Source organism: Taudactylus pleione, unplaced genomic scaffold (genome assembly GCF_031769625.1).
Source record: "Taudactylus pleione unplaced genomic scaffold, aTauple2 ptg000609l, whole genome shotgun sequence".
Taxonomy (NCBI): Eukaryota; Metazoa; Chordata; class Amphibia; order Anura; family Myobatrachidae; genus Taudactylus; species Taudactylus pleione.
In genome coordinates, this window is record NW_028285011.1 from 7272624 (window position 1) to 7560981 (window position 288358).

The window sequence follows — 288358 nt, forward strand, 5'->3', positions numbered from 1 at the left end:
CAAGATGCTCAAAGTGTGCGTCCCAGGCCTTGCATAGTCGGACGCGCACTTGTACATCAGGATAGGGCTGATACTGACATTAGCATAAAGTCGCATACACTACTATGGCAAAAGAAACTAAAGTTGTTGATGCAGCATCAAAATAATAGTAACTTATGCTGGATACAAACTAGATGATTTCTTGGACGATATTGAAAACTTGTCCGACATATCATCCATATCGTCTAGTGTGTATGCATGGCTCCCGCGCAGCGACATCGGGACGTTCCATTGCCTTTGCATGCATGGCAGATGGAACAACCCAGCTGCCAATGCCAGGAGGGTGAATGGTGCAGGTGAACAATGTATCGGGCGGTCAGACACCGGATCATGCAGTATGTATGGACTGCCCAATATATCGTACGGCGCATTGGCAGGTCAGGTAACGTGTTCCCGGCTTTAGTATGAAGGCATAAAAAACAGGGTGTCTAAAACTAATGTAGTGGCTGCTGGATATCTATATAATAAGCAAGTGTGTGTCTGTCTGTTTGTCCTTTATGAGTGGCCAGAGTTTTGTATCTAGCTCCACCAAATTTGGCATGGTTGTGTAGTTCAGTGGCGTCACAAGGGGGGTGCGGGCTACACCCGGGTGTCACCCGCCGAGGGGTGACACGAAGGTGCAGACTCCCCCTCAGTGACAAGAGCAGAGTGCTGCACTGTAGTATTAAGTGCAGCATTCGGCACCTAACATTGTGAGGGAGCCGGCGCTGCACACAGAGCAGTCCGCACCTCCTGCACACCCCCCCAGTAGAAGCACAGGACCACGCCCCTCACAGCATGGTCACGCCCCCGCCCATGAGGCAATGCCCCCTTTTTGGCAGTGCGGGCACACAGCATCCCTCCCCGCACCGGGTGACACCACTGGTGTAGTTTGATTAGGTTTGAACTTCATCAGGGTCACACAATGTCACGGGACCCTCTTAAATTACACAGGTTCTGGGACTGAGAGGCTGGCTTCATACACACACTGTCATGCTCTCATTTCTTCCAAAGTGCTGTGTTATATCACTTTTCCAGAAGTCGCGTACATGAAATACAGAGTTAATCAGCACTCTGTGTTTGCATGATAAACTTTGACATTAAACAGTGTGCATTATAAGCATTTCACTAACTATCTCATCTCACAGTAGCTGCCCTAGGGGGTCTTAGCAGAGTGCCTGGCAGGCTCATGACAAATCAGCACTCCATACATTCAGACTATGGAAGACAGCATAATCAATCCACAATCTTTGATCCTGACAAAGCTTAGCATAGGGAGATTACAAAACAGCAGGGAAGATTTATCGCAGCCACACATTGCCACTGCGGGCAGGCCCCCTTCTGTCTGGGAATGAGACTCCAGTCCCTGCATTCCCCCCGATGGCAGCACTGCTAGACATGGTCTTCAGTGTTAGTCCGGGATGTACTAACCATGCGGTGTACATCCCACCAGTCACCGCAAAATTACTAGTTGTATATGTTCTAACATATGCGATTAGTAACGCAAAGGACAGCTCTTGCGATAAGAGCTGCACTTTGTCTCTGTGGATCTCCTCCCCCTCCTAGCCCCGGGCTTCTCCTCCTCCCTGCATCCGGAAGAATAGGAGGAAGCAGGGGACCTAGGAGGAGCCCGCAGGAGGCTGAGGTGAGTGGGGCTGGCAGTGAGATGTGTTGGGCGACTGTGGAGCGGCGGCGAAGCATCGGGGAGCGGGATGCGGTAAGAAGCCCACAAGCTTCTATAGGGTAACGCCAGAAAAACCTGCCATTACCCTCCGCTTTGAAAATTGTGTGGCCGGGGCTTAGTACATATGAAAATGCGGTAAAAACCCTGAAAACTGGGTTTTTACTGCATTTTTCCTTTAGTACATCCCGGCCTAAGTCTGCAGAGTGAATTCATGGGGTGATTCAGCTGTGGACGCAGTAACAGGGATCACGATTATCTGGAATCTGTGCATGCACCTGACCCATACTGTGCACATGCAGTACAGGTCTGTGATACCGCATGCAGTCCAGCAGCAGACTAAAATAGATGAAAACCGACCAACATCGATGGTGTCTTTCTGGGGCTAAGGCCCTCATTCAGAGCCGCTTGCTAGCGGCAGTACGCTCGTTCCGAGCGATGTTCGCACATCTGCGCATGCGTACGGATCGTTATACGCATGCGCGAACCAGTCAGTGCGGCCGAAATTCATGTGCTCGCAATATAGCGAATGCCTGCTATTTTGAGTGACAGAATGAGGCGTATGTGGGTGGTAACAGGGGAAGGTGCTTGAAAATGGGGAGTGGAGATCGGAACGCAGGCGTGCTTAAAGGTCAAAACGGGCGTTTTAAGGGAGTGCATAATTAATACTGGAGCGTCATTGACCACGTCACTGGGTTTTTTTTAACTCAGAACTGCTTGCAAAATAGCGGTTGAAAAAACCAACCACAAGAATAGCGAGCAGTTCATATCCTGTTCGATGTACTCGATTAATCTAAAAAATAGCGGACATGACGTATGGTGCGAGCGGCCAGGGGGCGTTTTTAACAAATAAACAAGCGTATGTTTTGCTCGCTCGTTCAGACTTAGAGGTGTGAACAGACTGCAATTTGCGAACGGATCATTTGAATAGCCACCCCTTGTTTTTGAACGAACGACCGCAAATAGCGAACGGCTCTGAATGAGGGCCTAAATCACACATTAACAAGTCAATTTTTGATTTTTAAGTACTGTATATACTCGAGTATAAGTCGACCCCAATATAAGCCGAGGTACCTACTTTTACCACAAAAAACTGGGAAAACTTATTGACTCGAGTATAAGCCTAGGGTGAGAAATGGCAGCAGCTGGTAGTGCCCCCAGCAGTAATTCCCCCTGGTTGTGCCCCCAGTAATAATCCCTCCTGGTAGTGCCCCCAGTGGTAATCCCCCTTTTCAGTGCCTCCAGTAGTAATCCCCCCTGGTAGTGCCCCCAGTGGTAATCCCTCTCTTTTAGTGCCCCCAGTAGTAATCCCCCCCTGGTAGTACCCCCAGTGGTAATCCCCCCTTTTAGTGCCCCCTGTAGTAATCGCCCCCTGGTAGTGCCCCCTGTAGTAATCGCCCCCTGGTAGTGCCCCCAGTAGTCCTCCCCCCCCAATAGAGAGAGACGTAATAAGAATTTTAAAAAAAAAATCACTTACCTGAAACTCCCGCTCCTGGTCCCGCCGCTAACAGCTCCTCCGGCCGCTTTGCATGGGAGAGACGTCATTACTCATGACGTCTCTCCCATTACCCACTGCGGGAGCTGGAAGATGGCTCCCACAGTGGGAGCAGCAGCAGCCGCTGAGAGTCTGACAGACTCTCAGCGGCTGCTAATTACAGCAAACACACAGCTGCCGGCTCTGGCGGCTGTGTGTTTGTGCTGTGTAGCGCTGACCGAACTCAGTCCGGTCAGCCCTACACTTCACTCGAGTATAAGCCGAGGGGGTACTTTTTCAGCACAAAAAATGTGCTGAAGAACTCGGCTTATACTCGAATATATATGGTATTAATAAATGTAATACTTAGCATCAGGAACACAACATCGATGTTGATCAATTTTTATATATTTTAAATAGACCTTTAGTAAATATGTCCCTTAATTACCAACAAAATATTATTATGCAATTATCTTCTCGGGATACGATCAATATCCCGACCGCAGGGATTCTGACGCTCAGAATCCTGGCGACGGCATCCCGACATTCCTGAAGGTTAGTAGCGGGGTTGGAGGGAGAGTTAGGCACTAGGGGGAGGGTTAGGCACTAAGGGGGGAGGGTCAGGTTTAGGGTGCAAGGGTGGGGGAGGTTAGGTTTAGGCACTAGGGGGGGGGAGGGTTAGGGTGCGGGGAAGGAGAGGTTAGGTTTAGGCACTAGGGGGGAGGTGAGGGTCAGGCACCGGGCAGGGAAGGTTAGGGTAGAGATGGGGAGGATTAGAATACTGACCGTCAAGTGTCGGTATTCTAGCCCTGTCAGGATAACGGTGTCGGGATTCTGACCGCCGGTATCCAGAGCACCGGCCTCCCGTACACAAACTTATCTTCTCTTTGAGTTTTCCTGTACAATAGGTTCTGCTTACAGAAGTGAATTTTTAGAAAACCATATTTGTCTATTATTATCATCAATGGCAAGTTTAATGATTTTTTTTTATGAACTGCACAATAACCACTTTCTAATATCATGTATCTGATGGCATACATTGTTTTTTAAACCATTACGAGGAACAAAGTAGAATGAACTTTTTTTAAATAAATATTTATTTCCTTCAGAAAAATAGGAATTGCAGTCTGGAGAAAGTCAACTTTTTAGTGAAACCATAAAGTAAGTTAAATTATCTTGAAGTACTGTATGGTTATATGCAGTATTAATATACTGCAGCCCCAATAAAAACTCTTTTACTGGGAAAATTGCAAATGGACTAGGAACTTTTTTTTTTTTTATAAAAAAATAATACAGCTCTGTAAATGAATAAAAAATTTCTATTGGAAAATGCATAAAGTAAACATAGATTAAATGCCCATCCCATTCTGGTAAGCTACCCATTAGCCAAATACTGTATGTCAGCATCCTGAATGGAAAAATGGTCAGGTCCAAACGAACAACCAAACCGTAATGCTTGCAAAACAAACAATGACCCCATTAACACTAACAAGGTTTTATTTTATTTTTATGAGATACCTAATAAAATTGTACTTTTGTCATCTACAGTATAGTAATTATTTTAAAAAACATACACAGTACAATAGTTATCTAAGCAAAGTCGAATGGGATGGGCAACTTATGGCAGCAGGAAAAAAAAAAAACCCTTTGAGGCAGTGGTCGCCAACCTTAATTGAGGTGTGAGCTACTTTAGAAAAATGAAACCTCCTGAAGAGCTACTAAAATTGTAAAAAAAAAAAAAAAAAAAAAAAAAAATCTGGCTAATCGAACAATTGAAGGTCATTTAATGAAAAAAAAAAAATGTTTCATAGAAAATAACAATGCATTTAATCATTACAGTGATATTGTTGTAGTATGTAAATAAAATTTAGGCACAGGCACATTTCACTGTTAATTACCGGCTCCAAGGCCGTACGTGCAGCAGAGGAACAAAAGATATAGGCAGGGCTGCTATGTGATTTTCCGGCAGGACTGGTAGAGAGTCACTCGCTCTGCTGTAGCGTAGATGCCGTGGGTGGAACCACGGGGAAGCATGTCAGGCGATTGCTGTAGAGGCTGCGGCAATCACCTCATATGCTTCCCTGTGGCTCCACCCATGGCGTCAAAGCCATGGGGGAGCACACATCAGAGGTCACTTCATCCTCGTTGACTCGGCAGTACTGCAGCTAGGTGAGCTACCAAAATTAAGACCACAAGGTACCGGTAGCTCGCGAGCTACAGGTTGGAGACCACTGCTTTGGGGTATATGTAATAGCCTGCAGGCATCAGCAGGTGCAGTGTGAAACTGTCTGATATTTTAAAGTAGCCGTCATTTAAAAGGCAAAACAAGTTGATGTTGCCTTTTAAATGACTGCTACTTTAAAACACTGGGCGGTCTTGCACGGGACTCGCCGATGCCTGCAGTCCGAAGGCTCTTACATATACTCCTTTGTGTTAGTTTGGTTTGTAGTAATTTAAATGTTCAGATCACATTAATAAAACTACTGCACTATACAACTGTGATTTACATGGAGTCACTGAGTGCTATTTACTAAATTAACCAAGAAGTGCAAATGTGCACTAAAATAATAGCTACCAATTATTTGTTTTTTATCTACTAATGTAAAACAGAGTAAATAAAAAAGGAGGACTATCATAAAAGTAATTTGTGATGTATTTTATAAAAGAAATAAAAATATATTTATAAAAGAACAAGGCCTCGGATGGAGCGCTTTTTTACAGGTCACAGAAATCCAAGATAACATCTAATATCTGTGATAACTTACAGTAGGATGTGCATGATTTCTTATTATACACAAGTTTTACTAATGAACACTGTGGTGATGACATCAGACCTCATAGATTATACATATTAGCATGACTTATAATAATATTCTATTGTTACAATGTGCCACCTCTTTTAGTATGTTGGGTAGTACCATCTTATAGACTGTAGCGGTCAAATATTAAATTTAGCAGATGACTTATCGGGCCCATACATCTGCAACATATTGCCCCAATTCCCCGTTCTGCCGACGCCGGTAAATCCAACATGTTGGAAAACCTATTCGCTGATCTCGACCAAAAAATTATTGGGATCGGCAAGTTGGAAATTTTTAACATGCTGTTTTTCCCCGATATACCAATGGATTGCCGATCATCAATGGCCGATCGCCGAATCGGATTGGCAGTCCGTGTAATCGGGCATGTAGATATATAGCCCGCTTTATCTCTTGTGGTAGGCAATAACATATTAAAGTCAGTGAACATTGCAATAAACTAATACATTCATTGTATGTGTCATTTTACAGAATTTGTAAAACATTATGACAGTATTAATCTACAAAAAACGTTTGCATAAATTCTTCAGCTGATATTTTAGTCTCATCAAATTTTAATGTTTTAATAAACAAATACTTGTATACTTCAATCCCACATATTCCCTTAGTCAGGTAAGCATTGTGCTGGGAATAAAAACCCCACAATCAAAGAAATGCTATCAATTAAATGACAATACTCGCAGAATGAGATGCCACAGAATCTCTTCCATAATCCTTAGTGTCACTATGGGGTTATTGTAATAGCCTGTGAGTTGCAGGGAGCCGCAAGATTTTGTTGATTAAACTGCTAAATTAAAGCAGCAATTGTTTAAAAGGCAAAACCAGGTTGGTATTGCCTTTAAATAATTGCGGCTTTAAAGCTGGATACACACCTAAAAGACGTATCTGCAGATGATGGTTGTTTGTACAGACTGAACAACTATCATCTGGCCACGGGACCCACTGGCCGGGGGTCGCGTCGCACACCCATCCCCATGGCCTCTGCAGCAAGTGTACGGGTGGTCTGCTGAACGCCCGTACACACACAGCACAATGAGCAGATGTATTTGCCATAGACTGTGCGATATGTCTGTGAATGACTTAGGTCACAGACATATCTCTGGTACACACTGGCCGACGCATACACGATATATTAATCGATCAATTGACCGGCCAATATATCTGCCAGTGTGTACCCAGCGTAAGTCTAGCGACTAAACTGATGAAATCTTGTGGCTGCCTGCAATTAGCAGATACTTATACCCCTGTATGTTCTATTGTTACTAACTTTAAGTCCTTATGATTCGGTCAATCTTGTTCCATTATTGATTTAAAATGATTTTCTAGTCTTTTGGGATATAAATTCACAACACACTTATACAGAACAATGGCTTCTCCTTTGTTTTATTCTAAGCATGCAGTATGGAAGACATTTAGATATGAGAACTGCAACATAGACATTGCTTAACAGTGAGAATTGCAGTGGTAACCATGCACAAGACGTGGATTATCTGGTGAGTGTGAACATTTCATTACAGTAAGAGTTACCATTCACTCAAATATTGAAGGAAGTAAAACCAATGACAATGCATGCAGCCCTGTGTATGTACTACTCTCTGCTCTCAGAATGTATGGCTTAGTACTGTACATAATACACACGTGGGTATATCTTTCCTACAGACATGGACGGAGGCTTAAACGTCTTTGGCGCAGGCACAAATTTTTGTAAAATGCTGGTTTTGAGAATACTTGAAGATTTTTCAGTTTAGTTAGAACAGAACATTATCCTCAAATAAAAAAAGCTAATCAATGTATAGAACAAGAAGAAAATGGTCACTAAAAGGCTCATTTTATAACATGGAGTAAGACAAAAAAGTGCTGCAAACTAGAGCAATGAATAAGCATAAGCTTTCATTAGTCTAGTGCAAGGTAATACAGCAAATGACTGAATGATACGCTCTGGATTACAGTACAATGTAGCCTAAGATAAATGGAATGTCCGCCTTTCAGGGGTTCAAGTAATTCGGGTAACATTTTTGAAACGCCTCACATGTGGCACTTGGTCCACGTGTTACCATTGTGGAGCATTCACATATCCCTGGAGGAAAGGTAACATATGACTGGCTTCTTATTCCGGAAAGCAGACCCCACCATTTACAGCCTAAACTGCTATGTAGACTGTATGAGTGTAATACACTCACTTTGTAACAGACTGTTGTCAGAAGGGACACTTGGGCCCCTGCACTGTATATTATCCATAACTGGCTAGCAGAATCCACCACTGGGCAGGAGGGCCCCACCTTTATAGTAATAATGCGACCTCCTGTTGCTTATTTTCCATGTATACAGTAGCTGAGAGGAGAGCCTGGAGGTTGGAAGTGCTGTGTCAAATGAAAGGCTGGAAGGACTATTCAGTCAGGTGCTGCCACTCATTTGGTATAATCAACTTTTCAAAACGGAGTCAATCTCAGTGTCTATTAATTACAGCCCCATTTGTGGTGCATTGATTTTTTTTTTCATAAAGGTCCCTGATAAAATTAGGTCTAATAACTCTATATAGTCAGCTAGGCCACAACATCCCATTTAAGAAAAGGGAGAGATCAAACTAATATCCAACAGGAATAATGTCCCCAGCTGTCATATTTCTAATTGATTAGTCTTATAAGTATGTTATAAGTATGTTTCCAACAGAAACAGTGTCACTGGAACATTAATGCTCCGTCATCCAGTCTGTACTAGACATAGATGACCTCAAAATGTGTTTCTATTGCATATATTAGAGGTTTTGTTATATCTTGAGACTTAATTTGTGAAATAATGCAAATGGGAATCTGCAATTGAGTGACGCTTGACCATAACATATGTATTATGGTTGTGTGTAGATGCTAGCTTGCCCTTTTAGCTTGCATTGGTTTAAGTACTTTTCTCCCACAGAGTAATACTGGTAATACTTTCTAGCACAATGAAGAAATATAATTCTCCTATGTGCTTGTTTATTATCCCCTTAATAAACAGACTGTTCCCTTTTCTGCAACATCTCTTTGTTTCTCAATGTGTTGTTTGATTAAATCTGATTTTATAATACATTCTAGGTATCCTCAAATCTGTGGTTCGCCAATAACCCATTTATGTCACATAAATCCTATTAATATAATATAAAATGTAAAAGTATGCACTAAGAGTGTAAAAGCTAGTATATATAAACAATGACTGTGTGAAATGATATAGCAACATGAGAAGGATTCTAGGTTTATAGGGGCACTGGCCGATGACTGTCCTATTCCCTGTTAGTTGCTCTATGTAGATATGTGTAAGGCTGGAACTGTTGGGCTCTATGGCAATAAACAGATAAATGTTTGATCTCTCCCACTTTCAATATATACTTGCACCTCTGTTGTTAAACACACACGAGACACGTATATGGTGTCAAAATAAGGCACTCCAGGAGGTAGATTTACTAAAGGTTCTAAAAATTAATCGTGGTATTACCAATAGCAACCAATCAGATTCTGTCTATCATTTTCTATTGCATCCTAGACAGTGAAACACAGAAACTAATTGGTTGCTATGGGCAACACCACCACTTTAGTAAATCTACCCCCAGGTGATTGGTTACCAGCAAATGATCTTTCTTTATATCAGACGATCTGTTGGTAATGAAGCACCTGCAGAGAGCCGGGCGGCGAGACAGAAACCAGGTAGAAATGTTGTTCATTCATTGACACTGCATGGTAATTTCACAGAAAGGATAAACAATGAAGGTCAAAAAAGTGTCTCTAAGTGCAGAGGAAAAGTCTTTTCTTACCAAAAAAATAAATAAATATCTGAGACCTCCACTGCTGTCAATAATATAATGAAAACAATATAAAAGTCACAAGACCAGAGGAAAACCTCTGTCATCTGGGTCTTTTCCGGGTGACAAATAATAAGACGCGTCTGATGGCGTGCAGGCGATCTTTCAAGGATGTCATGGCCAGGATGGTTAGCTGTGCTTTGCTTTCTAGTGGAAGCACTGCCAGCATCCACCAACACCAGGCAGGGCCACTTGAATTAGTCTACAAGAGAAAAGAAAAAGCAGATCTTAACGCACTGCTCCTTAGTAAGCTATCTCCAAATATGTAAAGCAATCCATACAATGGACACAGGGTGCACTTATTCCTAGAATACAGTCATTACAGCCCTGAAGCACATCGTTTGAGGATATGCTCACTCAAAAACTAGTTCAAAATACATTATCACATACATATTATTAATTAATCTATAAGAAATAGCAATATAAAACTTATTTCACAAGTGATAATGAACAACAGACACCCATCTACACCTCTGGAAATGTCAGCCTATCAACAAAGAAGATAATGAAGTTTTTCAAAATACTGTAATAGATGAGATCACTGGTGGTCTGTGGGGCAAGGTCATCCTGAAAGCCAGGTGAACCCGTGTAGCTGTTGCATTACTAGATTATTGATTTTGACTAATGATCAACATTACTGTGCTTTACGTACAGTACTGTACTTCTTGAGAACGTAAGGATTCTGTGCAGGAGGATCAGACAAAAGCTCTATGAAGCGCTATAAGATATGAGATCTCGTGGTCAGTCACACAGAGTGGGGAGTAAGGGTTGGGGCAGTTTTAATAATTGGATGGATAATAAAAGGGGGGAGAGAGAGAGAGAGACAGACAGAGAGAGAGAGAGAAAATTAATGTGATGGAGATGGTCTGGGTCATGAATATGAGGACATTTGACTTGACGTGGTAGTTTGGCTAACTCAGTGGGGCACTTGGTTAATGAGCGGTGTTAAATTCAGGTGATATCCTATTAGAAGTCTATATAGAAATACAGCCAAAGGTGGTGCTTTACAGAACCCAAACTCAGCATGGCACTTTGCCACACATGGCACAGTCTAGTTAAAACACTGTGTACTGACCTGTAGATCGGATTCTTTGCTTGGCATAGGCCCAAAATGGTTAAGAATTTGTGTCTTTAGATTGTCCTTAAGAGAAGTAAACCAGGCCAATGCTTGGTCATATACAGAATTGTGTAAGAGGAGCAGCTCTTCATATTCCTGGCCTTCAATCTGCATATCAGAAGGGAAGAACAATTTAATGAAATTTGTACTAAAGGACATAAATGAAAGACCAAAACATTAAAACAGAAAGGCAGTAAGTAGGGAGGTGCACACCGAGCTGGACAAGGCGTGCTCTGAAGGAGATTTCTTTTCTTTTCCTGTCCTGGTGGTAATCAGGACTGATATAAGTGATATCTTAGAGCAAGCTCATTGCAGATGGGTAGCAGTGTGTCAGTGATGGGTGCATGTGGGACATTAACATGAAGAGCTCTTGAATGTTTGTTTCCAACTGTGACAGGTTACGATGGTTCCATAATGCTGAGGAGTATATATTCCTGGCTTGGTTTGGTCGATTTCCTTATTTCCAAGTCAAGGTGAATGCTAATTACCACTTACTGGCAATGAATAGTCGTCTTTACTCCATATTTTATTTTCTAATAATGAAATACTAAAGTAAGTCATAAAAGAATAATAATAATAATACAGGTACCTGTAATAATAATACTGTTGCAGGACTCTATCTAATCTCTATAAATGTGTTGCTGGAAATAGCTGCAGATTTAAAAATCCATCAGATTTTGATGATCAGGACACTGAGGATCAAGTCACAGCTGTCTTCTCTCAACCCTATCAAGCATATGCAGGATATTCCAGAGCAACGTCTCAGATAATGGATTCCACCAGCATCTATCAGGTATCAGTTGAGTTACGTCCTTGTGGAAGAATGGTGCTGTATCCCTCCTGCACAATTCAGGCTCCATGACACTGGGCATACAGTCCGTATTGGTGCACACAGTGGTTCAATGCTCTATCAAGTTACTTTTATACCGATTTTTTCCTTGTCCCTATCTGTATGAACCTGGGGCTTAACAGTTTTAAAAATATCAGAACAGGTTATGGTTTATATAGGCGAAACATATAGGAGTTCTCAGTAAAAAAAATATAATTAATGAAAATGTTTTCTCAATTGCTGTATAACTTATAAAAACTTTTCACTCTTTGTTTATTACCTTCTTGTCTTCCAAATACTCAATGTTTGCAGTGTTGTAACCATCTCTCTGTCCATGGCTCAAGACCTTAAATCTACTCAGACCAATGGTATCAACCACTGAACGGCCATCTGGGAAGAACTTCACATCCCTGACTTGTAACATACAGCCATAGTCGGCAAACCTGAAATAATAGTAAAAACCATTTAGGACTGTTAAACATTATACACACTTACTTAGCAACAGATACAGGTATGCAGCTAAAATACTATTTAGATAATAATTTCAAAAGGTATTTAAATATTATTTCACTGATTTGTTCTAAAAATCATTGTGGTTTTAGAAGCAATAACATTTCAGTATTCTTTAGAAGTAATGATGTTCATGAATGATCTTCATCCGTGTCATATTGTAGCAAGTGCTGTTCTACACAAGCTGTGAACAGTCACCAAATTCAAGAACACACAGTATGACTGTTCAGCACTGCTAGATCACTCCTGTATCACAATGGGACCGGTGACATGCATGTTTATGATCTAATTGATTTTGACTGGATTTTTATTGACCACTGTGTTCTTTGTAGGACCACGAGTGCAACTATATCTGACTGATATTGGGCGTGATTCAGAGATGTGCGCTATTCCGATGGTTATGCAGTTAAGCAATGATGGCAATCTGCACATGCTGCGCAGTCCCATGGAAGCATGCGTCAAGGTACATTACCGAAGTCGCTGTGATTGGCAGTCAGGGTGCATTTGGGGAAGGTAACAGGGAGTGGCAGCATAGAATGCAGGCGTGTCACGATCATTTTCAGTGCATCTCACAGCCTGTGTCTGCGATCCCATACACAGTGAAAGTGGCTCTGGCGTTTCAGTACACATGGCCATAAAGCTACTGAGAAGTCTGATTATTGAAGGATTATTGAAGGATCTGTGACCGATGCTGTGTCTTTGTATGCAGAAGCTTGGATTTGCAAAGCCGGAGGTGGGCATCTCACTACATTCCTCAGCGTATGCAACATTTTCACACAGCAGCTGCGTATGAGATGGCATCTGCGATGGCATTAACGTACATCTCTGAATCAGGCCCGTTGTTCAGAAGTTACTCTAATGAGATACAACAATCACTACAAAAAAATATGTTGTACAGTCCAAGTATCATGGTGCAGTTGTCAATGATCTACAGGTTTCTCTTGCATTGGCTAATGTATGTATTCAGTGACCTACCAGAAGGTGGCGTCACTGGACAGCACCTGAAGGTATTGATGTTCCACGTAGAAAAGTGCAGCGTTACAAGAGGAGAATCAATGCCATAGCCTTACATTAGAGTGTTATACAAGAGTTATTAAGATTTAAAGCTGCTGCACACATAAGAATGACTATAGGTCACTAAGAGGCAAGGGCGTAACTAGTCATTTGGGGGCCCAATAGCAACATTTGTAAGGTACCAATGTTCTGCCCAGTTGCATAAAAACTCACATAGAAACATAGGATAAACAAGTAAGACAGGCCCCACCCTCAGTTGTGGGTCACATAGCAGCTGCACTTATGGTAGTTAAGTCCTTTTTCAAAAGGTTCTCAAATATATCCTGAACAATATATATTATCCTGTTCATTCAAGGCTAGTATGACATGGTATAGAGGTGGCGAATCTATTATGCCAAATAAATGGACTTTCTGGATTTTTCAGATAAAGGATTTTCAGTAATATGGAGCAACATGTCTACAATTAGCAAAAATGACTTAAAAAATACCTTGGTCTTTCCGACCTTGTCCCTGGCACTTCCATCCTCATTAAATTGTTAGTGTCAGTGATTGTAGGGGGAGGCACCCTGTTGTATGACAATACTACAGAGCAGTAGCAACAGCTTAAAATGTAGTGATAAGATTTCTGTAGACAATGTGATCTATACCCTTTGTAATGTACTGCAGTAATACACCAAGACACAACATACACACCCTTTTAATTCATCAGCTATGCACATTCCAAACTGTTTTGTTCCAGTCTCCATGCTCCTTCTGATCATTAGGCGATAACGGGGCTCAAAGACATGCAGTGGGCAAGGAATTGTCGGGAAGGCCATAGTGCACACAAAGATGGGAACATCTTTATTCAGGCTGTTTTGGGGGATAAAAACAAGCACTTGTCAATGTTATGGACAACATTATTCATGTTAAAATTAATATATATATATGTATGTGTGTTACTTTCCCATCATGTCTATAGAACTGCTTGTGAAAGGATGAAAATCCTCTGGTTATTCTTGTCAGTCTTATTCTGGAGAAGAAGGACATTGTCCCCCTTCACCTGGCTGATAATTTTGTGTCTTAGGTTCAAAAGGGGAGCTTCCCATATCAGAATGTCTGCCAGGGAGCATTTTGAACTTGGGTCAGCATCTGCAGGATATGGATATATAAAATGAACCCTCTGGGATCAGTTAGTAATGGTGCCACTGTCATCCAGAACCCAAATTATAAATCAAACAATTGCAACAATTTAGCAAAAAGCAAAAGAAATAAGCCACAGTAATACAGAGGTATAAAAGCTGTATGGCTGTATGATTATTGAGAATACATGCTACTGGCATCCCCGCCTCCTGCACACTGACACAATGTCTAATGAATGACTCACTTGGATAACTCCTTCATCTCCTCATCATATAGTTTCTTTCGCTCAGTTAGCTCTTCTGGTAGGTAACGTGTAATCAATTCTTCTGTCAGAAGTGTCTTCTTATAAGCTCTGCTTGCAAGGTACTAGATGAAGAAACATTCTAAGTTGAAAAACCCCAAATAGAAGCTATACTATTTTATAGTAATATAGCAAAAATGGAAATACAGTGGCTTTGAAAACACAAGTTCCAGCATGTTTGTCAACAACTTGAGAGCCACGTATTGTCTCAGGCTGATCTATAGTTTATTGATGTTGAATCAAGGCAGCTGTTTAATACGGTGCTTTACTTTCCTTTAGTCATATCACTTCCATTTCTATTCATTTGAGTGTGCCTACTGTTTGTGCTTATTGTTCCTATCCCATCCCATCTACTTATGACAAATGAGAGTGTGCTTTACACAAGTGATTTACATGGCTATTATAGAGCCACAAGTGCTATACATGGCTATTAATTGAGTGAGAATGAAGTATAATTAGTGTACAGATGTGTGCTTGTTCATCTAGCCTCAATACAACACGCAGCATGATATGCCTGGCGTGAGTGAGCTGCCAGGTCCAGAGCTATTCTGCTAGTGTTGGGCATCTTTTGTGCCAAAAATGCATCTACGTCACAATGCGAAGTGATTAGGACGCACCAGGAGACTGTGCTGATTATTTTATATGTGACACTTGTATATATGTGTGCGAATGAAACTGTAAACTGAACTTGTGGAAAAAAAAAGCTGTGACCGTTACATCATAGCACTTTGCATTCTGATTGAGAGACTCAGACGCACACATATATACAAGTGTCACATATCACATTATTCAGCACAGTCTCCTGGTGCGTCCTTTCTTATTGCATCCTAGGAAAACACACCACACGCTAGCAGAGTCTCATGGATTAGGTGCGCCAAGAGGGGCTGTTTGGTGCAGCTGCAGCAAATAAGACTGAGGACACATCTGTACCAGTGAGTTTACTATTGATTTTTGTGTGTAGCCAGGGCAACTCCCAGTACAAACCTGAATAATAAACAGATTTTTGTCCCTAAAAGAGAACTAAATATTGTAGGGGAGCAATCTGCATGTGGCTTTTACCATACAATTATTTACTGGTGGCAACTGAACTTCATTCTTTTTATTCATAAGTACTCATCAACTTATATAGGAATGATTGTAAAATCCAAAAAGCAAAGCCTTCAGCAATAGGAGGTTTCTGACAGCAGTTAGTCACCAGGAAGCCATTATACGTACAAGACAATATATAACTCCCTCTCACTTTTATTTTGCCTCCACATCCCTTACCACAGACATCCATTACCTCTGATCCATATAACATGAATACATTAATTCTGTCAGTAACAAAGAAGGATTGTTAGGATGGTCACCCTGAAGAGTTACAGATCCAGTATAAATATATAATATATATATATATATATATATATATATATATATATATATATATATATATATATATGAGATTGTAAGAAAAGAGAAAAAGAGACTTCGGGAAATTGGGATGCACATGAGAGTGTCCCACCAGTGTGTCCGGCTCATGAAACTGCTATTGCCCAAGTATTGGGAATGAAGTTTCAGATATTTATAATGGAGTCTATAGGTCCATTGCAGACATTAACTCACATTTGTGTAACCGGTGTGTTTCTCAAGAGGCATGATTCAGTTCTGTCTGGCCAATAAATGTGGATAACTAAAGACAGTAATTGATAGGTTATCTACAGAAATGCATGTGTCATCACACATGGAAAGCTTTCATGAGCTCCGGAAGGATGGATGCGTGCTGTGTACAAGCACCTGGACAATCACTGACTGACAGACACCTGTAGATGGGTTACATCCTCACCTGTGACAAGTTTTCCTTGCAGAGTGGACAGTGCGGGTTATGGTCCAGACATCGCTCGAGGCATTTCAGACAGAATGTGTGCCCACATGGGGTGGCTACAGGCTCATAAAATAACCTGGAAAGATGTATGAAAACACCAGATTTGAACAGAGTATATTTACATATCTGTCAACCTGACTCTCTTTAACAGTGTGACAATGGTCTGAATTAGTAAAATCAGAAACAATTATCACATTTGAAAAGGATGCAGGTATTCATCTACAATTGGTATTATTAGTAATATTTGAGTGCATTAGTAATATTTACTCAATATCTACTCAATTATACATTAACTCACATGTCAATATATATATGTCCATCAAAACCCTGTTCTAGAAGATTTTGCTCCAGAACAGGATTTTTTACCACAATACAAAAACAAGATCTTTGTTAATAAAATGGATGCACTACTTACATTAATATTAATCTATATCAATTATGAATTAATTGTTGAGAAAAGAGATTGGTCTATTCAACTCAATTCTCATAGCATTTATGCATTTTGATCCATCTTCTCTACCAGTATTTACGCTAAGGTAAAATCAGTGCTCACATTACTCTATTAAGCTTTATCAGGGGGTGGTGCTGTTGTTTCAATGATGGATTTTACAATAGAGATATCATTTAATGTTAAGCATTACATAAAAGTAAGCGGGCTCATTCTAGTGTAACTCCTTCCTCTGATACTGTGGGACAATGCACTTTTTTCTTTAGAGAAACGGACAATCAGGTTGACACTTATATTAGAATGTTTCCAGTGTCTATTTGGAGTGTTCTGCAAAACAACGTCAATGATCATCCCTATTTAACCTACTTTCCCAATTTCCTGTGCAAGGTTCCTTGAAAGATCATCAATAGATGGCACTGAGTACTATGCATCTTGCCTGTCCCCTGCCTGTTTGTTGATCATGGTTTATTTCTAGTGTGGCTGACCTGGGCTATTAACAGCTGCAAAGCATGTGAGCTGCTGGGTCAGCTAGTGAAATCTGGGCCAGCTGATAATGAGGTTTAACCTCATGTACTTGTAGGTAAAGCCTGGAGTGATATCATTTCTTTAATCTTTCTACTTGATAGCATTATCAAGTACTGCAATGGCTATATAAGTTGTGTTTGTAGCCACTAAGGGTAACCACTTGTCCTTCACGAGCATTTCATTATGCAAGTCCTCCCCATAACATCAATCTGCACTTAGTTTTGCAGGTTGGAGGATACCCAAATAAATTCAAAGGGTGGAAACAGAAAAATGTCCCTTCCAAGGCCAACATATTATTATCACCCCCTTTACGTTTCCCTATTTTCTCCACACATAATGTAGACAACATATGTTGTTGGTAATAATATGCACAGTCAAATCTGTTTTTTTTTATCCTTTTATGGTCTAAATGAATCTTGAGGGAGATGGTATAAAGGGGTTGTGTTTATTTCATATGCCACTTTTGTGTGTTTGAAACTTATTACATTGGTTCAAGTTTACCTACAAATGTGCCGGCAAAGGTGCTATTGGAAGGTGCAAAATGCATCATATTATAAGTATAAGACACAATTTCTGAGATCTCAGAGGTGGAGGAGATTTAAAGCCCCTCTGCAAAGAGGAAAATTCAGTGCACCTTATTGCAAAGCAGAGAATGATCCTGTAAATGGGTCTTTTCATATCATTTCATTTATCATATTTAAATACTCCAAACCCTCACAGGGAAATGTCGTTTCCAGATGCGCTTAATTAAGAATGTAATATAAACAAAACCAGGTTCCCCTCACTGGCATAAATATGTCAAAGTTAAACCAAGCAGTAATTTATAATAATAAAAAAAAACATAACAGTTTAAAGTTAATATAGGATGGGGACCTTAAGTTGTAGCATGAGATGATTAAAGTGATGTTTTATACTGATTTTACCCTGTGCACTTCCAAACCCGTCAGGAAAATCCAGAATACATATCCAAGGTGCACAGTTAGACATCTTTGCACAATCAGAAGTGTATTGCTAGCTTACATATTTGGCTGTGCGCAAAATAACCTTTAGTAATTGTCATTGGCATCGGAACGATTTATGCTGGGGGGTGCAACGTAAAACATTGCACAGAGGAGGGGGAGGTGTAATGTGCGGTCTTTTAACTTTTTAGCCTATTGCTTTAAAGCACAGCCCCTGACTGTCCGCAGCCCCCAAACCTTTCAAATGTTTGGGGGGGGGAGGAGACACAAACTGCCCCCTTGCCGCCCCCTGTTCCGACACTTATGGTAATGGTGTGGTCAACATGAGTAAACTACTAAATGTTACAGATTACGCGGGCAAACTTAAAGCTTACATAAAAGGTGTTAGTAGGTATTTATCTCATTATCTGTGTAATACCCCTTTCACATCGCAAACTCAGCTCTGACCCGGAATTCTGAACACAGGTGCGACCCGGGTCAGACCCCTTTCACACTGCATCTTTGACCCGGGTTATTCCCGAGTTGGCCCTGTTCACCCTGAACCCGGATCAGCCCTGTAAAACCCAATGGATGTCATAAAAAATTAACTTTTTCAGGCTCACAAAGATAAGATCACAAAAGGGAGGGGTGGGGACTGCTCACAGCATTGCAGGAATCATGGCTGATGGATTACCATTGTGTAGCCCTGAGTTCATGAGTGTTTGTGCTTTATTGCTATGTGATTCAGCCAGTGAGAGCATGATGCAGCTTCTGACAGCATAGTGTACAGTGCACTTCTTCATCACTCCAATTAGCCATCACTGTAGTGACAGTAGTGGAATTAACCCCTTTCAGACTGCCGGAATGCTGCCTCTGTTGTTGTCTGCAGTGTGCTGCCTATGTGTCTGGCTGCTGACATCATCAAGTGAGACCCAGGAACATCCAATCAGCGTTGTTTGCTGAGTCCTGGCTTCGATAACCCAGGTAGGGCCTGTTAACACTGTACTTTAACCCAGCTTGTTCCAGTGTTCAACCCTGCTCGATTACATGGTTAAAATGCCGGTTGCTCGACACAGGAATTCTTTTGGTGGCGCGTTCACACTGCACCTCTACCCGGGTCAACCCGGCGATATTCCGGGTTATGTTTGCGATGTGAAAGGTTAGTTGAATGCGATTTATACTAAATGTTCTAGGCTGCTGCAACAAAAAATTGTTGATGTAAGGATATGGATTTAACACAATAAATACAAGTTAGCAGGAGTATTGAAATTGTACCTCATACAGAGGGAACACTCAAAATCAGAGGCATCCACCAAAACCGTTTGGATCTCTCTCACTGCAGAGTGTGAGGCATGCTCTTCCCCCTGGGATTCAGTATCTGGGAATTAATAAGAATCATGTTACATGATGGAATGCCCATTTAGAACAATAATATGAGATATGGTAAGAACTTACCCTTGTTATCTCTATTTCTACGAAGTCCATAGGGTTCCACAGGATACCTTGGGGTATAGGTGTGACATCAGTCATCGGGCACCAAAGAGTTAAGCTTTCAGCCTCCCAGGATGCACTAGGTCCCACTCCTATACCCCGCCCCCGAGCCAAGGCACCTCAGTTAGTTACCAAGCCATAGGCCGGAGGAGGAGAAGGAAGAGAGAGAAAAAAGATCTGGACACATACAAGAATCACATTCTCACCAGAGGGAGACGGAAAAAAACGGTGACCAGAGCAAAGCCCATCTGCAGCACAGGTGCGACAGGGCGGGAGTCCTGTGGAACCCTATGGACTTCGTAGAAATAGAGATAACAATGGGAAAGTGCTTACCATATCTCATATTTTCTACTTCAGGGTCCATAGGGTATCCACAGGATACCTTGGGGATGTTCCAAAGCAGTATCCTTTAAGGGTGGGGACGCTCCTGTGCAGAAAGGAGAATCTGCCGCCCAAAGGAAGCATCCTGAGAGGCGAAGGTGTCAAACCTGTAATACCTCACAAAGGTATGGACAGAGGACCACGTAGCAGCCTTGCAGATCTGGACTGCAGAGGCACCACGTCGAGCTGCCCACGAAGGACCCACAGACCTAGTGGAATGAGCCTTCAGAGAAGGAGGAACCGGTAGGCCTTCATGAAGATAAGCTTCAGAAATAGCCATACGGATCCAGGCTGCCAAAGTTTGCTTTGAGGCAGGCCAACCCTTTTTACGGAAGCCATAGAGGACAAACAAAGCGTCCGACTTCCTAAATGAAGAAGTGCGGTCAACATAAGTCCTTAAGGCCCGCACAACATCCAAAGAGGCCTCACCCACAGAAAGACCCGGTGAGTTAAAGGCCGGAACAACGATTTCCTCGTTAACATGAAACTGGGAAACAACTTTGGGAAGAAACTCGGGCCGAGTGCGGAGCACTGCCCTGTTCCCATGAAAAACCAAGAAAGGGGGTCTACAAGAAAGAGCCCCTAAATCAGAAACATGTCTGGCCGAAGCAATAGCCAGAAGGAAAACAGTCTTATCTGTCAGCCATTTAAGATCCACTGAGCCCAGTGGTTCAAACGGCGGTCCCTGAAGAGCCCTCAGGACCACAGCCAAATCCCAAGGCACCACAGGTGGAACAAAGGGCGGCTGAATGCGGAGAACACCTTGCATAAAGGTGCGCACATCCGGGATTGTAGCAATCCTACGGTGAAACCAGACAGACAGGGCCGAAACCTGTACCTTCAAAGAAGCAAGGCGAAGCCCATGATCTAGTCCCACTTGTAGGAAGGCGAGAATCCGAGACAGATGAAACTCCCGCGGTGCATAACCTCTCGGTCGACACCACTGGAAGAACGTATGCCACACGCGATGGTATATCCTCGCGGAAGACGGTTTCCGAGCTCGCAACATGGTACGAACTACCGAGCTGGAAAACCCCCGGGACCTCAGCATGGCCGTCTCAACAGCCACGCCGTCAAAGACAGCCGAGTTAGGTCCGGGTGAAAGCAAGGACCCTGAGACAGAAGGTCTGGTCGTAGCGGCAACCGTAGAGGACTGTCCAGGGACAGACCCTGAAGGTCTGAGAACCAGTGCCGTCTGGGCCACGCGGGAGCTATCAACAGGAGTGTCCCTCCTTCCTGTTTGAATTTCCGGATTACCCGTGGAAGAAGGGAGACCGGAGGGAACAGGTATGCGAACCGGAACGTCCACCGGACGGACAGAGCATCCACCAGAGACGCCCCTTCGTCTCTTGTGCGAGACCCGTACACCGGCAACTTGTTGTTGTACCGGGACGCCATGAGGTCGATCTCTGGAAGACCCCATCTGTCCACCAGCAGTTGAAAAATGTCCGGGTGCAGGGACCATTCCCCCGGATGAACGTCCTGGCGACTTAGAAAGTCCGCCTCCCAATTTAGCACTCCCGGGATGAAGACCGCTGATATGGCCGGAAGATTGCGCTCCGCCAATACCAGGATCCGAGAGACCTCCACGAGAGCCGCCCGACTTGCCTGTTTATGTAGGCCACGGTGGTAGCGTTGTCCGACTGGACCTGTACCGGGCGACCCTGGAGAACCCGATGTGCCTGCTGGAGAGCATTGAAGACCGCACGGAGTTCCAAGATATTGATTGGAAGCTCCGCTTCTGTCGGCGTCCACCTGCCCTGGAACAAGTGTGGACCCGAAACTGCTCCCCAGGCCCGAAGACTGGCGTCCGTTGTCAACAGGACCCATTTGGAACCCAGAACGGACGTCCCCCGCTGAGATGGGTCGTCTGTAACCACCAGGCAAGGGACAGGCGAACCTCCGGGGTGAGCACAATTGTCTGGGACTTCAGAGACTGCGGCAGCCCGTTCCACTTGGACAGAATCAGGTGCTGCAGAGGTCTGGAGTGAAACTGGGCATATTCCACCATGTCGAACACCAACACCATGGAGCCCAGTAACCTCATCGCCGAGTGTAGAGACACCCGGCGGCTGTGCAGACAACTGCGCACCCTCGACTGTAAAGCAGAGATCTTTTCCTCCGTCACGAAGATCCTCTGCTGTTCCGAGTCCAATAAGGCTCCGAGGTGCAGAATCCTCCGAGACGGGATTAGAGTGGACTTCTGCCAGTTGATTATCCAGCCGTGCCGTTGCAGTAGCGCAATGGTCAGGCCCAAGTGGCGTAGAAGGAGCTCTGGAGATCCTGCCACCAATAAAAGGTCGTCCAAGTACGGCAACATGCGGACTCCCTGCAGCCGCAGAGAAGCCGCCATGACCACCATCACCTTGGTGAACACACGTGGTGCTGTCGCCAGGCCAAAAGGTAACGCCCGAAACTGGAAGTGGTCGCTGCGGATTGCAAACCTGAGGAACTGTTGATGGCGCAAAAGAATAGGGACATGCAGGTAAGCGTCCTGTATGTCCAATGACACCATGTAGTCCCCAGGTTCCAGCGCCAGAATGATGGACCGTAGGGTCTCCATCCGAAACTTCGGTACCCGCAAAGACCTGTTGAGAGCTTTGAGGTTGAGAATCGGACGATACGACCCATTGGGTTTCTGTATCAAAAAAAGATTTGAATAGAAACCCTGGCCCCTCTGGGAGAATGGAACAGGCACTATAACTCCAGCCTGGAGCATAGTGTGCAATACCTTCCGCAGCTCCGTAGCCTTGTTCCGGTCTGATGGTAGACCCGTGGTGAAGAATCGAGCCGAGGGTCTGTGCCGGAAGGAGAGGGCGTACCCGTGGGAAACCACCTCGAGAACCCAAGTGTCTGTCGTAGTGACCGACCAACACTGGGCGAAGTGCAGCAGGCGGCCTCCCACTTTGGGATCCCCCAAAGGGAGGCCCGGACCGTCAGGCCGCAGGCTTGTCATCTGGCTTGGGGGCCGGACGTCTGGTACTCCAGGCCTGCTTCCGGGGCTTGGCCGATTTCTTAGGGCCAGCCTGTCGAGGAAAAGACTGTGGTTTGGGCCTGCCCTGGGCCCTAGATGACCGAAAGGACGATGGTCCAGAACCAGAAGGAGCAGCGGCCGACGGGAGACAAGCAGATTTGGCTGCCGCCAGCGTGGCCACAATCTTATCCAGATCCGGACCGAAGAGAACTTCTCCGGTAAATGGCAACGCCTCCAGACCCCTTTTGGAATCTGCGTCCACCTTCCAGGATCGCAGCCACAAGGTGCGACGAGCAGCCACCGCTGCTGAAGAAATTCTAGACACCAGAGTACTAATGTCTAAGGCCGCCTCGTTGATATAAGTGGCCGAATCACGGAGATTACCAATCAACTCCGCCTGTTCGGCCGGACAGTCGGAATCAAAAGATGCCTCTAATGAATCGGAGGAGAGGTATGCGGGGGGACCCAGACCACGATGCTTCCGTCCAGGCTTCCAGCAGCGTTCACCATGCGTTCAGGGGAAGATGGCCACCGAGGAGCAGAGAGGAGGCTGGCCTGGGGGAGGAGCGCTGCCACAGGACCAGTCGGCAGCGTGCAGAGAGGGCTGTGTGCAGCGGGGGAGGCGCCGGCTGTGAGACAGGGAAGGCGCGCTCCCCTGGCATGCATTTAACCCCTGGGACGCCGCAGCGCTACTGCTCTGCTGCGGTCCGCTGTCCCAGGGGGTAGTGGAAGCGCAGGTTGGTCGCCTGGCTCCACGCTGCAACCAGTCCCCAGGGAGCCCCCTGCCTGGGGACTCAGGACCATGTGATCAGCGGGGACCCACCGCGGGACCCCGCTGCTTACCTTTGTCCCCCTTGAATCCGTCCATGGTCCGGAACATCTGGGGTCACCGCTAGCTCACCAGCATCCCCGGATCAGTACCGGCGTTCTGGTACCGGCGAGGGTGTAGGGAAGACAGCATGGACGTCAGGACTGACTGTCCATGCTGTACATCCAGATGTGCAGCCACAGCTGCATAGAAGAAAGCTTCAGGGGCTCTTCTAGCCCCCACTCCGGCCGGGCACCAAACTAAACTGAGGTGCCTTGGCTCGGGGGCGGGGTACAGGAGTGGGACCTAGTGCATCCTGGGAGGCTGAAAGCTTAACTCTTTGGTGCCCGATGACTGACGTCACACCTATACCCCAAGGTATCCTGTGGATACCCTATGGACCCTGAAGTAGAAAAAGAGGTTCTTATTATTGCAGGAAGTTATTGGATCAAACTCATTGAATGTGACCATCACAGTTCAAAAGTTATTGTAAATGATTGCATTAATCAGAGCATTGGATTTGCTACACTTCATCAGTATGCCAATTGTACTGCAGTATAAATGATATCCCAATGTTTGGCTTGTCTCCAAGTAAGATGTCATTATAATTGGGCATCTTGTAACATCCACAAATATACATTACTGAATATTTAAACGTTCTTGATAAGTAGCCTTTCTGTATAGTCCAGTACAAAGTATTGTTCTAGATTATAAATTATTTTACCTTCAATAGGCTGAAATAGAGATTGATGTGCACTCGAAAACATCTTCCCCAGAATCACAACCTTTATGTAAATGATGTATGTGATACATTTTTAAAACATTTTAAGAATACAATTTGTGTATGTTAGTAGAAACTACTGTGGGGGGGATGTACTAAGCCTTGGAGAGAGAAAAAGTGGATGGATTTAAAGTACCAACCAATCAGCTCCTAACTGTCATGTTACGGGCTGTGTTTGGATAGTGAGTTAGGAGCGGATTTATTGGCACCTTATCTCCATCCACTTTATCTCTCTCCAAGGCTTAATACATAGACCCTACAATTTCTCTTTATGCTAACTGATTTCATTAGTTTATTTATTCTGCTTACATTTTCCATCTATGTATGTATGTAACATAATCAAGAAAATGTTTTAGGTCTGTAGTTTTTGAAAGTTAAATTAAGAAAAAGAAGTTTTTATTTTTTAGCCATAATATGGTGGAAATCATAGACCTCATCACAATCCACTTTCTAGGTAACATAACGCTTTAATCTACTGAACCTTTGGGTTGTGTGAGTTACAAAAGCCATCCAAATCACTTTTAACATTGGTTTCTTTTTCTTTCAATGTTAGTTTAATATGAAGTGACCCGGTACATATTATTTAACATAATATCCCTGCATATTACCGTTCCTCAAGGCTTTGGCAGGGAGCTCAATACTGTGAAGGTCCTCAGAGGAGCTAGCACGTTTTCTCTTCAGACCTACTCCAGGAAGGCAAGAGAGGACACTTCCCAGAGTTTTTGTTGCATTATCATTAGGCAGGTCACATATTTTAGGACACCCTGGGAGATCTTTTATTTGAAACACATCTGTCTCTGAAAATGAGGCTTTGGTAATTCTGAACACTGAGCTCTGCAAAAAAGGACAAACCAAGGGCAGTCAGAAACCACATTGTTCAATGTCCAACATTCTAGAAAGCAATAATAAACTGATAATCATGGGAACACAGAAAAAGGCTAATATGGTATAACTTAAATACCTAAGCAAGATACACACTTAGCAATATCAGCAAAATGGTCCAATATCTCCGACATGTGTGTCCGCAAAACAATTGTCGCACCTCATAAAGACCCAAGTGCTAAATGGCCAGATGAGACTAATATGGCCAAGTTTAAATTGATTCCGACACTTGAGCAGCAGTATTTGCCCTGTATGGCCAGCATCAGACAATGGCCCTCATTCAGAGCCGTACGCTCTGAGCAGAGCGCACGCTCTGAATGAGGGCCGCCCTCCATAATTATGGAGCGTCCTCCTGGACGCTCGTATAGCTGTGGGTCACCACCCACAGCCTATACGAGCGTGCAGTTTGATGGCCGCGATGGTCTTGACCATCGCGACCATCGCCACTGCGAGCCGGAGCCTGTGGTTGAGGTTTTCAACCGCAAGGCCCGGAGTGATTTTGGCTCTATCAGAGCCAAAATCACTCCCACTGACATCACTAGTGATGTCAGTGGGCCGGCTTCTGACGGTAGGCGTTCCCTTGGGAATGCCCCCGTCAGGGAGGCACGCCCCCGGCACGCCCACCAAAGGGGGCGTGCTGTCAATCAACATCGACAGCACGCCCCCTTTGATCAGACACGAGCGAAGGAAAATCCTTCGCTCGTCGCGTCTGGCGCATGCGCACGACGGAGCTCCCGCCGTCGTGCGCATGCGCAGTGCACAACATCGACCCACTTGCGAGCGGACAGCCGCTCGCGAGTGGGTCTGAATCAGACCCAATGTTTGTTTAAAAAGAAACAGTTATGGAATTAATGCGCTATAGCTAAGGATTATATTTTAGGAGCTCTTATCAGTTAGCAGTAAAAACCCCAAAATACCTACAAAAAAAACATACATATTTTCGGTCACAGCATAACTTTCACTGTGATCAATTCTGCTGCATCTATAGAATTCCATTAGTGTGACCATTTGTGTTCTTTAAAACTTGTTTTACAATACCAAAAGGAGTATTAGTACATGCTTATTAAATACATTCTTACTATACTGAACTTAGGACTCATTCGGATGGACACATTTCAGAAACTGCACAATGCCTTGACTACCTATTGATTCCTATGGCATGCTGACCATGTTATCTATATATACTGCAATTAAATATGCAACATAGAAATGACTGCAAGGAAAAGATGCAGACACCGTATCTTCACAGTACAAATTTCATTACAGTCTGTGTACAGCATTGAACCAGTCCTTAAAGCTGCATGCACGTGTTGCTCAATGTTCACTAAGGTTCAGCTGTTTTTTATACCCTTCAAAACTAATTATATAGGGCCAGCTACGACTTATGAGGACATTGAGAGCTAGAATAAGTGTGGACTCCAAGACTTGAAGCAGCTGACCACAGATACCGAGCAGCACCCATGTGTACCAAGTTGTAATACGGTCTCCTTTTGCAGAGAACTTTGATAGTATACATTTTAGCAGTTGAGGCACACAGCTAAGCTAGGATTGTGCAACTGTTTTATTAATGAGTTCAATTAAGTTATAGCACTAATCATAGCAAATCCATAAGCTAAAGCAAACTCTGGGCGTAGTTAACTTTACATTTTGTAAGTGTTTGTATTTTTGTTTTGTTCTTTGCATGATTTACAGTTTAAATAATTAAAAAAAACAATTATCTATAAGAAATTGATGAACATTAAGATGTTCATGTTTGTGGTGTTTGCATTCAAATTTAGAAAGGTAATGAGGAAAATTAATATGAGAGAAAGAAACAAGAACAGCCAATCAACACCGGACACATACAGTATGAAGTAAGGGTGCAAGGCTGCATTGCAAGTAGTGTGCTGCTCACATTCTTACATTTGTAGAATCACTGAGAATTACACAGCATGCTTATTATATACTCAGTGTGAAATTGCTGGCCTATCAGTTCTAGTTTGGATGTTTCATACACCAGGAACCATGCTTAGAAGCCAATAAAAACATCAAGAACATTTATGGTATAATTACCCTCCTGTGCTATTATTTATGGGCTACATTGTCCTCTAAATTATAAAGATATTCAAAGAAAATAAGGATCTATGTAAGTATATAAAGATAGACGTCCACAGTTCAGATACTTTAACCCAGGATTCGGAAATCCGAGGAGACTTCTGATTTGTATAATAGTTAACACGATCCTTTATAACAAGTCTTTATAATGAACTCTCGCTGATTATAATTAATTGCATCAGAAATCACTATTTTTCCATATATTTAAAGTTATATATATATTTGTTTTACTTGTGTATTATGAATCTCTGAGAAGTGAATTTATCAATGAGGCAGCTATCTGATGCAGGCTATACACTTGTACGCCCGGCAATCGTGCAGATGGAAGGGGCGATTTCCCTTCGCCCCGAACCAAAGGAGATTGCTGGTTCACACTTAAAAGATTTAATGAATGAGGGCACAATCACTGTTGTTTTGTCCTTCATTGATATGTACTGCCTCACGTCACATCGTGTGATAGGCTGTGCAGCAGGGCCAATCGCACAACATCGCATGCAACCCGCGAGAGCGCACAGTCCGGCGTACACACTACACCACGTCTGATTTTTCGTTCCAATTTGCCCAAATTGTCCCGATATCATGCAAGTGTGTACCCACCCTGATAGTATCTAAGTAATTGTACATATACAGATGCAATTCTTGATGCAAATGAAGTGCTTATGCTAAGAAAATAGTTGGAATTTCCATAGATTCAGTGTATGAAGTGGTATTTGTACCTAAATTTTACCTTTGAGTCTCCCGGCAGGGGTACATCATCCACAGAGGGAGAGGTGTTGTGACTACTCAAGGAGACGGGTTTCAATCTAGTATAAGAAGCTGGTACTCTGGCAGTGAAACTAGCCTGTACATTCTCAAAGGCTGGAAACAGCATTTCACACATTATCTACGGAAAAATAACAAGATGTAGGTTTTATGATTTTGACATTTCCTGTTTAATTGCTAAAAGCACAGCTAACATAGATCTACTTTCTGCTGAAATGGCTCTAAGGCCCTAAGCATAGCAGCACATACTGTAGATCTACCCCTTGTACATTTTTTGGGGATACAGTCTCTGATCTTCAGACACAGTGATCGACTAGAACACTAAAGTGCAACTGGGATTACTTACACATAATTTTCAGGAATCCATGATCACTAGGGTCCCATTTTGGGAAAGAACCCTGGGCGTAAGACTCATGAAGAGTCTTCTAAAGTGCTAACCACATGTGCTGTTGCAAAAAAAACCTTATAAACATCACAAATCACCAAATACGTTTACCAGTATATTTGTGGCATTGCAGTAGCCATCTAAAAACTATGAATAAGTGTACAGTCTTCTATTTCTACTAGTTTTTACCCCAATATGTTACCCAAACAAAGTCCTATTTGTTTAAGGAGAAAAATAAAAAATACATTGTATTTTACATACATAACTGACTAATTCTCTTATAGCTGATGCATAGTGAAAATTAATCACTAAGGTATAACATACACCTAATTATTAACAGCTTAAAGAAAAACAGTTATGAAGATACAATTTGCTTAATAAATACTGCATTTGGTAAAATGAAATACAACTGGATTATAATCGTTAAAAAAACGTTGTATAATCTTGTTTATTTTAAGGTTTGTCCGTCATTGTCAACCCATACAAACATGCAATACTATAACACCAAACATAATTACTTAATCAATATTGCACTAATAAAATAGAGGAAATATTACAGTTGGGTTTTTAATTGTTTGTGATTTGTGATATGTATATCTTATTTAGGGGATTATATTGTTCATTATTATTGTGACATTGGGCCTGATTCAGCATGGAACGCAGTTGCTAATACACACGCAAAATTGGCGATTGTTGTGTACTACGCATGCATTGCGTGCGCGAACCGGCCACTGCGATCGAGAAATTTACATTGCTCAATTATTTGTTCCCTGTTTGGTAATATATTATTTTATTTCCTCCTTTTTATTAGTGTAAATTTGTGAGTCATACGGATTAACCCTAATCTAGGGCTGCACCTATAATATATTTGATATACATACTAATTGGTGAATATGTAATAATTGTTTGCACCTGAATTCTGTAGCTTTAGATAATATAGATTGGTACAATGGAAAAACATAACTAATGCTGGGCATACAATATTCAATTATTATTGGCCCGATCAGCCAATAATCATCTGATCGGGCAGATAATTGAACAGTGTATGGCCGTGACCGAGGAGTAATTATCGGTCTGTCAAACATACTGAAATCAGAAATAAAAAAATAAGATTGTGGGTCTGGAGAACTGTACGCTGAAAGTAATAACAGCTGCTTTGACATGTGTTAACCTGGAATTATTACTATTCCATCTACCTCTGCTAGATTTTATCATGCCCAACGTTTGAATTATGGGGGTCATTCAGACCCACTCGCGAGCGGCAGTAGGTTTGCAAGTGGGTCGATGGTCCCCACTGCGCATGCGCACGACGGAGGGAGCTCCGTCGTGCGCATGCGCGAGACCCAGCAAGCGAAGGACTTTCCATCGCTCCGGGTCTCGCACCAAAGGGGGCGTGCTGTCGATGTTGATTGACAGCACGCCCCCTTTGGTGGGCGTTCCGGGGGCGTGCCTGCCAGACGGAGGCGTTCCCATGGGAACGCCTACCGTCTGAAGCCGGCCCCACTGACATCACTAGTGATGTCAGTGGGAGTGATTTTGGCTCTGATAGAGCCAAAATCACTCATGGCCTTGCGGTTGAGAAACCAGACCACAGGGTTTCACTCGCAAGTCCGATGGTCGCGATGGTCAAGACCATCGCGACCATCTTGTTGGACTCTCGTATATGCTGTGGGTGGTGACCCACAGCTATACGAGCGTCCAGGAGGACGCTCCATTTTAATGGAGGGGGGCCCTGATTCAGAGCGAGCGCTCTGGTCAGAGCGTCCGGCTCTGAATCAGGGCCTATGTTTTGATCTTTTACCATTGCAGACTTTTATATTGTGGAACAATAAAACTACTTTTTTTTTTTTTTACTCATAATAGATGCATGGTTTTACCGATATGTTGTGATCGTAGAGAGGCATACCAAAGGTAAATCATCAAACCAGCAGCAAAGATACCTTTATACAAGTGCTACAGACAGGTTTTTGAGTTTGGATATGCTTATTAAGACCTAACTGTGAAATATACCTTTATATACATTTAGTGCACTTTTATCCTGTGAGTGGTGTATGCTCATACTTGCTGAATTCTAATACTGGTGTCATTGGGGGATATCATACTTAGAGCAATTGAATGTAAAGATACCGCAACAAGAGTATCCGCACTTATTATATTGTAAGTGAGGTATGCTCATCTCATTTACATACCCAATCATTCGGGAGCTAAGGAAGAGGATTTCGCATCACTTTGATTCTGAATGATAAAGTCACTCAGGGTGAAAGACAGTTACTTTGTGTTTAATCTACTACACATTGGATATGTTGTTTCTATTTCATTTCATGAACTTTCTTGGTATGAGAACGGATTATCCAGGCTTTGATCATCTGTTCTAAGGGTTGTATACATTTTATATTTATGCTTCATGTTTCAAATATGCGATTCATTATTGTATATTGTGAACACAAGGAAGCTTTAAAGTGTCTATTGTGGAAATAACACGCAGGCATGCTGAGATCGTCCAGCATTACTGATAGTTGCACGCCCACATCTGGCAGTGTATGCCCTGTTGCACCCGATAATTCCCCTGTTCCTTCACAGAGGAGGAACATAGATATTGTCTCACAATGCATGACCACAATATCTGATGGTTTCAGCTTGTCAGACAAAATATCTGTCGGTCTGACAGACATTTCATCTCACAGTGTGTACCCAGCATAAAACCAGTGTTGGACGTTTATCTAACTGCTAGCTTTGAAGTCCAGAAAGTTTCGCATTGCAGTAATTTTTTTCTAGCAGTAATATCCTCTATCATTATAAGTTACAGTGCAGCATGAGAAATACCCCTGTGAAACATGCCCTGCATGGCATCCCATAAGCCTGTAGTTTTAGAATTATTAGTTATATTTACTGTATGTTGCAATAGCTGTAGAAATTTTTCCTTTATTTTAGACCAATGTAGGCTGCCACAGTCTTTCAAATGGTGTTAAAATACCATGGAATTAATAAACTACACGGAATGAAACAAACCACTTACATTGAGGGGGGGATAGAGAGGGTTAGGTTCAGGGACCCCCAGGTGGGCTTAGGGTCAGGCACACCCCAAGGAGGGTTAGGGTAGGGAAAGGGAGAGGTTAGGCACCCCCTTGGGAGGATTAGGTTTAGGGTGCGGGGGGGGGGGGGGTTAAAGTTTAGGTACTAACTGGGGGAGGATAGGGTTAGGCACCACTAAGGGAGGGTTAGGGGAGGGTTAGGGTACTTACCAGCCCCAGTCGGGAATTAGGTCAGTCGGTGTTCTGCTGTTGGTATTTGATCCGGCGGCTGAATTAAATACTGATTCCTATGTATTTTACATTAATAGCTCTCCTATACAGATTTTATTTTTAAATAATATTACATTTTCAGTGTGGGTTAAAATAAAAGTAGATGCCAGTGTTTCACGAATATGGATCTTATTCAGGGCAGTCTGAAATGCTATATGCTTATTTGTTTTGGCCAAGGTTACGATTTTTTTTGCACTGCGCACGGGTGAATTTTGAGTTTCAAACGTGACTCGAGGCTGTCTGCGCCTAGGGGGGCTGACTCACGAGAAGTAGGCGTACTATCATAGGCAATGGGCAAAAGTGCACAGTGTTCGTGCAGCCGCAGGAAAAGTGCAGTAAGGGTGTGCTGTGTGACTAAAATGGCAACCAAAAAGTCTCAAACACAGCCTCCATCAGGCAGAATTCTAACTAACAGCAGTATTATATTACAATTGCAGTTATAATACACAATATCAATCAAGACTACACACATTTAATAAACTCGGGAAAGCTAGACAAGCAAGCTATCCCCGTAAACTAATTTTAAAAGCTGACAATTATATCATTGTACACCAGGTTTTGCAGAGAATACAAAAGAAAACAGAGACATTGTACAGTGAGACAATGTGTTACCTTTTGTGCTTTGGTCTTCACTGTACTCCATTCAGGGTTTAATGCAACACAATACAGAAGTTCCTTCAAAGACTCTTCCGTCCTTCCTAGCCCAGAAAGAGCTTGTGCTTTCACATAATGTCCCTGTACACACAGCAATGTGACATACTTTAATAGCAATTAACTAAACATCTTTTTTAACATGCTTTCTAAAAATAGTCCTCTCTATTAAACTAGTACACATTGCATTAACTGCAAAGGACGCACTGTTCTCAGCAAACATAAAAATATATTAATGATGATATGCTTTGCATATTCATAAGGGTCAAATAATAAGCATTACAAAACAGAGATGCTGCAGAACACTGGATAAAGAAGCTGGAGCATTTCCCTTAGTTCTAAACTCAAACATTGTGGAGTCCTCTAACATGGGCACATCTAGGTGAAAGCTGAAGCACCTGCTTTGCCCTCTAGGCAAGACTAGACATCTTTGGGCCCCATTGTCTTTAGATTGTAATACTAGTATGTGAAAATAGGTTGGCATATTTTGTGTTCCTAGTAGGGCAATAATTCGCTTGGCATGCATTTGAGAGTAATGGAAATCAACTACTGTATAAACATTGAATATGTATATCGCTGTACGCCTGTGTTTCTTCCCCTTATTATTGTAAAAACTTGATTCTACCTTTTGTTTACTTTCTCTCAATAAAGTTAAAAAAAAAAAGATAAACGAAAAAAAGAAAACAATATTTTGTACTTTGGTAGCAATCATAGTTAAGCTTGTTATTTATGTGCATGTTCAAAATCTAAAAGTGTATCATATTCAGATTGTTCAGTGTATGTGCAAATCATTCAGTGGGAACATCATTTTCTAATTAAATTGTGTAATTATGCCTAAACGTATTATCTGCATGAGCATGTTTAGTGCTAAGTGAAGCGGAGCAAGCACAATCTCTATCATAAGACTGTGCAGCTTCACTCACATCTGCAGCCAAGGGAAGAAAGGGATGTCCAGCAGCTACACAAGATAAACAGCCTGTGTAAGGTCATATCATAGTGCTGGCCACTGGAGTGTTCCACACAGCTGGGGTGCCTAAATATATGGTAACAGGCAGGGCCAGTTCTAGCGTTAGTGGAGCTCAGGGCGAGAAATTCCTTTGGCACACCCCGAATTCTGGGGGCATGGCCACAGCTCCCAAAAATAAAAATAAAGAAAATAGTAATTGTGGGGCCGTGAAGCATTCTGGGTGGGTTGCTGGGAGACTGGGACTCCCGAGTCCTGGTGGCGTGCAATAGAGGGCGGGGTGATTGCGGCTGCTGGCAAGAGTGGGTGGGCGCCGTCAGATTAGACTGCGCCGGCGGGATGACTGTGGCCGCACTCTCAGACCGCGGTGCCTCAGGCAATAGCCCTGGTTGCCCGCCATTGGTAACAGGATGTTTACATCATAGTGCTGGCCACTGGAGTGTTATAAACAGCCGGGGTGCCTAAGTACAATATATGATAACAGGATGTCACTGAGAGAAACATTCCATTTTAGGGTGAGTGGGAGCATTCCTCTACTGTCTATGCTTGGATCCCGAGACAGGGACTGGTGGCAGCAATCCCATCTGTGGTGACTGCATCACTGTGCCAGAATCATTTATTGCTATGATCGGTAAAGGAGTGATCTTTGTGCAATAAATGGTTTGCAGTTGGGTTTTATGTTGTGAAATGGATGGCTAATCATTGAAGCATCGTTGATAAAATATGTTGCCAATGCAGAGTTGAACACAAGTTGGCCCTAAGTGCTCCCACATTGTGTGAATGAAAATAAATGGGTATATTAGTCTGTATGCAGTCAGGGCCGGCTTGAGGTACATTCAACCAGTGTGGTCGAACAGGGGCGCCACACCATAGAGGGCGCACCCCTCCCAACCTTTCCCGATTTCAGTGGGACAGTCCCGTTTTTCAGGCACTGCCCAGCTGTTCCACCCGCGGGCCGAAGTGTCCCGCGGGCGGTCGGGCACCTCTGGTGCTGGACCCCGTAGAAGAGAATGGATGCCATGCGCGCGGCATCCATTTAGTGCAGGAAGAACGCAGCTGGCAGCCCAGCTACTGACAGAGTGGTGGGCTTGCCCCCAGCCTGACGTTAAACGAGAGGCATGCCATATGGGGACGCCCACAAATAACATCATTCAGGGGGTTGACCTATGGTAATTAGACCACGCTACCAATTGCGGTCACTCAAGGCAAAGCTCCTCAATCCCCGTGACAGCCCACTTATGGCCCTTCAGTTGCAAGTGGAAATGTAACTAAGATACGTATGTCCCTGCATCACTCGCACTTGTGTAGCCTCTGTTCTGGACAAAGCGCAGAGTGAAAACACACAAGAGGCTCCGCAAACTGGCATAGGTTCAACTCTACACCACATGTGTGCAATTTCTGGCTACCCTCAGCCTAACACCGTAAAGCCCCATATTCCTAGCATATAGCTAGAACATTATATAATTTCTATCTTAGCACATATACTAGGTAATTATTTTTATGCTACAACTAACCCAGTGGCAAAGTGAATGTTATGTATATGGCATGTGTGTGTGTATATATATATATATATATATATATATATATATATTATATATTTTTTTTTTTTATTGAAATAAATTTCAGTGCAACATTACATAATTAACTTGTCAATGCCAAGTTAACAATGAAAAATAGTAACATTCCAGAGACTATTGAACAAATTACATAAAAAAAAAAAATATGTCGGAGTAACAAAGGAGTAAGTAGGATTCACAATAAGTGGATATGCCACCAATGCCAACATACAATAAAATAATAAAACATTAACCATAAAATATATATAAAATCTAACTGTGCCCAGGGGCAACAATAATAGATGTGAGATGGGAAAAACAATAATTGAAATTCTTACTCCAGGTTTAAATGAACTAAGAGAAATTGTAGGATTATTAGCAAGCATTCTGAGCTCGTACCACGAAGGTTTTTTCTTTTTTTTAACAAAGTGGTAATTTAGGATTTATATTAGATAAAATATGTAAATTTTTATAGTATGAAGAGAAATAGCCAGGTAAAACTGCTAATTAATGAAAGATATTAGCATATTGTGCATATTATGAGTGCACCATATTTTTTGTTCATTATAGTTGGATGTCAGTGTTGGGTAGTAGGGTGGCAGTGTTATGTGTGGATATCAGCATAGCATGACGTTTAGTAGTGTGTGTATAAGAGTGGTGTGTTAATATTGTTCAGTATTGTGTATATGTTGGGGAGTGTAGTACAGGTTACAGATGAGTGTTCAGGTTAGTGTAGTGCAGTGGTAGCAGAGTATGGACGTCACTATTATATATAGTTGCAGCACAGTGTAGCTTCTAGCATAGTATCGGCTGCAGGGTAGGTGAACAGCACAGCTAGCTAGTAAACTAATCGGAAGCTGCACAGAAAATGCAATTATTTCAGCCCAGTGGACCCATGGCAGGGAGCACTGATGGGGCGGCAACCTTAAGCTAAGATGGCGGCAGTGGTGTATGTGTAGAGTGCAATATAGCTGGTCCTATACATAGAGAACAGCAGGCTAGGCTATGAGGCATGATTGGAGTTGGGCCAGAGGAGCATCTGGGAAGGGATGAGTTGTGAGAGGAGAGCAGCTACAATCAGTCAGAGGGTGCTGTAGACAGGTAGGTGCTCCACTGAAAGCGAGTTACATTATGGGTTACTGTATGTGTGTTATTGAAAAGGCTTCTTGAACTGGATGTTACCCATAAGCAAAGCAGTTTCATTCTGGCATCTCTAGCTATGCAATGCACACATCTCACTGACCGTCTAATGTGTGCGGTTATAAAACCGTATCATTCATTGTCTGAGATGGTCTGTTTCTCTACCTTACTTTTTCTATGTTTTGCTTGGTGTCATTTTTGTAAATAATAAACTTACTGTAAAGTCACCCTTAGTAATACAGAATGCAAAGCTCATATATTACTGGGGTTAATTTCAGTTTCAAGAAGTCCTTTTACATCCCATAGAAACCAATCAGATACTAAAAGTTAAATTTTCTAAAGTGAGAGTTTTTAGAAGTGGAGTTGTTGCCTATAGTAACCAGATTCTAGCTATTTTATAGAAGGTGTTAGTTAAATGTTAAGTAGAATCTGATTGGTTGCTATGGGCAACATCTCCATTTCTAAAAACCTCACACTTTAGTAAATTTACCCCTAATTGTCATTTATTCAATACTGTTTAAAAAGGAGAGAAAACATCTGACGAGTTGTATAAGATGTAGGAGTTTTTTCTTGTCCACCATTTTTTTTTATTAAAGTCAATTGTTTGTTGAACTAGAAATACAATAGTAGTTATTTAGGCTATATATTCAGTATATGCAATATCGTTCTCCACAAGTCTTTTAAGAACTTTTAGTGGGCAATTAAATTCTTAGGGATGGACAAGAGTTTCGCCGGTGTTCGGACTATTTATCTGGCAACTCACAGCCACTAAAATCGCAGATTTTCCCGCACTTAGGTGTGCAGGAAAATCTGCTGTACCATAATTCTCACCAATGTGCGCATTTACATGCATTGCTGAGAACTGAATTGCCCCCTTATTGTCTCACCACAGCAACTTGTCACCTGTTGATGTTTGGACACTATGGACATGTTCATTAGGCCACTTACATACTCTTACCCCCTAAATTAAAGTTGCCATCACTCAGTTGATTAATGTATGTTAACCATTTCTTTTGACCATGTACCTCCATTTACCTTAGGCCAGAGCGGCTGTTTCCTGCAGATAGTATCCGCATCAGTAAGGGCTTGTTTGAAGTTCTTCATTGCTGAGTAGAGCTCTGCTCGCTGCACAGCTAATAGGGAATCACGGGGAGCTGCAAGAGAAAAGCACATTTCTTTCTATCCACGACATGCTTATAAACCAATCCACAAATAAATAGTGCAACAAATAAACAAACAAAACGATCTACATGAATGAACTTCTTCCATATATTAAATGTTCATATCCATCACCATGATATTAGTTGTGGTAAATGTTCTAAACTATATGTTTAGGTCTTTGTAAAATAATACTGTATGTAGATTTACACATTTCTGGCACCCAGACAGACACCTTTACTTTACACTTTAATACATGTGCAGGTCACACTGTAGGTCTATTCTTTTCCTGTTTTGCTAAGCTGGCCCCTAGATTTTGTCTGTACTTGGAACAACCTTTTATACATTACATAAATAAACCTGAAGGACGAAAATGCTTCCCTGGAGTAATTTTAAGACAAGAATAACAAGCAATTTAATAGCCTTTACTTGTTCACACACTTTTATTCCTATTAAAAATAGTCACGCTTTTCTATTATGTGAAGAAGCAGCATAAAGCAGCTACTTCGTATGATCAATGGGCTCTCTGCTGGGCAGGCTGCCCCATATTTAGAACACTGTGTACTAGGTACAGTGGCAGCAGAGTTATTTTATACAATAGCCTGCCAGTTATCACACTTATTTTTATAAGAGGTCAAGATTTTCTTTTTTTAAATTCAGTAAGTTTTATTGATTGTGAAGTGTTATACATTATACTAACATACTACAATACACCAAATATAATATGGCAGACATTAGAAGACAGACAATACATAATGTCATAAGATATTGTACGAAAATGACTAACATTATATATAAAAACAGGAGATATAATATAGATCAAATCATTTGAGCAGAAGCTGATAGGAGCCCGAAGGCACCTTTCGAGCCCATATAACCGGATAAGAATACACAAAAAAAAAAAAAAAAAAATTCCCATCTACTCCTGGATATAGCATGTCAAAACATTATCGAATTATCACATCTGCCCGGATATCACAACCACATAAAAAGAAATAAAAGAACCCAAAATACAAACCTCCTCATATCCCCACACCCTGTATAGCCTAACCCCAACCTAGGCATACCTGGATCCCTAACTCCCCCTCCATGCTATACTAACTACCAAAAAACAAAACAAAAACGCTACCATCTGCACAGATACAGGACAACAACAACCCATGTAACTGACAAGAGCAATAGACTAATGACCCTAAGCTAGGATCAGCCCAGCTCTCCCACATTTTAAAGAAACTTTGACATATATATATATATATATATATATATACACATACACACACACACACACACACACACACACACACACACACACACACACACACACACACATATATATATATATATATACATATATATATATACACATACATATACACACGCATACACACACACACACTTTACAGACTATAAACCAAAGATTGAGTTACAAAATACTAATCTTAGTCTGGCCAGACCTCGGCTTCTTGTGAGATCGTACAAATAGTCCCGGCTCCGTCCCCCCAAAGGCACAACATAAAATACATAAGCAATACATTCTGAAAGTTCCCCGCCATCCATGGATAAACGAAAAGAAGCAGGGAGTACTCTAGGGAGAAGTTCCAAGTCTTCAACTCATCTGGAAACAGTAAAAAAACGGATCTTTGGAAGAACCAGAACAGAATTGATATATCCAAAAACTGAAAAGGCAGCAAATTCAAAAGTAGACATAGACTTTTGACAGGATAAGTCCAGAAATTGCTCTGTTGTGTAGGAGATGCGGACAGCAGCTACAGAACATAGAGATGTAATCACCATATCTTCAAGCTTAGCAAGGAGCCTTGGAGTAGAGGCATTAATATCCTGAATAATGTGTTGCAGAGAGCCAGCCATCACCAAGGTAATCAGCCATCAGTGAAAGAGTTCCCGCAGATCTGGAGAAACTAAGGAACGACCAGGAGAGGAATCAGTGAGAAGATGGTGGCGGCTAACACAACACCAGAGCTTACCAGCACACAGCCACAGGGAGACTGACCGACGGGAGGTAGCAGACAGCAGACACACGGGAGAGATCCCCGGAGAGACAGCCAGACGATCGCTCAAGCCGGAGACAATGGGGCAGCACAGCCCCTGCAGCAAAGACACTCCACTCCACCAATTCAGGAGCACCAGAGCAATAGGATGACCTGTGCAGCAGCCAAGGAGAATCACCCGAGCAAGATGGTGGCAGTCCGCGCTGAACACTCCCCAGATGACACAGCAAGCACACAGGGTCCAAAGAGAAGGCAGCCAACAGGACTCTGAAGCTCAGGAAACCGGGTTCTCATGTAAGTACAGCTCACTATATAGCCTCAGGAGGCGGAGACAGGGACGCCACTCACTGCACAGAGAGGACACGGACGCGGGGATAAATCACATGCGTCACCAAACAGGATTCCAGGTCAAAACCCCCGCTGTTCAGAGGAAGATGCCCCAAAGTAATTAGCAGCTTTGGAATGAAAAGTCCACCAAAACCAGAATATTTTGAAGGCTGTTAGCGGGAGAGCCTTATGAACACACCCTACTCCTAGCCACACCCATGAGATCAAGATTTTCAACTAAATTGGTCATGTACAATACTAGAAATATTTAGTACAGCATTATTTCTAGGTGAGGGAGAACACTCTGACATGGTAGCAGACGTGGTAGCATGGATGAGAGAGAACATGCAGACATGGTAGCATGGATGAGAGAGAACATGCAGACGTGGTAGCATGGATGAGAGAGAACATGCAGACATGGTATCATGGATGAGGGGGAACACGCAGACATGGTAGCATGGATGAGTGGGAACATGCAGACGCGGTAGCATGGATGAGGGGGAACATGCAGACGCAGTAGCATGGATGAGAGGGAACATGCAGACGCGGTAGCATGGACGAGGGAGAACATGCAGACGCGGTAGCATGGAGGAGAGAGAACATGCAGACGTGCCAGCATGGCTGAGGGAGAACACGCAGACGTGGTATCATGGATGAGGGGGAACACGCAGACGCGGTAGCATGGATGAGGGGGAACACGCAGACGCGGTAGCATGGATGAGGGGGAATATGCAGACGCAGTAGCATGGATGAGGGGGAACATGCAGACGCAGTAGCATAGATGAGGGAGAACATGCAGACATGGTAGCATGGATGAGGGCAAGGGGGCTGCAGCACAGTCTAAAAAATTCAAATAGGAGAGGCAAACCAACTGCCACCCTAAACGCTGCCAAACATCGCTGGCCAGGACTCACTGACAATTGGTGTGATTCCCCTATTTGAATTTCGGACAGCGCTGCAGCCCCACCTCTGAAGCCAACACTAGTAAAATTACAAGGCTTCTTTACTAGTTTGGGAAGCTTATAGTGATTGTAGGAATAAATATATGTCTATCACTCGGTGCTTAAACATAACAGTCTGCCCTTTTTATGTCCTGTTTTCTACCAAAATATTACCAGTAAAAAACAAACTAGACAAAGGTGATAAAAAAGGTTGGCGCTAATATATAGAGGTTATAAGAATTTGATAATTAAAGTGAAACTTCTGCACCTAGCGGTATTTCAGCGTTTATGGGCGCTTAGAGTGGGCATCTTAGACTTTGCACATTCGGACGCACGGAAAGGACTTTGTAGCTGCATTAACATAAAGCAAAAGACGCAGACACAGCCACATCTGTGTCCAGCAAAGAATCAGTCACTATGTCCGAATTTACTTATTTATCCATAACGACATTGCAAATCTGAATACTTGAAAGATCACATACAAAGAAATATTTGTATCCATGCAACAATGAGATTTTGGTACCTACCGGTAAATCCTTTTCTCCGATTCCACAGGGGACACTTGAGATGCTTACGCTGGGGTATAGAGGCGTGGATAACTGGTGCCGGCACTTTAATTAATTTAGAAGTGTGAAGCTCCTCCCCCTCTATGCCCCATCAGCCCTCAGTTTAGAAAAATGGAAGACCGAGAGGAGATGGAGAACAAGCTGAGTAATAAAAAGGAGAGAAGAACACACAATAACTGAATCATACAACATACGGAACAAGCCGAACAGGCAGGCAAAGAGCGCAGAGGTGGGCGTCCAGTGTCCCCTGTGGAATCAGAGAAAAGGATTTACCGGTAGGTACCAAAATCCCATTTTCTCTTTCATCCACTAGGGGACACTGGAGGTGCTTACGCTGGGGACGTCCCAAAGTTTTCCTAATGGGCGGGAGCGCTCTGCGGCGCCTGAAGAACTAGACGGCCAAAACGGTATGCCGAAGCAGCAAACGTACCAAATTTGTAAAACTTGATGACCGTGAGAACTGAAGACCAAATGGCCGCACGGCACAATTGTGACGTGAAGGCTCCTCTACCGGCCGCCCATGACTCACCCACAGAACGTGTGGAATGAGCCAAAATGGACGAAGGAGGCCCACGGTCGGCACTAACATAAGGCTGATGAATAGTCAGCCGAATGCAACATGACAAAAACTGCTTAGACACTGGCCAACCCCTCCGAACAACAACATAGGGGACAAAAAAACGACTCAGACTACGAAGAGACGCTGTCCTGGCAACATAGATGCGGAAAGCCCTAACCATATCCAAGGTAGAAGAACCACCAGAGTCCTTCACCGACGACTGTACCACAAGAGGCTGATTGAAATGAAAAGCCGACACAACCGGAGTTCCACCCTAGGTGGCTATAAGACAGAGCACCCAAATCTGAAAATCTACGAGCCAAAGCGAGAGTCAGGAGGAGGACAGTCCTTCAATACTGGTGCTTAAGATCAACTTCCTCCAAAGGTTCAAACATGGGCGACTAAAGAAACAGAAGCACCAAGTTTAGATCCCAGGGAGCTATTGGAGGTACAAAAGGGGGCTGCACACGGAAGACCCCTAAAAGAAACGTCTGCACCTCAGGAATGAGGGCAATTTCCCTTGAAAGAAAATGGAAAGGGCACAAACCTGCACCTTTAAAAGGTTCCCAGACGAAGGCCAGAATCCAGACCTGTCCGAAGGAAAAACAGAAACGAGACAAACGAAAAGTCCTAGACGGAAGACACCGACTGCAACACCATTTGAGATATAAGCACGCCAGAAGCGATGATAATGCACAGCCGAAACTGGCTTTCTGGCGCATATCATGGTAGGAATAACCGCGTCTGGGATGCCTCTGCATCCTAGGATATCGGTTTTAAGAGCCACCCCGCGAAACGCAGTTGTGCTAAGCTGGGGTGTATGAAAAGGGGCCCTGCTGTAGAAGACCCGGGCGCAGAGGAAGGTGCCACGGATCATTCGACAATAGGGACCGAAGGTCCGACAACCAACTTCTCCGAAGCCAGATCGGAGCCACGAGAATTACAGAGGCTGTCTCTTGTTTATCCTTTGTAGAAGACGAGGAAGAAGCGGAATAGAAGGAAAAAGGTAAACAAAGTCGTAGATCCACGGACTTGTCAGAGCGTCTACTGCTTCCGCTTGCGGATCTCGAGATTTGGACACGTATACCGGGAGCTGACAATTCAGTCGTGACGCCATGAGGGCCACCTGAGGACCTCCCCATCGACGTATCAGTGCGATGGATGAAGCATCCATTCCCCGGGATGGACATCCTGTCGATTTAGGTAATCTGCTTCCCAGTTGTTCACGCCCGGAATGAATACCACTGACAGGATTACTGACTGGTTCTCGGCCCACTGGAGGATCTGAGTTACTTCTCGCATAGCCATGCGACTCCAAGTTCCTCCTAGGTGGTTGATGTAAACGTCGGCCATCGCGTTGTCGGCCTCAACTCTTACAGTAAGTGCCTGTAGAAACTCTATTGTCTCTATCAGAGTTCCAACACATTTATGGGCCACGTCTGTTCTAGAGGAGACCATCTACCCTGAAAGTGGAAATTGAGGACTACTGCCTGCCATCCTTGGAGGCAGGCATCCGTGTTACGATTATCCAGTCTCCCACTCCGAATTTCCGGCCCGCTAAAAAATTGGTGGATTGTGTCCACCAGAAAAGGGCCACTCTGGTAACCGGGCTCAGATGGATCTGTCGATGTAGAAGCAGAGGAGACCCTGATCCCTGTGCTAACAGGTCCAGCTGAAAAACCCTGGCGTGGGGCTAGCCGAACTTCAGTGCCTCAAAGGCAGCTACCATCCTTTCTAAGAGACGCAGACAAAGAAGCATTGACACCTTCCTTGTTCTGAGGACCAGCTGAACTAACAACAGGATATCCCTGGCCTTGTCTGTTGGAAGAAAAATCATCTGTGATTCCGTATCCAATATCATGCCCAGAAATAGAAGTTTCTGGTATGGATTGAGATTTGACTTCTTGAAGTTGATTATCCAACCGTGTTGGGTTAGAGTGTGATAGGTCAGTAAGGCATATCTAATAGAAGAGATACCGATGGAGCATTGAGCAACAGATCATCCAAATAAGGGATTATGCGGGGAGCCGAGGATAACCCGAACGGCAATGCCTGAAACTGGCAATGATCTTAATTATGGCAAAATGCAGAAAAGCCTGGTGTGGTTCCCAAATGGGAACAAGGAGATAAGCATCCTTGATATCCAGGGATAATAGGAACTCCCCTGGTTTCAAGCTCACAATGTTCACTCCTGATGACCGAAGGAGAGCGATCATGACTGACATGAGTTTGGACGATACATCTTCAGATACAGGTTTAAAGACTTAAAGCTTAGTATGGGTCTGACCGAACCATCCGGTTTGAGCACTACAAACAGGTTTGAGTAAAAACCCCATACCTCGCTAATGCTCTGGAACCAGAACTAGCATAGATGACACCACTAGAGACCTGAGAGCCTCCTGTAGAATTCGTAGTGAAGAACCGAGGTGGAGGGGGGCTTCGAAGTCTATTTGGTACTGTGAATCCACGGTTCTGAAGAGGTCTGGTTCCAAACCTGTTGAAATTCTTGGAAGCGGGCTCCCACCGCAGGAGACCCCAGGTGGGACGGAAGACCGTCATGCCACCTGTTTCTCAACAGGTTTAGGCTCTGGTCTACATGGAACCGTGTGAGGACGACCTTTAACTCTGCCGCCTCCGGTTGCGTGGGAACTTTCTGGCTCTACCACGAAAGGAATGAGGCGCTCGAAAGGAATGAAACGAAGGTTCAGTATAAGGTCTTCTGGGATCCTGAAATAGCAGACGCAGATATGCGAGCACTAATCTGACTGGTCAGCCCAGCAAACCACAGCCTTGTTAACCCAGGCGGTAACAAGGGTAGGTCTAAGTTCAGCTCCCGCTGCGGTATATATAGATCTTAATCTCCAACCTACGATCCGAAAGGGTCCTTTAAAACAGTAGCTCCCGACACCGGAAGTGCTGTTTTCTTAGAGAGACGGGAAACAGACACATCTATAGGAGGAAGTGTTTCCCACTTCTCCATCATGGATGATGGAAAAGGGAAGCTAGACGGAAACCTACGTGGAATTTGGTACCGCTTATCTGGCTGCATTGCTCAACCGATGCTGTCTTATAAGTACCGCGCATCGAGGAATTCTTCGACCGACTCTTCTGACTGGAGAACAGGCATTAGAGTACGCTTTTGTGACAGTTTTTTTTTGGTAGGAAGTGAAGGGTGCAGGCACCGCTGCACCCATTACCTGACCCAGGGTGTCTGGAGATTTGGTTAACCCAGCTATGCAGGGAGGTTAAGACCTGCGCGCCTCAGCTAACTTTGCCAAGTCTGACATAACTCCTACCACGTCAGTGGCTCATGGTGGTGTAGGAGTTCGTAATCGCCATCCGTTGTTAGCATCACATAACGTACAGCACCTGGTATTCCCAGGCGGTCCCATCCAAGTACTAACCAGGTCTGACCCTGCTTAGCTTCCGAGATCAGACGAGATCGGGCGTGTTCAGGGTGGTGTGGCCGTAGGCTGGACCCCGTGGCATGTGGCTTGGTCTGTTTGTTGTTACACTTAGAACAGACAAACAGCTTTTGAGAAGCCTTGGTTCTGTTGGACATGGTACACACAGTCACCCAGAGAAACACAGCATAAAACAGAAAAGACACAGACAAGATAAAAAACAAGAAGGCTGTGGGACACAGAGGAGGAGAAACCCCCCTCCCACAGATCAGACTCCCCTGCACTTACACCCCAGTTACTTACAGCCTCTTTACCAGGATGTAATCAGGAGATGTACTTGTCCTGCAGCAGAGGAATGGCAGCAGAGGAGTCTAGCCTTCTGTGTCTCTTACACTGCAATCTTCTTGTAATGGAGATGCAGTATGAGCTGCTGTGTATGAGAGAACGGCAGCCCCGCTGTTATACAGCCATTGCCGCGTAGAAAAGAGACCCGCGCTGCCTTTAAGCTCCGCCCCTTCTTTATGCCCTAAAGGGCTATACAAGATGTCTGGCCATTAACCTCCCCCCCCACATGCCTCACCGCATGTACAGCGGGGATAGGGAGAGCAGGTACAGCCGCGCGGTAGCACACTTAATTAGCTGCCCCAGGCCACTTAATGAGTGGGGAGAGGGAGAGCCGTGTGCCGCGCTGTAGCACTCAGTCATCAGCCCCGCACCTCCTGTAATAGCAGGGGAAGGGAGAGCCGGGTGCCGCGCTGTAGCACTCAGTCATCAGCCCCGTGTAATAGCGCGGAGATAAGGAGACTCTGCATTAGCAGCCCCGCGCCACTGTAAGAGCGGGGTCCAGCGCCTTAACAGCGGGAGGAGGGAGAACGCACTTAGTCAGCAGAGGAGGGAGCCGTCTGCATTAGCTGCCCAGCACACTAAGTACTGTAATAACGCTGGGCAGCGGCGGAAGCAGGAGCCGGAGGATGCGCAGGTGGTTACTCACCGCGTGGTCCCCGATGGAAGTCTCTCTGTAGTGTTCAGCACTTCTCTTCTTCCTGTTGAGAAATGTGCTGTGGCGGTAAGGGGCTGTCAGTGCTTTTAGTATAAGCGCTGTGCACTCCTTCCTGCCTTCTATAAGGACAGGACGCCAGGTACCCGGGCCCACCTTTAGAGAGGTGGTGAAGGGTACTCTAAAGTGTTAAAAAGATGCAAAAGATAAAAAACCTAACTAAATAAAATAGATGTGTTGCTGGAGCACAGCAAATTGTGACCAGCTCCTAGTAGGCACATTTTCTAAACTGAGGGCTGATGGGGCATAGAGGGGAAGGAGCTTCACACTTCTAAATTAATGAAAGTACTGGCTCCAGTTATCCATGCCTCTATACCCCAGCGTAAGCACCTCCAGTGTCCCCTAGTGGATGAAAGAGAAAAAGTTTTAGTAAGCATATTTGAGATTGGGATTGCCATTTCCCACATTGTTTTTATTCATTTGTGATTCTTCACCTCATTTATATGTGTTGTGCTATGATCACATTTTATATTTCAGGTCTATAACCTTTGTCTGAGACCTCATCCCACTGTTACAATAAGGGAATTTTCACTGTCATTATCATATTCTTCTATCACCTCTACATATTAGCAGCACCAACCTTTTAACTGACTAAAAAAGTACACAACTGGCAGTAACAACAGTGACATATAGTTTATGGTACCTCTACTGTAGGGGTGGATGTAAGACCAGAGCCTTTTACTATAGAATCACTCGGTATAGTTGTTGGCTGATTAAGGCATGGTGACTGTCTGGACACAGGACCTGATTCAGTGCCGTTCGCAAGCGGCTCGATGGTCCCCCACTGCGCAGGTGCCACGTCCGCCGTGCCCCGTCCAGCAACTGCAGCTCAGTCGCTACGGGGCTCACTACAAGATGGGGCGGCTGTCGATTGTGAGTGACAGCTCGCCCCGTTTTGTAGGCGGGGAGGGGGGGTGGCAACACAAACGCAGGAGTTTCCTAAGGAACGCCTGGCATTTGTGGGAGGCCCTACTGACATCATTACTGATGTCAGTAGTGGACTTCATGCTCTATTAGAGCAGGACGTCCACTCGGCCTTGCGGTAGCCGAGACCCTACCACAGGGTCTCGTCGCAAGGCCGATGGTCACGATAATCGCGACGGCCTCCTGACTGCTTGCACAAGGTGTGGGAGGTCTCCCACAGCTTAGCGAGCTGCCAGAGAAAAAAAAAACACCCATCAGACCTGCGAGCTGCCTCCGGCAGTGAGCGGGTTTGAATCAGGCCCACAGTCCAATAAACACCCTCTGGTAGGTTTACCTCTTAGTATGAACAATTCGGATTAATGTTTTCTTATCTGTACTATATTTTACCATTTCTTTGCTTTTCCTCTATAATAATACAAATTTCAAATGTATTACCTGGTTGTGCTCACTATAAATTAGTACTCCCTTCTGCACTGTGCGATTATTTAACAACCAATGTCAGATAAAATCAGGGAATATTGCAAATAGAGATCACTATAAACAGCGAAATGATGAGTAGCTAAAATGAGATATTAGGCAGAAACACAAGAACAGAAGTAGGATGCCAGTCTCAGAATGTATTTAAGGCTAAAACAACTAAATTCAAGACAGGATCCCTACTTTTCTGCCTGTTTATTCTGTGGTTGAACATCTTTTCTCCCTGTCGTTGAGCCCTGGTCAATGTGTTCCTTCTTCAACACAACCCTTTTCCTAACTTACAGCGTTTGTTCTTACTGTATGCCCTTATTCTTTGTTTTCCCTGTTTTCGTCAACCATACATACTGTACCAGTCTTTGGAGCTAGTTTGGTGCACCGCTATGATGGAACTGTAAGTATTACTCTGACCAACATACTGCATAGTAAAAAGGCCAGTCCCAGGCTACAAAATGAGAACTGCAGAGACAGAACGACACTTGAATCAGATGGCTAAGGAACTGTAGATAACTAATAGCTGTAACATGGTGGGAGTAACTCTAGTGTAGCAGTGGGGACCACATCTGGCTATATTTTACCAGTGAAAACCCTCGATGTTGACTAAAAAGATCTCTAATTTGGGAGATTCCATTTATCATTAATACAACTTTGAGGGTACACTCCACTGGTAACATATTTTAGTGATGCCAGCATTTACCGTACCAACGACAAAACACGGGACAGACTCCTGACCCAGCAGGATGTAGTGTAAATCAAGAACAAAAATTACCTATTTTTATTATTTGTACTTCTTCACTTTCTTCCTGTGTTACTACCTATGACCATAATACCTTTTTATCCTGCAACATTTTGCTTTATTTAAAAAGCACAATTCTGCATATATCCTGTGATCACTTTGTCACATCCTACATGTGAATGCATCATTACAAGCCAGTTATGCCCCTTCAGTAACAAGTAAGAATTGCATACGACTCTGCGTTGTCCATAGATGAGAACACTTGGCTGTAATTATCTCTGCAGAAGGAGCATATTGTATACACACATACCTATATGCACTACCTGGTCAGCATGTCAAGTGCCCAATGGCCTGGCTTTGAATACACTAGCATGATTCTTGAAGTCAGCTAGAGAGTGCATCTTAATATTAGTGCATATACTGCAATTGGAAATATGGGTCTACTACCTTTTATTCCAAAGAAATAAAAGTTCACAAAATATGTGAAAAACTATTACTCTCATAAATCGCTCTCAGATCATATGTGTGCAAGTATTAATTCCATGTTAAAACAATACATTTTGCTGTCCATACAAGAAGTGTGCCTTACCCCTATAAAAGAACATTAGAATATAGTAAGGCATCCATGTGCTCTGTTTAATGACTGATCCCACTGCTCTCTTACTGTAAGGTCATGTGTGTGACTATCAGCGCAGGTACCAGTTTTTTCACGTACACACACTCAGTGACATTGCTGGAATCAGCTGTAGAACCAACCGGTGCCAGTTCCCCGCCTTCCATTGCCACTATTACTTTAACAGGCCCCGAGTCATGGAAGTAACTTGGCTCCCCACCACCTCTTTCCTGCAAGCACTAATAATGTGTGATTGCATTTAATAATATATTTATACTATAATGTGTAGTGTTTAACATTGACACATTAGTACAGTATGTAATTGTGCCTATTCTTTCAAGCTGTGCATATGTTGGAGCAAACACCACATTATAATCCCCATTAATTCCCTCTTTTGTCTCCCTGTAAAGTTTGCAATCTTATACAAAGTGCTACTGCTTAATTTCAAGGCCTTCCAATTATCTGCTTTCATTCTTGCGATTTCCCTAATCTAGTCTTCTGTATCCTACTTAGAGTTGTCCCCGTGGGTATCCAATCACATTGTTAACAGTTACCACGTTGATATGTCGACACTAGAATATCAAACATGTGACAGGCACCATGTTGAGAACCACAGAGTGTCGACATATTAACAGTGTTGACATCTGAAATGTCACCATGTGAAATGTCACCAATCTCAGAATGCCACCACTTATGTTTAGGCGTAGCGTGGAGGGATAGGGTTGGGGAATGTTGGGGTTAGGCTGCAGGAGGGAGGGGGTTGTTAGGCTGCTAGGTTAGGGTTAGCTTTGAATGTAAGCGAGCAGGAACCCAGGGTCTATGGAACACGGTAAGCACAGCAGGAGGGTCACTTCGCCAACACAAAGTAATTTTTTTCCCAGCATGGTCAGGCCTGCGGGTGCTGTTCCACCTACTCAGTGGCATCTCCTCTGCACATGCGCAATGAGGCAACAAATGTGGTTTCACAGCACGTATGCCGACCATAAGCAGGAGGTGAAGCAGAACCCAACATGGTCTCTGCAGGAACCTCTACTCTACAACTTTCTGATTACATTTGTACTTGATTGCATTGTACTTATTGCCTTATACCTACACTAGTGTTCCCGCTAGGTTGTTTTAGCAGGGTGCCGCGCCCTGCCCGATTTCTAAAGTGCAGAACGCGCCCTGCCCTATTTCTGAAGGGCAGAACGCGCCCCACCCTCCAGCGTGGCGGCCCGCTGAGACAGCCTGCGGGTTCTGTCTCCCACCGGACCAAGAGTGAACACTACTACATTATGGCCCGTATTCAATTAGCTGCGAAAAGCCGAGATCCATGGAAAAGTATCGCCCATCACAGCTTTTTGCGTGTCGGAAACTTATTACCATATTCAATGCCAAATACTTTTCGCGTCTGCGGAAAGTCAATGCAATGTTATAGGCGGAAAAGAATCACCTCTGAATAGCATAAAAGAAGTGCACATTTTTTATTTTGGGGTGCAAAGGTGGGGAAACCACTCAGAACCCTTGGGACAGCCCATCATAGGACAACTGTGTCAAAAAATCCCTAAAAAAAAAAAAAGTTAACACCCCAAAAAAGTACTTTCATTTTGGGGGTGAAAAGTAAAACGTGGGGGGACAAGCATAAAAACTAGCTAAATAGATTTCTTGGGGGTCTGCAAGGATGGGTCAGGTGTTTTTGATTGCTGGTGCATTTTTCACGATTTTGAAAACTTCACTTTAGAGACTTTAAAATATGCTAGCACCCACTTTCAAGTACCCCAAATTTGTCAGGACTACTTATTTTCACCAAAAAATACTGCTATTGACACAACTTGAGTATCCCAAATCGCTTTATTAGGGCATTAGGGCTATTCGGGGACATCTACATTGATCCCCAATGTTAGTGCACCTGTTTTTTTTTTGGGGGGGTGTCAGCCTGATTTCCCCACTTCTGACAGCACTTTCCTCCTGTTGCGTCTTCGCGGCTTGCCATTTTCGCGTGGTTTGGAATTGAATAGGGCGAATAGCGGGGACGCGCATGATACGTTTCCGCGCCCAAAAGACGCGATGTCAACGTAAAGTCGGGCAGGCAAAACTTTATTGCGGACGCAAAACTAATTGAATATCGCCCTATATTTCAATACATTATTTGCATATAGGTTTACAAGAGATAATGTTATATAAATAAATATATACATACATTTATATACATAAATCACATTATGTATTTCATATGTAATTCCCAAATTTGTCTAGGTCTGGAGAGATTTGCCCATTATCTGAAGTTGATCCTTGTTCATAAAATAGATGAAGTGGCTAAAAATAGCTGCATAATATTACAGTATAGAACTAACAGCTTTTGCGCTGCAAAGCCCAACATTCTTTAAGTGAATGGGGCAGAAAGACAGCGCTCTATTATTGCTGTACAAAGATTTCTCAGAAAAAAAACTTACATAAGAAAAGAATGTGTCACATGAAGCAAACATATGAGTGAAAGTTCTACAACACATGACATGAGCTCTATCTCCCCAGATGAAACCTACTGTACAGTCCAGCAAGATTAAAAACAAAGACATGCCCCGTTCCCTTTCGCATCCTACAGTATACAGTTATGGGCATGAGCAAGCTGTAGTCTAGATTACAATGATGTTGAGAGCCAAGCAGCTCATACAAAGCCCTGGCCAATGACTAAGACTCTTAAGATGCTGTTTCTAGGTAACCAGGCCGAGCCAGTTCTCCCCTTCTCGTGACACGTGTGGCAGATGGAACAGCAGGATATAAATCACGTTTCTATGGAAAACATGACCGCCAAACTATCATCTGGAGTGGGAGCACGGAAGATGTACATTATGTGAAGTGTCCCTTTCAGACGGGAAATGCTCTAATACAAGACAAAACAATATTGTCTAGCCTCCAGGTACTGGAACATGATTTAAACAACTTGTTCAAAATGCAGTACAAGTATGCAATAGAAATAAAAAGTGAAAGCACAAAAGTATAAATAATTATAAATTCTAGTAATGCAACAGTGACACATGGCCACACAATAAAGAAAAGCGTTGTATTAAATCTTGCAACAAATCAGTTTATATTCTTCGGTTACAGGAAATTCTGGAAATACTGGCCTGATGGCGCTTACACAAGCACTTCAGACCTTTTTTGTCGTTGCAATATTTTAAAGATAGTATTTACTTGGCAATAGCTCTTGTCAAACTACATTCCAACTATAATATGTGCAGCAGCATTAGCAACAAATTTTAAGTGAATTCAGTAGCTATCAGACTGCAACATATGTTGTAGTAACGATTGTATGGGACATTAATATTTTAAAAAGTTGTTTATCTTAAGTGATGCTAATATTAGCTTCCCATGTATTATTAACAATGAGTTGTTCTACATCACAAATAAAGCATATACACAACTCTCTAAGTAGACAGATAGCTTGTGCGGGAAAATAAAATTCAGCTTATGCACCCCACAGTTCTCATGCTGCTATCACTTCTACGTGTTTCACAAAATACCTGTGGCTTCATGAGGAAACGCATGGAAGTGGTAGCTGCAGGAGATTTACTATCAGCTATAAACACCATCCCATGCCTGGAATAGTGTACTGTGGGCCTGATTCAGCAAGGATCACAGAAGCAAAGACACACACAATCGGTTGATGAATTTGCATTGTGCATGCATCGCAGTGCGCGTGCTCAAACTAGCAATTGTGATGGGAACTGCGTTTGCAGAGGCTCCGCAGACCCAGAGCACATAGATTGACAGGAAGTGCCGTTTGTGGGTGGCGATGGACGGTCGCGCGAACGCAAGCGTGCCAGAGCGTTGCAATGGCGTTGCAGGGGTGTGCATAAATTAACCACTGCAATACCATACGCAGCATGAGGGCTCATAGCGTGTGCTGAAGTTAGCGATTCCTGAGTGAGGTCTAACCTGCCTTAGCTGTGCGTATGGGTCCGATGTTACCGATTGTTTTGCTATGTTGCCCTAGTATACAGATGTGTGTAAGGGGAAGTGGGCGTCCTTATGGTAAGCTGTAATCGCAATGCGATTGCAAACATTTGCATCTCACCGCTAATATTAGCAACTACAGTGCGTGCGTGCGTTCTAACAGAATAGCGATCCTTGCTGAACCAGGCCCAGTAATTGGATTTCTATTCCAGAATTTTGTTATACTGATTATACTTCATAATGAACATTTTCAATAACTATTGCAGAAATATAATAATCTGTGTGTGAAAAATGATGATTTAAAGATGCATGACTTATAAAACTCTAAGCAACACTTTCTGGTGAGTGAAACCATACTTATACAGTATATTATCACAGTATGCACTATACTGTACATTTATTATGTACCATAAATATACGATCACCTGTTGTCGAATAGAATTTAAATTTTCCACTTTCGACTCACAAAAAAAGAAATTATGAGAAGATAACAAAATCAGTTTACAAAATTATTGTGTTAACAGTGCATTATTGTGCTGGGTTTTTTCTTTCTTTCTTTTTTTTTTTTTTGCATGAATGGTATTTATTGATGAACTTAAAACATGTTGCAGGAAATTTAAACCATTCATAAACAAACTTGAAAATATAAAAAAACAACACTTTAATTGGTTGTTTATTATTTTTTACACTTGACACATTTATTTCAACTATAGGGACAGTGCTATGGGGAATTACATTACTCATGCTTGGAGATTCACACATCTCTGCATCGGCAGAACATTTACAAATTGGCAAAAGATGCACCTCCTAACAGGCATATACTGTATATGCTTACGTACTGGTCAGCACATCATCCCTGAACTTTGCCTATGTTAGAACTTTACACTTCCGTTCCACCTTTCCATTATTAGTGTGTAGGAGATCAGATTGTGGCGCATTTGTTTTCGGTCATACTTGGAGCATGGAGAAATTCATGCAATATATACTACACAAACAGGTGATCATTCAACTCTGTATTAGCCCCTATAACACCATGGTCAGGATGTGAACGGACTGTCCCTCACATCTGTTATGGAGGACTACTCTAATGCTGCCGATGTGTACCCGGACGATATGTCAGCACGACGGGCAGACATATCGTACCGCAGCTACACACTGAGCAATGTAATGTACCACGGAATAATCTCCCGTTCCATCCTTCATTACCTGCAACGGCGCCGGATGCAATATAGTCTGGTTGGCCGTACAGCACAGCCGACCAGACGATATTGCATGCGACCAAGGGAGCACGCAGATACTCCGCATACACTATGTATTCCGCATGCAGCGATCCGCGGCTGAACGATAGATCGTTCAATGGATCGCAGAGTTCACATTTATACAGATCGGATCCGTCACTAATACTAAAGACCTACAACAAAAGGCAGTCTTCGACTTTATCACTAAACTTTGTATATCAAAGTTTCTTCAATATATATTTGTGGCCACGTGATTTTGCTGGAAGGGACCAAATAATTTCAAGATTTGGATATTATGATTAACAGACATTTTTTGTATTTCAAACATATAGAGAATACTTGATCTAGTTGTAGTAAGTGTTCAGAATGAATTGTCTGGATTAAAGGGCCTATCCATTAGCAGATAAATTTGAACGATGAACGATTTATCGTTCAGTCGTTCAATTTATCTGCTAATGGATAAGCTCTGAACGATAAAGATGCGCACTCCCGCGGCCGATAAATTTGGTCTTTTGTCTCTCCAACGTGTTGGTCAATTATCGTTTATCGCTGACAGATATTAGAAATATCTGTTGCGGTAAACGAACGATTTTTTATGAAAATGAATAGAAAAATTTAAAAAAAAATCCACTCCCAGAATGATGTCATGCAATATCGTTCCTCGTTTGCAAAAATCTGTTATGTTACATGACAGATATCTGTCACAGCAGCCCCAGGACAGGAATTTTCAAAAGATAAATCTTTTGTCTTTCAGAAAGATCTGCTAATGGATAGGCCCCTTTAACGGTGCTAAAAACAATTTTTTTCTTTAGAATTAAATTTTCTATCATTTCCATAAGACACAGTAACGGCTGTTATTTTATTTTTCCACTCGTATAATAGTTATATAGTTCGGTTGAAAAATATAAATAAAGACTCAGGGCCTGATTCAGACCCGCTCGCGAGCGGGTCGATGTTGCCCAAGTGCGCATGACGGAGGCGGCTCCGTCGTGCGCATGCGCGAGACCCGAATAACGACAGCCAAGCCGTCGTTATGGGTCTCTCACCAAAGGGGGCGTGCTGTCAATGGTGAGTCCCATGGGAACGCCTACCGTCTGGGGCCAGCCCCACTGACATCACTAGTGAAGTCAGTGGGAGTGCTTTTGGCTCTGATAAAGCCAAAAGCACTCCAGGGCTTGCGGCAGCGAGACCCTACCGCAGGGTCTCGTTGCAAGCCCGATGGTCGCGATGGTCTTGACCATCGCGACCATCATTTTGGCCGCCCACAGCTATGCGAGCGGCCAGGAGGCTGCTTCAAAAAGGAGAAGGGACGGCCCTGATTCAGAGCTTCCGGCTCTGAATCAGGGCCTCAAACCCTTCAACATGTCACAAATTCTAATTGCATTGGATCAGAGAAAGAAAAAACAAAACCCCAATATCATTACTCTGATGGCAAATGGAAGTAGCCTTCTGCTGCAATACTACTCCTGATCTCTGGAGTGATGCTGCTTTTTTTTACAGAACACTTCAAAATTCAAAAAGGAATTATTTAGCATATATTATACACATTTTTACCTGCAACTAACATGCATATCTTGAATGATTTTTAGATCTGTGTCGCTAAGTGTACTTACTGTAATTATCTCTAGTTAATCATTCTCCCACGCCTAGCCTATTTAGCAGCTAGATTTTCTTTTGTCAATATTTTTGACTATTCAGTTCACCTACTAACCTAGAAACATGCTGTACTCCGTGAAGTGTGACAAAGTGTTTTTCTTTCTTTGTGATATCAACATAAATACACATGATAATACTGTGTACCTATGCATGTTGCAAGGGATGTAGGGCCTGATTCAGACCCACTCGCGAGCGGCTGTCCGCTCGCAAGTGGGTCGATGTTCTGGACTGAGCATGCGCACGACGGAGGGAGCTCCGCCGTGCGCATGCGCTAGACGCGACAAAGGGGGCGAGATACTGTATATCGGCATCGGCTATGCTGCAGGGCAGATGCGATATGTCTGTGAACAATGTCGTTCACAGACATATCGTATAATTACTAAAGTGAGAGTTTTTAGAAGTGGAGATGTTGCCCATAGCAAGCAGATTATAGCTATTATCTTGTAAAAGGTGCTAGTTAAGTGTTAAGTAGAATCTGATTGGTTGCTATGGGCAACATCTCCATTTCGAAAAACTCTCACTATAGTAAATATACCCCATATCGTCTGTACACACCCGTAGATGCATTAAAGATATATAGGCCCTGATTCAGAGCCGGACACTCTGACCAGAGCGCTCGCTCTGAATCAGGACCCACCTCCATAATTATGGAGCGCCCTCCTGGACGCTCGTATAGCTGTGGGTCACCACCCACAGCCTATACGAGCATGCAGGTTGATGGTTGCAATGGTTTTGACCATCGCGACCATCGCCACTGCGAGCCGGAGCCTGCGGTTGAGTTTCTCAGCCGCAACCCCGGAGTGATTTTGGCTCTATCAGAGCCAAAATCACTCCCACTGACATCACTAGTGATGTCAGTGGGGCCGGCTTCTGACGATAGGCGTTCCCTTGGGAACGCCCCCGTCTGGGAGGCATGCCCCCGGCACGCCCACCAAAGGGGGCGTGCTGTCAATCAACATCAACAGCACGCCCCCTTTGATCAGACACAACGAGCGAAGGAAAGTCCTTCGCTCATCGCGTCGTGCGCATGCGCAGTGCACACCATCGACCCACTTGCGAGCGGACAGCCGCTCGCGAGTGGGTCTGAATCAGGCCCATAGTCCGTACAATGTTTGTACCCAGCCTTACCAAGTGGCGATCCAAGAAATAAGTAACCATACTGAACGAAACCCCATCACACCAACCCTCCCATAACAGTCATAGAAAACATCTTACATAGCACAGCTTTCTGATACTTTTCCAAATAAAAATTCTTTATTTATACAGCACCTTACTCCTAACAGGCTCAAAGCACATTATATATTTTGCAGAGGGTGATTTAGTGAACCATCATAAGTAAGATATCTCTTAAGGAGACAGAAAAGTGTGCCTATCACAAAACCTGATATTACTTCTTAATTGTATTTATTTATTAAAAAAAGAAGAAATAATACACATTTGTTTTTATTTAATTTTCTTGCAATTCCAATAACAACTATGACCAATGCAAAAAGTGGAAAAATAGGTTCAGCACAGGAGTGAGATAACCCTCAGTGGCGAAGCGGTTAATACATGTATTACTATGTAACCAACAGATGTGAAAATAGGGCAGACTAGAAATCTGATGCTCTCTGAGCTATGCCATGTGTGCTACCTACACGGGCAGCAATGTCACACATATCTTGGACAATAGATATCTGTATATCTCAGTACATGTCTAGGCTGCCCTACTTCACTAGCTGTTTCTCCTGCTGCATTCATTTTAGAGTGAATCTCTTTAAAGGGTCAACAATGCAAAAATAAAATATATGTTCCTATTACAACAAAGAGTAAATGTATAACTTTGTTATAATATCTTGTTTGCAGAGCTTGTGCTTCAGTCTCTATAGCTAAAAACAAGATAGGTAAGGGAGGGAGCAGTAATCTTGAATTATGGATTGCTTGCAAATAAAAAGTAACAGCATATATGAAACAAAATATAGTAATGATAGAGATCTTATACATATAAAACACCTGCTGCCATACAGTGGGATGTAGTTATGTTACCGATGCCCGGAACGCTGGCCACCAGAATCCTGACAGGGGAAACCCGAGTTGGGATTAAAGATAGGCGTCGAAATACCAGCTCCTATCTTTATCCCGATGCCGAGATCCCGACAGCCGGTATCCCGAATGAAGGCAAGCAGGGACAGGTTAGCGTTAGCCGTGGGTGGGAGGGTTAGGTTTAGAGACCCTCGGGGGAGGTTAGGGTCAGGCACCCCCCGGGGAGGGTTAGGCTAAGGCAAGGGGGGGTTAGGGGTAGGCACCACCGGGGGGAGGTTAAGGTTAGGCACCCCCCCAGGAGGGTTAGGTTTCAGGTGCGGAAAGGGGGGTTTAGGCACCACCGTAGGGAGGTTAGGGTTAGGTACCACTAAGGGAGGGTTAGGGGGGACAGGGGCAGGTTAGGTTACTTACCAGCCCCAATCGGGATGTAGAGCATTCAGTCTTCTGGCGTCTGTATTTCATCCGGCGGGCATTACATACCGATTCCCATACAGTAAGTAATGCATCCCATACACCAATTGCTCAATTCCCCAATATCCAATTCTCCAATGCAATTTCCACTAAATTAGGGTAGGGGAGTGGGGTAATGTGAGCACCCCCAATCGGTTTAAAAAAAAAAAAAAGTCTCCTATGTGTGCAATATATCAGTGTCTGGTTGTACGGTTTGTGCAATGAGTGTGTCAATGAGATGTTAGCAATGTACCTGTAACAGACACTAGTCCCTGACTGGGCCAGTGTTACTAGTCCCTAAAATAAATGTTACTAAAAGAACAGTCTTTGTACAGAGACAATACGTGAATAAAATGAAGTGCACAAGGATGAAATACACAACTGACTAATTACATATGTATCTGTAATTTGTGAGTAGTGGGCTTTTGTATTATAAAACTGTCAAGACTAGGCTACAGAAATAACTTAAATTTTATATATAATAAAACTAGCGACCTGCCCCGGCTTCGCACGGGAGCAATTTCATGGACATCAGAATCTGATGGTTACTAACCATTGATGTTTGTTTCAATGGTAGTGTTTTTATCATTTAATGGTGGCAATCCAATGTTTGCCACCATCGAATGTAAATCATTTGTTGGTGTTCTGATGGTTGTTTTTAATTGCCGATAGCTATGCCTCCCAGCCACTTCCTGGATACTGTGTCTGCATCAGGGCATCTTCTTGGCTTCTTCGGAGGCTGTCTGTCACTCTGTCTGCCTCAGATGTGACCCTGCTCAGTCCCTAACTCCCTGTCCTCTTTAGGCTGCAGCTAAGCAACAGGGAACATTGCTAGCTCTTATTGGCTCTCAATGTCTCTGGGAGCAAATCATAGCGCAGCCCTCGCCCCTACAGCAGCAGTCAATCACACAGCTCAACATTATTTTGTCTGTGAATTGCTTCAGTAAAATCGCCACTGCGTAGCTTCCTGTTGTCAGAGACTAATGTTTCATACACCTAAACCTACCTCAGCCAATGCTGTATAGAATAGTGAAAACCATATCAAAGTGCGTCCAGTGGTTCAAGAGATTAGCCCGAACAAACAGACTTACCCCTAAACTGGGGACTAATATATATATATATGAGATATGATTTCAATAATGTAATTCATTTATTTTATGCTTTCATTAAAGTGCTAGAAATCTAGGAGAGATGGGTAAGAATGTATATATCTTTCATTCCCATTTTGCTATGCATAAATTCACTGTCCACTGTAACTGTCTACTAAAGTACTGTAATTATGATGTAAAACAATAAGTACATAGGAATAAAAATAAAGCTGATTTTAGTTTCTAGTCAGTTTTATCATTGTCAGAGTCTTTGAAAAATGATTCAAACCTGCCTCCCAAGCATACCCAGAATAAACTATTCCGACAGTTAATTAACAGCTGATACTGACTTTCCAAATGTTAAGCAGCTTCTAGCATTTAGCTAATGGCAGATTATGCTGTTTAGGTACACTGATCCTGTCTGTGACTATTCTATGTTTGAACTTTTGTCGTTGACTATGGTCTGTTGTTGCTACTTCTCTAGCCTTCACAATCCATCTTCCTCTCTGACCTGTTGTTGTATTTTTGAAGACCAGATAGGCTTACAGTAATGCACATTTTACATACATGATTTATGAATTTCGGCAAGTTAACAAGTATATTAAAATACCAAGCAATTACTTTTGTTTTTATTTAATAACTAGTACTTTGAAACCATTATGTTTTTTTCCTCTCTATCCCTCAACTTCCCATCTCTGCCTCCCCCTCTCCCAGTCTCTCACTCCCCAACAAGTCTCTCTCGCACCAGGGTTTTCCGTGTATATGGTGTCTAGTGTGTGTCAGGGGTTGGATTTTTTGTGGACCCAGGGTGGATACAGGAGGGGACACAGAATCAGAACTGTAGAAAAACTTGGGAAGTTTAATGAATGGAATGGTAGACATGAAAGAACCAAGTCATGGGCAAAAGTGGAGATGGGTCAGAGTCAAATAATAAGTCCAGCAGCAAATAATAAAATCCGGAATGAAGGTAACAGGAGTGGAGCAATAATGTTTAGATATGTCCAGAGGGAAATAAACTGTAGACAGGGGTCGATGCAGTAAGAAGGTAGTCTGGCTGGTGAGCGGGAATACAACAGTAGCGGAAGGAGGAGTTGCTGGTAGGTGCTGGGAATCCTGAGGCTACCTGAAACCAGCAGGGTGCTAGGCAGAACCGAAGTCAGCTGTGTAGAGGAGCTCAGATAAATGTGACTAGACTCAGCTGATACACATTGCACTAGCAATGTAAGGAAGCTGTGAACTCCCTTAAATCCCCAACAGCAGAACGTGATTGGCCAGAGAGAACAGATGACCTTTAGGGGATTGGTTCCCTACCTCACATGGCCCCAATGCAAGATTTTATTATTTATTTTTTCAGATTAGAGATGTGAAATTTTTTTCCATACTGATGTTAAACTTTTCATGCAGATAAGACTAAGCTGTTTTCAGCGATTGTGGAACAGTTTATCTGTAGTGTACTACTTCTATAACTGTTCACAGCTGTTGACAGACATTCAAAGTGAGCCCTGCACAGACAAATATTGATAATGAAGTTTACATTACAAGTCACTGTTCAGAATTATGTGAAAGGTAAATATGTCATTGAACTGAAAGTAGTTGGACTGATCAACTCATGAATTAATGAATAGATGATGTGGCAAATGGTATGGACCAGACCCATTAACAAATGGCGTGTTTTATAAGGTTGACATTCATAATTTCAATATGGTTAAAATGTTGACATCCTTAGCATGTCAACACTCACTAAAATGATGACACGATGTTTACAAACAGTGCCTGGTGATCCAGCGGTGTATTACCTGGTCCCATCAGCAGAGACGTCTTCAGCGGCGGCATCTTGCGGTAACGTGATGAACAGTTCCGGCAGAGTCATGTGACAAGTAGTGTTCCAGTGAGTATACTCACCCTATCCCTAACCCTCAAACTAGTTCCTTAGTAGTGTCACACCAACCCCACTCCCAACCCTAGCAGCATTCAAAACAATATTAAACACAAAGGGGCAGTACAGTGGATACATAGCATCTGGAAAATCCCACAGTGATAAGGTTACCCAACACACCTGAAAATAATCCCACTGAAAAAGCCCAGAGTGAGAGCCCATAAAAGCACATTGGTGTCCAGAGTAAGACTAAAGATTAGATACTGATGGGCTTGATCACTGCCTTGTCAGTACGATGCAGAGGTTTTGGGTGCAAGATTGGAAGAAAGTGTACATGTGAAATCCCATTAACATAAGTTAATTTCAGAAAAGGGGGAAGAGGAGGAAGAGAAATAGGGAGATCAGGAATTGAATTTGGTGAGATTAACCTGCTCCACTGCACAGGGGATTGTAACTACAATACCTATACAGACAGGCATTCCATGGGAAAGAGTCTAAAGGGCCTGATTCATTACAGATAGCTATTGCGATCGCAGCTGCGATTATGCACTGTGAAGATATGCTAATCCTCTGCAATCGCAATGCCGTCGCAGCCTAACATAAGGACGCCCACCTCACCTTAAACACATCCGTAATACATAGCAAGTCTGCAGTCTGATTACAATCGGAGCCGCACGCACACTGTCACAAGGCCTGACCTTACTCAAATTCCTAACCTCATGCATGACTATTTTCATAAAGTAATACAGCCATGGCCAAAAGTTTTGAGAATAACACAAGTATTTGTTTTCACAAAGTTTGCTGCTTCAGTGTTTTTAGACCTTTTTGTCAGATGTTACTATGGTATACTGAAGTAAAATTACAAGCATTTCATAAGTGTCAAAGACTTTTATTGACAATTACAATAAGCTCATGCAAAGAACAGTTTGGTGATGAACAATCCCTTTTCCAGCATGATGGAGCACCTTGCCATAAGGCAAAAGTGGCTCGGGGAACAAAACATCTAATTTTGAGTCCATGGCCAGGAAACTCCCCAGACCTTAATCCCATTGAGAACTTGTGGTCAATCCTCAAGAGGTGGGTGGACAAACAAAAACCCACAAATTCTGACAAACTCCAAGCACTGATTAGGCATTACACATTTACTGTCCTGTGACTGAAAAGGTTTCGTTCTTTGTATGTTGCCCCATGTTTTGTCTGCATAGATTGGTTAGTACATTTTTTTAATGATTAGGAAAAGACTGTTTCATACAGAGAAAGAGTCTGAACTCACCACTAGAGAATAGTAAGGTACAAATAATTAATTGGGTGTTTTGTTCTATGCATTCAGTACACAGATGACCACAACACATTGTTGATGCAAGATTGGAGTTAAGCTAAGAAGATGCCAAAAGCATATCATACACTTTTTTTTTAATATTAAAACCAAATAAATTTAGAAATTGCTGTTTAAAATGTTCCAGAAGCCATGAATAAACCATCAAATATTAGCTCTCTCTCATATCATTTTGTGTACCTTCATTGATACACAATATCCTTGCAAAACTATCACAGAAACTGGTACAGTCCGTAGGATAACCTCATTGCTACCAACATTACACAAGATTTTTATAGGCTTAAATGGGACCACTCACTGTGCATTGGTTGTTTGGTCAGTTTCGTAAATGTCTAAATTGATTAACAGAATTTCACTTTGTGTTTAGTTTAACACAATCAAAAGAAGAGTAGTTGGCTCTTTATGGGGAATACAGGAAAAACGGATTGTCTAATTGTTTAATGGCAGCAATTGGGATGTGTGTGTGTGTGTGTGTGTGTGTGTGTGTGCGCCAGCAACATTGCTTGGGTTTCAAGTAATCTCATTGTTCAGTCCAATTAATACCTTTCTAACTACTCATTCCCTGTCTCCTCACTCTACCTCTCCCTCTTCAGGTTGGTTCTCCCGAAGGCTCTAACTTTGGTCCCCATCTACAATACTACCTCCATGCGGACGATTACATAAATCTAATTCTCCTCCTTCCTCATCTTCAAATGTCTCTCTTTCATCTCTTCCTGGATGTCCAAGCACTTACATGTCTCAGACTCAACCCCTACTTCCTCTTTTACAACTTTGACCAAATCTCAAGTTACACTTCATCTCACCCTCTCCCTTCCTACTCATTTTGTCTCCTTGCTGAGTAACTCATACCACTTCCAGACTCTACCCGTGCTTCTCATCTCCTTTGGAACTCACTCACGTTTTTTGGAAATGTATTGGCCTGGAAGAATTCAAACATGTCTTGATAACTGATAGGCTTTAATAAATAGGTGTTTTATCATCACACTCTGAACTTGCATTTTCTGTCCCCCCAGGTATAACTTTCATCCACTTAGACCAGGGATGGGGAACCTCAGACCCGGGGGCTGTATAAGGCCCTCGGAATCATTTGGTCTGGCCCTCTGAGCTTTTCTCTGCTAGCCTCATCTGGCTAGCAGGGTGCCTAGAATGGCACCCTGCAGCCAGAATCTATGCAGCAGTGCAGGCCTGGAGCATCCTTAGGACACTTCAGATGGTCACACCGCTGTCCTTACAGCTCCCCGGAGCATCCACAGGATGCTCCGGGCATTGCTGTAATCACTGGTGATTGTTGTCCGGCCCCGTGTAACGACACATGGAGGGAGCGTGGCCTGCACCGGGCCTGCGAATAATGTTATATATATCAAAATGGCCCTCGGCAGAAAAAAGGTTCCCCACCCCTGACTTAGAGTGACTAAGCTTTCTCTAAGCCCTCCACCATCATGGTTCTCACACTGCACTATACTGGTATTCAGTGCACTCCCCATCATAGACATACATACATACACACATAATTTTCTGTTCGCCCTTCCCAGAGCACAGGGTCATCAAATTCTGCTGTTAATAACTGTATTTCATTAATTTGCACCTGTATCTCAATGTTTTGCCCTTGTACAGTCTGTCTGAAACTTTTTATATGGGACGTAGTCAGTATCCCAGTGTGAGGGATGTCGACGGTCACAATACCGGCGCAGGAATCCTGACCACAGCGGTTTCCCGGCCCCGGAATCCTGACCGTCGGCATCCTGAAGGTTAGTATCGGGGATTAGGGGGAGCGGTAGGCACTTGGGGGAGAGTTAGGTTTAGGGTGCGGGAAGGGGGAAGTTAGGTTTAAGCACTAAGGTGGGGGGGGTTAGAGATAGGCATCAGGGAGGGAGGGTTAGGTTCCTCACCTAGTGCTGTCGGGATTCTCACTGTCAGGATGCTGCTGCCGGTATTCTGACCGGCGCCATCCCGACCGCGGAATCCCGTACCCAACCCTTTTATATTTAACTTATTGTAATTCTCCATGTACAGCAATGAGAACACTTGATGACATCTTATAAATAAAAAGTAATAACAGTAATCATAATAATAACAAATCAAAATAGCCAGGTAAACCTATCCATGTGTAGGTATCATTACTTGAACAAATGCTAAACAATGCAAAGTGCTATGGAATGCTGGCATTATATAAAAATATATAATAAATAATACTCAAATGCAGTTATTTTTGCTTTCATTATTTACTATTTCAGATTAGAGAGTTGAACTGAGATTTTTCCATAAAGAAGTTGAACTTCTCATGTAGCTAAGCTGCTTTCAGTGATTGTGGAAATGTTCATCTGTAATGTACTACTTCTATATCAGATCACAGCTGTTGACAGACTTTCCAAACGAGCCCTGCACAGACAACAACTGATAATGAAGTTTACATTTAAGCAAGGTAGTGTTTAGAGCTAGGTGAAATGTAAATAGGTGTTATTGAACTGAAAAATAGTGCTCACAGGTTAGGCCGATGATTTAATTAGTAGATGAAGGGATAAATGTCATAGCCTGCGACTTTTCAAAACTATCACAATTCTGACGAATATCCGGTGAGTTTCAAGAAACAGAATGCGAATAGATGCAAAATCACCTGAAACCCAACAGAATCAATCTCATGCGTTGCAAGTCACCAAACTGATATTTTGTATGCAAAACAAACAAGTTGCCAGATGTAATAGCTAGCAAGTGTTGAAGGTGTCGAAAATGCACCTGAATAACTTATTAAACAGTAGATAGCTGCATAGTGAAATAGCTGCTAATGCACCTCTCTCGACTGGCTGTATAACTACATGTGAAGTCCATTACAATCACTAGATATTGCCAGCTAGGGCTGGTAGCACTATAAAAAGGGGGAACATGCTGCAGGGGTCCAAACACTGTAGCTGCCAACCACCAGCTAAGGAAGTAAGGCCCGTAAAATAAATGCCCTAGTGCTATAACACCCCTTTAACATTAAAATAAATAAGAGATCTCTGATTGGTCATGACGTCATGTATGCCTTGTCTCAATAAAATGACAAGACAAAAAAAAAACAACAAATCAAACTCTATTGTACCAGACAGTCCCCGGCAAGCGGCTGTCCGGACAGGCCCCAAAGTAATAGATAAGATAGATCCATCTCTAACCACTGCCTGAACCGCTGCAGTGATCAGCAGCGCGCAGACAGAGGTTATAGATGGATCACTCTGTGCCCCCCTGACAGCTGGCTCCCACAGGCCAATGCTAACCATGGCTTTAGGGAATTCGGCCACTGTGCAGCTCTCCAGGTATTGGCGGCAGGAACAAGGGGAAGGCCCTCTATAAAGGCCCGCGATTACGGGCCCAACAGTCCCCCTCCCCCCGATGGTGGCCCTGGCAGTTGGAAAGGGGATCTCCCCATTCGCCTCATGCTATATGACCCATACTTCACCAAGACAGCCCCTTCTTTGCTACTTGAAATATGTAACACTAATGGCAGATTTTTTTTCACAACAGATCAGCATAAATAAAGCAATGAAGGTAAAGTACGTTCCCGCAACTAAATTTCACTGCGATGGGGAATAACTGGAAGATTTTTATGGAATTTACACACAAAGAGGGGAATTAAATTCTCCACAAAGTGCTACTGCGATGTCCGTGGCATATTCAGGGGCGCCGAGTGGGGGGGGGGGAGCTGGTACTAATTGCCCGGGCTTGTTGGAGGGGCCTGGCAGGGGCCCAGGTCTAACGCCGCCCCACGTCCCTCTTTCCTGTCAGCAGCCCAACACACGTTGATGTGTGCTGGGCTGCAGTGGAGCAGGGAGACTGCTGCCATTGAGCAGCAGCACTTCCCTCTGTCTGTGTGGGGGAGGGGGGTGGGGGTATTGCACTGATTGCGCCCCCCCCCCTGGATTTGCCCAGGATTAAATATGCAAAATATTATAAAGTAATTACTCTTAAAATCCAAGCATATTACTAGGTTATACATAGTCTTCACTGGGCTGGGTACAGGATGCAGTCATAATCCAGACACCAGTATCCCGACAGGGTCACAATACAGACAGAAGGAGGTAAGTATACTCTCTTCCCCAACTCCTCTCTCCCCACAGCCTGAACCTAACCTTCCCCCTAGTGCCCAACCCTCCCCCTAACCCCAATACTTAATGTCGGGATGCCGGTGGTCGGGATTCTGGCCCTGATACAGAGCCGCTCGCTATTTGCGGTCGTTCGTTCTAAAACAAGGGGTGGCTATTCAAATGAACCGTTCGCTAATTGCGGTCTGTTCACGCCTCTAAGTCTGAACGAGCGAGCAAAACTTGCGGTTGTATTTTTGAAAAATACGCCCCCTGGCCGCTCGCATCCTACGTCATGTCCGCTATTTATTAGATTAATCGAGCACATCGAACAGCGTATGAACTGCTCGCTATTCTTGTGGCAGGTTTTTTCAACCGCTATTTTGCAATCAGTTCAGGGTAAAAAAAAAACAAGTGACGTGGTCAATGACGCTGCTGTATAAATTATGCACTCCCTTAAAACGCCCGTTTTGACCTTTAAGCACGCCTGCGATCTAATTCCACACCCCCGTTTTCAAGCACCTTCCCCTGTTACCACCCACATACGCCTCCTTCTGTCACTCAAAATAGCAGGCATTCGCTATATAGCGAACAAACGATTTTCGGCCGCACTGACTGGTTCGCGCAAGCGTATTACAATCCGTACGCATGCGCAGATGTGCGAACATCGGTCAGAGCGAGCGAGCGGCCGCTTACGAGCGGCTCTGAATCAGGCCTTCTGACTGGTGTCGGGATTCCGTCGCCGGCATTCTGAGTGAAGGCATCCCGACAGCTGGGATAACTACATCCCTCTTGATGATGGTGTACCATTAAGACACAGAAAACAGATATAATGGGGGGAACTCAACTGTGTTTTTGGGCATCTTAACTAATAGGCGTCTATCAGAGCAATTCAATTGTTTCTCATTGGTCGCACAATTGAAACTTGCACCAGTCCTATGGCAGGTGCAGTTTCTCAGTCTGTGTATGGCCTCCTGTGTGAGCGGTAGAGTGTCTGTGTACACAACCACTATCACTGACATGCCCGCAGCTCTCCCATAAGACAGACCATCTCGCTAAGGAGCCTCCCTGACACCTTTCAGAAACATCAATCACTTTTACAAGCCTTTGTGCATACAGTATGTGTAATGCATGCGCCGTAGAAGTTTAAGGGATTTTTGCCCACAAGCAGTAACAACGTGAATATCGGCTTTGCGTGCAACTCAGAATCAGGCTCAGTATGTCTTTAATACTTTAACATTAGTTAAGGTGTGTAGAACAGGCTTGTATGATGGCTTTGGCCCTTGCTTCAATGACTAAGTGTCCCTGGTCAATGAAACTGTGAGCTATAAGTTTGTATATACTAGTAGGTATATGGCATTTCTGCATTTTTTCATATTTGGACAAGTTAGGTGGAATCCCCCTATACTATAGGTATTCACACTGATGTCCAGGAACATGTTGATGGGCTTCGGAGGATGGTCAGCCAATGTCAAACTTAATTATCTACTCATTGTCTTTCAATATTGCGCTTGAAGTTCCGCTGGAGAAATTTCATGTGGTACATAAACACAATTCTTTAAATATTCCTTGGTGTTCACAAACTGTGCTAAGATTTTGTATGGGAGATATCATACATGTGACTATTTGTTCATTCTTGCATATTTTTGTTTTTGTTCTTGTTTGAATAAGATATATAAAAAAAAAAACTACTATTTGCTTATCAGAATTAGGTAAAACATTTATTAGACTATTTGTACAATACGGTCCTGTGCTAGCAATATAATTAAAATGACAAGTAGTTAAATGAGACAATGCAGGAAAAAATGTGTTTAAAAAAAAAAAAAAGTACTTTCTGCTGCCAAGGATTACAATCTGTTATCAGTTATAAGGTCCTTTGTTGATGAAACTAGTCCACATGTGTGACTCAATTGCTGATAATTACATCAATTAATAGTTAGATTGTGATGTTACACAGATAGTCCTCATTGTTCTATTTGTTATTTCACACAACTATAAAGCATTAGCAGATTCAATGTATCCCACACAATTATTAATACAGTTTTGTAGCCACAATAATGTTTAATAGTGAGTTTCATAGAAAGTAGCAATTCTGTGGAGTATCTAGCTACTAGAGGAAGTGGTTCTCAAACTGGCTGCAGTGACATCCTAGGGTGCCGCGGGGTACTTGTAGGGGTGCCACAGGTTGGTAGTCCAGGACCAAATAAAATTATTTGTGGTCCATGTAATCAGTCCCATAGAGAGCAGTTTTTGTGGGCGTAACCTAATTGTACTAGGTGTGGCCACGTCTCCCATAGGGGGGCTCACAGCACCTCCAAGCTGAGCAAGGGGGCATTGTGAGCCCCTCAGCCAGGGGCAAACCCAGGATATGGGGGCGAGGGTCGTGATCAGTGCGTTCGCTCCTCCCCACCCCCGCAGAGGGGACTGCTGCTGCTGCTTAGCAGCAGCAGCCTCCCTAGCCCCACTGCAGCCCCGTGCTGGGGAGAGAGGCTGCTCACAGGTAAGAGGGAGGGACAAACAGAATCACAACCCTGTCCACATCCACATAACTGAACCAAAGGATGACAGATCAGCACAATTTATGTAATTTAATCATTTTTGCAGAATTTCTCAATAAGAAACTTTTGGCTTAGGTGTACCATGGAAAATATTTGATACTCTATGGTGCTACAAGCACTGTTCTAGAGGATTACATATTTATCTCAAAGGAAGAGTATTTGGCTATTAGCATGCTGGTTTCTCTCAGCCACAAATGGAATACTGTGAGCAGTGCAATGTACATTCAATTCTATCTATATAATGTATGGAGCGCTACAATGTCAGTGGTGGGTAGTCATACTATAACTGGCCTGGTGTGTTTAGTATAACCATCAAAACCATGCACTGTTCTTTAATACAGTCAATAATTGTACCATCCGTGTAGCAGAAAGTCTGCAGACATATTCTTAAACAAACAGTGCTGTAATAAATTGACATGGATCATTTAATCCGCGTTCTGCTTCCTTATATTATTAGGATCGTCTACATCCTGCAGGATCCATGATGATGGTATGTACTGACTGTGGCCCTGTTTATTAGGATGTTCTATAACTTGTTTACAAATGAAGGGTCAACCAATACTACAGTATATAGGACTTCCTAGTTCTGGTATTGCATCACAAAGCCTGATGCAGAGATGACGCAATGACGATATTTATGCAGTTGAGCGATTATCTGTAATCTGCGCATTCGTCAAGTTTCAGCAACGTTGTTGCTCTCAGTGAGGATTAATTCTGTGCGATCGCAGGGTTTACTCAGAAGGCCGATTACTGACTGATCTGCACCGGATGCTGCGTCTCTGTACGCAGTCACATGGATTTGCAGAGTCGCCAGTGTGCACCTCAATACAAATCCTGGCAGGTGCGACATTTGCATATTTTCGCACAGCCGCTGCGTACAAATTTCCAGCTGTTGTGGCATTAGCATACATCTCTGAATGAGGCTAGGTCACATAAACCTTTGTTGAAAATATTTGAAATCAATAATATTGGTAAAATATTGATGGTAATGCACAGTGTTCCTGTCCCGACTCGTAAGTTCTCTCATACTGTAACATGGTATCATACGAATTCCTGTCTGAAAGTGTTATTGCTATCCCTTCCCTTCAGCAGCCTTACATTCAATCATCTTGAATTCTACAGGAACATCATATAGAAATTATTTAGGATCAGTAGGGAGCTCTGGGCCCGATTCAGACCCGCTCACTAAGAAGCTCACACGCAGACCGCCGATATTTGCATTCTGCGCATGCATCGCAGTGCGGGAGATCAGGAAGCGTTCGCTTGCTGCACATAGGCTGCCCATCTATATGAGTGACAGGAGAAGCCGTTTGTTGGTGGTGACAGGGGTTGGCCGCTAGAAACGGGGGAGTATTCTATCCCTATTCCATTGAATTACATAATTATAGCTTTAAACTATCCCATACGTTCTTTTCAGTTAAAGTTTCAAAGGGTCCAATCATACGGATTTTAGGCATAATTGTATTTAATGTTTCCCTTTATCAGCACAATTCGATGGCTACTTGGTTTAAAATAAAAAATACAGCAGCATGTTCATGATTATTTTACATTATTATTTAACATTATAATACCAAATTTCTTGTCATTTGGTGTTACGAGTGAATGCGATCATAATGAAATCTACTACTCATATTACTTTAAAATGATTATTCAGGACCACAAAGTATCACATTTACTCTGAGTAGGATAGAAATAGCAGTATTAATGTAATAATAATAAAAATAAATTCCTGGTTACAGTAACTTTGTTCACTAGAGGTTGTGTCCTATAACCATGAGTCTGTTTCCCATGAATAGAATTACAAAAGCTAGTGAAATTGTGAATCACTCTTTGGTAGTCTACAGAGGTATTGCCCATAGCACCCAATCAGAATGTAGATATTTTATAAAATGTATTATATAAATGATAGCTAGTATCTGATTGGTTACTATTAGTAACATTTCCGCTTGTCCCCTTTAGATGGCAAATAATCACTCGATCTGCGTGCAAATTGCAATTGCGTTTAGCTCTGAATCAGGCCCACAGTCACAACCATACTAAATGGACTTACACTGCTCTGATAGATGTTCTTTTATTGGCGTCATTTTACCCATAATCTAGCATGTGGAATTTCAGGTTTACATACTGAAATCAGAATTTTTGGGATTAGCTATTATCTAAAGGGTCTCCTCCTAAAAACTGTTTGTTAATATGTGTTGTGTCCGCTTGTTAAGGTTGAATGTTGTTTAGGTTACTTGTCACCTTTGGTATATCGCAGTTGTGAAGCAGCACTATGAACATATTAGGCTTGATGCAGAGTTGAATGTACACCTGTTTGCAGAGCGTATCTTGCATGTTTTTTTCACTGCATGCGCCCTGGACCATATGCATGTATAGGTGATGCAGATCCGCATGCGGTTTAATCGCATCCCCAGTTGATAATGAGAAGGCATAACAGCTGTGTAACGCTACTTTTACATGTCGGCAAAGTTCAGTGAGGGTGTGCTGAAGGAACTGTGGGTTTTGCACAGTTGGGCATAAGCGTTTCCAGGTGTATCCTTTGAACCAAGTGTAAAAATAGGGTGTGGGCGGACTGCAAGATGCATACAACTCTGCATATGGGCGAATATATGCACCTACATTAATGCAAACAAAGCAGGAGCACGTACGTCCGATTTGTGTTTAATTCTGCATCAGGTTCATTGAAAACAAAAAAAATTCTACATAATTTTAGAAGGTCTGCTCCGTCTCAATCTACGCACAGTGGAAGCTGGGGCACGCTCCCCAACAGCTCCCACTGCGAAGGAGATGGGAGAGACGGAGAGGGGGACCGGCCACTGGAGTAAATGTCCCCATACAAAAATATGAGATATGGTAAGAACTTACCTTTGTTATCTCTATTTCTACGAAGTCCATAGGGTTCCACAGGATACCTTGGGGTATAGGTGATGACGTCAGGCATCGGGCACCATAGAGTTAAAGTTTTCAGCCTCCCAGGATGCACTAGGGTCCCCCTCCTATACCCCGCCCCCGAGCCAAGGCATCTCAGTTATGTACCAAGCCATAGGCCAGAGGAGGAGAAGGAAGAGAGAGAAAAAATATATGGACACACACAAGAATCACATTCTCACCAGAGGGAGACGGAAAAAAACGGTGACCAGAGCAAAGCCCATCTGCAGCACAGGTGCGACAGGGCGGGAGTCCTGTGGAACCCTATGGACTTCGTAGAAATAGAGATAACAAAGGTAAGTTCTTACCATATCTCATATTTTCTACATCAGGGTCCATAGGGTATCCACAGGATACCTTGTGGATATCCCAAAGCAGTATCCTTTAGGGTGGGGACGCTCCTGTGCTGAAAGGAGAATCCGCCGCCCGAAGGAAGCATCCTGAGAGGCAAAGGTGTCAAACGCATAATACCTCACAAAGGTATGGACAGAGGACCACGTGGCAGCCTTGCAGATCTGGACTGCAGAGGCACCACGTCGAGCTGCCCACGAAGGACCCACAAACCTAGTGGAATGAGCCCTCACAGAGGAAGGAACCAGAAGGCCTTCATGAAGATATGCTTCTAAAATGGCCATACGAATCCAGCCTGCCAAAGTCTGCTTTGAAGCAGGCCAACCCTTTTTACGGAAGCCATAGAGGACAAACAAGGCGTCCGACTTCCTAAACGAAGAAGTGCGGTCAACATAAATCCTTAAGGCCCACACAACATCCAAAGTGGCCTCACCCACGGAAAGGTCAGGTGAGTTAAAAGCCGGCACAACGATTTCCTCGTTGATGTGGAAACTCGAAACAACTTTGGGAAGGAAACCAGGACGAGTGCGCAGCACCGCCCTGTTCCTATGAAAAATCAGAAAAGGGGGTCTACAAGAGAGAGCCTCTAAGTCAGAAACACGTCTGGCCGAAGCAATGGCCAGAAGGAAAATTGTTTTAGTTGTCAGCCATTTAAGGTCCACTGAGCTCAGTGGTTCAAACGGCGGTCCCTGGAGAGCCCTCAGGACCACAGCTAAATCCCAAGGCGCCACCGGTGGAACAAAAGGTGGCTGAATTTGGAGAACACCTTGCATAAAGGTGCGCACATCAGGGATTGCAGCAATCCTACGATGGAACCAGACGGACAGGGCAGACACCTGTACCTTCAGAGAAGCAAGGCGAAGCCCATGGTCTAGTCCCGGCCTGTAGAAAAGCCAACACTCTAGACAGACGGAACTCGCGAGGTGCATAACCTCTCGGCCGACACCACTGGAAGAACGTATGCCACACACAATGATATATTCTTGCAGAAGAAGGCTTCCGAGCTTTTAGCATAGTCCGTACTACAGAGCTTGAAAAACCCCTGGACCTTAACATGGCCGTCTCAACAGCCACGCCGTCAAAGACAGCCGAGTCAGGTCCGGGTGAAGACAAGGACCCTGTGACAGAAGGTCCGGTCGTAGCGGCAACCGCAGAGGGCTGTCCATGGACAGACCCCGAAGGTCTGAGAACCAGTGCCGCCTGGGCCACGCGGGAGCTATCAACAGGAGCGTCCCTCCTTCCTGTTTGAATTTCCGGATTACCCGTGAAAGAAGGGTAAACGGAGGAAAGAGATAAGCAAACCGGAACGTCCACTGGACGGACAGAGCATCCACCATAGACGCCTTTTCGTCTCTTGTGCGAGACCGGTACACCAGCAACTTGTTGTTGTGCCGTGACGCCATGAGGTCGATCTCTGAAAGACCCCACCTGTCCACCAGAAGTTGAAAGACGTCCTGGTGCAAAGACCATTCCCCCAGATGAACGTCCTGGCGACTGAGAAAGTCCGCCTCCCAGTTGAGAACTCCCGGGATGAATACTGCCGATATGGCCGGGAGATTGCACTCCGCCCAGACCAGGATGTGGGACACCTCTGCGAGTGCCGCCCGACTTCGGGTTCCTCCTTGCCGACTTACGTAGGCCACGGTGGTGGCGTTGTCCGACTAGACCTGCACGGGGTGACCTTGGAGAACCCGCTATGCCTGCTGGAGAGCATTGAAAACAGCGCGGAGTTCCAAGATGTTTATCGGAAGCTCCTTTTCCGCCTGAGTCCATCTGCCCTGGAACAAGTGTGGACCCGTGACAACGAAGGCTGGCGTCCGTTGTCAACAGGACCCAATTCGCCACCCAGAAAGGACGACCCTTGTTGAGATGGGCCGTCTGCAACCACCAGGCTAGGGACAGGCGAACCTCCGGAGTGAGCACCATTATCTGGGACCTTAGACTCTGAGGCAGTCCATTCCACTTGGACAGGATCAATTGCTGCAGAGGTCTGGAGTGAAACTGGGCATATTCCACCATGTCGAATACTGACACCATGGAGCCCAGTAACCTCATCGCCGAATGCAGAGACACCCGGCGACTCTGCAGACAACTGCGCACCCTCAACTGTAAGGCAGAGATCTTTTCCCCGTCACAAAGATCCTTTGCTGTCCGGAGTCCAATAAGGCTCCGAGGTGCAGAATCCTCTGAGATGGGATTAGGGTGGACTTCTGCCAGTTTAACCAGCCGTGCCGGTGCAGTACCGCAATAGTCAGGTCCAAGTGGCGTAGAAGGAGCTCTGGAGATCCTGCTACCAACAGAAGGTCGTCCAGGTACGGTAACATGCGGACTCCCTGCAGCCGCAGGGAAGCTGCCATGACCGCCATAACCTTGGTGAACACACTTTGGGCTGGCGACAGCCCAAAAGGTAACGCCCGGAACTGGAAGTGATCGTTGCGGATTGCAAACCTGAGGAATTGTTGATGGCGTAAAAGAATAGGGACATGCAGGTAAGCGTCCTGTATGTCCAACGACACATGTAATCCCCAGGTTCCAGCGCCAGAATGATGGACCGTAGGGTCTCCATCCGAAACCTCGGCACCCGCAAGGACTTGTTCAGTGCTTTGAGGTTGAGGATCGGACGGTACGACCCATTGAGTTTCTGCACCAAAAACAGATTGGAATAGAAACCCTGGCCCCTCTGGGAGAATGGAACAGGCACTATAACTCCAGCCTGGAGCATAGTGTGCAAAACCTTCCACAGTTCCATGGCTTTATTCCGGTCTGATGGAAGACCCGTGGTGAAGAATCAGGACGGGGGCCTGTGCCGGAAGGAGAGGGCATACCCGTGAGAAACCACCTCGTGAACCCAAGTGTCTGTCGTGGTAACCGACCAACACTGAGCGAGCTGTAGCAAGCGGCCTCCCACTTTGGGATCCCCCAAAGGGAGGCCCAGACCGTCAGGCCGCAGGCTTGTCATCTGGCTTAGGGGCCGGATGTCTGGTACTCCAGGCCTGTTTCCGGGGCCTGGACGATTTTTTGGGGCCAGCCTGTCGGGGAAAAGACCAGCCTGGGCCCTGTAAGGCCGAAAGGACGACGTACCTGAACTGGAAGGAAGCGCAGCAGACGGGAGACATGCCGATTTGGCTGCCGCCAGCGTGGCTACAATTTTGTCCAGATCCGGACCAAATAGGACTTCTCCATTAAAAGACAAAGCTTCCAAGCTCTACTTGGAATCAGCATCCGCCTTTCAAGATCGCAACCATAAGGTGCGACGAGCAGCCACAGCTGCCGAAGACATCCGAGAAGTCAGGGTACTGATATCCAAGGCCGCTTCATTGATATAAGTGGCCGAATCTCGGAGATTGCCTATCAACTCGGTCTGTTCAGCCGAACAGTCGGAATCCAAAGACGCCTCCAAACTATCAGCCCAGCGCTCCATAGTTCTGGCTACCCAACAAATGGCCATAGCCGGCCTGACTGCCCCCCCGCAAGGGAATAAACTGACTTTAGGCAGATCTCCCCCTTACGGTCCGTAGCATCCTTCAAGGATGACATGGAGGGCATGGGCAATGTGGCACTTCAGACTAGGCGTGTCACATGAGAATCCACCTGTGGAGGGGATTCCCACTTAGAAAAATAATTGTCCGCAAACGGATAAGCCACCGCCAAGCGTCTCTGAGGCTATCGTTTGCCAGGGTGTTTCCACGCCTCCTCTAAATGGTCTACTAACTGACACGAAAAAGGAAACACTGTGGCGTCACCCTTAATATCCTTAAAAAAGGCATATTTGACTTGGACACCGGAGGATCTTCATCCTCAATCACTAAAGCCGTGCGGACTGCCCGAATAAGTCCAGGAATATAAACCTTGGACTTAGCGTCCGACTCTTTAGAACGGAGAGGTTCTTGGTCAGAAACATTCAGAATCTCCCCATCATCGGTCGTCATCCTCATAAGGAGCGGACAGAGACGCCACCGGCCGCTTATGTGGCCTCAACACTGACTCCCCTTGTAACACGTCCGACAAATGCTGTACAGAACTTGTCAGTGAATTAACCCACGCAGGCTCCTGAGAGACCTGAGGAGGGGAAATAGGGAGACTATGGGGTACCATCAATTGTCTTGGGAAACCCTGCATGGGTGAGGACACCACTGACTGCTGGGACAATCCCATCTGTGGGAACGCAGGCTGTGGAGCTAACTGGCCCACGAGGGTTGTAAGCGCTTTGGCAAAACAAGCCCAGGGCGGCTCCTGTACCGGAGCCGTGACAGTAATTGGCCGCGCCAATAAATAACACTGTCGACATAGCCCCTCCGCTATTGGTACCTTGCATGTAGTACAAATAAGCTGGAGAGGAAAGTCACTCTCAGACATGATGGTAAGTATGTGACCCCTCTCACTGATACTTGTTAGTATAGTGGGAGAACCACCCTGCCATCACCGCACCGCAAGGGTTTTAGCAGAAGAGGAGCAGGGACAGTGAAAAGGCTGACAGTAGAAAGTGAAAGTACAGGCAGCAGATGCTAGAAGAAGTCACATACAATGCAAAGAAATCAATCCCTGCACTATCAGCGCTGATCCTCAACTACGCAGACACAGGGCCTGGTAGGACTCAGCGCTGCATACACAGACCTGTTCCAACAGAGGAGAGGTATGCCGATCATCAGCGTCCAGCAGCGCTCACCATGCTTCCAGCAAAAGATGGCCACCGAGGAGCAGAGAGGAGGCCGGCCTGGGGGAGGAGCGCTGCCACAGGGCCAGTCAGCAGATGCAGAGAGGGCTGTGTGCAGCCGGGGAGGCGCCGAGTGTGTACAGGGAAGGCACGCTCCCCTGGCATGCAATTAACCCCTGGGACGCCGCAGCGCTACCGCTCAGCCGCGGTCCGCTGTCCCAGGGGGGTAGTGGAAGCGCAGGTTAGTTACCTGGCTCCACGCTGCAGCCAGTCCCCAGGGAGCCCCCTGCCTGGGGACTCTGGACCATGTACTCAGCAGGGACCCACCGCGGGACCCCGCTGCTTACCTGCTGCCCCCTTGAATCCGCCCATGGTCCCAAACATCTGGGGTCACCGCTAGCTGTGACCCCAGATGCTTACCAGCATCCCCGGATCAGTACCGGTGTTCTGGTACCGGCGGGGGTGTAAGGAAGACAGCATGGACGTCAGTACTGACTGTCCATGCTGTACTTCCAGATGAGCAGCCACAGCTGCTTGTGAAGAAACTTCAGGGGCTAAACTTAGCCCCCCTCTAAACAGGTGCATCCGACTCCGAGCCGGGCACCAACGAAACTGAGATGCCTTGGCTCGGGGGCGGGGTATAGGAGGGGGACCCTAGTACATCCTGGGAGGCTGAAAACTTTAACTCTATGGTGCCCGATGCCTGACGTCATCACCTATACTCCAAGGTATCCTGTGGATACCCTATGGACCCTGATGTAGAAAGTGACTGATTGTCGCAATCCTGCAAACTCCAGATGTCAGGTTGGAGGATTGGCGATATCCAACATGTTGGATTTCACAGATTTGCCGATCACGATCGGGATTTGCAAATTGGTGACTTTTACCTTGTAGAATTTCAGCAATCCTCAGACGGATTGGTGGCCATCAATGGCCGCCGGTCAGCATTTCCGACCGGCAGATCGCTGTTTCCGATCCAATTGGAGGATTGGGGCAAACTGACGCCTGGTGCATGGGCTCCTTAAGTATGGGAGCTAGGGGGTCGGAGACTGAGGGGACCCAGGTCCAATAAACTAGTGTATGTATAACACATCATTTCTATTTTTCATACTATAAGTATTACCAAATTATGAGTGCCTTTCTATCACACCATGTTTAAACTTAGATGTATTATTATACACAGGTACATGCACGTATGTAGAAACTACAGTAACATGTAGGTATTTATATGGCAAATAATGTCATCCCTTCTATTTGGAAATCAGTGACTTTTTTTTAAGCGTTCTTTAGCAAGTGCACCTGCATAGTAACCCAACAAAAATCACAGCTCACCTCCGGTATATCCCAAAGCTGTGGATCTATAGCATTTCATTTTCTGTGACCTAGTTGTTCTGAAGGAATCTCATACTCATTCATTTATCACAGTATAGGTCTTATGACAAATTGTGTGACACAGTAATAGACAGTGGTCACTGAGAGATAAAAAGTTTTTGTCATCTAACAGAAACTGTTTATATAAATTCAAGATTAATACATTTTAAAACTTTTGTTTGAAGATACCCACCAAACATAATGTTTGTATAAACGGTTTGGTCACATGACTAAGTGCTAGTATCCAATAAGCAAACATGTCACTTACCCAGCTCCAATGCCGTGTTGAATTTCTCTAAAGCGCCAATGAAATCATTGTTCTGCCGTAGGGTATTCCCTTCCACAGACAATCTCCGTACCTTGGTCTCTTCACCCAACCACTTTTCTAACAGGTTCACAAGCACCACATTTACCTTCATGTCAATGGAAGGTGCTTCATGCCCCTCTGTTTTGCTTTTAGCTCTATTGTTGCAGCAATTGCACTCGGGCGGTTTCTTGTCATATAAGCAGGTTTTACAAAAAGAGTGTCCACAGTTCAAAGTGACTGGATCCAGCAGTAAGAGCCTGCACATTAGACAGGAGAAGAGGTCAGATTCCAGGGATCGGTCCGGATTTTCAGGGATGCTAATAGTGCAGGGGACTTGTATACAGTCACTCTTTGTCTTGGCACACGGTAATTTAAGTTCTTTTTCTCTGATATTTTGAGCAATACTTTCAACAAGTACTCCAAGCTCCTCTGGATAAAGCGGACTTAGCATTGCCGCCCTTGTGTAAGAGTCCAGAGCATCAGCTACTCGTCCAGCTAAAGCCAAGGCATCCCCTTTCTTCAGATATAAAGATCTCTCAGGCTGGGGCATATCATCTAGTTGAGAACCATAGATCTCTGCTGCCAGTTCAAAGTTGCCAGCCTTAAAAGCTTCCTCTGCCACCCCTAGCATCTCAGAGCAAAGGCCAGGGAGGTCAAGGGAATAGGAGTCTGAAAGCTGCAAAGATCTCACCTCCATTATTGGAGAGCTGATGGGACACTTTCTACATCATCAAAAAGAAAACCAGGCGCTCGCCATGAGAACAAAGGGATTGCAGAGATAGGTCCTACTACATGACAGTACTGTATTGCTGGAGTACAGGAGGGCAGTTTAGCTGTCACATAACCACAATAGAACCATACAGAGCTATACTACTGCCACGATACAAGCTGTGTATCGGTCACATTGCCATACTATTCATACTATTACCAGGGAGGTGTCACTTTGTTACATAAAGCTATTCCATTGTCACAGTGCTTTGTTATGGTCCAGGTGCAGCTCCACTGTCACAATCCTTTGTTCTCTGTGGAAATCAAGAAGAATAGAGCTGTTGATTAAGTGCCACTGCAGGACGCCCCCAGTCCCCAACACCCTGTGATGTGCATGGGCAATTCCCACCGCAGCCAGAGCCCCTAGCAGAGAATTCAAGTTGGCACCACAACGTCATTGCCCTAGTTCATTGAAACCAAGGTCAGCAGAGTATATAAAAGCTCTGGTCAGACCAGGGCAAGAGGGCTCCAGTGCCACAGAAGCAGGGAGGATAGAGGCGAGACTGGCGATGCCCGTCTGCAGTGCCCTGTTAGTGACACACATGTGTCAGAGGTACATGCAGCGCCCTCATACACAGGCATGTGTAGCCAGGCCTCCTCCTCCTCGTGTGCTGGGCAGTGCATGGGCACTATGGTATGGTACGTGTACCCCGTACACAGCTTACTGCCTGCTCCCCTCCTCCCTGCCCTATCCTGGGCTGCTGTGAGCTCATTGCCTGAGGAGGGGACAGCAACACTGACATCACGGCCCTGCCTCTTAAAGAGACACCGCTGGCAACAGTAGCATTATATACCGGCAGCAGCAGTCACTGTTAGTATTAGGATCTTCTTCTTATGAGAATGACTGGCGCACTCTATTATCCCAATCCTAATGTACACATTGCACGGGCTATCTTACACTGTACTACACACTGTTCCTGCCATGCAGGAGTTAATGCGATTATACGTCTATTACAGGCCAGCCGCTTCTATCTAGTTGCTGTGTGACAGACATGCTGCTGCCGGTGTTACTCACTACGCGGGGAGTCATTATCCTCCCGGGTCCTCCCTGTGTCTGAGAGCACAGAGCAACAGCCCCATCCTGTCGCTGCTGTCCCGCCCTCTGCTGGGGATACAGAGATATAGCGGCGTCTCGTCTGTTGGGGAATGTTAGGAGGACACGTGAGGCAATTCATTATATCCCCACCCCCCACTGGACTACTTTATATAACCAGCTCTGTGGTGTTATACAACGCCAGGGCCGGGGACTACGTCATGGGCCATGCTGCTAGGGTACAGACTGTAATCTGCCGGGACATCGTCATCTACTTTACTGTCTACTGCCCACATACGTTGCAGCATAAATATATATAGATGTATAGATATATATATGCGCGCAGAAATAGACTGCAAACATACATTCAGCATCTTCATTTTTACATGCACACAACAAACCTTAAGTGCTACTAAAGAGTAGTTCTGCTTTGTTGCACTATAAGCACATCTTCATCATAACTATATATATATATATATATATATATATACAGGGACGGCGCTAGGTGTCTCTGCACCCAACGCCATCCCGTGCTTCCACTCCTCCCGCTCCTTCCCTGCGTCCTCCCCCTGACCATAAAATAATACCTACAGCAGGTGGATGGAGGGCGGGGGTTTTCTTCCAACGGGCCAGGCGCCCCTGTGCAGCCGTACTGACAGAACGTGTCAGGAACCAAGCCTGTATAATTGTCCTGATGACGGATTAAACTCCAAAACGTTGACCGGGATTACTGCCTCATCACATTTTTTACAAGTCCGTTTGAGTGCCACTTACACTGTACCTATACTTCTCCTAAGTGGAGCACCGCGGCCATTGTTTGATTCCTGTTGTTGAAGTGCTGGTTCACAGGAACTATATATATTAGGGGTGTGCACCGGCCACTTTTTGTGTTTTGGTTTTGGATCTGGATCTTTCTTCGTGTTTTGGATCTGGATTGGTTTTGCCAAAACCACCCTTCCGTGTTTTGGGTTCTGGGTTTTGTGTTTTGGATCTGTATTTTTTTTTAAAAAAGCATAAAAACTGCTAAAATCACAGAATTTGTTGGTTTCTCTGCTCCTATGCTATTATTAACCTCAATAACCTTAATTTCCACTCATTTCCAGTCTATTCTGAACACCTCACACCTCACAATAGTGTTTTTATGTCCAAAAGGTTGCACCGAGGTAGCTGGATGACTATGCTAAGCGACACGAGTGGGCGGCACAAACACGTGACCCATCTAGGAGTGACACTGCAGTGGCAGACAGGATGGCAGTTAGAAAAACTAGGCCCCAAACTGTACATAATGCAAAGAAAAAAAAGAAGTGCAAGATGGAATTGTCCTTGGGCCCTCCCACCCACCCTTATGTTGTATAAACAGGACATGCACACTTTAACAAATCAATCATTTCAGCGCCAGGGTCTGCCACACAACTGTGGCTGAAATGATTGGTTCGTTTGGGCCCCCACAAAACAAGCTGGCAATTAATGTGTCCCTGCACAAACTGGCTCTACGGAGGCAAGATGTCATCCTCATCCACCGATTCCTCACCCTCTTCAGTGTGTACATCCTCATCCTCACAAAGTATTAACTCGTCCCCACTTGAATCCACCACCACAGGTCCCTCTGTACGTTCTGGAGGCTGGTCTCCCTGGAAGAGCTGATAATTCATTTTGATGAACATCATCTTCTCCACATTCTGTGGAAGCAACCTCCTACGCCTTTCGCTGACAAGGTTCCCGGCTGCACTAAACACTCTTTCGGAGTACACACTGGAGGGGGGGCAACTCAGGTAAAATAGAGCCAGCTTGTACAGGGGCCTCCAAATTGCCTCTTTTTCCTGCCAGTACAGGTATGGACTGTCTGACATGCCTACTTGGATGCTGTCACCAATGTAATCCTCCACCATTCTGTCAATGGTGACAGTATCATATGCAGTGACAGTAGACATGTCAGAAATTGTTGCCAGGTCCTTCAGTCCGGACCAGATGTCCAAACTTGGTCCTGCCTGCCCTGCATCACCGCCAGCGGGTTGCTTAGGATACCTAAGTTTTTTCCTGGCAGCCCCAGTTGCGGGAGAAAATGAAGAAGGAGCCGTTGACGTGTCACGTTCCGCTTCAGCTGACAGTGTGTTCACCAGCAGGTCTTTGCACCTCTGCAGGCTTGTGTCGGCCGGAAAGAGAGACACCACATAGGCTTTAAACCTAGGATCAAGCACGGTGGCCAAAATGTAGTGGTCTGATTTCAACAGATTGACCACCCTGGAATCCTGGCAAAGCGAATGAAGGGCTTCATCCACAAGTCCCACATGCCGAGCGGAATCGCTCCGTCTTAGCTCCTCCTTCACTTTCTCCAGCTGCTTCTGCAAAATCCTGATGAGGGGAATGACCTGACTCAAGCTGGCTGTGTCTGAACTGACTTCACGTGTGGCAAGTTCGAAGGGCTGGAGAACCTTGCACAACACGGAAATCATTCTCCACTGCGCTTGAGTCAGGTGCATACCCCCTCCTTTGCCTATGTCATAGGTGGATGTATAGGCTTGTATGGCCTTTTGCTGCTCCTCCATCCTCTGAAGCATATAGAGGGTTGAGTTCCACCGCGTCACAATCTCTTGCTTCAGGTGATGGCGGGGCAGGTTCAAGAGTGTTTGCTGGCGCTCCAGTCTTCGGCACGCAGTCGCTGAATGGCGAAAGTGGCCAGAAATTTTTCGGGCCACCCAAAGCGTCTCCTGCACGCCCCTGTCGCTTTTCAGAAAATTCTGCACCACCAAGTTTATTGTGTGAGCAAAACATGGGACGTGCTGGAATTTGCCCAGATGTAATGCCCGCACAATATTGGTGGCGTTGTCAGATATCACAAATCCCCAGGAGAGTCTAAGTGGGGTAAGCCACTGGGCGATGATTTCCCTCAGTTTCTCTAAGAGGTTGTCGGCGGTGTGCCTCTTACTGAAACCGGTGATACACAGCGTAGCCTGCCTTGTAACAAGCTGGCGTTTCTGAGATGCTGCTACTGGTGACGCTGCTGCTGTTGCTGCGTAAGGTGATACATCTACCCAGTGGGCTGTCACAGTCATATAGTCCTTAGTCTGCCCTGTTCCACTTGTCCACATGTCCGTGGTTAAGTGGACATTGTGTACAACGGCATTTTTCAGGACACTGAGGACACTTTCTGACGTTTCTGTACAGTCTCGGTATCGCCTGCCTAGTGAAGTGGAATCTAGACGGGATTTGGAACCGGGGACACACTACTTCCATCAATTGTCTAAATCCCACTGCACTAATGGCGGATACCGGACGCACGTCTAACACCAACATAGCAGTCAAGGCCTCAGTTATACGTTTTGCTTCAGGATGACTGCTGTCGTACTTCATCCTCCTCGCTAAGGACTGTTGGAGGGTCAATTGTTTAGTAAAAGTAGTGGTGTTCCTACTTCCTCTCTGGGATGATGAACGACTCCCAGCAGCAGCAGTAGGCGTAGCAATGCAGGATCCTCCAGAGGAATCCCGGATAGGAGAGTCAGTCATGCCAGTGACATGGCCTGCAGGACTACTTCCGATCCTGACTAAGGAGGAAATTGACGAGGAGGGAGTTGACGGTGTGGTTTGCAGGCGCTTAGATACAACAGGACAACGGGATTTAGGTGTCCCTGGACTGCTTACGGTCTTAGCCAAAGTTTCTGAACTTGACAGTAACTTTTTATGAACGCGCTGCAGGTGCCGTATAAGGGAGGATGTTCCTAGGTGGTTGACGTCCCTACCCCTACTTATTTCACCTTTACATATGGTACATATGGCAAGACAGTTGTTGTCCGGATTTGGATAGAAATATTGCCAGACCAAAGAGGTGGAATGTTTGGTCTTCTGCCCAGGCATGACCGTGATGGGCTTTTTCATCCCACGGACAACAACTGTCTCCCCCGGAGCCTGATTTAAACAAACCACATCACCATCAGAATCCTCCTCGCCAACTTCCTCCTCAGCGCCAGCTACACCAGTATCCTCATCCTGTTGTACTTCAACAGTGACATCTTCAATTTGCATATCAGCAAGTGGACTGTGGGTGCTCCTTTCAGCACTTGCAGGGGGCGTGCAAATGGTGGAAAGAGCCACCTCTTCCCGTCCAGTGCTGGGAAGGTCAGGCATCGCAACCACCACCACACTTGGACTCTCCTTGGGGATTTGTGATATCTTCTTAGAAAGCACAGTTCTTCGCTGTGCTTTTGCCAGCTTAACTCTTTTGATTTTTTTAGTGGGAGGAGGGCTTCCATCGTCATGTGAAGCTGAACCACTAGTCATGAACATACTAGGGATCGACCTTAGCCGTTCCTTGCCACTCCGTGTCGTAAATGGCATATTGGCAAGTTTACGTTTCTCTTCAGCTGATTTAAATGTCTTTTTCAAGGTCATTTTCCTGAACTTTGCCATTTGGGATTGTATGTGCCCTCTACTATGACATTGGGCATCGGCCTTGGCAGACGACGTTGATGGCATGTTATCGTCTATGTCATGACTAGTGGCAGCAGCTTCAGCACTAGGAGGAAGTGGTTCTTGATCTTTCTCTATTTTATTTTTATCGGAGAAAGTTTGGTCCTCCATTTATGTTATATCGATTTGATATAAACACAGAAAATAATTTTTTTTTTGGTTTGGACTGGAGTGTACTTTCGGGGGTTACAGCACCCTTAACGGTCAAGCCAGCCGGCCCTTTACTTATGACACAGGCGCACGCTTGGCACTACTTTGTTGATGCACGTGCGGCTACTGCGCACACAATTCACAAACACAGAAAATAATTTTTTTTTTGGTTTGGACTGGAGTGTACTTTGGGGGTTACAGCACCCTTTAACGGTCAAGCCAGCCGGCCCTTTACTTATGACACAGGCGCACGCTTGGCACTACTTTGTTGATGCACGTGCGGCTACTGCGCACACAATTCACAAACACAGAAAATAATTTTTTTTTTGGTTTGGACTGGAGTGTACTTTGGGGGTTACAGCACCCTTTAACGGTCAAGCCAGCCGGCCCTTTACTTATGACACAGGCGCACGCTTGGCACTACTTTGTTGATGCACGTGCGGCTACTGCGCACACAATTCACAAACACAGAAAATAATTATTTTTTGGTTTGGACTGGAGTGTACTTTCGGGGGTTACAGCACCCTTTAACGGTCAAGCCAGCCGGCCCTTTACTTATGACACAGGCGCACGCTTGGCACTACTTTGTTGATGCACGTGCGGCTACTGCGCACACAATTCACAAACACAGAAAATAATTTTTTTTTGGTTTGGACTGGAGTGTACTTTCGGGGGTTACAGCACCCTTTAACGGTCAAGCCAGCCGGCCCTTTACTTATGACACAGGCGCACGCTTGGCACTACTTTGTTGATGCACGTGCGGCTACTGCGCACACAATTCACAAACACAGAAAATAATTTTTTTTTTGGTTTGGACTGGAGTGTACTTTGGGGGTTACAGCACCCTTTAACGGTCAAGCCAGCCGGCCCTTTACTTATGACACAGGCGCACGCTTGGCACTACTTTGTTGATGCACGTGCGGCTACTGCGCACACAATTCACAAACACAGAAAATAATTTTTTTTTGGTTTGGACTGGAGTGTACTTTCGGGGGTTACAGCACCCTTTAACGGTCAAGCCAGCCGGCCCTTTACTTATGACACAGGCGCACGCTTGGCACTACTTTGTTGATGCACGTGCGGCTACTGCGCACACAATTCACAAACACAGAAAATATTTTTTTTTTTGGTTTGGACTGGAGTGTACTTTGGGGGTTACAGCACCCTTTAATGGTCAAGCCAGCCGGCCCTTTACTTATGACACAGGCGCACTCTTGGCACTACTTTGTTGATGCACGTGCGGCTACTGCGCACACAATTCACAAACACAGAAAATAATTTTTTTTTGGTTTGGACTGGAGTGTACTTTGGGGGTTACAGCACCCTTTAACGGACAAGCCAGCCGGCCTTTTACTTATGGGACACAGGCGCACGCTTGGCACTACTTTGTTGATGCACGTGCGGCTACTGCGCACACAATTCACAAACACAGAAAATAATTTTTTTTTTGGCTTGGACTGGAGTGTACTTTCGGGGGTTACAGCACCCTTAACAGTCAAGCCAGCCGGTCCTTTACTTATGACACAGGCGCACGCTTGGCACTACTTTGTTGATGCACGTGCGGCTACTGCGCACACAATTCACAAACACAGAAAATAATTTTTTTTTTGGTTTGGACTGGAGTGTACTTTGGGGGTTACAGCACCCTTTAACGGTCAAGCCAGCCGGCCCTTTACTTATGACACAGGCGCACGCTTGGCACTACTTTGTTGATGCACGTGCGGCTACTGCGCACACAATTCACAAACACAGAAAATAATTTTTTTTTGGTTTGGACTGGAGTGTACTTTGGGGGTTACAGCACCCTTTAATGGTCAAGCCAGCCGGCCCTTTACTTATGACACAGGCGCACTCTTGGCACTACTTTGTTGATGCACGTGCGGCTACTGCGCACACAATTCACAAACACAGAAAATAATTTTTTTTTTGGTTTGGACTGGAGTGTACTTTGGGGGTTACAGCACCCTTTAACGGACAAGCCAGCCGGCCTTTTACTTATGACACAGGCGCACGCTTGGCACTACTTTGTTGATGCACGTGCGGCTACTGCGCACACAATTCACAAACACAGAAAATATATTATTTTTTTAGCACTTGGGGGGAGCACCCCTGATGGACAGAGCACCCCCTGGACAACACTACAGCACCCCTTTAGGACTGGGACACTGCACAGGACTTTGGAGTGGACACAGCCCCTATGGAGAACTGACTGCACAACACAGTCCAGCCAGCCCCTATGGACTTTGAAGTAGTGGACACAGCCCCTATTAACAACAGCAGCATAGCACAACACAGCCAGCCCCTATGGACTTTGAAGTAGTGGACAACAGCAGCACTACACTACACTACACTACACAGCCCTAACTCCCACCCTCCCTCTTCACTGTCCACAGCCGAGTGAGAAAATGGTGCCGACGCGGGTACCTTATATAGGATCCAAAACCCGCGAGACTCGGAAGGCGGGATGATGACGTTTTGCCTCGATTTCAGATCCGAGTCAGGCGGGAAAAGTCGAGCCTGACTCGGATCGGGGGGGCTCGGGGGGGTTCGGATTTCAGAAATCCGAACCCGCTCACCCCTAATATATATATATATTTATATTTATTTATATATAGTAAAGGCACAGTCGTGCCCTTATATTGAGTCTGAATCTAAAAAAACGGAATTCTCCCATAGAGAACTCCCAAGGGGGAAGAGGGGGGCATGGTGTTTAAGGGGCTACACCTCAAAAGCTATTAGAGGTACAGTCTTGAAATTTGGCATGGGCGGGTAGAACTGTTGCCCAGTGCTGCATGCCAAATTTCAGGGCAAAAACATCACCAAGATGGCTGTCCAGTGTGGGCGTCAGCGACGGTGGGACTCTGGGGAAGGAAACGGGCGTTAGCTGCGGCAGGGGGGGTAGCGGGCGTTAGCTGCGGCCGGGACCTGGGGAAGGTAGCGTGCATTAGCAGCGGCGGTGGTGCGGGCTGCAGAACCCGGGGGAGGTAGCAGCAAGCAAGCTCGGATCAGGAAGATCCGTGATACCTGCATCTGTGTATAAATAAACAAACACAGAAGCACAGACAGGATAAGTGAGACCCACCTGTGCTTCTGTGTTAAAAAAAAGAAAACCTGTGCAAAAAAAAGATTATGTGCCGCCGCCAGCCCCCCCCCCCCAACAAAAAAAAGCACCGGGCTTTGGAGACCCAGTACTGTTTGTGCTAAATACAGGGGACAAACAACGTAGGGGTCCCCCGTATTAAGCACAACCAGCACCGGGCTTTTCAGAACCAGTCCTGGTTCTGGAAATAAAGGGGAAAAAATGCGTAGGGTTCCCCTGTATTTACTAGAACCAGCACCGGACCCTTTCTAGCGCGGGGGTAATGCCACAGCCATGGGAGCCCTTTCACCAGGCCCCCATCCGAAACATCACCCCTGACCGCTAGTCAGCCCAGGCCAGGGATCCCTGGTGAGCTGGGGACTCCCCCAATAAAGGGGTCCCCTTCTCCAGGGCATCCCAGGCTTATAGCCCGGGGCTATCCGCAGCACCCCTGGCCGGTGGGTGCCGGGTTGATTATGTAAAGTGTGGTGCATGTAAAGAGTTAAAAATATTGTCTTTTGCTGTAGAACTACAGTTCCCATCAAGCCTCCCCCGCATGCTGGTACTTGGAGAACCACAAGTACCAGCATGCGGAGCATTACGGGTCCACTGGTATCTGTAGTTTCACAGCAAAAGCAATATTAAAAAAACGCAGAACACACTCCGTAGAAAGTAAAATTTTATTAAAACATACATGCACACACACTATCTCACATACCTATGTATCCCTGAAGCCAATCACGTCCATTTGTCCACGTAGATAATCCATAGGGTACCTGTAATAAAAAATCCATACTCACCTCCTCCTATGCGTGGATCACATCCTCTTCATTTCAAAGTAGGGAATCCAGGGTCATGGAAAAAAAAAAAGATTTGCGTGAGCTGCGGACATTAGTATTGTCCTCTAAGGACAGTCCTACCCGAATGACGGATCCGCCGTGGGATTTCAGTATGGAAATCCCGGTGCGCAGCGCTCATTGGCTGAGAGAGGCAAGCCTTCCACCTCTCAGCCAATGAGCAGTTCTCACCATTGACGTCAATGGTGAGAACCACGCACGCCCATTTAAAAAATGGCGCCTCAGCCCCCTCGGCTGGCTTATATAAGCCAGTGAAGGCAGCGGCACGGCAGTCCGACATCGGAGAGGCAGCAGTGAAGACACCCGAAGAAAGAAGATGTAGGGAAGTCCTGGTTGGGCGGCAGCCTTGTAAAAGAGCTGAAAGGCTTCCGCCCCCCAGGTAAAGGTGCAGAACAATAAAATATTAAAACAAACGGTGTCTTTTTTATATATATTTCTTTTACAGGGGACCTATAGGTACCAACGGGCCCTTGATGCCCTCCTTGCTGGTACTTGTGGCTCTCCAAGTACCAGCATGCGGGGGAGGCTTGCTGGGGCCTGTAGTGCTTCTGCAAAAAACTTTCATTTTTTTTAAACACAGCAGCACAGACGGATCTCACTGATCCGTCCATGCATTTGTGTTTATTTTTATCACACACAGATGCAAGCATCACGGATATCCCTGATCAGAGCTCGCATCTGTCTGCCCCCGAGTCGCGCTGCCAACGCCCGCTACCCCCACAGGTCCCAGCCGCAGCTAACGCACGTTTCCCCCGAGTCCACTGCCGCTAGCGCCAGCACTGGCCAGCCATCTTGGTGCACCCAAGTGAAGCCACAGTGAGTACACCTGCTGAAGGCACCAACTGAGGCTGCATAACAAGTTGAAGCTTCCTATTATTACTATTATTATTATTATCCTTTATTTATATGGCGCCACAAGGGTTCCGCAGCGCCTTACATAGTACATAAACATAGTGCACAAACATAGTACATAGACAGTTGAGCAGAGCAAGAAAACAGTGTCATACAGTTTAAGACAATGCAATACAAGTACATGGTATATAAACACTGCTGCAACAGAAGCAGGATGGCAAAAGTCACGGGTTAGGTGCTTTTGAGTATAGAGCAGATAATATAAGTAAAGAAAGGATAAGCACAAGAGGAAAGAGGGCCCTGCTTGTGAGAGCTTTCATTCTAGAGGGGATGGGCAAACAGACAGGGGTGACACGGATGGGGTAGAAAGTGAGCATGGGACAGAGGGTTAGGATGACAGATGGGTGGATTCCTATTTTACAGTATGTGTGGAAGTCATTTGAATTAAGATTTATGCCACTGACATTCTACTTTAAGAGGCAGTTTTTGTAGGTGTCTGTGGAAAGCCATGGCTGTTATATCAGTTTACGTGAAGTCTGACGGGTGGCAGAAGCCACTTCATGAAGGGCTATTTAGAGAGTTTGGTTAACGTATAAACCAGCAGTCTCAGGTAAATGTAGAAATTGGTAAAAGTAGTTATTGTAAAGAGATGTTCAGATGTAAAATAATAAGTTGTGATCAAGTGTGAATTCTATAAGGCACATTTATTGATTTGGAGGGTGATGGGAGACATGTGAGGTTTGCAGGATATTTATTCCATAGTATATCCGCTGTCCGTGTGTGGGGCCTGGATTTGGTGATATGTCACCAGATAATAAAAGCAGAAGGATGGAGAAGTAGATATAGTTGTAGGTGTGTAAAAAAATTTTATAGTGACACAGTGAGGCTGTAATAGTCAATTTTTGATGAAAAGAAAGCTCATTAGTTATTAGAGGAGGTGAGTGACTCAATAGGGCGGCAGTGTGCCCAGAGAGGGGAGATGCAGGGAGAGTTAGGGATGTTATATCCTTAGAGAAAATACAAAGGAGGGAGTTGAAAAAAAGAAATGTGTAGTACATGGTGAGTTTTAGGTTTGTTTTTTTTAGACAAATTTTAAAGTAATGGTAACTTAATCTGAAATTACCTTAGATGTTGGTCAATGTTTGATTAACTGTTATGTAATCACACTTTGTGCATTTAACACTTGGTGTTTTTAACCCCAGCTGCCCCTAGACTGAATATAAGGAGTGGTAACCCTTGATTAAGACAGGCTACAACTGACTCAATTGGCTTGCTGATCAAAGGAGATAACTTGCTCTGAGTTGGAGCAAAAACCAGGCCAGATATATACCATAAACTATGCTTCACTGACCAATACAGACTATACAGGAAGAGAAAAAAAAAAAAAACTATTCAAGATGAGACAGTCACATACATTTGAATCCACACACGATTGCAAGCATGAGGTTCTATGCAGAATATCGGTGCAATAAGCAAGATGAGACAGTCACATACATTTGAATCCACACACGATTGCAAGCATGAGGTTCTATGCAGAATATCGGTGCAATAAGCAAGATGAGACAGTCACATACATTTGAATCCACACACGATTCCTATGTGTATAATGGCGCAGTTGTGAGGTAATAGATTAAAAACTGTAACTTTCTAATTTACCTGAACCCCAAAAGGCCCTACCTTGGAACAATAGCTACCTAAATAAAAAAAAAAACCCAAGCCTTAGTTCGCCCTGTACCTTGACTTATGCCTTCCCAAAAATCCCCCATAGAGAACAGCAGAAAAGTGGTCCTAATTCAGAGTGTCAGAAAAAACTGACAGTTGGAACTTTAGAGTACTCCTAAATACTAATTTTTTTTATGTTTGTGCCCTGAAATTTGACATGCAGCACCAAGCGACAGTTTTACGCGCCCATGCCAAATTTCAGCTTGATACCTCAAATATAATTTGAGGTGTAGACCCTTAAACACCATGCCCCCCCCCCTCCCCGTCAGGAGTTCTCTATGAGAGAATTAAGTTTATTCAAGGAGATCCTTACGTCGTTTGTCCCCTGTATTTTGGCAACCAGGACTAGCTCTGATTAGCCTGGTGCTGGTTGTGCTTAATACAGGGGACCCCTACTTCGTTTGTCCCCTGTATTTAGCACAACCAGCACTGGGGCTCCAAAGCCCGGTGCTGGTTGTGGTGTGGGGGCACATAATTTTTATATATTACACATTCATTTTTTAACAGATGCATGGATGGATCTCACTGATACGTCTATGCATCGGTGTCTTATTGATTTTAATCTCTCAGGTGCATGCCCAGCGTCAGTAAGTCCTTCTGTCATTCGCTGATGCTCCTGTGCATGGCCCTGTTGCCACTGCTCTGCACCCCTGCTGCTGCCACTGTCCCACACACCTGCAGCCTCCCTCTGCACCCCCAAAACACCTCCTGTGTGCTCTCCGCTCCTCCACCCGTGCCAGTGTACCTATTTGTTGTCCTTCTGCCCTGCAGGTGGCCCGGTTTGCTCCTCAAAACCCTGATGGTTAATAAATTATAAAAAAGCTATGAATTCCATAGACAAAAAACCTTATGGTTTCATATGTCCCATTAAGGCTTCTTAGTCATGATCTGAAATTTCACAAAACCTACTGAATTTGTGCCACTCAAACCTAAAAAAGCAATGAAATTTCGATCATTAAGGCTGACTCCTTAATGGACGTGTTCCTTGCGCAATACAGATATGGTTTGCCATCACACCCTGTGGTTAACTGCAGATTCAGCACTTTCACAGAGCGAGATTGCTGTCACTCACAAAATGGTGGAGCTGCTAATTCACAGAATTGTGTGCTCAATGGAATACACACATGCACTTTATGCAACTGAGGTCTGAGCAGTTATGTGGCACACACATCCCAATCAGTGCCCACAATCTTCCCATTAGTTCACCATAACAATCCCACTGGATACCAACATCGTTCTCATCTATACATCCATCTCATTCAGAATACACAATCAGCTCCCTAATTTCTAAAACTATCATACTGTCTCTATGCATGTACACTATCTGTGCCTCCATGCTGCTCTATCTACCCCAATCCCTACAGCTGTGTGGTCTCCTGTGCTAGTTCTTTATTCCCTCATCCGCACTTATACACTGCAGTGTATATATAATATATTAATAATTTGATATCAGTTAAGGATTCTGGATTTCAACCTCTATACGCACCTACCTCTACCTTCTAAACCCTGCCTATAAACCTCTAAAATTGACGCTATTTGCGTACGCAGTCATACAGTAAAATAAAGACTTTAGACCTTGAACATGTGTTTCCAAAGCACAAAGTATTATTCAAGTAAAGTACAGTCAGTTACACGCTGTGATCTAAGTACAATTTAGCACAAAGAATTATACAGACCCAAGATACAGTTATACATACGCACACGCTCTGGACCAGATACCGGCATCAGCAAGAAACCTCCGTCAATCAGCAAAAAGACTCCAGACTGGGTCACAACACACATCTTTATACCCTTACAGAAACAGACAACACAATAGAGAGGTTTGTTGCTGATCCCATTGGTTCCCAGTGCGGGTGCATCTGTTACAGGATATTTAACAGGTTGATTCAAATGGACACAGAACAGCCTCTAACAGCTTGTTGCCTCCTCTATCCTCCCTGCATGCAAATCTAGGCTGTTGGTTTCACAAAATACATTTTGGTGCTTTGTATCTCTACGGTCCATAAGTTGAGAATGCATGTTGCGATCTTCACACCGATGATAGCGGGAAACTTTGAGAGAGTGCAGATCAGTATAATACCAAACATGGCTTACTTATCACGTATTAAACCTTAGATACCAAAATAGTCTTTATTTCACAGCATTTGTAATAAATGAATAAAACTTGGATCTTATACTTTAAAGCTATGGAACCTTTTATGTGAGTGTGCATTATGTAAGTATTAGGGGTTTGGGAAAAGACGCTAGTTAGGTTTATCTGATTTGGGGCAGATGTGCACGCATGCAGCTAATAAACAGCGTTCGCATGCAGGATATTGTGCATTCGCTAATGTGCGTCATGTTAGCAGCACAACTGTGCATAATGTGCGGTGTTTATGCATGAGATTCTATTTATGATGGATTTAATATATATATATATATATATACATATAATTTCTTACTAACATTTTCAAACTGCAATGATGCAAATGTGTTATGGGCAGTGAGTTTCATTCTCAAACTGGGTGGAGACCCCCAACTGTGAAGCTGGGGCCATTCTGTCTGATAGTGAGACTAAAACCTGTTTAGGATTCAGACAAATTAAATTGTGTAGATCAATGTCTGGGTTATATTACAATTGCCACAGCTCATACACTCTATATGTAAAGTGCTCACAGTATTCTCGTGTATTGTTAGTTGTTTTCCTAGTATACTGTGTTTGTTATGGTATCAAGGTTGTCCCCACAATAGGCTTTGTGTACATCAGGGCATGATATCTGGAAGGATTACTAAAAAGTGTTCTAATGCTAATAAGTCATTTTTTATGTATGTTAAACACTGTCGGTATGTGCTGGGGAAGATCGTTACTCTTGTTACTCTGTGGTTTTGACAAAATGGCGTTGTGTGATCTATTTCCAAGATGGAGTCTTGTCGCCATTCGTGAGATGGCATCGCGCAGATTCCGATTGTAAACAGATTCTGTCTCAGCTGATTATCCGGCTTTGACAGTTCCACCCTTTGATAGCCAATCAGACGCTATCACAAACTATTTTGAATCTGTTTAGCCATGCATGAGAATATACCGTTTAATGTTACTATTGTATGACATAGTTTGGTCATTTGAACCATTTAGATAATGCGTCTCCAAGAAGGGTAAAACAACCCTTATACGCCATCTACGGATCCTCAAGGGATCATTGGCAGGATGTGGGAACTCATCTAGCCTATAAAGGAAGTTTGGAGAGGAGATTGGGACTGCGTTACCTAAGATGACTTAAAATAACCTAAACGATATATTTATGCACAACTATTCAAATTCAGATTACATTGTCGTACATTATATTATAACTCAGGATTGTAATACAGTTCTTCCTTATTATTGGTATCCATATCTCACAACAATTTACTGTACTAAAATTGGTCAGACACTCCCCTGATTTGGTATAACACTCCTCCTCTTGGTTCCACTCCATTAACAGCAGCATCAGCTCCCATCTCCTCTATCTATCCTCCGTCACAGGAACTGGAAATCCCCAGACAAACCAAGATGACGGAAACTCTGGAAGAATACAAAAATGAACACAGCAGAACAATCCCTTGCTGTGACACTGATCTACAGTTTTCTTTTAGCTCAGGTTTCTCACTGTCACCTTTTTAATCCTCCCAGCACAAGCTCGCGATCGACAGGTCCACGTTATCGGCCTCGTCTCCGCCTTGTATCTCCACTGGTTGGTTAACCTCCCTATAGCGAGTGGAATGGACCCACGTATCTTCCCTGGCCACCCTTTGAGGATGTGGTACTTTGTCAACAACTTCAGATACGGACCTTTCCACCGATCAATCAGGCAACCTGAACATAAGAAATTATTTGATCATAACTGATTCTCCAGGTTTAACATCATGAGAGTTTGCTTCAGTCATGTTAGTTAATAACACTTTCAATTCCTGTTGTTCTTACTCATCTTCGTGAGACACTGCACAGTAACCTCATCATATTTTCACATGAGGCTGCCTGTTAAACAGTATTTCTAAGGGGGACAGGTAGACAGATGGTCTGGGATGATCTTGATATTAATACCCATCACCTTACACAGGTTATAAAAGACATTACTTGTGAAATGAGTATCCCTCCTATATTCAATTATTGTAGGGATACTGTATTTGTACACAAATTCCTGCAATTTAAATTCTGTTATCAATATCTACTGCTCTAAATATTGCCTGGGCCCCTGGGTTGGACAGTATTCTGAGTATTTGACCTTAGCCTGGCATGGCTGCCATTTGTCCTTAGCGATCTTGTGTCACGTGTGTGAGAGATAAAGCACAACAGTTTAATATCATTTAAACATGACCTAAATACAACAATAAATCGTCCACATTTTACATTAGAACAGGTTGAAAAGATTGTAAACAGTCATATAAGGCCTGGGAGAAGATACTGGGGTTGTCTATGAACCCATGGGACACTCGTGTCCATGTGTAGTGTACACCTCCCCCTAGGTGGGAAAAGAAAAATACTGACAGTCAGGGTGTTAGGGCACAGGGAAGAAAGCAGAACAGAGATTGGGCATCAGTTACATCAATTACCATTACCAGTTTTTCCCTAGTACTTCCCGTCAACCTGTCTATCTGCAGACCACAAGTATGACCCGACTCCTAGCATTGGCTCCCACTCTCCAATAAAGCATTAACGGCCACAATTGGATCTGGTGCCTGTTGGAGGTTTCCTGTTACTATCTGGTTTGGGAGTCCTACATTCTTCACTTTGCAGTACTTACTTAGGTATCCCACTTGGTTGCAGTTAAAACATTTTTGTGAGCGGGGTGGATGAAAGGATTGTTGTGGGAGTTGAGCAAGAGGGAAAGGTGGTGGGTATGGGTAAGGATATTGAGGGAAAGGATATTTTGGGGGATATGGAGTTTGTGGGTAGTATGGGACTTGTGGCTGTGTGTGATAAGTGGGGTAGGGCTGTGTGTGCAGTGGTGTGGGATTGGTGAGGACGTGTAACTGTTCAGGTGCAGGTGTGGGTGCAGGTGTGTCTGCTGGCTGTGATGTTACCATCATTCCTTCTAGAGCTTGAATACTGACAGCCATTAGTTTCTCGCTCTGGATCTCTCTCTTTGAGATGTTTTTGTCATGTTCTATGGCGGATTCTATGAGGGTATCTATTGTGACTCCCCTCCAGCCAGACTGTGAGGTCTGAACCCGAGTCTTTAGGTCTTCTTTAAGGACATCCATGAGTATAGTGACAATCATTCCCCTGTGGTGAGTGCTATCTTTAATATCTTCTAACCCAGTGTACTGGGTGATAGCCTGCAGAGCCCGGTCGCAATACTCTTCTGCAGATTCACTCTTTTTTTGTTTTATAGTGAAACTTTTGTTCCAGTTAACTACTACTGGAAAATATACACCCAATTGAGTTATAATACGGGAAATGTTACCTTGATTCACTTCATCTGTTAAGGGAACGTCACCATCCAATACACAATCCGTGATAAATTTTGTCACGTCGATATTACGTGGTAGACAGGCCCTTAACACCACACGCCAATCTTTGTTAGTTGGCTCATGAGAACTACCCAAATTTCTCAAAAATCTTTGACATTTGGCTAATTCCTTCTTAGGATCGGGGAAATCATTTATGATGGAATTTAGCTCTGCTCTTGTCCAAGAACAATGCATTACCACATCCCTTGTAGGTACAACTCTGTTCACATCCGCATTCCCATTCGGAACAGTTATTGTCCGGATGGGATGCAGACCGGCAGCATTGCTACCTTTGACCTTATTACCTGGCTGGGGGTTTAGTCTGTTGCTGCAACGTATAGTATTAACAACTTTCTCCATGGGCGCAGAGGAGTTTAACACTTCCCGTGCTGTTACTGATGGAGATGGTGGCACCACTTGGGCTTGTCGTGGTGCCGCATCTACATGTGTACAGCATGGGAAACGGCATACATGACAATAGGCTCATCATCCACATCATAAACATTTTCTTTATGGTTACTTATGAGAGGGTACAAATTGCTTGTTACATTTTATGAGTTTTTTCAATAACTGTACCTGCACCCCCATCCACATAAGGTGGCGGTGGTGCGCGTGAACTACTAGCAATACATTCTGCAATGCTACCTTGCCGCACGTGCGTGCCATTTTGCGGCTCGCACGCATTGCAATTTAGCGCCGCGGGTGTATTTTCTGGCAATGCGTTCGCAATGCTAGTTTGCGTCGCTTGCACATTTTTAAGCCATGGCAGGGGCTGCGCTGCACATCCTAATATTAAACATGATAATAGGTGCTACCATGCTGAGACCAGTAGTTCTACAGCAAAAATGAAGGGGGGGGAGGAGCAGGTGCACACTATAAGCACTAAGAATACAAATGATCAAAATATCTATAATAGACTGCAATAATTAACATGGTTTTAAATGTAAGGTTTCTTAGTACATGTATGGCCAAAGATGTTTTCCCACCTAACACGTCACGGTGAACCTTATACAGGTGGGTCCCTAACATCTCTAATACTAACACACTAATTAATTTATCTAGGACTTACCTATCATAGAGCCCATTAGATGTGTGTACTGCAATGCAAGGACCCACACCAGTTAAAATCACCTGGGGTAGGCAGGAAGAGTGCTAGGCCAAAGAAATGGGAGGGGCTGGGCTGCACATCCTAATATTAAACATGATAATAGGTGCTACCATGCTGAGACCAGTAGTTCTACAGCAAAAAGGAGGGGGGGGGGAGGAGCAGGTGCACACTATAAGCACTAAGAATACAAATGATCAAAATATCTATAATAGACTGCAATAATTAACATGGTTTTAAATGTAAGGTTTCTCAGTACATGTTTGGCCATTTTTAAGCCATGCATCCCCTTCATGCTGCCACAACTTAAAACATTCATAATATTTAACCTTTTTCTCTCGAGAGCGCATCAGACTGATGTGATCCCGGACATTATCTAATACATCTTTATCAAAACTACCAATTCTGGGAAACGGTCTAACACTCTTCATCGTTATTTTAAACCATACGTCACAATACCTTATTGCATAAGTACCGTATTTAGTATGCATAATACGACGGGCCGAACCAAGCGGTGCTTCCATTAGCAGCACATCATTGAATAACATTTCTATTGTTTGCGTGGCTCCCATCTTGGGACAACTCCTACTTTTTTCAATAAAAAGACAATAAAAGACAATCAAGATACTTTCACTTACCTGCGGACACCTTTGAAAAAGGGTGTATCCATGAACCCTATGGAGGACTTCTAGATGTCTCCACTCACCTATGGGAGAAAAGCTGCTCCCAGGCAGAAAATCCCTTTTTGACTACTTTTCAACTGCTAGGGGGCAGCAAAGTACCCTTTTTGTTCCAGTTGATTTCATCCACCCTCTCACTAGCTCACAATCATAATCTAACCAAAATTATGCGGTTTAATTATAATGTTCAAATAAGCCTAACAGATCACACACATTGATTACTGAACACTATAATCACGCTGGGAGATGTACCCTAACAAAAATAACAACCCATACACCTGCTTTGTGTAAAGTAAACGGTAAGCTGCTACCGAGTCACTAGGCCACCTTCCTGCGCCTAGCACTTAAGGGTCCTACGTTACCCTTAACATTTAGGTCCCGTGTTACACCCTAAACAAGTACTCACAGTTACACACTTTTTTCCTGCGCAGAAAAAGTACACGTTAACCCAGTTATTGGCAACAATTGATAATGTAAACTCAATGGCTTTGTTTAAACACGTTGCAGCACTAACGGAAGTACGTATGTGCTATTGTGCGACTAGTCGCATACACAATAATGCGACTACAACACAACCGTATGACTTTACCCTTAGCTGCATACGCAAAAGTGCATCTCTATTACGCACGCAAAAATGCGACTCAGCCGCGTGCGCAATACTACGGTACCCTTTTTAGTGTAAAATACTATCAACAAAGGAAAACAAACTTTTTCCTTTCTTGTCCCTGGATTCTAGTCAGCGTACCTTGACTCACACGATAACGGATAGCGATCTCTCAGCATAGAGTGGTTGCAGGGAAAACTGTGTATGGCCACTATCCACCCTTTGGTGAGATATCGATAACCGTATTTTATCGTGTGAACAGGTAAGTGACCTCACACTATGAGCCCCCATCTAAGGATACTGGATTTCAACCTCTATACGCATCTACCTATACCTCCTAAACCCTGCCTATAAACCTCTAAAATTGACGCTATTTGCGTACGCAGTCATACAGTAAAATAAAGACTTTAGACCTTGAACATGTGTTTCCAAAGCACAAAGTATTATTCAAGTAAAGTACAGTCAGTTACACGCTGTGATCTAAGTACAATTTAGTGCAAAGAATTATACAGACCTACGATACAGCTATACATACGCACACGCTCTGGACCAGATACCGGCATCAGCAAGAAACCTCCGTCAATCAGCAATCAGCAAGAAGACTCCAGACTGGGGTCACAACACACACCTTTATACCCTTAAAGAAACAGACAACACAATAGAGAGGTTTGTTGCTGATCCCATTGGTTCCCAATGCGGGTGCATCTGTTACAGGATATTTAACAGGTTGATTCAAATGGACACAGAACAGCCTCTAACAGCTTGTTGCCTCCTCTATTCCCTCTGCATGCAAATCTAGGCTGTTAGTTTCACAAAATACATTTTGGTGCTTTATATCTCTATGGTCCATAAGTTGAGAATGCATGTTGCGATCTTCACACCGATGATAGCGGGAAGTTGTTGAGAAAGTGCAGATCAGTATAATACCAGACACGGCTTACTTATCACGTATTAAACCTTAGATACCAAAATAGTCTTTATTTCACAGCATTTGTAATAAATGAATAAAACTTGGATCTTATACTTTAAAGCTATGGAACCTTTTATGTGAGTGTGCACTATGTAAGTATTAGGGGTTTGGGAAAAGACGCTAGTTAGGTTTATCTGATTTGGGGCAGATGTGCACGCATGCAGCTACTAAACAGCGTTCGCATGCAGGATATTGTGCATTCACTAATGTGCGTCATGTTAGCAGCGCAACTGTGCGTAATGTGATTCTATTTATGATGGATTTAATAAAGATATATATATATATATATATATCTCATTTCTTACTAACATTTTCAAACTGCAATGCAAATGTGTTATGGGCAGTGAGCTCGAACAGGGTGGAGACCCCCAACTGTGAAGCTGGGGCCATTCTGTCTGATAGTGAGACTAAAACCTGTTTAGGATTCAGACAAATTAAATTGTGTAGATCAATGTCTGGGTTATGTTACAATTGCCACAGCTCATACACTCTATATGTAAAATGCTCACAGTATTCTCGTGTATTGTTAGTTGTTTTCCTAGTATACTGTGTTTGTTATGGTATCAAGGTTGTCCCCACAATGGGCTTTGTGTACATCAGGGCATGATTTCTGGAAGGTTTACTAAAAAGTGTTCTAATGCTAATAAGTAATTTTTTATGTATGTTAAACACTGTCGGTATTTGTTTGGGGAAGATTGTTACTCTATGGTTTTGACAAAATGGCGTTGTGTGATCTATTTCTAAGATGGAGTCTTGTCGCCATTCGTGAGATTGTGTCGCGCAGATTCCGATTGTAAACAGATTCTGTCTCAGCTGATTATCCGGCTTTGACACAGTCAAAGGGCGGGATGTATGATTTATCTGCAGCAGACCTTTATATGGCATTTCAACCCTGGTAAAAAGCAGGGTTGAACACGGGTTCAACCCGGCTCGCGATGCAATATGAACGGGTGACCCGGGTCCCGTTCACAGCATAGGAATACCTGGCGCTTGGAGATCTCAGCAAGTGATGGTGGTGACATCATCAACCCAGCAATAAGCTGGGTCGAGCCTCCAGTCTGAAAGGGGTCTTAGCCTGGTCCTACCTGGGATGGACCTATGTACAAAATTCCGGGTGAGACCCAGGATTGCGATGTGAAACGGGTATAAGTTAGGGAGGAGTGGATTTTACTTATATCTTATAAAGGGTAAGGGGTTAATCTATAATATGGTTTTTTAAAATGTAGGGTTTATTTTATGAGACAGAGGGATGTAATTAGAGAGTTAATGTACATGAGTGAAATGATTTGATATTGGTGCTAATAATCTTGAATATGAAATAGTTAATGGTTTTTGAAGAGGAGTTAATCATTGATGGGATCTGGTATGTTTGGTTGACAGTTATCATGTCAAAGTGTATCAAGTCGTCATGAGAATGTCAATGTGGTCCAGTGGCGTAACTTCATCCCAATTGTAAGTTCATCCCCCGATACCTCCAAACAGGGGCGTAACTAGGTATTTGAAGGCCCCATAGCAAAAGTTTGTAAGGGCCCCTATGTAACACCCAATGGTGAAAAATGTATATAACACATGTAACTTTGACAAGTAAGATGGGCCCCATAAGCTCTGGGCCCCGTAGCAGCTGCACCCCTTGCACCTATTGTAGTTACGCCCATGCCTCCAAATTTCTAGTATACCCTGAATGTATCTAGGGAAGGGAGTGTAACAGAAAACTGCTGCTGTCCCCCGTTTTTGCTCACAAAAGCAGCCCCAATAGGTTTCTATGGGACTACTTTTTTTTGCCAAATTTACCAAGCTGGCCCTAGCAGCTACTGTAACTCCCCACAGAAAAAATATAAAACACATTGGCCCCTAGAGGAAAACACACACACACATTGTCCCCCACAGACATATTGTCCCCCACAGACACATTGGACCTGATTCAAACCCCCTTGCAAGATGCGATCGCTCGCTTGCAGAAAGGGGCCGGATATGTAAATTAAGTGCTCGCACTACGTCGCGTAAGGACGCCCACTGTGTGTTAGTGAGCTATGGCAAAGTGCGCTCGCAAGTGTCTGAACACACGTCATCTCCGGGAAATGTAGGATTAATCTGGACCATTGTGAGCCATCGAAGCTGCTCGCAGTCCTTGGAGTTGCCTTTCCCCGCCGCAAGCACTGCGATCAGTGCGGGCTGAAATACATGCAGGTGACGTGTACAATGATGCTGCTTTGCTAATTATGCACGCCCTTTAAATGCCGTTTTGGCAGGCAGACACACCTGCGTTCGCAACACCACTCCCCCGTTCACATGCACCTTCCCCTGTTACCACCCACAAACAGCACTGTCTGTCACTCAAAGCAGCGACCTGATAGTGGCTTACGAGCCACGAAATTTAGATCGCAATGAATGGCTTGCGCACGCGCACTGCGAATTATACGCATTTGCAGATGGGTGAAAATCTCTAAGAGCAAGCGATCGCCCCATAGAGAGCGGGTCTGAATCAGGTCCGTTGTCCGCCACAAGAAAAATATAAAACACATTGGCCCTGATTCAGAGCCGGACGCTCTGACCAGAGCGCTCGCTCTGAATCAGGGCCCACCTCCATAAATATGGAGCGTCCTCCTGGACGCTCGTATAGCTGTGGGTCACCACCCACGGCATATACGAGCGTGCAGGATGATGGTCGCGATGGTCTTGACCATCGCGACCATCGCCACTGCGAGCAGAAGCCTGCGGTTGAGTTTTTCAACCGCAGGGCCCGGAGTGATTTGGCTCTATCAGAGCCAAAATCACTCCCACTGACATCACTAGTGATGTGCACTCATCTGCTCTAGCCCCCCACAAAATTCTTACCTGACCTGTTGGTAGCAATGGAGCTCCCGGTCTTTCAGCTGCGGGCGGCACCAGCACTCAGCACTGGCTACAGCCTCAGTCAATGCAGATAGACTGACAGAGCACTGGGCTTGATTCAGACCCGCTTGCGTGCTCATTGCGCTCGCAAGTGGGTCGGTGGTGGCCCAGCGCGCACACGCGGCATGCGCAACGCGTGTGCGCGAGCCCCGGAGTGAGGAGACGCACGCTTGTCGCTGCTGCTTTGAGGATGCAGCTGCGGCTACTGCGCATACATTTCACACACAAACACAGAAAAAAAGAAGATTATTTTATTTTGGTTGGAGCGTATTTTGGGTGTTACACCACCCTTTAACAGACAGACGCACGCTTGTCGCTGCTGCTTTGAGGATGCAGGTGCGGCTACAGCCCACTCATTTCACAAAGACAGAAAAAAAAGAATTTTTTATTTTTTGTGGAGCGCACTTTGGGGGTTACACCACCTTTTAACAGACAGACGCACGCTTGTCGCTGCTGCTTTGAGGATGAAGGTGGAATCTAGACGGGATTTGGAACCGGGGACACACTACCTCCATCAATTGTCTAAATCCCACTGCACTAATGGCGGATACCGGACGCACGTCTAACACCAACATAGAAGTCAAGGCCTCAGTTATACGTTTTGCTTCAGGATGACTGCTGTCGTACTTCATCCTCCTCGCTAAGGACTGTTGGAGGGTCAATTGTTTAGTAAAAGTAGTGGTGTTCCTACTTCCTCTCTGGGATGGTGAACAACTCCCAGCAGCAGCAACAGCACTAGGAGGAAATGGTTCTTGATCATACCCTATTTTATTTTTATCAGAGAAAGTTTGGTCCTCCATTTTTGTTATAATGATATATACGTGCGGCTAAGGCGCACACAAACACAGAAAATAATTTTTTTATTTTTGTTGGTGACTAGTGCACTTTGTGGGTTACACCACCCTTTAAGAAATGAGCCAGCCGGCCCTTTACTTAAGGGACACAGGCGCATGCTTGGCGCTGCTCCTTTGTTGATGCACGTGCAGCCACAGTGCACACAATTCACAAACACAGAAAATATTTTTTTTATTTTGTTTGGAGTGCACTTTGGGGGTTACAGCACCCTTTAACGGTCAAGCCAGCCGGCCCTTTACTTATGACACAGGCGCACGCTTGGCACTACTTTGCTGATGCACGTGCTGTTACAGTGCACACAATTCACAAACACAGAAAATATATATTTTTTTGTTTGGAGTGTACTTTGGGGGTTACAGCACCTTTAACGGACAAGCCAGCCCTTTACTTATGGGACACAGGCGCACGCTTGGCGCTGCTCCTTTGTTGATGCACGTGCAGCTACAGTGCACACAATTCACAAACACAGAAAATATTTTTTTATTTTGTTTGGAGTGTACTTTATGGGTTACAGCACCCTTTAACGGTCAAGCCAGTCGGCCCTTTACTTATGACACAGGCGCACGCTTGGCACTACTTTGTTGATGCACGTGCAACTACAGTGCACACAATTCACAAAGACAAAAAAAAAGAAGAATTTTTTATTTTTTGTGGAGCGCACTTCGAGGGTTACACCACCCTTTAACAGACAGACGCAGGCTTGTCGCTGCTGCTTTGAGGATGCAGCTGCGGCTACTGCGCATACATTTCACACACAAACACAGAAAAAAAGAAATTATTTTATTTTGGTTGGAGCGCATTTTGGGGGTTACACCACCCTTTAACAGACAGATGCACGCTTGTCGCTGCTGCTTTGAGGACGCACGCGCGGCTACAGCCCACACATTTCACAAAGATAGGAAAAAAAGAAGAATTTTTTATTTTTTGTGGAGCGCACTTTGGGGGTTACACCACCCTTTAACAGACAGGCGCACACTTGTCGCTGCTGCTTTGAGCATGCAGGTGCGGCTACAGCCCACACAATTCACAAAGACAGAAAAAAAAATAATTTTTTTATTGTTTGTGGAGCGCACTTTGAGGGTTACACCACCCTTTAACAGACAGACGCACGCTTGTCGCTGCTGCTTTGAGGATGCAGGTGCGGCTACAGCCCACACATTTCACAAAGACAGAAAAAAAAGAAGAATATTTTATTTTTTGTGGAGCGCACTTTGGGGGTTACACCACCCTTTAACAGACAGACGCACTCTTGTCGCTGCTGCTTTGAGGATGCAGGTGGAATCTAGATGGGATTTGGAACCGGGGACACACTACCTCCGTCAATTGTCTAAATCCCACTGCACTAATGGCGGATACCGGACGCACGTCTAACACCAACATAGAAGTCAAGGCCTCAGTTATACGTTTTGCTTCAGGATGACTGCTGTCGTACTTCATCCTCATCGCTAGGGACTGTTGGAGGGTCAATTGTTTAGTAAAAGTAGTGGTGTTCCTACTTCCTCTCTGGGATGATGAACAACTCCCAGCAGCAGCAACAGCACTAGGAGGAAATGGTTCTTGATCTTTCCCTATTTTATTTTTATCGGAGAAAGTTTGGTCCTCCATTTATGTTATAATGATATATACGTGCGGCTAAGGCGCACACAAACACAGAAAATAATTTTTTTATTTTTGTAGGTGACTAGTGCACTTTGTGGGTTACACCACCCTTTAAGAAATGAGCCAGCCGGCCCTTTACTTATGGGACACAGGCGCACGCTTGGCGCTGCTCCTTTGTTGATGCACGTGCAGCCACAGTGCACACAATTCACAAACTCAGAAAATATTTTTTTATTTTGTTTGGAGTGCCTTTTGGGGGTTACAGCACCCTTTAACGGACAAGCCAGCCGGCCCTTTACTTATGGGACACAGGCGCACGCTTGGCGCTGCTCCTTTGTTGATGCACGTGCAGCCACAGTGCACACAATTCACAAACACAGAAAATATTTTTTTATTTTGTTTGGAGTGTACTTTGGGGGTTACAGCACCCTTTAACGGACAAGCCAGCCGGCCCTTTACTAATGGGACACAGGCGCACGCTTGGCGCTGCTCCTTTGTTGATGTACGTGCAGCCACAGTGCACACAATTCACAAACACAGAAAATATTTTTTATTTTGTTTGGAGTGCACTTTGGGGGTTACAGCACCCTTTAATGGTCAAGCCAGCCGGCCCTTTACTTATGACACAGGCGCACGCTTGGAACTACTTTGCTGATGCACATGCGGCTACAGTGCACAGTAGAGCTTAATACATTTTCAATACATTTCTGTGTGCGTCTGAAATCGGAAGTGTATGAACAGACTCGGGACGCATGCGCAGTAAAAAAAACTACTGTATATGTGAGATCGACATAGCGTGCCCAGTATGTATCAGTGCTCTATCTTATACATAAAATTCATTGGTCTGTTTGTTTGTTTGTCCAGTACTGCATTCGGACACCCCTGCGCCGATTGGGATGAAACAAACGTGGGGTGGTCCAGTTGGATCCTGGCCAGGTTTTAGGGGGGTTAGGATGCCGGTTGGACCTCCCATTGGTGTACGCTTGGATGAAAACTTCACAGAGGGGTGGTAATTGTTCTGGGATGCCTAACTTAGTAACTTCAGATTTAAACCCATACAACGCCGGATACTTCAGCTAGTGTAACATATAACTGTAACATTACCAGTTTGGTGGCCCGGTACTAGGGGTGGATCTAGTATTTTAAGGGGTAAATTTACTAAGAATCGAGAATGGTCGAGTTTAGTTTTTTATAATCTCGATTTGCATCGCCGAATCTCGGGTGCTTTTCCCGTTTTTCATCTCGCAAATTTACTAAGAAGTGAATTCAGCTGAAAGTTAGTTTGCCGATGGTGAAGCAGATCGAGATATCTCCCCCGAGTTCAGGGCCGGACTGGGACTAAAAATCAGCCCTGGCATTTGAAGCAAACAGGCCCAGATGCACAATATTGTGGCACGCTGATGGGGCGTTGCTGGGCCGATGCAACATGATCCATTAGCACAAACTTATGTATCACGCTCGGGGCTAAATGTAATAGGGTGACAGTTTACAATATGTGAGAGTTTAGCAGTAGACTGACAATTTTTAAATTCGCCCAATGTAATAGAGTCCGAGAACATGTAAACTCGCATGTTTTTAGACTAAAAATAATCTCATGATTTAAACTCTCATCCAGATGTTTTCCCATTTTATAGATAAAACTCGACCAATGTGAGAGTTAACTTTTTACATTTCCTAAACTCTCACCCTATTACATTTATGGGTTACAGCACCCTTTAACGGTCAAGCCAGTCGGCCCTTTACTTATGACACAGGCGCACGCTTGGCACTACTTTGTTGATGCACGTGCAACTACAGTGCACACAATTCACAAAGACAAAAAAAAAAGAAGAATTTTTTATTTTTTGTGGAGCGCACTTCGAGGGTTACACCACCCTTTAACAGACAGACGCAGGCTTGTCGCTGCTGCTTTGAGGATGCAGCTGCGGCTACTGCGCATACATTTCACACACAAACACAGAAAAAAAGAAATTATTTTATTTTGGTTGGAGCGCATTTTGGGGGTTACACCACCCTTTAACAGACAGATGCACGCTTGTCGCTGCTGCTTTGAGGACGCACGCGCGGCTACAGCCCACACATTTCACAAAGATAGGAAAAAAAGAAGAATTTTTTATTTTTTGTGGAGCGCACTTTGGGGGTTACACCACCCTTTAACAGACAGGCGCACACTTGTCGCTGCTGCTTTGAGCATGCAGGTGCGGCTACAGCCCACACAATTCACAAAGACAGAAAAAAAAATAATTTTTTTATTGTTTGTGGAGCGCACTTTGAGGGTTACACCACCCTTTAACAGACAGACGCACGCTTGTCGCTGCTGCTTTGAGGATGCAGGTGCGGCTACAGCCCACACATTTCACAAAGACAGAAAAAAAAGAAGAATATTTTATTTTTTGTGGAGCGCACTTTGGGGGTTACACCACCCTTTAACAGACAGACGCACTCTTGTCGCTGCTGCTTTGAGGATGCAGGTGGAATCTAGATGGGATTTGGAACCGGGGACACACTACCTCCGTCAATTGTCTAAATCCCACTGCACTAATGGCGGATACCGGACGCACGTCTAACACCAACATAGAAGTCAAGGCCTCAGTTATACGTTTTGCTTCAGGATGACTGCTGTCGTACTTCATCCTCATCGCTAGGGACTGTTGGAGGGTCAATTGTTTAGTAAAAGTAGTGGTGTTCCTACTTCCTCTCTGGGATGATGAACAACTCCCAGCAGCAGCAACAGCACTAGGAGGAAATGGTTCTTGATCTTTCCCTATTTTATTTTTATCGGAGAAAGTTTGGTCCTCCATTTATGTTATAATGATATATACGTGCGGCTAAGGCGCACACAAACACAGAAAATAATTTTTTTATTTTTGTAGGTGACTAGTGCACTTTGTGGGTTACACCACCCTTTAAGAAATGAGCCAGCCGGCCCTTTACTTATGGGACACAGGCGCACGCTTGGCGCTGCTCCTTTGTTGATGCACGTGCAGCCACAGTGCACACAATTCACAAACTCAGAAAATATTTTTTTATTTTGTTTGGAGTGCCTTTTGGGGGTTACAGCACCCTTTAACGGACAAGCCAGCCGGCCCTTTACTTATGGGACACAGGCGCACGCTTGGCGCTGCTCCTTTGTTGATGCACGTGCAGCCACAGTGCACACAATTCACAAACACAGAAAATATTTTTTTATTTTGTTTGGAGTGTACTTTGGGGGTTACAGCACCCTTTAACGGACAAGCCAGCCGGCCCTTTACTAATGGGACACAGGCGCACGCTTGGCGCTGCTCCTTTGTTGATGTACGTGCAGCCACAGTGCACACAATTCACAAACACAGAAAATATTTTTTATTTTGTTTGGAGTGCACTTTGGGGGTTACAGCACCCTTTAATGGTCAAGCCAGCCGGCCCTTTACTTATGACACAGGCGCACGCTTGGAACTACTTTGCTGATGCACATGCGGCTACAGTGCACAGTAGAGCTTAATACATTTTCAATACATTTCTGTGTGCGTCTGAAATCGGAAGTGTATGAACAGACTCGGGACGCATGCGCAGTAAAAAAAACTACTGTATATGTGAGATCGACATAGCGTGCCCAGTATGTATCAGTGCTCTATCTTATACATAAAATTCATTGGTCTGTTTGTTTGTTTGTCCAGTACTGCATTCGGACACCCCTGCGCCGATTGGGATGAAACAAACGTGGGGTGGTCCAGTTGGATCCTGGCCAGGTTTTAGGGGGGTTAGGATGCCGGTTGGACCTCCCATTGGTGTACGCTTGGATGAAAACTTCACAGAGGGGTGGTAATTGTTCTGGGATGCCTAACTTAGTAACTTCAGATTTAAACCCATACAACGCCGGATACTTCAGCTAGTGTAACATATAACTGTAACATTACCAGTTTGGTGGCCCGGTACTAGGGGTGGATCTAGTATTTTAAGGGGTAAATTTACTAAGAATCGAGAATGGTCGAGTTTAGTTTTTTATAATCTCGATTTGCATCGCCGAATCTCGGGTGCTTTTCCCGTTTTTCATCTCGCAAATTTACTAAGAAGTGAATTCAGCTGAAAGTTAGTTTGCCGATGGTGAAGCAGATCGAGATATCTCCCCCGAGTTCAGGGCCGGACTGGGACTAAAAATCAGCCCTGGCATTTGAAGCAAACAGGCCCAGATGCACAATATTGTGGCACGCTGATGGGGCGTTGCTGGGCCGATGCAACATGATCCATTAGCACAAACTTATGTATCACGCTCGGGGCTAAATGTAATAGGGTGACAGTTTACAATATGTGAGAGTTTAGCAGTAGACTGACAATTTTTAAATTCGCCCAATGTAATAGAGTCCGAGAACATGTAAACTCGCATGTTTTTAGACTAAAAATAATCTCATGATTTAAACTCTCATCCAGATGTTTTCCCATTTTATAGATAAAACTCGACCAATGTGAGAGTTAACTTTTTACATTTCCTAAACTCTCACCCTATTACATTTGGCCCTTGGTCTTCTTCCAACCCTGATCATTTCCCTTGTTGTGCAAAGCACATGGAGCAGCAGGAAAATTCATAAAACCACAATACTTAACAAAACATAATTTATATATGGTTAATACTGTCACAGTAGTACTATGGCACAATAATCATTCTAAAATGATGATGATGAACATTTACACCTGTCACATCCTCCAATGTGGGTTAGCCCCAAGCAGCAAGCTGGCATAGACCAAAAAAAAAAGAAAAAGTTCCACGTAATCATGTAATGTGGGTCAGGCTTGCCGACTTTCTGACTGGTTTTATCCCTATCTAAATTCCGAATGTCTTGGGTTGACCGGTATACAATACCATCAGACCATTTGCCCTGTCAGGCAGTGGCTGACAAGGGGAGGCAATGGGTGACACCATGGAAAGGCGGTGGGTGACACCAGGGTATGGGTGACAGGGGGAGGCAGTGGGTGACATAGAGGATGACAGGAATATGCAGTGTGTAAGAGAGGTTGACAGGGAGAGAGTGACAGGAAGAGGCAGTGGATGATACCAGGTAGAGGGTGAAAGGCAGTGGGTGACGGGGAGATAGTGACACCAAGGAGAGGAAGATGGTGACCATCAGAGGGTGAAGCAGTGGTTGATGGGAAAAGATAGTGGGATGCGGAGAGACAGTGGTGACAGGGAGAGGCAGAGGGTGTCAAGTAGAGGCAGTGGTTGATGCCAGGGAGAGGCAAAGGGTGAGAGGGAGAAGGTGACGAGGAGAGGCAGTAAGTGAAGGAGAAACACAGTGGGTGACTGGGAGAGGCTATGGGTGACACCAGTGAATGGGTGACAGGGGGAGGCAGTAGGTGAAATAGAGTATGACGGGGAGAGGCAGTCTGTGACAGGGAGAGAGTGACAGGCAGTGGGTGATGCCAAGTAGAGTGTGAAACGCAGTGGGTGATGGGGATAAGCAGTAGGTGATATATTAGGGAGCACTGGGCTAGATGGGAAGGGGGCAGTGAGATGCTGGTGGGAGAGGGAACACTAGGTTGTAAATGGGGGTACACTGGGCTGAATGAGGAGGGACACCGTGACTGAACTGTCTGGGGGACCTTGCTGAGGGCCAGTGGGCTGATTGGGGAGCAAAGGAGGGAGACACTGGGCTGGGAGTCACTGTGATGATGGGTCAGTGAGATAGTGGGGAACACTGGGTTGAATGGGGAAGCACTTTGTGGCTAAGGGGACTGGGCAGGATGGAAATGGGCAGTGAGATAGTGGTGGGAGGTGGGAACACTAGGCTGAATGAAGGAGGATCACTGTGGCTGGCTGGGGGTTCTAGATGGGGGACAGTGAGATAGGGCAGTGGGCAGGTTGGGGAGGGAAGGGGGGAGACACTTGGCTTGCAGGATTGGAGACACTGAGTCAGTAATGGTGGGGAACAATGGGTTGGAGAAGGGGCAAACACTAGGATGGAACCTGCTGCTGTTTCATTTATGCCTTGTCCCGACCACTTGTTGCAGCACTGCGTGCTCACACAACAGCTCCAGCTGCTGCTGCTGGGATCTGGATCTCATCTGGTGTGTCTGTCTCTGTGACTGCCTCTCCCTGGCGGTGCGGTGTGGCCTGAATAAGTGGGAGGAGAAGGACTGATGCTGTGCCCAGCACAGGCGTCAGTGTCAGGAACCTGCGGCTCTCCATTGACATGAACAACCCCCCCGGGCGTCCGATTATTTTGGCACGGGGTTCATTGTTCCAATTAGTATCCATCTATCTTGACACTCTGAGCCATGTTCAATTAGAGACGAAAAGCCATTTTCGCCTGTTTTTTTTTGAAAATTTTGTCAAATTTAATTCCAGGACAATTTCGCCTAAGCGGAAACAATTCTCCAAAAAAGATTCTCCAATCAATAGCAGGTGAAAAGAAATGCAAAATCTTTATTTTGGGGTGCAAACGTGGGGAAATGACTCAGAACCCTTGGGACAGCCCCCCAAAGGACAAATCTGCAAAAAAAACCAAAAACCTAAGAACACCCCAAAAAAGACGTCATTTTTGGGGTGAAAATTTAAAACGTGGGGGGATAAACATAAAAAGTAGTGAAATAGACTTCTTGGGGGTCCCTAAGTATGGGTCAGGTGTTTTTGGGGATTGCAGGTGCATGCAGCAGGTGGATTTTTCATGTTTTTAAAAAGTTCACTTTAGAGACATAAAAACATGCTAGCACCCATTTTCAAGCACCCAAATTTGACAGGACTACTTATTTTCACCAAAAAAATACAGTTTTATGCCATTGTTCACCACTTTTGCAAAGACGCTAATAGCAAGCTATTTACACAACTTAAGTACCCAAAACAGTCTTATTAGGGCTATTAGTACACATCTATACTGATTCCCTTTGTTAATGTATCTTTTTCTGGGGTACAGACTGATTTCCCCAATTCTTTCAGTACTTTTCGCCTGTTCCGCATCGCCTATTTCCATTTTCGCCTGTTTTGCAATTGAATTAGGGAAAAGCGGGGACGAGCATGGAATAAATTCACCTCTGAAACAGGCGAATGAAGCGAAAAGTCGTACAGGCGAAAACTTCGCCTCTAATTGAATTCCCCTCTATTGGAACCCTGCATAATGGGACATCCAAGATTTTTATTGGATACAACATAATTTATTAATAAACTTTCTGCATTGGTAAGCTATTACCATTCAGCCTTTTATGTAGTATTAATGTAACCATTTTGTATACCGTGATACCCAATAGTAGTGGCATTGAGGTGGTGTGCCGACTATTGGAGGGTAATCCCCTATACATTGGGCCCAGAGTAGAGTTGGTATTAGAACTTCTGCAAATGATACTGACTCATAACTATTTCTCCTTTGATGGTAGACTGTATCTTCAACACATTGGCTGTGCGATGGGGTACAATGTGGCCCCATCGTACGACAATGCTGTTTGTTGAAGAGGAAAAGATATTTTTTTAATCTATTCAGATTTCTGGGTCTATATGTTTCTATACTAGATATATAGACAACATTTTTATAATATGAAGTGGAACTAAACAGGCACTTATTGAATTAATTGGAGGACATAATATCACCTCTAGTCCGATCACATTTACCTATAATGTTGATGACAAAATGGTCCATTTTCTTGATGTTGCGGGGAGTGTTTGTGATGGGATCATTAGCACATATGGATTGCCCTACTCACAATTCATTCGGGCAAAGCGCATTTGCAGCATTACTGAGGATGCGGGTACTAAGATGGACGAAATGGTTATTAAATTCATGGAGAGGGGATATGATAGAGTAGACCTATTAAAAGCAAAATATAGGGCTATGAGTATCCCTTCTGAAGAGTTACTTAAGTATAAGAACAAACAAAGATATCAGAAACATTTACCGTGGGTTAATCATTTTAACACTTCTAGCTCCATGATTAATGCAGGGACAAAGAGGCATTGGCCTATCATACAAAATTATTCTGAACTACACCTTGGTGATACCAGTCTCATGCCCTGCTATACACGAGGGAAGAACATCCGCTGTTGGGTAGTAAAACAGATAAGATTAAGTTGTACCACTAGGTTTGTGGTATATCTAATTACATGTCCATGTGGACTTAGTTATGGGGGCAGATAGGAACCTAAGGGATAGAATGGCCTTGCATCAGACAGCCATAAGGGCTGCGATTAGTTCTGGTTCAAGTGACCAGCCTGTGGCCAGACATTTTGTCCAGGCTGGCCACAGTCTGTCAACGTTGCGATACATTCTGATTGATCATGTCCGTCCCACTACTGGATGGGTTGATAGATCATTAAGACTCCTTCAATGTGAGTCACGGTGGATCTATAGACACAGTACCCTAACCCCTAGGGACTTAAATGACAACCTTGGTCTCCATTGTTTCTTATAAAAAACATTTGGTGTTTATGCACATTTTCTAGTAGTCGTGATATCATTTGATTATTAATATTTACTATGTTCAATATTGTATTATACGATTATGGAATCCCCTTAACTTGGGGCAACCTTTCCCTCATACTTTTGGTTTGGGGATTGAGTAAGAGTTATAGTTGTCGTTTTTTTTTAATCTTTAATTTTTTATTATTTTTTCCTTGATTTTTTTGTGAGTACTTATCTGTAGTTAGTAATTGCATCATTTTATATGGTGTGATTAGTGAGGGCTCTCCTCTATATTCATCTTACAACAAATGTGCTTAGTGTAACTTGCAGTATAAACCACTCAGATCAAGTCTATTAGTGTTTGATCTCTGTTTTTGCTAAATTATATTAACGGTCGAAGTTCGATCCAATAGATTATCATGTTAGTACAGGTTGAGTCTCACATATCCAAATATTCCGAAATACGGAATATTCCGAAATACGGATTTTTTTTAGCATGACTGAGAGAGTGAAAACTTTGCTTTCTGATGGTTAAATGTGCACAAACTTTGTTTAAGGCACAAACTTATTAAAAATATTATATAAAAATATTGTATAAAATTCATGTATGTACACAAATTTTTTTTTGAGCCACAAAATTATTGAAAATATTGTATACAATTACCTGCATGCTGTGTGTATAAGGTGTATATAAAACATCAAATCATTCTGTGTTTAGATTTGGTTCCATTCCCAAAATATTTCATCATGGCATGCAAATATTCCAAAATACGGAATATTCCATTATCCAAAATACACCTGATCCCAAGCATTTTGGATATGGGAGACTCAACCTGTATACTCTATGATGTTGGGACTCTCTAATTACTGTTGCACTTGTTATGTTTAGTCACCATGGCAATTAGGTGGCGCCGGTGACGTCATTGGTGGGCGCCGCCGGACGGTACTCGGAAGCCGCAAAGTGTGCACGGTGATGGTATAAAGTAAGTGTGTTGATGTATTGTATTACATTTCATATCCTGATGACAATGCAGGAGTAAACACTGAAACGTTGATTACTCATCCTGCCTTCGAGTGGTTATTACAGAGTGCCTCAATTCTGGAACGTTTTATATATATATATATATATATATATATATATATATATGTTTCTAAAGTAAAAAAAAATGTTTAACACATATCACATTAACAGGCCCCCCAAAAAAAACAAAAAAAAAGCATTTAATACACTAATACATCATTAAAAAGATCAAGGTTGCAATTAACATTCATTTTATACGCACAACAAGCAACCAGCAATGGCATAATATCGAATGCTGAGATGAGTATGATTAGTTATCAATATCCAACGTATAGGTCTGATGGTTTGTGAGGTAACCAATGCTTCAGCTAACTTGCGGACTACTCAGGTAGTACGTAGGTAGTACTCAGGGATTAGCATATTTTCCCAGCAAGTGATCGCTTCCGTGCGAACAAACCTGAATCAGGCCCTAAGATCTATTGGGTTACTAAACTAGATTCTGGTTTGGGGCCCCCTACCAGTCTGTCCAAAATGCCATTCCCATGGCAATCCCAGCCTCTTTTCCACTATGCTTCTCTATTTAATGTACTTAGCCTATACATATTTACTAACTATTGCCCCCATCTTTTCCCTCACATACTCCTCTGTTTATTAGCTTTTTCCTTACATGTCCTCTTGCTCACCAGCTATTTCCTTACATTCCTCAGTGCCCACTAGCTTTTCCTTCACATAGCACTTTGCCCACCAGCTTTTTTCTTACATGCCACTCTGCCTGCCAGCTTTTCCATCACATGTACTTCTGCCCATCATTTTTCCACCCATATCCACCCATTGCCCACCAACGTACTCCATTTTGTCCACCTAATTTTCTCTTTCATGCCTGTCTGCCAACTGGCTTTTCCTTTACAAGCCCCTCATCTTCAAACTTTTCCCTCACATGTCACTCTACCCTCCAGCTTTCTCAAATGCCCCCTGCCCACCAACTTTTTTTTCAATGCCCTACTGCCCACCAGCTTTTTCTTTATATACCTCGCTGCCTACTGTATTTTTCCTCATATGAGATATGCTCCCAGACTGTCAGATTTTCCATTTAGACAGTGCAGGAACTGTTCTGGTGGCATGCTCTTGCAGCTGTGGGAGACAGGGTCAGGTGAAAGGAGTGGAGTCAGTCAGTGGCAACCACACCGATGTCGAGGTGTGTGTTATATTTTGTCAACATTCATAATATTGACACAGTCATAATGTCAAAATGCAGCATGTCGACATTGACCATGTCTACATTCACTATGTCAACACTATTGATATATCGACATGATTAGAATGTTGACAAAACTTTCCTGGTGATTTAGCTTGACTTAACTTTTTGTTCGTCGTGTGAGGCAGCTCCAGCAAGTGTCTTCTGGGTCTGGCCATAATGTCATGATGACTTCTGGGTCATCTTGCAGCTGTATCGGCGGTGAGTATCCTTAACCCTCCCCCTAGTGCCTAACCATAACCCTATGCTGTTGCAGCCTCTGGTCCATGTAGAATGTCGATATTTCACATGTCGACAATGTAAACATGATAACATTCTGCAGATGCTAACATGTTCAATACTGACATTTTAACAATGTCGACATCGTAACTGTCAACATAATGACTGCATCCCATAAAGAGAATCATTACAGGGAGGGAACATAGACAATCAGGGGTCCTGATTCAGAGGTGCATGCTATTGCAGCAGTCACTGTATTTGTTGCTGCAGAACCACTGTCTTCATGCTAATGCTGCAGCTGAAGAGATTCATGCAGAGATGCCCACCAGCTGCATTGCTAATTTTCCACTGCGCGCATTAAGACGCATTGGTTACACCATTGGAGATTGCACAAGCCCTATGGCAGGTGCAAATTCACTGTCTGAATATGGCTACTGGGGTCAGTGCAACTGCATCTTAAAATGCGTGAATGGCTATCAACCCCTCTGTTCCCAACCAGAAACGCCCATCGAAATTGCCTTTGTGTCCAGGTTCATCAAGACGCATGAGCAGTTAGATTCGGACGCATGCGCAGTATGAAAAATCGGCCACTAGCGATATCAACACTGTGTCCACCTTTGAATCAGGCCCCGAATGACATAATGACACACATATAAAGGTAGGGAAATGCATAGTGACACATAGTTCACAGCCAGAGTTACATATAAAGACACACATTTACAGGCATGGTTACTTATAGAGACATACATTTAAAGGCAGGGTTAAATATAGAGTCATACAATTACAGGCAGAGCTACATATAGAGACATACACATACAGGCAGAGTTACATATAGAGACAAATACAGGCAGAGCTTCATATAGAGATATACACAGACAGGGTTACTTATCAAGACATTCACACACATACAGGCTGTGTTACATATAGAGATACACACATACAGGCAGGGTTCCATATAGACACATAAACACGCAGACATGGTTGCATATAAAGACATACATGCAGGGTTACACATAGAGATATACACACACATACAATTGGGGCACACAGAGTGTTCCATTGCAGTTTCCACCCTCCTTCCCCCTCTCAACTTGGTGTGGAGCAGGGGCATTTCTAGTCTCTGACATGGACCCCACCCTCTCCGCCCGGCGGCTGACAGCGCAGTGAGCTGTGCGCGTCCAGCGCCGGAGTTATAGACTCTGGGCACTAGAGTGTGCCCAGTCTATAGAGAATGCACAGGTCACCAGGAAAATGGGCGCGATGGCCATTTTCCCTGTACTGCGCATGCGCAAACAGCGGGAAAATGGCTGCCACGGCCATTTTCCAGTTGTTTTACAGCACCGGATGCCAGCGCCGACGTGGGACTCCGGAGAGGTAAGTAGTATTGTGGGTGCAGGGTGTGCGGTGCGGGGCCCCCCTGGACCCAGGGGCCCGTGTTCCCCGCACACCTTGCACCCATTATAGATACGCCCCTGGTGTGGAGCCTCCAGCAGCTTCTTTCTCCTTCATGCTGTCTGGATTGAATATTTAAAATAGGGATGAATATTGAACACCGATAGTTAGAAACCTGTGATGTTCACAATCAAATGGAAGTACTTTTAATTGCAGGTATTCAGTGGTTGCCAGCAATTGGATGCAGCTTTCTGATGCCCGTATGATGGTTGCCAGCTTTTAACCAGCTGTGGACACTTGGAATTCGGTGTCCGCAGCTCAGCCTATGTACACATGCTTGAAGCTAAGATTGCTCCTGTGCATATGTACATAAGGCCTGATTCATAACGGATCGCAACTGCAACAGCGCACGCAGATCGGCCGATGGTGCGTACTGCGGATGCTTATGCACCGCAGTGTGCGTCCGTGAGTTAGCATTGTGATAACTCTGCAATCGCTCACACAGAATGAAAGCCAGTGTAGAGAAAGAGACGGGAGGTCAGCGTTTGCGGGTGGTGACGTCGGTGTGGTCAGAGAAACGCAGGCGTGCCTGTCCGTTTGAACGCCAATGCATTGACATGCATAAATTAGCCACCGTGAAGGTATACGCAGCTTGTGTACTCACTTCGTACAACAAAGTTAGCAATTTCTGAGTAAGGTCAGGCTTGCGTGAGGGGCTGATGTTATCGATGTATATGTAATACTGCAAGGTAATACTGCAAGGTATTATGGATGTGAGATAGTGGTAGTGGGCGTCTCTATGCTAGCTGTGCAACGGCTATGCGATTGCATTCATTAGCATATTTTCACAGTGGACTTCTGTGCGTAAAAGCAGCTGCGATCGCAATAGCGATCCGTAGTGAATCAGGCCCATAGTTACCATCAATGGTTATACCATTGAATGGTTTTGATGCAATGGCTAGTTGCCACCTGAAATACAATTGATACAACTGCTACTGTTTATAGGCCTAAGTCAAGTGTGACCGCAATGCTGATATTTACGCAGTTGAACTGTTATTGATCGACTCCGCATGCTTTACGGCAAAAACGTAGGCGTGCATCTGCCTATATCTGCGATCCCATACACAGAAAATATGGTGTCAGCGTCTTAGCTTCCTCGGCCATTCTGCATGACCATAAGGTTACTGAGATGGTATCAAAGGATCTGCGACCACTGCTGCGTATTTGTACACAGTTGCTTGGATCTGCAGAAGTGGGCGTCTCAATACATTTCCAGCATTAACATATTATTTTCACACAGCAGCTGCGCACTGGATCATAGCTGCGATTGCATTAGTGTCCACATCTGAATTAAGCCCAATGTACCAGAAACATGTTGAGTTGCTTGCGTCTGAAAATTGACATGTAAATGGTAAACGCACCTCTTTTACGTATGTATTTTCCTGCGCCGTTCTGTACATAAATGCATCCAACTCTAAATTAAACTATGGGACTGATTCATTAGGGATCGCTATTGCGATCGCAGCTGTGTCAAGAGTGGTTAAATATCTGGCTGTCCCTAGCCTTTCAATTAGTTCATCCACCCTAGGCATTGGGTAGGCATCGAACTTTGACACACTGTTCAATTTCCGGAAGTCATTGCAGAAACGCACACTCCCGTCAGGCTTTGGAATAAGCACAATGGGACTTGACCACACACTATGCGATTCTTCAATTACATCCAACTCTCACATTTTTTTAAATTTCCTTTGATAACTGATTCTCTTTGGGCTTCTGGTAACCTGTAGGGCAGGGATTCCTAACCTCGGTCCTCAAGGCACACTAACAATCCTGTTTTAGTGATATCCATGCTTAAGCACAGATGATTAAATCAAAATAACTGAGGTACTGATTAAGTCACCTGTGCTCAAGTATGGCTATCCCTAAAACCTGGACTGTTAGTGTGCCTTGAGGACCGTGGTTGGGAATCCCTGCTCCAGAGCTTTAGGTTAACCTTAACCCCTGGGTCAGTGATTATGTCATGTTTAACGACCGTGGTTTTTCCTGGTATGATCAGAAATTCCTTAACTTCCTGCTGTTGACTGGCTGACAGGGTTTTTGCCACTGTCACTTCGGGTACCATCGCTCTGAAAGAGCCCTCGCTCTGAATCAGGGCATTTTTTTTTTTTGTGCGGCCTCCTGGCCGCTCGCATAGCTGTGGGTGACCACCCACAGCTATAGCGAGCGGCCAGGTTGATGGTCGCGATGGTCGAGACCATCGGGCTTGTGACGAGACCCTTGTGGTAGGGTCTCGTGGCCGCAAGCCCCAGAGAGATTTCTGCTCTAACAGAGCCGGAATCTCTCCACTGACATCACTAGTGATGTCAGTGGGGCCGCCCCCAAATGGCAGGCGTTCACATGGGAATGCCTCCGTTTGGGCAGCCACCCCCCCTGCCCGTCCACCAAAGGGGGTGAGCTCTCACTCAACATCGACAGCTCGCCCCCTTTGGTGCAAGACCCAGAGCGACGGATTGTCCGTCTAGCCCGGTCTCGCACATGCGCACAAGAGAGCCGGCTCCGTCGTGCGCATGCGCTGTGGGCCACCATCGACCCGGTTGCGAGCGCTCAGCGCTTGCGACCGGGTCTGAATCAGCCCCTCTGTCCCCAGGAGCAAAGATGTGTAACCGAGCATTACGGTTGTATACCCTCTGCTGTGCTTGTTGGGCCTGTTCCAAGTGCTCTCTCACTATCAGCACCACAGCAGCAATTCTTTCTTGCATTTGGGAAAAATGCTCAATAACTGTTTTATACGGACTGGACTGCCCCTCCCATGTCTCTTTGGCAATATCCAGTAACCCCCTTGGGTGTCTCCCATATAACAAATCGAAAGGTGAAAACACGGCGGTGGATTGAGGAACCTCTCTTATGGTCAACAACAAATAAGGCAACAAGTAATCCCAATCTCTTCCATCATTGTCGACTACTTTTTTTAGCATATGTTTTAACGTCTTGTTAAACCTTTCTACCAACCCATCGTTTTGGGGGTGATAGACCGAAGTTCTTAACTGTTCAATTTTGAACAGGTGGCATAACTCTTTCATGACTTTTGACATAAATGGGGTACCCTGGTCAGTCAGTATTTCCTTAGGTATTCCCAACCTGCTAAAGACATGGACTAACTCTCTAGCAATGTACTTGGTTGACGTATTGCGCAATGGTATCGCTTCCGGGTACCTGGTAGTGTAATCCATTATCACCAGAATATATTGATGGCCCCGGGCAGACTTCATTAAGGGTCCAACCAAATCCATAGCTATTCTTTCAAACGGCACCTCAATAATGGGTAATGGGACTAGGGGACATTTAAAATGTGGTCTTGGAGCATGATACTGACATTCAGGACAGGATGCACAAAAGTCAGATACCTCTTTATGGACCCCAGGCCAGAAAAACCTCTGCAAAATGTGCTCAATTGTTTTCTCTACCCCCAGGTGGCCTGCCGTTATATGACCATGAGCCAGATCTAACACTGTTCTTCTGTATGCTTTGGGAACTATTAATTGTTCCACAATATCTTCCCCTTTCTTAGTCACCTGATACAAAAAATCCTGGCATACTGCCAAGTGAGGATATGACAAAGGACTATCGGGGTCTATGGGTTTACCAACGATCACTTTGACACTCTCCCTGGCTTTTACCAGAGTAGGGTCATTTAACTGCTCCACGGCAAAGACCTCTCTTCTGACCTCTAAATCAGGCAGATGATCAAGTGGCTCAATAACACTTCCCACCTCAGTGGGAGGCACATCACTTGGCGAGCCACCATCATGCTCTGCATTCTCTAGTTCACCAATCATACTAGAAAAAGGGAGCATCTCTGACCCTGAAGAAACTTCCTCTGCTACTACATCAGCAACCTTCTCAAACAGGTCAGGGTGATTTACCTCTGTGCAAAATCAGCTTTCCCACAACTTCCAGAAGTGAGCAAAGTGTCTCCCCAATATTGCATCATACATTATGCCATGTACCAAACCCACAGAGACTATCGCGGAAACACATGGTGTTTCGATGTTCACTTCTGCAGTAATGTAATACCGAGTATCCCCATGTATGCAGGTCACACCAACAGGTTTCCCCTTACGCTTCAAGGGGTTCACCAGTTTAGCTTTCATAAGTGTAACCAGGCTACCAGAATCTAACAGAGCAAGTGGCGTAACTACCGCCCCCACAGACACCGCTGTTGCTTTGGGGCGCGGTGGCGGGGGGGCTGCAGATTCCATGCGGACTAGCCATCCACATGAAATCTGCTGAAAACGGTCCTCCAAAAATGGCCGCTGCCTAGGAAGAGACATATGCTAGAGGTCCTACTGGACCTCTAGCATCTGTTAGTCACCCAGGCAGGCGGTAGTGTGGACCACACATAAGTACAGTCCGCACTACACTGTTGGTATAACAAACACACAGCAGCCGCGCCGGCAGCTGTGTTTGTTTTAGCAGCCTATCTGACTCTCATCGGCTGCTTGCCTTGCGCCCACTGCCGGAGCCGGGCTCTTCCGGCTTCCGCAGTGGATGATGGGAGAGACGTCATGACGTCTCTCCCATCCTGCAGAGCGGGCCAGCCCGGGAGGACGACGGACGGAGGAGCAAATGCCGGAGCGTGGATCAAGGTAAGTGGATTTTTTATGTGTGTGTCTGTCTGGCGGGGGGATTTACTACTACTACGGGGACTGGATAGAGGGGGATTACTACTGGGGACATTGCTTGGGGGGGACTACTACTGGGGGTACTGCTGGGGGGACTACCACTGGGGGTATTGCTGGGGGGGACTGCTATTGGGGGCATTGCTGGATGGGACTGCTACTGGTGGCATTGCTGGGGGGGCAACTACTGCGGGCATTGCTTGGGGGGCTACTACTGGGGGCATTGCTGGGGGGGACTGCTACTGGGGGCATTGCTGGGGGGGCAACTACTGGGGGCATTGCTTGGGGGGCTACTACTGGGGGCATTGCTGGGGGGGACTGCTACTGGGGGCATTGCTGGGGGGGACTGCTACTGGGGGCATTGCTGGGGGGCTACTACTGAGGCATTGCTGGGGGAACTACTGGGGGCACTGCTGGGGGGGACTACTGCTGGGTGCACTGCTGGGAGGGACTACTACTGGGGGCTTTGCTGGGGGGCTACTACTGGGGGCACTGCATAGGTGGGGATTACTGCTGGGGCACTGCATAGGTGGGAGACTACTACTGGGGGCACTGCGTAGGTGGGAGACTACTACTGGGGGCATTGCCGAGGGGGACTACTACTGGGGGCATTGCTGGGGGGGGGACTACTACTGGGGGCATTGCTGCGGGGACTACTGCTGGGGGCATTGCTGGGGGTACTACTACTGGAGGCACTGGTGGGACCACTACTGGGGGCACTGCATAGGTGGGGATTACTGCTGGGGGCACTGCATAGGTGGGGACTACTACTGGGGGCATTGCTTGGGGGGACTACTACTGGGAGGTTAGTACTGGGGTCACTATATAAGGGGGACTACTACTGGGGACATTATATCATTATATAAGGGGCACTGCATAGGGGGACCACTACCTGGGGCACTGCATAGGGGGACCACTTCTGGGGGCACTGTATAAGGGGCACTGTATATGGACTTGTGTAGCTGTCCGAGAGGGGGGGGAGGGTGCAAGGTTGAAGAAATGCCTAGGGTGCCAAGAAACCTTGCACTGGCCCTGCACCCAGGGGCTCCCGCACGCGCTGTACTGTGCCTAGCAGACAGAGGAGTACAGCTGCATTCTGCTGTCTGACAGGTACTCATACTGGCTCTCTCTCTCTCTCCTCTTCCTCTGGGCTTTCAGACACCAGTGGAAGGAGCGGATGGGTCTGCCGTGGCACAACCTGACGCCCCCCACACCCAGGCCACTCAGGATTCTGGATGTGTACCAGATGCTGCTGTGTGCAGGCTGCAATGCTCTGTCTCTGTGTACCAGAGCAATGCTCTGCTTTTGTGCTCTGTGTACGGGAGGGATGACCTGTGCAGGATGCTCGTTATGGTGATGATGATTGGTGCTCTGTGATACATGGTGTACTGTACATGTAAATGCAGTGTGAGGAATGCTGGTCAAATTGGATGCTTTATACGACTGGGAGGGATGCCCTGTGACTAGCAGGGATGCCCTGTGACTAGAAGAAATGCCCTATGACTAGGAGTGGTGCTCTGTGACTAGCAGGGATTCTCTGTGAATTCAAAGTAGCACCGACACCCTCATTTACATACACTCCCAAATAAATATATATATATATATATATATATATATATATATCATACCTCTGACAACGAGCGTAAAACCCCTGGCAATGAGCATGGAGCCCATGGCAATGGATATGGAACACCTGACAACAAGCATGAAACCCCGTGCATCTAGCATGAAGCCCAGAGGCCCCGTGCATCTAGCATGAAACCCAGAGACCCCGTGCATCTAGCATGAAACCCAGAGACCCCGTGCATCTAGCATGAAACCCAGAGACCCCGTGCATCTAGCATGAAACCCAGAGACCCTGTGCATCTAGCACGAAACCCAGAGACCCTGTGCATCTAGCATGAAACCCAGAGACCCCGTGCATCTAGCATGAAACCCAGAGACCCGGTGCATCTAGCATGAAACCCCTGGTAATGAGCATAAAACCCCTGACAACGAGCATGAGAACCCTGATGAGCAGGTAATTTAAAAGTAATTAGAAGCCTTACTGTGGGGCATAAAATGGTGTCAGGGAGCAAATATGTAAGTGGCACTTTGGTAGTAGGCATTACAGTGTGTGGCACAATGTGTAATGGGCATTATGGTGTGTGGAATAATGTGTAAGGGGCATTACGGTGGCGTGTACTGCAGCAAGATCTTATTCTACAACCAAGCCTGCTCCCAAAACCAACATTAATTTTCAAAAAAGCACTCAATTTAAAACTCAGTTTAGCTCTGACGGTCTCCATACAATATAAAACTAAAGGAGAAACCTTGCTCAATCTTAACTCCAAAGGTTTCTGACCATGTGTTTCCTGCATAACATGCAAATCAGTAATTAAAAGTCAAACATTCATATCTAATATGGACAACAAGGAATGCTTAATCACTGAAAAAAATAACCTGCTATAATGACTACAGTATGTTATTTACTTATTGGATTAGCCATTTGGTAATATATGTGGGTAAAACTTTGAGATTTCTAAAGAACCGTATTAGAGAACATTTATTGATTATAGCAAAAGGACTACTGACACACAGTGTGTTCAGACATGAAACTCATCAAAACAGCAGCAGAGGTTTGAAGTTCATGTTATAAAAAAAGAAACCAGAAGGGCCAAGAGAGGGTGATAGACAGAAGAAGTTTACCAAATAAGAAACATTTTGGTTTTAGCAACTAAAGGCTTTAAAGCAACCCTATATTATATGCCATACTGTATGTACTGTATGTGGCCCTGAAAGGTACCCCGTCCCAGCCAAGCTTTCCACTAATTTGTACATAAACTATATTGTCTATGTAATTGGTGCCAACATATACCTGCACCTTTATATATATATATCAATATTTTTACCTTTTATGTTTAGTGTGTCATTCTTCCTTCCTTATACCTATATTAACATTAAAGGATGAGTTTTCATGCCCTGTATAAAGAGTCCTGCCTAAGTCTCTTGTCTCCATTTTGTAAGTTACATATGAGTAGCACCTCGAGAGAGAGCAGCACCACTGATGGGACAGTGATACTGTAGAAAATCATGATAGTACCCTCTCCCTAAAGAACAGATCCCAGATGCTCTCAGGAATTTCTATATCCTACTTTTTTTTTTTCCATTTGCATTTTTTTTGAGACTTTATACCTTTCAGGAGACACCAGGACTCCCTCTTGGAAGAAAACTCTGCTTGGAAAATGTGGGACGTCAGTTAAAATAACTTGAGTCCTTCACAAATTCACTTTCTGACCCGGAGTCCAAATCCACCCTTAGAATTGGATTACTTTTCTGGCAGATTGCATTAGTCTAATGCAGGGGAGACATAGCAACCACTGGATTGGTGGCAAACACATTAACCACTGGACTGAAGTTGGCTACCATGTTGGACTCGGATGCTATCTGTGGTATAGGAACTCAGGTAGTTGGAAGCGCACATTGGGCCCACACCCTGACACTCTGAACCGGAGACTGCACCCCAATATTAGGAGATTAGGCTTGCGTCTGACATTTGGAACTAGTGCCCTGACAGTAGGACATTGTGCTCATGTCCCATAGCTTGGAATTGGGAACTGTGCCCTGACACTGGTAGACTGGGCTTCAAGGAGACCTAACTGAGCAGCATGATACAGAATTTCTGGTGTAGTAGAAACAAAACCTTCAGTGGTGTGTAGAACACAGCTTTCAGATTTACAGATGGGACAAGACAGTACATAATATCCCAGACCACCACAATACAAATGTCATTATCTCTTCTGTGCTTGCTTTTCACTTCTGAGAGGCTAATACATGGACAACTCATAAACCTGCATTTGCTTGAAGCAGAAGGAATAAACCTTTGACCAGTAGGAAGCAGTGGCGTAACTAGAGGAATCAAGCGGCACCGTGGCAGGCCCAGAAAAAGGGCTGCCACTGGCCAGGTCATCATACCCGCAACAACGGACCCCCCCAGCCTCCATTGCGCCGTGACCGAAGACTTTGATGTGACTCTCAGGCAACTGTGCCTGCTGGTGCTGGCTGGGCTTAGTGTAGGAGGAGCTGCAGCAGAAGTGCACACGCCCCTCCCTGGCAGTCTTCCTATGTACCCTGCCAGCTGCCGCCGTGTGACATGATTCTCCGGAGCAGGTGTGTATTAGTTTTTTGCCACAGGGAGAGGCAGATGTGGCAGACAGGAGGGGGAGGGGGGGCATGCAACATAATATAAATTGATGCCAGCATTGTATTTATTTGGCTGGCTGCATTTGTGTGAAAGAGTCGTGTGTGTCTGCATTTGTGTGAAAAAGGTGTGTATGTCTGTGTAGGCTTTGTCAGTGTGTTTGTATCTGTGTGTTTCTGTGTATCTGTGTCAGTGTGTGTGTGTATTGTTGTCACTGTGTGTGTCTGTCAGTGTGTACCTGTGTCAGTGTGTGTGTATTGGTGTCAGTGTGTGTCAGTGTATCTGTGTCAGTGTGTGTATGTGTCAGTGTGTGAGTGTAACTGTGTCAGTATGTGTCAGTGTGTGTGTATCTGTGTCAGCGTGTGTGTGTGTATTGGTGTCAGTGTGTGTGTGTATCTGTGTCAGTGTGTGTGTATCTGTGTTAGTGTGTGTGTCTGTGTGTGTGTCAGTGTGTGTCTGTGTCCATCAAATACACATGTGGAAATTTGACAAGCCCACAAATATGTAAAAATTCACAAAAAAAGGGGTGAGAGGTTAAAGAGCTAAATTTACTAAGCACTCGTATATACTTTTGTCTGTCCACAACAGTACTCTGTTCAGGTCAGCCTGGTCCCTCCTAGCAATATATATAAATATGGAATATTCCATTTGGAGCTTTTCAGACCCTCATTCATATGTCCTAATGGTGTGCTGAGAGACAAAGTGGGGGGGATGGTGTGCTGAGAGACGACGTGGGGGGAGATGATGGTGTGCTGAGAGACGACGTGGGTGGAGATGATGGTGTGCTGAGAGATGACGCGTTGGAGAGGTGATGGTGTGCTGAGACGACGCTTTGGAGAGGTGATGGTCTGCTGAGAGACGATGCGGGGTGGCATTGGTGTGATGAGAGACGACGCAGGGGGGGAGATGATAATGTGGCTGAGTGTCGATGCAGGGGGGGAGGCGATGGTGTGCTGAAAGACGACATGGTGGGGAGGTGATGGTGTGCTGAGAGATGACGCAGGGGTCGGTGATGGTGTGCCGAGAGACGACGCGGGGGAGGCAGTGATGGTGTGGGTGTGGGTGGGGGGCGGTCAATGGTATGCTGAGAGGTTATGCGGCAGGGAGGTGACGGTGTGATTAGAGACGACGCAGGGGGCTGGCGATGGTGTGACTGAGAGACGATGCAGTGGGGAGGTGATAGTGTGCTGGGAGACAACGCACTTTGATGTAGTGAAGGATATAGAGGGGTCAGTAGTGTAAGGTGTAGAGGAGTCTGTAATATAGTGTAGGTTATAGTGGGGTCTGTAATGTAGTGTAAAGTATACAGGGGTCTGAAATGTAGTGTAGGGTATAGAAGGGTCAGTGATGTATTGTAGGGTATAGAGGGGTCAGTGATGTAGTGTAGGGTATAGAGGGGTCAGTGATGTAGTGTAGGGCCAGTATAGAGGGATTATTGATGTAGTATATGGTACAGAGGGGTCAGTAATGTAGAGTAGGTTATAGAGGGGTCTGTAATGTAGTGTAGGGTATACAGGCAGGGGCAGAACTATGGGAGACAATGGAGGCGCTTGCCGCCGGGCTCCATCTCCGAAGGGGCACCTCCTCCATTGTCCACAATATATTCACCCCACTTAGGGCTGTAACTATGTACCTGGAGTGTACCGTCACGGCTGCCTAATACAAGGCACTCCTTCCTTAGATAGATAGATAGATAGATATGCACCATATTTATTTTCCTTTTTTTGGGGGGGGGCCACCAAATTATAACTTGCCTCCGGGCGTCTGAGATGAACTTACGCCACTGTATACAGGGGTCTGAAATGTAGTGTAGGGTATAGAAGGGTCAGTAATGTAATGTAGGGTATAGAGGGGTCAGTGATGTAGTGTAGGGTATAGAGGGGTCAGTGATGTAGTGTAGGGTATAGAGGGGTCAGTGATGTAGTGTAGGGCCAGTATAGAGGGATTATTGATGTAGTATATGGTACAGAGGGGTCAGTGATATAGGTAGGTTATAGAGGGGTCTGTAATGTAGTGTAGGGTATACAGGGGTCTGAAATGTAGTGTAGAGTATAGAAGGGGCAGTGATGTAGTGTAGGGTGTAGAGGAGTCTGTAATGTAGTGTAGGTTATAGAGGGGTCTGTAATGTAGCGTAGGGTATACAGGGGTCTGTAATGTAGTGTAGGGTATAGAAGGGTCAGTGATGTATTGTAGGTTATAGAGGGGTCAGTGATGTAGTGTAGGGTATAGAGGGGTCAGTGATGTAGTGTAGGGCCAGTATAGAGGGATTATTGTAGTATATGGTATAGAGGGGTCATTAAAAATACTAATCTTTAGGGGTCTATTCACTAAGCCTTGGAGAGAGTGAAAGTGGAGAAAGATAAGTCCCAGCCATCAGCTCCTAACTGGTAGTATACAGGCTGTGTTTGACAGTTAGTATCTGATTGGTTGAGACTTATCTTTCTCCACTTTATCTCTCTCCAAGGCTTAGTGAATAGACCCCTAAGTATTTAGGCCACTATTTATCAATGAAGCATAACCCCTTTAACGCTCACTAAAGGGGTTATGCCATCCTTTCTGGATTGAACAAACAGCAGTAATCTAAAATTACCGCTGTCTGTCAAGCATTGTTTTCGCCATCTTTTAGATGGTGAGAGCAATACGGTGCCCATTGCTGGCAATGGAAACCCGGCAGTGGCTTTCCGGCTTCAGCGAAGCCTTCCAGCCACTGCCGGATCCCCGTATCATGCACATGCGCAGACAAACCATTGCATATGCGCATAACGCCGGAGCCCAGTAGCTGGCAGCATTAGGCTGACAGCAGCCCAGCAGAGGACCTCGCAGAGGAGGAGGATTTGGCAGGACCTCGCCAGAGGGGTAAGTATAGGCAAATACCAGTAATTTTTTCGATTGTATCACAGTGATACTAAATGAAAAATGGCGCTGGTGTTTACCATCAGGGATAAATAGGGGCCTTAGGGCCTGATTTAGCAAGGATCGCAATTGCAAAGCTGCACACAGGCATATACTGTAGTGTGTAGTGCACACAGGCACCTTTGCACTGCGATCCTTGCAATAATGCAAATGCAGCAGGAGGTGTATGACACTCCCTACTGCATTTGCAGTCGCAGTGCTGGAATCACCATCGCGACCATCAGTGGTCGATGGTTGTGATGGTGGATGGCGCCGGGTGGCCGGCCACCTGAGTAAGCCTCAGCTTACTCAGGCTGGGCTGGCTTGCGAGCCCAGCAGACTGCGTATGTCCACGCAGTCTCTGGGCTGGCCACTCCTGGAAAACGGGGCGGACATGCCCCATTTCTGGGAACGCCGGATGTCCCCACACGCCCCTTAAATGCCTTTGCCTGTCACTCGGGCAGAGGCATTCAAGGGCTAGCGTACGTGTTAGCAAGACCCATTCTGCACCCACGCAGAATGGGTCCTGCGCATGCACAGATTCCCGATAATCGAGAATCTGCGTGCACTGCTGAAAAAGCCCCTTAGTACACTATTATGAAATTAAGAAAAATGCAGGAAAAATTACGCAATCTGGGTAAAAAAAAAAGAACAAGGTCTGAGGTAAGAATAAGAGTGACCCACGCCATTCCTTTCACCACGTATCGTTATGCTTAAACTGAGATATGTTAATTTTTTGTATGGTGGGGAGGTGCGCCAAAGAAAATTTTCTCCCTGAGTCTAGAACCGGCCCTGTGTGTATGCTTTTTTACTTATCCCTAAAATATTTAAATACACTTGTGAAGGTGACTGGTAGTTCCATGTAAAGCCTCTGGGTGTCACTCAGACCCGCTCGCAAGCGCCGGTGCGCTCGCAAGCGGGTCAATGAAATTCTCTCGCTCCGTGGCTCACTACAAAAGGGGCGGCTGTCGATGTTGATCGACAGCTCGCCCCGTTTTGTAGGCGTGGCGGGGGGGTGGCTTCACAAACGGAGGCGTTCCCAAGCGAACGCCTGCTGTTTGTGGGTGGCCCCACTGACATCACCAGTAATGTCAGTGGGAGAGCTTCCGACTCTATTAGAGCCGAAAGCTCTCTGAGGCTTGTGGCAGATGAGACCCTACCACAAGGGTCTCATCACAAGCCCCGATGGTCGCGATAGTCTGGACCATCGCGACCATCATCCTGGTGGTAACCCACAGCCTAGCGAGCAGCCAGGAGGCCGGATCAGAAAATGGAAGCGGCCGCCCTCATTCAGAGCGAGCGCTCGCATTTTGCGAGCGGCTCTGAATGAGGTCCTCTATTTTCAGTTTTGTTTTCCTTTAAACCTTGCAGAGAGGTTTCTTGTAAACATTATTGCTTTCACTTTGACCTCTGGTATTTAGATCGGAGAACAGCCTCTGCTGGACCAGCTCATACTAACTGCCTGCTCAGCCGGGCTGCAACGCGGCTGCCTGGATTGGTGCTCCGCTCTAATCAATCAGTCAGCTGGCAGAGGCTTCCCCAGTGCGGTAAGGTTGTTGGTGCGGCCAATGCCGTCGCACAGGACGGCATCCGCCGCCACAATCCTTATTGCCGGATGCCCGCCACAGTGCATGTTATCTTAACGATGCGACCGGCTCTGGCTAAACTAGATACCTATCTGGCTCCCCGGCTCCACCTCCCATACTCACAGACCCGCACTATATGGGGACAGACATCATGACGTCACAACGTCTCCCACAGTACAGTGCGAGGAGCTATTGGACCAGCATGCAGGAGTAAAGCTGTGCCAACTTCAATCTGCCCCAGCTGGAAGGGCTCTTCCAGACCGTGACTTTCTCAGTAACCCGAGCACCGGCACCATCAACTGGTACATGCGGCTCCTGTGGCCCCCGAAGGAGGTAATAACTGTGATTGTTACAGGGGCAGGGGGCACTTACTGCTGGTGATATAGAGGAAGGGAGCACTTACTATGGGTGACATGGGACACTTACTGTGGGTGATATAAGGGCTGGGGGCACTTACTATGGGTGATATAAGGGCTGGGGGCACTTACTGTGCTTGACAATGGCAGGGAGCACTTACTGTGGGTGATATAAGGGCTGGGGGCACTTACTGTGGGTGATACAGGGGCAGGTTACCATAGGTTACAATTTAATATAATGGGGAGATACAGGGACAGAATACAGTGGGTTGCAGCATAACATAATGTAGTGATAGAGCCGTAACTTTACTTTTTGGTGCCCTGGGCCAGAAAGAGCATTGGCGCCCCCCATTTTTCAAATAGGTACATAAGACACATGCCCGGAAAAGGGGGGGGGGAAGCATGACAAATCTAATTTGTCCCGTACGATGATGATGGAGTACCGATCTCGTTGTATTACGGTTATCCAGGTGTCACTGCCTAATATAGTGTGAATCCAATGGCTGCAGTGATGATACACAATAATTATGCAGTAAAGCTCACCAGGCTTAAATGTAGGAGAGCGCTGGTGAAGCTGCACCTGCAGCAGGATTTGTCCATCAGAATAGCCATGAACAAGCCTGGAGCTGGCAATGTAAATCACCCACTGAAGGTATTGAAAGAGTGCTGCTTGTAGAGTATATCATAGGCAAACGCAGGGGGGGTTTCCGTCTGCCTGGAAACCCCCCCCCCCAGCATACACCATGACCACAATAGAAATAGTACTATAATATGAATTTTACTAGTGCTGCATGTTCTTCTCAGTATCACAAATGAAATGATTAGCACCACCTGTGGATCTTTCAAAATGTGTTAGCCAGTAATAAATATACCTTTGCACTAACTAGGAGATGTGGAAAACATGCACAGTTAGGGGTGCACTGCTATAGACCATCAATGGGGTTAATTATTAATACTGTATAATAATACACTATCCAGTGCATAACGAGACCAATATGTACATAATTGTCCAGGGCAGTGCTAGGTTCCTCTGCTGCTCCCCCAGACTCCCGGACTTGCTCCAATGCTCTGGAATGGTGCCCACATCCGAAATAAATACATTCAGCTCAGGCAGGATGGCCCTACTGCCGCATATAATGGCTCACTGTGATTGCTGGTCCTGTATATGCTGGAATTATGACACACAATATACTTTGTATGTAAAATATTTAAACCTTGAAAAATGCTAATTCTGCCCTCTTCATGGACTGGCCACACTTGCTCTAAAATCAAGCATTTGGAAACCCCTCTCTAGAAATCCTGCGTTTGCCACTGGCGTATATGTAGCAAATATTAGTGGTGGGGAGGTCTGTGTACAGCATGTACCCTGCTCACCAGCAAGAGTACTTGAGGTGTGCTGGTAACACCTTGGTCTGGAATTGGTGGCTGTGTTCAGGGCTGCTATCAGAAATTGTGGGGCAGATAGCTCTATGTGTAAGGTGTCTGACTTCCATGTGAGAGGTGATAGGTGCGAGAACCGGGTACGACAGTATTTTGAAATGTGTGTGTTAAACAAAAGAGGATGTGTCTGAAGGTGCTTGGGGAGGTGGCCAGGTGGAAGGGGAGTAAGCCAGATAGGAGATAGGGACGGCCAGGAGATGACGGAAATAAAAGAAGAACAAGCTACAAGTGACAATGATTATAAACAGAAAACTGAAAGGCCTGAACAGCTCCCCCTGCCCTGCGGTGCCCTGTGCCATGGTACATGTCGCACCACCTTAGTTACGGCCATGCAATTTAGTACGCAGGAAAAAGCTTTGATTTGGTCACTAACGCCACATGGCATTAACATATACCCTGCAATGGGTAGACCTGCAAAGCTGGAAAGGTGACTTGAGATTGTACCCTCCAAACTGTTACATGATAATAATCTGGCAGTATGGAGGGCAATATCGTTGGTGATGTGCGACAGTTTCAAACACAAGTAAAAAGAAAAACACAAAAGTACTGCACTTCCACATTACTACTTAGTACTGCAGTAATACTCTTTACTGTGAGACCCCCTAATCTCCAAGACAGTGCAGACAGCATTGGTATATATACGCTTTTTGCACTAATATAGGGCCAAGAACCAAGTGGTGGTCAACAGCAGCAGGTTGAAGTTTAACAATGGCAGAGCCTCTAATGCAGGCCACCCCTTCATAAATATAAAAGGCCACTGCTGAAGGCTGATCATGTCATCCCTAATGTCTGCAGGCCCTACCACACTACGGGATAGAAACTGTACTGTGTCTTTTGTAATTTTTCATGTTTGGTGCTTAATCAAATCTATTCCGTCTTGTAGCTCTAGGTGACATTACTGCAATTTTATAATATTAAATAATGTACAAAAACATATGTTACTGGGTTTGTAACAAAAGCGTTGTGCGTGTGTAACTGTAAACCATTTTCAATTCTGTAAATGTCTCTTTAAAATTGTACACACTGCTGCCTAGCAACTGACGCTGCCACTCTGTCACTCTACAGCTGTTGGTGATGTCACAATGGGAGACCAGATGCTGGTTATGACCCAATGGAACGTGTGTTCTAGAGCTGTTCAGACGCATGAGAGTCAGGGAGGTTTTTTGAACAGTCTCTAATTTAGAAAGTTTATCTGTAGCCAGAGCAAATATGGCTAATTCAAAACTTTATTTCTACATCTGATGTAGGCTTACATCAGGACTAACAGTATGGTTAGGGTAGTCACCCTTTTTGAGTTGGCAAATTTGGCCACTCAGACACCTGATATCGGGGTAGTTAATTGCAGGGCTCTGCAAACCCTACTCCATGCCATACTCCAGCACCTAGATATAAAAGATGAGAAGGTGGCAATTCCAGAGGAGGACTGGAATATAGACAAGCCCCCGGACGGGTTGGCTACAGAGGAGGAGATAACAAAATCACAGCATGAGAACATCAGTACTGTGGAAGACCTGTGCCCCAAGGAGAAACATCAGGACAATGAGGACTCATTGTATAAGGTAAAGAAAACCAGTGGTGAACTTCCAATATTATTTCCTAGCCTCCCTGCAGTTGAAATGAGCATTTGTTGCTGAAAGTTGTCACTTTATTAAGTGAAGCCCGGTGAGGGCTAATCCAAGTGCAGGGCCGTAACTAGGGTGGTGCAGCCGATGTGCCCGCATAGAGCGCACATGTCCTGTAGACGGAACCATCCACCTCCACCCGCGATCACGGCCACTACCTCGTTATGGTAGTGGTATTGCTGGGCGCACCTCTACTAATACACATTACAGCGGTCTGGGCAGCGCTGCAGCTGCCTGCCCCTGTGCACCGCCCCCTTCCTGTTTCAAATGTCACTGACACTGTCTCAGGGAGGGACTGGGAGAGATGTCATGGTGCTGGTAATATACATTACAGCATGCAGCGCTGCAGCTGCCTGCCCTGTGCGCTCCGCCCCCTCCCTGTCTCCTGCAGTGTCTCTACCATACCAAAATGTGTATAAGGGCTCTACTGTGGCATACCATGTATAAACGCTCTACTGTAGTGTAACCTGTATAAGCGGCTCTACTGTGGTATAACATGTATAAAGGGCTCTACCATGGCATAATGTGTGATAGGGGCTCTACTATGGTGTAACGTGTATAAGCGGCTCTACTGTGATGTAACATGTATAAGGTAGGGGTGTGCATCGGCCACTTTTCGTGTTTTGTGTTTTGGTTTTGGATCTGGATCTTTCTTCGTGTTTTGGATCTGGATTGGTTTTGCCAAAACCACCCTTCCGTGTTTTGGGTTCTGGGTTTTGTGTTTTGGATCTGTATTTTTTTTAAAAAAAGAATAAAAACAGCTAAAATCACAGAATGTGTTGGTTTTTCTGCCCCTATGCTATTATTAACCTCAATAACCTTAATTTCCTCTCATTTCCAGTCTATTCTGAACACCTCTCACCTCACAATAGTGTTTTTATGTCCAAAAGGCTATGCTAAGCGACACGAGTGGGCGGCACAAACACGTGGCCCATCTAGGAGTGGCACTGCAGTGGCAGACAGGATGGCAGTTTGAAAAACTAGGCCCCAAACAGTACATAATGCAAAGAAAAAAAAGAGGTGCAAGATGGAATTGTCCTTGGGCCCTCCCACCCACCCTTATGTTGTATAAACAGGACATGCACACTTTAACAAACCAATCATTTCAGCGCCAGGGTCTGCCACACGACTGTGGCTGAAATGATTGGTTCGTTTGGGCCCCCACAAAACAAGTTGGCAATTAATCTGCCCCTGCACAAACTGGCTCTACGGAGGCAAAATGTCGTCCTCATCCTCCTCATCCACCGATTCCTCACCCTCTTCAGTGTTGTGTACATCCTCATCCTCACAGACTATTAACTCGTCCCCGCTGGAATCCACCACCACAGGTCCCTCTGTACGTTCTGGATGCTGGTCTCCCTGGAAGAGTTGGTAATTCATTTTTATTAACATGATCTTCTCCACATTTTGTGGAAGCAGCCTCCTACGCCTTTCGCTGACAAGGTTCCTGGCTGCACTAAACACTCTTTCGGAGTACACACTGGAGGGGGGGCAACTCAGGTAAAATAGAGCCAGTTTGTACAGGGGCCTCCAAATTGCCTCTTTTTCCTGCCAGTACAGGTACGGACTGTCTGACATGCCTACTTGGATGCTGTCACCGATGTAATCCTCCACCATTCTGTCAATGGTGACAGTATCATATGCAGTGACAGTAGACATGTCAGAAATTGTTGCCAGGTCCTTCAGTCCGGACCAGATGTCCAAACTTGGTCCTGCCTGCCCTGCATCACTGCCAGCGGGTTGCTTAGGATATCTAAGTTTTTTCCTGGCAGCCCCAGTTGCGGGAGAAAATGAAGAAGGAGCTGTTGACGTGTCACATTCCGCTTCAGCTGACAGTGTTTTCACCAGCAGGTCTTTGCACCTCTGCAGGCTTGTGTCGGCCGGAAAGAGAGACACCACATAGGCTTTAAACCTAGGATTGAGCATGGTGGCCAAAATGTAGTGGTCTGATTTCAACAGATTGACCACCCTGGAATCCTGGCAAAGCGAATGAAGGGCTTCATCCACAAGTCCCATATGCCGAGCGGAATCGCTCCGTCTTAGCTCCTCCTTCACTTTCTCCAGCTGCTTCTGCAAAAGCCTGATGAGGGGAATGACCTGACTAAAGCTGGCAGTGTCTGAACTGACTTCACGTGTGGCAAGTTCGAAGGGTTGAAGAACTTTGCACAACACGGAAATCATCTCCACTGCGCTTGAGTCAGGTGCATACCCCCTCCTTTGCCTATGTCATAGGTGGATGTATAGGCTTGAATGGCCTTTTGTTGCTCCTCCATCCTCTGAAGCATATAGAGGGTTGAGTTCCACCGCGTCACACCCTCTTGCTTCAGGTGATGGCGGGGCAGGTTCAAGAGTGTTTGCAGTCTTCGGCACGCAGTTGCTGAATGGCGAAAGTGGGCAGAAATTTTTTGGGCCACCGAAAGCGTCTCCTGCACGCCCCTGTCGCTTTTCAGAAAATTCTGCACCACCAAGTTTATTGTGTGAGCAAAACATGGGACGTGCTGGAATTTGCCCAGATGTAATGCCCGCACAATATTGGTGGCGTTGTCAGATATCACAAATCCCCAGGAGAGTGTAAGTGGGGTAAGCCACTGGGCGATGATTTCCCTCAATTTCTCTAAGAGGTTGTCGGCGGTGTGCCTCTTACTGAAACCGGTGATACACAGCGTAGCCTGCCTTGGAACGAGCTGGCGTTTCTGAGATGCTGCTACTGGTGACGCTGCTGTTGTTGCTGCGTAAGGTGATACATCTACCCAGTGGGCTGTCACAGTCATATAGTCCTTAGTCTGCCCTGTTCCACTTGTCCACATGTCCGTGGTTAAGTGGACATTGGGTACAACCGCATTTTTCAGGACAATGAGGACACTTTTTCTGACGTTTCTGTACAGTCTCGGTATCGCCTGCCTAGTGGAGTGGAATCTGGATTTGGAACCGGGGACACACTACCTCCATCAATTGTCTAAATCCCACTGCACTAATGGCGGATACCGGACGCACGTCTAACACCAGCATAGCAGTCAAGGCCTCAGTTATACGTTTTGCTTCAGGATGACTGCTGTCGTACTTCATCCTCCTCGCTAAGGACTGTTGGAGGGTCAATTGTTTAGTAAAAGTAGTGGTGTTCCTACTTCCTCTCTGGGATGATGAACGACTCCCAGCAGCAGCAACAGCAGCAGCGGCAGCAGTAGGCGTAGCAATGCAGGATCCTCCGGAGGAATCCCGGATAGGAGAGTCAATCATGCCAGAGACATGGCCTGCAGGACTACTTCCGATCCTGACTAAGGAGGAAATTGACGAGGAGGGAGTTGACGGTGTGGTTTGCAGGCACTTGGATACAACAGGACAATGGGATTTAGGTGTCCCTGGACTGCTTACGGTCTTGGCCAAAGTTTCTGAACTTGACAGTAACTTTTTATGAATGCGCTGCAGGTGCCGTATAAGGGAGGATGTTCCTAGGTGGTTAACGTCCCTACCCCTACTTATTTCACCTTTACATATGGTACATATGGCAAGACAGTTGTTGTCCGGATTTGGATAGAAATATTGCCAGACCAAAGAGGTGGAATGTTTGGTCTTCTGTCCAGGCATGACCGTGATGGACTTTTTCATCCCACAGACAACAACTGTCTTCCCCGGAGCCTGATTTAAATAAACCACATCACCATCAGAATCCTCCTCGCCAACTTCCTCCTCAGCGCCAGCTACACCAGTATCCTCATCCTATTGTACTTCAACAGTGACATCTTCAATTTGCATATCAGCAAGTGGACTGTGGGTGCTCCTTTCAGCACTTGCAGGGGGCGTGCAAATGGTAGAAAGAGCCACCTCTTCCCGTCCAGTGCTGGGAAGGTCAGGCATCGCAACAGCCACCACACTTGGACTCTCCTTGGGGATTTGTGATATCTTCTTAGAACGCACAGTTCTTCGCTGTGCTTTTGCCAGCTTAACTCATTTGATTTTTTTAGAGGGAGGAGGGCTTCCATCGTCATGTGAAGCTGAACCACTAGTCATGAACATAGGGAAAGACCTTAGCTGTTCCTTGCCACTCCGTGTCATAAATGGCATATTGGCAAGTTTACGTTTCTCTTCAGATGATATAAATGTTTTTTTTAAGGTCATTTTCCTGAACTTTGTCATTTGGGATTGTATGTGCCCTCTACTATGACATTGGGCATCGGCCTTGGCAGACGACGTTGATGGCATTTTATCGTCTATGTCATGACTAGTGGCAGCAGCTTCAGCACTAGGAGGAAGTGGTTCTTGATCTTTCCCTATTTTATTTTTATCGGAGAAAGTTTGGTCCTCCATTTATGTTATATTGATTTTATATATACGTGCGGCTAAGGCGCACACAAACACAGAAAATATTTTTTTATTTTTGCTGGAGACTAGTGCACTTTGTGGGTTACACCACCCTTTAAGAAATGAGCCAGCCGGCTCTTTACTTATGGGACACAAGCGCACGCTTGGCGCTGCTCCTTTGTTGATGCACGTGCAGCCACAGTGCACACAATTCACAAATACAGAAAATATTTTTTATTTTGTTTGGAGTGCACTTTGGGGGTTACAGCACCCTTTAACGGTCAAGCCAGCCGGCCCTTTACTAATGGGACACAGGCGCACGCTTGGCACTACTTTGTCGATGCACGTGCGGCTACAGTGCACACAATCCACAAACACAGAAAATATATTTTTTTTTTGTTTGGAGTGTACTTTGGGGGTTACAGCACCCTTTAACGGACAAGCCAGCCGGCCCTTTACTTATGGGACACAGGCGCACGCTTGGAGCTGCTCCTTTGTTGATGCACGTGCAGCCACAGTGCACACAATTCACAAACACAGAAAATATTTTTTTATTTTGTTTGGAGTGTACTTTTGGGGTTACAGCACCCTTTAACGGACAAGCCAGCCGGCCCTTTACCTATGACACAGGCGCATGCTTGGCGCTACTTTGTTGATGCACGTGCGGCTACTGCGCACACAATTCACAAACACATTTTTTTTGCACTTGGGGGGAGCACCCCTGAAGGACAGAGCCTCCCCTGGACAACACTACAGCACCCCTTTAGGACTGGGACACTGCACAGGACTTTGGAGTGGACACAGCCCCTATGGACAACAGCAGCACAGCACAATACAGTCCAGCCACTATGGACTTTGGAGGAGTGGACACAGCCCCTATGGACAACAGCAGCACAGCACAACACAGCCAGCCCCTATGGACTTTGGAGGAGTGGACACAGCCCCTATGGACAACAGCAGCACAGCGCAGCACAGCACAGCATAACACTACACTGCACTACACTACACAGCCCAGCCAGCCCTAACTCCCGCCCTCCCTCTTCACTGTCCACAGCCGAGTGAGAAAATGGCGCCGACACGGGTATCTTATATAGAATCCAAAACCCGCGAGACCCGGAAGGCGGGATGATGACGTTTTGCCTCGATTTCAGATCCGAGTCAGGCGGGAAAAGTCGAGCCTGACTCGGATCAGCCACGGATCGGGGGGGCTCGGGGGGTTCGGATTTCAGAAATCCGAACCCGCTCACCCCTACTACATACTAAATGTATATATCATATGTTAGTAATCTCATTTATCAGTGATATATAGTGTAGTTAACTTTCACGTAACTGCACAGATGTAATTAAAATATATGCATATTGAGAGTTAGTTGAAGCTTTAGCTGTTTTCTATACATTCCCTACATTGCCATGTATATATGACCATTGCAATCCACATAATAATCATGTACTTTTCAAGCCTTGTCTGAGATGCTTTGTGCTTTGAATGTAATGATGTCTGATTGCTGAGGCAATGCAGGGTTACCACCTGTGCACAGGGCCAGCAACAGGGGGGTGCAAAGGGGACACTAGTACCGGGCCTGAGATTCCGAGGAATTTCTGGAGCCCATTTCACGTGTCCCCCTTGCCTCTGCTATCTGCTGTGTAAGCAGGGCACCCGGCACAACGATTGTGGCTAGAGACGCTGGAATAGATCCTCCCGAGTCCGGCAGTGACAGGGATGCTGGGCTGGTGCAGCGTGCGTGACATCATGTCGTTGCACTGCTGAATCAGAGAGGAGCCGCCGGGTCTGAGCTGCGCGCAAGGGAAGACTTAAGCTGCCTATCCACCAGCAGACCTCAAAATGACTGCACAATTATGACATTGTAATCGTGCAGTCGTTTGACAGTCTATGATGTGCCTACACTGAATGAGCAGTCGTTCAGTGTAGACACAATCAATCATCTGCAAACATGCTCAACCTGACGTTATCGTCAGGTTGTCCAGCATGTTTGCCCGATGATAGATGTCTAAATGACCAGCGGGAGTGCGCATCGCTGCTCGTTTTAGACATTTTTTTAAATTATTTGTTAACGATTTTTAAATGATTAGTGAACGATTGAACGATAACTATATCGTTCAATCGCTCAATTTAATCGTCTAGTGGATGGGCAGCCTAAGGAACACAGGCAGCGCAGCAGGTAAGTGTTGACCAGGTCTGGGCTGGGCTAGATAGTCACGGGGTGAGTGGTGGGGAGCTGCAGATGAAAGGGGTGTCAGACACAGGGGCTGGGGAAGAGGGGGAGGTGTGACAGACACAGGGGCTGAGGAAGAGGGGGAGGTGTGACAGACACAGGGGCTGAGGAAGAGGGGGAGGTGTGACAGACAGGGGCTGAGGAAGAGGGGGAGGTGTGACAGACAGAGGGGCTGGGGAAGAGGGGGAGGTGTGACAGACAGAGGGGCTGGGGAAGAGGCGGACGTGTGACAGACACAGGGGCTGAGGAAGAGGGGGAGGTGTGACAGACACAGGGGCTGAGGAAGAGGGGGAGGTGTGACAGACACAGAGGCTGAGGAAGAGGGGGAGGTGTGACAGACAGGGGCTGGGGAAGAGGGGGAGGTGTGACAGACACAGGGGCTGGGGAAGAGGGGGAGGTGTGACAGACACAGGGGCTGGGGAAGAGGGGGAGGTGTGACAGACAGGGACTGGGGAAGAGGGGGAGGTGTGACAGATACAGGGGCTGGGGAAGAGGGGGAGGTGTGACAGATACAGGGGCTGGGGAAGAGGGGGAGGTGTGACAGACAGAGGGGCTGAGGAAGAGGGGGAGGTGTGACAGATACAGGGGCTGGGGACGAGGGGGGTGACAGACAGGGGTTGGGGAAGAGGGGGAGGTGTGACAGACAGAGGGGCTGGGGAAGAGGTGAGGGGAAGAGGGGGAGGTGTGACAGACACAGGGGCTGGGGAAGAGGGGGAGGTGTGACAGACAGGGGCTGGGGAAGAGGGGGAGGTGTGACAGATACAGGGGCTGGGGAAGAGGGGGAGGTGTGACAGACAGAGGGGCTGGGGAAGAGGGGGAGGTGTGACAGATACAGGGGCTGGGGACGAGGGGGGTGACAGACAGGGGTTGGGGAAGAGGGGGAGGTGTGACAGATACAGGGGCTGGGGAAGAGGTGAGGGGAAGAGGGGGAGCTTTCACAGACAAAGTGGTCGGGGAAGAGGGGGGGGACAGACACAGCAGCTGGGGAAGAGGGGTGTATGACAGACATGGGCACGGAAAGAGGGATGTATGACAGACACAGGAGCTGAGGAAGAGGTGGGGGGTGTGACAGGCACAGTCGCTGGGGAAGAGGGCTGGGGAAGAGGGGGGGTGTGACAGACACGGGCTCGGGAAGAGGTGGGGGGTGTGACAGGCACAGTCGCTGGGGAAGAGGGCTGGGGAAGAGGGGGGTGTGACAGACACGGGCTGGGGAAGAAGTGAGGGGGTGTGACAGGCACAGACGCTGGGGAAGAGGGGGAGGTTTCACAGACAAAGGTGTCGGGGAAGAGGGGGGTGTGACAGACACAGGAGCTGGGGAAGAGGGGTGTGTGTGACGGGCTAGGAGAGTGAATAGGGGGTCCCCAAAAACATGAGTGTACCAGGCCCCAATATTTCTGTTGCCGGCCCTGTCGGTACAGCTGCACCATACTTTCCTTCCGGTATAAATGCCTACAAGGGGGAAAAAATAAAAATTCACTTAAGGGATGTCACAGCACTTCAAATAAAATGGTAACAACTTTTTTTCAATCCTGCTAAATTCTAAGATGTAAATTTACTAAAGGGAGAGTTTTTAGAAGGGGAGATGTTGCCCATAGCAACCAATCAGATTCTAGCTATTATCTTCTAGAACAGTGTTGGCTAACCTTGACACTCCAGTTGTTGTGGAACTATATATCCCAGCATGCCCTGCCACAGTTTTAGCATGCCCTAATAGCAAAACTGTAGCAGTGCATGCTGGGTTATGTAGTTCCATAACAGCTGGAGCAGTGGGGGGCCAGTGGAGCAGTGGAGCAGTGGGGGGCCACGCCCCCCACTGCATACAGGCATTCAGCTCCCTCCCAGAAAGAGGGAGCTGAATGAGGACAAGAATGCTAGAATCTGATTGGTTGCTATGGGCAACATCTCCACTTCTTAAAACTCTCACTTTAGTAATTATATCCCTAAATCTGCAAATTATGTGAGATCTCTGCCTAGGCTCCCTTTCACTTGGGGCAAGACTCAGCTGCCGACCCGACTGCCCTCCCACACTAATGATAGAAACCCCCACAGCTGAAATGCGTCATTGTGGCCCCGCCCCCTGCTTCACAATACCTTTAATTTCATCATTGTGAAGAGGGGGCAGGGCCACAATGCCGCAATCGCGCGGCCCCTCCCCAATGCAGTGTCATTGTCCGGCCACGCCACCCGCTGCATACAGGCATTCAGCTCCCTCCCAGCTCTGCGAGGGTTGGGAAATAGACATCATATTCCTTTATTTCTGTCTTCAATTAAGAGTGGTCTCTGACACTGGATATTAAATGATATTACTGAGTCATAATATTCTTGCTAAGCGACGCGAACAGTGCAGCCACCATAAGGACTGCTCAATGCACTCATTCTATATGATTCCAATCTATTATACAGGTGTATACTACACAGCGTACCCATACCTCCCAACATTTTGTACTCATATATCACGGCATTCCCCCATTTTCATCACTGTTGGGACTGGAGATGCTGGGTTGCCCCCAGTCTCTCCCCACACTCTGAACAGATGCCATTCATATCACCCCCCCTTACTCCCTTCCAGTGGGACACTGCAGCCCATGGGAGGGACGGTGGGAAATTCCCCAAAAAGGGGAAGTTTCTGCCTGAAAGCAGGAAAGTTGGGAGCTATGGCATACGTTACTCTCCCCCACAAATACTCCCTACAATTGCTTTTTTTATCTATAGTGAATAAAGAATTATTTTTTTTTTTTGATGGCGCTAATGTATAAAAATAGTTCATTCTCCTAAATTAGTTCAGCAACTGTCGCTGCCCTTATAATACAGGGCCTGGTCCTCTGTTATAATTGCTTTTTATATAGAAAATGAAGATAATAAGTGCGCTGTTCAGGTAGCTGTATATATATGAAATATGAATTTATTTTGAATTATACCGCAATAGGCTTATAAAAACACATATATAATTATAGACAATAAGAAATCTAAAAAAGGCGTCTGACATACATACACCCAAAAGCAATATATTATATAATATGAACCTGTGGCCACAGGACATTAATACTTTCGCATACTTAGATCATCACTTGAGAGAGAACGGGAGAGTTTTTTTCCCAGTCTAGTATGTTCAGAAGGATGCAATCTTTAGTAAAAATAATAAAAATGTATCCTTAATCAAGAAAATAAAAAAATAAAATATACTCAAGATAGCAACAGTTAGTAGCAGCAATTGTTTAGCAGTGGGAACATATGCTGAATTTATATCTCTTTGATATCGCAAATCAATCCAAGTTGGCATAAATAAACCTTTTTAGATGCACACCAATAGTTTATATCCTTATTTGTCCAACAACATGCACACTAGCAGCAATTCAACACCAGCAAAGCCGTCATAGTGGTTAGTAAGCATCTAACACACACCAGTCCTGGGTAGTAATAACCACTTTTTGGAAACAGTTTACCCCAGTCTTTTCTTAGTTGGTTCAGCTGTGTTAGGGTGCATACACACACCATACTTGCCAACTCTCCCTCATTGTCAATGAGACTCCCTGAAATAGTATCAATCTCCCTGTCTCCCTGAAGAGTCCAACAATCTCCCTGATTGTACCTTACCCCCATTATGGAGCTGTTATATTAACAAAACAGAGATTTATACATTCAAATTGGATCATTAGTATCATTTCCCTGCACTGGTTATAAGACACAGTGGGGGAGATGTATTAACGGCGATATCGCCGATGCGGTACATCCCCCCTGACTTCACATACATACCGCGGTTCATTACCGTGGTATGTACCAAGGATTTCGCAAAGGACAGCTCTCTCGATGAGAGCTGTCCTTTGCGATGCTGCCGGGCAGAGGGACTTCCGGGTTGAACACCCAGAAGTCCTCCTGCGCATGCGCAGAGAGCCGCGGGCCGCGGGGGCTCATGGGAGGGATCCGATCGGATCCCTCCCAGCCCCGAGTGTCGCGTTAAGAAGTCCATAGGCTTCTATTGGGTAACGCCACCTGAAGGTTGGCATAAATAAACCTGAAGGTGGCGTTACCTAGTGACGCGAAGCAGCAGAATGCAGCGCATTCTGCTGCTTAATAAATACGGGGAATGCGTTAAAACCCCTGAAAACTGCATTTTCGGGGGTTTTACCCCATTTTCGCCGTTAATACATCTCCCCCAATGATACCTATGCATTTTCTGAAAAGTATTAATGTGTTTCCATCAACAAGTAGATCTTACTAACTGCTTTTGGGCTTGTTTACATTTGGATATAAGTCAGGTTTATGACACGCCTCTCAGATGTAGCAGTACACGTCCACTTAACCGCCGTGCTCATAGGTGTTGCTTTCACAATCTCCCTGAAATGCTTTTTCAAAAGTAGGCAAGTATGATACACACCAGGATGATATCGGCATGATTTGGCGTATCGGCACGACAAATCGTGTATATCGCCTAGTATGTATGCACAATTGCGCGCTCCCGCTGGTCGCATGTGTTATCGTGTGATTGGCTGTGCTGCACAGTGAATCACATGATATCGCATGCGGCGCAATACATATTAATGAAGAACGGAACAAGTAATCGTTTCATTGTTCATTAAATTGTGCAGTGTGTACCGGCAATCATGCGATGTCCAGGGTGAAGGCAAATCGCCCTGAACATCGGCACGATTGCTGGTTGTTTAGGTGTGTACCAGCCTTAGTATAAACAGACAATCAGCAGATAACATATAAGCAGCTTGTTGTTAATGTGAGTACAGAGGCAGTCGTGGCACCAACTCACTTACTTACAGAGATAAGTTACCTTTCTGGTATCAGTTCCCTTTTGATACCAAGCTGCTGTTACCAATTTATATCCCCTCCCTTCCCGGCTGACCGTATACCTGCTCTGTCACTGTCCTCCTACCTCCATGACCTAAGTCACGGCTGCTGATGGTACACTATTGCTGGCATCTCCTGTGACGCTTGACCATGTCCCCCTGCTGGGCGGCTTACAGTAATATGCCGCGTGCCTTGTGCGCTGATGTAGGTCCCGGCTGCTGGTGATAGTACACTGTTGCTAGCATCTCATATGACGCTGATCAGGTCCCCCTGCTGGGCGGCTTCCAGTAATATGCCGCGTGCTGTGTGTGTGTTGATGTAAGCGTCTCCAGCGACGCTGACCGAGTTCCCTGCTAAGCCGCTTCCAGCTGACTATCTTGAGCTGAACGCTGCCGGCATATTCTCCAGTACTCTGTATCAAAGGGAATGGATCACTTTTTTATCTAAATATACCAATAACACGAATGCTACAGTGTTATATATAATATACTTTTCAGAACCCGTTTTGATATTTGTGGATTACTAAAATGAACAAAGACCTTATAAACAAGATATTGACGAGAATGTATATTTATATAAAAAAAACTTTTGGTACTGAAATTTGTCAATAAGGAGTTGCTATACAGTACTTTCCATATGTAATATCATCCATAGAGACAAAACACAAGCTGCTTTATGTTATGTAATGGGATGCAATCGGGAAGCCGGCTGACATTATACCGACAGCCGGCTTCCCGACTGTCATATCCTTGTGAGGGTGAAATACCCGGCGTCTAGATGTAGACGCCGCTCATTTCCCAGACGCCGGGAGACTGGCACCCGGCATCCCGATTGAAGGGATGCCGGGCGCCGTGAGCGGACAGCCACAGGGAAGAGGGTTAGGTTTAGGGCTACCGGGGGGGATTTAGGATTAGGCACCCTCCTGGGAGGTTAGGGTTAGGCTAGGGGGAGGGAGGGTTAGGGTTAGGCACCCCCTGGGGGAGGTTAGGGTTAGGCACCCCCGCAGGGGATTTAGACTTAGGTTTAGGCAGCGGGGAATGGGGGGGGTTAGGTTTAGACACTTAGAGGCAGGATTAGGGTTAGACACTTAGGGGGGAGGTTAGGGTTAGGCACCCCTAAGGGAGGGTTAGGGTTAGGGGGGTAGGTTAGGTTAGTTAATACTTACCTAGGGACGATCGGGATTTCCAGCGCTGTCGGGCTGCCGCTGCCAGGATCTGTTCCAGTGTCGGGCTGCCGCTGCCGGGAATCGAACCATGCGGCCGGCAGTATTTCATACTGATTCCTTATGTAACACACATGCACAATGTACATTTTCACTTGTTTGCACGGGCATGTATAATGTGCCCATTAGCATGATGTGTGTTACTTCCACTCCATTTTCACAATGCAAAATAGCCTCCCCTGTCATACTCCTTAGATTTGATATAAAAATGATTAGAATAATACAAAGATGATATGTATAACTTATAAACATCTTCTTTGTTTATTGTAATCATTTTTATAGTTAACACTTACCAGCTTTGTGGAGCTCCATAGGACTGCAGAGAGACAAGAGATGAGGCAGCAACAGCTTAGCCTCACTACTCTATAGTCAGACACTGCTTGCAGAGCTGGGGACGGGGCCACACCACGGGCAGTAAGCTGCACAAAAAGAGCTAATAGAGGCAGGCCTCTGAGGATGGGAGAACGTGCCTTGAGCACTGATGGACACCTTGGGTGTGTCATGTGCATGCTTGCCTACCCTACCGATTTGGTTGGGAGCCTCCCGAATATTGGGTGCCGCTCCGGACCCCCGGAAAGGCAGGCAAACCTCCCGCCTCCAATGCAGCATCATTACCGAGCCACGCCCCCCGCTCTGCGCAGGCATTCAGCTCCCTCCCGGAAAGAGGGGGGTGAATGTCGGCAAGTATGTTCATGTGACCAGGAGTGAACTGCAGTGTTTAGAGATCAAGCCTCAGTCAGCAGCAGAAAAAATCAATGGACACTGAAGCTTAAGTGAGGGGAGAGTTATAGTGAGTAGGGGTTGAGACAGGCTCCCAGCACTCAGACCAATCTCCATGTGTGTCTCTCCAGTCACTGACCTCACCACATGTCACTAGTACGTTGTATATGACACAGTCAGTGCTGGCATTAAATTAATCATTATATAATAATTTGCATTTCAAAATTGTGTGATAGCCTCTTCTCCTTCCCTTAGCAGGATATCCAAGCTGTGTGTGAGATAGATAGGAAATCTGAGGACAAAGGGCTCGGGCTGCTGGAAAGTACAGGTAATGCTTCTGTAATGCACAACTACAGACACTATAACATAAAATCTGTTTATAGCAGGGGAAAATCTCAGCTCTTTCACTTGGGGCAAGACTCAGCTCTGCAAGGGTTGGGAAACACTGTATCCAGACAGGCAAGTGTATGTGTAGGTGTAGGTGAGTCACAGGGGAATCGGTATGATTCCTGGCAGTAGCAGCCCGACAGATGAACAGATCCCGGCAGCGGCAGCCCGACAGCGCTGGAAATCCTGATCGTCCTCAGGTCAGTAATAACTAACCTAACCCCCTAACCCTCCTTAGGGGTGCCTAACCATAACCTCTTCCCCAAGTGCCTAACCCTAATCCCCCCTGTAAGTGCCTAACCCTAACACCCCCCTTCCCCACTGGCTAAACCTAAGTCCCCCGGGGGGCTCCTAACCCTAAGTCCAACCCGGGGGTGTCTAACCCTATTCTCACAAATATTATATCCAACACTTCACCCTTACGTGAAAATTCTCAAAATAGAGCAGGCTTGCCTACCCTCCCGATTTGGTCGGGAGCCTCCCGAATAACCGTAAAATTGTGATCTATCTTGTATATTGTGATACATGTGCATATGGGGATCGTATGATTGCAACGATCAATCGTACATCATTTGACCACATCGTATGTTGAATTTCAAGGGATGACTCTCAAGGCGAAATCGTACAACCCATCGTGACGTTCCTTCAACGCGCCGTGTATGGCCAGCATTACCACCCTGACAGCCTTTGCATGTCTCTCTGAACCTTGTCTCACCTCAAGGCATTCTGGGGGATGTAGCTTCCAAATAATTTCACTGGGCTCCGTTCATCATGTGTCGGCTGTCACAGATGCCAGTGCTACACATAATTTAAAAATATATACTCAGGTGGGATATCTCATATGAAGGACACCTGCTCATTTAATCAATTATCAGCTGTAAAACCAGACTTTGGATAGTATTTTGCCCACTATTGCAAATTGGTGCAACCCAGCATGAAACCTCCATTCCCAACACACACACACACACACACACACACACACACACACACACACACACACACACACACACACACACACACACACACACACATACACACACACACACACACACACACACACACACACCCTGCCTAATCACTGCTCCCTTTTACCCTCATAAATCACTTTCCATGTTGCAATGTAGTATACATACCCTGAGCATGATACCCAAATGATGATGTTATGTAAAACTTACCTCTCCTTCCAGTTGATGACACCAAGAATTTGCCTGACCAGCAGGAGAAATTGGATCGGGTGCACCAAGGACTTGATGACCTGATTCATGACCTGGAAGAGTTCATGACACGGGTGAGACATTGGCCTCTTTCTCAGCCATAGTTGATCCATTGTACACCTCTAACTCTAACAGTACTTAGCTATTCTTACTTTATATAGTTTATTCTGATTTACCAATTCCTTCTACCTCCTATCTCCACTATTTGTGAGTTTTCACTGTCTTTTCCATCTAATTCTGTGTTTTACTCACATACTGCTTATTTCAGCAGCATCCATTACAGAAAGACCTGGATCCAAAGCTGAGTCAGATGTCAGCAAGTGGTGACCAGGTGGAGAGCACTACTGATAATAGGCTACAGCTGGGTGACTTCAGGTGAGAGAGGAGACCAGGGGCACAGAGTCTCTATGTATTCTCCTCCGGGAGATGCACAGCCCATCCTCAGCACCATAGTGCCATAATTCATTGCATTAAGTCATGGATAGTGAACATTCTGATTAAATTAAATATATAACCCAACCCCCAGACCACAATGTAATCCCACACCAGAGTATTCTTAAGTAATTGTATTTATTCACTAAATCCCTCTCCCCTTGTTCTTGTGTAATTTTATGTTGTTAAACAAGTATGTCTTATTTGGCCTACAACCGCGATGCTACTACTGCCACTTATATAAATACAAGTAGTTACAGTGATACCTATATTATCACTTTTCTAACAAAGGGGCCTATTCATCATCAGAGGACGTATGGTTAAGTATTGATCTCACTGCGAAGGATACTTACAGTGCATCCAGAAAGTATTCACAGCGCTTCACTTTTTCCACATTTTGTTATGTTACAGCCTTATTCCAAAATGGAATAAATTAATTTTTGTCCTCAAAATTCTAAACACAATACCCCATAATGACAACGTGTAAAAAGTTTTTTTGAGATTTTTGCAAATCTAATTAAAAAAAAAAAACCTAAGAAATTACATGTAGATAAGTATTCAGAGGCTTTGCTCAATACTTTGCTGATGCACCTTTGGCAGCAATGACAGCCTCAAGTCTTTTTAAATATGATGCCATAAGCTTGGCACACCTATCTTTAGGCAGTTTCGCCCTTTCCTCTTTGCAGCACATCTCAAGCTCCATTAGGTTGGATGGGAAGCGTTGGTGCACAGCCATTTTCAGATCTCTCCAGAGATGTTCAATCGGATTCAAGTCTGTGCTCTGGCTGGGCCACTCAAGTACATTCACAGAGTTGTCCTGAAGCCACTCCTTTAATATCTTGGCTGTGTGCTTAGGGTCGTTGTCCTGCTGAAAGATGAACCTTCGCCCCAGTCTGAGGTCAAGAGTGCTCTGGAACAGGTTTTCATCCAGGATGTCTCTGTACATTGCTGCATTCATCTTTCCCTCTATCCTGACTAGTCTCCCAGTTCCTGCCGCTGAAAAACATCCCCACAGCATGATGCTGCCACCACCATGCTTTACTGTAGGGATGCTATTGGCCTGGTGATGAGCGGTGCCTGGTATCCTCCAAACATAATGTGGTAACCTTGACTTTATGTGGTAAGTAAAGAGTTTACCTTGTGTGTTGTGGTTCAATCTTCACTCGACTTACGGAGAGGTGAGAGTAATGGAAGCAGATGAAGGGGTGACGAGGCAGCTTGTGGTTTTTATTTTGTGAACACAGGTTTATTAGAGAGTCGGCAGGGCACTTGCATAAATAACACTCCGCATTCAATGAGGCAGCCTTTGTATTGCATCAGTGGGAAAAACATCAATAATGAGATTACACATAAAAACAATGGCATTTGCACGGCACCATACGGATTGGTGTAATAATACTTCGGCAGTATGACCATACAATGTAAGGCAACTTTTACGCTACTATTCACAGTTGAATTCAGTATTGAGCATACATTCTTATCTCAAACGGTTGCACACTACAAGAAAACAATTCAGCAATGATTTCAGTACTAAACTAACAGTTTCAATGTCCAGATGACCTTAAACACAAAACACTGTATTCCTACCCATCTTCGCTGCTGCAGCTGGTGGAGCTCTTATAGATCAGTTTAAGTTGACCATGGTACTAGTCCCACTTAGTGTAACGTTTGTTAGTATTAAATCTGGGAGGGAAGAATCGCCAATGTGTATATGGAAGTCCTGTACACAGTACAGCAATTCAGTCACTGAATGTTAATTCCACTTTTCTCTCTATAAGCACATTCAATTCTCAGGCAATCAGGTTATTCAATATTCCTAAACAACTGTTACTGTAAAGTGTCCCGCAGTTCTATCCCAGGTTGAAGGGCTATATTATCTCCTTTCAGTAGTGTATTCCAGCTTTCAAGTATCAAAGAATCACTGTGCTGTGAAATAGGACAGTCTTGGTGTGATCCGGAAAACATGCAGGGTAAATATTGGTGAGCTTGGTCAGTGAAGCAGATAACTCCTATATACTGAAAGTGAAAGTAACACTGAGGTTCTGCTATTTGCAACAAGGTATGAGAAAGTCCAGTACTACTGAGTGTCAGTGCAGCTCTGCCTGTGGTGCAATCAATCTTCCACTCACCACTCCTGTAGTTACCTCTGGTGCAAGGCTATGTAACTTCTCCACTGCTGGAGCTGTATGTCTACACTGCAGTTAATCGGTGGCCATCTTGTGGTTGGCAGCATGGCAACTCAAAGCAAGTGTTGCTGTTGGCCTGTGGCCATCTTGTGGTTGGCAGAAAAAGTTATAAATCACAATAGGACAGCGCCTTCTCTTATAAGTAGTATAACAAATGAGGGTGCTTTGAAGTTACCCTATGATGGCTGCTGCTGTGGTATGGCGCAGGGAGGATGATTACCCTGTACTGCGTGTTGCCACTGTGGCTGTGTACCTCCACGAGCGGCTCTTGCTGCTGCGCTGGACGCCTTAATGGTGTGCTGCTCTTGGTCCCAACTTCCCACTGCTGTGGCTCACCTGACCCGGTCTATCTTCCGCGGGTACCCGGCGTCCACGCTCCCGGCTCGGCTGCTCCACACTCCACTAGAGCTTTGCAGCTTGACGGTCTCTGCCCGCTGTCCTCGTGCTGCATGCCACACTTCTCCTCAGCTCCTGGCACGCCCTCTATAATTCACCCTCTTCTTCGCGGGCACCTGACCACACCCACCGCTTGAGAGACAGGACAGGCTCATCCAATCAGCACCAGCTGTCCCCTTGCTTCACACGTGCTGGGGAGATATGTATTAACTCCTTACTTGCCCAAGGTGGTATTAACCCCTCACAGTCCTAGGGGTGTCCGTTTCATGGGTGTCACAATAACACCTGGCATTGACGCCAAAGAGTTCAATCTTTGTCTCATCAGACCAGAGAATTTTGTTTCTCATGGTCTGAGAGTGCTTTAGGTGCATTTTGGCAAACTCCAGGCGGGCTGCCATGTGCTTTTTACTAAGGAGGAGTGGCTTCCATCTGGCCACTCTACCATACAGGCCTGATTGGTGGATTGCTGCAGAGATGGTTATCCTTCTGGAAGGTGCTCCTCTCTCCACAGAGGAATGATGTAGCTCTGACAGAGTGACCATCGGGTTCTTGGTCACCTCCCTCACAAAGGGCCCTTCTCCCACGTTCGCTCAGTTTAGATGGCCGGCCAACTCTAGGAAGAGTCCTGGTGGTTCCCAAATTTCTTCCATTTATGGATGATAGAGGCCACTGTGCTCATTGGTACCTTCAAAGCAGCAGATATTTTTCTGTACCCTTCCCCAGATTTGTGCCTCGAGACAATCCTGTCTCAGAGGTCTATAGACAATTCCTTGGACTTCATGTTTGGTTTGTGCTCTGACATGCACTGTCAAGTGTGAGACCTTATATAGACAGGTGTATGTCTTTCAAAATCATGTCCAAACAACTGAATTTACCACAGGTAGACTCCAATTAAACTGTAGGAACATGTCAAGGATGATCAATGGAAACATGATGCACCTGAGCTAAATTTTGAGCTTCATGGCAAAGGCTGTGAATACTTATGTACATGTGATTTCTTCATTTTTTTTTTTTTAAATTTGCAAAAATCTCAAAACATTTTTTTTACACGTTGTCATTATAGGGTATTGTGTGTAGAATTTTGAGGACAAAAATGAATTTATTCCATTTTGGAATAAGACTGTAACATAACAAAATGTGGAAAAAGTGAAGCACTGTGAATACTTTCTGGATGCATTGTAAGTATCCAACTCGTAGTGGGGGATAGTTTACACCGGACCAATTCATCATTGCTCCAGTGCGGAGACAGCTGCTCGTAGTATCGTAGCTACAGAAGTATCTGCATTACTTACCTCTTCCCCGTCGGCCCAGCTACGCATGCGTGACCCGAGCTTACGCATGCGCACAGCCGCCGGGGAGTCCACTCGTATCCCTCTTCGCATCCCCGGAAACTCCTTCCCATAGAAAAGAGCGGGGCTACGAGAGCAAGCACCGTCTGCAGATGGCGGTTGTTCTTGTGAATAAACTCCAAAAACTTTCAGTGGACTATCAGGGGGTTCTATAGAACCCCTGATGATGAATGGCCCGATAACTAAAATAGTTTCTGCATGGTTACCGGTCCTTTAATCTTTAATGAATAGGCCCCTATATCACTTATTTTCTTTTGACTTTATGTATTAAATATTTCACTAATTAGTGGATCCTATCATCAATATAAAATTATTTGAATAACTATAATAAAGATTATCAGATCATACTAGTAGTCCCTAGCGCACTACAATAATAGAACTCTCAGAGTTTCTTTTTTATAACACAATTAGGTATATAAACACTAAACACCCCACTACCACACTGCAAATTGGAGGCATGGCAAAAGCCAATCAGGCCATTGTCAGGGATGGTTAGCGGTATGGCTAGAGAGGAGCGAACCATACAACCCTGCTCTGCAGAATGTTTTCCTTACTTCCAAATGACCTGTTCTGCCTCATAACATTACACATGCTGTAATGTCATTCATCTCCAGGCATGGCTAAGTAATATGCATGTATGAGGTAGCGCTATGAGGACGACAACTGTAGGAAGTGATGGGACTGGTTTCATTCTCTGTCTTTTTATTTATTAGGGAAGCGATTCCTGAGGGAACAGGTTATGGGGACATGTCAGGCTCCCAGAGCTGTGGTGACAGCCATATGCAGGACATCCCTAACCATTCTGCCATTCTGCCGGGTATCACTCCCTCTTCCCCTCAGGAGGAAGATAATGTGGTGGGTGGCCTGAAGGTAAGAGAAGGCAAATATTAATGAGAAATAAACCTGATACATTGTGATCACTATACTGTTATTTCTCTCCCGTTACCATGTGTTACAGCTTACTATATGGCCTGATTCATAGTTAGGAGCATATAAAATATGGAGCAATTTGCATATTGGCAAAACCATGTTGTAGTGCAGGTGGGGAGGGTTTATGATGTGCAGAGAGATATATAATTAGGAAGAGGTGTCTCCTATAGGTGTGTCCATATACATCTATCCTCCATGCGCTACAAGTCGCGCCTCACATAACGCAGGAGCTCCGTGCGCCTCGGTAGCGCTGAGCGCCTTTTGTGTGACTCTTTACCTTCAAATACGTGTTATTCGCACAGAGATGTGACTAGATAGCACAAGCAGCTTCTGCTGATTACAATGATATGCAGCATGCCTATGTTCTCTGTGCCTCTGTGGGTGTATGTACATGTGTAACGCTATGTTACAGTGTCAGTGGCTGGTGTGATTAGAAGGGCTGTGTAATACACAAGGAGGCTAGATATATGAGGACACATCTGTAGCTTAATGTTAATGTCAGTGTAATAAGTGCTGTCCGTTGTTTGCTCATTACAGGCAGAATCAGTCTGTATTTTCCCTGCTAGTAAATAAATAAATACATTTGCACCCTGATGCATTGTAACATGGTTTATTTCAAGAATTGCCCCAAATTTACTTTATTTGCTTATAACTCTGAAATAGGATCTGTGGAGTTATATAATAGTGTCCGAGTTTCAGAAACAGAGCGATTCCGGCGATCTTGGCTACAAATGTAAAGTGGCAATAATATAGAATTACATTATTCCCACTTTAAATCTGTAGATGAGATCACCAGAATTGTGCTGCATCTGGAAACTCAGACCCTATTTTGTACCCACTGTGGGGTCTATTTAGTAACCTTATACAAGGCTTTTCTCCAGCATTTTAGATGGAGAAAGCCTAAAATATAGAGAAATATTGTTTGTCTATATTTAGTTTAGAGAAAACTGCGGATAAATCTATGATTCTCCGTCATTTGCTTGTGCAGCTCCCATAGGTGACAATGGGGGCTATACATTAACACTATTTATATTGCTGAGAGAAGTGATGCTTCTCCCAAATACATAATAACTTCCCTAGATGGGGCCATGTCTCCTGTCACTGGGGAAGAGCAGGGAGGAGACATTTCTCTTCCTGCTTTCGCCATCAGGACCCACTCTGCGCATGTGCCAGGTCAGACTTATGTTGCCTTTATCGCATGGTCTGTCCCAGCAGATTTTGCATATTTTACTAAATAAACCCTTAAATGTCCTCTCTAACCCTGTATGATTAGGCATCTCTTATCTTCTGCAACATAAACTATAGGTGCAGCTCTTTATTCCCCCAGAATCTGTGTTATCCTACTCCCTACTCTCTACTGCCCACATTTTCCCATTCTATGCTTCTTACTTTACTTTCCCTCATTTTACCTCTAACCAGCACCAGCAGGGACAGGAGGATATCCATGCTATGGATGGGAAAATCAATGATAGCAGGAAGGATTCATATAATCCAGCCATTCACACCAAGGCTGGTAAGAAATAATCTATTTACTCATCATAAAGGGAGAGTACAAAGTAAGGAAGGTGTAGGAGAGGGGAGAGAATCCCCACAAGTAGTGTTACCATTGCTTCCTTGGTTTCCCTCTGTGGGAGGAAGGAGCCTATACAGAGGCGTCTTTATTATGGGTACAAGGTGTGCGGGGCACACAAGCCCTTCGGTCCAGGAGGGCCCACACCGCACACCCTGCACCCATAGATAATTATACTTACCTCTCCACCGATTCCCGAAGTGCTGCTCTACAGGGAAAGTAGGCGCGGGTGCCATTTTCCTGGAGACCCGCGCATGCGCAGTAAATTCTGGCATGAAGCCAGAATCTACAGCGTTTAGTGCCGCTGAGCCGCCGACAGAGAGGAGGAGGCCCAAGCGGAGGCTGCACACGGGCCCCATCCTCTCTTAAAATGCCCCTGAGCCTATATAGTAATTTCCCCACATTTATAATAATTACACATAGGGATGAATTTCCCATTTGAAAGATACCTACTCATGTCATAAATATTAAACAGTAAAAAAGTTACAGACACATGCAATCCAGCATGACTCCTCCATCAACCCGCCTCTTACATGCACACACATGTGCACATACATATATAGATATAACCTGCCTAATTGCCCCAGCCTTTTGCCCTCCCAAAGAAATTTCCATGATGCACTGTAGCATAAGGATCAGTAGGCATACCCTGAGCATGCTACCTGACTAATGTTGTTATATAAAACTTACTTACCTCTACTTCCAGCTGATGACACCATGAACCTTCCTGAGCTGCAGATGAAGCCATACTGGTGGCTTCGTGACCTGGAAGAGGAGATAAAACAGGTGAGACATTGGCCTCTCTCTCAGCCTCAGCTGATCCATTCTACACCTCTAACCCTCACAGTACTTAGCTACTCTTACTTTATATAGTCTCTTCTGATTTACCAATCCCTTCTTCCTCCTATCTCTACTGTCTGTGAGTTATCACTGACTTTCATACAATTCTGTGTATTACTCACATACTGCTGCTTTCAACAGGAACAGATACAGGAAGACCTGGGCCCAGCAGTGAGTCAGAGGTCAGCAAGCGGTGACCATGCAGAGAACACCATTGTTAGGAAGCTACAGCTGGGTCACTTAAGGTGAGAGAGGAGGCCAGGAGCACAGAGGACCTCATTCAGAGTTGGTCGAAGCGGCCGCACGGTCGTACACCAACGATGTTTGCTACACTGCGCATGCGTAAAGTTCTCAATGCGCGTCCGCAAACTAGCCGCTACGATCAGAAATTTCTCTCTCCTTGAACACAGCTAGGTCGGTAGTTTGAGTGACAGAATGAGGCGTTTGTGGGTGGTAACAGGGGAAGGTGCTTGAAAACAGGGGGGTGGAGATCCGAATGCAGGCGTGCCTAATTATGCGAACGGCGTTTTATGGGAGTGCATACGGTTTATGGGAGTGCATAATTAACAAAGTAGCGTCATGGCACATGTGACATGGGAGGTTTTTACACTGACATGATCGTAGAGCTTAAGAGAGGGTATGGTCAACCTTAAGCTCTACGACCAGTTCCGATGGTTCCCGATGGTCTCGATTAATCCTTATATGCCCGGAGATGACGTGCAATGCGTACGAGAAGGGGGCGTATTTTTTGGAATTCCGGCCGCTTCCTCCCCTTGGTCGGCCAGCTACCGATCCGAACTTAGGGACGCAACTTGCGAGGGAATCATTTGCATATCCGGCCCCTTTTCCCGTATGACCTTGCGGCTGCTTCGACCGACTCTGAATGAGGTCCAGAGTCTCTATGTATTACTATGACAGGTACAGAGGAGAACTATGTAGTGAATTGGAAAAGTGAAGTAAGAAACAGGAAAGTGATAATGAAACTTAGAAGACATTATAGTGAAAGCTAAGGACAGATATTCGGCTGGGAAGAAGTATGTGAGAGAATGAAGAGAGTAGGAGAAGCCTTACCGTAGGTACACACTAGGACGACAGCTTGGCAGTCCTAGGAAAGAGATAATGAAAATTAGAAGATCTAGGCGCCTATTCATCAAACGATAAATGGCCAGGTAACCATTGTTTCTGCATATTTAGGTTTACAGGGCCATTCATCATCAGGGGTCCCAAATGCATGGCTGCAACTAGGGGGACGTGGGTGGACTAGGGGGCATGAGCCCCGGGTGCAGAATTTAAGGGGGTGTGCATACCGTTGTTGGTGGCCGGGTTGCAGCAGGTGTGGATTTGAATCCACACACCCATACCTGCAGCCAGCCACTCGCAACCGTTAAGAGACCCAGTGCCCTCTGCTGTCATCCTAATGTGGCTGCTTGTGGTGCTGGTTGCGAGCCAATTGGAGCTGGTGGACCGGCAGCCAATCAGGAGCAGCTGCCGATCCATGACCTCCGATTGGCTCGCAACCGGTGCCTCATTAGAAAGATGGCGGCGGGCGCTGTGACTCTCTTAAGGCAGGACTGCAGGCAGCTGACAGTAGGTCGTGCATGTGGCTTTATATGCACATCTCCTGGGCTGCTGTGAGAGGAGAGGTGAGAGGCTGCAGGGAGAGGGGGGCATAATGGTGAGAGTGACATTACTGTGTGTGCAGGGTGTGAGGGTGCAGACAGAAGGCAGCAAACTGTGTTGTATAATTTTGGCAGGCATTATTAGTGTAATGATAAAAGCATTAGGTTCACAGCTCTGAATTCACATAGCTTCAAATTATCGCTGGGCATTACTGTGTGTGCCATAATGATGTGAGGGTAATTGCTGTTTGTGGCATAATAGTGTAAGGGGCATTACTGTGTGTGGCATAATGGGCGTGCCAAATTACTGCCTTGCCCCGGGTGACAAAACTCCTAGTATTGGCCCTGCCAAATGGACCACCTGATATTCAGCAAACTCTGAAAACTGAAAGTTTGCGGAGTTTGCTTGCGAGAACAAGCGCCATCTGAAGAAAAGGATAGGAAAGAGGAACCTGGAGGGAGGAGAAAATCTTCCTGGACAGTTTTTACCACTGCATCTGAGGACTCAGGGCCCGATTCACTATGGATCGCTATTCTGCTTATACGCATGCACTGCAGTTGCAAATATCAGCGTTGATATTTAAATGTTTGCATTTGCATTGCAATCGCAGCCTGACATAAGGGTGCCCACTTCCCTTACTCACATCTGTATACTTTGGCAACATAGAGAAACAATCGGTAACATCGGACCCATGCGCACCGTTAATGAAGCTCAGACCTTACTCAGGAATTGTTTCTGCACACGCCATGAGACCTCAGGCGGCGTCTGGTATCGCAGTGGCTAATTTATGCATGCCCAGGCAATGGCGTTGCAACACCCACAAGCGGCACTTCCTGTCAATCACTGTCCCGAACGCAGTGGCTAGTTCGCGCACACACACTGCAATGCATATGCATACGCATTACGCAATTGACCGATTGCATGTGTATAAGCAACTGCGTTCCTTGCTGAATCAGGCCCCTCAGTCTGTAGGAATAGCAATTTTTCTACCCTTTCATTCAGGGGCAAAATGGGAACTCAAAGTGACTCTGGAAATATAATGAATGTGGCCTCATGTAGGCTGAACCAAATCAACTGTAGGAGGAAGCACAACAAAAGTAGATGGAGTTAATAAGACTTTTTCCCATAAAGTACAGAAAAAAAAAATGTAGTCTCTCCCTAGCTGTCCAAAGAGCCCAGGGCACAGGCAGGGTTCCCAGGAGTCATCTGTTGTCATATTGTTCTGCTCAGGCTCAGCAGATAGACTGAGCTCACCAGCTTATTTGGTCCACTGCCATTGCGTCATCAAGATGCTGTGATGGCCCCTCCCCTGTGTGAGGTCAAAGGAGTTCTGTACACAGGTGAGATCTCTACTACCTTATATCACCTCTGTGTACTGGTGACCCAGGTTCGGTCCTTATTTAATGGACATCCACCCAGCAACCTGGGCTTGATTATTACAAGTCTACCTTGCCTTGGTTTTCCATGTCTGAAGTGCTCCAGTGTATCCCGACTTTCTGCTTGATTCCTGACCAAGTTCCAGCTTGCTACTTGTGTACTAGTTCAGTAATTTCCATGAAAATATCTATACCCAAAACTTAGAGCATACTAGTAGCTAGAGATGCGATCGCCGCCATTTTCATTCCGGCTGTGGACAGTGAAGAGGAAGGAGGGGGCTGTGATCGCTGTGCTGATAGGGGCTGGCTTCTGTTGTCACTTGTGTCAGGGGCTGGCTGCTTAATGTCCATAGGGGATGGCTGTTGTCCATAGGGACTGGCTGGCTGTGCTGCTGTGTTGTCTAGAGGGTGTTCACTGCTCTGTCCATCAGGGGTGATCTTCATCTTCACCCCCAGTGTGAAAAAAAATAAAAAATATTTTTTTCTGTGTGTGTGCCTGTTAGCCACACACACCTAACACGTGGCTGCTTACACTCTGTTGCATATCTAGGTGTTATGGTCACTAATGTAGCAATGTATGTTATACATGTCCTTGTCCTATTTGTATTGTAAGTCAGTCGTCAAATTATTTGTTTATGTACTTTGTAAGGCACTGCGGAACACTTGTGGCGCCATATAAATAAAGGATAATAATAATAATAATCAGCAACATAGCTGCGCAGGGGTGCTGCCTGTGTCATTTATCAAGAGGCTGCTGCCTCGTTTTGGGGTGCTCTCCCCCCCAAAGTGCCAACATTTTTTTTTAATCAATCAATAAGTGTTTTTTTTCTGTGTGTCTGCATTAGCCACACTTATCACCAGCAACGTAGCTGCACAGGGGTGCTGCCCATGTAATTTATCAAGGGGCTGCTGCCTCGTTCAGGGGTACTCCCCTCCCTTAAGTGCCCCCCCCCCAAAAAAAATGAATCACTCAATCAATAAAAGAGTTTTATTGATTGCTGCTAGCTCCGGAGGAGGAAGAGAAGGACAGCGTTACCTTCTCTGCCCTGTCAGCGACTGATCTCCGGAGGTGGAGGGAGAGAAGGAGAGCGCTATCAGCGCTGCCTTCTCTGCCCTGTCAGCAGCCGCCGGGCTGCTGTCAGGGGTGTGTGCGTCTTCGTTGGGCTGTCCGATCACTGCTAGCAGTGATCGGCCGGCCCACAGGGAGGGACAGTGTGCAGTGGGACCACAGAGATTTCCTGACTGGTCGTATCAGATACGACCATGTCAGAGAAAGCCCAGTCTGGTATGGTGGTATATGATACGACCATGCCAGGAAAGTGGTTAAGAAAAAAAGTTAGCTTTAGAGAAACAAAAAATTGGCAATATACCATTCACTACATGAAGTGGCAAGGAAAGGATAAGGCCTTGGCCCTTATTTATGACTGGTGATTATAGTTGTGATGATTTAAGACCTTCTGCTTGTAGGAGAGGTACAAAAAATTTTTTTATTGTTAAGATGAGTTAGACACCGGAACCAACTGTGTTCTCCGAAAAGTCACAGATCCCAGAGGAGAGTCCAAGTGTGTCCGCGGTTGCCATGTGTGAGCCTGACGTTTATAATACTGTACTTGAAGAGGATCCTCCTTTCACCATTTGTGTGCCTTCTGCAAATGTGGGGATGAGCAGCACAAGTCAACATGCTGACGTAGAGATCGAGGATGATTTTGTGGAATTGCATCAGGAGGATGAGGAGGATATTTACGTAGTTGGCGATAAAAACAAGGATGATGAGGATGTTGATGATGATGAGCATGTTGATGGTGAGGATGTTTGTGTAAAAACTGTAAATCAGGCAACAGTTGTTGCCCATGGTGGGAAAAATCCCATTGTTGCTATGCCTGGACAAAGGACCAAAAAATCCACTTCTCATGTGTGGGAATATTTCCACCCAAATCCAGACAACCTTTGCCAAGCCATTTGTAACCGTTGCCATGTAACAGTAAGTAGAGTTAAGGACCTTAACCATCTAGGAACCTCCTCGCTGTTACATCCCTTGCAGCATATTCATCAATTTGGAAAGGGTATTTCAAATTCTGAAACTTTGGGGACAAGAAACCGAACAACAATCAGTCCAGTGTCACCTAGCTGCTCCCTTCTATCTGGATCCAAGCGCCTGTAATCTCCACCACCAACACCTGCATCATCATCAACATCCTCATTCGTGATCGGAAGTAGTCCATAAGATTGACTGACTCCTCTCCTATCCGTGGTTCCTCAGAAGGATCCTTGAGTGCTACACCTGTTGCTGCTGCTGGGGGTGGATCTTCATCCCAGAAAGGGACCAATAAGACTACTACTAGTAGTAATTTAAAAAAAACAATTGACTATTAAACAGTTCTTTTATAGAGGAAGTAAGTATAACAGCTATCACCCAGTTTCACAGCGGATCATTGATACCATGACGGCTGTGCTAGTATTAGATAGTGAAATAATAGAAAATGAGGATGATAGTGTGGAGGAAGTGCAAAAGGAGAATGAGGGGGAAATTTGTGTCCTATCTGATGCTAATGAGGATGTTAATGATGAGGATGTTGTTTGCGTAAATCAGCCACCAGAGGCAGCAGTTCAGAAAAGCCACATCTTGGGTGTGGAATTAATTTAATTTAAATTCTGACAACAGTTGTTAAGGTATCTGTTCCATTTGTAGAGCCAAAGTTAGCAGAAGAAGGGTCGTTAACTATCCAGGCACCTTCTCCCTGTTACATAATTTGGAGCGAGTTCATGCAATTTGTTTAACAAAATTATAATAATTTGTAAATTAATAACAAGCAGTCCAGTATCAGCTACCAGCAGTTTGGACCAGCACATGCAATCTCCACCACCAACACCCTCATCATCAACCTCCTCCTTAATAATTGAAGGTAGTCCTTCCAAAAAATGTTGTGTGGGGTCCATACAAACCAAGGAGTTCAGCCACGAAAGTGTCAGTCCTAGTCGCTAAAGTGCTTGGTTTGTTAATCTGTGCATGTCATTTTTAATATCCCACATAAGAGTGGGTGGGAAGGACAATTCCGTCTTGCACCTCTTTTCTTTACATTTTGCACAATTTGGGGCATTGCCGACTGACATTATTATAAAATATTAATTTGCCATCCTGCCTGACACTGCTGTGTGGCAATGTTTCATAGATACCCTATATTTTTTTAAAATGCCATGCGTTTGTGCCGCTGCACTGTTGCTTACTTTAGCCAGCCAGCTCGCTGCAGCCTTTGGCCTATATTGGTGAAAAATAGTTAAATCAATATTGTGAGCTGTGAGGTGATTAAAAATGCATGGAAATACTTAAAAATGATGGTTATTAAGGTTAATAATACTGTAGGAACAGAAACAGGCCCAAATTATGTGGTTTTAGCTGTTTATATAATTTTTTGGAAAAAATACAGATCCAAAACCAAAACACAGGGGTTGGCGCACATCTCTACTAATAGCATATGATGCAAATCGCAAAATATTGATCACCATCAGTGGTGTATCTATAATAGGTGCAGGGTGTGTGGTGCACATGGGCTGACATCCTGCACCCATGATCTTCAATACTTATCTCTCTAAAGTCCCCTTTTCCTGCATTTTGCACATGCAATGTAGAAAAATGACATGAAAAATAGCCACTGCTCTTTTTTCCCAAAGAGCTATGTATGCGCAGTAACTCTTGCACAACGCCAGAGTCTACTCACTCACATCTGCCTATATGCAAGCTATAGAGGAGGTGGCCCATTTGGACACTGCACATGGGCCCCTTCCTCTCTTAATATACCCTTGACTTCCATACAATACAGAGAGCATGTTGGTGACTGTTATACAATTATAGGGATTGTTATACAATATAGGGAGAATCCGAGTGACCTCCATACAATACAGATAACATCCTAGTAACCTCCATACAAAATAAATAGCATCATGGTGACCCTCATAAAATACAGATAGCATCCTTGTGACCTCCATACAATACAGGTAGTAACCAAGTTTCAATAAAGAAAGCATTCTCTTGATTACCATACAGGGTACAGAATCCTAGTGACCACCATACAATACCACAGTGTTCCCCAACTCTAGTCCTCAGGGACCCCTAACAGTGCATCTCCTAATTGGAGCACAGGTGTATTCATTACTGGCTTACACATTTTAAAAGATCCACATGTGTAGCTAATTATTTCAATAGTGATACTGAGGAGATCTGTAAAACATGTACTGTTAGGCATCCATGGAGACTGGAGTTGGGAATCACTGCAACATAGAGAGCATCCGATGTACTGCCATACATTTAGAAAATTATTGTGATGGCTATACAATACAGAGAGCATCCTAGTAATTTTTATGAAACACAGATTCCATGGTCATCCATTATGATCCCACATTTTCCTCTCGTCACACATTGTGCCAGTTCATGAGCCCTCATATTGATTTTCTCCCATATTATGGGCCCCATTACTATGGCCTGGCCTAATCGCTGGAGGCGTGGCCATGCCCCCTTAGAAAAAAAACAATTTGCAGCTGTGCTGTGCTCTGGGGAGGGGGATGCTGTAAGCCTCTCATCCCAGCACAAATCCAGGCTAGGGGGCATGATCAGTATGATTGCTCCCCCCCACAGGCAGAGGAGCGGAGACTGCAACAGTCTCCCTGTCTCAAACTGCAGAGCAGCACACAGCAACACGTGCTGGGCTGCTGACAGGTAAGAGGGAGGGGGCTACATCGGGGCCCCCCACCAGGCTCCTACAACAAGCCCGGGTAATATTAGTACCCACCCCTCTCCCTCTCCGCGCCTCTGTCTGTATTAATTCTTATAATATCATGCCTGCCTATATGTTCACTTCAAATCATGTCACCAGCTTTCTATTGTCTGTAATCCATATCATGTCTCCCCTGTACTGATGCTCCCAACACCTTTCCTCCACATATTATATGTGCTCTTTTGTTTTGTCACGGTTTAAGATGATGATTTTCAAGGTGCCGCTAAATCTGAACCTATTAATGATTCTTTCTTTGATTTCCAATGTGGGTATGCAAAATCAGTACACACACTGTGGTAGCAACAATGTCTGCCACTACTGGTAAATACTGTATGCTGTAATTATGGAAGCCTCTTAGAAAACACCATTTACCTTATAGCGGGTGGCTTCAAGTCTTTGGACCAGGTGATGGATTCCCAGGCTTAAAAAAAAGTGTATACCTGTTATCCATGCACCATACCAAATAAATTGTCCTTCGTATCTGCAGAGTCTGCAATAGTCAGCAAGGCTCTTGTAAATCTCACTTGTCGTCTTACAACTAAGATGAGGTCATTTTTATCTCACAAGACTTAAATGCTTCACAGCCACTGTCAGCAATGACTGTCTGTTATTGTCTTTTCACTAATGGGACCACCCACTATAAGGCAGAAGCGGCCTAATTGGTCTTCACAGACGAGCCAACGGGTTACTTTAAAAAAAAATAAAAAAATAGGATGTTTCAAGCAATCCCATGATGTCATGGGGTATCATTGGCCTACTGGCAAAACTCCCAGTAAGGTCTTCCAATAAATATACATATTCAGGGTTATACAGCAACATGTAACTTTATTTACAGAAGCATTCATTCACTAAATAAAAGACACACACACGGCAATGTTACTGTTATGCTTGATAACATGTTTGTTTGTTTTTTAAGCCATCTATATCAGTTTTGGAGCAAAATGTAACCTATGACCCACTAGATGTAATTATTCCATACTTACCTACCTTATCTAGCCTCTGGTGAGATCTAGAGGAGGTTCAGGTGGGTGGGGCAGAGGCATGGCACTGCAAATTTTGCCACCATCGCCTGCCCCCCACCCCCTCCCACAATGTAATGCCGTGATGTACTGTATCATGTTGTCAACAGTGGCCCTGCCCACTTTTTCCTGGGTAATTTAAAATAAATGAAACAGATAAACATAAAGATAAACATAAACCCAATACCACCACCTCCACACTGCAAATTGGAAGCATGGCCAAATCTGCTCAGGGCCATTGCCAAGGAGGCTTATGCTGGGCATACACGGCCACATAAAATGTCTGTCAGACCGACAGACATTTTATCTGTCAGCCTGCCAGCCGCAGAGGTCGCCGGCATACACTGTGAGATTTCTCTCACAGTGTATCAGCCCGACATCGGCGCTCTGCCCCCAGGGAGGAGACATTTCCCTGTTCCTTCCATAGGAAGGAACACAGGAAATGTCTGTCTGTCGGCTGCTGCTGGGCATACACTGCCCGATGCAGCCGACAGTTTATCGGGAAATATCGCATCGGACGGGCATGCTGGACAATCCGGCATGCCTGACCGAGCAATATTTAATCCTCGGTCGCCCCCCCACACGCTACAATTATTGGGGCGATCCGCCGATATCAGGCGGATCGCCCCGATAATTGTAGCGTGTATGGCCAGCATTAGTGACATGTCTACAGAGGAGCAAAATGTTCAACCTTGTTCTGCAGAATATTTTCCTTACTCCATCAGAACTTATTTATTGTTATGTATTTCACATCTCTCCAAAATGTCCTGTTCTACTGCAAAACGCTACATATGTTGTGGTAACTTTGCTTATCTCTAGGCATAACTTAGTAATATGCAAAAGTATGAAAGATTCCAGCATGCAGGGGTGTTGGGGGGCAACATAAAATCGCTCTGACACACCTGTCTCCATATAACGAGGCCCCACCTCCCTCCAACTTACCTGTTGTCCGGGCATGCAGGGACTGGAGCGGTGGCTGCAGATGGTCAGGGGCTGTGCTTTATAGCAATAGGCTGCACAGCCCCTGCACCGCACGGAGGAAAAGGTGTAATGTGCAGCGTTATAAAGTAAGGACCACACATTACATCTCCTCCTCCTCCATGCAGTGCAGGGGCCGTGCAGCCTATTGCTATAAAGGACAGCCCCTGACCGTCTCCTCCTCCTCCATGCAGTGCAGGGGCCGTGCAGCCTATTGCTATAAAGGACAGTCTGTAGCCACCGTGCCTTTCAAATATTTTAAGGGGGTGAGCCGCTACTTGCCCCCCTCCCCCCCCGTTCAGACGCCCATGCCAGCATGTATAAGGTGGAGCTATGAAGATAATGACTGTGGGCCTGATTCAGCAAGGAACGCAGTTGCTAATACGCACACAACGTGCTGATTATTGCGTACTGCGCATGCATTGCAGTGTGCATTTACGAACTAGCCATTACCATCGGGACTACAATTGCAGTGACTATGCAGACCCATCGCAGTGATTGACTGGAAGTGCCGTTTGTGGGTGGTGACAGGGGGGGGGGAAGGTCGGCTGAACACAGAGGTGTGCCAGTGCCGTTGCAGGGGTGTGCATAAATTAGCCACTTGCGATGCCCTACGCAGCCTAAGGCCTGATAGCGTGCGTGGAAGTTAGCAATTTCTGAGGAAGGTCAGGGCTCATGCAAGTGTGGGTGAGGCTGCGATGGTACTCCATTGTACTGATGTTTCACAGTCTTGCTAAACATTACGGATGTGTGCAAGATAAAGTGGGCGTCCTTATGTAGTGCAGTGACGGCATTGCAATCACAAAGGATTAGCATACTAGCGCAGTGAGACTGCATGCGCAATCGCTATTGCATTCGCAGTTGTGTACCGCAGTGAATCTGGTCCTGTGTGAGATGTTAGGACTGTTTGATCCTCTGTGTCTTGTTTATTAGGGAAACAATTCCTGAGCCCACGGTTTATGGGGGTAACTGCACAGAGAACACCAATTACCGGTCTAACACCAGGCTACTGAATATCACTCCCTCTGCCCCTTTGGAGGAGGATAATGTGCTGGGTAACCTGAAGGTAAGAGAAAGGAAACATGAGTGATATAATGGGGATATAGGCATCTTACATGTATAAATCTGTTACATTTTGATCACTATAAATATTTGTTCCTGTCCCTTTACCATATTTCTCTTGCTCACCATAGCCCTCATTCAGACCCGGTCGCAAGCACTGGGCGATCGCAACCAGGTCGATGTTTAGGCCCTGCGCACACGCAACGGCCGCACTGCGCGTGTGCAAGCCCCGGAGCAAGAGAGAAATTCTCTCGCTCCGGAGCTCACTACAAAAGGGGCGGCTGTCGATGGTGATTAACAGCTCGACCCGTTTTCTAGGCGTAGCAGGGGGGTGGTTTCACAAACGGAGACGTTCATTAAGGAACACCTGCCGTTTTGTGGGTGGCTGCACTGACATCATCAGTGATGTCAGTGGGGAGCTTCCTGCTCGATCAGAGCAGGAAGCTCCCTGGGGCTTGCGGTTGCCAAGACCCAACCTTAGGGTCTCATCGCAAGCCCCGATGGTCGCGATGGTCTTGACCATCGCGACCATCAACTTGGTCGGTCGCTAAAGCTAGCGATCAGGAGGCTGCACTTCAAACCACAGGTGGCCGCCCTTATTCAGAGCGACCGCCTCTGAATGAGGGCCTATATGTCCTATCTTACCCTGCTTTTAGGGCATCTCCTATTACTGTAACATAGAGCTACAACTATTTATTCCCCCATAGCCTGTGTTATCCTACTCATGTCTCTCTACTGTGCACATTGTCCCTTTCTATGCTTCTTATTATACTTTATCTTACATGTAACCAGCAGCAGCAGAGACAGGGGTATATCCAAGGTTCTCATGGGAATATCTATGAGAGCAGGAAGGAGTCATATATCCCAGCCATTTACACCAAGACTGGTAAGAAACAATCTATTATTTACTCATCATAGGAAAGTTGTAGGAGATGGGAATGTTGAGGGGGAAGAATATATTCTCTAACATTTACACACAGTTGGTCACTTTATAGAGGCCCCTCTGGGAGCGGGCAGCCACTTTGGCAATGTGCGCTGTGAAGTGGGCATTATGGGGGGTTATGATGCTGCAGTCGTATTATGGTGGCTCCACCCTTCGCTATACAATACCGTGATTACTGGCACTGTGCACCAGGTGGTGTGGTCACACTGATGCAATTCAGAACAAAATGCATCAAAGACCACCCAGACCACCCATGTCACTCAGGAAGTGGGCAGCCTTATGGTCAACTTCCTGGAGACTTACCCATTCTTCTGGGCATCCGGTAGAGCCACCTGAGATTCAGGAGTCTCCCTGATGATCCTGGAGAGTAGACAGGTATGTTTTTACCATTGCATCTGTTTGGGAGGAATTTCCATAACCTTATGAATATATATATATATATAGCTGAATTTCTCATATGAAAGATACCTGCACATGTCATAGTCAATCAGTTGTAGAAGAGTTGAAAATGGTTGCAACCCATCATGACTCCTCACCACCACACCCTCCCACACACTCATGTACACATATGGGGATATGTAAGGGTTACCGGCAGTCGGGATCCCGGCGGTCAGAATCCTGATACCAACACTTGTTGGTTGGTATGCTAACCCTCCCCCTCTCCCTACCCTAACCCTCCCTTCTTGGTGCCTAACCCTAACCTCTCCTCCTAGTGCCTGAGCCTAACTTCCCCTTCTAGTGCCTGAGCCTTACCTCCCCCTCCCCACATCCTAAACCTTACCCTCCCACTAAGTGCCTAACCCTAACCCCGCATCCTAACCCTAACACTCCCTCTAACCCCCGATACCTTTGGGATGCCAATGGTCGGTATACTGGAGCCGTGATCCCAACTGTTGTCGGGATTCCGGCGCCGGTATTTAGACCATCGGCATCCCATACATATGACATACCTAATTGCCCCAGCCTTTTTACTCCCACAAAAAACATTCCATGTTATAATATAGCATAAGGATCAGTAGGCATACCATGAGCATGCTACCTGACTAATGATGTTACTTATTTACTTCTCCTTCCAGCTGATAACACCATGAACCTTCCTGAGCTACAGATGAAGCCGTACTGGTGGATAAAACCGGTGAGACATTGGCCTCTCTCTCAGCCTCAGCTGATCCATTCTACACCTCTAACTCACACAGTACTTAGCTATTCTTACTTTACATAGTCTCTTCTGATTTACCAATCCCTTCTTCCTCCTATCTCCACTGTCTGTGAGTTATCACTGACTTTCATACAATTCTGTGTATTACTCACATACTGCTGCTTTCAACAGGAACAGATACAGGAAGACCTGGGCCCAGCAGTGAGTCAGAGGTCAGTAAGTGGTGACCATGCAGAGAACACCATTGTTAGGAAGCTACAGCTGGGTCACTTAAGGTGAGAGAGGAAGCCGGGAGCATAGAGTCTCTGGGCCTCATTCAGAGGTGGTCGTAGGATGCAAGCGGTCGCTCAGAAACAGGGCGGCCGCTTGCATCCTGAACGGCTGCCTCCATGTCGGTCGTTAGGCTGTGGGTTAACACCCACAGCTCTAACGACCACTAAGGGAGATGGTCGCGATGGTCAAGACCATCGCGACCAACGGGGCTTAAGACGAGACCCTAGGGTAGGGTCTCGTCAACCTTAAGCCCCAGGGAGCTTCCTGCTCTGTTTGAGCAGGAAGCTCCCCACTGACATCACTGATGATGTCAGTGGGGACGCCCACAAAACGGCAAGCGTTCCGAAAGGAATGCCTCCATTTGGCCAGGCACGCCCCCTGCCCGCCCAGCAAACAGAGCGAGTTGTCAATCAACATCGACAGCTCGCTCCGTCTGCTTCGAGCCCGCTAACGACGGGTCATCCGTCATTAGCGGGGGCTCGCGCATGCGCACGATGGAGCAGTCTCCGTCGTGCGCATGCCCTGTGGACCAACATCGAGTCGGTTGCGAGCGCTCATCGCTCGCGACCGACTCTGAATAAGGTCCTCTATGTATTACTATGACAGGTACATAGTAGTGTAGTGAATTGCAAAATTGAAGTAAGAAACAGGAAAGAAATAATGAAAATTAGAAGACATAATAGTAAAAGCTAAAGACAATATGGGGCTGGGAAGAAGTACGTGAGAGAATGAAGAGAGTAAGGGAAGCCCTAAGGTGGGTATACACTAGGACGACAGCTCGGCAGTTCGGCTGATCCACCATCCTATCTTACAATTGGTAAGTGCATACACACTTTCCAATTATCTGCCCGATGTGTCATGCCTGAAGTCACAACTGGGCGGGCATTTACTTGTGCCCACCCATTTGTGATGTCAGTCACCTGCGGCCTCTGCAGCAAGTGTACACACAGTACGATGAGCCTTATTTACGTTATTATTTATTTCACACCTCTCTGAAATGGACTGTTCTGCTGCAAACCTCTGCTCATCTCTATGAGGATGGCGACTGTGAAGTGTTGGGACTAATTTGAACCTCTGTGTCTTTATATTTATTAGGGAAACAATTCCTGAGCGATCAGGTTATGAAGGCATGTCAAGCCTCCAGAGCTGGGGTACCAGCCGCTTAGAGACGATCCGTTACCGACATTGTAGCAGGATGCCTGGTTTCACTCCCTTTGCCCCTCAGGAGCAAGATAGTGTGATGGGTGGCCTGAAGGTAAGAGAGAAGAAACATGAGCAAAATAATTAGTATATATGCCTGCTACTATCAACTGCAACACAAGTAAACACCTGTTACATTTAGATCATTATAGCAGGGTTTCCCATCCTCTGTCCTCACAACACCCTAACAGTCCAGGGGGTATATTTACTATGGTTCGATTTTGATTTCTGTTCGATTTTGGTTTGCTTTTTTATGAAGGGATTTACTAAAGGCCAAATTGAATGTCAAATCAAACAGAAAAAGGAATTTGCAATGAAATGAAATGTTTTGACATAGAGGACAATAGGATCCCTACATTTACTAACATTTGTAAATCAAATGAAAAACAAACTCAAATCGAACTGCAAATCCCCAAATTAATAGAACAACTTCATGCATTCGCTTTCAGTATGTTCAGTTCAGTATGATCAGTTCGATTTGACAATCAGCCAATGAAAGGCTCCCACCATTGAAGTCAATGGTGAGAAACGCAGGGTTACTAAAGGTGAGTATGTGGTTCCAACCATTGGCTGACCTCTCTCAGCCAATGAACACTCAGACACGGCCCTACAAAGGGAAGAGCAGAGTCTGAGCTCTTCATTCGGGAGGTAACAACCATCGTGGTTGTGACCTGTTGCGTGGCTCAGGTTTTCTCGTTTTTTTTATGTTACGAAGACCTAGGATGCCTACAGGGAGAAGTGGGCCAGTCCAGGTAATGTAGGTGAGTATGTGTGAGTGTGTATGTATGTATTAAAACGATACACTTCTGTCACTGTGTGTGTATTGTTTATTTAAATATTTCTTTACAGGTGAACTACAGGTACCAGCGGGCCCTTAATGGCCCTTAATAGCCTGCATGCTGGTACTTGTGGTTCTCCAAGTACCAGCATGTGGGGGAGGCTTGCTGGGACCTGCAGTTCTACTCGTAAATACAATGTTTACTACTCTCTTTTTACACTACACTTACACTATCATGCCGCCACCCACCACCCACGGGTGGCGGGGATAGTTCCGGGCTATCAGCCTAGGCCTGGTGTGCCCTGGCAAGGGGGACCCCTTTATTGGGGGGGGTCCCCAACTCCCCAGGGATCCCTGGCCTGGGCTCAATAGCAGTCAGGAGTAATGTTTTGGCTGGAGAACCCAGTGATAGGGTTTCCCTGGCTGTGACATTACTCCCCCCCCCCCCCCCGGTATGAAAGAAAGGGTCCGGTGCTGGTTGTGGGAATCACAGGGAACCCTACGCATTTTTTCCCCTATAATTCCAGTACCAGGACTGGATCTGAGCCTGGTGCTCGTTGTGCCAAGTACATGGGAACCATATGCAATTTTTTCACTGTACTTACATCCCCAAGTTAATTTTTTTAAACATTAACTCTTTACAAACTTGTTAGAGTAAGATACATGCATGCATCTCACTGATGTGTGCATGTATATGTGTCAAATCGTACTGCTCATGCTTAAAATGAAAGCATGAAGCAATTCTATTAATTTTGGGCGTTGAAGTTAGTTTTGGTCCTTTGGAGTGGGATTTTGTCTTCGTTATGGACATGAACATGCAAAATCGAACACCAAATCCCTTCTGAAACTGAAAAAGATTGAATTCAAGTTGAAAATTGAAAGCAAAATCCAAGGGATTTTGCTGTTCAAGTTAAATTTGATCTCAGGAGATTTCAGTGATTCATAAAAATGAATCTCTAATCGAACTTTAGTAAATTTACCCCCAGGTTTCAAGGATATACATCCTTGAGTCCTGATGGGTAAACTAAATTGACTGAGATACTAAACAAAGTCACCTGTGCTCAAGCATGTACAGTATATCCTTAAAACTGACTGTAATGATGGAGTTTGGGAACCTCTGCCCTAGACTATTAGGGTGCCTTGAGGACTGAGTTTGGGGAACCATGTGTTATACTGTTTATTCCTGTCCCTTTACCATATTTCTCTTGCTCACTATGGGCCCCATTTACAAACGAAGGGAAATACCAGCGGCAATTTTCATTTAGTATCACTGTGATACAAACGAAAATTCCACAGGTATTTAGTAATACTCACCCCTCCGGCGAGGTCCCGCCAAGTCCAGCGGAATCCTCGTCCTCGCCAAAGTCCTCAGCTGGGCTGCTGGCAGCCTAACGCTGCCAGCGATGGGGCTCCAGTGTCATGCGCATGTGCGACAGTCCGTCTGTGCATGTGTATGACAGGGAGATCCGGCAGTAGCTGGAAGGCTTCACTGAAGCCGGAGAGGCACCACCGGGTCTCCATTGCTGGCAATGGGGCCCGCATCGCTCTCGCCATCTAAAAGATGGCGAGAGCGATGCTGTACAAATAGCAGTAATCTAAGATTACCGCTGTTTACTAAATACAGAAAAGCGGCATAACCCCTTTAGCGAGCGCTACAGGGGTTACTTTCATTTGTAAATGGGGCCCTATATGCTCTTTCTTACTCTGCTTTTAAGGCATCTCTTATTTACTGCAACATATTGCTGCAGCTATTTATCCCCTATAGCCTGTGTTATCCTACTCACTTCTCTCTACTGCTCACATTTTCCCTTTCTGTGCTTCTTACTTTTCTCTATATTACTCCTAACCAGCACCAGCAGGGAATGGTGGATATCCGACATACTGATGGGAATATCAGCCATGGAAAGGATTGCCGGTTTCCATTAATTCACACCAAAGATGGTAAGAAATAATATATTATTGGTTCATCATAAAGGTAGAGTTCATAAGGAGGGGAGGGCATAGTAATGGGGGAACCCAGAGGGAGTATAATAAAACTCTTCTTGAACATTTTCACCACCGCATCTGTGGACTCACTCTGTGTGAGGAAGTAACCTACGTAGCGGAGGTGTCACTAGGGTTGGTGTCCCCCGGTGCTGTAACTGATGGTGACACCATGTCATCATGCCCACCAGGTGCACCTGGCATTATGGGAGGAGCACTGCAGTGGTGAGTATTAGACTGGTAGGGGGAGAGAGAGCACGGAGCTGCGCACCTTTTTTGGTGGAAGGGTGGGGGATATATATATATTATATGCCAGATTTGGGTTTAGCCCATGAAACTAATAGAAAACAATCTACGTGTGTGGCTTCTTGTTTGCCAGTGCCATCTTTGTCATTGCTGTACAGCGACGTCATTTCAACGGGGAAGAATATTCATAGTGCTCAGGGCTCCGCTAAGGTCGCTAAAGGCATCTTTGTTATACTGTAATGTGTAATTGGGAGTTGCTCCTTTATCCTGTCATAGTGTCCTTACACAGTAGTGTTATCGACCAAACATTCATAGGGTATAGTCTTCATTTGACTGAAAACATATTTAAGATTTAAGTATTTATATTTTCTATTTTTTTCCTGTAATACAGTACGTGCTTGATGGTCATTCATTAATAGTCTTCTAAAATAACTTTAGGCTTGTTAAGCAGATAGTTGTCAATTGTTATTACTTTACATTTTTGATAATTATATTTATTTAAATTCCTTAGGAAATGTAAAATCCCTGCTGGAATGTACCCAGGGACCTGTAACATCTATGCCCTCATACATGAACAGGATTCTGCCTCACCCACCCCTGAGTCCCAGGCCCACTGGTCGCAGCCCAGGTATCTTACTTATGCACAGATCTTGTAGTTAGACATATACAGACATATACAGTATACAGTATTACGAAACTTGGCATTAAGTAGACAGCAATTAACTAGGTCTACAGTCTATTTACTAAGCCTTGGATGTCGAGAAAGTGGATGGAGATAAAGTCCCAACCAATCAGCTCCTAATTGCTATGTCACAGCCTGTGTTTGAAAAATAACAGTTAGGAGCTGATTGGCTGGGACTTTATCTCTGTTCACTTTATCGACATCCAAGGCTTAGTAAATAGACTTGAAAGAGACATATAATTGAAGTCATTAAGATATTGTTACAAATTTAAATGTGTTATAGTTATGTGTGATAGATCAACATTCGGCCAAATATAAACTATCAGCGCCGTAATTTCAAGTTACTGTGCCCAGTGCTGGCCAAGCCCCTCAGCACATGACATAATGGGCGTGGGGCCGTCAGCAACAAAAAAAACAGCGCTGCCCGGGGCATCCTCAGGATGTTCCTGGGGCTGTTATGGCTGCAGTCAGCCGTTTGGAGAGTGCAGAGAATGCTGCCTGCAGAGGTCCGTCCCAGGCACCTTGCTAGCCAGATACAGGGACTGTGGGTGGTCTGAGGTGCTAAGGACAAAGCTCTGCACTCTGGGCCTGATTCAGACCCACTCGCAAGCGGCTGTCCGCTCGCATGTGGGTCGATGGTGTGCACTGCGCATGCGCACGACAGAGGGAGCTCCGTCGTGCGCATGCGCGAGACGCGATGAGCGAAGGACTTTCCTTCGCTCGTTGTGTCTGATCAAAAGGGGGCGTGCTGTCGATGTTGATTGACAGCACGCCCCCTTTGGTGGGCGTGCCAGGAGCGTGCCTCCCAGACGGGGGCGTTCCCAAGGGAACGCCTACCGTCAGAAGCCGGCCCCACTGACATCACTAGTGATGTCAGTGGGAGTGATTTTGGCTGTGATAGAGCCAAAATCACTCCTGGCCTTGCGGTTGAGAAACCGCAGGCTTCGGCTCGCAGTGGCGATGGTCGCGATGGTCAAGACCATCGCGACCATCATCCTGCACGCTCGTATATGCTGTGGGTGGTGACCCACAGCAATACGAGCGTCCAGGAGGACGCTCCATAATTATGGAGGTGGGCCCTGATTCAGAGCGAGCGCTCTGGTCAGAGCGTCCGGCTCTGAATCGGGGCCTCTGTGTGGCTGCACGGCCTATAGCTAGTAATCTATATCCAAATAACTTTTACCATCTTGTGACATTGAGACACTTATATAATCCCTTACATGGACCATAATTCTTAAGCTGGCCAAACACTAGACCAACTTACATCCAACCAGCCAACTTGTTGATTGGTTGGAATGAAAATCTGGTAACGTATTGGAGTAAATGATGATCAGCAATTTGCTCCTAAATGCCAAAAAACAGATGAAAATGGTCTTTCAGACAAGTTTGTTAAATGTTTGATCTAAACAACAGTTTTGGTCAATTTTCCAGCATTTGGGAGCAAATTGCTGATTGTACTCCTTACCAGATTTTCATTCCAACCAATCAACTAGTTGGCTGGTTGGACAGATAATCTTTAGATGTGTGGCCAGCTTATGACTAAACCAAAACATTGAAGTCTAATATTGTCACATTTACTAAAGGGAAATCCCCTTGTGTGTGTGTGCCCGGAGGAATCAGAAGTACAGATGTAGATATAGCAAAGCAGCTGTTCCCATGCTATCACCTGTTGTAGCCCCATTGATTAAGAAATGTTTCCATTATCCCCAGCTTTAACCCTTTTCGTGCTTGATAGCCATTCATTACTAAGGGTATATTTACTAAAGTGAGAGTTTTTAGAAATGGAGATGTTGCCCATAGCAACCAAGCAGATTCTACTTAACATTTAACTAGCACCTTCTAGAAGATAATAGCTAGAATCTGAATGGTTGCTATGGGCAACATCTCCACTTCTAAAAACTCTCACTTTAGTAATATACCCCGTAGTCTCCAGAAATAACTTTTGATTTGTTTAACAGATACAGTAGTTGTCATTTGTTATTGAGGTAACATTTTTGAACATAAATCAAACATAAAATCCCCAAAATAATGCTTCAAATCCCCAAAATAATGCTGGCAATATTTGCATGAGCAGGTGTGAATTACACATGCACAGATCAGTGAACTATGTGTAAAAACATGGAAAAGTGTGGGGTCCCCCCAAAAAGCACAACCAGCACCAGGCTTTTCCAAGCTGGTGCCCGGTTGTGAAAATACATGGGACAAAAGACGTTGGGGTCGCCTGTATTTTGCACAACCAGCACTGGGCTCTGTGAGCTGGTCCTGGTCTTGAAAATACAGGGAACAAAATTAGTAGGGGTCCCCCATATTTTCCAAAACCAGTAACGGACTCTTTCTAGCAGTGGTGTAATGCCACAGCCGGGGTACCCTTTCACCAGGTCCCCGGCCAAAGCATTATACCTGACTGCTAGTCAGCCTAGGTGGGGGGAGGTGGGGATCCCCCATTAAAAGGGATTCCACCACTCCTGGGCACTCCAGGCCTGGGCAGATAGCCCTGGATCTATCCCCGGCACTCATGGCCAGTAGGTGCTGGGTTGATTGTGTGTAAAAATAGAATAAATAACATTGTCTTTTACAGGAGAACTAGATGTCCCAGCAAGCCTCCGCCACATGCTGGTACTTATAGAACCACAAGTACCAGCATGCGGGGCATTAAGATCCTGCTGGTACCTCTAGTTCACCTTCAAAAGAAATATTCAAACAAACACAGAACACACACCATGAAAGTAGAAATCTATTACAGACACAGGACTAGCTCACTGAGTCTGGCGCTGGTTGTTGAAAATATGGGGGAACCCTACATATTTTACCACCCATATTTTCACAACCAGGACCGGCTCCGAAAAGCCCGGTGCTGGTTGTGCATTTAGTGGGGGGGATCCCATGTAATTTCTTTTTTTATTTAATAGGTATGAGAAGTGCTGCAGGCTGGGTAGAACACAGTCATACAGCAATAGCAGAGTACTTGTAAATGCAGGCTGAATACACTCTGAGCCAAAACAGGAGCACTTTACAAAAAGGCCAGGCTATAGCCACTGAGCAAGATCAAAGGCACCTGAAAATGCATCCTGATGACAATATTAGCAGATACGGAAGCTGTTGAGGAGCAAGGAGCACTTTCAGTCATCATTTTAAAAGCCTCATACCAATTCATCAATTTCTACATGTGCATACACATGGTCAGATTTTCCTTCAGATCTGTACAATAACGATTTTAAAAGTCGGTCATATCTGAAGGAAAATCTGACATATCTGACATGATTGTCAGATGAACGATGAACAATGTGCGTTCCCACTTGTCAGATAACGATATCTGACATCTGATGTGTTTGCAGTCAGATTTGGACGATTCCATTCATTTTAATGCAGTCAGAAATCATTAAAATCGTTGGTCAAATCGTTCAATCGTTCATCTGACACATCTGACCGTGTGAATGCACCATTAAAGCTGTATTTACTACAATCCGCATTTCAAATGCGGTTGTAGTGTAATATTTTCACCTAAATTCGCTTTGCGAATTTCGGTAATATCACTAGAATTTATCAAAAATCCCTTGCAGGGACAGAGCTTGCGATAAAGCTCTGTCCCTGCGATTCCCCTCCAGTTTTCTCACTGTATTTTTCACCCAAAAATACAGTGAGGTGTCCACGCATGTGCCGCCCAACCCCCCTTCGTGATCGCACCCCCTGGGACTCCTACCCCTCCCCCCTCTGCTCATTTGCTCTTACCTGGGCGATCGGTGCTCCAGTGAAGTCTCCCTCTGGGGCTCCGGTCAGCTGGTCTCCCGGCTCCTGCACTGTGACCCCAGCTGAACAGGCTCACAGTGCAAGAGATTGGTACCAGCTGACCAGAGCCCAAGACGACCTCACCTGAGCACCGATCACTGGATACAGATAAGTGTTTTTCTTCTTAACAATTTTATTTTATTTTTTTAAAGTAATCAGCTTGTTGTCTATTTAGACCAGAAAGCTGATCACTGGGGCCCGTCTCCCGGCTCCCCACTTCCTATCAGATCAGAGCAGGAGTCGGGGAACTGGGGGAAACCCTGGATAGCGCCATTTCCAAGTGGTGTTATTATCACAGGACTTCCCCTGGTGGGTGACATCTGGGTGTGGCCCGCACCCCCCTTGTGACCCCACTGAGAACACCCTTTTTTAAAAAATTGTTAGTAAAAATAATATTGATAAATAGGCCCCTTAGAATTCTCTGTCCTGAAAACTCACCTCTTCAGGCAAGCTTATCAGATTCCAGACCCGCCCACATAACCTTCATAGCTTCCATATCTAATTACATCCACTTTCACAGTCCACACATAACCTCACACATTGTCTTTCTTTCACATCATCCTGATATTTGGCCGACATTCCTGTGTGACTGGATCATGCAGCCCACCAAGAAACTCTGCAGTCTGGCTGGACCAAAATGCAATATATAGCACCTATCCTTGTGTATCACTGCCTATTTCTCTATAGATTGTAAGCTTGTGACCAGGGCCTTCCTACCTATATATCTGTCTGTTATTACTAAGGATGTGCGCCGGACCATTTTTGCCAGATTTGGATTTGGTTCTAATTCGTCGTCCGGCTTTGGATTTGGATTTGGATTTGCCAAACTGCGGTGACTGGCTTTGGATTTGGATTTGGATTTGGATTTTTTTACAAAAATTACCAAAAAAAGCTAAAATCACATAAATTGGTCTTTTTTTTCTTCCTAGAGTATTATTAACCTCAATAACATTACTTTCCAGTCAATTTAGACCACATCACAGCTTATAATATTGTTTTCAACATTATTGGCCAAAGGTTGCAGTGAGCTTACTGGTTACTAAGCGACAAAGCAGCGGCACAATGATACAGACACCACAGTATAAAGCACATCTATGACACATTGCCACACAGCAGTGGCAGAAATGAAAAGTAGTGCACCCACCCAGTGGGGTACGGCCAGCAGAGTCACAGTACTTGTTTACATAGTGGGCTACGGCCCAAGGAGTCACAGTGCACAATCTTATTCACATTACACCGCACATAGGGCCTGATTCACATTACACCATAAAGTAGTGTCTCTTATTTATGTTATGACACACAGTAGTGCCCCTTTTACACAATGCCCACAGTAGTGACCCTTTTACACAATGCCCACAGTAGTGCCCCTTTTACACAATGCCCACAGTAGTGGTGTCCCTTACACAATGCCCCCAGCAGTGGTGCCCCCTATGCAGTCCCCTTAGTAGTAGGGTCCCCTATGCAATGCCCCCAGTAGAATGCCCCCCAGTAGTATGCCCCCCATTAGCAGGCCCCCCCAGTAGTATGCCCCCCATTAGCAGCCCCCCCAGTAGTATGGCCCCCCCTGTAGTATGGCCCCCAGTAGTAGGCTGCCCCAGTAGCAGGCCCCCCCAGTAGTAGGCTGCCCCAGTAGTAGCCCCCCCTGTAATATGCCCCCCCCCAGTAGTATGGCCTCCCCCAGTAGTAGGCCCCCCCAGTAGTAGCCCCCCCAGTAGCAGGCCCCCCCAGTAGTAGGCTGCCCCAGTAGCAGGCCCCCCCAGTAGCAGGCCCCCATCAGTAGTATGCCCCCCCAGTTGTATGGCACCCCCCAGTAGTATGGCCCCCCCAGTAGCAGGCCCCTCAGTAGTAGGCCCCCAGTAGTAGCCCCTCCAGTAGCAGGCCCCCCAATAGGCTGCCCCAGTAGCAGGGCCCCCCCAGTAGTATGCCCCCCCAGTAGTATGGCCCCCCCAGTAGTATGGCCCCCCCAGTAGCAGGCCCCTCAGTAGTATGACCCCCCAGTAGCAGACCCCCCCAGTAGCAGACCCCCCCCCCAGTAGCGCCCCCGGCCCTTACACAAGTAAAAAAAATAAAAATAAAAACTTACCTGTATCCCCGCTCCCGCGCCGTCCGCTCTGCTGTCACACGCTGAGGAGGAAGCCGGAAAAGACGGAGCTCATGTGTGAGCTCCAGCCGTCTCCCTCTGTGCAGCAGCCAATGAGAGTCTGTGTGACTCTCATTGGCTGCTGTAACAAACACACAGCTGCCGCTGGCGGCTGTGTGTTTGTGTCTGTGTAGGGCAGAGCGCTATCACAGCGCTCTGCCCTACACAATAGGAGCGCTGATGTCGGATTCTCTAGTGAGAATCCGACATCAGGCGGCCGCCGTTCGGCCCCGAAAGGGGATCCGAGTCAGGCGGTGAACACCCGAACAGGGTTCGGGTGGACTCGGATCCCCAATGTTCGGAGCGGTTCGGATTCCACAGAATCCGAACCGCTCATCTCTAGTTATTACTAGGGATGTGCGCCGGACCATTTTTGCCGGATTTGGATTTGGATTTGGTTCTAATTCGTCGTCCGGCTTTGGATTTGGATTTGGATTTGCCAAACTGCGGTGACTGGCTTTGGATTTGGATTTGGATTTGGATTTGGATTTTTTTACAAAAATTGACAAAAAAAGCTAAAATCACATAAATTGGTCTTTTTTTTCTTCCTAGAGTATTATTAACCTCAATAACATTAATTTCCAGTCAATTTAGACCATATCACAGCTTATAATATTGTTTTCAACATTATTGGCCAAAGGTTGCAGTGAGCTGACTGGTTACTAAGCGACAAAGCAGCGGCACAACGACACAGACACCACAGTATAAAGCACATCTATGACACATTGCCACACAGCAGTGGCAGAAATGAAAAGTAGTGCACCCACCCAGTGGGGTACGGCCAGCAGAGTCACAGTACTTGTTTACAAAGTGGGCTACGGCCCTAGGAGTCACAGTGCACAATCTTATTAGCATTACACCGCACATAGGGCCTGATTCACATTACACCATAAAGTAGTGTCTCTTATTTATGTTACGACACACAGTAGTGCCCCTTTTACACAATGCCCACAGTAGTGACCCTTTTACACAATGCCCACAGTAGCGGTGTCCCTTACACAATGTCCCCCAGCAGTGGTGCCCCCTATGCAGTCCCCTTAGTAGTACGGTCCACTATGCAGTGCCCCCAGTTGAATGCTCCCCAGTAGTATGCCCCCCATTAGCAGGCCCCCCCAGTAGTATGTCCCCCATTAGCAGGCCCCCCCAGTAGTATGCCCCCCATTAGCATGCCACCCAGTAGTATGCCCCCCCAGTAGTATGGCTCCCCCAGTAGTAGGCTGCCCCAGTAGCAGGCCCCCCCAGTAGTAGGCTGCTCCAGTAGTAGCCCCCCCTGTAGTATGGGCCCCCCCTGTAGTATGGCCCCCCCTGTAGTAGGCCCCCCCAGTAGTATGGCCCCCCCAGTAGCAGACCCCCCCCCAGTAGTATAGCCCCCCCCAGTAGCAGGCCCCTCTGTAGTATGGCCCCCCAGTAGTATTGCCTCCCCCAGTAGCAGACCCCCCCCCAGTAGTGCAGACCCCCCCCCCAGTAGTATAGCCCCCCCAGTAGCAGGCCCCTCTGTAGTATGGCCCCCCCAGTAGTATAGCCCCCCCCCAGTAGCAGACCCCCCCAGTAGTGCAGACCCCCCCCCCCAGTAGCGCCCCCGGACCTTTGACAAGTAAAAAAATAAAAAAAATAAAACTTACCTGTATCCCCGCTCCCGCGCCGTCCGCTCTGTCACACGCTGAGGAGGGAGCCGGAAGACGGAGCTCATGTGTGAGCTCCAGCCGGCTCCCTCCGTGCAGCAGCCAATGAGAGTCTGTGTGACTCTCATTGGCTGCTGTAACAAACACACAGCTGCCGCTGGCGGCTGTGTGTCTGTGTCTGTGTAGGGCAGAGCGCTATCACTGCGCTCTGCCCTACACGCGAGGAGACCTGATGTCGGATTCTCTAGTGAGAATCCGACATCAGGCGGCCGCCGTTCGGCCCCGAACGGGGATCCGAGTCAGGCGGTGAACACCCGAACAGGGTTCGGGTGGACTCGGATCCCCAATGTTCGGAGCGGTTCGGATTCCACAGAATCCGAACCGCTCATCTCTAGTTATTACCCAGTTTTGTCCTATTTATGTTTCCAATTGTAAAGCGCAATGGAATATGCTGCGCTATATAAGAAACTGTTAATAAATAAAATAAAGGACTACCACCATGCTATCACCCCAATGACTAAGAAAGTTGTCCATTATCTCCAGCAATAGCCCTTTCCGTGCTGGATAGTCATTTATTACCAGTCCCCTGAAATCATTTTTGGCTTGTTATACAGATAGATTAAAATTTTTAATGATTGAACATTTTTGATAATTATTATTATTTTTTTAAATTCCATAGGAAACTTACACACCCTTTTGGAATCTACTAAGGGACCTATAACATCTATGCCCTCATACATGATCTATGCCTCATCCACCCATGAGTCCCAAGCCTACTGGACGCATCTCAGGTATCTTCTTAGTAACAGACTGTAGAGATAACAGATTTCCTATCTCTGGGCCTGATTCAGGGATCTCAGTTGCAACCGCATACGCAGATCAGCAGATGGTGTGTACTGAGCATGCACTGCAATGTGCGTACACAGCGCCAGCATTGCCATTGCACTGCGATCACGCACGCAGACAGAAAGCCATCACAGAGTAAGTGACGGGACGTCAGCGTTTGGGGGTGGTGATGGGGGAATGGCTGGAGAAACGCAGGCAAGTCTGTCCGTTTGAACGCCATTGCATGGGCGTGCATAAATTAGCCACTGTTACAGCATACGCAGCATGAGTACACACTGCGTGCGTCGAGACTTGCTATTTCTGAGGCAGGTCAGAGCTGCTGTAATTCTGCGTGAGGAACTGATGTTACTCGATGGTACCGATGTATACGCAGGACTGCAAGGTATTACGGATGTGAGATAGCGGTAGTGGGCGTCTCTATGCTGGCTGAGCAGTTGTAAACATTAGCATAGTTTTGCAGCAGAACTACGTGTGTAATGGCAGCTGCGGTCACAGTAGCCATCCATGCTGTACTAGGCCCTCTAAGCGGTGACAGAAAATCTGTGTTATTGCAGCATAGTAGTAAATAGGCTGGAATATATATTTCTCATTATCATATAAGAAGCCAAATACATGATTTGTGTGCATTTGAATTATTTTATTCATTTTTCCTCCTCCCAAACATCTATATTCTATGTATCCCAAGCTGCCCACACATGCTGTAATGTCATCCTATCACACAGCTTGTGTGCCCATGTATGGCCAGTATTATACAGACTCATAGTAATGACAAATACAGACGTACAACCTACTAACCAATGCTTTCTCTCATGGGATTACATCATAATGGGTACATTACATATATAAACATATCAGTTATAGGAGGAATAAGTCAGTAATACACAGACGTTAGTCCAGTTGTGGCCAATTTACATTCCAACTCCTCCAAAGGGACGCACAATACATAAAGGGGTCTATTCATCATCACTTATTTCTACAAAAGTACAGTAAGTGAGAATTAAGATTTTCACCCATTTTTGTATGAACTAAGTATAAATTCTTGTAACGCAGGAGATATCACTGATATCACTGATATCTCCTGGTTACAATTGTTCCCCGATAATTTCCACAGTCCCCATACTAAAGTATGGAGCTGTGGAAATTATGAAATTCATCAAATTCCAAAAAAAAATAATTTCGGAACTTGACAGTGATGCTGTACGCCACCCTGAGCATCCGATACAGCAGAGGGGTCCTCTAACCTTCCTGACGCTGCCTCCTGGCTCTCCTCTAGTGAACAGGGAGCAAGGGAGAGGACACAGCAGCAGCGCTGGGGGGACCGGTGCTGCGGGGCTGCATGGTGTCAGTGGTAGTCTGTGACTCCCACGGTGGCTGCAGCTCTGTGTCAGCAGGGGGCGGGGGGGGGGGGGGGGTCAAAGGACGGTCAGCAGGGGACCAGCGATGGGAAGCAATGAGAGGAGCAGGTGAGAGCACAGGGGGTGAGAGGGGGGCTGGACTCCTGCTGCTTCACTGTCTCTTCGCAGCCTGTCTTCATGTTGTACATGTGCATCTTCAAGACAGGCTGCGAAGAGACAGTGAAGCAGGAGAAATGTCCCTTTTTCTGAAAAGCTGTCTCAGCAAAAGGAGCAGCTTTCGGAAATGATAATTAAGTATTGGAGGAATAATGAGTGCCTCAAATACAAGGATTGAACTGGCAGTGAGTTCAATCCTTAGTTATCAGGGTGTGGTATAAGAGATAGACAAAAATTAGTTAGACAATGTCTAGATCTACCCCAGTTGTTAGACAGTCAGTAGATCGACAGGTACAAAAGGTCGACAGGTACAAACGGTCGACACACTAAAGGTCGACATGTAAGAAGGTCGACAGGTACAAATGGCCAACAGGGTCAAAAGGTCGACGTGGAAAAGGTCGACACGAAAATGGTTGACACGTTTTAAAAAAAAAAAAAATTTGTGTAACTACCATTCGGACCCTTGCAGGCTCGCTTCGCTCGCCAAGCTGCGGGCACGGTGGCTCGCTTCGCTCGCCACATGGATTTATTCCCCCTCCATGCCCACTTGGATGGTAGGGAATGAGTTGGATGGTAGGGAATGACGTTGAACACTGGCTCATCTTAAGTGCCTAAGCCTAAACCTAAATTTTTTTTAAAAAATATGTGTCGATCATTTTTGTGTCGACCATTTTCATATCGACCTTTTGACCATGTCGACCATTTGTACCTGTCGACCTTCTTACATGTCGCCCTTTAGTGTGTCGACCTTTTGTACCTGTCGACCTTTTGTACTGTCGATCTATTGACTGTCTAACAACTGGGGTCGATCTAGACATTGTCTAACTAATTACTGTCTATCTACAGTCCGGCATCCAGTTATCACAGGGGATATTTTTCCCTTGATGAATAGACCCCATAAGCTGGTATCTCTAGCACTACTGGAGCTACAGTATTTATATTTTATATTTTGCTGCCGCTTACCCACCACCATGTAAAACCTAAGTCTTAGGGCTGCAGGCCGCCCCCAGGGCACCAATGTCTAAATGTCTATTAACGCACAAGAAGAATCTCCTTTGTTTTTACATCAGTATTATAATTGTTAGCATTATGAATATATATTTTGGTGTCAGTGTAGTAAATGTTGTGATGTATTAAGATAGCTGCTTTACAATACTTTGCCATCTTGATGTATTTAATGTCCCACATTTTATTCTTTTTTTTTATACCTTAGTTTTGTCACCAACATTTCGGAGGCACTACTGCACCAGCTCTAAGCACCCTCTACATGACCAGTTGTTATTCATTGATAAGAGATGGAACATCTAGGACTGATCACAGTGTGAAGAGGCTCCTGCTTTCAATAAACTTAATTTTTACACAATTAAATCCTTAAGAACATATTTTATAGTCCATAATACACATAAGAAAAGGTTTTTATTGGGATGTTGGGTGGTATTGGCTCAATAATGTGACTGCAGCAGACTTTGGGCAAAATATACCCCATTTTCACCTTTAGTACATCCTGCCCATAATCTGGTAATTATTTGCTTAGAAAGTGACGCTGCTACAGTCTTCAAGGTGATGGCACCTTCCAAAATAACCCATCTTATGCCAGAAAAAATGTCCTGATCCTCTTTTTATCAGATATAACTCTCTAAGGCTGGGTACACACTAGGCGACCTGCCAAAGTGATGCCTGTAGGTACCACTGAACGATATATCGGGTGGGCGATACACACTGCACGATCCGGTGAACACCTGCACCATGCACCTTCCTGGCGTCAGTTGCTAGCTCACTCCATCGGCTGTGCATGGAGCATGGGGAGGGAGATATCAGCTGTTGTCCCTCCATGGTACACTCATGGGATACTTAATATTTGTGGGTATCCCCTGAAAATTAGTGTTTTTGGGAAATTTCCCTCAAATATTGTTAGAAAGGCCTCACAGTGTTTAATTCATGCTTCTGAAAAAGTCAAATAATTCAAATTTGGTATTGTTGGAAATAATGTGTGTCTCAGTATTTGCGGGTATCCCCTGAAAATGGGGTTTTTGTGGAGCATCCTGCAAACATTGTTTGATAAATAGGTCCCATTCTTCACTCTTCTAAAAAAATAATAGAATTACATTTTGGTATATTGTCGTGCCAATGGGCAGCAGAATTGAGACATAACGTTTCTATATCACGCTGTAAAATATCAGCATACACATCTCGTGTTCTATAAGTATTAGTCCGCATAAAATTAAGTAACTTTAACAAGGTATCAGAGTCCTGAGTAAAACATGAGGCCACAGGGAGAGGTTGGGTAAGGTGTCTGACCTGGAAATACATGTAAAAATGACCATTTAGGAGATCATAATATTAATGTCTGAAAGGTCAGTATAACTGCCAGGCAGGGGCATATCTATAATGGGCGCAGGGTGTGCGGGGCACATGGGCCCCTGTGTCCAGGGGGGCCCCGCACCGCATACCCTGCACCCATAATATACTTTCCTCTCCGGAGTCCCACGTCGGCGCGGTGGTCCGGCGCTGTAAAAACATCTGGAAAATGGCCCCAGCGGCCATATTCCCTTTGTTTGCGCATGCGCAGTACTGGGAAAATGGCCGCCACGGCCATTTTACCGGTGACCTGTGCATGAATTATAGACTCTGGGCACACTCTAGAGCTCAGAGTCTATAACTCCGGCACTATCCTAGCACAGCTCAGAGCGCTGCCGACTGCCGAACGGAGAGGAGGGGGCCTGTGACTTAGACCGCACACGGGCCCCCTCCTCACTAGAAACGCCCCTGCTGCCAGGAATGTCCAAACAGAGGATAAAGGGTGAAGCAACATCCATAAACTCTGACACTTACCAGTACTCCCAGAATGCTCCTGGATAAAGGCCTATCTTTTGATCCTTCCCATACCCGGAATCCATTTAATATATTACATCAATGTCCATAAATATACTACAAGTTTGACTTTGAAGAAAAATTTTATGAAAAATTATGCAAACGTTAGGAACTCTGAGGATCCATCTAACACTAAACCAACTGCCACATACACTTATTCCCATAGTAAATTAAAGAAACAGTCAGCCTTTACTATTGGCAGAACCTATAGGTGTTGATATAGTGTGGCGTGTAATGGAGGTCAATATGGTAATGGTGGTCAGGTGCACTCTTCGTGTGTGGGTGAGTGGGGGGGTAAAGTGTGTTGTGTGGTAGGTGATGAGTCTAATTGTGTGTGGTATGAAGACAAACAACAAGATGGGGGCCAAACCGTTTATTGAGAAGTCACAATGCTGCTCTGGATTGGTGGGGGGTGGGCGGGAGGGGAGGGGGATGAGCTGTGAGTCTGGGATGAGGAGCTGTGCGTGGGAGTGAAAGGTGTGTGATGACTTCACTGGCTGTGGGCGGGACTGTCGGTGGACACTTTCAGGGGGCTCCTTGCCGTGCGGTTCTTGACCGACACATATTCCCTGCTGTACCTATGGTCTACAGACTTTAGCGAAGTGAGTGTTAGTGTGTGGTAGATGGGGGGGGGGTTGGTTGTACAAAGTCTCAAATTGAGTCTTGGGTAAGGCTGCATCTCGCTCGTTGGTTCTGCAAAGTTCTTACTTACAGTACTGGTAGATCTTTTGTAGTATGAATTCCTATTAATCTTTATACCCTAAAGTCGCTATTTAGCGTTGCAAGTCGCACAAGAAATAATTGCTTTCCAGACTTTGAGTGTGGTTCCAAAGCACAAAATCTTATTATTATATAAAAAGTATTCAGTTACACGCCTTGATCTAAACACAATTTAGCGCAAAAGATTATACATATACAAGGTACAGTCGATACATACGCATGCGCTCTGGATCCAGATTTCCTGGCATCAAATGTAAAACCTCCGCCAACAGAAAGAAATAGATGACTAACTACCAGATATAGAGTGCTTGCATATAAACCCTTACAGAGATAGGCAATATAATAGAATGAGTTGGCATAATCCCATTGGTTCTTCCTCCTGGTTCTTCTGTTACGATACAGTTCATAGGTCAGTTTGTATTGTAATAGTTCGACCCTCCAACGGCTCTTTGTGTGTGTTTTCCCGCCGAAGAACAAGTCTAAACTGGCTAATAAACATTACATTACAGAGTACATTTCAATGCCTATCTCTCTATGATCCATAACTTGCAAACGCATGTTGCGATTTCCTTGCTGATGGAACTGGAAATCTGCAAATAAACAGTAGTTTAGAATGGCACCAAACATGGTCTGCTTATCATGTACTAAACCTTAGATACCAAATATATGTATTTCACAATAGAGTTGATAACAAATAAAACCTTTAATGCTAGGGAACCTTTTGTGTAAGTATGCAATGTGTCAGTGTGGGAATATTAAGAAAAGATGCTAGTATGTGTTGTGTGTCTACGTGTTTGTGGAGTACACCATGGGACATGCTTTGCGGGGCTGTTCATATTATATGTAGTAATAAATGTACGTATTGTTTTTGTCAGGACTTTTAACAGCGTTCTATTGCGTGGGTAATGCACAACGCTAAAGAACAACATAGCGCCGTATATTACTGATACTGTGTGGGGAACACAAAGTAGCGCTGTTTAGCCATTTGCAAAATGGGGTCGTTTAGCCATTCGCAAAAAGGCGTTGTGCAGATTTTGATTGTACAATTTAGGTCTCAGCCAACCATCCAGCTTCGACAGTAGAGTGGAGCTGTGGTCAACCGGTTTGCTTGCTTTGATGTGATGAGGATCCGCAGCATGGTTTGCTTGCTGTGATGTAATGAAGAGCGGGGGGGGGGAGTCTGTGGATGGCGTAAGACCCTCCCCGCTATGTATTCTGCAGCTGAACTGTCCGTTGGCTGCAGGGTGTTTGCGGGCCAGTGCGGAGATAGGTGCCGTTGGTTGGTACTGCATGATTTGCTGGTCTGATGCACAGCCTTGCAGATGCCTGGACGGCGCTAGGGGGGTGGGTAAGTTCCATGTGGCTTGCCGTTTAGGTGGTGTCTGCGGCAGGGAATGGGATGGGAGAGCGGGAGGGGAGCGCCGGTTCCGGGTAGCGGCGAATGCTTGCCCAGCATGGGGTTTAGGTTTGAGGGTGTGTGTCTCCAATGAGTTTTGGCGTGACAGCCTTCTTCAAGGAGTGCTTGTGGGGATGTTATGTAGTGGCTGGGAGGGGGTTGGTGCTGTGTTGCAGCCAATCGTGTTGGCAGTGGAGGCGGGTTTGGGTATGATTACGTGGATCTGTTGTAGCCAATCATGTTGGTTGCAGCTGGGATGTGTGTAGAGGAATGATGATTATGACAATAGTAACTAAGGGGAATGTGTTATGGGTGAGACTGGGTGGTGAAAGGCGGGGCTGTGGTTGTAATACCGGGGATGGTTTGACAGATGCCGGGGGATGGGTTTTGCCTGGCATATGATAGTGATGGGTAGTTTTATGACTGCGCGGTGATGGGTGATGTTTAATGGCAATCCTGGTGATTGGGTAGCGATGATGTTCGATGGGGGATGGGGCTGGGGTGTTGGACTCTGACGGATGTCGGGGGTGGCCGTTCACCGTTGGTGGGTGACCTCGGGTGGCATTGGATAGAGTGGGTGTTTGTCTGTGGATGTGGTTATGTTATAAATGTGATGTTCGTGAGTTGTGGATCGGGGAGGGTTGGTAAACGTGGGAGGGGGAGTGATGTTGTGACTTCCAGCTCATCCCCCTGCCCTCCCGCCAACCCACACCAATCCGGAGCAGCATTGTGACTTCTCAAAACCCGGTTTGGCCCCCATCTTGATGTTTGTCTTCATTCCACACACAGTTAGACATCACCTACCACACAACACAACTCCCCCCCCCACTCACCCACACACGAAGAGCGCACCTGACCACCATTACCATATTGACCTCAATTAGGACCAGGTACTCCTGCCAACAGGTGCAGCACCCCCCCTCTATCTCCTCTTACCCTCTCCAGCTGTCATGCCTCAACCCTCCACCTGCCCCCACCCGCATTATAGCTCCCATTTCTACTTCCTCTCTCCCCAACCTTAATCCCATGCCCCTGTCACCACCCCATCTTGATTAGCTCGGCTTCCACCCACCATTCACTTATCTGTAATGGAGGTCAGTCCACATGAGGAATAACTTAACCAACTTTTAACCAGGACTAACAAGTTACAGGGTAACACAGGATCAAATCACAGGAACATGCAGGCATGTACACAGGTTTATGGAGATACTCGATACTGCTATATAATATAAGCAGCTGGTGCCATAATCTAGTATCTCACAAGTGGTGATAGTGGAGTATGTAATATGGTCAACATTGGTCACACAGTGGGCCTGATTCAGCACGGATCGCTATTCTGCTTATACGCACGCAATTGCGTTGCTAATATCAGAAGTTATATATAAATGTTTGCATTCGCATTGTGAATGCAGCCTGACATAAGGACGCCCACTTCCCCTTACTCACATCTGTATACTTGGCCAACATAGCGAAGCAACCAGTAGCATCGAGTAACATTGGACCCATACGCACAGTTAAGGCAGGTCAGAACTCACTCAGGAATTGCTAACTTCTGCGCACGCTATGAGACCTCAGGAGGCGTCTGGTATCGCAGTGGCTAATTTATGCATGCCCATGCAACGGTGTTGAAATGCACTGGCACGCCTGCTTTCGCCCGACCACCCCCCCATCACCACCCCCAAATGGCACTTCTTGTCAATTACTCTGTAATGAGTCTGCGTACGCAGTTCTGACCATAGCATCTAGCAGTGTGAAATCATCGACCCATTGCGTGCGTATTAGCAACTGCATTCCTTGCTGAGTCAGGCCCAGTGTCCTTCTGGGGGTCTTTGTATGTTGCTCACACTCTCCGCATAGGACAGACACTCAGGAGCACTTCCTTCCATACTGGAGAATGGAGATGGAAGACGCACAGAGAAGCATTTCGTCTGGCCGGGTAGGAGGTTGCAATGTGATATCAGTGCCCCTTTATGCAGTACGAGGCCCAGACGGATCAAGAGGAGAAACAGTGCAAAGTTTCACTCTCCTCTAACATTTACCCTATATTCACCAAAGGCCGTTTTGTGGAAATCTTTCACTCCCTCGTCCAAAAAAACCTGGACTAAAACAGACCTGGACTAAATCAAATCAAAGAAAAGCAGCCTCAAAAGGAAACCACTAAAGGAACCAAACAAGAACCACAATATTGTAATCAGACCAGCAGGTAAAGTGGAGGGAAGGGGAAACATTCTCAATAAAGACATATATGACAAAGAGATAATCCAGTTACTTCAGGACAAGGACACTTCTAATGTCGATTGTTTCTGCACTTAAAGACAACCTTTGACAAGGATTCTCGGCCACAAGGGGGGGTCACCGGGTGGAGGGGGGGTGGGGTGTTGTGGCGGGCGGTGGCACATGCGCAGTACCTTCTCACTGTATTTTGTCCGAAAAATATAATGAATAAATTGCGGTGGGGAGTCACAGGAACAGAGTTTTATTGCAAGCTCTGTCCCTGCAGAGGATTTTTAATAAATCCCTGTGATACATAGGGCCCTAAATTTGTTGACACATGTCTACAGAAATAATTCATTAAGCTCACATAGAATTTGAGGGATTCCAACCTATTCATTAAAGAACTAAAGGATTTAATATGGAAAGATGGTTACTTTTCTTGCATTACAGCCGTAGCTGCCCTATATACATCTATTCAACACTACTGGGGTCTTAAACTTCTACCAACTTCTACTTCCATCAAGAAAACCAACTACCACAATTGAATTTATATTAAACAGTATCCTTTTTAAAGCATAATTATTTTAAAGTCAAGAATGTTTTTACTTACAAATCCAGGGCACAGCCATGGGTGCACGGTCTGCAAATCTTTTATGGGCCATTGGGAGGACAAACTTATATAGTGTAACAACTACTTTCTAGACAAGATTTTAATTTGGAAATGGTACACTGACAACATTATTTTTATTTGGGAAGACAATCAAGAATTGCTGGAGAATATCCTTCATTGTGTCAGGAACCAGACTGTCGGATCACAGCGGAGAGTCCGGACAGCCACGCTCTGCCTAACAAGGTCCTGGCTTACTGTTCTGCATGGTCCCTCTCTCCGCAGTTGTAAGTGGCGTCCGCCACATAGGACTTTCTAACACTGATGAATCAACGCTTTACTCAGCTGTAACCCGCTGTTCTATACTCCGTTTACCTGAGGTTGTTTGTACGACATTGGCAAACTAGTATTCTGCGCTGATGTATAGAAATAAATAAACAAGTGTATTTGCTATTTATCAATTGTGTATTTATTTTTATGCAGAATAAACAATAGAAACAGACATGTATTACCATAAAACCATAATATAATAGTTCAAAACAATATTACATATATTGTAAACAACCCTATAGACTCAATATATTATAAAGCAAAAATAGCAATATGTAAACTATATAACTTACACTGAACAAGAACTATTTGTGTAGAAAGTCCAGTGCAGTGTTTCTATGACATGGCACTGCTTCACTGTGCCCAAGATGACTTCTCCGGATCATGGGCGCGGCCATCTTGGCTTGATCATCTGATTCTACATCTGCAAATCCTGCTCTACTCTTGGGTCAGCTGTGAGTAATCGCCCAATCAATGGCAAGCACTGTGTATATAAACCCTTCCAGTGCCTGTGCAACGTCTCCTATGGTTTTGTTTTTGGCTCCCGTTGCCGGTCAGCGCATGCTCGGTGTCAGGGCTCAGCCGGGGATCGGCTCCCGCTTACCGCGCCGCCGGCTTCCCCTGTCATCCTGGGTGGTCGGGCAGCTGGCGCGGCGGCGGGGGGGAAGCAGAGTATTCTCCCCGCATGCAGTGGCTTCCTGGTGGGCTGGTATCTGGCATCGCAATTCCGGACATGGGCGCCTCCATGACAGTCGGCCCATGTGACAGTATCTTCTTCCCAGGATAGGTGAGTGATCAGCTGACGCTGTGCATCTATCAAAGGGTTCCCCTGGGTATATAACTGTTCCACAGGTTACAGGAAGTTGCCTGAACAACGGTTGTCTCCTAGCGTGCTTTAGTGAGTTCCCGGTCCAGGTTCCTAACCTTCCTTACTGCAGCAGTGTTATCATCTCTACCTGTGTGCCTCCCGTCTCTAGTAACATCCGTGCAGCAGTGTATACCATCTCCACCTGTGTGCCTCCCGTCTCTGGTGAATATCCGTGCAGCAGTGTATACCATCTCCACCTGTGTGCCTCCCGTCTCTGGTGAATATCCGTGCAGCAGTGAATACCATCTCCACCTGTGTGCCTCCCATCTCTGGTGAATATCCATGCAGCAGTGTTTACCATCTCTACCTGTGTGCCTCCCGTCTCTGGAGAATATCCGTGCAGCAGTGTTTACCATCTCCACCTGTGTGCCTCCCGTCTCTGGTGAATATCCATGCAGCAGTGTTTACCATCTCTACCTGTGTGCCTCCCGTCTCTGGTGAATATCCGTGCAGCAGTGTATACCATCTCCACCTGTGTGCCTCCCGTCTCTGGTGAATATCCGTGCAGCAGTGAATACCATCTCTACCTGTGTGCCTCCCGTCTCTGGTGAATATCCGTGCAGCAGTGTACACCATCCCTACCTGTGTGCCTTCTATCTCTGGTGATTTCTCAAGTAACCGTGAGTCTCCACTTGAACTTCTTATTGATATTTGATCTATGTGTCAAGGTATAGTTATTGTACGGTTAGGGTATTGCTAGTGCCTATCTAGGCATTACCTCTCTGGGCCACGGGTGTTGTGTCTCTATTCCCGCAGGGCTTGGGTACCTGGTCAAAGGACCGCGACCTGCTCACGGGGTGCAGCTAAGCCCAAATCCCAATTGGGGGGGTCACTGGCGAACACCATCCTGTGGGTTAGATTCCGCACCTTTGCCCAGGTCTCACCAACACTCAAGACCTGTGGATGAGGAGAACATATATCCAGGCCCCTCGTCTCCGCTTCCTCCCACAACCTAGGCCCTCTACGTCTCCTACTCAAGTCTCAGGCATGACACTCGAGGCACTTGTCACTGAATTTTTTTGCGAAAATACCGTGACTAGTGTGTGGAGGGGATTCGCAGGGACAGAGCTTTCTCGCAAGCTCTGTCCCTGCAAGGAATTTGTAGTACATCCCTGTGATATTGCCTGAATTCGCAATGCGAATTCACTCGGTAATATCACACTACAATCTGCATTACCAATGCGGATTGTAGTAAATAGAGCCTTATGGGCTCTATTTATTAACATTAATTTTACTAAAATAAAGTGAAAAAGGGTGTCTTCACACCCTTTTCACATTATTTTAGTATCACCTACACTTACTAAAGGGCAATTGGAGTAGAATTCGTAAACTTCTACTCCAACCCCTAAGTATCACTTATTTTTAGTAAGCAGATCGCATTTCCCATATTTTTTACTAAGAATAAATTGTGAAAAAATACCTGGGAAAGTCCTGTGATAATAACGCCACCTGGAGGTAGCATTATCCAGGATCTACCACAGTTACCGGACTCCTTCTCCGCTCTGACGGGGAGAGCAGAGCCCGGAGTCAGCCCCAGTGATCAGCTGTGTGGTCTAGACCCCAAGCTGATCACTGTAAAAAAAAAGTAAAAAAAAAAGTAAAAAAACAAACAAACTTACCCGACTCCAGGGACCGGTGATTGGGGCTCCGGTGATGTATTCTCTCCGGTCAGCTGGTCTCCCAGCCTGCACTGCGGCCCGGTCGTCACCTGACAGGGTCCCAGTGCAGTATGGGATATCAGCTGACCAGTGGACATGGAGGACATCACTGGAGCCCAGATCATGCAGGTAAGTGTAATTAAGGGGGAGGGGGGGTCGTGGGGGGTCTGCTATCGCGGGGGCTTGGTGACGGGGGCGGGACTTAGCGCCAGGGGTAGCAGCGGTGGCCTGTCGGCGCATGCGCAGGGCACTTGTCACGGTATTTTTTTGCCAAAATACCGTGACTAGTGTGCGGAGGGGATTCGCAGGGACAGCTTTCTCGCAAGCTCTGTCCCTGCAAGGGATTTGTAGTAAATCCCTGTGATATTGCCTGAATTCGCAATGCGAATTCAGTCGGTAATATCACACTACAATCTGCATTACAAATGCGGATTGTAGTAAATAGAGCCCTAAGGGTTGCTGTGTATACTTGTCAGCAATTAACAACTGTAGGAAGGATTGTACAGTCAGTTCTCCACTTTCATTATTATAACATCTCTAAGCCAAATTCATATTTAGAAAATAATGGACAATTGTTGACATAATTCCCTCTCCTCAGCAAAACAATTCCATGCATAGTGCATATGGATTAAGAAACGTGTAACAGCAAATCTAAATCAACAGGGGTCAGCTATCATGAAAGCATTTCAGATAAATACTGTTCAATGAAGTAAGAACATTTGGTACTAGAAAGGGGTAGAAAATAGTAGCACCCCTGCTCCTGTCAATCATAGGTTTAAAATACCCTAGATCACAAGCTCTGTCCATTAGGTGGTCATGAATTAATTTAGCAACATTTATAATGAATGCGCTAAATAAATGCTGTCACAGAAAGTGATCTTTGATATAATGCTGGCATTATTTTTATATTCCTGTTCAGCTATACATTATGGCCATACCATCAGAGCAAGGCTGCAATGCTTCTTCGGCTGCACCCTTTGACAGGAATAGATTGTTCCAGAGAGAGTGTGCATCTAGTCTACTGAGAGCTAGCACCGAACCCTGATAGCTCCACCCAAAATTCAAGACTCCTGTTCCCCCGTCATTACTAGACAGCTTTACCCATTATGGTGCTTTACAATGCCAGTGTGGCACTGAAGTTGAAGAGATATGAAAATAGCACAATATACTACTTGGGAGTAAAAACACATTTCATTACAACACATACAATAGAAATATTCTGCATAAAAAGGCAACATTTACTTAAAAATATAAATGCTCTGTAATTATACTATAAAGTATAATATGTGTGTGAGTTGAATAAAAAAAAATTCTTCCTAATCTGCGGTGAGTGCCCTTTCACTGGATTTTAAATTTTTTAAATTTTTATGTCTTCAATATATATATAGCTGAAGTACCTGGCATTGACCGGGTTTCAATCTTTAAGTTTTTAAGCTTTATATGTGATGTCATCCAAATCCATCCAGTGGACACCATTATCAATGGAAGATTTCTCCTGGGCACACAATTGATATAGATTTGCAGCTACATTTGGCCACATTTTGGGAAATTGTTCTCTGTACGAATCTGTGGAGTAATTTGTCCAATTTTGATTGTACCCCTGAAAAAGTCCCATGCGTAGGGTCTGTTTTGGTGCCAAAATCCATCCGCCATCACTGAGGTTTTCAACCATAGAGCTCACACCCTTTGGGGTGATGGTGTGAAGTTACATCTGCCCCACATAGGCATTGGGTATTGGTCACCATTTTATTGGATGTAAGCAAATTTACATTTTTTAAAAACTATTTTTATCAAAAATAAACAAATTGGTATTTTACTAACAAGAGGCCTTTCGGCCATGTTTCGGATTATTTTTTGGTGAGAGGGTCTAATTCCAGGAAGTTTAATTTAACCCATTGATGGAGGTATCCCTAGAACTGATACAAGAAGAATCCACCCTCATTGGTCCCAGGAACCAGAATTAATTAAAGACATGTTCACCACAACAAGGAACTAATTGACTTATTGTGCAGTTAAGAAACCATGCCTACATTTATATATTTGCACCTTTCTAGAGCCCTCAGATCTTTTTTTATTTTATGTTGTTTTTTGGGCCCCATTAACAGGGTTTCACTCACGCCATGAGGTCCAACCGGGACCCCAACCACTCCATTAGGCACCCCGGATCAATTTTTACCCCTCAGTGAAGTTCTCATCCAAATCCATTCAGTGGAAGGCACAAAACAGGCTCCAAAGTTTTACCCAAATTCCCTGGGTCAAAGTACTGTCCAGCGTACACCAATGAGAGGACCAACTAGGATCTCAATCCCCTAGTATGTCTTTTTGGATCCAATGTTACCATTCTGTGAAGTTTTCATCCAGTGGAAGGTTCAGAATAGGTTCCTCGTTATGCCAAGCCTACACCAACAGGAGGACCGACCGGGACCCTAACCCCCTAAAACATGGGCAGGTTCCAACTGGACCACCTTGCATTGGTTTCATCCCTTATATATAAGATATACTGTATATATACTGTATATATATCATTTCAGAAGGTCTATTTGTCTCAATGGCTACCACTGCGAGGGAGAAGGGACAGACTAAGGAGAGGAGGATAGGCCCCTGGGGTAAGTATGGGAATGTGCTCAGGCAGAGAGGGAGAGCTACTGGGGGGGTTCAAAGCCATTTTGGGTAGGGGGGCAGCAGAGCAGGGGAAGAGGATGGGCATAGAGGGAACAGGGCTAAGCAGGGGGAGGGGGCAGGAAGATTGAGGTGACATGGCAAATGGTGGGTCTGTTACACGTGTGTGTGTCTGTGTGTGTGTATAGATATACAGTATATATAGTAAGAACTGCTTACAAAGGAATGATTCTTCACACCAGATGGCTTAGCCAGATGGATTCTTTACTCATCACAAATGTTATAATAGCACATTCGTATACATGAGATAGCTTCCTCACACTAGTTATCCCCGCCAGCCAAGCTATCATCCAGCTGCTAGTCAGAGTCAAAAGGTCCGCCCACCGGATCCAACAAACATTTTATCCTTCACACATTCCAGAGCAATAATACCAATATAGTGTAGCTGTGTGTAAAATCTTTCCTGTAGGAGAAAGCAGGATCCTTAACCCTGTCTGCCCCATGTACTAGGGAGTGAGTCCTATTCTGTACATCAGAATGTGGCAACGTATCCTTTTTGTCCTTCCCCCTAGCTTGCCATACTTGATGAAGCAGGCTCTTTAGCTGGAAAAGATTTTCCTTTTCCAAACTCCCCCTCTCTTAGCTTTGCCAACTTTGGCAAATCAGCTGTCCTGGGAAGCGCAAACTCCGCAAAAGGGCATTGGCATTATAATGAAGCACCCCATGTCTAAGTTCCACTTCAAAGTTGAAAGGTTGCAATGCCAGAAAACAATGCGTGACCCTGGCATTTACCACCTTATTCATATGCATCCACTGTAGCGGGGCGTGGTTAGTGAACAGAGTGAATTTCCTACCAAGAAAGTAGTACCAGAAGGCCTCCACTGCCCACTTAATGGCCAGGTATTCCTGATCCACTATTGAGTACTTTTTCTCTCTTGGGAGGAGTTTAAGGCTGAGGAAAAGAATCGGTCTCACCTTGTCCTTCACCCTCTGTGCAACACTGCACCCAGACCCCTCCAGAAGGCATTTGTTTGCAAAACAAACCTTTCCCTGAAATTAGATGCTGCAGCATCCATGCAGTACATAAGGCTTCTTTCCAATCCCTCCATGTGGCCTCCAATGATTCGGACCACTCTTATCTGTCCAGTTTGTGCTTTTTCAGGAAGTCTGCCATTGGAGCGGCCCGAATAGCAAAGTTTTGACTAATTCACCGATAGTAACCGACTAAACCCAGAAAAGTCTGTAGCTGAGACTTCCTTTCTGGCTTAGGCCATTCCCTCACAGCTTCTACCTTATCCACCTGGGGGTTTACATTTCCCCGGCAGACCACATAGCCTAGGTACTGACATGACTATTTTACATTTGGCCGGGTTTGCTGTAAACAGTGACTTCTCAGACTTTAGAACAGCCTCCACCTTGGGAAGATGGGATTCCCAGTCTTGACTATGTATGACTACATCATCGAAGTACACAGAGGCATATTCTCTCTGAGGTTTTAGCAGTTTGTCCATTGGCCGTTGGATTTTGACTGGTGCACCTTGCAGAGGGCAACATCTTGTACTGGAACATGCCTCCTGGTGTCGAAAAGGCTGTTTTAGGTTTGACTGAGGCAGTGAGTGGTATCTGCCTGTACCCTTTTGTTAAATCCAGGGTAGTCAAAAACTGACTACTGGCAAGATTCTCCACCAGCTCATCTACACATGGCATTGGATAGGCATTGAACCTAGACACCTTATTAAGTCATTGCAGAAGTGAATGGCTCTCCAGGGTTTCGGTATGAGGACTATGGGATTATTCCACTCGCTAGTGGATACTTCCACTACCATGAGTTGCAACATGTCCTCCATCTCTCGCTTCACTGCTGCCGTTTTTGCCTCACGTATTCTATATGGCCGTTGCTTAACTATAACTTCTATTCGAGTAACAATATCATGCTCAATTATCTTAGTAAGCCCTGGAATAGCAGTAAAAAAATTTCGAAGCTTCCAATTTCAACGCTTGTTGTCTTTGAGTTGGTACCAGGGAAGACTCTATGGTAACAAAGTAGTTCTTGTTTTTCACTGCTCCCAATGTTAGCGTCGGAGTTTCCTCCACCCACGGCTTTAACAGATTGACGTGATATACTTGCTCCATTCGCCATCTACCCAGCTGCCGTATTTGATAATTCACAGGTCCTATGGTCTCCCTCATTTCGTAAGGGCCTTGCCAATGTGCATATGGTGTTACCTGGATTAAAGGTGCATATGGTGGCTTGGGAATTGTAACCTCTCTTTTGCCACCTCTGTGCTTCCTTTAGGTGTTGCTTAACCAAAGGACTGATCCGTTGTAATCGGCCATACAATTGGGTCACAAACTAGTACATTTGGTTCCCTGGGTTCCTGCTGTTTCCACCTTTTTTTAAGAATATCCAAAATTCCTCAAGGTTGTCTTTCAACTAGAAGTTCAAAGGGACTGAACCCTGTTGACACATGGGGCACCTCCTGTGCTGCAAAAATGAGGTAAGGCAACAGGGTATTCCAGTCTTTTTTCTCTAGAGCCACAGCTCTCCTAATCATTTGCTTAAGGGTCCTATTGAACCACTCAACCAATCAATTGGTTTCCGGGTGATAGACCGAAGTCTGTAGCCTCTGTACCCCTAGCAAGTTACACCCCCCCTTCATTAAGCCTGACATGAAAGGAGTGCCCTGATCTGTTAGGATTTCTTTGGGATTCCTAGATGAGTGTACAATAGTAGTAGCTCTTTTGCTATTGTACTTGACCTAATATTTAGAAACGTTACTGCCTCAGGATATTGTGTTGCATAGTCAAGTACTACCAGAAAATATTCATGTCTTCGGACCGACTTCTCTAAAGTCCCACTAGGTCCATGGCAATCCTCTCGTACAGCACTGGGATTATAGGAATAGGTATCAGGGGAGTTTGGTAATCTGGTTTCAGGGCAGTCCGCTGACAGACTGCGCAGGTTTAGCAGTATCTCCTGACCGCCATGTGGACTAAGTCTTCCACACTCCATTCACTTTCACAACATATCTGTAGACATTCTCCAATGCACAATCATGTAATTGGTCTCGAGCAAATTCTTGGAGTGATACAGGTCTGGACTCAGGAGACCAATCCTCTCCTCCAGCTGGCAAAGTTTTTGTCTCCTCCCTTCCTTCTCCAACCAGGACTTCTTCACACATTTTCTGGAACGCAAAGTTTGTCTAGTAGCAGCCAAAGCCTGGTGCCCAGGCTCCAAATATTGCTGCCTTTTGATTTCTCTCTTCGGTTCTGGGGTATAAGTAACAGACTAATGTAGGGTAGGGTGTCCGGCCAGTGATTCAGTTGACAGCATGTCTGGACCAATCAGGTAGATTATAATTTCCCAGTACAGGGGAAAGTCTCACCCCAGAATAATTGAAAATGGCAAACTTGATGCTATTGCCGATACCGCTTGCACCACTTTGTCCGACCACAGTAACGGAAAGACAGACATGGTCATATTACTCGGTAGTCCCATAGATGCATAGGACATTTACTGGTGGTAGCTGATCCGTAAGGCCTTCTGGAACTACATTGCTGATATCAGTGACTTTACTGCCCGAACCCACCAAATATCAATACTCAATACTGCCTGCTGTATGAGGACAGTCAACCGGAACAGCAGTGGGCTATTTGTGGACAAGTACATGGTAAAACAAGCAGGAAACATGGGGCATGATCGTACTACCGATCAATCCACCTGTTTTTGCCAATTTGGACAATTCCTCCAGTAGTGCCTTGGTGTGCCACACGCAAAGCACCCCGCTGGAGTCATCTTATGGTCTGTTCTAGCACCTGGTGCCAGTTTCTGTGTGACTACTTTTCCTGCTGTTCGACACATTATCTCCAGAGCGTAATACTGATCAGTCACTGTCGCCAGCTCTTCAAATGACTGAGGATCACTCTGCAGGAAAAAGTTTTTCAGTTTATTTTCCGTACGCAATCAGTAGCCAAGATTTTCAAAGATCCTGTTCAGCAGGTTTCATACGGGCTCTAATCAATTCTTGGTTAACTTCACCAGGTTAGCAAGCTGAGCGCGCTAAATCGGCCCTTGGCCTAAATTGCCAGTCACAAAACCATTGTGCCTTCCCGGGCCCTGTCACTCCTGTTTGCACCCGAATCACAGCCTTTAACTGCTGATAATTCACCACCTGGGCTTTGGACATATCCACATAGGCCCGCTGTTCTTTGCTCTTCAAATAAAGAGCCAATTGTGCTGCCAACTCCTCTATTGGACATTTAAGCCGATTTGCTGACCTCTCAAAGGTCTCAACATCGTAAAAGAGTGTCATGTCCTGCATCATGGCAGGCCCGTGTTCACCCAGTCACTACTGACTGAGCTTTGCCCGCAACAATTTGTCACTCTCCACCTGGGCCTCTGCGACAACTAGCATTGGGTCCTGCTGAACCTGTTGCGCAGTGGCCATATTAGTTAAGACCCAAAGGCTTTCCTCCATCTTGCAGTCTGAGCCGATGGAGTACCAAAATTGGGCCTCCCTTAACCGACATGCCAATGTTTCTGACACTCATATTATTGTTTTTATTATTTTCCTTTATTTATATTGCGCCACAATTGTTCCGCAGCACCTTACAAAGTACTTAAAAAAATAAGTGAACAAGAAACCACTTACAGTACAATGCAATGCAGTACAAGGACAAGGTTTTATACATTCCTGCATTAGCGATCATAACACTTAAATAAGCAACAGGACATAGGCAACCAAGTGTTAGGTGCCCTAGTGAGGAGTAGATGAAAGTATGTCAAGAGAAGCACAAGAGGGTAGAGGACCCTGTTCATGAGAGCTTACATTCTAATGGTGAGGGGCAGACAAATTGGTGTGTCAAATGGGGTAGACAGGGAGGAAGGAGCATGTAGCAGTGGGTTAGGATGAGAGCTGGAAGGCTTTGATGAAGTAGTGGGTCTTGAGAGCCTGTTTGAAGATTTGTAAAGAGGTGGAGAGTCTGATGGGGAGAGGGACAGAGTTCCAGAGGTAGGGAGCAGCACGGGCAAAATCTTGGAGGTAGTAGTGGGAGGAAATAATTGTTGGCAGGAGAAGCAACATGAATTGTTAAGCAAAGAGGGCGGACGGGAATGTGAAGGTCGATGAGGTCAGAGACGTAAAGGGAAGAGGAATGTATGAGGGCTTTGTAAGTGAGTGAAAGAACCTTGAATTGGGTTCTGAAGGGGAAGGGGAGCCAGTGGAGGGCTTGTAGGAGAGGGGAGGCAGATGTACAACATTTAGAGAGGAAGATGAGCTGAGCAGCAGCTTTGGGGACAGATTGCAGTGGAAAGAGGTGGAGTAAGGGAGGCCAGATAGGAGGCGGTTACAGTAGTCCAAGCTGGAGATGACCAGTGAGTGGTCTTAGTAACATCCTGGGTGAGAAAGGGTCTGATCTTGGAAATATTTTTCAGATGGAAATGGCTGGTTTGTGAGAGGTACTAAATGGGTGGTTTGAGGAGAGGGAGGAGTCCAGGATAACTCCAAGAGAGCGCACTTGGGGGCTAGAGGAGAAAGTTGTGCCATTAATTGTGAAAGAAATTGTGGAAAGTAAGGTTATTTGGGGAGGGTGAGAAGATGATCAGCTCAGTCTTCAACATAATAAGTTTAAGAAAGCACTGGGACATCCAGCAAGAGATAGCACAGAAACAGTTGGAGGTACGAGTGAGGGAAGAGGTCAGAGGAGGAAAGGTACAACTGAGTATCATCAGCATAGAGATGATATTGGAGGTCAAAGAGCTTATGAGTTCACCTAGAGAGGAAGTATAAAGGGAGAATAAGAGAGGTCCAAGAACATAACCTTGGGGAACAACAACTGTAAGTGAAAGTAGGGGGAAAGAGGAGACAGAGAAGAAATGGTCAGAGAGGCAGGAGGACAGCCAGGAAAGGACAGTGGGCCTGATTCAGTCCCGCTCGCGAGTGCATAGCGCTTGCAAGCGGGTCGATGGTTGGGCAGTGCGCACGTGCGGTGTGTGCACTGTGCGTGCGCGAGCCCCATAGCGAGTGAATTTTCACTTGCTGCGGTACTCACTACAAGACGGGGAGGCTGTTGATTGTGATTGACAGCTCGCCCCATTTTGTAGGCGTGCAGTGGGGGCTAGACTAGACGGAGGCGTTCCTGAAGGAATGCCTGCCATTTGTGGGTGGCCCTACTGACATCACCCACCAGCGACAAATACAACCAGGTGACGTGTACTATGACGCTGCCAGTTAATTAGGCACACCTTTGAAACGGCATTAAGACACTCAGGCACGCCTGCGTTTGCACCTCCAATCCCCTGTTTTTAATGGGCAGCCTCTGTCACCACCCACAGACGGCTTCTCCTGTCACTCTGCTAGGCTGTCTATGCGCAGCGAGCAAATGCTTTCCGATCTCTCGCACTTGTTCGCACATGCGTACAATACGAATATGGTTCAGTCCCAGCTATGAGCTAACACATCCTAGCGAGCGGTTCTGAATCAGGTCCTGAGTGAAGAGGGGAAGAAAACATGGTCATGGTGTGGATGAATGAAATAGGGGAGGAAAACTGGAATTAGGAATGAAGTTTGAATGTGAGAGAAAATGCAGGAGCTTTGCAGAAATGCAAGTAAAAGAATAGTATTGGAAAAGGTGTATGCACAACAACAGAAATATATTATTGAGTGGAATAAAAGTGGAGATTTAAATAGAGAGCGCCTCTGAATCAGGGCCAGTGTCACATAGACCAATGGAGTGAAGGGTTTTCAGGAGGAGAGGGTGGCCCACAGTGTCAAAAGCAGCAGAGAGGTCAAGGAGAATGAGCAGAGAGTAATGGCCCCTGGATTTGGCAGCAAGGAGGTCATTGCTGACTTTTGTTAGGGCAGTTTCAGTGGAGTGGAGAGAACAAAATACAGACTGAAATGGGTCAGGGAGGGAGTGGGAGGAAAGAAAGGTGGTTGTAAACAATATGCTCAAGGCGTTTGGAGACAAAATGGAGGAGAGAGATGGATCGGTAGTTGGAGAAAGTGTTAGGATCAAGGGCAGGTATAACAGGGGAAGGCATGTTTAAATGCAGAAGGGACAATATCAGATGAGAGGGAGAGATAGAGGTGGGCAAAATGGGAACAGGCAGAAGGAGAGAGGTAGGGAAGTTGATATGAAGGGATAGGGTCAAGTGGGGAGGTGGAGGGGGGGACCAGATGAGGGCCATGACTTCCTCTCCAGATACAGGGTAGAAGGATGTAAGAGTTGGTAAGATGAATGGGGAGGGGTGGTCCAGGATCTGGTGGGTTATGATGTCCTGATTTATGGAGTCAATTTTATATGTAAAGTAGGTGGCAAATTCAAGGGCAGAGAGCGATGAGGGAATAGGCAGAGGAGGGAGTTGAAAGTGGATGAAGAGACGCTGAGGGTTTGAGGACTTGGAGGAAATAAGGTTCTTGAAATATGACTGTTAATAGAGAGGGAAAGGGCAGCACTGTAGGATGAGAGCATAAATTTGAAATGGAGGAAGTCTGCCTTAGAGCGTGATTTTCTCCACTGTGGCTCAGCGGTTCGTTAACACTTTTGCAGGTATCTGGTGCATTTGGGGTGCCAGGGTTGAGGTGTGGATCTGCAAGGGTGAGTAGTGATCACCAAAGCAACAGAGTCAAGAGCAGGGAGGCATTATAGAGGGAAGTGGTTTGTTCAGGGCAGGAGAGAGAGAGAGGATAGAGGAAAGAAGTGAGTCAAGCAGGGAGGAAAAAGAAACTGTCGATAGTCTCAACGTTATGCTTAGTGATGGTGGCCTTAGGAAGTAGAGGAGGGGAAGGAGAGGGATAAGTTAAAAGAGAGAAGGTGCTGGTCAGACAGAGGAGAAGAGATAAGTGGAGGAGGAGACAAGGGGGGGAAGGATATAGGTGGAAGCAAGGGAGCAGAACGGAGGATTAGGTAGAGACTGAGGACATGATTCAAACACACTCGCTCGATGCGTATGCAAATTTGCCAAAGTGACGGCAAAGCAGGCGATCGCACGGAAAGGCATACAGTAAGCACGCCCACTATGTCTTGGCGTGCGATCACCCTGTCTATACAGACACCCACCAGCCTGTCTTAAGACGCCCACTTGCACACGTCATCTGCAGGAAGTGTATGCAACCATCGGTACATCGGGTACCATTGGAAGCGAACGCAATGCTTGTGGTTGATTATACCCTACTGCAAGCACTGCGAGCACTTTAGTGTGAAATACATCCAGGTGACGTGTACTATGACGCTGCCTGTTAATTAGGCACACCTTTGAAACGGCATTAAGACACTCAGGCACGCCTGCATTTGCACCTCCAATCCCCTGCTTTTAATGGGCAGCCTCTGTCACCACCCAAAAAATGGCTTCTCCTGTCACTCTGCTGGGCTGTCTATGCGCAGTGAGCAAACGCTTTCCGATCTCTCGCACTTGTTCACACATGCGTACAATACGATAATTGGCCAGCTATGAGCTAACACATCCTACCGAGCTGTTCTGAATCAGGTCCTGAGTGAAGAGGGGAAGAAAACATGGTCATGGTGTGGATGAATGAAATAGGGGGAGGAAAACTGGAATTAGGAATGAAGTTTGAATGTGAGAGAAAATGCAGGAGCTTTGCAAAAATGCAAGTAAAAGAATAGTATTGGAAAAGGTGTATGCACAACAACAGAAATATATTATTGAGTGGAATAAAAGTGGAGATTGAATTGGTGCAGTAATGGAATATTAAAGTAGACTGTGGGCCTGATTCAGAGCCGGACGCTCTGACAGAGCGCTCGCTCTGAATCAGGGCCGGCCCTCTGGTTTTGCAGAACGGCCTCCTGGCCGCTCGCATAGCTGTGGGTGACCACCCACAGCTATAACGAGCGACCATGGTGATGGTCGCGATGGTCAAGACCATCGCGACCATTGGGCTTGCGACGAGACCCTTGTGGTAGGGTCTTGTTGCCGCAAGCCCAAGACTGCTTTTGGCTCTAACAGATCCGAAAGCACTCCCACTGACATCACTTGGGAACGCCTCCTTCTGGGCAGCCACGCCCCCAGCCCGCCCACCAAAGGGGGCATGCTGTCACTCAACATCGACAGCACGCCCCCTTTGGTACGAGACCCGGAGCGATGGTTTGCCTGTCGCTATCCAGGTCTCGCGCATGCGCACAACGGAGCCGGCTCTTTCATGCGCATGCGCACTGGGCCACCATCGACCTGTCTGCGAGCACAAAGGGGCTCGCGAGCGAGTCTGAATCAGGCCCTGTGTTAGTAGATAGATGATGTGAAGCTAGACAAAAGAGCTAAGGTAAAAAGTCATAATTTCTAAAGGTGCATACACACACAACGATGTTATTAACCTACGATTTTAGTGAACGATTTTCTTCAGATTTTCCCTTGAAAAAGCGAATGAAAATCGTTCACTAAAAATTAGAGATGAGCGGTTCGGATTCTGTGGAATCCGAACCGCTCCGAACATTGGGGATCCAAGTCCACCCGAACCCTGTTCGGGTGTTCACCGCCTGACTCGGATCACCGTTCGGGGCCGAACGGCGGCCGCCTGATGTCGGATTCTCGCTAGAGAATCCGACATCAGGGCTCCTATTGTGTAGGGCAGACCGCTGTGATAGCGGTCTGCCCTACACATAACAAACACACAGCCGCCAGCGGCAGCTGTGTGTTTGTTACAGCAGCCAATGAGAGTCACACAGACACTAATTGGCTGCTGCACGGAGGGAGCCGGCTGGATGCAGAGCGGATGGCGCGGGGGCGGGGATACAGGTAATTTTTTTTTTTTTTTTAACTTGTGTAAGGGCCAGGGGCGCTACTGGGGGGGGGTGTCTGCTACTGGGTGGGTCTGCTACTGGGGGTGCCGGGGGGCCATACTACTGGGGGGGCCTGCTACTGGGGGGGCCACACTGCTGGGGGGGTCCTGCTACTGGGGGGTCTGCTACTGGGGGGGCATACTACTGAGGAGCCTGCTACTGGGGGGGCCTACTACTGGGGGGGGCCTGCTACTGGGGGGGCATACTACTGGGGGGGCCATACTACTGGGGGGGCCATACTATGGGGGGGCAATACTACTGGGGGGGCCTACTACTGGGGCGGCCTGCTACTGGGGTAACCTACTACTGGGGGGACCTGCTACTGGGGCAGCCTACTACTGGGAAGGCTATACTTCTGGGGGGGGCCTACTACTGGGGCGGCTGCTAATGGGGGGCATACTACTGGGAGGGCATACTACTGGGGGGCCTGCTAATGGGGGGCATACTACTGGGGGGGCCTGCCAATGGGGGGCATACTACTGGGGGGGCATACTACTGGGGGGCATTCTACTGGGGGCACTGCATAGGGGACCCAACTACTAAGGGGACTGCATAGGGGGCACCACTGCTGGGGGCATTGTGTAAAGGACACCACTACTGTGGGCATTGTGTAAAAGGGGCACTACTGTGGGCATTGTGTAAAAGGGGCACTACTGTGTGTCGTAACATAAATAAGAGACACTACTTTTTGGTGTAATGTGAATCAGGCCCTATGTGCGGTGTAATGTGAATAAGATTGTGCACTGTGACTCCTTGGGCCGTAGCCCACTATGTAAACAAGTACTGTGACTCTGCTGGCCGTACCCCACTGGGTGGGTGCACTACTTTTCATTTCTGCCACTGCTGTGTGGCAATGTGTCATAGATGTGCTTTATACTGTGGTGTCTGTGTCGTTGTGCCGCTGCTTTGTCGCTTAGTAACCAGTCAGCTCACTGCAACCTTTGGCCAATAATGTTGAAAACAATATTATAAGCTGTGAGGTGGTCTAAATTGACTGGAAATTAATGTTATTGAGGTTAATAATACTCTAGGAAGAAAAAAAAAGACCAATTTATGTGATTTTAGCTTTTTTTGTCAATTTTTGTAAAAAAATCCAAATCCAAATCCAAATCCAAATCCAAAGCCAGTCACCGCAGTTTGGCAAATCCAAATCCAAAGCCTGACGACGAATTAGAACCAAATCCAAATCCGCCAAAAATGGTCCGGCGCACATCCCTACTAAAAATCAGTGGTTACTAAAATAATGAAAGATTTTCAAAAACAATGAACGATGTACGATTTTTTAATCATACATACAGTGAATGGAACTCGTTCATCATTTATCGTTCATTCTGCACAACATGAATGATTTTCTGAACGAAAATCGTTTGTTGGACAGTCAGAATGGATGATGAACTACCAACTACAAACGCGAACGCGCATAAACGGTTATTGTTCATCGTTCAGCTTAAAAAGATGAACGATTTTACAAACGATTTAACGATAACGACATCGTTATAGTTACATTGTTCAAAAAATGTGTGTACGCACCTTAAGTGTAAAGAGGTAAACTGTCAGTGGCACAGATGCATTTAGATGTTTGTGAAAACCAGAGAGCCATCACAAATAGTAGCAAGTAAAGTGCTAAGGACCTGATTCAGACCCACTCACTTGATGCGTTTGCTCTCTCGATGCCGGGAAGGCAGGCAATTGCACGGCAAGGCATTAGCATGCCCACTACTGTATGTCATAGTGTGCGATCGCTTTGTGTATGCAGATGCCCAACAGCCAGTCTAAAGACGCCCACTTACGCACGTCATCTCCAGGAAGTGTGTGTAACCATCGGTACATCAAGGACCATCAGAAACGATCGCAGCGCTTGTGGCTGACCATACCCTAACGCAAGCACTGCGAGCACTTCAGTGAAAAAAACAGCCAGGTGACGTGTACTATGATAACGACTCTGAAATGGCATTAAGATGCTCAGGCATGCTTGCGTTCGCACCTCCACTCCCCAATTTTTAATGGCCAGCCCCTGTCACCACCCAGAAACGGCTTCTCCTGCCACTCACTCTGCTGGGCTGTCTATGTGTAGCGAGTGAACGTTTCCCGATCTCTAGCACTGGTTCGCGCACGTGCACTGCGCTGCTTACGCATGGGCACAATGCAAAAAATTGGCTGGCTACGAGCCATGCCTCCTGCTGCATTACGTATCTGAGCTGCAATGTCCAACACAGCATCGGATACTCTGCGGACCATCAGCCGGCTAAGGTGACCCATGGGGTCATGCAGCCAGCCGTCGCAGCTTCGGGAAGAGGCCAGGAAATCTCCGTTAGCCAACGGAGATCCTGGCCTCTTCCCTCCCCTCCGACGGCAGCGACACACCTACATTTAAGGAAAGGGAGGCCATCGCTGCCCCCTCCCCACCACCAAACGGCAGCAGACTATCAAACACTGAAAGTCTGCTGCAAGTTCACGTGCAGGCTCGCAGACCCATTCTGCACATACACAGAATGGGTCTGGCACCTACGCAGATTCCCGAACATCCGGAATCTGCGTTCAGCAGTGCACTAACATGCACTGCTGAATTAGGCTCTGAGTACTGTCCTCTAAGGACAGTACTACCTGAATGATCGCTCTGCCGCAGGATTTCACTATAGAAACCCCGGCGCTGAGCGCTCATTGGCTGAGAGAGGCAAGCCTTCTGCCTCCCAGCCAATGAGCTGTTCCCACCATTGACTTCAATGGTGAGAACTTCAAAGGTAACTTATGTTTACTTTTGCAGTTCTCACCATTGAAGTCAATGGTAGGAACCACTCATTGCCTGAGAGGCGGAAGGCCCCCCAGGAATCCCCGGCCTGGGCTGACTAACAGTCAGGGGTGATGCTTCGGCTGGGAACAGACTGAGGGGACACCAGTACCGGGCCACGAGCATCAGGGGCCCCGGAAGATTCAGAAACAAAAACGGGACCACAGGACCTATCACTACCTTTTAAACTGCAGTGTTGCTGTTTAGTGTAGTAGACAGGAATCTATTTTCCCTGTCACAGCAGCAGCCGTCCAGCATAAGCCTTGCCCACTGTCACCCTTCCCTCCCAAAGTCAAACACCACACTCTGACACGCAGGGGCCGGTGCTCCTCCTCCTGGACTCACATCCCCGCCTGAACCAGAAGAGAGGTTTGGAATACGTTGGGAACCCTGAGAGTACCGAGAAGTTTTAAACGAACCGCCACCGGATTGATGACCTGAAGAATCTAGAAAGGACCACTGAACCTGGGAGCAAACTTCATGGTGGGAACCTTTAATCGTAAGTGCTTAATGGATAACCAGACTTTATCACCAGGGTTCAGTACAGGACTCCATCTTCTCCTCTTGTCTGTCACCCGCTTATACTTGGAAGAGGCTTTACACAAATTCCTTTTCACTTCCCTCAAATTCCTGAAGAACCAACTCGCTGTGCCTCCTACAGCTGGGAGAGATTCTGATTGAAGCGCAGGTACTTCTTTGTATCACGGGATGTAGCCCATACTGAATGAAGAATGGAGAATACCCCGATGACTCATGGTACAAGTTATTGTGAGCAAATTCAGCCCATGGCAACAAGGAAACCCAATCGGTCTGATACGATGTCTTTGGGAAACCCGTGTAGCTTGAAGATCTCCTTAATAAATGTTTCAGCCAACTATGGAGCCGACGATATCCCTTTTAATGGAATGAAGTTGGCGACCTTGGAGAACCTATCCACCACTACCCAGATAGTATTGAACCCCTGGCAGGAGGGTAGATCTGTTATAAAATCCATGGATATATGGGACCAAGGACGATCAGGTACTGAAAGTGGACCTAAAGACCCTGAAGGGAGTTGAGATGGCACTTTATGCTTAGCACAGATGGTACAAGCTGCCACCAAGTCTTTGACATCATGACATACAGTCGGCCACCAATTCCAAAGTTTTCCCCACTCCTGCATGACCTGAGAAACGTGAAGAATGGAGTTCAGGTGCTACCAATGTTTTCCCTGGCGGGATCTTGACCTTAGAAACTGCGACAAAGCATCCAGGATTTAAAATTGGTTTATCTTCCTTTACTTTGTCTTCCTGGACAGAATTGAATACTTGAGACAGGGCGTCAGCTTTAACATTCTTGCAACCTGGACGATAGGTGATAACCAGGTTCAAACGGTCAAAAAACAGCAACCATCTGGACTGGCGATAGTTCAGACAATGAGCAGTTTTGAGATAGGTGAGGTTCTTGTGATCTGTGTAAACTGTCACCGGATATTTTGCCCCCTCCAGCAGATATCTCCACTCTTGCAACGCCAGCTTAATAGCTAACAACTCCTTATCCCCAACTGCATAATTCTTCTCTGGAGCAGAAAACTTGTGGGAAAAGAACCACAAGAGTACCACTTGCCCCACTCGTCCTTTTGTGACAGTACCGCCCCAACTCCAACCGTGGGAGCGTCCAGCTACAAGCAGAAAGGCAGATCGCAGTCAGGTTGTCTTAGAATAGGAGCTGACATAAAGCACTGCTTTAAAAGAACAAAGGCCTCTTCAGCTGCAGAAGACCATCTCCTGGTATCTTGTCCTGTTTTGGTAAGCACAGTGATTGGAGCTGCTATGGTTGAGTAGTCTTTGATGAACTGGCGATAAAAATAGCTGAATCCCAGGAAATGTTGTATTGCCTTTAACCCAACAGGACGAGGCCAGTTAGTAATGGCAGCTAGTTTTGCCGGATCCATCTGAAGGCAAGAACCAGAAATAATGTATCCCAGAAATGTTAGCTCCTTTTGCTCGAAGGAACATTTTTCAAACTTGCAAAACAACTGGTTGGCACGGAGTCTTGTGAGCACTTCACATACATGCAGGCGATGACTTGTTACATCCTCTGAGAATATCAGGATGTCATCTAGATATACCACAACGTATTTGTAGAGCAAATCCCTGAAGATGTGATTCATATATTTTTGGAAGACAGCTGGAGCATTGCTTAGCCCAAAAGGCATGACTAGGTACTCGAAGTGACCATCAAGAGTATTGAAGGCTGTCTTCCACTCATCTCCGGCTCGAATCCTGATTAAATTATAGGCCCCGCGAAGATCCAGTTTGGTAAAAATCTTGGCTTCCTTAATTTGGTCGAAAAGTTCAGATATCAGAGGTAATGGAAACTGGTCTTTGATGGTAATAGCCTTCAAGCCCTGGTAATCTATGCATGGTCTCAGACCTCCATCCTTCTTCTTGACAAAGAATAGAACGTCACCCGTGGGTGATTTGGATTCCCTGATGCTCCAGATTCTCCTGAATATACTCAGACACCGATTGGGACTCAGGAAGTGAAAGAGGGAAGATTCTCCCACGAGGTGGCTCTTTCCCAGGTAATAAGTCAATAGCACAATCCCAGTCCCTATGAGCAGGAAGAGTCTCGGCTGCTTTCTTACTAAAGACGTCTCGGAAGGACCGGTATAAAGCTGGAAGCTGAACTTCTGGAGAAATTACTTAACTCCGAATGGCTTGCTGAGGAGGTTTGACGGATGACAAACAGGAACCATGGCATCGAGAGCCCCATGACAGAATTTGAGGTTCCTCCCAATCTGGCACAGGAGAATGCTTGCGGAGCCACGGAAGACCCAGGATAACCAGACTCTCGGCTGATGGAAGTATATAGAATGCTATCATTTCCAGATGGAGGGCCCCTGCTTGCATCTTAATCTCAGACATCCGAGAGTGGATGGTCGCTGTAGGAAGTATATTCCCATCTACTCCAATGACACTGAGAGGTGTTTGAAGTGGCATAATCGTAATTCCTAGCTCTTGAACTTTCTTAGCTGTAATGAAATTGCCATCGGCACCTGAGTCCAGAAGGGCCCTAACGACTTCAGAGGACCTCCCCAGGACCAGGGTCACATCTATGGAGAACTGTGGAACTACACGTTTTTTGGAGTGTGTTGAACTGTACCTAATCTGACCACCCCTCAGTCAATTAGGCCTTCCCGTTTCCCGGATGTTTTAGAAAGCCAGAGAGAAGATGACCTGGTTCACCACAGTATAAGCAAAGTCTGTTTTTCAACCTTCTTTCTCTCTCCGCGACCAGAAGACGAGATTACCCCACCTGCATGGTCTCTTCTGGAGGTTCCATAGGTGCTATGAAACGAGGAGCGAGCTTATAGGTAAACTGACTAGACTATTCCTTTTCTTTTGCTCTCTCCCTATGGTGAAGATCCACCCGGATACACAGGGAGATCACGTCATCCAGAGAGGTTGGCAATTCCCTGGATGCAAGTACAGCTTTGATTGATCGGACAGACCCTCCATGAAAGCGGCAACTAAGGCTTCGTTGTTCCACCCCAATTCTGAGGCAAGGGTTCGGAATTGCATAGCATACTGTCCTGCGGATTGATTGCCTTGTCTCAGTTGTAGACCAAGCTCGTCAAAGACCCTTCGGAAATTCTTCAGAAACTCTGTGCTGTTGTTAACCTGAGGAACATTCCTCTCCCACAATGGAGAAGCCCAAGCCAGAGCCTGACCGGACAGCAGCGAAATCACGTAGGCCACCTTCGTTCTTTCAGAAACTTTGCTGCTTGGACCTCAAATTGAATTGAACACTGGTTCAGGAATTCTCGACAATCCTTTGAGTACCCGTCATACTTCGTAGAATTCAGGATGCGTAATGGTGCAGAAGCAGCTTGTGCAGCCACCGTAGGAGGTGGAACGGATTGTAACGGTGCTGGCTGAATGGTACTGACTTGTTACATTAAGGTCTGCAGGCACTGCATAATCTGAGCTTGATCCTGTTCTTGTTTCTCAACTCTAGCAAGTAGATTCTCGAGCAAGTCTTTGGGTGATTGGATACCAGCAGCATCCATGGTTTTTGGGCCAGAGTATTCTGTCACAAACTCTCGGTCGGAGTGTGGATGCAACCCGTATTCAGGGAATTGGCTAGACCTAGACTACTGGAGTCTAATGTTCCGGCGGTATTCACCAGGGACCCTCGCAAGAAGGTATGGACTTGGCTGCGTCCAACACACAGGTCGCGGCCCTCAGGTTAGGTATCCCTATACAGGTGCTGGGAGACTTGGTAGGAGTGCAGTTGACTAGCTGGGTCAGAACCAAACAGATGAGATGGTACCAGGGAGCAGATGTAAACAGGTCACAGGGAATAGCCGAGGTCAGAACCAGATATCAAACACGGAACCAGGGGTCAGGCAGAATTGGAGTCACGAACAAGCGAAGCTCAGAACCAATAGTCAGGATATACACAGGAACGCTGAAATATGGTAATGGAGCCTATACTCTGGCACTGAGATACTCCCAGGAACTTACTTATATAGGTCAGGGTTCAAGCCAGACCCAATCAGTGACTTCCTAACCCTACCTGCCTCTTTAATCTACTTGCAGTACAGCACGCTCGCCCCTAAGGTAGCCGTGGCCATCTGCACATCTTGACAGGTGAAGCCCGTGGCAGCAGTCGCAGGGATCTCCCTGCTTGCCGCTCGCCAGAGCACAAGACAGGCAGCCCGGGAGGACGTAATCGGCAGCGGGCCTGCTGGCCGATTGGGAGCCAGTACTGCCAGATCCAGTAAGTGATGACCGGTGTCCGGCACACTGTGACAATGGTACACCCAAGTGACAAAGACTTGGGGACCCTGTAAAACAAACTGAGAGGGGTGGCAAAAAAAAATAAGAGTGACACTGATGGGGGGGCATGGCCTGGTGGTAGGAGCCTGACTCCATAGCTCCTATGCCCAAATATCTGTTAGTTATCCTGGACCCTCACACTGGCATATTGCTGGTAACTTACCTCTCTAAACTCCGGCAGACCCTCTGCCTGCCTGTCTCCTTCGGCTGTTGTGTTACAGGTGTATACATTCGGGAAGCCGGCTGCCTTAATACCGGCAGCCAGCTTCCTGACTGTCATATCCAGTCGAGGGATGAAATGCTGGGCATCTAGATGTAGACGCCTGACAATTCCCCTACGCCGCAAGCGGACAGCCACGGGGGGGGAGGGTTAGGTTTAGGGCACCCGGGGGGGACTTAGGGTTAGGCACCCCCCGAGGGTTAGGCACCCCCGGAGGGACTTAGGGTTAGGCACCCCCCCAGGGGACTTAGGTTTAGGCAGCGGGGAAGGGGGGGTTAAGCACTTAGAGGGGGATTAGGGTTAAGCACTTGGGGGGTAGGTTAGGGTTAGGCACTCCTAAGGAGGGTTAGGGGGTTAGGTCAGGTTAGTTAGTACTTACCTATCCATGATCGGGATTTCCAGCGCTGTCGGGCTTCCACTGCCGGGAACTCTGCTGTTGTCGGCCAGGCGCTGCCGGGAATCGAAGCGCCGGCCATGTGGCCGGTGGTATTTCATACCGATTCCATTACAGGCACTGTTAATTTCCCCCTGCAGTGTCTCCTTATCACGGGCGCCATCTTGGGTCCAGCTTGGGCAGCTGATGCGGCTCCTGTCTCCAGCACTGGCTACTTTTGTCTCCTGATCAGTGTCCTGGGTAGGTGGATAGGTGGCGGATCCTGTTCCTATCATTCTACATCTCTCCTTGGGTCTCTACAGTCCCGTGACTCCCGGTTCCTGCCGCCATCTTGAAGTACTACCCTGCATCAGTAACTGATGCAGGGCTGAAGGTAAATCCACTGTCTCCTCTCCTGTGACCCCCAGAGTGAAAGAGTGTAAATTAGGACTGCTGCTGTGTCTCATTTTTTGGATGTCTATTGCCTGCTGTTCCTGTCTGCTGACCTCTAAGACTCTCCATATTATATTTGGGGATCATCTCCTGGGATGTTTTTTATTACCCTAATATCCTGATCTGATAGTTATCTGTTACCTTGGTTACCTCCTTCTGTGGCTATGCCTTCTCTGAATAAAATGGATCGTCTCCTTAAGGCTATTGCTAACTCTGAAGAGAGGCTCATGGCTCGGATGGCAAATCTGTATGCTGAGTTGTCTCTTCCATGTTATGACTTACCATACACTGAGGCTCGGCTTGGTGAAATGGAGACTTGCATTCCCACTCTGGAGGATGATGATACTCATGTTGTTGGTCAATCGACCGCCTTCAAGTTTTGGAGAATGACAAATCCGACGCCATTGAAGGATGCTTTGTTAATATCTTATCTCCTCCCTTGATGTTTTATTCTGTAGGCCTCATTTCGTCTACAAAAAAATCAATATATGATTCGGGATTTATCATTTAAGTATTATATGTACTTTTCTGTTTGTTCTTGGGAGGGCTGGACCGATACACTTTCTTTATTTCTTGTTTTGCAAGAGGCTGAGGCTTTGCCTGATTAGTAATCTGGAGTCCATAGTGTTTGTCAAACTGTTAGTGCCTTTTATGTATGGTTTTATTTCTCCGCACAGATGTATACATATATACCCTGATTTTCTAAATTCTCATATTTCTAATGTTATAAATGTATCTTATTTTGTTTTAGTGTGGGAGGAATTTTACTTTTTTTTGTGCCTGAGACCCAGGTCACATTTGACTTATGGTCACTTAGCCTATTATCCCTGTTTATTAATTACTACAATTATCCTCAATCTGGGTTGGGGGATGGTGGGGGTTTTACTACTGACATATAAGTGTTCTTTATATCCTTATATTTATGTTAAGGGGGTAGTGGCTCTTGATTAGAAATGTTTTAGGGGACCTGTTTGTGAGCCGGGGTTAGGTCTAACCAGTTTAGGACCATTTAGTCTATTGCCCCTGTTATTTACTCTGTGCTATTATCCTATATTTGGGTAATTGGGGTGGGGGGGGGGGTAAGGTACTTAGTTAGTTTAGAATAGTTAGTGGTGTGGTGGAACATTAAGTGATCCAAGTATACCTAGGTTGGGGTTAGGTTATACAGGGTGGGGGTTATGGGGAGGTTTGCTTTGGGGTTTTCTGGGGGTGATATATATTTTATTTTAATTTTGTTTAGATTTATGTGTTGGCAGATATTAAAATGTTCCCCCTTTCTTTTATATTTTATTTTATTTATTTTATCCTGTTTTGTGATATTATTTGAAGATTGTACAGTGTCGAGATATCCTATCTGCTCACACGACCTGCTCTCATTTAACTCTATATCGCGCGGGCCCAGATGGCGCCTATGGGTACGCGTTATAATATCCATATGGCCTGAGCTGGTTGTGGTTTTTTTGTCCTTTTTGTTATATGCTTGACTTATATTTTATTTATAAGTATCTATTGATTTGATTGACACTGTACATTTTATTGTGGATTAAGCTGTATCTTATATCTGCTGACATTGTTACTATACTGTAATTCTCTTTTATTTTGATTGCGTGTATTTAGAAACACTTCAATGAAAATTATAAGATTTAAGAGCGACACTGATGGCATAGTACAATTTTTTTCTTTTTAAGTGATATAACATTGTAGTCTCAGTGCTAAAATAAAGCATCTAAATTGTATTTGACACTATCATAGCCTCTACAGCCTAAGCGGCCCCTAGATCTCTGTCCATTCACTTTACATTTTCTATACACAATAGTGTGTGTGTGTGTGTGTGTATACGTGGTTTTATCCCAGTCATATTCAGAAGGGATTATTTTGGTTAGATTGAGTGGTTTAAAGAATATAAATGTAACTAATTGAAACTAATACCTCTTTCAGACTTATGCCAAATACCCGGGTTTTCGCGCATGAACGCACATCAACCCGGGACTGACGCAAGTCTGAAAGGTGTAACCCGGGTTGACAGTCCGGCTCTATTGTCAAAGGTGCTACCCGGGTCGCGCCTTAAACAAACTGATTGGCCGTGTACAGTGGCGCTTGGAGATGAGATCATCTGCAAACAGCAACTGAATGCCGAAAGACCGGGGTCACTGCAAGATCCGGGTCCGGTATAAAGGGCTATTCCCGGGTCATCCCCCTTGTGTGAAAGGGGTATCCCGGCTTCAACCCGTGCTCGGTATAATTGGTGATGTGGGAGTGATGTATTGGTGGGTATGAGGGAATTAATAATTATATAGGGGCTAATTATGTTGAATGGTGTTGCTACTATGATGCTGAATGAGTTAATGAATTTTGAGGAGGGTTATTTAATAGTGAGGTTGTATGGCGGTCACAGGGTTTTATGGCAGTCACAAAGTGATTTCAAGATTTCTTGTATGGGGGTCACAAAACTGCTCTCAGTATTTATTGTATGGCGGTCACCAAATGCTCACATTATTGTATGACGGTCACAATCCTACTCTCAGTATTTATAGTTTGGAGGTCACAAAAATGCTGTTTTGTGGGTGGGGGCGTCATTGCTACACAATGCCGAGATTACAGCTTCCCCCAGACCAGCCACTTATGCAAGGTGGGAGCTGACGCCAGCGTGTGTGGGTGACTTTCCCACACTTCCAGGGGGGCCGGGAGTGACACCTGATTTCCGAAGGCTCCCGGCCATTTCAGGAGAGTAGGCAAGTATGATTGTATGGTGGTCACAAAAATGCTCATAGTATTGTATGGCAGTAATAAAAATGGTCTTTGTATTTGTATTGCATGGCAGTTACAAAAATGGTCCCTGTATTGTATGACGGTCACAAAAGTGTTAATGTAATTTCAATTGTTGTTATATTGTTATTTTTATAATTTATGTTGTTAATAAGTCTAAAAAAGAAATCTAATAATATTTTAAGAAGTCAAGTTTATATGAGGGGTTGGGTGGAGAGTATTTGAGGGAGCAGGGGCGGTATTGTGTAACTTTGCCTAGGGCACCTAGAGACCTTGCATCATCCCTATATGCAGCATACTTTATTTGTGTAAAACAAGTGTTTTGAAATTCACTTTTTAAACAATGTTTCAGCAGGTGTGTTTTTCATCCACTTAGACACAGACTGTGGCCCTGATTCAGAGCCGGACTCTCTGACAGAGCGCTCGCTCTGAATCAGGGCCGGGCTATTTTTTTTAGAACGGCCTCCTGGCCGCTCGCATAGCTGTGGGTGACCACCCACAGCTATAGCGAGCGGCCAGGAAGATGGTCTCGATGGTCAAGACCATCGCGACCATCGGGCTTGCGACGATACCCTTGTGGTAGGGTCTCGTTGCCGCAAGCCCCAGAGAGATTTCGGCTCTAACAGAGCTGAAATCTCTCCCACTCACATCACTTGTGATGTCAGTGGGGCCGCCCCCAAACGGAGGCGTTCACATGGGAACGCCTCCGTTTGGGCAGCCACACCCCCAGCCCGCCCACCAAAGGGGGCGTGCTGTCACTCAACATCGACAGCACGCCCCTTTTGGTACGAGACCCGGAGTGACAGATTGCCCTTCGTTATCCGGGTCTCGCACATGCACACAACGGAACCAGCTCCATCGTGCGCATGTGCTCTGGGCCACCATCGACCCGGTTGCGAGCGCTCAGCGCTTGCGACCGGGTCTGAATCAGGCCCAGTGTCCATCATCATGAGTGTGCAGCTTACACTAGGGTTTCAGCACCCGCAAGTTAGGCTGTGTCAGTTCAGTGCCCATTTAGTCGCAATTCCCACCACAACCCTAACTGTGTGGAGTTTGTATATTCTCACTGTGTTGCGTGGGTTTCCTCCGGGTACTCCGGTTTCTTCCCACACTCCAAAAATATACTGTTAGGTTAATTGGCTCCAAACATAAAAATTAACCCTCCTGTGTATGTATGTACATGTGATAGGGAATATAGATTGTAAGCTCCACTGGGGCAATTACTGATGTGAATGGCCTAATATTCTCTGTAAAGCGCTGCGGAATATGTGTGCGCTATATAAATAACTGGTAATAATAATAATAATTTGCAACTACATTCACTTACTGTACAATGGCCATATCTGCATGCCCCCTATCCATGTATACACACCCATTTAAGCCCCAGGCCTCATAGTCATACACATTCACAGTACCAATTTAAAAAAATGCAGTGTGAAAAGACACACGCATACAAAAGTCATAGTTGCAGCTGTAAAAAGATGCAACGCGCATTTACACCTGAATGTGATTATATCCCCAAAATGTGCAATAACTTACAGCAAGCACTCAGCATTAACCTCTGATCGATCCAGTAAAAATGATAGCAAACGTCTGATTAGGTGCTATTGGTATTTGCACTTTGTTACTAAACCAAGATGAAATCATGTGTAATTTTACTTAAAGCTGCAGATTGTGTATGTGCGATATGCACGCTCCCGCTGTCGATATATATGTCGGCCTGACAAATATCAGCTGGGTAAGCATCAGTGTGTACCCCGCTTAACGCTAACCATTACTACTGTTGCTGATTATAACAAAAACAATATACTGTCACTGCACTGTTGTTTCAACTAGAATTCAGCCTAGAGACTATATTTGCCAAGGTTATGATCACATTTTGAAAGTCAAATCATACTCGCCTACTCTCCCGGGAACTGCGGGAGGCTCACAATTTTTCGAGAAATCCCTCGCACCTCCGGAAGAGTAAGCACATATGCCGCATTCAGCCCACTTCCTAGTGAAGTGGGCAGAACAGGGAGAGAATTTTCTTGGGGATTGGCGGTCGGGCGAGTAGGGGGCGGAACTTAATGACGCGATTCTATAAGAGTTGCGTCATTTGGCCCCATCACCTAGTTAAGTATGCAGTATTCACGGCAATTTATCAATTCTAACCATCTGCTCCAGCCCCCCTCACCGCCAACCTGCTTCTCCCGAGGAGGACAAACTTAAGTAGGCAGGTATTAGTCATGTTATTCCACAGTGCTGGGCATTGATGAACAGAGCTTGTTTCTAACTGATTAATTGTGAATGTGTATGCTACAGTATGGTCTGAACTACACAGTAATACATGGGGTTGTTTTATAAATAATGATAGTGACTTAGATCTCTATAGATAGGAAGAGTCTTCCATCTCAAATATCCAATTAGCTCTACTGCAATAACTTCTAAAAATAGTTTATATTCAGTCTTTGAATATATGTATCAACTGTAGGAAAAATACTTTATACATAAGTTATAAATTGGTAAGAGGGAACTACAACTACATGTAAAATGTACTTTTTTTCCAATATATTTTCATAAGCACATTATCTGTAATTGCATTTATTACATATGCCACATTTTCTTGAAAAAAAAGACTGGCTTACTAAAGCCAGACTTATTTTTGGTACAATTAACTTTTGGTTCCCCACTTGTAGTTGGGGATGGAAACAATTAGTACATTATATATCTAATGGAACAATGTTCCTGAGTTGAAATGAATCCATATAAATTAACTAATGTGTTTTTGTTTTCTGTTATACTGGGATTCATTTAGTGGTTTCTGTATACAGTACATGTTACATAAATTGTAATAACCACTAAGCATTCATTTAAAACCTTTAGAATAATAACGCACTATCCCAGAAAAAAACATCTACCGACGGATTGCCGGATCATGCGATGGGTTTGGAAATGACGATCCGCCGGTCAATAATGCCGACCGGCTGCCATCAATGTTCCAGAGGATGCAGCCTCATCCATCTCTGAATCATGCCTGTTATGCTCAGTGGCCTATGTGCAAGTGTTCATAAATAGGCTATTGTACTCACATTTAAAATACTATTTATTCCAGGAAAAATAGGAAGCAGTAACTACTCATACATCTTTTCCATTAGAATGCCGGGTCGAACCCGGGATTATGTTCACGCACCCCTCCCGGGCGCGACCCGGTTGAGACACCATACAGACAAGTGGCCCGACCCAGCACTAATGTCGGTTTGATGACGCCATCGGCATCACATGTGGAACCTGCGCTTAGAGATGATCTCATCTCCAAGCGTCGGCTCTTCCTATGCAGGGAATGGGACCTGGGTCAATGCGTTCCCAGGTTACCCGTTCACATCATGAGCAGGGTTAAACCCTTCTCGTGACCAGGGTTAAAATGCTGGGTCTCTCTACCCAGCTTATTTCTAGCTGGCCGTTTCACACTGCACAGTAAGCCGGGTTGCTACGTGCTTACGTGCAATAACCCGGGTTATTGCTGCTAGTGGACAAGGGGTATAAGATATACATTAGGTGGAATAAAGCTATACATTACTTCCTTTAATATTACATAAATTTTAATTGTAGTAAATAAAAACATAACATATCTTAAAAAAGAAACACATTTTGAAATGCTATGATTAATTAAAGCAGTCTGATGTTCTAAAAGGTTTCATAAAATCTGTTTTGTTTGCTGGAATACAAAACCTAGTTTGGTTGCCAGTTAATTGATCTCAGTATGCAACAATGCTATAATCAGTCATTTTAAATAGCAAATCTGTTTGTATATTTATCTGTTTAAGATTGCTCAGTATTGTGATTGTGAAGGTATCACTGTGGTGAGTAATAAACTCAAATAAAATGCACTGTACAAAGGTATAATGTATTTTGTTTACATTTTTATTTACTAAAATAACATTTATTTCATATAAATATGATAGAGGTTCAACATGAAAATATCACAAAATATAGTTTATGTTGTCCACACTTATATGACATAGCTTTCAAATAAAGACAGAAATAGTGTTCCAGCGTAATTAAATCTCATAAGTTATATACACTGAATCTAGAAAAAGAAATTAGTTTGCATGAGGCAACATTACAGGTCATAAATACTGAATTTTTCATGTAAAGCAAATACCTTTGAATCATTCTAGCACCGCTTAGTAAACAGGGCAAACATCTTATTGAGGGTACATGCCATTAAGTACATAATGTACTTTTGATATATGCTTCTTATATTGTAAACATTATGACAGACTGGCACTGAGTATATTTTATTTCTGAGTCAAATACTGGCTTCCCTGAAATCTTCTGTAAATCCTGGCAACAGCAGATCCTCTTTGTGTTTCACACAAGCTGTCAGTCATTATTACATCACCACATTATTCATACGTACCAAGCTCAGAATGGATAAAAAGATGTAAACAGACATTGACTGTCAGGAAGAATCCAAATACAAGAGAGTGCCCTTTTCCTCTATATAATCACGTGTATACAGTACAAAGCTTACACTCAGAATTGTGTGCGCTGGATAGATGTAATGATCATTTTACCAAATTTACAATGTCTCTTTAAATACAGTACATTGAAGACTACACACATCTTCACACATATATTTGAGGTAATCAAATGAGTATACAACTATACATATAATAAAGTGCATTAAAGTGGACCTGTCACCAGGCTCTATATAAAACTGTTGAGTTTTAAAATATTAAAAACATAATCACTCTAGCTGTTCCTAACTTAAGCATGTCCTCACTGTTGTTCTAAATAGTGAGAAATAAAAAAGGTATTTACACAGGTGTCCATATATATATATTTTTTCAATTAACAATTAAATCCTGTTTATAATGCTTACAAGAGTACCCTTATTTACAATACTGATAAATGACCTGCTTAATCTGGCTATGCCTTCATAGTTTACTTGAATGTAATGCCACTCGTAAAGGAGAACAGAAGCAGAGAACTAATACATGTCCCAATAAAATGTTAAAGTGTAATTTCATGGTGACAGTTCCACTTTAAAGAATCAGTAATATTAAAATTGCTATTAATATGAAGAGGTAACAATTCAATTACTAGTACCATAGCCAATGTCCAAATACATATGTCCAATAATGATAATAATTATACTTGTACATATCTGAAATAAGTGCCATCAATCTGTTCATTCCAGTAATCAAGTTTGGCCATGTTAGACAGGTTAATAAATATACAAGTCCTTTAGATGACTGCACAATAAACCTGCTTTTTTGCCACCGATCAAACAGCCTTAATGCCGTATTATACATAATAATTACCAAGTTGCCCATACATTTTCTGATGATGCCTAGCCATAATTATTTGTATACATTTATAAACTTTTTGGTAGGTATTTAGAAGTAATGGGCAATTGTCAAAGTGCAATTCCTATCTACTTTATTTTGTTATTAAAAGCTTGGAACTGATCACCACTCCCTTCTTGTCATTAGAAGGAGCGTCAGAATTGTCATCACTAAATAAGAATACAGGTTGAGTCTCCCACATCCAAATATTCCGAAATATGGAATTTTTTTGGCATGACTGAGATAATGAAACCTTTGATTTTTGATGGTTCAATGTACACAAACTTTGTCTATGGCACAAATTATTAAAAATATTGTATAAAATTACCTTCAGGATGTGTGTATATAAGGTGTATATGAAACATAAATGAATTTCATTTCTGTACACAAATTTTGCTTGAACCACAAAATTATTGAATATATTGTATAATATTACCTGTAGGCTGTGTGTATAAGGTGTATATAACACATAAATGCATTCTGTGTGTATATTTGGGTCTTTTTTCCAAGATATGTCATTATGGTATGCAAATATTCCAAAATACGGAATATTCAGTAATCCAAAATACCCCTGGTCCCAAGCATTTTGGCTATGGGAGACTCAACCTGTAGTAGAATTTTTGGGTCCTAGCACTGAAAGTCATTGAACCTGTATTTATGAAAATGCAGACTATCAATTAACAAAAAATCGGCCACATGATAAAATATTTATTTGAAATATTGGTTCATCCCACAAAACAGCTATATCTGCTGTGTGTAGATCTACAAGCAAATAAGCCCCACTTTTGTGCCTTTCTTAGTTTATTGCCGTATATATTTGTACAGCTATGTTTCCTTCAGACTTTTAGAATCAAGGTTGGTTCTGCATTACATAATACATAGTGACTAATACCCTTTTTACACCAGAACTAAATCCCAGGTTATTGCAGGGTTAACCCAGTTTTCTTCTAGGTGTAAAAGGGACCAGGGTTGGATTCCTGGGTCGAGTGACCCAGCAATCCAACCCAGGTAACTTGCAGGGTTTAACACAGTAATGACCCATGAAACCCTGCAGTGTAAACGGGTAACCCGGGTCGTCTGACCAGGGTCCCGTTTACAGCATAGGGACTTCCTGGTTTCTCAGCGCTTGGAGATGATGTCATCTCCAAGCGCTGGGAGAAGTGTTCCACTGCATTCATGTGCAGTGTGAACGGCGCAGATCTACTGCATTCATGTGCAGTGTGAACGGTGCGCCGTAGTGGACAATGGTTGTGTCCAGGGTTTGACCTGATTTGGAATTATGTTCCAAATCTTGGGTCAGACCCTGGACTCAGGTGGAAAAGCAGTATTATTAATAACATCTTTCTAGGACACCATAAGGGGAGGAGATAGGAGGAGGCAGCAAGGGCTTATCAGTTCTTGTCGTGCATGTGCAGAATGTTGGCAGAATTGACGAAAACATTAACCTGCCATTTTCAGTAGTATATGTTAAAATACTGCTTAATGTTTAGTGGTATAAACATAAAATCTAACAGAAATAATGTGCTTTGATTTGCCTAAGTAACCATGTTATGGACATCTATATTCCACAATATATAAAAGTAAATGTAATGTAAACAATACAATAAAATACAATAAATGCAAACTACACGTACATATAATTAGAGGTGTAACTAGAAGGAAAACTGACTACTACTGGCTCTCGACTGTTACCAAATTAACATAAAATATAAATCAACCTACATCCCCAATCCTCCTCCCTTGGTTGTAGTAGGTTAAACTTCTGTCTGTACATAAAGGGGGACTTTCAGATTACATATTATTAATATTATTACTTGTTCATATTATTTATTTTATACCATTTACAGGCAAAAATGTGAAAGTATTGCCTGTGCTTTTTTTTTTATCTGCAGAGATCACTCCATGGAAGAACTGAAAATGCATGGGGCCATATGTGGGGTGGAAGTCGGACCCTTTCCATTTTTTAAAGTAAGGTAGGATGTTAATGGAATAATGGCGCAGAGAAATTCCTTTGATAATAATGCCCAGATTGGAGTTAAAACTGTCCTTCATGTGACCAATGGGAATCATCCAAAATATTGTTTAGGTATAACATGATTTACAGGCTAATTAAGCCTTTTAATAAATGTACTTAATGAGATTCCAGCTGTCAGCAATGCCTTGAGCAATATCAAATTAGTAGTTTTATCTATACAATGCACTGTTGCAGTTTACATTTCTTCAAACTCAAAGTATAAACACCTGATAGTTGTCATGTGGTAGATGTCACATGTAATGTCAGATAATCCAGTTACTAAAATCCCATCAATTGAGGTTTTATAATTGTTATTAGGGTTTTATTTATCTTTCATCTTAATTAAATTGAATATTAAATATTGAGGTGCTCATTTTTTGGGGAGCTCATTATTTCCAGCACTAGTATTCTAAGGCTTATTTAAATACAAGGTTAAAATAAATGCTCATTATGTCCCAGCTTTAATCCCATTCATCTAGGACCCTTAAAGGGCCAGTAGTATATCCTTCTCATACATAATTGGTTATTTAGTACTAAGACTAGAAAGCCAGGGGAGTTAGTGGTGAAAAGCACAGGTGAAAGTGTGTTATGACAACACACCCTGATGGAAGCATTGCGTGTCCATGATCAGGTTTCATCATGTGTCGTTGGTTTAACCACCGTCTGTACCACGCTTGGGTTTAGCATTTCTTGCGGAAAAAATAGCAACGACACCAGGTGCAACTTTCCATTCTGAGTTAGATTTCAGCTGCAAAGTAACTTAAATAAAGTTGTTCCAGTATAAAATAAAGTGCACATCATGACAGGGTTTTGCTGCTGTTGTTGTTTAAAAATAAAGTATGTAAACTATATTACATAACTCCAATGTAAACAAAAGAGAGTCGAGGATATATTTAGAACAGGTCTATATTCAGTGCAAGTATTGTGCAAGCTGCTCATCTGAGTTAATGGCCACATACACCTTAAATAGACAAGTGCTTCTCCCCTTCCCTGTGCTGTAAAAAAAACACAGAGATATTAGAATTCATGCTTCATAAGGTCACGCTGTGCAAAAGATTGACTTAACTGCTATTATTATTAACCTTTATTTATATGGCGCCACAAGTGTTCCGCAGCGCCTTACAAACTACATAAACAAATAAATGAAAAAGAAACCAGTGACTTATAGTACAATACAATGCAGGACAAGGACATGGTTCATACACATTGCTGCATTAGTGATCATAACACTCAAAATAAGCAGCAGGGAGTCAGCAGTCAAATGTTAGGTGCCCTTGTGGGGAGTAAGGAGTAGAAAAAAGTATAAGTAAGGGGAAGCTAGAAAACAATGGCAAAGTTTCATAATTCTGTATTCTAAACTGTTCCCCACAGACTATGTTTTGGAGTTACTGCAATCAAGCCAATGAGATTATTTCAACAGTGTAAACATTGGGAGTTGCTTGAAAAAAGGAATGACGCCCTGGAATAGAGCAGATTTTTCCAACAGGTGCCCAGAAACATTGGACAACAACATAACTGTATGTATGTATGTATGTATGTTACTCTAAAACAATAAAAAGCATTTACACGTTATAAAAACCCCTTTTGTTTAAAGAACTGCACAAACAGTGCTTACACATCTTCTGCCTCAAACATCATTTGTATCTGCTGTGCTTTTTATTTCCTCTTATTGATTATATAAACCAAAGGCAAAAGTAGATGGGTGATTTTTAGTCTCTGTGATAAAATCTAATAAGATTAGAAAACTGTCCTATTTTATGCTACTTTGTTTGCATGATCTGACAGTAATGTCCCTGAAAGCTCATTAAACAAACTATAGTAGAATTTCCTGCCCTGAGTCACAAAAAAAAGAACAAAACGGTTAATTACTTGTAGTTTGCAGAATGCTTTTAAATTGTGACATTGTGGAACTGCAGGCACTGGTCAAGCTAATTGGCAGTAAGCCATCTCAGTTCCTGCAGCTGGAACCCTTAGAAAATAAGATGAATAAAATTTGCGACTAGTGGGAAGTGATTAATTGCCAGGTAGCTGGAAACCGCTTGTGTAGTTTAGCCCAATGGGTGAAATGTTTACAATGTCATTTTCAAATAACATATGTTAAATTTAGACCAATTTAATTTTTTAACATACCATATCTATGAAGGAGTCCTAAATATTGTATAATACAGTAGAGCAGGTTTTCCCAAACTTGGTTCTCAGGCTTAAGGATAAACATACTCATGTGTGCACAGATGGTATAATTAAACTGACTAAGGCACTAATTAATGTGGGCTATTCATCAGCGTCACAATTCCCCGATCCCACGACGCCGTTCAAAACAGCCGGTCGTCGGACATCGATGATCAGCAATCTTGCGAGGAAATTCTGCATGTTAATTCCCCAAATTTGCTGATCATGATAATTTTCCCTGATTCCTCAAGTCAGGCATAGGGGATCAGAGAATTGCGGCAACAATTAGTTGCACATGTATGGGCCCCTCAAGTCACCTGTTCTTAAGCATGGATAGTCTTAAACCTGGACAACAGGTGGCTTGAGGAACGAGTTTTGGGACCACTGCAGTAGAGCATAGTTTTCTCATACTTAGCCGAATGTAGAATTATTCAGCTACTGCACACAACACTGTACAACTTGTTTTCTCTCCAGTACTTTACCCATGCTAGAATGAATGTAAGTATTTAAAAATACTGTTTTTACTGCTTGTTTATTTTTAACATATTCTTTTTAAGTTTAACCCTATAACTGCCTTGTCTTCCTTTTGTTTTTAAGAAAAAATGGTAATTTTTGTAAGCAAGAATATAAGTAGTTTAATGAATATTAACCACTATATATTACAAATAAAACTTAATCACCAGATAATGCAAACGTTGCAGTAGTTAAAAAGCGAAAACATTTGGAAATGTAACCGAGCTAAATTAGTGTCAAATGTTTTTTCCTTTTATAAATGTGATATATTGTCTCTTATTGCACCCAGACTTAAAAAAAGCAAACTACAAAAATAATTTTTGATAAACAGCATGTGGCATATATAATGAGTCCTATACTGTACATGTTTCTGCACGCTCTTTACCACTTACCATCTTCCTCTGATTGCTGAGACAGAAGGTACAGATGGGTCTAGGTGCTGCACTGGCCACAGAGGCTCTGTATTGTAGACATGGCTGTCCATCCATGCAGTCCTCCCCCAGCAGCAGAATGTTGGCTAGATGTGAAATGTAACTAGAAGCCAGCCTCAGGGTTTCTATTTTGGACAGTTTGCGGTCTGCAGGCTCTGTGGGGATTAGTGTCCTGAGGGCAGTGAAAGCTGTGTTCACGCTGTGTGTTCTGTCTCTCTCCCGGGCATTGGCAGCTTGTCTCTGTTTGCTGACTCCAGATAGTCTGCTTTTCCTCTTCCTTTTGCCCCTGTTGTCCCCAGATGGACTACTGTAACCTCCATCATCCCCTCCACCCAAAGACTTATCGGAGCTGTCACTTGCACTCTCAAGATCTTCAGCATCAGAGAGCAATCCACTACTGCAGTCTTCAGGTTGCCCAATGCCACCACCCACACACTTCATGGCCCTGCAGTCCACTCCTGTAACCTCTGCCTCTGCCCTCATAAGCAGCACCATCCCCCGGGCTCCCATCACTTTTTATGCACTGCAGGCAAAGAGCACCTGTTAGTAGCGAGCAACTCCACTTGATCCAGTGACACCTCAGCAAGTCATTTTTTGAATGGTTGCTCCATTTAGACTGAGCATGTGGTTGCTCCGTAAGGCAAGAAAGGTGGGGTTCGTGGAGGGTTATGGAGGTTGGGGCAATGGCACCATTCTAAGCAGTGCACCTGTTCTTGTTGTCATGTTATGGATAACAGCTAAAGACAGACGTCCTGTATTGAAAAGAGAGTGAAAGGGGACAGGCGGTGAGCTAACTAGGGTGACAAGTGAACCTGTGTAATCTCCATAAATGTAATGATCAGGGCACATAGATGATACACTAATACATCTTAGAATATTTGTTATGGTTTATGGATATCTTCATGGTAGTAAACCTAACAATGATCAAATAGACTTATGGATATAGATGCAAAGAGATCATCACTGTGTTTAGCAACATGGGTGCTTGCGTGGCTAAGGTAGAATAAAATATACTATACAAACAATAATAAAACAGTGCTTGCAAATGAGCACATTTTTTAGGAAATGTTCAGGAAGACTTTTTTTATACTGCATAGCAATAACTTCATACAAAGCATATGCAAGACATGGGGTACTTTTCTTAATAGTGCAAATATTAAGTCTTGAAGCTATTATTCTACATATAGTGATTTTACTCACTAAAGGTTTACCTCTTCACCTCCATGCAATAATTACTTTACCGCATTGTGACATATCTGGATTATCGTGCCTCGCTCAAATGATCCTTCTTCTTTGTTTCAATGTCAAGGACACAAAAATCAGAATGATCATTGTGAATTTTGAAAAGTTTACTTAAACAGTATGCTTCCATAGTTTTTTTCTAAATATGTTAGGTTTGATATTAGTGTTTGACAAGCAAACAATTTAATATATGATCAGAAGCTTTTAATGACTATATAATTGGAAATTTGTAATACATGGGGCTCCTGGTGCTTAGATATTATTCTGCTGTACATGACACTGCCTTTGAGGTTACAGAATAAAGATCTTTAGTTGTCATGCTTGTCACACTCCCTGTGTTCATAGGATCCCAATGGCAACAGATCTCCATTACCATTACCTCCCACCCCAATGTAAGAGGTCCATGTTTTTTGCACTCCATCCTCCCCTGTGACTGGTGTATTTTTTATACCTATTTTGCCCTCTTCCGGTTACAAGTCGCGGTCACTACTTGTCTCCCTATACTAGTTTACCTTCTCATGATGCTGTTGTTTCCATTCTCTCAGTTGCTAGGCGATCTGCACGACTGAGAAGGTCACGTGTTATCTGCAGCACGGCGTGATTGGTTCCTCCTCCTATTTCTACACACTGGCCTTTTGCCGCCTCACTGACTATAGCGTTCCTGTGGGTTCTCTCGGCTCAGCTGCATGGTCAGCATTCTGTGTCTCCTCGTCGTAGGGTATTCTGGAACTCCAGCTGAATTGTCTTGCTACCGGCTCACCAGCCTCTCCATTGGCTCCCTAGCCGCATCAGCAGCTTCTGTGCTGCTACCAACTCACCAGCCTCTCCAATGGCTTCCTAGCCGCACCAGCAGCTTCCGTGCTGCTACCAACTCACCAGCCTCTCCAACAGCTTCCTAGCCGCACCAGCAGCTTCCGTGCTACTACCGACTCACAAGCCTCTCCATCGGCTCCCTAGCCGCACCAGCTGCTTCTGTGCTGCCACCGTCTCTCAAGCCACTCCATCGACTTCTCAGCCGCACCAGCAGCTTCCGTGCTGCCACCGGCTCTCAAATCCGCATCGCAGTACACAAACTTGTGTACCGGCTCTCAAAGCTGCACTACACAAACTTGTGTAGCGGCTCTCAAAGCCACATCTCAGTACACGAACTTGTGTACCGTCTCTCAAAGCCGCATCGTAAAACACAAACTTGTTTACTGGCTCTCAAAGCTTAATCGCGGTACACAAACTTGTGGACTGGCTCACAAGCTTCACCATCGGCTCTCAAAGCCGCATCTAAAGTACACCCACTCCTGCTACCGGCTCAAAACCGTACCACGGGCACCTTAGCAGCACTATTGGCTTTCAAAGCCTCAGCATTAACTCACTTACTTTTGTTATCGGTTTCTGCTGCACCACTGGTTTCTAAGCCGCATCAATGGCTCTCAAAGCTGCACCACTTGTTCCCAAACTTCTGCTGTTCCTCTCACTATCGGATCCCATAGTATATTCGTGTGAACTGCTACTACCTCGAGTATTAAGACCAGGCGGCCACTTACTGTAAGTACCAGTGATTGTTTATAGATCTAAGGGAAGAATGGGTGGCTGTTAGTGGCGGAGGACCTCACTAGCCTGGGTTCTATGGGGTTCACATGCAACAAGCTTTGGGATTCATAACATTATAGACGGCCCTAAAAAATAGACTGGAGAACAGTCATGGAACAGCCGCAGAATCCTGATCAGGTGCTTGCTTCACAAATCCAAGTCCTCACTCAGAAGGTCCAAGAACTCTCCCTGCGTGTTGAAGAAGGCTGGTCTCCTGCTGTTTCGATTCCTCCCAGGGAGCCAAAAATTAACTTGCCAGATCGATTTTCTGAGGATCGCCGACAATTCCTTAACTTCTACGAAAGTTGCAAGCTATACTTCAGGCTACATCCTGTCTCCTCAGGGACAGAATCACAACAAGTTGGACTGGTAATTTCCCTTCTTCAGGGGGATCCACAAACTTGGGCTTTTGGCTTGCCCGTGACCCATGCCACGCTGCAGTCTGTTAATGCCTTTTTTACAGCCATGGGCTTACTGTATGATGACCCTGATAGATCTGTTTTGGCCGAGTCCAAACTGCGTTCCCTCAAGCAGGGTCAGAAGGTAATGGAAGACTATTCCTCTGAATTCCATAGATGGGCTACTGACTCTGGTTGGAATGATCCAGCCCTACGCAGCCAATATCGGTTTGGGCACTCTAAGGCTATCAATGACATCCTTCAACATCCCCCTGCTGAGTACTTGGATGACCTCATTAAGAAGGCCATTAGAATTGACCATCTCTGAGAACGTAGATGGGAACAAAATCTTCCGAAAAGGTCATTCCACTCTCCCACTTGGACTCCATCCTTTGATCGGGAAAAGCCAATGCAAATTGGTGCGTCTCGGTTATCACCCGAAGGGAGACGCAGGAGATGTACCCTAGGTCTCTGTATGTATTGTGGGGACAAGGGGCATAGTGTGAGCAACTGTCCACTCAGGCCAGTAAAAGGCAAGGCCCAAATGTCCAGGAGGAATTGCATTTAGGCCTGGCTCCTAATTCTTCCAAGAACTCGGTACTAGTCCCTGCAGCCATCCAACTTGTCAACTCCTCTCTGACCACTTTGGCATTTGTGGATAGCGGGGCGGCTGGCAACTTCATTGATTTTCTTCTTTTTCAGTCACTGGGTGTTCCCGCCATTCCATTGGATTGGGAAATTCCTATCTGCGGACTAGATGGAGGATTGGTTTCCAGTGGTTGCATCAAATTTAAAACACCTCCTCTCCGTATGCCAATCGGAGTCCTGCACTCAGAGACTATTTCCTTCTATCTCCTCCAGTGTCCTTTAGCGCCAATCGTTCTCGATCTCCCTTGGCTCAGGAATCATAATCCTGCCAATGATTGGTCCTCCAGGGAAATAGTAAGATATAGCCGTGCCTGTCAAACTTGCTGTCTTGCAGTTCCTATTCGGGCAGTTCAACCTGCGGTGGCTGAAGCTCCTCCCGCCATCTCAGTCCAATACCGAGATTTCGACGATGTTTTCTCCAAGCAGCTGGCGGATATTCTTCCTCCACATCGGTCATATGACTGTGCTGTTAATTTAGTGCCGGGAGCCAAATTACCTAAAGGCTGATTGTATTCCCTTTCCTTTCCAGAAGACAAGGCAATGAAAGACTACATCAAGGACCCGTTGGCGAGGGGATTTATCCATCCCTCTAAGTCACTGGTGGGGGCTGGCTTGTTCTTCGTGGAGAAGAAGGACGGGTCTCTTCATCCATATATTGATTATAGAGGTCCGAATAATATCACAATTAAGAACTCCTACCCACTGCCTCTCATCTCGGTACTCTTCAACCAGCTGCGCCAGGCCAACATCTTTTCAAAGATCAACCTGCGAGGAGCATACAACCTCATCCGTATTAGAATTGGGGACGAGTGGAAGACGGCCTTCAGTACTCACTCGGGACATTACGAGTGCCTGGTCATGCCATTCGACCTATTAAAATGCTCCGGCGGTCTTCCAGGATCTCATAAACGACGTCCTTCGAGAGTTCCTAGGGAAATTTGTTGTTGTATATCTGGATGACATACTCCTCTTTTCCCAGTCACTGGACCAACATCATCAGCATGTACGCCTAGTTCCACAGAAACTACGAGAGAACCACTTCTATGCTAAGTTAGAGAAATGCGATTTTGATGTCACCCAGATTTCTTTCCTAGGCTATGTCATCTCTTCCCAGGGATTCTCCATGGATCTGAGTAAAGTTGAAGCTAAGCAGAAATGGATCCAGCCAACTTCCCCCAAAGCAGTCCAGCGTTTCCTTGGTTTTTCAAACTATTACCGCAGGTTTATTAGGTCTTTCTCTACCATCGTTGCACCCATTGTTGAACTGACCAAAAAAGGAGCGGACACCTCTAATTGGTCATCCAAAGTGGTCCAGGCCTTTGCAGCCCTTAAGGTCGCATTTACTCAGGCTCCAGTATTTCCGCACCCCAATTCAGATCTTCCATTTATTCTAGAAGTGGACGCCTCTGAAGTAAGAGCTGGAGCCATTCTGTCTCAGAAGGATCTTGCAGATAACAAATTGCACCCCTGTGCCTTTTTCTCTCACAAGTTCACCTCAGCAGAACGCAACTATGATGTGGGAATTGAGAATTGCTTGCGATTAAGTGGGCTTTTGAGGACTGGAGACAATGGTTGGAAGGGGCCAAACAAGGTTCTTACTGATCACCAGAACATGTCTTACATTCATCTACAAAGAGGCTGAACTCTCTGCAAGCACGATGGGCATTGTTTTTCACCCAGTTCAACTTCCTCATCTCTTTTCATCCTGGTTCAAAAAACATCAAGGCTGATGCTCTCTACAGGAGCGTTGAACCTGTGCAGCAGATCTCCAGTGCAGACGAACCAATTATTCTGGACTCCTTCCACTGTGCCATCACCCGAAATTTGGCTGAACTCATTCAGGCCTGTCAGTCAGAGTCACCTCCAGATAAGCCTTCTAGTCTTCTATTTGTCCCAGAAAATTTCAGATCAGTCTTACTGGATTTTCATGCTCATCGAGCATTTGGTCATCAGTAAGACCGGGCATCAGTACGACCTTAGAGTTGCTCTCCCGCTCAATCTGGTGGCCTTCTTTGACCAAACATGTGCGTGAGTTTGTCCTGGCATGTGAGATCTGTGCCCAAAACGAAATACCTTGGACAGCTCCTTCTGGTCTGTTACTTCCTCTCTCCATACCTAGGAGACCCTGGACTCACATCGCCATGGATTTTATCGTTGACCTTCCAGTGTCTGCTCGATGTTCTGTTATCTGGACTGTGGTGGACCGTTTTAGCAAAATGGCGCACTTAATACCTTTGCCTAAGTTACCTCTGCTAAAAAACTCTCCAGCCTGTTCCTCCAACATATCTTTTGCCTGCATGGCTTACCGTCGGATATTGTGTCGGATCGAGGAATGGAATTTATGGCACAGTTCTGGAGGGCCTTCTGTGCTTCCTTGGGCATTGACCTCAGCCTTTTTTTAGGATACTATCCGCAATTTAATGGGCAAACTGAGCGTGTCAACCAGTGTCTGGAGCAATATTTAGGCTGTGACGTCTCCAAGTGTCATAATGACTGGGTGTCCTATCTACCGCTTGCTGAGTTCACTTTTAACAACTTGTGCCATTCAGCATCTTCAGTGTCTCAATTTGTCTGTGTCATGGGCCAACATCCCAGAGCAAATTCTTTCAACTCCAGTTCACCAGTTTCGCCTTCGGTCTCTCGGCTTCGTCGTATTTGGAGCAAGGCTCATCAAAGCCTTCGGAAGGTCTCTCTCCACTCCAAAAGATCTGCTGACAAACATCGGAGGTCGTGTATGTTTAAGAAGGGCGTTTTGGTTTGGCTCTCCACAAAGAACATTAAGCTTAGCCAGCCAAGTTGAGTCCGAGGTTCATTGGCCCATTCCGCATCATTTCTCAGGTGAATCCGGTAGCTTTCAAGCTTCAATTACCCAAGTCTCTCCGTATCAACAACATCTTTCACTTTTCCTTGTTCAAACCGGTCTTCAGTTCAGTCAAGTTTAAGCCCAAGTTTCCACCCAGGCCTGCTTAAGTTGTGGTCCATGGTCAGCATGAATTTGTGGTGGAAAAGATCTTGGACTCTAAGATTTCCAGGGGTTGTCTGCATTTATTGGTCCACTGGAAGTGCTATAGTCTGGAGGAGCCCTCTTGGGTTCCTGAAAGTGCTCTACATGCTCCCAGGCTGAAGAGACTTTTCTTCCAAGATTTTCTGGACAAACGGGTTCTGGGGGTTCTTCAACCCCGTGTCAAGGGGGGATACTGTTACAAGTCGCGGTCATGACTTGTCTCCCTCTACCAGTTTACCTTCTCATGACGCTGTTGTTCTGGTTCCCTCAGTTGCTAGGCGATCTGCACAACTCAGGAAGTCACGTGTTATCCACAGCACGGCGTGATTGGTTCCTCCTCCTATTTCTACACACTGGCCTTTTGCCACCTAGCCGACTATAGCGTTCCTGTGGGTTCTCTCGACTCAGTTGAATGGTCAGCATTCTATGTGTCCTCATGGTAGGGTGTTCTGGAACTCCAGCTGAATTGCCTTGCTACCGGCTCACCATCCTCTCCATCAGCTCCCTAGCCACACCAGCAGCTTCTGTGCTGCTACCAACTCACCAGCCTCTCCAATGGTTCCCTAGTGGCACCAGCAGCTTCTGTACTGCCACCAGCTCACCAGCCATACCAGCTGCTTCCATGCTGCCACCGACTCACCAGTCACTACATCAGCTTTCCAGCCGCTTCCGTGCTGCCACCATCTCTCAAGCCACTCCATCTGCTTCTCAGCCGCACCAGCAGCTTCCGTGCTACCACCGGCTCTCAAAGCCGCATCGCAGTACACAAACTTGTGTCCCGGCTCTCAAAGCCGCAGTGCACAAACTTGAGTACTGGCATTCAAAGCCGCAGTACACAAACTTGTGTACCAACTCTCAAAACCGCATCACAGTATACGAACTTGTGTACCGGCTGTCAAAGCCACATCGCAATACACAAACGTGTGTACTAGCTCTCAAAGCTGCATTGCAGTTCACAAACTTGTGTACCAGCTGCACCATCGGCTGCACAAGCTGCACCATCGGCTCTCAAAGAAGCATCTAAAGTACACCCACTCCTGCTACCGGCTCAAAGCCGTACCACCTGCACCTTAGCCACACTATTGGTTCTCAAAGCTTCACCATTAACTCACTTGCTTCTTTTATCAGCTTCTGCTGCACCACTGGTTTCTAAGCCACATCATCGGCTCTCAAAGCCATACAACCGGCACCTTAGCCGCATTATTGGCTCTCAAAGCCTCACCATTAACTCACTCACTTTTGTTATCAGCTTCTGCTGCACCACCGGTTTCTAAGCCGCATCATCGGCTCTCAAAGCTGCACCACTTGTTTCAAAACTTCTGCTGTTCCTCTCACCATATGATCCCATAGTATATTCGTGTGAACCGCTACTACCCCGAGTATTGAGAACAGGCGGCCACCTAAGTACCGGTGATCGTTTAAAGATCTAAGGGAATAACGGGTGGCTGTTAGCGGCGGAAGACCTCGCTAGCCTGGGCTTTAGGGGGTTCACTGGAAACGAGCTTTGGAATTCATAACAACACTCCCCCAAACCCCAGAGTCAAATTAATTTAATGGGGCATTTCCCCCAGCCCCAGTGCAATTAGAGCCTCTGATGGTATTACCCCCATCCCTGTGGGCCATTACCCCTCCACCGCAAGCAGGGTGCAGTAGAGTGTGTGTTAGTGGGGACTGATGATCAACCCCCTTGCACTTGCGGTCAGCCATATAGTGCTCAGGGAGAGGGTATCTACGTTCCACTCCTCACACTGTTGTCCCGAGCGCATGTGCCTCAGAATTCCATTCACACAGCATTCTGTGGTGCAAATCTGTAGTGATGTTGGCTATATCACTGCCAGAGGAAATCTGTTCTGCAGATTTCCTTTTTAGGAGCCGGGAGATACGGCGGGACAGATGCGGTTGCATAGGATGAGCCCAGCTGAATTCCGTCGTATCCCATGCGACCGTGCAGGTTAAGTAGCTGTTGGATATAAAGCAGAAATTAGCTTCAAGGCCAAGCCAGCTGGTTTTACCTAAAAATGAATTGTCACTTTAAATCTAGTGACTATCTCGCTGGAACAGCACCAATGCCTGCAAATCACAGGCTATCACATTTGAGCTATACCTCTCCTGCTGTATAAGAGGAGGAAGCCTGCCCAGAAGAGAGCATAGCACATATACAGCCCACAGCAGCTGCGGGAACACAATCTTCCTACAGCCCGAGTTCAAGGGCTTATGGAGACTCCCCACACATACTGTGATTGGCAATCCTAACAACATCGCACACAAGTCTGGGCTCACTGCAGCCACACTTCCCTCTCTACAGGCAGTATTGATGGTCGATCTTGAGGAATGCCCATCCCCTGTTTTTGGCTTTTCTTCTTGTAGGACTGCAATTATTATTATCATTATTATCAATTGATGTTAAAAAAAGTAATGTTTCAGTATAATTGTATTAACAAATCTGCATATTTCTTAATAACATTTTACTGATTCAGGTCTAAATAGCTATTATTTACTTTACTTGATAATTTACAAAATGTCAATCTTTGGAACACTGTTAGATCAAATAATTACCAGTTAAGTGGTTAACACACATACCATTGTCTAATAACAGGTATGAAAATATTCCTGTATGTCTTATTTGTCAAGTTATAATGCCTTAGGTATAATATATGACATGAGATGGTGGGGATTAGAGGACCTTTTAAAGCCAATGGGCATGATTCAGATATGTACTGTATGTATATAAACCAGATATGTATATAAACCAGATATGTATATAAAAACCTGATGGTTTACGTACATATTCGATCGGGGGGCATCTGCGCATGCGCAGGTCCCATTCTGCGCATGTGCAGAACGAGTTCTGCGATCACGGTCGCAGAGCCCCCTGAGCCGCAGCCTGATTTACAAGCTGTGGCTGTTTGGGGGTGGGGAGGGGGCGGTGCTGGACTGCGTTCCTGGACACAGGGGCATGACGCCCTCATTTACTGGGAGTGCAGTGGCCAGGGTCTGTGTTGTAGGGCGCAGACTTCCAGGAGCCGGTCAAGCTTACGCAGCCTGGTCAAAGCAGCAACTCACTGTGGTTGCGACAGTGATCCAAGGTAGCATCTATGGACGCTGCACTCGGATCACAGATGCGTGCAGGAGGTGTCTATTTCCTACAGGCACCTCCTGCTGCATTACCATATTAGTTGGACATTATTGCACAGCTGCTTCCTTGGGGCTGTGCAATACCGTCCACATCTAACTTCCTTTCTGGTTAAAACTTTCCTTCTTTACCCCAGAAAGAGAGGTTCTATTTATTATTAGTGTGGATAGGTGGCAGGAAATGTAACTGGATGTGCATGGAGGGATACAAGGTAGTGTGAAGAAGATTGAAGGCATTGGAGGGAATAGGAATAACGTCTGTGTAGTTGTACTGAAGATTGGAAGGAAAATTGTAGAGCAGATGAATTGCCTGGAAATAATTATGGAAGGTGAACTATGAATTATTGGGGGACATTTAATAGAACTGTTACACAAAAGAAACTTACACAAATAGTACCTTGCACTCGTCAAATACCAGGTATGATTAGAAGTAAGGCAAGTTCCCACATTAGTCACAAACATTAGTGCTGCTTATAAAGTAATGTTCTCCCTCTTTGCGCAACCACACCCCTTGCCACAAGTAGAAGAGAGTGCAGGAGATTTATATTTCTTTTATAGCTATTTTGCTGTATTGAATTCCATTATTGCAAGATTTTATTCACACTTTAGTTTAATAATTGGAGCACCCATGTTTTTTATTTTTTATTTCCAGTGAGTGGATATCTGTAGGACAGCACACAATTTGTTTTTATGTTGTAGCTACAAACTTTCAGACTTCTCCAATGAAATACGCACCATTCACTATTTAGCAGCGCCCAGTCACTTACATTAACCATGACCTCTACTGATCACCTTTGATGCCACTCTAGTAGTTTTAATGCTCTAGAGCAAATGGTGAGGATCTGAGGGGAGGTACCATAACTAAAGTACTATTCCTAAGCAAGGGAGGGGATTTAGTAAAGTTCATAAATAAAGTGGAAAACCCCTTTACGCTATAATTAGAAAGTTCCTGGCAAACACCCTAAACTCATATTCATATACTTATAAGAAGAGGAGAAATTACAAAGTTCTATGAACATCACAACATAACAATTTATGATAAAGTTATATAATAATTTCAAAGCATCCGTTAATAAAGACAGTAGAGAAATCATGTGCAAGAATAATATATGGGTTCTCCAAAGGTGATATTTTCTGTGCTGGGTTATAGCCATCAGCAGGGTGGGCTAGTCACATCACCAGTAAAAAAAATGGAATATTTGGGCAATTTTCTATAGTAAATACAGTAAATGGGAGAAATTGCAAAAACCCGCAATAGGAAATTGTTTTATAAGACCCATATAACTCTTTTAGCTATACTAATTTCATAGCATCCTTCATATTATTATACAATAATACTACATCCTCACATCCAGTTTAAAATAGAAATGATCTAATCCCATTTATAAATGTAATGGATAGACTCTCAGGGGACTAAAACAACTGATTGGCACCTCCACTCACTCAAACAAAGGGCAAACAAGCCTGGAAGTGGTTGTAGTTAGAAAAATGGTAGCAATATGCTCAGTAATTGCAAAACAGTATACAGGGTCATTCAGTTTTTACCGTAAAATCTGAAAGAGCATTACAAGATATATCCAAAATAAATAAACTATATTAAAAACTACATGAACTCACTTGATTCCTCCCAACAATAATAATAATGATGATGATAATAATAATAATAATTTGGGGTAGAATTATGTGATATAAATAAAGAAATTTCACCTGTGTTCCCCTGATTTTCAGGGAGTGCAGATAAATTTCTGGACCCGTCCCCATTGTAAAAGAAAAAATGACCCAAGACTGTATAATAATTATAAAAATGTATTAAACATATATTAGTTAAACATGTATAAGAGAACTGCAGTTCGAACTAAAAACATATACATACATTAAGCATTAATACGCAGTGTAAGTGTGCCTCCAAACATTCCGACTTGTGGCAAATAACTAACACAATATTGCTGTTATAGAACTAAAACACAATGTGTCTATGAAACGCTTCAATGTCCCCATTGTAGCCTTAAAGCCACTAAAGACCCCATACTTGCCCTTAGTATTTCTCACCTAGATTACTATTATCTGCTCCTCAGAGACACTTCAATTTTCAACCTTGTTCCCTTTTAGTCTATCCTTATGCATAACGGTGGGTTTCATTCTGATCGAAATGAATAGTTACACACGTGACCATTTGAGTGAGTACAAATTAACACACTTTTATTTACAAGTAACAAACAAACAATTAACATACAAAGTATACAGTATACTCAACTTTTGTCTATATATTCAGATGCCACCGGTAGTTCATCATCTTCAACATAAGATGTAGTTCATCTTCATCTTCTCTGGGGAGCCCTCATTTTATCAACGCCCAGGTCTTCCAATTTACATTGCAGGCACCCTACTGCAGTCTCAGGTCCATACACGAGCCGAAGAGCCTTTGTCTAGGTCTTGATTTATATACCATAGTATAGGTGTTGGCTTTCCGGATATTAAACCCATATTAGTTACATACTGGGTATCAAGCACTGATTGGTACAACATAGCATGGACCATTCTTATCTCTTGCACATGCTCTGTAAGCACTAAGATATACTCAGGACAAAGAAATACAGTTATGACGTATCCTAGTATGTCTGGATGTTACATTCTGTTTCAAAGCCCCTTTGTGTAGAATATGGACATCACTGTCAATAACCCATAATGCTTAGCATCTCTACACATCTTATAACTGTCTACTGATAACACCACATAAGGTATAAATGGCTCATTATACATCTACTAATGACAGGTACAAGTTGGTCCCTCAATTTATTTCTTGTTTAACCCCAAAGGTTAATCTGAACAGTCTATGCATAAACTAGAACTACATGAATACAATGTCCTTTTTCAAACCTCAATGGGGCCTAGCACAGGTTGTGTGTTACAACTTATATGCCTATGTAGAAATTAATTATTTAACCCACTGGTTACACCTTAGCTCTGTTGCCCATCTCATTTTCCTTTGCTGCTCCCCTCTGCTCATTGAACCATTATTGTCCTGCATGATCACCCTTGTATTATGTAATTTTACTCTATGTTCATATGTAAACTGTTGGATGAAGAGCGCTCTGCACTGCCTTCATTCATATAGATGAGCCGGCTGTCTCTTGAACCCTCTGCAGCTTAGTTGGAGGGTCTGGCCTTTACCACTCATCTTTCTCCTTGATGTCTATAGCCCATGGATGTGCCCCTGAGACTCTCTGTGACTTTAGTGCCAGTAAGACACTCACAGTGTGCCCCCAATCCTCTGTGCCACCACCACATTGCATTAGGAGCATACTGCTGTGCTGCCAGAAGTATAGGTGATGTCATCACCTGGCGCAATGCAATGCCCAGCATACCCTTATCGCTCCAGGCTGCATCCAGCACAGTAACTGACTTGTACCTGTTTAACTCTGTGTCCAAGCCACCAGTTACTCTACCTGGTTAATAAACCAAAGACCTGGTTAATTTACTTCCTGTGTAGACTAACTGCCACTCACACAACTGCTACGCAACACTAGTACTCCCTAGGCCCAGAGTTCTACTAAGGGTCACACTCTAATAAACTCTGTTAACAGTTTATGAGTCCAGAGTGCTTTCTCAGCTAACCTGGCTAAACTCTGCTAATAGGTTATGGGCTCAGCCCCGGTCCTATCATAAACAGGTTCTGACAGGATAGACCTTTATTCACCTGTATGAAAATGTACAGTGCAGGGATCAGTATGAGTTTTGTAAAGCTGATAGCTGCAGAAAAGTATGCTACATGGAAGTTTGCTGTGGAGCGGGAAAAAGCTATGGACAGTTACTAACACCCCTGGTGATTATCCAAGCTCAAAAGAATTAGACAGAGCTTTGGGGACAATAGGTCTAGCTGTGGAACCGCATGTATTCCAATATCCACTGGAAAGTGACTGCACATTTAATGTGGGTGACATTATAAATAGCTTATGAAGTTAAAGGGCTAATGGTGATGCTGCAAAACATTACGAAAGAGAACAACTTCCTGGTAGTGGCATTAGAGTCTAGTACTATGAAGCTAACCACAGAGACTGTATGTGCTACATTATTGCAGTTTCAGGAAGGTACACTTATAGAATCAAATGCTGAAAGTCTGTTCCTCTATCTAAAAGTACAAAGCAGAAAAGGCCTATGTGTAGATGTTTCAACTGTCACAAATTGGCACATAAGGCCTCAGAATGCAGATCAAGTGGCAGCTCATCACCTAAATGTGACATCCACCACAAGTACTGCTAGTACATGGATTCAAGAGCCACAAGGCATTTTAGTCACAATGAAAGTTGTTTCAAGTCATTAAAGTGGTGTGAGTGAGTAAATATCAGCGGGAGAGGACACAAGGTCCTAAATGTCACAAAAGACAGGACAATTAGTATCCACTTTAAAAGTTAAAGACAAACCAAACCAATTGTCACATACATTGAAGATGTACTATTTGTGCCTGATCTAGGAACTAATTTAATTGCTATTAGAGTACTTGAAGGAGAGGATACAGGTTCTGATTCAGCAAGGATAGCTATTCTGCTAATACACACACAACGCAATTGCTAATATCAGCGATGATATGTAAATAATTGCATTCGCATTGCGATCGCAGCCTAACATAAAGACACCCATTTCCCCTTAGTCACACCAGTATATTTTAGCAACATAGCAAAATAATCGGTAACATTGAGTAACATCGGACCCATACGCACAGTTAAGGCAGGTCAGACCTCACTCAGGAACTGCTAACTTCAGCGCACGCTATGAGGCCTCAGACTGTGTATGGTATCGCAGTGGCTAATTTATGTACGCCCTTGCAATACCGTTGAAACGCACTGGTACGCCTGCGTTCGCACAACGACCACCCCCATTACCACTCACAATTGGCACATCCTGTCAATCACTCTGCGTTGCCACTGCGATCGCATTTCTGATAGCAGCGTCTGGTACGCACATTGCAATGCATGCGCAGTGCAAAACAATCAGGCCGATTGCGTGTGATCCTTGCTGAATCAGGCCCACAGAGTCCATATTGCAAAGGGTAGGTGCAATGTGTACAACCAAAGAGGGACTGTAATTGCTGTATCAACCTGGTATCAATAACTCTATACACTACACACCGTGGAATGTCATGTGATCAGGGGCGGATTGGGAATTTAAAGTGGCCCTGGAAAAAATCCTGAAAGTGGCCCCATGTGCACGCCGAAGGCTCGCACCTGAAAAAATGGGTGTGGCCTTGCAGCTTGGGGTGTGGCCGCATGTGAAATGCTATGGCTGCAAGCTACTCCCCTTGTTTTCATCATGCTGGGGGCATGCCCACTGCTCCGGGAGCTGATGGATATGCCCCCAGCTCCTCTCTCCAGTGAATAAGCACAGCATGTGAATAAGTGTTTTCTTACCTATATGATTTCTCTGCAACAAGGAACCACTGAAGAAATTGATCCTCTCTGGACAGGCCGTGTCTTGGCAGTTGTCGGTTTTTACTATTCATGCCGGAGATCACATGATCCGGAAGCCGCCTTTATGCGTAGGAATAAAGCCAATGTCATCAACATGCAACAGAGGTTCCTGCCAGTACCATCATCCTGTATCTTCCCCCTGTCACTCTCCAATACCATCCACCTGGGTCTCTCCAATACATCCCACTGTCCAGCTCCAGCTCCTATTTGCTCCCATTGCCATCTCCTTTTTGCCCCAGCATCATCTCCTCTGTGCCCCCAGTGTCAACCCTCTCCCCACATCACAACATCCTCCCACAGCATAACCCTCTCCCCTCACAGCACTCCTCACAGTCTCCTTCAGCACAGCCCCCTCATCACAGTTCCCCTCATAGCACAGTCCTCCACAGATCAGCCCCCTTATCACAGCCCTTCACACCAGTCATCCTCAACACAGTTGGCCACTTGACAACCCCCTTCATAGCAATGCTCCTCACAATGCAGCCCCTCATAACACAGCCCTCCTCATCAAAGCCCCCCTCATCACAGTCGCCCTCAAAGTACAGTCCTCATCACAGCCCTTCACACCAGTCCTCCTCAGCACAGCACCTCACAGCAAAATTGCCTGCATAGCACAGACCCTCTCACAGTCCCCCTCATATGACAGCCCCTCAGAGCACAACCCCTCACAGCATAGTCCCCAGCAGGCCCGTAGCACAAAATAACACAGCTCCACAGACGGATTCAGTATGATTTACCGCTGGCCACATGGCCAGCGTTTCAAATCCTGACAGTGGCATCCCGGCAGCAATGAAAATCCCGATCGTCGAAAGGTAAGTATTGACTAACCTATTCTACCCTTACCCCTAACCCTCCCTTAGGGGTGTCTAACCCTAACCTCCCCCCCAAGTGCCTAACCCTAATCCCCCCTCTAAGTGCCTAAACCTAACCCCCCATTCCCCACCGCCTAAACCTAAGTCCCGCAGGGGGGGTGCCTAACCCTGTCCCCCCCCTGGGAACCCTAAACCTAAAACCGCGGCTGTCCGCGCCCAGCGCCCGGCTTACCTTTGATCGATAAGCCGGGTGTCGGGCTCCCAGTATAGGGAAAATGACAGGCGTCGGGATTTCGATGCCTGTCATTTAACCCTTGCCGGGATTAGACAGTCGGGAAACCGACGGTCGGGATTCCGTCCATCGGCTTCCCGACTGCTTCCCCCACAGACAGATCATCTCTCCCTAGTTCGGCAGAACCCACCTCCCACCACAGACAGATCATATCTATTCTCTAAGTACAGAATACCCCACCCCCCTCAGGTCATCATGATACCTATTTGCAGACCAAGGCCCCCATTTATTAATGATCGCAATTGCAATGCAATCTGGGCATGACATTACCGTCCATGATAACATTGCAAAATGTGATCATAGCACCGGCCGGCATGTACCATTCAGAACATGCAGGGACAGGGGCTCCGAAAGGAACCCATCACTGCAATGTGCCCGGAGAGCTACAGGGGCTGCTGCACATGCACTGTCGCCATTGCTGGGGGAGTGTTCCGGAGGAACCCTCTGTAGGCTAATTATGCGTGGCGTAGCCCATAGGCTACAGCGGCTGATGCCAACCTTCTGGTGGCGTTAGCTGTGGGGGCCAATATCCGAATGTTGGTAAATTTAGCAGCATGGGGGAAGTGGCTGCCAGAGGGAATGGGGAAGCTAAATATTTGCAGTTACCCCCGAAAACAGTTGTTTTCAGGGATATAATCGCAAATATAGAATGATAAATGGGCCCTCGAGCAACAGTGCTTTGATGTGACTGATAAAATGTAGACACATGATTCACACATGGCAATAATGACAGCTCTCTCCCCCTCACACACATACAGCACTCCAGCCACACAGACCCCCCCCTCACACAGATCCTCCCCCTCACACAGAACTCTACCCTGCCTCACACAGACACTCTCTCCCCACTCACTCAGACTTAGACCCCCCAGACAGCTCTTTACTCCCCTCCCTCAGCACCCCCCTCACACACACACAGCGCTTAACTATACATAGATCCCCCCTTACACAGATCTCAACCCCCCCTCACACACACACGGCGCTTAACCATACACAGATTCCCCCCACTAACAAAGATCAACTACCCTCTGTACATAGATGTCCCCTCCAGACCTTACCATAGATATCACCTAGCCGTGGGGGGGGGGGGGGGAGGGGAGGCAGCAATCATCTGCTGAGCTGGCTGCAACACATTGAAGAGATCAGTGCTTCCATTCTGGGGGCATGATGTGGGCGTGGCCGCAGCATCGAGTGCGGCTCCGCCCACACCAAGCCCCCTGTCTGAAACCACTGATCTCTTCAATGTGTCTCAGCAGGTAATCCCCCCTGAGCCCCCGCCCCCCACAACTGACACCGGACAGGCTGCCTATACTGTATGTGCAGGGCAGGCAAATTTGTGGTCAGCAGTAAGCACTGAGCACATACCTTCGTCAGTTGTCTCTTGTAGTTCCGCCACTGCTGTCAGTCACTCACGGACCCGCACCACTTCCTCACCCCTCGATGATGCCTACGGCAAGCTGGGTGGGTGGAGCTTTAATAGGCTGGCCTCTCTTCTCACGAGAGCGGCTCAGCCGCGGCCAGGCACACTGGCAGCCGGGCTGCCTGTGTAAAAAACAGATTGTACAGGGGCCGGGTGACGCGAGTCGGGGGCCAGGTCCATAATTGAACAGCGGCCCCACAACCAATTGGCCCATCGGGATTCTTCCCGCAAAAAGTAATGGCCAATCCGCCCCTGCATGCACCTTTCCCATTTTGGCATCCAGAGCACACGCCATTGGAATGAATGCATACAAATGTGTGTGGAATGGAGGTAGAATTCATGAGTGGGAAATGTTACTTCATGGCATTTATTGATGATGCTACTAAAATGACTTGTGTAATTTCTAAGGATCAAAAGTGAAGTAACAGAAAAGCTCAAAGTGTACAAGTGCCTCGTAGGGAACCAAACAAGTCAAAAGTAAAGGTACTAAGTAAGAACTGACAATTGTGAGAACAAAGATCTAGCAAACTATCTCAAAAGAAATGGCATACAGCATCAACTAACTATCACCTATATACATCGGACCCATACGAATGAGCATGACATGCCTCCCAACCTGCGTAGCTTCCTGTTGCCATGTAGTGCTCTGGCTGCATATGCCGTCACTGGGGCTTAATTATGCACGCACCTGTAACGGCGTTCAAATGCACATGCACGCACGCGTTCCTTTACCACCTCGCCTCTCCAGCCCTAAACGGTGCTTCCTGTCATTAATTTCTGTCTACTGCTGCGTGTCCTCTGCATTCGCATACCTGCAGTGGCCGGCTTGCGCACGCGCACTGCGATACATACTCACAAAACGCAAACATTTACCGGTTGCATGCGTCCGCAGCCTTGCGATCTAACCTGAATCAGGCCCTAACGTGTGATGTAGATTTCTCTAAACCAGAGAAAATTTGATAACATTGCTGTCAAACTATACTTTATCAGAGATCTGATAGAGAATGCCTCAGTTAGTGTATTGTATACTGTATGTCCAGAGAAAACAGTATTGATGACATGTTGATTTCTTAGGGCTTAAATGTTTTTTTTTGCAGGAATGCGGACTGCAACATATTTGATGTTTATGTTTTCTATTGTGTTATGTTACCAAACCCTCCTTGTCTCTCATTGACGTCTAATGTTGTGTGATGCTTACGTTGTATTGTGTAATGAAAGGCAGTCTTGAGCGAGGGTGCGTGTTGGCTGGGGAGTGCTCTGTGCTGCTTCCATCTGTTTAGATGAGCCGAAGGTCTCTAGGACAACATGCATTACTGCCTTTACCGTGTGTCTTTGTCCTCTGCATCCATAGCGCACGGACGTGGCCCTGAGACTCTCTGCAACATTAGTACCATTAAGGCTCCCACAGTGTGCTACAAATCCTCTGTGCCACCACCACATAGCACTAGGAGCATACCGCTGTGCCACCAGAAACATAGGCAGTGTCATCACCTGGCAAACTTCAATGCCCAGTATAACCTTATCGCTCCAGGCTGCAACCAACACAAAAACTGTTTAACCCTGTGTGTAAGCCATCTGTTAATCTGCCTGGATAATAAACCTAAAGGTGCCCACACACATAGCGATCTGTACATGATCCCACGATGTGTGCGATTTCCCCTGAACTCTCCCCCGGCAGCTCCCCGGCAGTCCTACACATGATTTGGAGTAAAAAATGTCCAATCTGACTAAAGATCTATCGTGCATCCAGTTTATTGTGTTCCAGATTGGCAAATCTGCCCTACAGCACGGCAGATCTGAAGATGCGATGTGCGACCAGTGGGGACGCGCATTGGTATCATGATCGTGAGTGGACACTCACGATTTGGGCATATTTTACACGACAGGCGATTTCGACGCCTGTCATTAAACCCTTCCCGGGATTAAGCAGTCGGGATGCCGACGGTCGGCATTTAGACTGTCGGCATCCCGACTGCATACCGTCTATGGGCCCAGAGTGCTGTCCCAGCCAACTCTGCTAAACTCTGCATATATAATGTGCTACAGAAACCTTGTGGCACCATGCAAATAAAAGATAATAATACCAAAATGTAATTTTCCTATTTTATTTATCTCGCATAACATTTTTAGGTTTCAGTGGAGTTCCCTCCTATAAAGGGCCAACCTGTGTGTAAGCATACACCTTGTAAGTACAATGGCACTAAGCCATTTTTTACAGGAGCTTACTTGTTTTCATTTGTACACTTCTCATTAAATCCTAGATCATTTGATCCTCAATTTGATATTAAACAAATTTGGAAAGTAGCAGGATAAGCTGCTTGCTAATACAGGGAAGACCTAGTGCCATAGGCGAAACTAGAGATTAGTTCCAGCTTCTTAGCAGAATTTGTATTACTTTGACAGTTTGCCACGCTCTCTCACTGGTGACTATTAGTTAGCCAGTTAATTTTTTATTCAACCTAGTTTCTCTCTTTTAAATTAGTGTCAACATTAAAATCAACATCAAACATCACTATAGTGCCCACATTTCATATGTTGCCACATAGTACCAAGTGATTGGCTGGCACCCTGTCTCTCTGTCCCCCTTTTACCCTTTCTCCATATGGTTTCTCTCTCCCGTACCCTTTTTCTCTGTCTCTCTCTCTTCCCCTCACATCTATCTCCCCCAACTCTCTCTGTATCCACTGCTGCCTCCACCTCTGCCTCTTCTCTGAGGTCCATAGACTATAGGCGTGAGGTCTGAGCCAGACAGGACAATCTTCAGCGCTGTAACCTATTACCCCACTGCACATGTCCTAGGCATATAGCTACCAGAATTATATTATAACTTGTGAATATGGACCCATATCTGTGTGTGCACTTGGATATACACTCCCACCAAAGCAGGCAAAATATGTGAACCTAGGTGTATCCGTACAAGTCTCTCTATGGAGACATGCTTCTTTTTCTGTATATGCTCTTTATGTTTAAAACTATATTCTTTTGGGCTGATTCAGCATAGGACAGAATTGCAAAGCCGCACACAGCTTTTGAAATTCCTTGCAAATATACAAATGCAGAAAGAGGTGTCTGATACACCCATCTGCATTTTGTGATTCCAGCACTCCGACCAACGTCACAATGATGGGCGGCCCTAGTCAGCTGAGCAAGCCTCACATTACGACAGGCTGGCCAGCTTGTGAGGCCAGGAAACTGCGTCCGTGGCTGCAGATCCTGGTCTTGCCACTCCCGGAAAACGGCGGCAACAAAACTTTATTTGTGTATAGGCATTTGGGGCACAGCCAAGGGAAAGAAAAAGGGCTAATGGTCCTTGTATAAAATTGTCCTAACTCACTTTAATAACAGTACAGTCCTTTGAAGAATGCTGGGCCTTGTTTTATGGTGGTTGGTTTGCCATTGGGAGAAAGCGATCTCTCTGTTACTGGTTCTCCCTTAATCTGGTTGACCACCTCTGATGATGTGTTGTACCACGCTGTAAGTCGGGGCCTTGGGTTGACCGCCCCATCCATAATCCAGCATTGGGCTCAGGCAGACCCAGGATAAACTGACATGCTCTTCCAGTTGCCAGCAAGATGGAAAAGGTGCTGCATCATACCAGCATGACCAATCGACAATGAGGTGCCCCATCCTGTGTATAGTCAAATTGAGTTTCTGCACCTAGCTGCAAAAGCAGCATCCATTAAAGTTTCAACTAAACAATGCTTTGGACCTGTGTTCACATCTGAAATTATGTACAATCTTTGCAAAGGAAAGAGCACCTCTAAGTTTGACTTGTTAGGTTACTTTCCGGGGTATGTTTTATAATACATACACCGAAATTGAGTGTGGTATAAAATATCGACAATGTAAAGGTTGACAGTCAATAGGTCCACATCAGATGGTCGAAATTCATTAGGTCAACAAGTACAAAATGTCAACAGTGCAGAAGGTTGAAGGGGTTAAAAGTTTGAGAGGTTCAAATGGTTGACACAATTAAATTTTTTTGCAATTTATCCCTAACCCTCCCCATAGTGCCTAAACCTCAACCCTTACCTGGTGCCTAACCCTCAACCCTGTCCTGGTGCCTAACCCTAATCCTCCCCCTAGTGCCTAACCCTAACTGTCCCCTCCGACAGCCTAAACCTAACTCTCCCCCAAGTGCCTAACCACTAACCCTGACCTTTTCACTTATTTTAGTATCACTTAAATGTTTTAAATAAATTTTGGAGCAGTTTTCGTAAAAAACTACTCCAAGCCCTTACATTTGCATTATTTTAGCTTGTACTGGGAAATGCAATCTGCTCAAATTTACTAAAGTAACATTGTAAAAAAATAACCGGGGGGAATCCCTGTGATAATTCCACCTCCAGATGTTATTAGAACTTTCATTTAGTTTCACTGACTCCAGGGCTAGAAACTGGCGTCTGTGATCAGCCTTGTGTGTCTAAATAGAACACATGCTGATCACAGTAAAAAAAAATGTTCATTAAAAAAATAACACCTGAACCCAGGGACCAGTGATCGGTGATCCAGTGACCTACTCTGTGACTCCGGTCATCTGATCGCCAGGCTCCTGCTCTGTGACAACCAGTCAACTGTTCTGTGTTGCTGACTGATATAGCAGTGAGGTGCCTTAGCTTATTTTTTTTGTTGACCATTTGAACCTGTCGACCTTTTGTCCCTGTCGACCTATTGCACATCGAGCATCTGGTGGCGACCAATTGACTGTCAACCTTCTATCCGGACATCCAGAGTCGGACTGGCCCAAAGGGGTACAGGGGAAATCCCCGGGTGCCCCACTGTCAGAGGGCCCCACCCACTCCTCTAGGGGTCAGTAACTTGGTGGAGCAGCATCATGGATGAACGTGGCTGCTTGGTTTGTTTGTATACCAAGATTAGCCCTCCTGCCAGTCAATGTTGTCCTTACACACCCCTGTCCCATCCTTTATAAAGGGGCCCTGTTCTCTGCATATATTCTCAAATGGTTGACCAAGTCCTTCTGTGGTACCTGGCCACACCATCTCTGGTTGCTGGCCATACTCCTTAAGCTTGGCACTGCATTTCCTGGTAAACTCTTAACGCCCCAGTCTGACCATGGAGACATCCATAAACCAATATAGTCAAATGTCAACAAATTTAGGAATTCTATAACAATCCCTGACTATCTAGTTGAACGAAAAATAGACAAAAACATAAGATTTCACTATGACAGTGAATTTACCTCCTAATAAGGTAAATATACAGTACATGACTACAGTGTTGTGTCAGTCGTTGCGGCAGTGTGCCCAACAATCCGTTCCTGAAAAACACCTTGGAGGGTAGCATATGACTATTTAGGATTCTAATGAGATGCAGTTACAACAGCACTGAGGATTATTAGGCTTTCGTGTCCTGACAGCATTCATCACTTGTCTGTCCAGTATAATGAGACTACTGCAAAATGCCAGCTGTTGTGTTCCTGCAAAAGTTGTACCAACTGTGCATAGCTTCTTTAGGTATTTCTACTTGCAGACTTTGATCACAGTACTAGTAATAACGTAGTATCTGGTATATGAGCTTTGATACAAAAACCTTGAAAAGAAAAATACCGTAGCCGTGAGATGACACGGAGTATGGTAATCAGACCTTGATTTTACTTATGGTTAAAACTGTAAAAATAAATCCACAATTCAAAAAAAGAACAAATATACATGTATATTCCATTTTTTAGGATAGCTAACGGGCATATTTATCAATATTATTTTTACTTGAATAATGTGAAAATAGGGTATTTTCACATTATTTTAGTATCACTTAAATATTTTAAAGGGATTTTGGAGCAGTTTTCATAAAAACATTACTCCAAGCCCTTAAATTCACATTGTTTTAGTAAGCAGATCGCATTTCCTATACTTGTAATGGGGAATGTGATCTGCTCAAATTTACTAATATAAAATTGTAAATAAATAAACGGGGAGAGTCCTGTGATAATAACGCCACCTGGAAATGGCGTTATTTGGACTTTCCCTTGTTTCATTGACTCCTGCTCTGTTCTGGCAGAGCAGGACTGGGAGCTGTCGTCTGTGATCAGCCTTGTGTGCATACTTGTCAACTCCCCCTGATTGTCAGGGAGACTCCCTGAAATAGTTGCAGTCTCCCTGACTCCCTGAAGAGTCCAGTAATCTCCCTGATTGCACCTTACCTCCATTATGAAGCTGTTATATATAAAAGTGTAGACAAAATCTGTATATGGTTGAGGATAAATAAGATTGACGTTTTTTTGCTGAATGTTGAGTTTATGACAGCCTTGTTGCTGGGTAAGTTGCTGTGGTCAGCTGGTGTGATGAGCCAATGATATTGATGGAAGGAGGAGTTTTGAATTCTAGTATATATTGGCCTGTTTGTAACTAACCAGCCTTTTTTGCTGGATCTTCACAACCCACCATCCCACCCGTTATGTTGTTGCGTCACACTAACCTTTTTTCCATCTTAGGGGAGGCGCAGCAGGCGGGAGTACGCTGCAGCTCAGTGGCTTTAGGTGGCACATGATAACTTTGTCCTCGATGCCCCTGACGAATTTGTCCTTATCCATGCAGGGGGACCCGGGTGCTTTTCTGTGCGTAAGCGCCTCGGGTTGGCCCAGGAGGGAAGTGAGACTCTCATATCGTTAGTGCGTCTAGAAGGGGTACGTTTTAGTCGTCCCCCGAATATTTTGAGCAAGGTGAAAGCTGGAACTGGGCTTGCAGCGTCTCTTTGTCACCCCGGTTAGGTTGATTAATTCTAATTATAAATAAAAAGCTGTGACCTTTTTAGCCAAGCTCTTGGTGTCCGTGTCTTTATTTGTAGTTAAGTTAAGTAAGCTAATAAAGGTGTTATGGTGTTAAGGCAATAAACCAATGCAGATCTTACAGATATATTCATATGGAATCATAAGTATAATTTCCCTGCATTGGTTATAAGTAGGGATGTGCAGGCTCGGATAGGTTCGAGTTTGCACGTGGAGTTCGGATTTTTCCCTCCAAAAAAACGGAACTCAGAAAGAGGCAAAACGTCATCTTGCACGGACGAACATCATCATTCCTGGACTTTTGTCCAGGAATGATGATGTTCGTCCATGCAAGATGACGTTTTGCCTCTTTCTGAGTTCCGTTTTTTTGGAGGGAAAAATCCGAACTCCACGTGCAAACTCGAACCTATCCGAGCCTGCACATCCCTAGTTATAAGGCACAATGATCCCTATGGCTACATGCATTTTCTGAAAAGTATCAGTGTGTTTTCATCAACAAGTAGCTCTTACTAATTGCTTTGGGGCTCATTAACATATGGATATAAGTCAGGTTTATGACACACCTCTCAGATGTAGCAGTACACGTCTACTTTACCACTGCGCTCATAGGTGTTGCTTTCACAATCTCCCTGAAATGCTTTTTCAAAAGTAGACAAGTATGCTTGTGTGTCTAAATAGACCACAATCTGATCACTGTTAAAAAAAAAATAAAAATAAAAATATATTTATATATATATATATATATATATATATATATATAAACACCTGAACCCAGGAACTAATGATCGGTGGTCCTGTGAGATTCTCTGTGACTCCTGTCAGCTAATTGCTGGGGTCCTACTCTGTGACCCCCGGTTAGCTGCTCTGTGCTGCTGACCAATATAGTGGTGAGGTCCCTTGTCATTTTGTCATATATTATTTTTAAGTCCTGGCGGTGTTGTTTGCTAATGAATGTGGAGTGAGTGTAGCTTGTGTTAGTACAGTTAGCTTTGCATGTTTGTATGTTTTTATGTGTTTATTACTTAATTCGTGGATAGAGTAATGAAAGGGATAACAGTGTGGAGGAGATGCAGGTAGAGGCAGAGGAGACACAGAAGGGATTAAAAGAGGGAGGTGACAGCAGCAGCCACGTCTAGTAGATCAATACAGTGTATAAGTTTTGTTTTGTACAATGAAAATTGTGTTAGGGGCATATTTATTCATTTTCGTAGTCAGCCCCCTCAAATAAAGATTCTTCTAGCTGCAATTTGCCGCAATTTAAATAAAATAAATAATATAAATATACACTACAGCTCATTAATTTCAATGCACCACCCAAATCGTTGATTTTCAGAAAGTAATGAACAAAACAAGCTAGTTTATAATGAATATATATTTATTTTGGCAAATAAATAAGTTTTGTACACATTGTTTACAAATACATTTTTGATATGCTTAAGTTTTTCTCTCATCAAAGTATCCACCCTTAGCAGTAATTACAACAATGCAAATGCGGGGCATTCTGTCAGTCAACTTGTGTAAAGTTTTAGCACACTTGTCTTGTAGCAACTCCCAAAGATGACTTTGGCTTGTTACTTGCACATCTTGAACACACCTGTCCAGATTATCCCAAAGGAGTCCAATTGGATTTGCAAAGACTGGAGGTATGTTTTGGGTCATTATCTTGCTGTAGTGTGAAACCACAACCAATAAGGTGGGTGCCGGGAGGGATGGCGTGGTGCACCAGGATGTTGTGGTAGCGTTTGAAGTCCGATTCCTTAGATTATTACAAAGTCACCAACTGCACCACCTCCGAAACATCCCCAGACAATAATGAAACCTCCTCCATGCTTGCCTTTGGGCTGAATGCATGCAGGAAGCATACGCTCACCTGTTGCACGACGAACAAATTTAGGCCCAAACACCTCAAACTTCATCTGTGAAAAGAACCTTCTTCCACTGGCTAGTGGTCCATCTCCTGTGCTTTTTTGCCCATAATAGCCTCTTCTTTTTATTTATGCACCTAACCAATGGTTTTCGAGCTGCAACAAATCTCTCCACCCTAAAACTCCTGGGGGGGGGGGTGCCTAACCCTAAGTCCCCCCGGGGGTGCCTAAACCTAACTCCCCCTTCTCACACCCTAAACCCTCCTGGGGGGGTGCCTAACCCTAACCTCCCCCCTAGTGGTGCCGAAACCTAACCCCCCCTTCCCCTAGCCTAACCCCAACCTTCCCCGGGGGGGGGTGCCTAGCCCTAAGTCCCCTCGGGGGTCCTTCTACCTAACCAACCCGTCAACGGGCTAAGTAGTATACTTACCCTGCTCTTTACGATTGGGATGGCGGGGGTTGGGTTTCCGGTGTCGGAATTCAGGTAGGCGTTGGTATTTCGACGCCTATCTTAAGTCCCATGTTTGGCATGTATAGTTGGGATTTAGACCGGCGGCATCGCGTATGTCGGTCTATTAACTACATTCCATCTGATATCACTACGAGCACCTCATGACCTTGCGGGTGTAATTTGTTTATGTTGAGGAATCAGACATTATCTGGTTGTTAGCATTCTTCCCAACGTCTTCAACTCAGAAAGAGGGACCTGTGTGCAATGCGCAAGCGTGCACCCAAAATTAGGGGCGTGGCCTTGCAGGTAAGTGTGTAGCTCTGTGGGGAATACCACACCTGTGAGTACCAGCAGGTGGCTTCATTTCTGTGCAAAGCACATGTATCAAGTTCATCCTTTACAGAGAAATCGACGAATTTGTGGGTGTATTGAAATTAGCTGTAGTGTATTTATAAATAATAATATTTTTAAACAAATCACTTAAATGTAATTTAATGATTGTCTGCCTAACCTGCCTCCTGCCCTCTATATTGTGCACATCTGTAGATGGTACAAGGGGATGTAGCTCAGACAGAATACCGATGCTGGAATCCCAACAGCAGTCAGAAACCAGGCACCAGAATCGCTCTGACGGTAAGTACTATAGGGTTGGGTGGAGGGCTAGATTTAGGCACTAGGGGGAGGGTTAGGGTTAGGCTGCAAGGGGGAAAGGGTAAGGGTAAGAGTTAGGCTGCGAGCGGGGACGATTAGGCCCATTTGCTGTTGAAGATTTTCTCACCCCTGTGCTGAGGCCATTTTTCAATGTTTGCTCTGGTCACATCCCAACATTAATATAACTGATTCTTTTTATGCACAAAAAGATAGTAGCTTGGGTCTTTTTCCACATTCTAACACACAATAACATTTTTACCAAAATGTCCAAAATAACAATATTTCAAGATAGGAAACAATTACAAACGTGATTTGATGTTCCAATTTAAAAGCTTACTATGCGTAGGAAGAATACTGTATGGCAGCCCAAGAAGGCCTACTACTTTTAAACTAGACAACATACTGTACCACTTAAAGCAGAGATGTATCAAGCCACGGAGAGAGATAAAGTGGAGAAGTTGCCCAAAGCAACCAATCAGCTTCTAACTGTCATTTCATAGACTGTACTAGATAACCTACAGGTAGAAGCCGATTGGCTGCTTTGCGCAACTTCTCCACTTTATCTTTCTCCAAGTCTTGATACATCTCCCCCTAAATAAGGGAGCACTTTTTTATATTTACTGCGCTTTAGATATCCCCTATCTGTGGGAAAAAAAAAATTTGCGTATTATTTCAGTCTGGGGATCACCAGACAATAACTACAAAGGGGTCACATTGTTTGAAAGGGGAAATTCTCCACTTTCAAACAGGGTGTCTCCATTTCAGTGCAGAAAACAATGTTTTGTTTTTTTCTGTAGCGCTTGTAAATTTTCGCTAAGGAGTCAAATTATTTTAAAGACGGGTCTCCCTTTCTTTTATATGTCCCAACCTTTACAGGTGTAATTATGGCAGTGATATGCTCTCCGGCCCATATATGGAAAATTCATGTTTTCCATAGCGCAGGGTACTATTGTGATCACCAAACAATAGCTACTTAAGGCCCTCATACATCTGTGACGGATCCTCGCGATGTATCGATGGGATCGGAAACGCAGCTGTTCTACTATTGTCTTGTGATCACCAAACAATAGCTACTTAAGGCCCCCCCATACATCTGTGACGGATCCTTGCGATGTATCGATGAGATCGGAAACGCCGCTGTTCAGCGATCCGTCGCAGGATCGGTGAAATTCTACATGTTAAATTTCACCGATCTGCCAATCACGATCATTTTTTGATCATGTGAAATCCAACATGTTGGATTTCAGAGATCCTGCGATGCCGGATTGCAGGATCGCTACATCATGACGATCCATCGCAGATGTATGGGGCCTTTAGTCACACATTTTGAAAGTGGGGACCCTCCTCAGTGGCACACACCCTGCAGTCTCAGCACCCATGCACATAACATACAATCTCAGCAGACATGCACACACCATGCAGTCTATGCACATATGTACACAACATGCAGTCTATGCAAACAACATGCAGTCTTAGTACACATGCACACACCATGCAGTCTATGCACACATGTACACAACGTGCAGTCTATGCACACAACATTCAGTCTTAGTACACATGCACACATCATGCAGTCTTTGCACACATGCAGTCTCAGTAAACAAACATAGACACATAGGTAGCCTCAGCACACATACATACATACACACACACCAGGGTTGCCTACCTTTAATATTCTCTTCCCGGGAGAAGCCCGGGTAAGAGAAGCAGCAGGGGGCCGACGGGGCGGGGCTTGACGATTCGCGTCATTAAGCCCCGCCCCCTCGCGATAAAATTGCCGCGATTGGGCACAATTTACATAGGGGGCGGGGCCAAATGCTGTGTTTCATGCAGAATCACAGCTTAAGCCCCGCCCCCTTCACGGAGACCCGCGATTGCCGCGGGTATTCTCCTAATTCTGCCCACTTCACTAGGAAGTGGGCAGAATGCGGGAGAAATGCCTACCCTTCCGGGGGTGCGGGGGGTTACCCGAAAAATCGGGAGCCTCCCGCGAAAACCGGGAGGGTAGGCATGTATGACACACACACGTAGCCTCAGCACATGCATATACACATGACAGAATTTATCAGCAGGGGGAAACAGCAGCACTGCTGGGGAGTTACTGTAGTCTGTACTTACCATCAGAGCTGCCGAGTCTTTGCATGCAGGAGAAAAGAGATGTGGCCAGATGGGAGCCCACCGAAGAGAGACCTGCCCTTGTATGTATCCATGCTGTTGGTCCCTGCCCCTGACTACACCAGCCACTCAACATCCTTTGCATCAGCCAAAGGACCTTCCGCAGGGGCTGTTGGGAAACGTAGTCCCTTCCACCTCTGTGACACTGGTAACAGAGGTGGAAGGGACTTCATTTCCCAGCAGCTCCTGCAGAACGTCCTTTGCATGATTCAAAGGATGCCGGCAGGGTTACGTCTATCTAGACTATACAGCGCTGTTGGACCTGTGACGTCACACCCACGTGACCTGGCCTGAAAGGGGGAGGGGCGGGGATGCTAACGGGGGACCAAAAGTGTACCCTCGCGGGCTCGCTACACTCGCCACACTTCAGGCACAGTGGCTCGCTGCGCTCGCCACAAATATTTATTCCCCCTCTATGCCCTAGTGTATGGTAATGCAGGAGCGGTCCTGCCTCCTGCAGCGGTCACGTGGTGGATACGTCACATAGGTCCTTTAGCCACATAGGAAATAGCAGCAACCATGCCGGCAGTTCACATCCATGACTACTGTTTGGAAAGCAGCTGCAGCCTGCTAAATAACTACAAGGCGCCGCCCTCCCGTGCTGCCGGGGGACCTTTCATTGTGACCGGGTCCTTCTGCAGTGCAGCCAGTGATCACTGCTGGATGCCGCGGCGCCTACTTCAGAGCGCACCTGACCTCACCCTAGGAACTGTGAGGAAAGGAGAGGAGAGACGTCTTTCTCATCCCAACAGACACTGTGGGGCCGGGTCGGATGGGCGACCTCAGGGCTGTTGCGCTGTGTGGCCTAGTTATGCCCCTGATGAAATGACACATAATTGATATATTACGTTTAGTAAATATACATTGTACTTAGAATTTCTGTACCATATAAAACAACTGTACAAAGTAATGCATTTTTTTACAACCTCTGGCGTTTATCTGCTCTCAGGCTTGGCATACAGAGCTGACTGGCACATTGCCAGCCACAATTTCATTATGCACAAACTGTATCTGCATATCAGACTACCTGCATATCAGTCCACCTGCACATTCAGAGAGTTGTAGCAGTTGATATATACTTCTGTGTTGAGGTGGTCTCAGACCAACATTTGTGCAATCTATAGCTCACAAGACATTAGGTACTCCTGCTACTCTAAGGCTGATATTGCATTAAAGATTAAAGAGTGATGTATTAAGGTGTGCACACACGTTACGATTAAAACGCACGATATGAACGATAATGATATCGATCATATCGTTATCGTTCATATGGTGCATTTTTCAGTGCCTCCAACCCACCAACGACCTGCGATGCACGGGCACTTATGGACGATAAAGATATCGTCCATCGACCGTGTATTCAGGCCAACCTGGTCGATTAGACCAGGTTACTATAGGGACCCGCGATCAACGATCGCTGGCCATCGTTGGTGGTGTGCTGGATGATCGATCATCCAGCACACCCGGGAGACCATTGGGCTACAAAACATCTCTTCCATGCTCATAAAGTTTTAGGCATTCTTATCAACTGTACCTGAAATTTGGGACTCTACTAGGATCCCAAAAACCTCAGGAGTATAGTGTGTCCCTGGGGTGTGATAACTGCTCCCACACCTTAGACATGATTGCCCCCTCTGGATCTCTATTGAAGGGGGTCTTTTAAAAGTTGGCAAGTATAAATTCAGGGGTTAAGCGACACACATCACACCTGACCTACAGGAGTCCAGGGCCAAGTGTGCTCTAATAACGTGGACTCTGTGGGGCATGACACTTGTGCTCCGCCTCTCTACTTCTCTTCTGCGCCAAAATTATGACGTCATACATATGAAAAGCACTAAGCACAATGTTGGCAGGAAACACCATTTTGCAACACCCAATAACATACACATTTTGGGCCCTTTTTATTTGCATCATAAACATGTATAGGTCAATTTGCTGCAATATGAGCAATCACCTCTCAAAATCAGCCCTTTTTTGGGCAGGATTTCCGTCAGTTTGGAAATTCGCAGCTTCATAAATCTCTCAATTTGTATTCCTTCCATGAAGAAAAGTCAGAACTGCACCGTGCGGAGGACGACTGGGGATCGTGCTCCTGATATCAGCTAGACTGCGAGAGATGAGTCCCACTTGTCCTCCGTCGTAGCGGGTGTAGCAACTCCAAAACATAACTTACTATGTGGTTCCAGGTGACAGGTGGACTTCCTGCAGCAGCCGCCGGAAAATTCGGAAGTGCCACTGCTCACTGTTTAAAACAAAACACAGAAAATGGTGGGGGGAGGGACTGTAAGTCCCTATATCTCCCCCCACCATATAACATAAGAAGATGGGGATATCCTCTTTTGAAAGAGGGGAGTACCTTCTTTCTAATGGTGTTTCCACATATTGGCTAATTTTTATCTGCAATGTAGTCCAGACATCTCCCACAACTCCACTACAAATAATTAAGGGACCTTTTTTAAAATGTTGGGGCCCCTTAGTACTTATTGTCTGGTGATCACCAGGCAATGTTGCCCCATGCTATGGATAACTTACGTTTTCCTTATATGGGTGCACAAACCATCTAGCAGCACCCTGCTCCCTGCTGACAGCTCTCCACATTTTATTTTTGAAAACTAAAATCTGGCTAATAACCACATTTTCATTGAAAAACAACAATGCAATAAATGCATTGTTGTTTTTCTATGAAAAATTTTATTATTAGCCAGATTTTAGTTTTTAAAAATAAAATGTTGAGAGCTGTCAGCAGGGAGCAGGGGGCTACTGGATGGTTTGTGCAGACGGTAAACTCATCAGCTCTTTTGACCTCCATTATCATCTCTATGCTGATGATACTCAGATCTACCTTTCCTCACATGATCTTTCCCCCTCTCTACTGACTCGTATCTCTAACTGTCTCCCTGCTATCTCTTCCTGGATGTCCCAGCGATTTCTCAAACTTAATATGTCTAAGACTGAGCTGATAGTCTTCCCACCCTCCCACATAACATCACGTCCCACTATTTCTTTATTAATAGATGGCATAACTATCTCATCTAGTCCCAAAGTGCGTTGTCTTGGAGTCATCCTGGACTGTTCCCTCTCCTTCAAACCATACATTCAGAATCTCTCGCAGTCCTGTCGTTTCCATCTCAAGAATATTTCCAAGATCAGACCCTTTCTCACCCAGGATGCTACCAAAACCCTTGTACATTCACTGGTCATCTCCAGATTGTGCGTACTGTAACCTTCTCCTAGCTGGCCTCCCCAAATCCCATCTCTCTCCTCTCCAGTCTGTGCTCAATGCTGCTGCTCGGCTCATCTTCCTCTCCAAACGCTCTACATCTGCCTCCCCTCTTTTGCAAGCCCTCCACTGGCTCCCATTCCCTTTCAGGACCCAATTCAAGGTTCTCACACTCACTTACAAAGCCCTCTCCCATTCCCATCTATGATCTCATCTCCCTTCACTCTTCTGTTCTCCCTCTTCGTTCACTTAATACACGGCGCCAATTGATTACTTCCTCCCACTCCCGCCTTCAAGATTTTGCCCGTGCTGCTCCTCACCTTTGGAACTCCCTCCCTCTCCCCATCAGACTCTGCACACCTCTCTACAATCTTTCAAACAAGCTCTTAAGACCCTCTACTTCATTAAAGCCTTCCAGCTCTCATCCTAACTTGCTGCTACATCTTCCTTTCTCCCCGCCTACCCGATTCTGTGTCACTCCTGTTTGTCTTCCCCTCCCTTAAAGAATGTAAGCTCTTTCGAGCAGGGCCCTCTACCCTCTTGTGCTTCTCCCTACTGTAATTAGATTTATCTTTTACTCCCCACTAGGGCAACTAACAGGGCAGGGCCCTCTACCCTCTTGTGCTTCTCCCTACTGTAATTTAATTTATCTCTTACTCCCCACTAGGGCAACTAACACCTGGCTGCTTATGTGGGTGTAAAGGTCGCTAATATAGCAATGTTTATCCATGTCCTGTATTGTATTGTATTGTAAGTCAATGGTTACTTATTTGTCTATGTAGTTTGTAAGGCGCTGCGTTACACTCGTGGCGCCATATAAATAAATGATGATAATAATAAAAATAATAATAATAATGGACAGGTCCCATACTCCCTCCAGACATCTACCAAAGGTGTGAGTAGCTCAATACTTGGTCTTAGTTTATACCATTTTTTACTGCATGTTTTTTATCCAGATTTTAATTTTTTTTGTTTTATTGACTTTTTTATATTCTCTTACTTTGCATGTATTTTGAGTCTCGGAATTTTTACATTCATATATGCTGTGGTGAAGCCATGTTTTGGAAGTGATTTGCTTCATGTGTTTTTAATAATGTCAAAATAAAAACAACTTTTTCTTTTGGACTGAAACATATGGGGTTTCGTCCATCTATCTATTGGAGCACCATTATTGGGGATCAACACACAAAAAAGAACATTTGACCACCATCGTAAAGATACCTTTATGAAAGTATCAGCATCAGATACCATGTGAGTTGGGCTATGCACCCATATTTACCATATAAAGACACCTCTATGTGAATAATTGCACACTTTGAAGTACAGGTTGAGTCTCCCATATCCAAATATTCTGAAATACGGAATTACGGAATATTTTTAGTATGAACGAGAAAGTGAAACCTATGCTTTCTGATGGTGCAATGTACACAAACTTTTTTTAAAGTACAAAATCATTAAAATACAGTATACAATAACCTTCAGGCTGTGTGTATAAGGTGTATATAGAACATAAATGCATTCTGTGTTTAGATTAGGGTCCCATACCCAAGCTATTTCATTATAAATTAAAAATTGCAAATATTCCAAAATACGGAATATTCCGATATCCAAAATACCCCTAGTCCCAAGCATATGGATATGGGAGACTCAACATGTATGAGTTTGGAGTGAAAAAGAAAGAAACCTTTATATGTCTTCATATAACATCCAGAGATGTGAGTTGGGTACGCAAATCTAAATAAGAAAGATATTCGTATACACTATTGAAGTATAAAGTACATCTTTCTCTTATTTATGTAAGCAGGGTACGCTATTTTCTGAAAGGATACACACCTGTCTTGCATGTTAGAATCAGTGGTGTTTACAAAATTACTACACATTGGTTCCTTTACTTTCTTGATATCTCTCCACAGGGCTGCCATCAGAAATTTTGGGGCCCGGGATGGACCAAATAGGCAGGGCCCCCCAGCCCCCATTATACAGAGCCTCACAGCAACCCCCCCCACTCCCCCCCCCCCTGCCAAATTTACAATCACTGACAGGCTCGGCCCTGGGGACCGCTCCTCTCCAAACACCCGCCACTGCTGCCGTGTTTATGGCTGCCTGTGGGAGGCAGGCAGAGAAGAAGCTCCCGGCTGATCGATTGTGTTATAGGCTAGCAGCAGAGAGAAGGCTGGGAGATTGATACTGTTCAGGATGCTGTAGATTGCCGGATGACAAAGTCGTCAAGTTATGTGATGCAATTGTGCTAACTTTGGCGGGCGGTAAGGTCACATTGAAGCAATGTCAATCTTTGTTGGGGCTTTTCAATTATGCGTGCCACGTTATTCCCATGGGCAGGGTTTTTTGCCGTAGATTGGAAAGGGTGATATCTGGCGTCAAACGACATCATTTCATTCGCCTGAACGCTGAGCTGCGCAGAGACTTCATGTGTGGGATGTTTTTGCAACATTTTAATGGCATGGCGGTCTGGCTTTCTCCTCCAGTTACCAATGCGCAGATACAGCTTTTTACGGGCACTTCAGGAGCTTTCGGCTACGGGGCTTATATGGAAGGTTCGTGGTCCTTCTCCCCCTGGCCATCAGAATGGAATAGGCTGGGTCTGACTAGGAACCTGTTGTTGATGGAGCTGTTCCCAATTGTGTTGGCTTTGGAGTTGTGGTGCGACAATTAGGGGGTGGTGCAGGCCGTTAAGTCAGAGGTCAACTTCCCCTCCGGTGCTGCGTTTGCTGGCCCACCTTGTGCTGCGGTGCTTGTCCCTTAATGTTTGCTTCACGGCACGCCACGTTCCCGGCGTTGGTAACTCCATAGCAGACACCCTTTCATGCCAGCAATGGGATAGGTTCAGGGCGCTCGCTCTTGGCGGGTCTCTCATTGGTGACGTTTGCCCCTCTCATTGTTGGCAGGTGATATGGCAGGGATAGAAGGTATGGCATGTCAGTCATTGGCTCCAGGAATGTTACGGATGTATCGTGACTCGAGGAACCAGTGGTCAACTTTTATTTCGCGTAAGCCTAATGAAGGGAAGCCCTTGCATAATCTTGTTAACAATCTTGTGGAGTCTTTATACGGCAGGGAAGTCCAGGGCAGTAATGCTCCAGAAATTGGCTGGCATACACTTTTTCATGCGCTTGCACGGCAGTTACGATTTTACCAAGGGTTTTCTAGTTCAGAGATTTTTTAAAGGATGGGCGCGCATTGCCCCTGCGCAGGATGACCGTAGACGTCCCATTTCAGTTGCTATGTTGATTAATCTGCTGTCTATTGTCCCCTCCATTTGTGAGTCTGCTTACGAATCTGTCCTGTTTTGACTTACCTTCACGATGGCTTTTCACGGAGCCTTTCACGTTGGCGAGTTGGCCGCGTTATCAAGACGTTCTGTTTCCCCGCTGGCATTCAGTCAGGTTGTCGTTTCTGATTCGTTTCTCTGTAAAGTGAAGCAATCGAAGACTGATCAGATGGGTCGGGGCGCTGGGTGTCCTTAGTAGCCTGCCCGGACACGAGGATTTTCCTGGTTGTCATTTCTCGAGAATATCTGCGACCTCAACCTGTCGGTGAGGTAGCTTGGCTGACGCACTTGGATGGGTCACCATTGATAGTGTATCAGTTCAGATAGGGTTTTCCAGCAGTGCATTCTGACACTGGGACTACCCTTGCGGGATTTCGGTACATATTCGTACCACTGCCGCTTCCTTAGGTTTTTCAGCAGCTGAGATTAAAACTGTGTCACTGGAAATCCAACGTTTACAAGCGGTATGTATGTTAAGGTGCAATTATCAGTTGTGGATGGCGGAGGATGTGTGTTGGTGCAAATAATTTTCGGTGATTGGTTTCCTGTTGTTTGAATTTGGTCCATCTGTGGGTTGGCGGGGAGGGCGGACAGGCGATTCGTGGGGGGAGATTTGCCCGGACGGCCACATAGTTGCCCATCTTTTGGTGGCTTGCTAAGGAATTTTATTAGGGCTTGTCTGGCTGGGCATTTCCTCTTTTCTGATTAGATTCTCGGCTCTTTGCACCTCGTCACGAATGGACACGGCTTGGGAGCAAGTTGCCACTCGTCACCGTTTTGCCGGTGGGGGTCCCGAGGGATTTTGCCATGTTTTTGCCCTGAAATCCGGAGGCACTATTGGCTCGTGCTGTCCGTGCAGGTTTTTCAGGTTTTTACCTCGGGCCATCACCCCCCCGCCCCACCCCCCCCCAACACACTTATTTTGTTAGTTTAGTTGGTTAGGGTTGTTCTTAGTTAGGGCCTTTTAATTTTCAGTCTTTACCTATGTGTGCCTCGTTCATTGCAGGAGGGACTCTTGACCCACGACCAATATGGATAGTGGGACATTCCTTTGTGTACTGGGCGTTTAGATTTCCGGCGGCCAGGGATATCAATTTGTTTTCAGCTCTTGTTTTGGTTCGATGGTTGGGGTACAGAGGCATGGATGGAGAAATGGATGGAATTGCTGCCAGTTTTGGAGTCGAATGCGTGATCATTTGGTAGTCCAGTGGTGTTGGCTGTGCATTTGGGAGGCAATGATGTGGGATCTGTGTCTTCTCTAGAGCTGCGGCATGAAATGGTGAGGGATTTAGAGATAGTCATGGGGCAGTAGCCTTCGTGTGTGTTAGTGTGGTCGAACATTATACCAAGGAGGTCATGGCGCAGCAATATGCTATGCCAGGAGTGGTCATGGACAAAGCCATGCGTAAGTTGAATGCCCTGTTAAGCAAAAAGGTTCTGGAGTTTGGTGGTCTCGTGGTGCATCATCCCTCGATTCATTTGCAAGACCTGCATCTCTTTAGGCCTGATGGGGTGCACCTCACTGAAGAGGGAATAGTTTTGTTTTTGGTATATTTATTCAACATGATAGATCAGGTAGTTTAGGGTATGGTGGCGGTACCGGCTACGGTTGGTCGCCGGTCTGTGGCGGGAAAGAACGGCAGTCAGGTGGGTATTGCGCGGCCATATTCGAGGTGCGCTCTCCATGCCAATATATTAATTTAGTCTGAGCTTTCCTACTGGGGGGCAGGGGCACTGCTGACTGGCCGGCTACATTATGGTGTGTTGGTGGGAGAGTTGGAGCCTGATCATTTTTATTGGTAACGGGCAATTGCCTCAGATACTCAAATGTCGTGGACATGAGTTTTGGCTTAAGACGTAATGTCACTGAGCCCTGGCCGTTCTTATGTGCTGCCACCATACTGAATTACATTGTTAAATTTTAATAAAATGGTTGACCAATTTAATGGCATTTATCACTGTGTCCGTGTCATTATTTTAGTTAAGTTCATAAGTCGTTCTTTATTTATTTAATTGAGGCTGAGGGTAGTGCAACCTCACATCTGCCGATAGGGAGTTTATGGGGGATGAGGGCAGACAGCAGTTGGGACAGTGCTGGGGTCAGGTTGCAGCTTGGGCAGTGCTGGGAGTAGGTAGCATTTGGAGTAGAAGGGGTTATGGGCAAGCAGCATTTGGATTAGAGCTTCAGTTAAAAGCAGGGAGAAGTTGGAGTAGAGCTGGGGAAGGAAGGAGGTAAGTGCAGACAGCAGTTGGGACAATGCTGGCGGGCAAGGAGGGGGTTAATTGCAGGCAGTACTAGGGGTAGGTAAGGCATAAGGGTAGATAGCAGCTGGGGCAGTACTGGGGGCAAGGAGGGGTTTAGTGGCAGGCAGTGCTGGGGGTAGTGAAGGGGGTAAGGAATGGATACATAGCAGCTATGGAAGTACTGGTGGGCAAGGAGGGGGTTAGGGGCAGGCAATACTGGTTACAGTGCTGGAGGTAGCTAGGGGGTCAGGACAGCAGCTGGGGTAGTACTGTGGATAGGGAGGGGGTCAAGTGTAGATAACGATTTGATGTAGATCTCCAGCCCCCTTCTGTACCAGGCAGTGTCCACCTCCCTGGCCTCCTGCGTGGACAGCAACAGGTGGACTTCAAGTTACAGATGGCATCCCTTGTATATCCCCGTTACCCTGCTTACTTCTGAGTGATGTGGAGACGCCGACATGGAGGAAAGTCTGTGACCCGGGAGTCACCACATGATGGGAGGAGGGGCACAAATGCCGTCAGCCAGACAGTGGAACTTCAGCTGCGGGGCAGACTGGAGGCAGAGTGGGCTGTTCACCTGCGCCGGACCCTGGTGCTTTTGCTGGCGGTCCAGTAGCGCACACAGGGGGTAGGTTTGAGTACCCAGAAACCCCCCTCTGACAGACTGGAGTGCAGGCAAAGTGTTTTTAAGCCCCGCACCCTCGAGGCAATTTTGCCACAATTCGCGGGTCAATATGGTTGAGGCGGAGCCAATATGATGTGATTTAATTAGATTTGAGTAATTTGGCCCCACCCACTGCTGATCAACCCACGAATCATGGCAATTTGCCAAAAGGGGGCGGGGCTTAAGAACACGGTGCCAGCCAGCTAGATCCTGTCCTTATCAGATCTGCTGCATAGTAAGTTTTTTGTAATGTACGTGACATATGTTTGTGTGTGTGTGTGTAAGGTATGTGTGACATATGTATATGTGTATGTATATATGTGTGTGTGTCTATGTACTGTATATACTGTATGTGTGTGTATAGTTGTGTGTATATCATATATGCATGTGTATAGAAATATACATATATATATAAATATATATACAGTATGTGTGTGGAAACGCCCCCATAAAAATTGTGCGTTTGGCCTGAGGTCAACGCAAGTCTAGTGCCCAGTGGCAACCGCACTGGAACTGCTCTAGAGCCGACCCTGCGCGACCAGACACTGCAGGGCTGGCTATATGGTAGCGGGTGGAGAGGTAGCGGGCACCAATCACCAGCGGCAGCCCGCGATATCTTTGCGGCTGCCGGGATGTAGGAGGCAGTGCCAGTGGGGGGATGGTCGGCAGGGCTTGGGTGGTGATTGGACAAGAAGATGCTGAGGACTGCTATAGGGCTTCTGCGATCACTGCCCTATGTGCGGCTTGCGCGCCATCAGCCCACTGCTGTAAGGAGAGCACCCGCTGGGTTACCATGCTTGCAGCCACGAGCTACCAGTGGATCGCGAGTGACGGGTTGCCGACCACGGGCCCATTATTACACCTGTAAATGTGGAGTCTCTCACATATCAAAGAGTGGAGGCTTTCAAATTATGTGGCCCCATTAGCAGCTATTGTCTGGTGATCACCTGTGACCATAAGTCAGTATCGCCTAGCATTATGGAAAACAAAAAGTTTTCCATAGATGGAAAGGGATACATTATTCCCTATCTCCCACATGCTGGACTTCACACACATAGGGGCACCCTGTCTTGAAAGAGGGGAGTATCCTCTTTCAAACATTGTGCCCCTTAGTATTGTAGTTATTCTTTGGTGATCACCCGACAGAACTGAAACTGTACACAAAAAAATATCACTTTCCATGGTTGGGTGGGATGATCTAAAGGCCTGATTCAGAGCCTGACGCTCTGAAAGAGCGCTCGCTTTGAATCAGGGCGTTTTTTTTTTTTTTTTGAGCGGTCTCCTGGCCGCTCGCATAGCTGTGGGTGTCCACCCACAGCTATAGCGAGCGGCCAGGTTGATGGTTGCGATGGTCAATACCATCGCGACCATCGGTCTTGCGACGAGACCCTTGTGGTAGGGTCTCGTGGCCGCAAGCCCCAGAGAGCTTCTGGCTCTGATAGAGCCGGAAGCTCTCCCACTGACATCACTGGTGATGTCAGTGAGGCCGCCCACAAATGGCAGGCTTTCGCTTGGGTACGCCTACGTTTGTGAAGCCCACCGCCGGCCACGCCTACCAAACGGGGCGAGCTGTCAATCACCATCGACAGCTCGCCCCCTTTGGAGCGAGACCCGGAGCGACGGAGCACCCGTCGCTAGCCGGGTCTCGCGCATGCACACGCTGGAGCCGGCTCCGTCGTGCGCATGCCCAGTGGGCAAACATCGACCCGGTTGTGAGCGCTCAGCACTTGCGACTGGGTCTGAATCAGGCCCTAAATCCCTTATCCCCCCCCCCATTTGTGTCAAATAAAAAAATTGATCCTCAATTAGAAGTAGGAAGTGTTTAAATGAAGACAGCAAGCGTCACAAAAAACTACATTTTTAATTCAAGTGCAGATTTTTTGGGTCAAAACCTACACATACACTCCTGCTGTTTATTATGTTGGTGGAGTACTGGAAAATCAAGAACTACAAAGTTTTTTGTGGTGTTTATAAGAAAAAAAATAATCACATTTGTTTTTGGTTCCCTTTGTTGAAATGTAAAACCTTTTTTGGCCATTTGGGTTAAATTTGTTTTACATGTTAGAATGAGTAAAAAGACTAATGGTATTTTCTGAAATGTGACAGGTGCAAAATGTGAAAAAAATTACCTTAGTACAAGGTGAGAAGACCCTCAGCAGTGAAGGGGTCAAAGGATCATGCAACTTTAATGCGATTTAGCAACATCTTTACAAGTGTGGGAATGATGGGATGAAGCAATCAAAATTGCTTTTTATTTTCTCTCTATATGCAAGAGTATCCATCATTTCCAGTTGGCACTGGCTTCCAAAGCACACTGTGGAGACTGTTCATATGGGATCAGGATGGTAGGTCTACATTAAGAGGTTAGACAGTCAATAGGGCGACGAAAAAGGTCAACAGTGATTTAGATTGCAGGGTTAAAAGTTTGACATTCAAATGGTCGACATAAAAAAGGTCAACGTGGTTTTTCAAGATTTTTAAGGTTGACTTTTTTGCGTTGACCTCTTTTGTGTCGACCATTTGAATGTTGATCTTTTAACCCTGTCGACCTATTGGCTGTCGACCTTCTGGTGACGGCCTTTTGACTGTCTAACTTAATGTAGACCTATCAGTCCACACCCATTCATATTTGAAATAAATATGGCTGTAGGATCGGTCTAGCACTTGCCATGCAAATGCAAATGGCTGATTTAGAGTCTAGCTACAGTAATGCATATCCATTGCGAATTTCACTTTTAGAGAACTCATTTTTAAAATGTTTATTGTCTTCACTGGCTACCTATGTCTTTTTATGACTTGCAAATAACAGTGTGATATTCCCTGTAGTTGTAAAGCTATACGTAACCAACTGTGGGAATCCATATTTACAGTCTGAGCTGTGAATTCCCGTTCTGTGCTCCAGCACAGCTGATGCACATACATGGTATCTTGGCTTCCCATTCACTCGTCCAGCTGTTGGGATGACCTTGCACCTGTAAATGACCAGTGCACCAAAAATAAAGTGACCAGGTGCACCAGATTAGACACTACAAATTCATAAAATGAATGGGGAAGACAAAAGCAGGACTCATCACTGTCCCACAAATATTGTTCTAAAACAGATTTTTTTTTTTCTTGAAAATTATTATATACAAGATTTTTCGTATATTTCTATATTGCTGTAGCCACTTTTGCCAAAAATTTGACCGACAATCTACAATTCAGAAACATCTTTAAAAATTAAAGAAAAATATATGTAGTTGCCAAATTAATTCTAGATGTGTAGGATGCAGCAGAGGATGTTCAGAAAACCACCTTGCAGCATGATAAGGGATATTTTAATGAAAGGGGTACAAGTCATATAGTACATTTAATACAATTTGCAAACATTAATTTGAATCATGCAATTATGTTGATGACAAGCTTCAATGAGCTACATGTTATCATTCAGGGACATATACTGTATATTAAAATGTGGATTTACAAAACTATTTTTTTTTACAGATTGTAATAAAATAAAACAATGGGCGCTATATATATATATTATTTCTCACAACTGTGTAAGTATGGGTTTTCTTGATGTTAAAGGCAATTTTGTTCCTTATGTAGATCACCTTATGCGCCTTATACAGTGTAAAGTCAACTTTCTCAGGCCATTACTGGACCAGTAGGTTAAGGATTAACTTACAGTTTTGCAGATGTACATGCATGAGAAGGTCTTCCAGTTCTTTACAAGTTAATAAAAAAATACAAATAAAGTTTAAAACAAAAAGTATTTAAAAAGATAAAAATAATTTTTTACGTTTTTAAATATAAAAAATATTTCTATTTAAAAAATAAAATAAACTGTTTTATTCTGTTATTGCCATCTTCAGATAGCACTAACAGAACAGGTGATTTGGTGATGCGAGTACTGTTACAATACTAGTTAAATAGGCTTCTCCATGCAAAACCTTCACCAGATAGCAGATAGCAGTGTTATCACTTACCAGTGGTAACTTTCATGTTTAAGATGTCAAGAGTTGGATATGGTGGAGATGGACATGGGGACTGGGACAATGGTCCCCATTTATCAATGATCGCTTTTGCAACACAATCAGGGCATGCCAGTAACGCCCATGATCACTTTGCAAAATGTGATCATAGCGGCTGGTTGTATCATCCGGGACATTCAGGGTCAAGGGCTCCAAAAGAGCTGTCTCCGGAGAGCTGCCGGCCAGGGCAGGGGGTGCTGGGCATGAGAAGTCCCGCGGACTGCACATGCACAGCCACCATAGCCAGGGAGAGTTTTCTTTTTCATGTGAAGCCTATGGGGTATATCAGGGGCTGGCTGGCAACTTTTAGCCTGGGGGGCAAGCACACGACACTGGCCCATGAGCAGCCTACCACCCCTCAGTGCCCAGATGCAGTGCTATCTGTCGCCCCCCCCCCATCCACACAGTGACTTCATCCACCCCCTACCCACTGCTACACTCACTGTCATGCTGTCAGTCCAAACTTCATCCCCAGACTAAGCGATGCACTGGTGATTGGAGAGCTGATAGTGCCAGATACTGTACACCCACAATTTGGGCCTATCAGGAACCTGCATAGTAATAGCCTACACTATCTACTGCATAAATATAATGTTATTCAACACATTAGGGTATGCGGGACTATAGGTGGGACATGTTGTATGGAGGGGAAGGTCCCCCACAGTGGTGTGGTGCAGAGTTGGACATACCCAGAACAGCGTAGCTGAGCTCAGGAAACCTTTACACAATACAGGCACCACCAGGCGCTGGCATCTAACAATTGCTCTGCTGCTTTCAGAATAGGTTGCACTGCTGCTGGCTGCAGAAGCTGGCTATCTGCACCCACACTCCAGCCATACAGAAGCTGGAGGTGGGGACACAGGGAAGTGGAGGCAAGGGAAATTTGAAGAAAGGTACAATTCCCGAGTAAAGTGTGCAGCGGTACTACATGTTATGCCAAGTTGCCTCCAGCCTACCTTATCAACTACGCTAGGAGGGGACTCAGGGGAGTATGTTTTGTTCCTCCCAGACTACTTTCTCCGGCACCCACACTGGTTCTTCCCCTCCACATTTGGAGCCTGGATGCACACGCTTATGATGCCTCAGTATACTATACACTGTAATACATCAAAAAAATAGTTCACAAGACACAAGGCATTTGATCTGTCCTCCTAGCTAGCTATGGGGGAGATGTATGAAGCCCAGAACGGTATAAGCGCACGTTAGGTCTAAGCGCACCAGAGTCTACAGTCACATGTACAGTAGCTGCAGCATACATACTCTGACACACACACTCTCTGCAGTCCAGTCACACACACTAACCTTACTGACACTCTTTCTGCAGTCCTGTCACACTACACATACACACAACACATTGACCTTAGTGACACTCTTTCTGCAGCCCTGTCACACCACACACACACACAACACACTGACCTTACTGACACTCTTTCTGCAGTCCTGTCACACCACACACACTGACCGTACTGACACTCTTTCTGCAGTCCTGTCACACCACACACACACAACACACTGACCTTACTGACACTCTTTCTGCAGTCCTGTCACACCACACTGACCTTACTGACACTCTTTCTGCAGTCCTGTCACACCACACTGACCTTACTGACACACTTTCTGCAGTCCTGTCACACCACACTGACCTTACTGACACACTTTCTGCAGTCCTGTCACACCACACACACACACTGACCTTACAGAAACGTTTTGCAATCCTGTCACACCACACACAGAATGACTTTACTGACACTCTTTCTGCAATACTGTCACACCACACACACACACACACTTACCTTACACTCCTGCAGTCTGTTTTCCCTCACATTCGGAGAGAACAGTCTCCCATTGGTCCAATCTCCTGTGCTTCTGATCTCCGGGTTAAGCAGCTACAGGGTCCTACCTCCTGCACTGCTTGGTGATCGACAGCTTCTGCCTGCCTGCCTGCGTGCTTTCAAGCTTCCCTGACAGTGAATGTGGCCACTGCTGCCGGCCCAAATCATTCAATAGTGCATCGGCCCGGGGGGCATATGGCCCCCTGCCCAGCCCGCCTCTGGGGTATATTCAATTGGGCACGAGGTTTAGCGAGGCTAAAACCTCGCGGCCAATTTCAGAATCCCGCGGGTATGCTCGCTCCAGATACCCGCAGGATTCAATTAAAAAAACAGTGGACGCGGAGTTTTCATCACTGAAAACCACGCGCCGCGTAAATAAAAAATAAAAATAAAAAAAGTCACTTACCTGCCAGGGTCTCCACAGCTCCCGGTGGCATCTCCTCTCTCTTCTTACTGGAGAGGGGGCTGCTGGGAGTCCCGGGGGCTTCTGGGAGGCTTCAGAGGCTGGTGGGTGCATCAAGGGCTGCTGGGAGATACAGTTCTCCCAGCGCCCATTACGGGGGGGCCACAGTGACACTGGGGGGGCACACTGACACCGGGACACAAACACACACACTCATGCACACACACACACTCACAGGGGCGTCTTAAGGGAGGTGGGGGCCAGTGTGCACTCCTCGTGCGGGCCCCCTCCTGTCTCCCCGGTGGCTGGTAGCCGACTGATGCGGCTAGCCAGCCACCGGAGCCTTAGTAGACTCCGGGCACAAGAGGAGTCTACTGCGCATACGCAGAAAACAGGAAAAATTACCGCGGCGGGCATTTCCCGGTATTCTGAGCAGTGCAGACACCCGACGTGGGACCACAGACAGGTAAGTCTAAAATAATATGGGTGCAGTGTGTGGGGCCCCCCTGGACCCATGGGCCCGTGTGCTCCGCACACACTGCACCCATTATAGATACGCCACTGCACACTCATACACACACCACACACACTCACCCCTGCTGCAGAAGAGCCGGCTCCCAACGCAGGATGAAGAAGACAGCGCTGCCGAAGGTAAGTAATTAAGGACTAATTAAGCTAATTGGATACTTCCAATTCCTTAATTAGTCCTCAGGGGGGGGTGCCGCAGGGGTGTCAGAGCAAGTCCCGGTGATTTTACCTAAAATCAGCGATTTACGGAAAAATCACGCTAGCTCAGGAGGTGCGAGACTAAAAACCTCCCAGCGCGTGTTTTAAAAAAAACACGCACCTAATAGAATAGCAAAAAAGAACCAGCACCTGCAGGAAAAACCTTGCAGGTGCATGTTTTTTGCTATTCTCGCAGCCTATTGAATATGCCCCTATGTGTTTTATTTTTTTAGTCCTGTAGCGGCCAATGTATTTGATTATTCCTATCAGTGCCAATGTATTTTTTTTTTCTTGCAAGGCTTATGTGTTTTATTTTTTTTCTGTGGGCTCCTATATGTTGTATTTTTTTCCTATTGGGACTAATATGTTTTTTTCCTATCAGAAACCTATGTGTTTTATTTTTTTTCCTATCGAGGCCATTGTATTTGTTCTTTTTTTCCTATCTGGGCTAATGTGTTTTATTTGTTTCTCTGGGGGCCAATGTGTTTGCTTTTTTCTTGCCGGGGGACATTGTGTTTCATTACTAAGAATTCTGTATGGTCTAATGCATATTGGAACACTTTTGAATAGGGAACCCAAATTTATATTACAGATGTGTCCTCTTGCATCTTTGCTGATTGTGCTACAAACGTGCACACGCATTGCGCCTTGTGATTAGCCGCCGACGCGTGCGCTACGCAATGGCGCGCACTGCGTGCGCACCATGCAATTCTATGGATTTGCGGATGCGAATGCAGTGTGTGTATCCGTTCGCTGGTATGCGACTCACGCCATGCACATCTGTACTATTCTACCTAGAACTAGATTATTACAAACTACACAACTTCAACTATTTATATCGGTTATGCATGCCAAGAGTCCAGTTCCAGGCCCAAATTTAAATGAGTGCGATAAGAACATATAAATATGAGGATTTATTCCACCAAATCTTTTTTCTCTTACCAAAAAAATAAAGCTTGGGCCTGCCCTGTCGACATTTACCAAGTCGACAGTTATCATAATGTCAGAACCACATTGTCGACATTAGAATGTTGACATGGTTCTTTTAGCAGAGTATAGCACAGGAATGGATCCCATTCAAGGCGCTCTCTCTGCTAAATTGCAGTCTGGGCTGGCAGTCCCAGGGGGAGAAAACAACTCCACCTTGGACTGCCTGTCCAACTGTGAACAGCAGGGAGAGTTTCCAATGAGAAGCCACTGCCAGGCAGCCTGTCACTGGGGTATCCGATTTAATTGGGGTGGCCGCCACTGCTGGGATCAATAACTTGATGGTATGCTGTAAATATATGTATATATATGAGATAAATATCTCGTATATATCCCTATATATATATATATATATATATATATATACTATATATATATGTGTATACACACACATATATATACAGCACCAGTCAAAAGTTTGGACACACCTTCTCATTCAATGGTTTTTGTTTATTTAAATTCTTTTCAACATAGTAGTTTAATGCTGAAGACATCAAAACTATGTAATGAGAGCCAGTTTCATCATAGCGTTTGACGGTTTTTGCAGCTGCACTTGAGGATACATTCAAAGTTCTTGAAATTTTCCGTATCGACTGACCTTCATGTCTTAAAGTAATGATGGACTGTCATTTCTCTTTACTGAGTTGAGTGTTTGGTGCCATAATATGGATTACAACAGTAGTCAAATAGTGGTGTCCATTGTGTACTAACCCTACCTCTGCACAACACAAGTGATGGTCTCAAACACATTAAGAAGGCAAGTAATTCCACAGATTGACTCTTGACAAGGCACACCTGTTAATTCAAAACCATTCCAGGAGACTACCTCATGAAGCTGATTGAGAGAATGCCAACAGTGTGCAAAGCTGTCATCCAAGCAAAAGGGGGCTACTTTGAGGAATCTAAAATATAAAACATACTTTGACTTGTTTAACACTTTTTTTTGTTTACAACATAATTCCATATGTGTTCTTTCATAGCTTTGATGTCTTCAGTATTAATCTACTATGTTGAAAATAATTTAAATAAACAAAAACCATTGAATGAGAAGGTGTGTCCAAACTTTTGACTGGTACTGTATATATATATATATATATATTATATATATAAATACACTAGCTGCAGTACACGGCTCCAGTCGGGTGGAAGTCAGTGATCTGTCTTTCCCTAGGCAGCTGGCTCCCTACCTCAGTGGGCTGCACTCTGGTGATCAGGGCCACCATCAGGGGGGGGGGGCTGCAGGGACTGGAGACTTTATTAGACCCGGGCCCCACAATTCCTGATGGCAGCCCTGTGGTCATCCTTGCCACTTGGACACCAGCTCCATTGTACTTAGATGCACCTCCTGCACAAGAACCACCTCTAGCGACTTGTACTAAGCCGGCACACACTGAGGGTAAGACCTATCATATATATCTTTTATGCTGTGTGTCAGTTTTGGGACTGGTATTGGGGTGTGGGACTCTCTGGGCTGGTGTGGCTGGACTGCTTCATGGCATCATAATGTACACTTTTTCACTTCTTTAGTTCGTTTTTTATATATGTAGCACTTTATACACTTTTTTATTATAACCTCCTACTTATGTAGGACTTAACACATTAGTATGGGGATGTGGAAATTATGGTATTCATCAAATCCCGAAAATTATGTATTTTCGGAATTTGATGCAGTTACTATTCGCCACTGTGAGGTGGCGAATAGCAGAATCGACTTACCTGTATCCGCGTGTGCAGGTCCCCCGACGAGTCCCTCCGGCGCTCTGCTCCGTCCTCAGGCTCCGGAGGCTGGTCGGACATGTGTGCTCCCCAGCAGAGCACAAGAAAGTTTAGAGAAAAAAAAAAAAGTTTTTTATTTTTTTCTAATCTGTCATTTGGTCTGCTGGGAAACCACATGACAGACCAGCAGGACGGAGCCGGAGGCTGCTGCTTGGACAGGTAAGTCGGGGGGTGGGGGGAGGTGAGCGGAGGGGGTCGGGGGGGTACACAAACTTACAGCATCTGTAGGCAGTGCTGCGCATGCGCTGGTTTTACAGATGTAATGCGCAGCACTGTTTCCAGATGCGATAAGGTAGTATAGGCAGGGAAAAGTATCTATTTCCCGAAAAGCTGTCATCGCAAAAATGACAGCTTTTCGGAATAGATACTTATGGAGAGGTGGAATGATGAATTCCACCTATAATTAGGTAGAACTCCATGCGAGTTCTAAACCTAATTATCTCCAGAGAATTTTTAGTAATGATGAATAGGCCCCTCAGGCTTTCTTTATTATTCCTTAACCCTCACTTTAAATATAACACTAGTGTGATGCCATGGGGCGGTTCTGCTGGGTTGGCCTGGGGGGTCCCGTGCCCTGTATTTGTTCCATAGGAGTGTTAGGGACCTGCCTGATAGAGGTCACCTGGACACGGTGGGCAGGTCCATAATTATTATCATTATTAGGCTAAGAACCTCATGTAATTTAGCAGTATTATTATTAGATTCAGCATGGTAGATGTGGACTTGCATTTGTCTGTTTCTGCTTGCAGCACTACAAGTCTCAGCAGGTAGCACCTCACATTGTGCTTAGGGTGTGCAATCTAGGGCCTTTCCCCCTATGTACAAATAAAAAGGGAATGACTGAGCGGAATGGTGCTGTCAATTAAAACGCAGCTAGTTCAAAGGAGGCTGACAGTCTTCAATATAAAACATATATGGTAGTAAGAGAAGGTGGAGAGCATTAATAGTAATATATATATCGGAATGTTCTGGTGAATTACCAGGAATATAGTAAATATAATTAAATTAGACAACTGATTAATTTAAAAGTGAAAAATCTATAAATATGAATATGGCTTGGTCAAAATGATTTATAATTTATTCTTATTGCTACAAGCTAGGAAACAGCTGTAGCTCATACAGTACTTGCAAGTTTGGCCGATGGTGTATTGACTTCTATTTGTTTTTTTACCCGTGTTTTGCAGGGTCAGTTTTCCTGGAGAGTTCCCCTGATTTTCTAACTCAGCCAGACAGGATTCTTAGTAAATTTTTCCCTGAATGAAGGGACGGTGCAATACACTCAGCCGGCCCTGCACAGCAGGGAGGCGCTGGGCTGGAGAGGCGCTGCTACCTTCTGCATTTGCCGGGTGCCCTATGATATTTTGTTACCAGTGGGTGCCCAGCGACTTCCTCCCAGCAGCTGGAGTATGGTGCTCCCTCTTGTGCCCCGCCTTCCAGCTCCCGCAGTGGGTGCAGGGAGAGACATCATGACGTTTCTCCCACAGTGCCAAGCTCGAGGTAAGTACAGTGTTGTGTGTGTGTCTGTGTGTTTTTATGGGTAAGGGGCACTACTATTGTGGGCATTGTATAAGGAGCACTACTACTAAGGGCATTGTATAAGGAGCACTACTACTAAGGGCATTGTATAAGGGGCACTATTACTGTGGGCATTGTATTTGGGACACTACTACTGTGGGCATTGTATAGGGGCACTACTACTGTGGCATTGTATAGGGGCATTACTACTGTGGACATTGTATAAGGAGCACTACTACTGTGGACATTCTAAAAGGGGCACTATTACTGTGGGCGTTGTATAGGGGCACTACTACTGTGGGCATTGTATAAGGAGCACTATTACTGTGGGCATTGTATAGGGGGCACTACTACTGTGGGCATAGCATGTAAGGGGCACTAGTACTGTGTGCATTATGTGTATAAGGCGCACTACTGTGTGTCGTAGCATGAATACGGGGCACTACTATGTGGTGTAATGTAACTCGGGCACTATGAGCCTGATTCATTACCGATTGCAATAGCGATTACGCACGCAGTTCAACTGCAATAGTATGCTAATCCATTGCGATTGCTATGCCACTGCAGCACTACATAAGGACACCTACTTTACCTTACACACACACATAATGTTTAGCAAGACTGCGAAACAATCCGTACAATCGAGTACCATCGCAGCCCCTTGCACACTTACACAAGCTCTGACCTTACTCAGAAATTGCAACCTTTATTTATAGGCTGTGCAGGGCATCAGAGTGGCTCATTTATGCACGCCCCTGCAATGGAATTCAAATGCACTTACACGCCTGTGTTTCGCTGGCCACCCTCCATCACCACCCACAAACGGCACTTCCTGTCAATCACTCTGCGACGGGTCTGTGTGGCCCCTGCGATCGCAGTCCCGATCGCAGTGGCCGGCTCACGCACTGTGATGCATGTGCAGTTCACAACAATCAGCCGGTTGAGTGCATAATCACAGTTGCGATTGGTAATGAATCAGGCCCTACTTGCGGTGTCATGTGAATAAAGGTGTGCCCCCATATCATTAAGAATCAGATTTTATAATCGTGCCTGCTCCATTGGGGCGCAAACATACACACACACTGTATACATACATACGCTTCTGATTCCTTACTGTTCCACTTGATTACTGCGATCCGTTGACAAAGGACTACGAATAGTACGTAGAATCTTCCGGAATTCGTCTGGGGGTCAAGCTTTCAACTTTGTGGCTCTGACTTTATGGAACTCACTTCCCCGTACAGTTTGGCAGGCCTCCACTCTAGAATCCTTCAAAAATAGACTCAAGACTCACCTATTCACCCAAGCATTTCTCTTATGTCCCTTGTTAAGCTTATTTTGTATTTTGTACTGTAAAGGCAAATGTAAAGCACTTTGAGTCCTTTAGGAGAAAAGTGCTATATAAATAACATTATTATTATTATTATTATTATAATACACAGGTGCCAAACATTACACGGACCTGTGGGAAGGTACTTTGTTTATGCATGTTGGTTTCTTTTCACGGTCGGTGACAGCTGCCTCCCCTCCTATGCTAGGTAGCTCAGCCTCAGGGGCTCCATGCGCAGCACAGACTTTTCTCATAATTTCGGTGCCCAGCTGCCAACTCAGTTGCCAAAGGAAGGGGTGAATGGATTTGGCTTCAGATGACCTACGGGTAAAGTTTCATGTGAACCGGGAGATACAGTTTTGGATGACCATGGGGTGGAACTTTGGACAACCCAGGGACATAACTTCAGGTGGCCTGGGGGGGGGGGGGCTTCAGCCAGTCTAGGGGGGGGAGGAGGTGAATGGACGGGTCTTCACAATGCTGTTGTTGGTGACAGGGATAAAGTTTCCTGTCTGCACTGCAGAGCATCCTGCTGACCTATTTTCATGGGGGGCATGGAGCTGAAGCTCCTTCTGCCCCATTGTTAATCCGGCCCTGAGAAGGCATATTTTTAGGTGTGTACACAAGGCCACTTTCACATGAACTTTACATCCACTTTGAGCTGGTGGTCTTCTGGTCTAGTTCTATGCTTACTGTAATACAAAATGTGCATATTCTTGCATCGAGTAGCATGAATAGGCATTTCTAATTGGATCTTGCATTTCTCGGGAGTGCGCATTCGTGCGATGTTACAAACTCGCTTTTGCAAACTCGCACCTAATTGGATTGCCCCCAATGTCTTCCTACTCATAAATTATTGAAAACTTAAAATAGGCAGTATTGTAAGAGAATTAAAGGGATTGTTCTAAAGTGGTAGGAGGATGCACTTTCATGTGACATATACACTTTTGCACAATACACTTATTTCTCTACCACTCTGCACACTTCTAGGCTGTAAGACCACTTGCTCAGTGCAGAATAAAGGTATGCACCTTGCTGAGTGCAGAATAAATGTATGCACCTTGCTGAGTACTGAATAAAGGTATGCACCTTGCTGAGTGCAGAATAAAAGGTATGCACCTTGCTGAGTGCTGAATAAAGGTATGCACCTTGCTGAGTGCAGAATAAAAGGTATGCACCTTGCTGAGTGCAGAATAAAGGTATGCACCTTGCTGAGTGCTGAATAAAGGTATGCACCTTGCTGAGTGCAGAATAAAGGTATGCACCTTGCTGAGTGCAGAATAAAGGTCCAGTATGCACCTTGCTGAGTGCAGAATAAAGGTCCAGTATGCACCTTGCTGAGTGCAGAATAAAAGGTATGCACCTTGCTGAGTGCAGAATAAAGGTATGCACCTTGCTGAGTGCAGAATAAAGGTATGCACCTTGCTGAGTGCAGAATAAAAGGTATGCACCTTGCTGAGTGCAGAATAAAAGGTATGCACCTTGCTGAGTGTAGAATAAAGGTATGCACCTTGCTGAGTGCAGAATAAAAGGTATGCACCTTGCTGAGTGTAGAATAAAAGGTATGCACCTTGCTGAGTGCAGAATAAAGGTATGCACCTTGCTGAGTGCAGAATAAAAGGTATGCACCTTGCTGAGTGCAGAATAAAGGTATGCACCTTGCTGAGTGCAGAATAAAGGTCCAGTATGCACCTTGCTGAGTGCAGAATAAAGGTCCAGTATGCACCTTGCTGAGTGCAGAATAAAAGGTATGCACCTTGCTGAGTGCAGAATAAAGGTATGCACCTTGCTGAGTGCAGAATAAAAGGTATGCACCTTGCTGAGTGCAGAATAAAGGTCCAGTATGCACCTTTCAACAAACAAGTGCAAAATCAAAGTTATTTGTGGTGCACATCGAGTGCTGTTCATAGACCAACCTGGTTTTGCTTTTAAGAAAATTGCTGCTTTAAATCTTGTGACTGTGGGCCTGATTCAGAGCTGTACGCTAATGCCGTCGCATCTGCAAATTTGTACGCAGCTGCTGTGCGAAAATATGCAAATGTTGCAGCCGCTGGGAGATGCAAATACAAGCATCTGCGTAAAATGTAGTATCTGTGTACAAAGACGCAGCATCGGTAGCAGGTCAATTGTCGCAGAGTGAGTGAGTCTATGGTCCCGCAGATTGGTTGTGGGAATTGAGACGCCGGTGTATTTGTACTTTTGCCTGCAAGATGTCCAGATAGGTTTGTCATGGTACTCATTTGTGGTGGAAACAGGAGATTTAGCACCTGATCCACAGATGGCTGGTAATGCAGTCACGGTCACAGTTGCTCTCGCAATAGTGGTTGTAGGAGTGTACAAATGCTAATCTCAGACTTCCCTTTGTGTGCTGGATGGTGCGATGGAGTGTACAAGTGCTGAGACGCCCACTTTCAGGATGCGTGGTCTGTGCATTTGTGATGGAGTTTGTAAACACACAAACATAAACGCAACATCATTTGCACCATTGACATTTGTGGAAGCCTAGGGTCTACTTTAGCTACTCTCCTCTAATCCAGCTAAACATGGCCTCTGAAGCCTAGTAGCCTTCAGACACACTAGAACAAAGGTAGAAAGGAGTCTATTTATGGTGCACTACATAGGTCAAGTAAAATATAACTTTTAATCAGCTCTTTGCCATTTTCCCTTTTGATCGTCTCAATGTAGATCACTACATAAGGCCTGAGGGCCTGATTCAGACCCGGTCGCAAGCGCTGTGCGCTCGCAACCTGGTCGATGGTAGGCCAGTGCGCATGCGCACGACGGAGCCGGCTCCATCGTGCGCATGCGCGAGACCCGGATAGCGACGGGCACTCCGTCGCTCTGGGTCTCGTACCAAAGGGGGCGTGCTGTCGATGTTGAGTGACGCTCGATATAGTTGTGGGTGGTCACCCACAGCTATGCGAGCGGCCAGGAGGCTGTTCTGAAAGAAAAAAAAAATGCCCAGCCCTGATTCAGAGCGAACGCTCTGTCAGAGCGTCCGGCTCTGAATCAACCCCTGAGTCTACAACTTACAGGGTTTTTTGCCCCCATTGAAAAGGGATTCCTGCAAAGGCGAAAATCCCATTTCACTCCATTATAAAGTAACTCGTTAAGCTCCACCCAAGCATACGCCAGTGCCACACAATTTGCTGGAGGAGTTGTGTCTTACTGCCCTCCCTTTAGCTTTTAAGATGGGAAACCAACTGTATAAACTTATCCCAAATTACATACTTATTGGCTTCCAAGACCGTAACATTGTACACTAAGGGATGCATTCAAGTTGCAGAAGTAGAGATGAACAAAAGACCCTGAACAAAGTCAGGTAACCTGGCCAGTGGACGGCTGGCATTTTGGGATTTTCATGGGCCTATTAATTACTTTGGCTCTGAAGGGTAGACCAGGAAAGGTCTTCAAATATCTTGATCTTCTGGCCATCAATGTTGATGGAATCTTAATGACAGACCTTGCATAGGATCTCTTCTTTCTGTGTATAGTAGTGAAGGCTGCATATGACATCCCTAGGTTGATCAGATGACGTGCCCATGGGTTGTAGTGCCCAATTTGCTCTGTTGAAAAGATCGGATGTCTCAGGGGCATGGTTAAGAATGTCATTGAGAATGCTGGTGACGTAGTTGCACAGGCTCTGTATCGGATCTCTTCAGATATATATGAAATTCGGAGATCGATTCACCTACCTCTATTATCAAGGTCGTCTAACCGCTGAGACAGGGCATCGATCCCGGAAGCCTGACAGATGACCACCTCCCGGAGACCATTATACGATTCCACTGAGGCATCCTGAAAGTCATCAAACTAAGATACTCTATCTCCCAGATGAGAGATGTCAGATTTAATATCTACCAGTTTGGAATGTATGACATCTCGGAGTCCGTGCTCCAGGGAATTAAAGTCCTGGTGGGTAGGCATGGAGTGCAGTAGATGCAGAACCTATGAGAGGTTCCCTTCCCCAGCAGACAGGTTGAGGAGGAGCAGCTGCTGGAGCTGACTGATTGAGAGACCTGGAACCAGGTGAAGGTGGGGAGAAGGACTAGTCAATTAGGGGTAGAAGTAATTTCCTGGTTTCAGGTATTGTCGCATTTCTATTTTGGAAGGCGTATTCTGTGGGGGACAGGAGTCCTTTTTGGAGGCACCTTGTCTTTCCACATCGTGAGGAGGAGGCAAAATGTTGACACAAAAAGAGAAGCAGATCTCCAGAGGAAATTTAAAAAATGAAATGTGTGCACTGCAAGCATTAGGGCGACTGCCGACCACTTTCCCCCATGAGCAAAGAGGCCGGACAGCCATGGCCATTATCATGAAACACTCATGCCATGAACTTGCAGCAGATATCTTTGTATGGTCCCAGTGGATGTTCTCAGGAGGACATCACACAGCCAATGATCACAGGGGGCCACAAGATGTTCAGTTGAGCAGGAGGAGCATCCAGGTATTAGAATGGAATATATCTGGGGGTAGTACTGCAGCCACAATCAAATGGCCAACCGAATAGTATCCACTCCTCCTTATGATTCCACTAGATGGCATTAGGAGTAGAGCGGCAATGGTGCCTAGGTTAAAAGAGACCCCTCCTTCAGTGAGTTGAATACACAGGCCCAAAGGTTTGCAGCACCTGGTATGTAAGAATGCAGGGGCACGGCAGGAGGCACTGAGATTGAGAGTTACCACATAAGGAAATAGCAGGGGGCAGATATTGTAGAAAGGTTCCAGGTAGAGTCCACTGCCAACAGATAAACAGGGCAAACATAGTTGGTTGTGGTGCAGGAGTCCCATGGCAATAGTGTAACCATACACACAATGATGCAGGAAGGGACAGCTTTGGAAATATGAGACCGCTCCAGCATAGTGGCTGGAGGACTTGCTGAGGCTTCCAGGAATCACGGAGAGGCTGGCTAGCTCTGTGGATCCACTGCAGGAAGCCAGGGGGCATCCCAGATTCATGATGTAAAACTCTGTGGCCAGTGAAGCAGCAATTTCGGGAGAGAGGCCCATCAGGGACAGGGAGTGAGGTGCACCGCTGCAGAAAAGAGCGGATCTGCCCTCGTCCCCATTCGCAGACGCTGTCACACAGGGTTCGGACTGACATAGAGGCGTACAGGGGAAACCTCCGGTGGGCACCACTGCCTGAGGACCCACCCCCTCCCTAGGGATCAGGTTTTAGACTGTTCACTTGAATCATACATTATACATATGTTACATTATACTGCACAGGATATTGGGGTATTTTCTACAATGCATTGCTGTGATTAATCTTGTACATTATCATGCATGCACTAGCAGTATTTACTATATATACATTTTTAAAGGGGCCCAGACCATACACTATCTAATAGTTAGCCAAGCTTCTGTGGAGGCTGTCCACACCCCCTTTGAAGGGTGGCCACACCCCAAAGTATGGGCCTCTATCACTGCATTTCCTCGGCGGGCCCTTCATGTCCCAGTCCAACACTGCTGTCACAGCAGCAGAGTGCTCCTGGGTTCCGACAGAGTGAAGAGTTAGGGGAGTCCAGGTAGCACACAGCCGAGGGCCAGCCAGGCAAAGTAGGTGTAACCTGAGCTGCACTGAAGAGAACCG

General features: G+C 45.3%; 2 protein-coding genes and 1 pseudogene across 6 annotated transcripts; all 3 read right to left on the minus strand.

The window, feature by feature from the left end:
• Positions 1 to 5814: 5814 nt before the first annotated feature.
• On the minus strand, positions 5815 to 81151 carry LONRF2 (LON peptidase N-terminal domain and ring finger 2). Of its 2 annotated transcripts, XM_088454128.1 has the most exons (13): positions 81035 to 81151; positions 79213 to 80273; positions 37696 to 37814; positions 32962 to 33084; positions 28628 to 28783; positions 25533 to 25758; positions 19765 to 19867; positions 16540 to 16654; positions 14661 to 14782; positions 13988 to 14146; positions 12051 to 12213; positions 10900 to 11049; positions 5815 to 10026 (listed from the first exon to the last, which is right to left on the minus strand). In XM_088454128.1, the coding sequence occupies exons 2-13, from the start codon at positions 79946 to 79948 to the stop codon at positions 9868 to 9870; spliced, it is 2331 nt and encodes a 776-aa protein (XP_088310254.1). In that variant the 5' UTR covers positions 79949 to 80273; positions 81035 to 81151; the 3' UTR covers positions 5815 to 9867. The 2 variants fall into 2 exon arrangements, with proteins under 2 accessions (XP_088310254.1, XP_088310255.1); XM_088454129.1 differs by lacking the exon at positions 81035 to 81151 and having other exon boundaries at positions 79213 to 80801.
• LOC148480611 (5S ribosomal RNA) lies at positions 45578 to 45694 on the minus strand (annotated as a pseudogene).
• A 12619-nt stretch (positions 81152 to 93770) lies between the features above and the next one.
• LOC148480612 (transcription factor 15-like) lies at positions 93771 to 231488 on the minus strand. Of its 4 annotated transcripts, XM_088454131.1 has the most exons (5): positions 230847 to 231488; positions 159000 to 159033; positions 157783 to 157853; positions 150187 to 150278; positions 93771 to 96005 (listed from the first exon to the last, which is right to left on the minus strand). In XM_088454131.1, exons 1-5 carry the CDS (start codon positions 231393 to 231395, stop codon positions 95993 to 95995), a joined length of 759 nt encoding a protein of 252 aa, XP_088310257.1. In that variant the 5' UTR covers positions 231396 to 231488; the 3' UTR covers positions 93771 to 95992. The 4 variants fall into 4 exon arrangements, with proteins under 4 accessions (XP_088310257.1, XP_088310258.1, XP_088310256.1 ...); XM_088454132.1 differs by lacking the exon at positions 150187 to 150278; XM_088454130.1 differs by lacking the exons at positions 93771 to 96005; positions 150187 to 150278 and adding an exon at positions 155287 to 155452.
• Between the last annotated feature and the right edge of the window lie 56870 nt (positions 231489 to 288358).

Bases quoted from the DNA above. Each gene is read 5' to 3' on its own strand.
- LONRF2 (XM_088454128.1), bottom strand. From the start codon at position 79,948: ATGGAGGTGAGATCTTTGCAGCTTTCAGACTCCTATTCCCTTGACCTC. The intron at 14,783-16,539 runs GTGAGGATGTAA...TTCTTCATCTAG, and splicing joins GCAAGGAAAACTTGTCACAG to TACCTTGCAAGCAGAGCTTA. The intron at 10,027-10,899 runs GTCAGTACACAG...TTTCTCTTGTAG, and splicing joins GCAAAGAATCCGATCTACAG to ACTAATTCAAGTGGCCCTGC.
- LOC148480612 (XM_088454130.1), bottom strand. From the start codon at position 231,395: ATGGGAGCCCGGGGGATGGTGCTGCTTATGAGGGCAGAGGCAGAGGTT. The intron at 159,034-230,846 runs GTAAGTGGTAAA...TCTCTTTCCTAG, and splicing joins TCAGCAATCAGAGGAAGATG to GACTGCCAAGCTGTCGTCCT. The intron at 157,854-158,999 runs GTAAGGCTTCTC...CTCCTCTTCCAG, and splicing joins CGTCCTAGTGTGTACCTACG to GTCACGAAGCCACCAGTATG.